Source organism: Thunnus thynnus, chromosome 15 (genome assembly GCF_963924715.1).
Source record: "Thunnus thynnus chromosome 15, fThuThy2.1, whole genome shotgun sequence".
Lineage (NCBI taxonomy): Eukaryota > Metazoa > Chordata > Actinopteri > Scombriformes > Scombridae > Thunnus > Thunnus thynnus.
This window is the reverse complement of record NC_089531.1, coordinates 20,238,212-20,500,497: the sequence shown is the minus strand read 5'-3', so window position 1 is coordinate 20,500,497 and position 262,286 is coordinate 20,238,212. Positions and strand designations below refer to the sequence as shown.

At 41.0% G+C, this 262,286-nt stretch overlaps 15 protein-coding genes and 1 long non-coding RNA gene across 33 annotated transcripts; 7 read left to right on the top strand and 9 right to left on the bottom strand.

The window, feature by feature from the left end:
• Positions 1-35,617: 35,617 nt before the first annotated feature.
• On the bottom strand, positions 35,618-39,743 carry snx10a (sorting nexin 10a). 3 transcript variants are annotated; one of them, XM_067611290.1, is made up of 7 exons: positions 39,658-39,740; positions 37,218-37,265; positions 36,995-37,081; positions 36,804-36,904; positions 36,614-36,712; positions 36,177-36,371; positions 35,618-36,093 (listed from the first exon to the last, which is right to left on the bottom strand). In XM_067611290.1, the coding sequence occupies exons 1-7, from the start codon at positions 39,697-39,699 to the stop codon at positions 35,946-35,948; spliced, it is 720 nt and encodes a 239-aa protein (XP_067467391.1). In that variant the 5' UTR covers positions 39,700-39,740; the 3' UTR covers positions 35,618-35,945. The 3 variants fall into 3 exon arrangements, with proteins under 3 accessions (XP_067467391.1, XP_067467393.1, XP_067467392.1); XM_067611292.1 differs by lacking the exon at positions 39,658-39,740 and adding an exon at positions 38,833-38,922; XM_067611291.1 differs by having other exon boundaries at positions 35,845-36,090; positions 39,658-39,743.
• Positions 39,744-42,414: 2,671 nt separating this feature from the next.
• cbx3a (chromobox homolog 3a (HP1 gamma homolog, Drosophila)) lies at positions 42,415-45,310 on the bottom strand. Of its 4 annotated transcripts, none has more exons than XM_067611285.1 (5): positions 45,202-45,310; positions 44,148-44,301; positions 43,762-43,918; positions 43,313-43,407; positions 42,415-43,080 (listed from the first exon to the last, which is right to left on the bottom strand). In XM_067611285.1, the coding sequence occupies exons 2-5, from the start codon at positions 44,291-44,293 to the stop codon at positions 42,954-42,956; spliced, it is 525 nt and encodes a 174-aa protein (XP_067467386.1). In that variant the 5' UTR covers positions 44,294-44,301; positions 45,202-45,310; the 3' UTR covers positions 42,415-42,953. The 4 variants fall into 4 exon arrangements, with proteins under 4 accessions (XP_067467386.1, XP_067467388.1, XP_067467390.1 ...); XM_067611287.1 differs by having other exon boundaries at positions 45,150-45,285; XM_067611289.1 differs by lacking the exon at positions 45,202-45,310 and adding an exon at positions 44,993-45,017.
• A 658-nt stretch (positions 45,311-45,968) lies between these two features.
• Positions 45,969-52,345, bottom strand: nfe2l3 (nfe2 like bZIP transcription factor 3). Its single transcript, XM_067611284.1, has 5 exons — positions 51,426-52,345; positions 49,369-49,449; positions 48,701-48,814; positions 48,032-48,509; positions 45,969-47,903 (listed from the first exon to the last, which is right to left on the bottom strand). Exons 1-5 carry the CDS (start codon positions 51,945-51,947, stop codon positions 47,131-47,133), a joined length of 1,968 nt encoding a protein of 655 aa, XP_067467385.1. The 5' UTR covers positions 51,948-52,345; the 3' UTR covers positions 45,969-47,130.
• A 48,639-nt stretch (positions 52,346-100,984) lies between these two features.
• On the top strand, positions 100,985-103,413 carry npvf (neuropeptide VF precursor). The gene is made up of 3 exons (XM_067611917.1): positions 100,985-101,468; positions 102,520-102,896; positions 103,167-103,413. Exons 1-3 carry the CDS (start codon positions 101,133-101,135, stop codon positions 103,228-103,230), a joined length of 777 nt encoding a protein of 258 aa, XP_067468018.1. The 5' UTR covers positions 100,985-101,132; the 3' UTR covers positions 103,231-103,413.
• Positions 103,414-105,582: 2,169 nt separating this feature from the next.
• On the top strand, positions 105,583-108,655 carry LOC137197830 (cytochrome c-a). Its single transcript, XM_067611283.1, has 3 exons — positions 105,583-105,924; positions 106,494-106,671; positions 107,771-108,655. Exons 2-3 carry the CDS (start codon positions 106,503-106,505, stop codon positions 107,914-107,916), a joined length of 315 nt encoding a protein of 104 aa, XP_067467384.1. The 5' UTR covers positions 105,583-105,924; positions 106,494-106,502; the 3' UTR covers positions 107,917-108,655.
• Positions 108,656-109,198: 543 nt separating this feature from the next.
• wu:fc38h03 (acetylcholinesterase collagenic tail peptide) lies at positions 109,199-117,516 on the top strand. Its single transcript, XM_067611279.1, has 18 exons — positions 109,199-109,584; positions 110,202-110,322; positions 110,429-110,538; positions 110,641-110,760; positions 110,962-111,006; positions 111,147-111,173; positions 112,427-112,498; positions 112,598-112,660; positions 112,757-112,783; positions 113,056-113,100; positions 113,459-113,494; positions 113,578-113,658; positions 114,062-114,158; positions 114,261-114,400; positions 114,524-114,643; positions 114,952-115,081; positions 115,633-115,735; positions 116,589-117,516. The coding sequence occupies exons 2-18, from the start codon at positions 110,220-110,222 to the stop codon at positions 116,656-116,658; spliced, it is 1,389 nt and encodes a 462-aa protein (XP_067467380.1). The 5' UTR covers positions 109,199-109,584; positions 110,202-110,219; the 3' UTR covers positions 116,659-117,516.
• A 90-nt stretch (positions 117,517-117,606) lies between these two features.
• Positions 117,607-122,502, top strand: LOC137197829 (peptidyl-prolyl cis-trans isomerase FKBP14-like). The gene is made up of 4 exons (XM_067611282.1): positions 117,607-117,932; positions 119,208-119,359; positions 119,889-120,016; positions 121,069-122,502. Exons 1-4 carry the CDS (start codon positions 117,739-117,741, stop codon positions 121,225-121,227), a joined length of 633 nt encoding a protein of 210 aa, XP_067467383.1. The 5' UTR covers positions 117,607-117,738; the 3' UTR covers positions 121,228-122,502.
• An 82-nt stretch (positions 122,503-122,584) lies between these two features.
• Positions 122,585-131,992, bottom strand: wipf3 (WAS/WASL interacting protein family member 3). 2 transcript variants are annotated; one of them, XM_067611281.1, is made up of 9 exons: positions 131,677-131,992; positions 129,848-130,361; positions 129,174-129,268; positions 127,683-127,818; positions 126,152-126,313; positions 125,356-126,057; positions 124,043-124,177; positions 123,651-123,752; positions 122,585-123,572 (listed from the first exon to the last, which is right to left on the bottom strand). In XM_067611281.1, the coding sequence occupies exons 3-9, from the start codon at positions 129,249-129,251 to the stop codon at positions 123,532-123,534; spliced, it is 1,356 nt and encodes a 451-aa protein (XP_067467382.1). In that variant the 5' UTR covers positions 129,252-129,268; positions 129,848-130,361; positions 131,677-131,992; the 3' UTR covers positions 122,585-123,531. The 2 variants fall into 2 exon arrangements, with proteins under 2 accessions (XP_067467382.1, XP_067467381.1); XM_067611280.1 differs by lacking the exon at positions 129,848-130,361.
• Positions 131,993-132,841: 849 nt separating this feature from the next.
• LOC137198227 (proline-rich protein 15) lies at positions 132,842-135,155 on the bottom strand. The gene is made up of 2 exons (XM_067611916.1): positions 134,755-135,155; positions 132,842-134,247 (listed from the first exon to the last, which is right to left on the bottom strand). The coding sequence occupies exon 2, from the start codon at positions 134,225-134,227 to the stop codon at positions 133,835-133,837; it is 393 nt and encodes a 130-aa protein (XP_067468017.1). The 5' UTR covers positions 134,228-134,247; positions 134,755-135,155; the 3' UTR covers positions 132,842-133,834.
• A 1,727-nt stretch (positions 135,156-136,882) lies between these two features.
• On the bottom strand, positions 136,883-142,690 carry LOC137197826 (uncharacterized). Of its 4 annotated transcripts, none has more exons than XR_010931511.1 (6): positions 141,906-142,690; positions 141,429-141,474; positions 140,988-141,075; positions 138,050-138,270; positions 137,467-137,592; positions 136,883-137,317 (listed from the first exon to the last, which is right to left on the bottom strand). It is a non-coding gene; the product is annotated as an uncharacterized lncRNA (long non-coding RNA). The 4 variants fall into 4 exon arrangements; XR_010931513.1 differs by lacking the exon at positions 141,906-142,690 and having other exon boundaries at positions 138,050-138,077; positions 138,116-138,270; positions 141,429-141,533; XR_010931512.1 differs by lacking the exon at positions 141,429-141,474.
• On the top strand, positions 141,471-149,520 carry oxnad1 (oxidoreductase NAD-binding domain containing 1). The gene is made up of 8 exons (XM_067611274.1): positions 141,471-141,609; positions 142,697-142,809; positions 143,395-143,461; positions 143,569-143,672; positions 145,532-145,673; positions 147,194-147,439; positions 147,599-147,707; positions 147,916-149,520. Exons 2-8 carry the CDS (start codon positions 142,703-142,705, stop codon positions 148,071-148,073), a joined length of 933 nt encoding a protein of 310 aa, XP_067467375.1. The 5' UTR covers positions 141,471-141,609; positions 142,697-142,702; the 3' UTR covers positions 148,074-149,520.
• A 19-nt stretch (positions 149,521-149,539) lies between these two features.
• Positions 149,540-175,998, bottom strand: rftn1a (raftlin, lipid raft linker 1a). Its single transcript, XM_067611273.1, has 10 exons — positions 175,439-175,998; positions 168,687-168,838; positions 159,065-159,248; positions 157,189-157,297; positions 153,877-154,654; positions 153,574-153,777; positions 152,229-152,338; positions 151,880-151,983; positions 151,315-151,390; positions 149,540-150,993 (listed from the first exon to the last, which is right to left on the bottom strand). Exons 2-10 carry the CDS (start codon positions 168,832-168,834, stop codon positions 150,565-150,567), a joined length of 2,142 nt encoding a protein of 713 aa, XP_067467374.1. The 5' UTR covers positions 168,835-168,838; positions 175,439-175,998; the 3' UTR covers positions 149,540-150,564.
• A 510-nt stretch (positions 175,999-176,508) lies between these two features.
• Positions 176,509-182,696, bottom strand: dazl (deleted in azoospermia-like). 3 transcript variants are annotated; one of them, XM_067611277.1, is made up of 10 exons: positions 182,589-182,696; positions 181,436-181,558; positions 180,964-181,055; positions 180,305-180,356; positions 180,145-180,211; positions 179,881-180,020; positions 179,311-179,391; positions 178,987-179,037; positions 178,395-178,465; positions 176,509-177,981 (listed from the first exon to the last, which is right to left on the bottom strand). In XM_067611277.1, exons 1-9 carry the CDS (start codon positions 182,589-182,591, stop codon positions 178,421-178,423), a joined length of 654 nt encoding a protein of 217 aa, XP_067467378.1. In that variant the 5' UTR covers positions 182,592-182,696; the 3' UTR covers positions 176,509-177,981; positions 178,395-178,420. The 3 variants fall into 3 exon arrangements, with proteins under 3 accessions (XP_067467378.1, XP_067467376.1, XP_067467377.1); XM_067611275.1 differs by lacking the exon at positions 182,589-182,696 and adding an exon at positions 181,682-181,918; XM_067611276.1 differs by lacking the exons at positions 178,987-179,037; positions 182,589-182,696 and adding an exon at positions 181,682-181,787.
• Positions 182,697-183,789: 1,093 nt separating this feature from the next.
• Positions 183,790-211,344, top strand: dnah3 (dynein axonemal heavy chain 3). Of its 2 annotated transcripts, none has more exons than XM_067611272.1 (63): positions 183,790-184,207; positions 184,327-184,357; positions 184,771-184,872; positions 185,013-185,220; positions 185,390-185,435; positions 185,540-185,708; positions 185,812-186,004; positions 186,278-186,473; positions 186,879-187,004; positions 187,647-187,842; positions 188,053-188,232; positions 188,397-188,527; positions 188,631-188,736; positions 188,836-189,014; positions 189,175-189,359; positions 189,515-189,638; positions 190,011-190,164; positions 190,294-190,438; positions 190,600-190,811; positions 190,946-191,037; positions 191,223-191,337; positions 191,532-191,648; positions 192,281-192,460; positions 192,555-192,691; positions 192,948-193,149; positions 193,367-193,459; positions 193,798-193,908; positions 194,036-194,150; positions 194,251-194,449; positions 194,636-194,744; positions 194,822-194,935; positions 197,727-197,903; positions 198,015-198,106; positions 198,193-198,412; positions 198,532-198,666; positions 198,786-198,897; positions 199,015-199,256; positions 199,375-199,475; positions 199,586-199,691; positions 199,814-199,943; positions 200,027-200,263; positions 200,357-200,460; positions 200,543-200,837; positions 200,972-201,151; positions 201,245-201,368; positions 201,466-201,622; positions 201,710-201,853; positions 202,278-202,944; positions 203,030-203,195; positions 203,309-203,525; positions 203,615-203,797; positions 203,959-204,157; positions 204,311-204,824; positions 205,012-206,639; positions 207,532-207,757; positions 207,847-208,091; positions 208,215-208,331; positions 208,733-208,890; positions 209,151-209,318; positions 209,447-209,589; positions 209,712-209,916; positions 210,073-210,210; positions 210,317-211,344. In XM_067611272.1, the coding sequence occupies exons 2-63, from the start codon at positions 184,340-184,342 to the stop codon at positions 210,668-210,670; spliced, it is 12,138 nt and encodes a 4,045-aa protein (XP_067467373.1). In that variant the 5' UTR covers positions 183,790-184,207; positions 184,327-184,339; the 3' UTR covers positions 210,671-211,344. The 2 variants fall into 2 exon arrangements, with proteins under 2 accessions (XP_067467373.1, XP_067467372.1); XM_067611271.1 differs by having other exon boundaries at positions 184,744-184,872.
• Positions 211,345-214,593: 3,249 nt separating this feature from the next.
• On the top strand, positions 214,594-239,575 carry LOC137197820 (inactive phospholipase C-like protein 2). Of its 2 annotated transcripts, XM_067611269.1 has the most exons (12): positions 214,594-215,486; positions 224,451-224,552; positions 224,746-224,895; positions 225,079-225,239; positions 226,424-226,892; positions 226,997-228,208; positions 228,661-228,910; positions 229,055-229,341; positions 230,348-230,551; positions 232,629-232,704; positions 238,019-238,128; positions 238,320-239,575. In XM_067611269.1, exons 1-12 carry the CDS (start codon positions 215,241-215,243, stop codon positions 238,479-238,481), a joined length of 3,429 nt encoding a protein of 1,142 aa, XP_067467370.1. In that variant the 5' UTR covers positions 214,594-215,240; the 3' UTR covers positions 238,482-239,575. The 2 variants fall into 2 exon arrangements, with proteins under 2 accessions (XP_067467370.1, XP_067467371.1); XM_067611270.1 differs by lacking the exons at positions 224,451-224,552; positions 224,746-224,895; positions 225,079-225,239 and having other exon boundaries at positions 215,355-215,486.
• A 996-nt stretch (positions 239,576-240,571) lies between these two features.
• Positions 240,572-261,555, bottom strand: tbc1d5 (TBC1 domain family, member 5). 5 transcript variants are annotated; one of them, XM_067611263.1, is made up of 23 exons: positions 261,367-261,555; positions 255,629-255,680; positions 255,129-255,247; positions 254,227-254,284; positions 253,946-254,054; positions 253,625-253,714; positions 253,178-253,252; positions 252,060-252,127; positions 251,834-251,936; positions 251,322-251,410; positions 251,114-251,164; positions 250,843-250,912; positions 250,356-250,528; positions 250,121-250,263; positions 249,289-249,395; positions 246,850-246,935; positions 245,767-246,068; positions 245,516-245,578; positions 243,554-243,762; positions 243,280-243,382; positions 242,734-242,813; positions 242,356-242,613; positions 240,572-241,921 (listed from the first exon to the last, which is right to left on the bottom strand). In XM_067611263.1, exons 3-23 carry the CDS (start codon positions 255,226-255,228, stop codon positions 241,604-241,606), a joined length of 2,655 nt encoding a protein of 884 aa, XP_067467364.1. In that variant the 5' UTR covers positions 255,229-255,247; positions 255,629-255,680; positions 261,367-261,555; the 3' UTR covers positions 240,572-241,603. The 5 variants fall into 5 exon arrangements, with proteins under 5 accessions (XP_067467364.1, XP_067467366.1, XP_067467365.1 ...); XM_067611265.1 differs by having other exon boundaries at positions 243,280-243,379; XM_067611264.1 differs by having other exon boundaries at positions 261,427-261,555.
• Positions 261,556-262,286: the final 731 nt, after the last annotated feature.

Here is a 262,286-nt window from a genome sequence, read left to right as displayed (position 1 = left end):
TTCGCTTCACATAATTGTTGGTCTCCTTCATCTCCTTTTTCTCTGTACGTATTTGTACAGAATTATTAATAAATGCAAAGTTCATTGCGGCTCCAAAGGCAACTCACTTTGAAGATCAAAGACATCCATAAAACTGCAGCTTCATAGCCTTCTGAGATATTTTTATCCACAAACACAGGTGTTGTGAGCATTGCAGTAAAGACATAAAGTCACATGTCTTTTTCCTTGATTGCATTTCAGAATTATACCTTTACATATTTTTCAAGTGTGTCCAAACTTTTGACTGGTACCGCAGCTTACTTTGATGTGTGTTGGTTTGAAGTTTGAAGTCTTCGGCTAATGTTGATTCAGATTTTTTTTTCCATGTATAAAGTTTCCTTCAGTCTGCTCGTCTTCTATATCATTTAATGATTTCCTCAATTTCGAAAAGCCAGAAAGTGGGCATTAACTGTCTGAATTCAATGGAAAAGCATGTGTAGGTGGAGCATATATATTAGGTAGGTGAAGAATGTTGGAATGGAGATAATGATACCAAGCAGCGGGAAAGATTTTCCAGTGGAGAAAAAATGAATTGCACAGTAAATCACCTATAGTCTTGTGGCTGCATTGTATTCTGATTTACTGGGTTAACTCAGTTGGGTTGTCTCTATAAATGTTGATTGTTTAAATCAAAATATAAATCTTTTTTGCTTTGATTATGACACATCAAATCTACTTTTGATTTAACAGGCTCAAATGCATTTTGTTATTTAACTTATCTGAGCGAATGCATGTAGCTCAACTGAGTGAGAGAAAACACTACCCAGCAATAAAATACATTATGTGAGTCACTGAAAGTTGTTTCAAACAGTGTATTTTTCAAAGCATCTATCCACTATTTTATTTGACAAGCAAAGCTGTATTAGGAAAACTAATCACTGGTTTGTGAGTTATGTTTTGATGTTCAAGCTCATTTAAGAGATGTATCTCTCTCTGTATCTTTCTTCTGTCTCTCAACATCCACCACTGCCTCACATTTGTCAATCTTGGAACAATTTTCTCACAGTCAGGAATGCAGAGTGACATCCATGTCTTATGTCCCAGCAAGCGCACATTCCTTCAAATTACCCCCTTCACTGAATTATGCTATTAGACCACAAAACCCTACATTGTCTTTTTCATAATGTTGCTTTTATTGCAATCTTTTATGTTGAGTCACAGGTGGAATCTGCTCCAAATGCTTGCTTATTGTACTGCTCTGGATCAGCTGCATGTATTAAATGAAATATGAAAGCTACTTGTGCTATATCAATGAATTAGATCTTATCACATATAGGTGTAAGGACTCAGGATAAACTGATAAACATAATTTTGCATACAAACAGAAACCAAAAGGAAAAAAAGAAATAAATATGTATTTTTTTTTCACTTAAATCATTTAGTTCATGCAAACATTCAGTCACAATGTCATCTCACAGCACCTCCAGATTGCTCCCAGTATTACATGTTGGTTACCATGGCGATTGCTCTGAGGCCAATTCCGCATGCAGGCAACATCTTGATTAATCTTGACGATGACAGTGCGACTCTTGATGGGAACGGCTCCACATTGATCCGTAATGAAGCCATTGAGCCGCATGACGAATGGAGGGGAAGGAAATTTGTGAGCACATGATTAATGAAATAATTAATTAAGTAATTGGATTGACTTAATTATTTATTTCTCAATCTTTGAAGTCGGACAAAAGTTTGATTGCATATTCAAATTGGGGGTGGGTGTGCAATGAGGTGAGCTGCGTTATGCTTTTGATTCTCAGTCAGTATGAGGACACATGAAAACAGATCAAACCTGGAGTTAGACATTAATGAGAAAGTATCTCTCATTGAAGTATTAGCCAAATAAACTAATTTCTCACCTCTTTTCAGAACAGAAGTTTTCCCTCCCAGAAAGCAAATTCCTTCACATGACAAAGTGAAAGTGGCCTCCAAAGTTATATTATGATTTGTTATTTATATGATCAGATTAATGAACATTAATGAGCCCTCCAATTGCGGCCAAACACAAGTGTTTCAGTTTTTCATATTGTTAATAATATAGATGATTAACTATCTTAATGAAGAGTTAAGTCTGTGATCCCATTCCCATATGTGTCTCCCAGTACGTCTGGAAATAGATTTTGTAATTCCTCGTTGCCTTTTCCATCTGCTGCCTGCTGTTGCGGGGTGTGTGGGATGTTTCCTGGACCTGCTGTCAGGACTGTGAGCTTTTCCAGGGAAAACATGTGGAACTTTTGGATCTTCTTTTAAAACCTGGCACGGTCTTCCTCCGTGAGCTTCTGCATATGTCATACCTGGCATCGGAGCTTTAACTTCACACTATAACTCAAATGGAAAACCTGTTTGGATTTCCCATAACTCACATCATAAATGGGCCGATAGAGTGGTTCTTTGGGCCAGATTGGTAGCGAACCTTAAATTTACAGCTATGGGATACCACAGCAGCTTATTCTGCTAATGACGTACAGCACCTATGACTGCATGTCTGCAAATCCCAATCCATGCTCTCCTGCTACACATCTTTTCATCACCTTCCTTGTCTGTCTACTGAAATATGTGAAAGTCTAATAAAATAAGTTAACATCATATATTTTTCCTCTTTTACAATCCAGTTTTATCCTGGGAAGGACTTTGCTGAGTATGCACACTCTTTTTTTTTTCTTCTTTTTAGCAATGCCCCACTTCACAGTTTTACAGTTAGACATATCCACACCTGGGAGCTGCCCACTGCTGCCACAGTATTCCACTAGCCACTATACCATCTCTAGGAGAAAAAAAAGTGACTATCTGAGTGCTATTTCTTGTATTTCTGCATAACATCACTCACTTGGAAAATTTAAGAGGCTGTTCAAGTTTCTCCAGACCATATCCTGTCTTAAAAATGAAAAGGATGGGGGTGGATCAACGCCTTGTATCCTGGACCATCAACTACCTCACCAGTACACCACAGTATGTAAGATATCTAACACAGTGTTCAGCAGTACAGGTGCTCCACAGGGAACAGTCTTGGCTCTATTCCATTTCACTCTATACACGGACAGCTATCACATCCAAAAATTCTCAGATGACACGGCGATTGTGAGCTGTATCCCTGGTGGTGATGAGTGCTAGTACAGGGGTGTCATCAAGGATTTTACACAGTAGTGCCAGCAAAATTGCCTCCAGTTCAATGTAAAGAAGACCAAGGAGCTAGTGGTGGACTTTTGTAGGGCTAAACAGTCATCAGTTAGTCCAGTGTACATCCAGGGGACTGAAATTGAGGCTGTTCAGTCCTATAAATACCTGGGTGTGCATCTTAACAACAAGCTGGACTGGACAGTCGACTCTACCTATTGAGGACACGGAGATCCTTTGGCATACAGGGACCACTTCTGAAGTTATTCTATGACTCAGTGGTTGCACCAGCCATCTTTTATGCGGTTGTCTACTGGAGTAGTAGCATTGCTTCAACGGATAAAAAGAGAGTGAATAAACTGATCAGCAGAGCTGGATCTGTCCTTGGGTGATTCCTTGACACCTTGGAGGTGTTGAGTGAGAGGAGGATGACCTCCCCCTGTACAAGGACCTGTGTGCCCTTGGCAGCTCCCTCAGCAACAGGCTGCTCCACCCACGCTGCTCTAAGGAGCAGTTCCGCAGATCTTTTGTCCCTGCAGCAATCAGACTCTATAACAGCAGTCATCACTGCTCACAGTGGTCACAGTGGTATCACTAGTATTAGTAATAGTAGTATCATTGTTTTATTAGTGGTACTATTAATGTGTGTCACACTGAACCACCCAACCCCAGGGTCTGTGCTGACATATTCTTGCACTTGCACTCTTGCAATTGTCATCTTTTACATGCTATTGCACTCTGAAGCAGTTGTTGTATATGCATTGTCATATTAAGAAAGGCACATCTCAGGTCTTACACTTTTTTCTTACACTATTTGTTTGTTGTTTGTGTACATCGTTTATATAGACATTTGTGTGTTGTGCTCTCATGTTGTGTATGTTGTCTGATTCGTACTTGTGGCTTGCTGCTGCAATGCCTAAATTTCCCTTTGTGGGCTCAATAAATTTTCATCTTATCTTATCCTTCTTATCTTGTATGTGTGGCTGAGTGAGGTTTAGACAACCTGCCCAGAAGAGGCACCACTACAAGCTTTTAAAGAAATGTGATAAACATAAATTATTCTTTAAAGGATAAGGCTGGCGATATTCTATATTTATAACTGTCAACAAATCCCATTAAAAGTTCGAAACTAACAATGTCAATGTCAGTCTGCCTCTCAATACTTTTAAGATGTGAATTTGGATTTGATGTCCTGCTGAATATCCACAGCAGCAGAATGGTAAGTGTAGAATTAACTCAAAAGACAAGCTTTGAAGCAATAGGTACCTACTTGTTACTAGAATCAATTAATTGTTGGTTTTAGTCACTTGCCTTTAAAAATCTAAGCCATTTTTGTCTTGAAATGAGTTCATTCAAAGAGTTGATCACAGATGACAAGTAAACAAAACCAGCAAAGGGAAAGGCAGGCAGCCAATCATGCACATTTTAAACCAACTGCATCCCATTATGTACTAGTTCCGCCAGAAAGCTTGTGTAGCTGACACTATATGACAACTAAATTGGTTTTGTTTTTCATATGAGCAAACTGAAAAGCAAACTTCATTTTCCCTGCCCTGATTTAATTCCCATAATGATCACTCAAATATTCAGCTTAGAATTCGGGGATGAAGCGATTTTTTTGAAAATATTCCTCTAAAAGTTTATTTGAATCCTCTTTTGTCTAAGTATGTTTTGTGAGTATGTACAAATGCATCTTTGTATGTGTGTGAGAATTTGTGTGTGTGTGTGTGTGTGTGTGTGTGTGTGTGTTTGAATATATGCTTGTGTGTGCATGTTGCATCGTATTGGAGATCATTGTGCATCCATCAGTATGCCATTAAGCAGTGGCCAGTGAGGATGTGAAATGGCTCTCACTTTGGGGTTATCGCTGATCAGTGCTCATAAACATTTAATGTCATAATCAGCTGTCAGCCGGCACAATAACACATCAGCACTAACAGCTTTGGCTACGGATGGCAACACACGAACACGTAGACACAAATACTCATGCACAAAAGCATGCAGAGTCACTTGTTTCGTGTAACATCTCTGGTACATTGAGTATGTATATTTTATGTAATTCAGCTAAGGAGGTGCTCTGCACCACACACACATACACACACAAGCACACACACATTAGATATCTGGCCTCACACATCATTAAACAAACACACACCATCAACCATTTAGGCACTAAAATAATGTGTGTGCTCAGAGTGTGTATGATGTTATGCTATAGTCTGAGAGATGAAAGAGAGAGAGAGAGAGACAGGGAAAGGGTGAGGAGGAGGGGGGTTGTATTATCGGGGGAGGGCTTTACAAAGTAAGCCAATTTATACAAGGTATCCCGGCTCGAATTAGCGGCTAATGACTCTATTAGCTTTCATTTTTGCACCAAGGAGATTTGCCTGCATAAATTAGGGCCCGATCATTGGCAAAGTGTCACGGCCAAAGGACAGTTTATAAATACAACAGCCAGGCCCTGTCAGCCGCGCCGGGCGCTGATATAGACGTCTCTGCAGACTTTGTCGTTGAGCGCAACAGACTTGTGCCAGTCAGACAGTGACAGGGGACCGCGGGGGCCCCAGGGGGAGCTCTCTCGCCGTCGTCCCTGAAAAGGTCAACTTGACGCGGGCACAGCCCATCGACCTGCCCCCCTGTCGGCTCCGCTGATAAAAATCAGATAAACTTAAGACCACTTATTGATCCAGGCTGCGGAGCCTTAGGCAAATGTTGGCCAAGCTCTCCTCCTCCTCTTCCTCCTCCTCATTCCCTTCTGCTGTGCATATGATTACACACAAGCAAATTAGGATGAGGGAGAGGTGAGTGTGTGTGGGATTAGACAGAGAGTGAGGAGGGAAAGGGAAAGATAGAGATGGGAGAGGGAAAAAGGAAGGAAAGCACAGACAGGAATTCTTGTTTCTCTGAGGAGAAAAGGGAGGGGGTGTTATTAAGAGGTGAGAGGATGAGAAGTGGGAGAGGGGACAGTAAGATTAATCGCAGAAATTTGAGCAGAGACAGGGAAATTTCATTAACTATGAGAGCACTTGTTAGAGCTAAATGGTCAGAGAGAGGCGGGAGGTGGAAGGGGGGAGAGCCAGGCAAGCTCTCAGAGGTGGAAAAAAAAGAAAGACAGAGATGTGCACATGAACATGCATATCCAATTTATAACTTACCCTTCCCAAAACACACTACAGATTACTCATTAATGTATTCCTCTCTGTGTCTTCCCTTTAACTGTAAAATCTGAGATGGTTACATGGGGATGAGTTCCAAGGGATGAGGACAGAGGCGGGTGGGACAGATGAGTGAGAGCGGCTGTGGGAAGGAATGAAGGTGGGAGGGGGCCCTGCAGCAGGAAGGATACAGAACCGAGCAAAAGGCCAGAAGTCAAAGTTAGCAAGAAAAGTCCAGACTGCTGCAGAGAGACAGATTTAGAGCAAAAATACAGGAGGAGCAAGGGGAGAGATACAGAGGTGCAGCACATCTGGCTGGCAACACTTTCACCTCAGTTATCAGACCACACATCCTCTGCAGTTTCACTAGCCATCCTCTCTCATAGCGAATCTCTATCGCCAGGCTGGGTGTCTGTCTGCTGCCCTCTGCACCCACGCTGTCTTTCCACACTTCCTCCCTCCATCCCTCACCAGGCAACTGCATATCTACCCCTTTTTTCTACACACACACACACACACTCTGACTCATTGTCTCAGCGTCTCTCTCAGGAGGATGAGCATTACAGCTCGGGGCAAAGAGGTGCTGATAAGAGGACAGGAGTGTGACGCGAGCAGGGGCCGATGACCACAGATAACGCGCTTACTTATTTGTGTCTGTGTGTATGTGTGTGTGTGTGTGTGTGCATGTGAGGCCCATAGTCGTCAGGGTGTAAGTGGGAATGATGAGGGTAACCCCGTTATCAGCTCCGTCTATGTCAGCGCCTCCATCTGGTGTCAGCTCTCTTGCCAGTGTGTGTGTGTGTGTGTGTGTGTGTGTGTGTATGTGTGTGTGTGCATGCGCGCGCATGAGTCTGTGTTGTCACTATAGGGCGATAGTTGTCTGGTGAGCAGGAAGTGCAGTCTGGGTCAGAGTGGTGACACATGCAGCACAGCCTTTAGTGTCTGTCTTGTTCTCCTCTTCTGTGCTCTGAGCATGAACTTAATCAGTGCAGAAGAAGAGGAGAATATGTTTGCATTTAAGCAATTTAAGGAAATATATTTAACAATAAATATAACAATGCTTTTCAGCCTTCTTTTTCTGCTGTCACTTCATTCTACGTGCCAGTTTTTTCTAATGTTCACTCTGCACAATTGCTAAACTGGTAACACAACCATATTATAATCAATTTTAAGAATAATAGGGCACACACAGTTTCTTATAAAGTAATTGCTTAGTTGCATTTAGAAAATGTCAAAGAAAAGGAGATGTGGATGCAGGTGAGCATGCCAGCAGCTGAGAGTGAGTGAATATTGGATGAAACCATGACCCACAGCTTTAGTCCTCTGCTGCCAACTACTGGAGAAAATGTGGAATAATAGAAACTCGGAAAGAAAATCCTCTTTTCATGCTCATCTCTCCTCTGAGACTTGCCAATTCTGTTATACTGTGAACATAAAACAGTCATGTGCTGTAACTTTGGTAACAGAGGCTATTCTACATGTAATGTAGCAACCTGTCGTATATTGTGACATTTCACATTGTGAAACATCTTTGATTTTCTGTAGTTGGAAGCTTTAAATTCATAGAGTTGGAGGAATCGATCAGAGGTTTATGGGACAGAGACATAAGGGACTTAAAATATTTTGTCTGTTTTGTTAAAAAAACATATTTTTGGACATGTTATGCCTTTGTTTGAGAGTTGACAGTATAGAGATGACAGGAAAAAAGGAGACAGATGGGAAGCAACCTCCAGCAAAGGTCCGTGGATGGCAGGAACATTAGGGTTCATGGTGGCCACTGTAAACCTTTAAACCACTAGGGTGCCCCTATTTATATTTAAACAGACATTAGATTTAGAAAATATATTTACATTCTAATGTGTGCATTAACCACGGTTTTACAACTTCAAGGCTCTACTCTCCCCGGTCCCCTAAATCTTTTTTAAAGCTTGCATATATTTTGACTATGTGAGATAGTTCAACAAGAGCTTTTTACTGAAATATGATACACTTTTTTAAAGTCACTCAGGCCCCTTTTCTGCACTAATCTCTAATTTTGTTGTGCAATTGTTTGTCGTGCTCTGCAAAAACATATTGCATGAAAAACAGATATGTATCTATCTGACTGCATGGACATTACAACCAAACTATTACTTGCTCTTTAAATGCACAGTAACAAACTACAAACACAGCGGCTCTCTTATCTGAAGCAATTTCACCTATTTCCCAATGCAACAATGTACCGCGTTCCGCAAAACACCTCTGATGCACCACGAAGACTAGACTTTATCATCCTAAATGTATGTATATGATGCAAAAACATGATTCATGTGGACAAATCCTGATATAACTCACAGGAGATAGGTCATTATGATTACACAGAGTGCTCCCTGCTGGCCATTATCATTCAAGTGCATCTTTGCACTGAAGGACACAGCAAACCCTGTTTGGATCTGACACACTGTGGTACAATTTGTAGCTCTGTGTGTGTGTGTGTGTGTGTGCGTGCATGTGTATGTGTGTGTGTGTGTATGTGATGAGACACTCACTTTTTATTTGGAAGAAACAGTGAACCGGTGCACTGAATACTGCAGAGTTAAGTTTTTAAGGACAATCTGATCAACAGTATCATTATCAGCAGAATAACTCAATGCATTTGACTGTGTGTATGCGTGCATGTGAGTATGTTTGTGTGCAACTATGAGTTGAGTACGTCTACTTCATCATAAGTTGCATTGGACAGTAAAAGATGCAATAAAATATCTGTTATTTTTTTTAAATCTAATATCGATGATTCAGTATCTATCCTCTTAATAAAACGTTGAAGTAAATGGGCAGTGGATTTATATATAACCATAACCTGACCATAAGGTTAAGTGTTCCTAATAGTTATAAATGAGAGGCTGCCCGTTACTTTTGTTTATTGGCATGCTTTCTTTGGGTCCCCTCACTGATTCCAGTAATATAACATGTCGCTCTCACCGCGCTGCGAAATGAGATTAGACTCTAACATGGGCCCAGCATCATCCGCCGACGAGCCCGCACCGTGAACTCTTCACCCGGGCACGGCACGACGGCGAGACGACGCACGGAGGCGGAATATCCAAGCAGGCAGGCAAGCAGGCGGGCAGGCAGGCTAGGCAGGCGGCTGCGCGCTCCCTGGAGCACCAGGCGCGCTCCACCGTTCCTGCAAGAATTGTTCATTCAAGTCTGCCATCTAGCGACGGAAAAACGCAACGACGCTGTCAGATGTGAGTACTGAGGGTGTGTATTTCTTCTTACACTATACTATTATTTTAACAGCAGTAAGGTTTATAAAGAATCTGAACGTTGTGATGTTTTTTTTTAAATGTCAGTATCACCACAAAACCATTAAAACAATATTAATGATATTCCTTACTCAACAAGAGTTTGTGTTGCATGTGTATCATACTTCACCACCTCCAAGCCTTTTGTATCTCCTTAAAATTTTGATAATCCTTATATTGGAGTTTTGAGTCATATTGTTATATTTTGGAAATATTGCTCTAAAAGTTATAAAATAATTTCACCATGGATCTTGTTCATAACATAACTGTATATTCCAACATTGAGAGACTATTATGTATCTGTAAGCTGTCACAATTTATCCCAGAAGCTGCTATCTGTCCTGCTGGAGTATCATTGAGCAAAATGCTGACACCCTCCACTCTTTTACTGTAAGTCCCTCCGGAGAAGATCGTATAAGTGAGCCGTAGATCAGATTTACATTATTGTCCCTTGTGTAACAGTAATGTATATCTGAATGTTTATTATTTAGATAGATAGTAGCACATATTCAGTAGTCTACACACATACATACATACATGCATACATACATACACACAGTACAATAGAGAAGAGAAAGAGCTGCAGGAAAAGGAGAAACAGAGGGCCGTTTTATTGCACTGGTTTTATTGCTCTCACTCAGGACTCATATCCTGAGTTTAACAGGGCTAAAGGCAAAAGGTTTTAAGTGTGTGTGTGTGTGTGTGTGTGTGTGTGTGTGTGTGTGTGTGTAGAGAGAGAGAGAGAGAGAGAGAGAGAGAGAGAGAGAGAGAGCAGGGGAGAGAAGAAAGGAGAGAAGGTGGGGGTTACTGCCTATTACTGGGGGTTGCATATGTAGGCCAAGGCTGCATTATGCTGGACTGAGCTGCACACAGTAATATGGGCCAAAGACTGTGTAATAGTGTGTATTTAAAGTGATGAAATGTGAGTAATTACAGTATATTTTATGGTAGCATTTCATCTCATTATGAACAAAATGAACAGCAAACAATCTTCCGCTCCAAATGCTGCAAAAAACAGTTTCAAACTTTGAGTCAAACTGTAAGTGAGTAGACTGAATAATTTGGTGGGAAATAGTTCCTAAAGTAAGCAGTCATTCCCATCTTACTGGGCTTGAATATTGTTTGACATGAGCTTTTTCACCAGTTCCAAAATCACAATATTTACACGTCTTGTTCATAGTGTGAGGGATAGTGTTTCCCAGATGGCCAGAGATGCATCTTGCTCTGGATCATTTTACAGCTTGTTTATAACACAAGCAAACAAAAAATTCCTCTGTGTTATCCAATCCATCTGAGAATGGACACAATCACTTTGAAGAAAAAGCGACACAAAATCGTTGCATTGTTTCATACTGATATCACTCTTCAGTAAGAAAGGTCATGTAAGGGTTTGCGGTATGCATGGACTTTAGGGAGTAAATATAGCTACAGTTTTAATGCTCTTTAATGGTCATGTTATCTTTCACATTCTATAAACCATCTTTATGGATTTCAAACTCTTTGTGGTTTTGAATATTTACATATCAGGGTTTGAGTAGGTCAATCCTATGCCTATATTTTCTCTCAGTATTGCTGCTTCCATGAGTTCAAAGTGCACACGGCACACAGAAAATACCTTTGCTAAGAGTTTAGTGGGGAGGTTAGCTTGTAAATCATTACATATTATCCTGACATAATAGTCTGACTTTCTTTTAGCTGGAAATTTAAAGCCTCTTGCATCATATTCGTGGTGATGAAACTGTAACCAAAAAGCAGAAGTTAAGAATGCATTTTTGACACAGAATTATGCTGGATTGATGGTCTCCGTTTACAGAGATTTCTTCCTCTCGGTGCAGGAATGGAGATTCTTTTTACATCCAAAGTAAACTTTTTCTGCGTTTCATAATTAAAGTTTGATTAATATTGACACATCGTAGGAATCTCTTGTTTGGAGGCAAATGAAGTAAAACTTAAAGCTGTATAATTTCTTTCACATTCATTTTCACAAGCTCTTTGTCTGATTGATAGGTCACATCATGTACTTTCATCATACATATAAGCTACAATTATGCCCTAAACCAGAGCAATTTACAATAATTGCAACATTAAAATAAGCTCAGGTTCCCAAGTAAACACCTTTACGAGCAACCTATAATGAAGATTATGTTGACAAATTTGACGAATGACAATGATGGTGCCTTTTTTTCCAACCAAAATGATAATTCATATTACTATTAGTAGTAGTAGTAGCAGTAAAATGAAATACAAAGTGCTTCACAATCTAGAATTACAAGAATAATACGTATATTAATAATAAACCTTAATAAAAATTTTTTAAAAAAACAGAAGAACATATTGATATGAGATCAAAACAGTTAAAAATAACTGGAGGTCAGATATTGGTCTATAATGCGCACAGATCACGTTGAAATCAAGTATGTCAATGGGGTAAAAATGAAACAGATTTTTCAGCCTTCCTATGTTAGGGATATACCTCATCTCCACCTGTAGATGGCAGTAGAAGACAATCAGTGGCTGCCTCACACATGCACTCATCTGACAGAACAGCCGTGTGTGTTGTGATGAAGTTCCTACTTCGCATTAATTGTGCCTTAATGTCACATTTAGCTTACTGAAACACTCACAGAGACCCTGAGATCACATTTAGAAAGATTCCACACTGAATTAACACTAATGTTTGTATAGCCTGGATAAAACTCCATTAGGACTGTTTTAACAGACGAGCATCAGTGGTTTCCCATACCAACACACACACTAAGGACCTATATAAGACATTCACAAAAGCAGAGATAAATTTGAAAGTATGTATGAAGTGTTAACCTTGTTGTACCTCGTTTGTTGATGATAAAATTACTTGGGCCTGGTTGTGTAGGCTATTAATTAATCTCTGTCCCGCTTTGTGTTTCAAATTGATTCCATCTAATTCTATTAAAAGCCGCTAAACCTGCATCCGTGATCATCTACACATAAAAACTATAATTGACAATCTTCTTGGCTGTCGTCATATTAGGGCGGATTAAATGCAACGTGGAGGCGCGCTTCGGGCAGACTATAATTAATATGAACTGTTTACGGCGTCGACGGGGCCACGTTGGTTAATGGTGTTGTTTATTGTGTTCCAGGAGCCCCGCGTTTCCGGTGCATCAATCCTCGTGTCAGTGCCTGGGCCCCGGTGTCGCCGAGGAGTGATGGCCGTGCGGTGATTATAACGGAATAAAAGGACGTAATGAAGTGCTTTCCGCCCCGTTATTTTCGTGTGCCCGGCTGCTTTCAGCCACCTCCACGCTGCCTAGATGCGCCACTCCTCCCCCTCTCCATCTCTCCATCTCATCACTGAGTGCCACAGCCGGCTGCTTGTTTCCTCATTTTTAATTCCTTTTTTTTCCATAAGGTTCATATGAAGTTTAATCGTTTAAAATGCTAATAACTTGACTGGGGCCACAGCTGTATATACTGTGTGTGTACATGTGTGTGTGTGTGTGTGTGTGTGTGTGTGTGTGTGTGTGTGGCATTTACATTAATGCTTGTTGTTTATGTTAATATTAATATGTCTTTGTGTATTTTCTATATTTGATGTGTCCACATAGCTGTGCAGGCTTTGTGATTTGTGTGCTCCAGAGAGAGAGAAAGATAGAGAGAGAGGGAGAGAGAGAGACTAATGGAACAGGTTGGTGGTGATTAATTGAAGAAATAGAGAGTTGATTGTAGTAATTAAACAAAACAAGGTAAAGCAAACGACTGGGCTGCCATCTGGGCCCGCAGGCTGAGAACACATGCATTTACCCACTGCCAAGCACACCATTTATTTACCCATATAAAGATGCTAGGGGACCGGCTGAGGCTCACTGTGCTTGTTTGTGTGTGTGTGCGTGTGTGTGTGTGTGTGTGTGTGTGTGTGTGTGTGTGAGTGAGGCAGAGGGTGTGAATATGAGCATTTTTGTCAGAGAGAAAGATATTTTTATTCATCACATGGCAATGTGTGTACGTGCACGTGTAAACTAATGGTCTGTTTTCAAAGAGACTACTTTAGTCTCTCAAATGGCAATGCTAGATGTGTGTGTGTGTGTGTGTGTGTGTGTGTGTGTGTGTGTGTGTGTGTGTGTGTGTGTGTGCACGCGCATAAGTGTTAATGTGTACATATTTGCATCTGTGATGGTAAAGACATTCATCCAGCGTCACTCTGCTGATCATCCTCACTGGTGTGGTGGATAAACACCACAATCAAGTGATGCTGTGATGAAGAGTAAATGTGCAGAGATGCATATCAGAGACACGGATGGAACCAAAATAATTAACACACACATATTCAAATACAGACATACACACGCATACACATATGCACTTAGCCATAGAAATTCAAATGCAAATGCTTTTACGCAGACTCACACAAAATCAGGCAGACATCTACTTATACACACACACACACACACACACTCACAGGCCGTGTGTTATTTTTGAAGTCAGTCAACCATCAACTAAATCTGGTCTCTTCATTTTGCAGGGCGCTTCAGAGAGAAAGCTGTGAGGAGTGGTGTGCGCATATGAAATTGCTTACATTATATGCTGCAATGTTTTTCCAATGGGCTGGAACATATTAAGCTGAAAATGAATAGCAGGTCTTCTCGACACCATGTTGCGCGGTGGCTAAGCCTTCACTTCCCCTTCTCTGAGTGCTCCATCATAACGACAGCTGTCACTTTTACAGCGTGTGTGTGTGTCACCGCTTGTGTGCATATACTGTGTTTGTACCATATGTTTGAGTGTGTCTGCATGCATGTGTGCATTTCTGTGAGTGTGTGCCTGCTACTGTATAGCTGTGTGCTGTGGCCCTCTATAGCAGGTCATGTGTTGAGACAAAGGATCACATCTGCCTGACTCCCGCTGGAAGAGAAGTCATGCATATCTATTTGTTTTAACACTGGTCGTACAAAGCGGGAAGATGTTCAAATGATGTGCATACCGATGATTATCATAAATATGACATCTTTTATATACCCCAGCAGGTATGTAATGTATGCATCTGAACATATGCATGTGTTTGGCTGTGTGTTGTTTCGTGATCTCTGTGTGTGCACATATGCATATTTATGCCTGTGTGTGCATGCTTGCATGTATATATACGTGTGTGTGTGTGTGTGTGTGTGTGTTTGTGTGTGTGTCAGACAGAGGCTCATTGGTATGCTGAGTGTCTCCGGTTCCCCTGTGGTGCTGGGTGGGATAGGAAGCATCTGTCACCTCTGCAGAGATCCAGCATGCTGCCGACTTAACCCTTAAAGTGCTGCATCACCTAAGGGCTGCTATCTCAGAGAGAGAGAAAGAGAGAGAGAGAGAGAGAGAGAGGGACAAATTTCTATTGGCGGAACCACCCAGATGGGCAGGTCTCCTGTCAGGATTTTGCCTCAATTGATAGATTTTAGGGAGGTGCAAAAGCAGGCAGGCATGGCCTATCCCAGCGGGAGGCGGAGCCTGGTTGCCGCAGCAACCCAACACCTTGACAACCTATTGGAGGACCAAGAAAATTGCTGACATATAGCTCTCTCTCTCTTTTCTTTCCCTTTCTAAGTATCTCTTTTTGCCTCTCTCACCCTCACTCACTATATTTTGATCTGTCCTATAAGTGTGTGTGAGGAGTGGTTGACACAAAGTGACAGCAGTTACACACAGATAGAGTCCTACAAACACACTTACTTCAATGTATGAACACATAGTGTAAGAAAAGGCAGAGAGACAGTTGTATGTTTGTGTGTTTGTGTGTGTAAGGGCCAACAGAAGTGATGATGGTGTAACAATAGGAAGAGTTAGAAAAACAGGACGCATCAGAGAAATGATGAGAGTGGTGAAATAAATGATTTTTCACAGTACTTTCCTCAGTGTTGGCCCGTGGGTTGGTCTGTGTGTTTGTACAGACTTTTTTAATGGCATGTGCTATAGCAGGGAAGCCACAGATGTAATTAATAACATTAACGATGGCTGCATTCCATTAAGGTTAGCCTGTTATTGTGCAGGCTGGCTCACTAAAACAGACCACACTGGGACATGTAATATAACTGAGCCATCCTTAATCTTATTATTAGCTACACCTGTGCTTTTCCTGCTATAGACCTGGTCGCACCAGAGAATGAAAGTGAAATTAATTTGTGAATTTTGACAAAATATTTGGTTTTAGAGGGTTGGTGAAGTTGTTACTATTAGCAGTGCTAGGCAAATTACTTGAATATTGTAATTAATTACTGATTACACATTACTTATTGTATTTACATTTCTCTTTTGTATTTAACACATGTAGAAATAGAAAATGAGATGTTTCTGGTTTAACAAGCAGGCAGGATACAATTTGGAAGAATTTACTGACCATCGAAAAGCTAGTGTGATGCTGGAAGCAGACCGCCTCCAGTGAGGACACATCTGAACACACTGGACTCGATTTTTTTTTTTTCCTATATGGCGACGTCATGACCCGCCCTACTCTGCCTCTGATAGGCTTACCCCGATATTGTTACTCTAACGATATCCAATCTCACTCCTCACGTGGAATCCCTAAACCAACCCAACCAATGAAGGCAACAAGTACTAGCCAATCAGAGGCAAAGTAGGGCGGGTCATGACTTGGCCATCATAGCAAATAAATTTGGTGCACTTGACCACTAAACGCTCTGACTGGTGGATGACGTACTGTGAGTTGGGCAGTGCATGGTTTTGTCTCGTCCATTTTCAGAATGGTGGCCTGGTCAAAAACTTTCTCGTATTACAGCTAAACAGTACACTAAAGTATGTTTCTGAAAACATTCGAGGTAAGAAATAGGCAATGCATGACAGCTGAATAGACTCATTTGCATAAAGCTGAGGTTGACTTGGGTTTATGCAAATAAAGATACTGCAAACGGTCCGTCAACTTGCCGTGGCATATCCATCATACACCGTGTGACTGCCTCTCCTGCTCTTCATAGAAAATGAATAGAATCCATCGACTTGACAGACGTCATCGCATCCAGTCTGCGTGCTCCTTTAGTGTAGCCTCAGTGACTGCAAACAGCACTGAAGAAGTCCCAACCTCACAAAAACACGTTACACGAGCCTTCAGAAACTCCTGCAGGTTAAACTGGACTAACAAAACACTTTTAGGGCTGACTGACTCTAACACACTCACTATAAACAGACTTTAAGACACTCACTAGCCTAGCAACATTAATGCTACAAATAACCCATAATGCAACACTCTGTGTAAAGGTTTTACACTGGTACTTTATCCATTCAAAAAAAAATCTGATGTTGTGAACACGTAATTGTTTAGCCATTAGCGGAGTGAGTATGCAAATTAACCTATAGGCCGACATGCATAACCGGTCAAAAATATTCTCTGAGGTTAACCGATTGACGGTTAACCATTGATATCCCTAGTAGGCGTATACATGGCTAACATTAGCAAGCCAGCTAAGAACACACAACATGTGAATAAGACAACTTTGGAATTACTGCAAGTCACAATTTTCCTCCTCCGAAGCAGTCTGTCAGCTGAACGCAGAGACCACACTGATATCCCTCCATTAATCCTGGTGAGACAGCGAGCACACCGACCCCCAAGTGTAAAAGTAACAGAGTGTTACTGGGATTAATAACTGTAATACAATTACTGAATTGCAAACTGTAATCCCTTACACTACTTGTTACTGAAAAAAGTAATCATATGTTACATGTTAGCACTAACTGTTAGTCAGTGGAAATAGCTCCCAGAGTTTCTTTCTATTTTCTCTGTATTGAACTGTTCACTCCCCCTGGCGTTTTGTTGTCAGGATTGTTCATAATGTCATTCAAAGGGTTTTATTGAAGAGAGGAAAAAAAGCTCTCTAAACTGCTTGCTAACTGTCATTTAACTTGTTACTTTGGTTGCTAACGCAGTTACGCACATAGTGTATTCAAAGGAGGTATTTGTACCATTGACTCCTGTCTCATAGCTGTCTGCAAACAATGCCTCCTTTGGAGCAGCTTATACTCCGACTGAGGAGGCTTAAATAAAAATGGATGGTGCAACATAGCTAATATGCAACGATAGCGTCTTTCATTTTTGACTCTCCCTCAAAGGTCTGTCAACACAGCTTACAATAAGTCAGCGCATACATTTGCATATCAAAGTTCACCAAATATCTACTTGACATGAAAGATTCAAGTGAATTTACTTTGCCCCCAAGAGTGAATCCAGTTCCATGAAAATAACTGATCGTGCCACGAAATTTTGTCATTTTAAATGTTGGTGTGACCTGGCCTTGAGACAATGTCTGTCATTAAATGGTCCATTGTTGACACTTTAAACCACAGAGGTACAGTACTTTTGTGTGTGCTGTTACATGATTCGGCATAATGTTAATACATGGAATATTTTAAAATACGGTCAGCAAAAGAAATAAACAGAGGAAACATATCCATGTGTGTGTGTCTCTTTGAGTTTCTCTTCCCTTCTGCATTCATGCAAGTCTGTGTGTGTGTGTGTGTGTGTGTGTGTGTGTGTATGTATGTGTGTGTGTGTGTGTGTGTGTGTGTGTTTGAGTATGTCCTCCGGGTGTCATTGAGCTCTGGTATAAATCAGCTGGGTGTGTGAGCGTCGGGCTGCAGTAAATTAGCCAGGTTTTAATTGTGTCTGTAATAGATGACTATAATTAGTCAAGGCTCTTCCTCAGCCTCTACTGCCCTGACATAATCATCTTCTAACCAAACTACACATCCTTTCGTCTCTCCATCTCTCCATCCTTCATCCCTCTGTAGCCTGAAGGGACAGGAGGGATCTTCTCCTCCTCCTCCTCCCAGGATCCCCCACTCTGACATCTTCTTTGAGAAACCCACCAGAGAAATACCCTCTCCTTTGTCATTTAGAAATCCTGTTCCCCAGAAGAAAATATCATTTTCAAGGCAAGTTTCATCTTCAAGTCAGCAGGATAAGTCACTTTTTAGCTTGTTGTTGTTGAGACAAGGAACAAGTTTAAAAATGAGTGGAGAAATTATTATGATCAGTCTAAGCTATAATGTAAATATAGGGTACTATAAGTGACTATAGCTGTGTTAACTATTGAGAGTGGCTGTGATTCTTGGATACCACAACTTCTTACTGATAGAGTTACCTTATAGAGTTGTTTTGAACCTAATTCATCCAGTTATCTGGCATTAGACCACTTAATTTTTCCAGAGCTGCACCTGCTCTTACACTATAACATCTGGCATCCATTCCAGGTTTCTACATATAGTACTCTGCAAAAAAGCAGAAGGGCCAAATACATCAGATTATGTGTAATGGAGTTAACAAAATTTAGAGACATCAGTATTTTTAACATAATGTTGAAGCTAATCTTGGTTTTATAGGCAGAAGGAAAGCAACACTTGCTCAGACACATGCTTTTCTCTTCAAGGCTCTTTTTCTGTGACTGAAGCATTTCATAGACATTTTGCACTGATTGTGTGTCAGCAAAAACATTTTAGCTGCATAAAAGCAGCTTTTTAAAGAAAATATTTTGCTGATCTTCTAAGTTTCCCTGATAAATTGGTCTATTAAGTGGAAATACAGTCTCTGAGGGATTCCCCTTTTTATGATACTGAATTCCTGCTCCTCAAAAACAACAAATGGGTGACATATTAAAAACCAACATAGAGTGTCTTAAGGGGTCATTATGCCTCTAACAAAATACCAGTCAGATTGGTAAACAGCACCTGAAATCCTCTCCCCCAACATCTTTCAAACATTAGAACTGGGGGATCCGTGTCCAACAATTTTTGTAACTCTTTGTAAGCCGACAATCCGACACATGATTGGCCAGCTGTGCTGAGGCAAGATTTGAACTCAAGTCACTTTCTATATGCACAAACAAATGCAACACCATAAATGCCTATGAGGGGAGACTTTTCTGGAAGTGTGCGCTCTTATCCCCAAATGAACAGTTATCCCACTCTTCTCTATGATGACGTGTAGAAAGTTTTCAAGCATAGCCTGGCGTTTAGTAAGGTGTTGGGCCACAGCAGTCATTCAAAACATATTCACTCTTGATGAAACTTGATGTTTTCATGATGGTTGTGGAGAGCACCATCTAACGCATTGTTGTTGTGAAAATCTGGTGACTAATCTGGCATTACATAAGATTCACATCATTTTACACTCATCAAACCATTCAGTGTCCTCTTATGACCTGTATGGAAGCATCTGTGGTCATTGTGTTTCTCCACTCATCAGTATATTCAACAGCTTCCTGGAAGTTCGCTCATATGCTCATGATTAGAAACTAGATAATGATCTTTGTGACACACCATCCCCTTTCCCTGCTGATGTAAAAGCTGATCTAAAATAAATCTTTCAACATTGTTCCTCAAAATAATCTGAGCAATCAAAATGTCAAAAACACATGATGTCATTCATGCATCTGATCTTACACGCACAAATGCAGATTTACTGATCACAGCCTCCGCTTGAGGCTCTCTGTAATGCACCTAATCACCAATGGGTGTGAGTGAAAGAGAGGTCGGACCAATGGGATCTGACATAGCTGACGGCCTGCACCTGATAAGGCAGGACAAAACTGAAAAATGTTGCTGCAGCGGGATCCATGCGCTGATTAGGCTTGTGTTCGATTCCTCCGAGTGCCGATTCATCAGTGTCCACTATAGCAGCTGTTTACCGGGCTCTCAGGTGTCAGTGTGGTCACATCGCTGCCGGGACCTCGCCAATCTCTGTCGCACAAAATCAACGTCTGAGAGAGTAGGAGCTCACCCCTGCCCCATTCACACACACACACACACACACACACACACAAACACACATAGGAAATGCAACAGAGCCTTGCCCCTAATCACAGCAACAAACATGATAAACTGTGTACACTAACCCTGCATGCACACTTAAAGACCACACACACAACTTCGGCTGAAACTGACCACACACACACACACTAGTCCATTTTGAGACGTGACCCCCCTCCCCTGAGGTGCCTTGGTCACCAATCAGGACCACTTTGTCAAGGCACAGGTAACCGTGACGACTCTAATCCCTCGGCAATCGGCCGGTCATTCATCACCGCCAAGGGAAGGAGAAAGAGAGGAGAGGTAGAGAGAGAGAAGGAGGAGAGGGAGGGAGAAAAAGAGGGGGGGGGGCGGGTGTCACAGACAGGGGCAACGGTGCAGACAAATGGCCCCAAAAATTCAGTATTAATCAGCAACTGATTTGCTGCCCCTTTAAAGCCAATACCACTTAACGACTGGAGAGAGAGAGGGAGGGAAGGTGGAATGATGGAGGAAAGATGAGTGTGAGCTTGAAACGAGAGACAAAACAAGAGGAAGAAAAAAGAGGGAAAAAACAAACAAAGGAATAGGTAGAGAAAGATTGAAAGAGAAGAAAGAGAGAGGGAAAGCACCTTATTGGAATCTACTGTTGCATTAGGTGTTCAGTTTGTGACATAGTAAAATGCTGCGTAAGGTGATCCCCCCACCACACACATACACACACACACACACACACACACACACACACACACACACACACACACACACACAAACACAAGTAGCCCCCCTGTTGATTTGTCACTGGAGTTGATCAATAGCTGTGATGGAAACAGAATCAGCTCAGATGGATTAAACGTCCCAGTGGCTCTGACGTTATTTTCCCATTAAAGGAAGGCTAATCATTACACACATACATGCACTCACACGCAAAAAAACATATACAAGTACACAAACTCACACACACACACACACACTCTAAGTGCATACATATGCATACATTCCCTACTGCACTGCATGAATGCAGTTTCTTATCAATTTAAACACAGTCACCAACATAAACAGGACTTTTACACACATAGCAGTGTCTGAAAACACACACACACACACACACACACACACATCGCCTGTTAAAGAAGCTGTGAAGTGCTAACAGTGTGACTGTATTGATCCAAGCTTGTTTCCCTCAACAACACACACTTTGGTTTTAAACAAAATACCACTCATCAGTTTATGTGACAAGTAACATGTTAAAAGTTTTTCACTCTTTAAAATCCTGTAAAAATAGATTGGACACGAACTTCTCTGGATTATTGCCCAATGGTATACTTTATATAATATAATGCTGCTCTCAAATCCACATGCTTTTGTATGTAAGAGATTTCATTTATGTAAACTTAGATCTGTAATCATTGCATTTTATGGATCAGTTCTCCTGACTTACAAAAATAAACAAATATATCTTCTCACCCATAGCAGTATCTGTCCATGCTGATAGGTTTGGTTTTATTAGCCCAGCTTTTGCGACATTCATCTCTAAGATTTCCACCAAATTGTGTTGGGCTGGAGTGAAAAATCTCAAAAAACTATGCAGATTAGTGACAATATAAAGCAAAAACCAATATTGTCTTAGTAAGGTCTTGGGCCACCACAAGCCTCCTTGGCATAGATTCACATTCTTCCTGAAGCAATCCCCATAAGTGTTTTGATGATGTTGGTAGAGAGCACAGTCTAATATGGCACTCTAAATCTTCTATATATGTTCACTGGATTCACCAAACCATTCAATTACCCCAGAGTAAAAGATTTGGCTGGTGTTCTATATTTTTTGCTTTGTCAAAATCACAAAAAGACAACAATGCTAAGAGGCCAGTCATGCTAGCAGCTCTGTGAGGCTGCACTGAGACACAATGTCAGCATGCTAACATGCTCACAATGATAATACTAACATCCTGATGTTAAAGGTGACATATTATGCACATTTCCAGGTCTATATTCTTAACCTTGAGTTTTACTGGTATATCTTTTCCATAATTTACAATAAAAAACTTATTTATCTAACACTGACCCTTTACACAGCTGTTCAGTTCAGCCTCTGTCTGAAACAGGCCGTTTTAGCTCCTGTCTCTTTAAGTCACCGCTCAAAAGTGTACATCAACAAACCATGAAGACTATAGTGGTAGGATTTCATGACTTTTTCTTGTTCTTTATTCAAAATTTCAACTTCTCAAATACATCTGTACATGTTTGAGTCAGAATCCAATCTGAAATATGCAAGTTGACAATGCAAACAACACATGGAACAACCTCAGCAACAAAGACTATGAAACAAATTTGTGGGCATGTGCGAATAATCTGATGTCGTCAGGAGGAGAAAGTAGAAGTATCACTGCAAACAAAACTTTCAGAGCAGGTTGAAGCCTGGGCTTGTGACTTTCAGGGAGCATTTTTACATGTTTAAGTTTAACATTGATACCTGATATCATAACAGTATATAAATAAAAGAAAACCAGAGAAAGCATAATGTGTGCCCTTTAAGCTGGTATAATGTTTTGTTTTGTTTTGTTTTGTTTGTTAGCATGCTAACATTTGCTAATTATCAATAAAAAGTGCAAGGGAAAGTGATGGGAATGCCATTTGTTTTTTCAGGTAATGGCCATAAACCATAAAATATCATAAGCACTGGACAAAGATTCAAATCTTTACCTGAGGATGCCACTAGATGAGAAGTCAAAAGATTACCAAAGTTATTACAATCCATTCTGCATAGGACAATAATGTGTATACCAAATTTCATGGCAATCAATCCGATAGTTGTTGAGACATTTCACTAAAAACTACAAATATCAAAGTTATGGTGAAAAGAAGGATTCATCATCTGGGGAGCATGAATGTCTGCACCCAATTTCATGGCAATCCATCTGATAGTGATATTTAGAAAGATATTCCAGTCTGGACTAAAATGGTTATCTGACAGACCAACAGTGCCATCCCATCCATGCCACTAGCATGGCTCAAAACCAACAATGCCTTTGTCCAGCCTCTCAGTAATTTGCAGCTTACCCACTTTGTTTGTGGCTCTCAGCGCCAAGCTCATTTGTGCCTGTACAGTAGATGTAAATCTTTGAAAATGGGTCACAGATATATAGTTTCATTTTTAAAAAAGAGTAAACAATGACCTACAACAGCTGGGCACTGAAATTTCTAGCAACCATTATTCAAACAAGAGTTAATAGTGCATTTGTTAGGGACTATTTTGAGCCATGGATTAATATACATGCATGAATACGGCATTTTCAGGACCTATGTGTATGAGGAACAATGTGTAGGACTTATTTATTCTGATTCAAAATAAACTACAGTGCCTGTGTTCATCATAATGAAGGAACATGTCACCCAGTGCAGCAGTGTTGCTCATTAATGTGTTTTTAATATGTTTGGACAATAATGAAGCTCTATACGGCACAGAGGAATATGCTAGATCAAGCTTTACCCACACAGGCTATACTTAGTAGGGTCAATTCATTATTGCTTTTGGTCATTACATGGGATTTGTTGACAAAAAGAAAATCTCACATGTAAACACAGCTGGGCAAAAACAGATCATTCTTATCCTTAAAGACATTCCAGCCAAGTTAACCCGACATGACCCTGCCAGCAGAAGGCGATTTAGGTTGAGTTAAGCGTAAGACTGTAAATAAGGTAAACACTGTACATGACCAAGGACGCTGAGGTGAGGTGATACATTATACGACGTGTGATGCAGGAAAGAACATGAGGCAGGAATGCAGTGTGAAAGAGAAGGAGAGTGATAGCTCTGCAGGGAGGAAGCATGAGACCATCTGCTGTTGGCTACCTGCTGTTCCCCCTCTCTCTCTACTCACCTTCCCTCTCTTCTTTCTCCCCATTTCCCCTGCAGTCTATGAAGGCACTCAGTCAGTTAGTGTCAGAGAGTCGGCGTACACACCAGGGACTCCACACACAGACACACACGCACACTCAAATGCACATACAGTACAAAACAAGCAGGAAGAATTCAGTTTCCGTTGATTTGTGACTTTATATTGTTTATTTACACTCCCCAGTTACTCCTTTACTGAAGTAACCGTTACTCCTTTACACCTCAGCACACTTGCCTTTTTTTGTCGCTGTCTCTCTGTAACTAAACAAATATGCAGACAAGAGACACTCACACACGTACACAACAAACACACAAACCAAACCGAGTCACTGTGATAGGGTCTCTCTAATGGATTCTGAAGATTCCAATTTCCCCTCTGCCACCAAAGACAGAAAACCCTCTGAGCTCAATTACCCCTGTCTTTCGCACACCAGACGAGACCTCATGCACACACACATGCACACACACTTGGACGCATCTTCAGTTGTAATCATAGACACACACACACACACAAGCATATCCATGCACACCTTAAGCCACTGTGACATGCCGAGAATCACACAATCAGAGTCACGCAAGCAAAGTGAGAGGAGTATTAGTCTAAGGTAGATTTTATGTGATAGGAGATAACAGGATGAGGGAGGGGGAGAAAAATTGAGGGTTTGTTGGGAGGTGAGGCGTGGTGGGGGAGGATGGGTCAGGATACACAAAAAGAGAAGATGTTAGGATGGAGGATGGCTAGATGAGAGGATGAAGTCAAAGATGCCGACAGAAATATGGGAGTGAGCAGAGCTGCAGAGGCAAAGAGAGATGTTGAGATATAAGAGCAGACTTGTGAGGAGGTGCAGGCCTCTTGCTTTTACAGAATCCACTCTTCCAGAAACCTTATTAAATTCTACAATTAGCTGAACGTCTCAGGCTATAAATAGGCTCACTTTTCCCATTCCGTGATGTCAGTCAGCGGGCGAGGCCTCGACTGTGGGGGAAACAAAACAATTTAAATTATAGCGAGGCTCTCTCTTTGTCTGGCCACCCTTTTAACGGGATAATTACTAGTCTATTCATTCGTGCTCGGCCAGGGCAATATATCACCTCACTGCGCAGCGGCCTCGCTTTCTGTGATAAACGTCCTTTACTGGGGAAGTGAGGAAGAGAGGAGGGGGTGCGGGGGCTGAGGGTTAACGTGTGCCCGTTGATATCAGCTCACTGTCTGCCGCTGGCTTTCACCAAAAGCCCGTTCGCTAGATTGAATAGCCTCCTGCCAGAATCTGGAGAGCACCAGGAGCGCTGCACCTTGGTTTCCAGAGTGACACCGACACCTTCCCATGGGGCCCGACGATGAGGAAATGAGCGAGAGAGGGAATGAAAGGGAAAGAGAGGGAGCGAAAGGCATCTATTATTCAGCACGGCCCCGACCCCTGCATACGCGCACCATTAAAAATAGGAAATCCATAGCGGAGACAAATGGCTTCTAAATGAAGCGCTACAGGAGGAGAGCGGAGATAGGGACCCCTGTCACATGCGCTTTAATTGTCTCCCAGGGCGATAAGGGGGATTTATCAAATTCATCGTGCCAGTAAGGGCTGTTAGGCCTACGACGGTGACTGGTTGGAGAAGCAGCGCAGCACGTGTTTGTTCGTTCAAAGATACGCGCCACAAGACGGGAGAGGCAATTAGAGCGGCCATAAATTGTGCCAAGCTAACACAACATCAGTGCTAACTGCCTGTTATGGTTAAATAAAATCCACTGTATGGACTAGTCCGATGCAGACAAAAACACAATGAAAGGCAGTAAAGGACTTGCTCAGTTTTTTTGTTGGAGCAACAAGCGATGATCAAAAAGCATTTACCCAGGTATGCTCAACTGCTGGTGATGTCATGAAAAGAATTAGTACCTTCATCACCATTATCAATGTTATTGTCTTCATCAGCAGCAAAAATATGGCCTGACATCAGACGCACAGCCTCACCTATTCTACATCCACACTTTCGTTTTAAAATGCATAACTTTTGCTACGTTTATGCTAAGCGTACAAACTACTTCAGCATTTTCAAACCCCTAAAACGGAGACTTTTGAAAACACTGCTGTCCCTGTTTTAGTTTGAAAACTCCAGGATTGTGTTTTGGTCTGGACAGGTGGAAACGGAGACTTTTGAAAACAGTGCAGACACCCACGTTCACTTCCTGATTGGGTCTTATCAGTCATGACTTATAATCATGTCATGAGTTACTTTCAGTAATAGTTCCATCTCATCGTCAGTCAAAGCAAAGAAATCTCTGGTCTTACTTTTCGCCATTGCTGTTCTTTCTCCAGAATATTTTCTGCAACTAAGCAACCAACCGCAGAGTAGACAATCTGCTTCCTGTTTACACTGGCACACACATGCCAAGTGTACGTTAATAGTAATGCGATATGCGTTTTCAGGTGTGTTAGTATGGACGGAGATTATTTCTTAAATGGTGCTAAAATGTTCATGTGGACTGAGATCATGTTCGTTTTAAAATGGCATTTTAAAAGGGAAACATATTAGTGTGGACGTGGCCCTAGAAAGGCTCTAAGTGTTAGGGGGCCTATTTGACCTTTCTGAGAAGTGAAGGGCTCCACCTACAGATGCAGGGTGGTGGAAAGAGCCACTGAGAGAGCAAATATTTTTGTCAATTTGCTGTTGTAGGAGTGACAGTATAAATTCTTGAGAAGGAGGAAGGACTGGCAAAAGATGTAACATACAGGGTTAACCTCTACGCCCTTAGAGATCCTTTAAATAGTGACCCCAGAATTATGAAATGGCATGTAAGTGTTTTAAGGGTGTACACAGTTACACTTAAAGATGGTTTTTAGGGTAATGATAGATTTATTTGGCTGTCTTTGGTTTATTCTTTAGCCCCAACCATGAAAATGATATCTTGAGTTAAAGGACAAGGCTAGTTTCTTTTTGTATTGTCCACAAATCCCATGAAAACACTAAAACAAGATTATTCCTTTGTACTATATATGTCCCTCTCTCTAAGCCACACCATAGCACTGCATAACACTGTTCCTTTATTACCGTGAACACAGGCACTGTAGTTTATTCTAATTCAGTCCTGCTTACACTGTCCTGCTGCAGTAAATACTAAAACGCATCAGTCTCTGCCGGAAAATAGCCCCCAACAAATGCACAATTTACTCTTGTTCATGTATTTTTTTCTAAAACCTCTAAATTACTAATCATTTTTAAGAAACTGAATATTTGTGACTATTTTTTAAAGGTTGATGTCTTCAGTAGGAACGACTTGGTTAGTGCCACAGACAAGGTCAGGAAGTACTGAAAGATGGACAGACAGAACAGTTGATTCAGTTTTCTTCATGTATTTGCTGATAAAATGGAAAAAAACACTCAACACAAAATAACATCTGCCTTACTGTAGAAATCTTTTCAGAAAAAATGTAATTTAATAATCTAATTTTTCAAAACTATAAATAATAGCATTCGTAGCAACCAATGTATTTTCTAAGAAAAGGCATTAACATGGATGCTATCATACCCACATGTGCTTTATTTTCGTGCAAGAAAGCATTTTGTCAGAGGAAGTGTCAGTTTATCTAAATGGTAGATGTCATTTTGGAATCAACTCTTCATGTGTCACCTGCATTCGGGATATCCATAATGTTTTATTATGTCATCTTTTAGACCTACAACATTCACATTAAGCTGTTTGTGAAATGTGGAGTCACAAGACCATACTAGGTCCATGCGCTAATCCAAACAAACATTGTTTTTTGACAAACAAATTCCTGCTGTGATGTGTGACACCAATTTCCATTTACATTAAACAAAGTGACAATTGCTCTGCCATCGTATTTTGGGATAAATACCAGCTTCCCGAGACTGAAATTCTAATTTGGTGTCATGCTGCTTCTATTCTAGCTCTCCATGCATACATAGATCCATATTTGTTTTCACAAAATGCACAGAGGCATGCAGCATACATGGCTCTGTTGTTGAGACATTATAAATGACCCCATTAAAAGTAATGACAAAAGTAATTAGAATTTAATTAGGAAATTAGCACTTTTTTATGATTGTTACAATTAACCCTAACTGATGTTAGAACTGACCCTAGTTGTGGAGTAGATTCTACCAATGTGCCCTTTTGCTTTTGATGCCAGTGCATGTCTCTTTTGAGATTACATAGGATGCTTTGAATCACATTTGAAGTCTCTGGGCAAAATAACTACAGATTAATGGGGTAATAAACCAAAGGCATTTCAGCAGTCCCTGCACTCATTTAGATCTGTATTTGGAAGGCAATTCTTTCTCTAAAATACTTTTGTGACAGTTATGGTTGGGAGTGGAGGCAGAGAGAGACAGAAAGAGAATATACGTGAGAAAAATGTATCAACAGAAACTGAAAAAATATTTTCTTTTAAGTGGAAATTTAGATGAGTGTAGAACAAAGCATGTGTCCCAGAGAAAATGTGTGTGTGTGTGTATGTGTGTGTGTGTGTGTGTGTGTGTGTGTGTGCTGACTGTGATGGATGAATGACAGTAGGCATGGCAGCTCATCTCCTCTCAGGCGGCTGGGTGACAGAGAGAGATGTTACAGCGCAGAGACAGCACAACCGCCGCACTGGCAGGCAGGTGTCACACACACACACACACACACACACACACATACTAAAGCACGCACCTGCATGCAACATCAAGATCCCCTCCTCTCCTTCCTGGCTTTCACCTGCCTCCCATTTCACAACCCCGCCACCTCTGTCCACCACCTCTGTCTACCTGTCTCCTGCACCCCCTCCAACCCCTCCTCCATGTTCCCTGTAAGTGAGCTGTCTCTTGGTGGGCGGTGGCCTCCTCGTCTTCTTCGCAGCCTGAGACCTGAGCCCGTCAAACGCTCACCCCCCCCCTCCATCCCAATGCCTCCCATCCCAATCAATGGGAGCGCCATGAATATTTCACACACCTCAGGCAGGCGTGAGGCAAGCAGGAGGAGGAGGAGGAGGAGTGTCCCGGTCGCCTGCGGGGGGAGGAGAAATAAAGGTATGGGGGATGGAGGATTGGGGAAGGAGGGTGATTTAGGCTGTCAGGGCGCCAGTGTGGTGGAGAGATGGGGCTTCTCTTCCTGAGTCAGACAGGGCCAATAACTCATTAGAGAGAGAGAGAGAGAGAGAGAGAGATGTAGAGGTGAAGATGTGGCAGAGAGGAGGCAAGGGGAAGTGGGAGACGAGAGGAGAGCTCCTCGCCACAATAGCAAGGAAATTTTTTTGTTTCTTCATTCTCTCCTCTTGCCTTTCTCCTTCGTTCCGTCTCTCATCTTTTCTCTCATCTGACCCTATCCTGCTCATCTCTCTTTTTTTATTACCCCCCACACACACTCTCCTTCCCCCTCTTTCCCTCAGCAACTCCTGCTCTACCCCCCCCCCCCTCCTCCTCCTCCCTCCTTCCATCTGTCTTTCTTGCTGCAGTGCCCATGCTGCCAGGCAGTATAAATCACATCTCTGGGCTTGGCTGCAATGGGCCTGAAAATAAAAAGGCATAAAAGTGTCGGGATGAGCTACGGGCTGGGGGGGAGAATTCCTTTATGATGGGTCTAAATCCTCCTCCCGCTTCGTGTCCTCCCCAGCACACAAACACACACACACACACACACAGATTGCTTGTAGATGCATGCACATGCACAACATATGCCTCTACGCTGAAATGATCCCCCCAAACAGCAGTAGTTTGGGTCCCTCTCTCTCTCATAGACACCTGTGCAACCCCCCCACCCCCCCACCCCACCCCAAATACACACAAAAACTCTGCCACACATCATATTAAGCTCTTTGTTGGTCGTGATCAGAATTGAGACGTCCTCTCCCCTGTGCTCTGTCTTTAAAGGGACAGTTCAACTAAAAGTCCGGTCTGTGTTGACATAACCCCGTCTCTGTCGTCTGCCCTCGCTCACATTTCTCTAAGCATTTGCAGGGACCCCCGGAGACAAACTGCTCCTCTGTTTCACTCTGAGAGAGCAGAAAGAGATGAAGGATGATAGGGATGTCATCTACTACCTGGTACCACTTTATTACCACTGATTCAAATGTGCGAAGGCAGGATGAAAGAGGAGCTGTGACACGTCGAAGTAGTTCAGTACTTGTTATCACTGATGTAACTGCTACTCAGTGAGGATCTATGCGTTTTGTCCAAAAATGAAACATCTGTCATTAAAAAAAAAAAGGTAAAGCGACCTTTACAAATTGATGCAGATAGTAGAAGTCACAGATGATAAAAAGATAATGCTTTAGCAGACAGGGACTTTCACGTTTTGGGGCTATTAAATGATGAATTTTCTTCACAAAATTGATATAAAGGGAGCTTGTCTAAAGTTTATTCTTGTAGTAATGAGGGGTAAATGCAATGCATGAGAGTAAAAGTGCATCATTCTTTCTTTACTGTCTAAGATGGATTTTACAAAGGTTTTCACTCTGGATTATAGCACAAAGGAGCGTCACTTCACTGTGTATAACGGTAATTGTGGACAATTTATGATCTCTCTATCTCCATCTATGTATCGTTCTGAGTAAATAAACCAATAAAAAATGATTGAGGTGGCCTATAACATATTGAAATGAACCTGCTGGCAGAGATGTATTGTAAAGGTTGTCTAAATGATTATGGGAATGAAGGTGAGTGAAAGCATGGTGAACAGGCAACTCCATCACCTGCTAAAATCAACCTATAGCTCAAAGTTCTCCTTTAATCTACATCCCGACGTGTACTTTGTCACGTCTATTAGATCACGCTGTGTGTGGTATGAATTCATGCACACACACACACACGCATGCACACACACACACACACGGAGTGATGATGATAATGGTGAGCACCTCCCTAGGTGAAGCCTATTCAGTCACAGTGGGAGCCATCTCAGACCTAATTATGCTTGGTTTGGCGTTTTAACTGTATTGATCAAAATGCTGAAACAAACGAGAAATGCTTATCAAGCTGGAAAAGAAGAGCCCTCAGGAGTTAATGTGTGTGTGCGCCTGTGTGTGTGTGTGTGTGTGTGTGTGTGTGTGTGTGTGTGTGCTCCACAGGAGTGAGTGAGAGTGATGGCATAGGTCTGAGAGGTGGTGAGATATTGGTGGTTATAAAAAATTGCAATTCTGAGCTTTTGAGTTATTAATTACAGCCTCCCCTCCTTCACCCCTTTTTTTTAACCAGCCATTAGAAATCACTGCTACACACACACACACACACACCTGCACAACCACATATTCCTACACATATATACTCACATATGCAGGCCCCAGGACATGCACAATCACACACACACATACATGCAGAATCACGCTTACACTCACACACACAAATTAGCTCGTCCATACCAGCACTAAGCGTACAATACCCTGCTCTGATGAGCAAGCTCCCGTCGACCTTGGAACTCTCTGGAAAGACAATGCAAGGGGAGCCATGCTGCGAAAGGGAGGAGGTTGGGGGTGGTGGGAGTAGATAAGGAGGGAGGGATGGAGAGAGGGAGACAATAGATGAGAGAAGGAAGGAGGGAGAGAAAGAGAGTAAGTGGAGCTGCTCAGTGTAGGGCAGGAGGGCAGTGCTCCCTCCCTCGCTCCATCTCAGCTCATCTTGAATGCAAATGTGGTTTCTATACGGTTCCTTTGTGCCACTTCTAACTGCTCCAGAGAGAAGCAATTACAACTGCTCCATTCACTCAGAGAGAGAAAGACACACATGGATAGAGAAGGGTAATTAATAAAGAGATAGAAGGAATGAAGGAGGAGGAGAGGAGGTGAACACGTACCTGTGGAGGCTCTTCAAGTGGGATTGGAGGAGCGTATTGATTGTAAAGGCAGCTTTGTTATTGACACACACCAGAAATTGACATGAAAAGCTGACCTGGCCCATAATTTCTGACCAGCTACTCTATGAAAGGTCAAAGGTGAGAGGTCATTCGCATTACATCAGAAGTGTTACGTAGAGTGTCTGTGTGTAATACAACCCTCAGTAAATAAGCTACATCTGTATTACACACACTCAGCTTCATACGAACCGACAGAATTTATTAAATCAAAAGGACTCCATCCAGATATGACATCACTCTCCATTCCTCACCTTCCTTCTGTGAACAGATAGTTGCAGTGCCAGGACCATATCCTATTGCAGTCACAGTGGCCGGGTGGCGCTGCAAGGTATGGTGGGAGTTTTTATGGCAGTCATTTGGGCCGCTAATATGTCATCTCCATTAGCCGACTTTTAACACTCGCAGATAGATGGCCCTGTGACATTTATCTGCACACGGGTCGTATTTTAGCTGTTAAATGGCTGGCGAAGTGCGGAGTGCGTGCAAAATGAGTGTGTGTGTGTGTGTGTGTGTGTGTGTGTGTGTTTTTAGGCGTGCGGATGGTAAGGGTGGGAGAGGGAGAGAGAGGGAGAGAAGGAGAGGGAGATGCATTGACTTTTAATGATGCTCTATGCAATAGCACTTTAGAGGTAATAATCACAAATACAATGCAAGTCATCACCTTTGACCCTACACTCGCCCAGCGCAAAAGAGAGAGTAGTGGGGAAGGCGAGTTGGCTGCGAGGTCGAGACCCGGGCCCTCCTTCCTCAACAGTTAGACAGCTGAGGTACAGTGAGCCAGGCCTGCAGTGTCAGCAGAAAAAAAAAAATACCCAACTACAAAAGAGAACAACCAATTAACTTAGCAGCCAACAGAGAGATTATGAGAGTTAAGAGTGATGGAGAGACACCATTGGTGCAAAAATAAAGCGCCGGGCCAGGGTGAGAGTTACGCAGACTAATTGCTCATATGGATTTTGCCATTGTTGGCTTTTGTAGGGTCAAGGAGGTGAAGCCATTCCCTGTGGTGGCTTCAGGTGAAAGTCTAAATGAGCTAATAATTTTGACTCGTAAACTAATACTAATATTGACGGCCACCATGTATATCGAAAAGCATTAGAAAGATTCCCTTCCATAAAATAGCCGTAAATATGATATACCCTCTCGTCATTTAGCTCATCACATACGGCGGAACCTTTTCCCCCCTACGCATAAAATCCCATCCACTATGCCGCATCAAAAAACTGAGAATATGTTCTGTGTAGTTATATGTGTTGCCTATAGGAGCTCGGTCACCTGTCCAGAGGCACTGAAGTTGACTAATGTGACAGAAAATTAACAATTAAAAATATCACACGGGCCCAGAGCCACTGCATCGTGGTCCGTTCACAACTCAGTGGACACCCTAATTGCTTTGAAATACAATTGGGTTGGGGCTTTGTTTGGTGTTTTGGAGGTATGAAGCGCATCAATGCACACTGGAAATTGAGTTATAAATTACCGAGCTGAAATAGACATGTACCGTGAATACTCAATATCCAAATGCTAGATGTTCTCAACTATAAAATGGCAGATGCGTGCATGTACACACAAACACAAGTTGCCACTTGCAGTTGCATTTCATTTTGTCAGGAAATTGACTGGCTCTGAACCAAACAGTCTGTGTGTGTGACTTTGTGTGCGTGTCGTGCTGTGCGCCTGTCATGGGGTACGTTGATAAGGTCAACCTTAACAGCAAACAGAGATGGAGAGGTCCAACCACAAACCAGTGGGACTCAGAAAATGACAGAGGATGAGGAAAAGAGAAAATGCTCATTCATCCACAGCTTTCCCACCAGTGTATGCCCGTGTGTGTGTGTGTGTGTGTGTGTGTGTGTGTGTTTGTGTTCACAGCTGTCAGTGTGTTTTCAGGCACGCCGATATGTGTGTTCTGTGTTTGCTGTGTGAATACAGCTCAGTGGCTGGTGTGTGAAGTCGGTGACAGCTTCATTATGGCTTGTGCGCACAGGGAGACAGCACCATCCAGGGGAAGGAGAGAAGAGGACAGAGACGGGGGACAGGATAGGTTTACTGTTGGGCTGGCCCATGTCAGTCCAGCAGTTGGTGGAGGGAGAGGGAGTGGGGGGGGGGGGACAGCTGCTGTCTCCTTTAATGAGCCTTCACTTCTTTCATCAGCTTTCAATTTACGGGGCTGTCCAACACTTCTATACTGCCCCTCATTCCCACCCACACCCAAATCCCTGTAACACACACACACAGAGTTTGAGGCTGTCTCGTTTCTTGCAGGTAATTCCCAAGAGTAGTCTGTAATAGTTAAATTAATTTGCTGTCTTCCTTATATTAGGCCATCTCACCTTGGAAAAGCTGTGACATGGGGCTGAAATGTGACCTCTTCTTGTCAATATCCCAACACTGAAGTTGCTTGGAATTTAACACACTTGGTAGCTTGTAGATCTGATACATTTAGATTGTGGAGCGTATAGTGAAGGGCACTACAACTGGCAGAGATTGGAGTCAGTTACTGCTGTTTGTCACATACGGCCCAGGTACCAGTTCATTTGATAAACCTAAAACTAATACATTGTGATACAACAGGCCTGCAGTAAAGGTTAGCCTATAGTGTTCGGTTATTGAAAGTTTTGGTGTTGATTCAAATTTGTGACCTTAGATTTCAATTACATCTTAACTCTCTAAAACAGTTTAAACAAAAAGTGAATATTGATTAAGGGAGGATTTGTTGCAAGGATTTTGTGAGATCACATTAGTTTTGGCTTGTTGTACCTAATAAACTGGCAACTAAATAGTGTATAGTGTGTATATACTAGGGTTTAATAATCCCATGTTTCCCTCTCCCAAGAGACACATGGCAGATGTCCCACAACCATAACGCCCACATAAGACTGTAATTCATAGGATTTTATAGTGAGCAGTTGGAATTTAACCAGCATCATTGGATGTTTTACATTGTTCAGATTCCCAAGGAAGTAACTTGAGACTCATATTTCTCTCCTGACATAACACACACCAGTCTCACAATTTCCACTTCACACTTCTCAAGCCCAGTGCAGCTTCAAATATGAAATTGATAGCGACTAAAAACTCCTCAAATTGCACAATTTTAAGCTATACACAAGTTCTATGTGAACACCACTTCGTAAGAGAGCAAATTTTACAATGATTAGTACATGACCCTGAAAGCAATTTTATCAGCATTGTGAGCCTGCATCCCAGTAGTGTTATATACTCAGCTCGAGCTCCTATGATGTCTACACTCCCTCTACTGGGCTGTTACAACAATGCATGACTGTTGCACTAAGAACATCAGGAGATGCATGTCAGGTGAGGAAAATAAGCCCTGGCACTTCAAATTTGGCCAAATTTAATATTAGATGAAACATTCAATGAACAAGTTGTAAGCTGTTTTTTAAAGACAGTTTATTCATCCATTAACAAATCATAAAAAGTATTCTCAAATATTTTAAAAGTCCTGTCCACAATTCAAAACATCCCTTGCTAACCTCAGTACAGCTTCAGTGCAGATAAAAATATATACATTCACACACAGGAAATTTAATAATTTACTGTTATAAACGTAGATTTACTATACATTTTTTTAAAACATAATATTTTTTTCAAGTACACTAAATTAAATGACCAAGGTATTGCTTTATGAGAAAACTAAAGCATATTAAAAAGACAAAACAAAACAAAAACACAAACAAACAGGGAATAATGAAGCCAACAAGTAAAAAAGCTTTTTGCTCTTTGGAAGTTAACTAAGAAAGACATGACCTCTGTGAAATATCATAAATAGGTTGACACATAGATGACCTTTGTCCAAACAGAAACATAAAGTGGCTAAGTACATCCCTTGTGCCTCAGGGCTCAATGAGTTGTTCTTTGGTGGGGGACTCCGAAAGACAGCTGAACAACTCTGGGTCTTTGTCAGGGGACTCAAGGAAGGGGAGGGGGCTTTCTCGCATGGCAGTGTCCACACTTAGCCCGAAGCCTGACGATGAAGAGCTGCTGTGAGAAGAAAAGGGTCAATTCAGCATTAAACCGACGCTAAAACTATTTCAAATGTAAAACCATTACATCTAGGCTCATACCTCTCACAGTCAGAGTCACAGGATGCCTTGTCCTCTAATCTACTGACGTAACCGCTGCTTGAACGCTGTATGGCTTCAGCCACAGTGTACCTGGTCTTACCGAGAGCACACCTTTCAATCTTTGTGAGGCTGAGGTCTGACTGGAGGAACAGATGGAGTCGACTGTCTGATAATAACAATGGCGTGTGAAGAACACTAGAGAAGAAAGGACAATTAATGAGATAATGCCTAACAGCGGAGACAAGTGAAGATATGAGAAGATAAAACGGTGCAGGGACAAACATGTTCGAGGTCAGTTTCAAGTATAACAAAGCTCTTGCTTCAACAGATAACAGCCGCTGGGGGGTATGACAAGGGGGAAAATGTAAAACAGTACCACCAGTTGGCAATGCTATAATTTGATGGCTGCTATTGTTTTAGCTACAGAGCCAACTCACATTTCTAAAAACTCCTGCAGGCCCCTCATCCTCTGGGTGACCTGCCCTGTGTTCCTCAGACTGAAGAATGGGTTCCAGGGTGGCAACTTGGGTAATTCTCTGGACAGAGGGGAAAAAAAAGGCCAAAAATCTGATTAATTCATGAAAGCTACCGTGTATGAATAGATAAATATCTGGGGTGAGAGCTTACATGGTAAGAGCGTTCTGTTCCAGGCAGTGACGCAGCCAAACAAACTCACTGTAACGCCGCCTCACACGGGAAGTCTTCTTTCGGAAACACATGCTACTGGTCTAAAAGGACAGACATCGGTTCAACAGAATTATCCAACTAACCTTAAAAAAAAAAAAGAATAACCAAGCTCTTATTGAAGTGGCACTCACATGTAAACAGATCTCATAGTCGACGTGCGTGTGCCAGAGGTCATCTTTATGGAGCCTTGGATCCCGAAGACAAACACTGATAAATTCCTGTAAATTTAAAAGAAACAAAACCAAGGCACCGTCTTTGCTTCAGAGGAGAATGTGCATGCATTGTCTTTTTGCAAAACTATTTTCTACTTGCAACTGCATAAGTCAAACGGGAGGAGTGTACTTGGCTACTTACAGTTTTTGAGAGACTGTCCAGCATACTGTCCATAGTGGGAACAAAAACCTGCAAGAGAGAGAGAAACAAATAAGAGTCTGTCACATGGAAAGACTGTGATCTTTTTCAACTTGTGCATGTCTTAGCATTAAACTACAATAACCTGTGTCATGATAACTAGAGGTTAAATGAGCATTTTAAAAAGTAACAGATCATTTAACTTCAAATATTATGTCACTCATCTGCATAAAGAAACATTTTGGCTCTTTGGGTTTCAATGCAAGGTTTGTTTTGTAAAGCAGAGGCCAATTAATTCTTAAAGACTCAAAAGTGCAAACAGAGCTAATGCATAAAGAGGAATGAGGGTAAAAGACGAGGATTTAGCTTGTGAGGGGGAAATCTCAGATTAATATGGACTCATTCACCAAAACAGGATGAAAACAATAAGAAATCCTCTTCTGGCACACAATAGGCAGAAATGCAGGCCAACCATCTCTTTGCACATTCACAGAACACATTTAGCTAAGTTACACAATATTTCATCAAAGAAAAATTGTTGTAGCACTAATTTCCTCTTTGTTTGTGACTGCACCGACAAAATGGATGTTGAAACATGTCATGCAGATACTTCAACAGTGTTCCCTCACATGATGCGCAAAGCAACATACTGGACCATCTGCCTCTGACACCTTAATGAGACACGTGCCATTCACAAGCCTTGAGTCCAAGCGGAGCTAATCATTAAGTACAAACAATGTTTGGAAACATGTGATCTAAAGCTATCTCAGAGAGGACTCTAAACCAAACACCAGTGTCCAGTGAAATCATATGCCTTTATAGGCTAATCAATATATATACACACCCTGTAATTAGATACTCTGCAGACTGAATGTTCCTGTTCATGACGATGAATTGTTACTATATGGTAGGAGTACTGTATAATAATAATACAGTACTCCTACCGCCTAAAGATTTTTTTAAAGAAAAAAAAAAGAAAATCATTGCTGTTCAAAGAAATCAATAAATTCCACATGATCTCCTCAAGCCAAATGGGGTCAAAAGGATTCTGCAAGTGAACTCTCAAATGCAGCATTTGAGCAAAGTTCCCTTTTTTCCCCTCCAGGCACCAATGACAAGTTATGGGTTACATAATATAATCACTGTACCTTGCTTTGGGCACAGTTAGTGCACTGAAACACTGATTTATGGCCAAAAAATTATGTCATTCTCTATCCGCCCTGATCCAGGACCTTATGACGGGGCTAAAACAAAAACATCTGAACAGCCAACCTGAATTTAAAAAAGGTTATCACAATTTTTGAGACACTTTTAACTGCAACAATATTACAACTGAAAATACCCATTCAATGAAAACATAAAAAGTAGAATTACAAATAATAGTTAAAAACTAATTTTAAAAATGAATAAGATTTACGACTATTTGTCTATTGTCCTAATCATTGTGAGAATAAGAGCACTGCTGTATTGTGGCAATAAAAGTAATGAAGCTCTGAAGTTTCTGCTGCATTTTAGAGAGAGAGAGAGGAAAAATCAGCTTCTGCACAGGCAATAAACCTTTGCAACCGAACAGTAATATTACGATCCATTTCTAATCTTAATTGCAGTTTGTGCCTACCTTTCCCCTTCTTCACTTCCCGAGCAGTGATCCGGTGTTTGAACGACCAGGAGCAGCTCAGTGGTCTGGCTTGAGGCTCAGCTTTGCCTGGACTGAACGAGTTTTAATACTAACTGCTGACTACTGAGTGTGACCTCTGCCTCCAAGTTTGTTCACGCCTTTTCTACCTGGGTGGATCACGACGTTAAAAAATATAAACGCAAAATAAAAAGTCGTAAAAAAACACAACCCCAAAATAAACAATTTCAACTTTTTTTTCTTTTCTTTTTTTTTTTTTTTAAATTGAGCCACACAAAGAAACAACGATCCCTCCCGAGAGATGTGCGTTAGGCGTTTCTTTAATGCACACCTGCACCCAATTCACTGGGGAGGATTAGTTTAAGTGGTATCACCTGGTCAGAGGAGGCGAACTATCGCCTGAAATAACGATCAATACTCTGATAATCATGGATTTTATGGTTTGTACAGATTTCTTAATTTTTATTGGCTATTGCCAAGATGTCACACTGAATAGCCTAACATATTAACAAAAATGTTTTAAATTATCCTTGGATTCGGTCCATTTCTTCCTGTTATATTATTAGTATTATTGTTCTATAATTGTTCAGAGAAAGTAAAATCCATCTTTTGACTTGTGAAATGAAGGAAAATCTGCACTGTTCAATCTTAGCTTATCCAATTTAAAATGTGTGTATATGTAATGAAAAATGACAAATTGTTTCCTTTACTAACTATGTTCAATATCCAACCTAAACCACCCCAACATACTGGACATATCCTATGTAGACATGTAACTTGTTTGATATTAACATAATATTTAGTTACCTTGCGAGGCAGCTGGATTCGCGAGATCACACGAGAATCCATCTTGCCAGGCCTCAAGTTATTCGCTCGTGTCTGAACGGCGTCCTATGAGGATTCTCGCGTGATCTCGTGAATCCAGTTGCCTCACAAGGTAAGACGGTGATAGACAGATAGTTCATCCAATCACCTGCCAAGTATCTTTTTTTTTTTTTGAGAGTGCATGTCCTCCAAACGGTTTTCAAGGACGACTTCTCAGATGGTTCTTTGAGACAAACCATCCGGCGCGTCAGGTTAATATTTATCACCATTTAACAGTTCTCAGTTGAGTGATGCCTTCAATAATGCTACTCGCATCCAGAACCACCAGAAGGGAAGAGAAGACATTTCATACAAGTAGAAGTTATGTTGATTTGATAACAATTCATTGTTGGTCATGAAAAATGAGTAAATATGTAAAAAGTAAGAAGAGTGCAGCTCAGGTCATCCACAACAGCAACTGATAGGAAATCTAACAAAGACAAGCTTGTATTTACAGCTACTAGTGTGTGTCTTACATTCTGCAGGATGCAATGTGTTGCTGAGGTAGTTTGTTCACACTGGACATACAAAATAAGTATTTCTCATAAAGATGAAAAGAGATAAGTGCAGCATGCCACAGAAGTAACAGTCCTAAAGCTTGTTCGGGTATTGGTTCAAATGCATTAAGGTGACTTTAAATCACAGTATCTTCAAATTTTTACTCTCAATTCATTGTTTTCTCAAGTTGCCAAAACATCAGCTCAGCAAGAATAAAATCACAGTGTTCTTACCAAAGTTCTCAGAAGGGTATTCCAAAATCCTGTCCAACCCAGGAGTAGAGCTAAACACCCGTTGTGAAATAAATACTCTTCTACCACAGGTAAAGGTATTAAGGAAGGCTAAGGTCAGCTAATTTGCATATAAAGGCCTTGTTATCTTGAAGTCAGCAGAAAGAGTCTTTCACTGGCTGCTGTTCACTTTTACACTGTTAGGATTAGCGATTGGAAAACAACTGATTAGCTATTGGAGCACACACACGCACACACGCACACACACACACAGACAAGTACTAAGAAAAAACAAAGTTGTTTTACATTTGTTTTGCATAAGAATAAACAATTTAGAGGTGCTTGATCATGGGTTGGCCCTTCTCTCCATTGTAAAGATATTATATCAAGATATCATAAACTTGAGTGCACTCTAAGGATATTTGCATACAAGTGATGACGTTGCTGCACTGATTAGAGGTTTAACTTAATCAAGATGTCGTGCTGTGACAAAGATGCTAAGAATAAATAAGTTTTTTTAATACATTATTTTTCCCCCACTTTCTCTGACATAAAAATACCTATTTGAAGCTTTTTCACACACTGCTCCTCTGTCTTACAAACCAGAGTTTCAGTCCCTGCTAGCTTTTCCACATGTAAGTAAGAGTCCTTCCTGTGCGGTGCATCAGTCATTAATCTCCATATTGATATGAACCCGAACAATTAACATCTCCATAATGTCGTCTTTGTTACAGCCACTAGAAAGACACCTTTTTACTATAATTGTAGGCCAGTTTCACATCCACATTCTTCATTGTTCACTGCCATTATTCATTTGTAATACATCCTCACTGCAGAAATGATAGATTTGAATAGCTTTTTCTTTATAGACGTTTTTGGTACTTATATTAATTGAGATAACAAAAAAGGATCTGATAAAGTCTCCTGTTTGGTACTATTTTAGAAAAATTTGAATCAGTTTGGAAGAGACCCTTATTGTCACTTTGGCAGCCTGGGGATGTGCTATGAGGGATTTTCCGTGGAAACTGTGTGAGTTGCCATAGAAACATCATCTACTGTAGTGCACAAAGGATCAAAGTCCAACTCCCATGCCCTAATGCCAGTCATGAGACTGTTCTCCACAATAACCATGCCATCTGGCGACATGGCTCTCCAAATAAAGTAACAACACTGATGAACATCACTAGTGATCTCAGCTCTTGTATGTGGTGAAATACTGAGATTTAATGATATATGTCATGACAGATTGGGTGGAAATGCTTTACTCATGTAAAAGTAGCAATTCCCTAATGGAGAGATATTCTGTCACAAGTAAAATGTCCTGCGTTTAAAAGTAAATAAGCACCTAGTTTGATTATTACAGTGGCGTTGCATCATGGCTAACAAGCTCCTCGTTTTATCAAGTTCTCTTGATGTACAAAAAAATGGAAATTAAATCCAATGAACAAATGTGAAACAAAGTACAGGAAGTTGCTGACGCTGGGAGTTCTCATGTTTACTGTAACTCAATGAACGTTAGAAAGCTTTTCAAATAATCAAACTCAAGTAATATTTTCTAAGATCTCAAAGACTCTGACCTTTAACGTGCAGGAAAGTAAAGGAAAGAAAATACACACAAACGTTAGATATTAAACACTGTGGAAACATGATCATCAGCTCATTATGGGTCAGTGGAAAAATGCTGTCCAGAATGCGGTTAACCATCTACACCATCAGTTTCCTCTCCTCCCAGTATTCTACCAGGAATTGACCAAAAACATCATCACAGAAGGCTTCAGTTTTTGCTGGCCTATAGGCAGACTTTCACATTTTGGATCTCAAGAGGAACAAGTGCATGAAGCATCAAAAATCTGTCTTAACACTTGTGATTTAGTTTCACACATTTGCAACCATTTATCTAGATCAAAACAAACCATCTTATACAGTTTAGTAATTCTTTTTTTTTTACTTAGCCATGAAGACAGCAGTGAAATTTGGTCACATAAAACCTTTATTAGAACTTCAAACAATATTTACAAAACGAGTATACAAAAACACTTTTAGAACGGAATACTAGCACTAAAGGTGAAAAAAAAAAAAAAAAAGATCAAAAATCATCATCTTACATCAGATTGAGATGGTGACAACAGGTGGTAGACACAAATAGACCAAAAGTAGCCATTCAGAATCTACTAAAGTTAACCAGGAATGAATATGGGCGGTGGCGGCTTCCATCCAAGAGTATGGTTTCCAAACTAACATAACATCATAATCCTTTGATAACGGAAGACTTCTTTAATTATACATGACAACACCTTCACCTGCTCTCTCACAATCAAATCAGCCAATTATGTACAACATAGCTCTCCTTGACTGCCATACAATGAAAGTGTTGAAACGTCTTAGGAAAAAAAAAAAAAAAAAAAAACTAAAAACAGCTAAAACTAGAAGGCAAGCTAGAGGAGAAAATTCAGTCCTGAGGAAAAGGGCGCAGGTGGTGCAAGGGACTGCAGGGACCAGAGGGAAGTACTACTACTGAGCTTCATCCTCTGGACAGGAGTGCCATGTCAGTCTCTCCTCATAGAAGGTAATGACCACCTGCGGGCAGCGGGTGTTGGCTTCGCGGGCCGGGACCAAGTCTGCTTCATCTGAATCTTTCCTGCAGCAAGAAGAGAAGAGGAAGATGTTACAGCAACTGTGGACCATCGTCCAGATTACTCATTTTCCCCCTAATGTTAGAGGTTACTTCACGTAAACATGATGTAACCTTTTGTCACTGAGGGATAGGAAAAAAAGCCAGAGTATTATTATAAATAAAAAATGAATTAACTGATGGGAATTTTAAGTGGTTCAAATGCACCAGATGGACAAATATTTTCTTCATTACTCACCATTTCATCAAGAACATTAACTCCCCGCTGCTGTCTGTTGCACCGATGATCCTTTCTGGTTCAAGGTTCCTAGCAAATCCTCGTGGTTTCTCAGCCTGTAAGTGGTGACAACAGAACACAAAAAAGGAGCATATAAAAACCTGGCAATTCATGCATTTTTCTCCAGATGAAGGGTCAATACTGACACTTGAGATAGAGATGCTTGTCTGATTCTGGGCTGAGTAGGTGCTGCATTTTAATAAAAGCTCTTCGATGGATGCATCGACCATAACAGTTGCTGTTAAATAATTTTGGGGTGGACTGAGCAACCTGAAATGTGGCCTTTCATCATCTACATTTCTCTGCATTTTGAGTAACTGTCCTCAAGCGAGGGATCCCCACTGCTAAATTCAAAAAGGTTTCATCTCTCAGGTAAAATGATGGTGGTTGGAGAGCTGTGATGTACTCACCACATCTTTCTTTTTGGCTGCGGCTTCTGGCTCGTCTGTTGATGCCTTCCTCTTCACAGGAGCAGGCTTTTCCTTTACTTCCTTCTGTGCTTCCAGAAATGCTGAGATCAACTCTGGGCAATCCAGGTTCTCCTCTGGCTCCCAGGTATTGTCAGCACTGAACGAGCAGGAACAGGATCAGCATTTGCATTTCTAAACATCCCTTTACACTGATTTCCACCATTAAAGCTGCAAAAAGATAATATAAAACTTCTGAAACCAGTTTGTATGCAGAACAGCAGGAACTTCATGCATTCACAGTGACAATGGACAAGCACAGCACGACCCCATACCAGGGAAGCACTTCCAGCTCAGCGTGGGGGGGTCAGGTGTCCCAGGCAACTCACTCTGTAAATCCTTTCCACTTCAGGAAGAACTCTACTTTTCCGTTCACAAGACGTTGGTCCAGCACTTTTTCCACAACAAACTCTTCAGGTTCGTCCTGTGCATCCTGTGAATCCTTCTTAGGTTTAGTATTCTGCTTCTTGCCCATGTTGAGTTCTAAAACAAGAATATGTGTTAGGACTTCAAGGTTTCTGCAATGCCAGACAAATAATTCACAATACTGTGCATAAAGCTGATGCTCTTGCCCACATTAAGTTTAAAAGGGACAGGAAAAACACAGAAAAACAACTTGTACCAAAATGACCCTGAGATAAAGGAGCCATGAACCGGTTCACTGTGATAGCCGATATTATTGTAATTACGAAGTAACCGCCGACACTGACCAACAAGACAACGCGTACACATCAGTATCAACATAATGCTAACTAAGTTAGCTAGGCGCCGTCTTAGAGAAAAATAAAAGCTAGTAAAATCAGGAGATAATTGAGTTTAGCCACCGTGCTATCTGCAGCTACTTATTTCAGGCCTGGGTTTTCCCTGACTTTAGAGTGCCACCTGCAATGCTCCGTTCATTCAGATGAGTTGTACGAGGAAATAACGCACAAAGCACAATACAAGTTCGTGTTGTTACGCTACCAAGTTAAACGAGCAAAGGAAGGTTAACGTCAGACTCGACAAGATGAAAAAAAGCGTTCAAACAGGCTTTATAGGCCCAGTGATTGGAGTAAATCCTGCACTCTCGTACGCTTAGCTAGCTAACATTAATGTAGCCGAAACAATGCAAAACACACGAGTTGAGTTACAATACAGTGACAATGCACCCGTGTTAACAGAGTTTTAATACTACCCCACTGTTGCAGCGTTTCTGCACGAACTGCATTGCCTGCCGCCTAAAATGCGATGCCCAACTTGGACAGTCGAGCTACCTTATCTGGGTCGAGCGATCAAATGTGGGTATTGCATGATGCTGCAACGTTTAAATCAAACTATTTCTGCACACGCACCCTCTTCGGTTTGATTAAAACAACAGGAATTGTTTCAGTGATTTCTCCTTACCACGCGGTCAGGTTCCTCTCTTTATCTCGTAACGTTATGTGCACAGCAGCACTAAGGGCAGGCGCCAAAAGCTAATGGCAGGTCCTCTACGGCAGCCGGGAAGGAAATCGCGCTTTGCTCTTTACCTTCCTCTTTACATCCATTAGAAGGTACAAGGCCTATTCAAGGCCGCAAATAGACTCATTGTTATTTTTCAGCATATGACTTAGCTGCACGTGTTTTTTTAAACATCAAAAAGTGTGATTTATGTCATTTATGTTTGTTATTCAGACAGGGGTAACTATTTATGCCCCTAAAACTGTGGTGCAAGAAAGAAACACTAAAAAGAAGACACAAGTTGTTGTGGTTGTTTTGTTTGTTTTTTTAATCAGAAAGAACCATGTCTGCAAGAGCATTTTAACTTCCCTACGCAAAATCATACTATCAACATTCAACAATCACCATGCAATCAAAAACATCTGCCCCCAGCAACAAAGAAAAAAAACAGTTTGAAGTTTATACAAACAGAAAAGTAAAATCTTTGTCAAACCAGAAAATGAAATACAAATTTGTGAGGAACTAGGGAAAAAAAAATACTTCATGAGTCACACCATTAACTACTTTGTGCACCTCTCTCCATTTAACTCACTCACTCGGCTGACTATATAAAGCGGAGAGACCATGAATAAGATGGCAACTTCTAAATACTTAATTCAACTCTTTCAGATAATCTCAAATATATAAAAAGCAACATCCAAACAACAGTCAATCCTATTAAATAGAGTTGATTGTTTTCATTTTTTTTTTTTTTTTAACAGGGATAGTTTAGGTCCACTTAGGGCCATTTTAATAATGAGGGATTTGTAGTTGAGTGCACTTAAGTTCCCCGAAAAGGGTTTTGTTTTTTTTTAAATTTTGCCAAAATCTATAACATAAACTAAGGCGTGAGGTAGAATATAATTTTGCCAAAACTCTTAAGTACTTAAAATGAGGGGATTAAACAAAATTGTGCTTGAAATCATATATTCAATAGTAATTTAAATCATAAACCGTAGCCTCTCAAAAACATTTTTGATATGATAATGTGCATCTGTGGATCATGTACACACACACACACACACAATAACAAAAACACTTATCGAATGCAAATTAAGGCCTTGTCAGTTTAATCATTGGTATACTGTACGTCATCAAGACATAAGGAACAAAATCTATTTTTAGGCAGTTCAATTTCAATTTCTAGTGAACAGTACACACCCTCAAACATCTGAAACAAATTTGTAAACTTTAGATACGTAATGTCCCGATATTCTTAGCACTTTGAGATAAAGTTGCCATTATGAAAACAAAAAAAAGATACTGCCCTTGACAGTCTCATGATGCATATATGCATTACAGGAACGTCAGAAACTTTAATAAATACAATCTTTCACCTCCTGCGTGTACTGTATAGGTATACATTGAGAGGCAAGGCTACATAAAAACAAACAAACTCCTCCTCCACGATTTCCATCTAGTAACTGTCACATTGGCGGCCATGTTGACTTTTAGACATGTCTGGTTGTCTATGCTATCGTCAGTCTGTAAAAACGGTAAGATTCAATGACTTTATAATGTTAACAGGTAGCATCGCCTGTAGCTTAGCTGTTCCCTTAAATGCCCAGGGTGCCATCTCCATCTTTAATAAGCAAAGGATGTCCAGTGTGTAAGCTACATTGTTCCCATGAGAATTTTTATTTACAGAGAATTTTTATTTATTCATGTTCGAGTTTCTTTTTTTTTTTTGTGTTTGTTTTTGTTTTTTGCAGCTTTTGCTGTTTTAGGCTCCCAACAGCGGTGAATCCACACACACACTTTAACAAAAGCGGAGATCCCAAAACCAGAGTCAGGCAAGAAAGTTCAGAAATATCCAAAAACCTAAAAGCTTAAGTCTTCGCTGGCAATACTGCATCATTGCTTTTTTTCCTTCTTCCTCTTGTCCGTTTTGTTGCCAGTTGATGTGGAGACAGCGGGCCTTCTCACAGGCTGAACTACGACCCTCCCATTAGCCCCGCACTGCAGGGTGAATCTTTCTGGGTTTAGGGGCTGTCCTGAATCATCCCTCAGCCGGGCCAGGACGTCTCTGGTGAGCTGCTCTATCTGCTGGCCCACAGCACCCATTGTTTTGGCTGTAAGCTGTTTCTCCCTCAGTAACCTGTCTCTCTGAGCTTGCAGCCTTTCCACCTCCTCCTGGAGCCCAGTGATGGCGTCTAGTTTGCGCTTGCGGCAGTTTTGTGCTGCCAGTTTGTTCTTCCCCCGCCTGCGGATGTCCCTCAGGAGTGTCACCTGTTCAGGGGAGAAGCCGTGACCGTCAAGGACCTCCAGAAACTCCTCCACAGGCATGTTGACAATCTGTAGGACAGAGAATGGGATGCACAAAGCACGGGCGCGCAGCTCATCTCGACTCAGCTCCCGCTCTTCTAAACTTGATGAACCATCATCATCGCTGAGAGGTTCCTCTTTGATGCCTTTATGGGGAAGTGTTACTGATGGCTGGTTGAAAAATGCAGGAGATGAGTAGCTGTGGTCATGCCATACACTCTCACTCAGATCCACAGGCGACCATGTTGTGGTGTAGTCCATGATGCCTTTAGAGGGGACTGAATCCACCTCGCTGCTGTAGCCTGTAGCTCCACACTCATCTTCACAGTATGAACTGGATGATGATGACATCTCGGATGAGCCTGGATGAGTGAAGAGTTAATTATTTTATTAATATATATACACACACACCAACAATTTCTTGACTCCAGAAGTCAGGTTTATAAAAGACATTTAATGCTCAAGTATTTTTATTGATATATGAACCAACCTGGGGAGACTGGACCTCCAGAGCTGCTCTCCAAGGAGAGACCGGAGTCTGAGTCCAAGTCCTCTAGGACCTGTGGGTCTATGCTCTCTAAACAGCCCAACAGCTGGGTATCCATGGTGTCCAAGCCCTCCAAACCCAGTTGATTGATCTCGTCAAAGACTGCCTCATCTAGGCTGCCACCCAGTGCGCTTTGCGATGACACATTGCTAGTTAAATTACACACTGAGGCAAAGGGGAGTGCAGCCAGGCCCATGGCCATCCCTGGTGAAGCATCTGATTGTGAGGAGCCAGTGGATTCCAGTCGAAATAGGGTCCTTTGCTGTTGGCTGACTGGCCTGCCGTCAGCTCTCTCCGATGTCACACCAAAGGCTCCAGCACTGGTTACCATGGCATCATGCAAACTGACATCTTGGCTAATGGCGCTGGTGATGTCCGTGTCGAGGTCTGACAGACGCTCAGTAACAAGGGAATCCAACTCCTACACACAAGACATACATTTTAGCTTACTCCATGTAGCATATACCGTAGAACATCATGGGGCACTAACACTCCCTGTTTTAACATACTAATAGTTCCTAGCTCATATGTCTGAACTACAGTCAACAAGCAGATATTCAGCCTTGTGTGAAAGTTATTATCAGGCATCTGAAATAAACACAAGCAACTTACTTCGAGGTCAGTGACAGACAGCGAGAGTAAATGGCTCCAATGCTGGTCAATATCAGTGGTAGGAGGAGGGAGGCGTACTGGATCAGACAGTGTAGTGATGCCCTCAAGCAGGCTCTAAAATAGACAAAAATTCACAGAATGTAGCATTAACACAGTAAGTGGTATGTTTTATTGCCATATTTATGACTCGAGAGTAAATTCAAGCTTTTGTGTCTGAGTTTAATTCAACGTATAAGATTAGAGATGACATAAAAATAAAGAACGAACACTGTTAAAATTCAATAATACTATTTATACAAATTTTTAGGAAAAGGAACTGAAAGTCAAGTGGTTCCTTGTGAGACATACAATCATTACTGTGCTTCACCATCCCAAATTTTGCATGGTATTACCAAACAGCACTGTCATCAGAATGGTGCACATTGAGTAAAGTCATGTGAGAAAGATATTTTCTGGTTAAAATAGGTACAACATAATTTTCATAAGTCACGTGACTGTAAATTTCATGAAATTGTGAGATGTTTTGTGATAAACTGCACAACATTCTGGTGCGTACAAGAAAAAAAGAAAAAAAAAAGGAAAAAAAAATCAGACAATGATGCAATTGGCAACACATTCAATAATAGACAGCAATAATTGAAGACAACTGTGACCAACCATGATCATACCTCTTGTTCCAGTGTGGAACTGTGAGCCAGCTGAGTGAGTGGAGCGGGTTCCTCCTCCTCTTTAACTTTAACATCATTGTCCTGGTTAGGCAAAGACAGACAGATGGTGAGAAAGGGAAAAATTGGTAAGCGGGTAAGATTGTAAAACGATTTAAAATAGAAGAAGGGGGAAAAAGAAAAACAGTAAGTGTGTTAGCAAATATCCAAAGACCTTAAAGACTGTTACATTTCTGTTTTGTTCTGACAGAGAAAATGTTTGTTTTAATAAGCAGTTGTCCTAAGTCTAGAAGGAAAAAAAACCCAGTGAACTGATTTGGGTCAACATTCAACTGTTTTTATCATCCTGCCAACTGTGGTCAGGGCCGTTTGGGACACATTAGAAATCTGTGAGCTGGTGCATATGATAACAGAAAAACTAATAACCCTTAGGGATTATATAATCCATATGGTTGTTGTAAGACACTTCAGATACAGAAGTACAGCAATAATGTAGGTTACCAGCTGTCTGCCAGTTACATTCTTGATATCTCCACACAGAGGCAAAAAAATGAGTTTCCATGCCTAAATGATGAAAGGGGATAGCAGATATAAAGGTCACCCTTGCAGATCCTCACTTGTTCTGAAAGGGAAATGATTGCTTTATCTGTTTTTACGTTAATGCTAGAGGCAAAAATATGACAAAATGTACTCTGCACCAACCCAGTTCTGTCTGAGCATGTCAACTTCTTCTGGAGTGGCTTTTCCAGCTTGAAATGGCAACATCAATGGAGATCATTACTGATTGTTACTTTCAAATATGTCAGCTGTAGTGCTCTCCCTTGAAACATCACATTTCCAAAAACCACAACATCTTGCCCTACAAACAGTAAAGCTATTACTTGTTTACACAAAAGAGAGGGTGAAGAATAAAAGATGTGTCAACATCACATTATCCATGTGAACAAGAACCCTGGGAGGAGGCAGCATTCAAGTATGGACCACCGCTTTTGTGTAAGCAAACAGGGTGTGGGTCTAAGCCTCACTTCTCCACCTCTCAAGGCCCACAGCTGGTGGTTAAGTCTGAAGAAAGGGGATATAGTTACACAATTGGCGACATCAACTGCCCTCAGGACATAACATCCACCAGGCAGCTGTTTCTAGCCTGAGCTAGAAAGACTGGATCACTCACTTTGAAGAAATGAATATAAAAGTTTGTTTGTGATTGCAGTCTTATTACACATGATGACGGTCACAGGTTACAGGTGACAGCTACACTGAATATGATAAAACATACAGTGGGGTCCAAAGTCTGAGACCACTTTAGTGGTCTAGTGGTCTCAGACTTTTGGACCCAACTTTATGTCTTTATGAAAGGTTTCAACAACAACAGCGTGTGAGTAAACCCATACTTCTAGGCAAATGGTGGTTTTACAGCTGTGTGGTCACCCAATACCTTGGTCCTATTAGAGTGTTATTTGTGAAGTTAATTCTATTGTCCTAACTATTCAGAGAGGGCTTAATGAGACAAGAAGGGTGACAGGTGCAGCAGACAGTTGGCTGAATACTGTACATCAAACAAATGTGATGCTGTACATGACATGTACCTGATTGTATGGATTAGACAGCTATTTAACTAGACCAGTTCAGTGTTGTTTAAATTGACTTATCAAATTGCCCATTTATGAATATAACACCTCTAAACTAACTAGACAAGCATTGCCAAACTTAATCACCATATTGCATTTTGGGACGCAGGCCCAGTAGAGACATACAAAGTGAAAGTGAGAGCATATTACAAGATACGTTATCACATTGTTTTGGCCCGTTAAATAGTGCACCAGGAAATGTTACAGCATAATAAATAACTTGTTGAATGGGAACCCATTCTTGTGTAACATCGGTTAGTGCTGCTAGTTAGCTAACGATAGCATTGTCTGTTCAGTTAACCATTGAGTAAGTTTTAACACTAGTTCATTAACTATTTCAGCTGGACAAGCAACTTTCCTGATCACACTGCTTAGTTAGCAGCAAAGTCTGCTTAAAATTATGTTAAATTACACACACATACACACACTTGCCTCTTTCAGAAACCCGCAGGCTCCAACGCTACAAGGCCCTTGTCCGACTTGGGGGATTGTTTGGCATAGCTCTGGGCCACTGTCAAGCAGGTGGTCACTGTCATCACTGGCTTCGTACCCGGAGCTTTCCAGCCCTGAGTTGGTGTCAGTGCTGTTGTTGCTGGTTGAGGGATGCCCACAGTCAGCCTTGTCAGTTGCAGATACTTGGTGCACCAGCCACGCGTTCAACTGTGTGGGGAACCGCGGGGAACCAAGAGTCCTCACTTCGTCTAGTAGCCGGCGACTTGCGAAGAAATAGTCCAACTCGGGACATTTTGGGTGCACGCTGTATCCGTCAAGAGTGTCTCTCAAATTATGAAAGGGTGTCTGGGTGTAGGCTGAGCTAGGACCCAAGTTAATCTCTATCAGAGGCGTATAGTAGCCGCTTAAGTAGCTGTCGAGATCCACACGAACTCCAATCAAACTGAGCAAGATCGTCAACTGAATCAGGCCTTCTGTGAAGTATTTTTTCGCGATTTGCATTTTCTAAACACGTTTAGAACTGCAGTTAATTGCGAAATCCTGACTTAACAGTTCCTCTTTCCCGAATGGACAAAGGGAAAAAGCCTAACAAAAGAGCACGCCTTCCCCTGTCAGACAAAGAGGTCCGCCTGTACCGGCGAAATCGTTGGATAGCTAACGTTATGCTAGCTGTTAGCTACCAGCTTTAATTACCAGTTAACGGGAACCTCTTGGTACGAACATAGCGAAAACGCCGTCTTTCAATCCCTTTCAGTGGAGAAGTGGTTCTTTCGTGATATATGGCTATCAGAACCTCCCTAACTTTGCTAATTAAACAGAAAATGAAATATCGGTCAAGCTAAATGCTGTCACAGTAGAGTGCTGCTACTGAGGGAACTTCACTTCAGGATTTGCATAACTCATACCGATTGGCTCACAGCTTTCACCGCAACAACATGTGATTGGACAATAAGAATGACAGTTATATTTTTGACCAATGAGAGCAAGAAAAGGGTGGTGACGGCTGCCAGTGCCCACCCTAAATATAACTACACACATTATTTACACGAAAACACCAGAAATTACACTGATCTCACTGATATCACGTCAGAAACATATACATCATAGTTTTCTTTGACCTTTTAATATCGTGCATCCAACAGGTTATTGATTCCAAAGGGATTTCTCAGCAGCCTTAATTAGGTTGCAGTTCCGGGATGTTTGTGCTACTGACCTGCATTTGTCCCATGTTTGGCCTACAGGTCAGTATCTGAATTACAGTTTGAACTTGTCTACTATGACTCCAAACAACAAAGAGGGAATGTCTTCAAAACACCATCTAAAACAAATCAGTTTATTCTTTATTAATCAAGTAGGCCTCCGTAGGCTAATTAAGTAGGCCTAAAAATTTGTAGATATTTGCACTATATTTGAGTATTTCCATTTTATGCTACTTTCAACTCCCACTTCACTACATCTCAGAGGGGAAATTTTATACTTTTTCTACACTATATATTTTTAACAGCTACATGGCCTAGTTATGTTTCAGATTACATTTTCTTTCAAATCATATTAGGTTATAGCCTGTGCATTGTTATAGATTAAACTACCCGGCACTATAAAATAGTTGAAATAAGCTCCACCTCTACCAATTTCAACATGAAAATGAAATGAAATGCTCCTTACACAGCATCAGTAATAATAATCCAATTATATATTATATAATAATATAACACTCTAAAAAGGGCCATTCTACATAATCACATATTTAAGTGCATTTTTTACCTATAACAGAGTACATTTATATTGTATATTGCTAGTTTTTATTTAAGGAATACTTTTTACACCACTGCTCTTGATATTGGAATAGTGAGGAAAGAGGGGAAACTTTTACCAGTTAACAGCTTAACAGTTAAATCCTAGAATAGGATTTGTGCATTCCTTACTATGGGTCTATGGTTGAACACCCTATAAGATTAAACACAAAAATATACGTTTTTAAATATGATTTGAAAATTAGTCCCTCTCAGATTAAAAAGCAGTCATTCAGACTGATAAATGTTGTTGGTAATGCTATGAGGTCAACTTATCCTTAGCTGTGAAATAACCATTTGGATATTTCAAGGTTGGTCTTGTCAGTAGTTTTATAGTCCAGGATGCTGTCCATCTAGTCTGAATCATAATGTTAATCAGAACGATAGTTTTGGATACATTTATACTGGATTAATTATAATAACTCCTCATTGTCCACATTGCTCATAGTGTACATTTTCCTTCACCCTGAAACTTGTGAAAGAACATGAAGTTGCCCCTTACAACTTTTTGAGTTTTCCCCTCCAGAGTAAGATTAATAGATACTATACAGGGTCCTGCATATTAACTTCCAACTGAGGCACAAACTCATCCTGGTGTAAGGGATGGAAAGCTCTGCATGGTATATTTCTCTATGTCCTGTTCATGATTATTTAAAATTTTAAATGATCATAACTCACACTTTACTCTGCTAGAAACTACTCAGCTCTGTAACCACTGAATCTAAATTTCATCTCATGGTCTTCTAATGAACCCAAATTATCTTGCTTTTAATTTGACAAGCTTACATTATTAATTTCTATTTAACATTGTGGGTATATGTGATGTGCTATTGTATGTAGCTTTGAATTTTGAATAATGCACCCTGTGTGTTTTTTGCTTTGTATTGTTTGTTATTGTGCTGTTACATGTTTTTTTTGTTTGTTTTTTTTTGTAAGGGACTGCAGATGAAAATTAGCTTTAAGCTAACTCTGGTGCGGTACATCAAATGTTAACATTTATGTTTAACACTGTACAGGGTCCCAGTAAATACAAGACATAACCATGTGCACAAAACAAATGATTAAGGTTAGACAAAAGCATTGCTTTGGAGGAGCTAAGTCTGTCCTTCTCCAAGATCTTGAGCATAATCTAGTGCTTATGAATAACGGGTCTATGTCTCCACACAATAACACTTGTTTGCTTATACAGTATCTAGTCATTCAAGGACTGTGCAGGCTTTATCTATGTTAATGGTGTAAATAGGGACAACCTTAAGTAAATCAAAAGAACAGAGCCAGCAGACATACAAAATTAAACACAGACACTCACTGCACCTTTAGAAAACATTTATTGTGCAGGAAAATAGTGAAATGCATGTATACTCAACATCCAGTGGAGGGAAAAATATTAATAATACATATAATATATGTAGTAAATCTTGCAATACAATTTATGAAAACTCATTCAAATAATTCTAAATTTTAGTAATATACAAGTACAGTAGTAAAAACAGAAAAAATGCTTAGCACAGAAATGTACTTATCACAAGTAAAACTCTATGCAGAATGATACATTTCAGTTTATTGTTATGTGTGTTGTATGTGTCTGTATGTATTATTGTTTATTCATAGTAAGCACCTTTTAAATATTGAAGCTGGTTGAGGTGGAGTTACTTTTTTACATAGTTTGTTGGATTGTTGAATCTATCACAACAATTTACATTTTATATACTGATCACATGTTTTCTATGTGAAATCTTAACATGCAAAGTAACAAACAAGTAGCTGTCAGATCATTTTAATGGAGTATAGCAAAGTATAGACATAAAGTACAAGAACCTAAAAATTAAGTAGGCCTCCAACTGAGAAGATTTATTTAGTTACCTTTCACTACTGTGTATGTGTTGTGGACTATCGTTACACAAATCTATTTGAAATTTCTACTGAATTCCTGTCTTAATGGTTGATTTATACAGTCAGAGGAACCAGGACTGGCTACAGGCTCCAAAGTCCCTCCAGCTGGACTTTGGTGATACTCAGAACAGTGTCAGTGATCTGGCTCAATTGTGACACCTGCTGTCGAATAATGGTAACATTAATAGATAGAAAAGAGTTTTTCCACTAAATCAACACAATTATTGCAAAAACATAACTTGAGCTTTGTAGACTTGTAAAAAGAATTTAGCAATAAAAAGATGTTCATTAATTTTATGACCTTTCCACGTTAGTTAGGCTGTTTCTTTTGCTGCATATAACAGCCTAATGAGTTATAATCACCAGTTGATAAAATAATGATAAAATGAAAATTATGAATAAATCAAATGAAAACTAACTGAGTAAATATATATAGTCGGTATAGTTCTCTTGGCATATAATATGTGAATAGCCTCTAAAACAAACAAACAAACAAACAAGACAAAACAAAAAAAACGTCTATCAAGACTCTGGCATTACTTCACCCCATAAATACGAAGTGAGAATACGGTGTTGATTCCCAATTGGATGAAAACATTTCCTCTGGGTTTCTGTACTGTATAACCTATTTAAAATGTGATGCTGTAATTAAGCTTTTCGGTGAAATAAAAATCCACTGTAAGCCTTTTGGAAACAGTTTACAAAGACAGACATTTATGTGCCATTGCACCACAAGGAAGTCTAGAAAAATCCCATTCAATTACAGGAACAATAATTAGTGGCTAATGCATGCCTGGTTCCTCACGACAACAAGTTCAACACACGCTGTCTCTGTCAGCTTGACAATCTGAGCAGCAGACTGTCGAGTCTTTCTGCAGAGTGTGTGCACGTCCAGTGCAGACAAGCCAAACGTGGCTGCGGGGTTTTTCTGAGAGGCTCTGGCTAATCACACTTCATTTAGGGTACAGCTGAAACAGTGACTGTTACATTGTTACACCTACTGCAACAATGTAACAGTCACACAATGGGCTACTGTTAGTGGAAATGGCTTATTTGATAATCGTATAGTCCATCAGCAGAAGAAGTGTTGTGTAATAACGTGCTAATCTGTTTATGCATCCGAGCTTTGCAAAGCTATAATAATAATAATAATAAAAACCTGAAAATAACAAGCGATGTTTACGGTCCGCCTCATGCAAAGCTTTACACATCGACTTGGTGGCCCGACAAATCCAGAGTCTAAACGCTCCAAAGGTGTGAAGAGTAATCTACTCCATCTGATCTGACGCCAGCGTGCAGTCACTTGATTAATCCACAAGTATTTTCATAACGATGTGAAACACATTTAAATCAACTTTGCGAAGTTCTGACAGATTTATTGGGGGAGAGCTCTTAAATCACTCCCACGTGCTTCTCTGACGACGGAGCTGATTGGTGGAGGTATACGTGACGTGTGTGGGACTAGCGCGCATGCCCACAAGTTTGGGTCCCGCAAAGACTCACGGGAAACCTGGGGGAAATCGAGGTGACTTCCTAGGGACTATTTTTTCGGTATTTTCTGTGTTTACTTCAAGAATTATAGTTTAAACTCGGGTTGGAAGTCTCTTTTTTTCCCCTTTTTTTTACACTGACATCAGGTCCGATTTTAGGTTATGCTGAGAGCCACAATCCAAATTTGACGGTCTCATAGACCCATAGTAATCTTTTAACCTAGATTTTAAAAAATCTTATTAGACTTTTGAAGCAGAGAAGCATTTATCCCAGTTCCACTTCAATCATTTTGAGCGTGGTCATATTAGCCTACCTGATTTCCTAAACATAGTTATGCCATTACTAGCCTTAAATATTTTAAAGTGAGATGATTAAATTAGCAAAATAGACAGCTGATTGCTCTAAATTTAGTCCTTTTTAATCACTTATGAGTTTGCAGGACTTGTATTATATTTGAGATTTAAAATTTTTTTTTTAAAAAATGCATAATTATTGAAAAATATTTTTGTAATAAAAATAATTATGTTAAGCTTATTCAGAATTATATGTTAAAATAAAATTATACAGTTAGGTGTCAATAGTAAAACAATTACAGTTTTGATACATTTTAGAATAAACATGTATTTCTTAATTAGTGTAAAAAAGCAAATAAAAATACGCCCACTATGATAAAAGTTATTAATGGAAAGTAATAAAAAAATTTTAATATTTAAAACAATCACTGTTATTTCAGTTATTTGTTTTTTGTAGTTTTTTTTTTTTTTTTTTTTTTGTAAGTATTAGATAAATTTTTTTCTCTAAATCCCGGTCAATAATTAGGCTTTTTATGGGGAGCTATAACGTAATAGTAACGTTTCACCATAATTAAATATACCCTAAAATATAATTTATTAAAATCTATTAATTTAAATATACTTGATTTAAAAATATATAAATATTTTAGTCTGATTTCATTATTGTATTTAATTTAGTGTTGGCTAATTGTCTTGTGTCTGTGCTCTGCAGCTGTGTGTGTTTGTGTGTGTGTGTGTGAGAGAGAGAGAGAGAGAGAGAGAGAGGGAGAGAGAGAAAGAGAGAGAGAGAGACAGAGAGAGAGAGAGAGAGAGAGAGAGAGACTGAATGGGTTCAGCAGCGGAGCTCTGTCCTCCAGAGAGCAAAACAACAGACTGGCCGCTCTCTGCCTCCAAGACCCCGTCGCTGCTTGATTGACATCCGTGTTTAGCCAATCAAACACAAGAGTCAAGATCCTTACATCCTATTGGTTCACCACTCCAACGCGCCAGCCAATCACAAAATTTAAACCACTTATAAAAAATATGCAATAGCCGTTCTTGGCAGACTCTGTGGCGCCCCGCAGTGGAGACATATGGAAACAATTTTTACATCAGGCTAGTACTCTGCAAATTGAGTTAAAAAATAGACTCGAGTTTGTCATGGCTTTATTTCTTTTCCTTTTCAATACAGGTTTTGTTTTAATGCTGATGGACTCAGCAGACTTTTCTACATAATATGTCCCACTGGTCTGTAGGAAACTGACTGCTTTGTGTTAGCCCACTTAGCAGTGTTTCTGCTTTATTCCATCAGCAGCGATACGTCCTCTATTGACGGTAATATAGGACTGCTGTTTTATTACCACACTAAACCACGTAAGACACAATAACTTCCAACTTTCATTCTCATTTCAGTCAGTAACGTGATACTATTTACCAAAAAACTGCTAGTGCCGCCTTGGCCACATGGGGGCGCTACTGTCCAAGTTTTGTGGACTACAAGGCCTATGATGAGTCTTGATCTGAAGGATAATCAGTTCTCACAAATGAAACCTGTGCTCATGTTGCAGCGCCTGAAGGCTCTGTGCTGTTTAACTGAATAGAGACATAATAATGACCAATAACATCTCACTCAAAATTTAAAATTCAAATCTCCTTCAGCAACATTTAGATGTTTTGGATCCCTTCCTCACTCTCTCCTCACCCCATCTCTCAAGAGTCCAGAGGCTGAGGGGCCAGCAGTGGGGCGAGGCGCTGACAAGTTTCTTTTTTCTTCTTTTTTTTTGCAGCCTGAGAAGCAGTCGTGGATTTGATGTCAGAGTCTGAGATGGCTGCCTTGATAAAGTTGGTCTGGCTTGCTGAGATTGGCAGCCTTCTCCTTGGAAAAGAAAACAGAAAGGCCCTACATAAACAGAGGAAAATGGCCCTGGCTGAAGAAAAACAGGCCTGTATGATGTGACCTGGTAACTTTGGAACAATATCAGCTCAGACTTGTACGTGCACTCGCACTTATATATAACACTGGCTGCGGTGCCTTAAAGGACGGGTTCACAGTTTTTCAATTCTGGCTTAAAACAATATACAGGTACCCAAAAGAACACTGAAATAGGTTTTTCTTGCCACAATCATTCCTCCTGCTCATACTGGCCATTAGAAGATCTCTTATAATGCACTTACAATATAAGTGATGGGGCACAAAATCCACAGTCTTCTGTTCAAAAATGTATTTAAAACTTTATTTGAAGCTAATATGAAGCCTCAGCTGTCCAAATGAGTCGAATCAAGTAGATATCTTTCAATGTTACAGTCTTTTTAGAGCCAATGGTCCTTTTTTTTTGTTACTATACTTCCACCACAGCTCAATAGGGAAACGCTGTCCAAGGAAACACAAAGAGAGAATTTGATTCTAAAAAGACTGTAAATGTGTCAGATATGCACTTGATATGACTAACTCAGACTGCTGAAGCCTCATATAAGCTTCAAATCAACTTTAAAATACATTTTTACACAGAATGACTGTGTGGACACACTGTGGATTTTGGCCCCCATCACTTACATTGAAAGTGCATTTGATGGGGATCTTTTGATGGTCAGTGTGAACAGAAGGAATGATTAAAGCAAGGGAAACCTATTAGTGTTCATATGAGCACCTGACTGAACCTATCCTTTAAGTATTTCCTCAGAAATGATCATTATGTGTAACTCCAAAGATGACAGTATGTATTAATACATACAGGGTGTGTTTTCAGTGCTGTCATGCCTTTTTCTGTGTTTGAGGGAAACCTCTCTGTATCTGCTCTGTTCCTGCAGCTATTGTGTCTGCTTCACTAATGGATTCCTCTCACCCTGTCTCCCTTTCCTCCCTCTTTCTTTCCCTCTTTTTTCTCCCATATCATATCCATGTACTCCCCCGGGGGCTGATTAAAAGGCTTTCTAGCTGGGGTGAAGGGAGAAGAGAGGAGAGAAGAGAAGGTTGGGGGGGTTGGCAGTGGAGAAGAGTGGTCCTTATTACCCCATATGTCTGGACAGGAGAGGGTGGAGTGGAGGTCCTCTTCCTGTTAATCAATAGAGATATCGTCCCTGTGCACTCTCTGTGTCTCTCTGTCTCTCTCTCTCTTTCCCTGTCTCCTCTTCCCTCCAACCCAGACTCTCCCATTAGAGATAATGTGTCTGGTATTGACACTGCGAGGTCTGGGTACTATGACAGAAATACAGTTCTGCTCTGTGAGGCTGATTTCCCCGTTAAAACTCTGCGGTCAACGACACGACCTGAGTCATCGACTTGCTGTTTAACCTGGTTGACTGTATGTTACATCCTCCCATTGCTGACCACACGCTATGAGATTTACCATTGAATCAGTGCAATAGATTTCAAAAGCTTATTCGTCGCTGCCTGAAGTCCTTCATCGATATCTTTTGTCAAATTAAGAGGAAATTTAAAGAGATTGCTACAGTATGTATACACTCTGTACTGAGCATTCATATTCCTCTCACAGGAAAGTTATTGTGAAAGCTATACAGTTATCTGTATTTGCATTATTCTGAAGAAATTACCTGAGATATTCCAGCATTTTGCAGAAAATTGATGTGTGTAAATCCTTTCATCCGATCAGCCATTGATTTCAATGATCTGCACATGCTCACTTTTTCCATATTTATATCATAGTTGTTCAGTCAAAACAAAGCAGTTGGCTTCTGTAACTTTAAAACTTTATGTTTTTTGCAAGATAAAACTAAAATATGTCTGTTTATCATGACAGACATAAATACTCTCAGACATGAATACACACTGAATTCATGATGACATGATAAGTTATTTCCAACATGGTTGCAAGATGATATAAGTCAGACACAAAACGACACAATAAACTCTTGTTTGGACAGTAACAGAGAAAAAGGTACAAGATGCTGCCTTTTTGGAGACTACAGAGGAACAGTAAAGAGATCACATTAGGGCAGTGGTGGAAAGTAACTAAGTACATACACTCAAGTACTGTATTTAACTACAGTGTTGAGGTACTTTACTTGGGTATTTCCATTTGATGTATTGTTATGAACTACAAACCACTATATAACGTAGTTAAAATCAGCTCCAGCTTGGCCTACTACAACATTTAAACATTGCGTACATGTTAATGCATGAATACTAATTATCCTCCAATAATTTAACATTCTGAAAGTGGCCATTCGGCATAAATAAGTGGCCTGCATTTTACATCCTTTTTTTTTTTACCTACATACTTTTACTTGTAATTGAGTATTGCATTACTTTTACACAAGTAAAGGATCTGATTACTACTTCCACTACTGCTTTATGAAGCATGTTATGTTTTTAGTATGATATTTTGCTTTCTTCACAAACAAGCAAAAATGATAGTATGTGTGACCATGAGTCAATTGGTAAAAAAGAGCCCAAAACATATCTACCTAATGCAAAACTGCATGTGAAAATAATTCTTGCGACATGACTGAGAGGAACAGACCATGGTTGACTGGAATGGGGGGGATCCCTGTCTTCCCTAGCTGCCAGAGGGTCGTGTGGGTGTCGCTCTGCAGGGCCGCAGGGCTTCAGACACAGAGCCGGAAACTTCTGAGAGATGCCTGGGGTAGCTGCAGGGAGAATGACCTCTGACCTCCCTGACTTGGTAACCCCTGGGGTCACAGAGGGAGGGGCCCAGCGCTACAGGGGATAGGCTGTAATTGATGTGGGGAGGGAGGCTTGCGGGGGCTGCTGGAAGCAGAAAGGGCAGGGAGGGAATGGAGGGGAAACCTGAAGCCCCAGAAAAGCAGGAGTGGGAGAGCTGATGAGGGCTCTGGTCTGTGTCCACGGGTCTACGGTGCTGGTCTGGATCCCGGGGGAGACAGAGTGGCTGAGATGACAGTAGATCAGACCCTCGACTGTCCAAACCACAGACAAATCTTATTAGTTAAACTGACTGGTTAACTAAACAGAAATCAAGAGCAAAATCTTGTATGATTCAAAAATAATATTCTGTCTATTATATGCAACAGCTTGAATTTCCTTGCTGGCAAAAACAATTACAAGTCTTTTAACTGATAATTAGCACAGTTGTGGCGTTAAATTTGGCATTTTTTGCTTGTATTCCAAGTATTCAAACCCTTTCAAAGACTAAATAACCTAAGGGCTTTCCACTTTGCCACATTCTGCTGTAATCACTAATATACAGCTGTACTTTCTTAAGTCTACTTGCACTGGACTGTGAACCATGAGAAAAAGTCTTTGCTGTTAACACTGATTTATCCATATACAGACATGCAACTAAATCAGTCTCCCCTTTTGAGGTAGTCGTCAATGAACTGAACTCTTTGCTAGTTTTTGGCAGAAAGTCACAGTTGCTCTTTCTTCAGCTGAAGGTCAAAGGGCACACTGAATTGCTTGGGTCTGGGGAGGGAGGGGTGGACGAGGGAGTCAATGGCTGACAGATGTTTACAGAGGCCTGACTGCACTTCTGTGACCATAAGAAGCGAGTAGGATTTTGTGTGTGCATGTGCGTGCTTGTGCTATGCCCCACTACCACCACTAACGTCAGAAATCCCAGGTCCACTCCATCTCCACTGTAAGAGACATGAGGTGAATGCTCCGCTTTGCTGTGGCACAAACACCCAAACATTGGGCTCCCCTGTCGGCCTCCTTGGCCCCTACCCTATCCAGATGGCCTGGGATCTTTCTCACCAGGGGCCCAGGCCCAGTTGGTTCTGTGTGGGCCCCCTATATCATCCATTCCATCGATTTCTACCCGCCTCAGTGTGTGGGTCTCTGACTGCATCTCTTTCACAGCCACGGGATTCCTCAGCGCTCCACGTTCTAGCAGCCTGCTCTCAAGTTACCGGCAGCCCAGCACAGATCGTGTCAAAGCTGTTATTTTAGAGAACTGGGTGAGGAGAGGGAAAATGTGTACGATGTTTGTGAGGGAGAGAGATTCAGAGTTTCCTGTCCACATCATAGCACTCTTGAGGATTCTGGTCCTGTCACGGCGATGAACATAAACATGTCCTCCCATAGCTATAAACACATGTTCAAAGAAAATAGATGGAAGGTGTATTGGTCAAGATCAGCACGGCTAATCTGATCTGAGCTTTGGGTTGCTGGACACCCTTAAAAATTGTGAAGGAATTTGTAATTCTCATACCTCTGAGAATTGAAATTTTATTACTTGCATTTGGGTCATCTTTCCATACCTCTTCACCTCTAATGACACTTTTTCCTATGAGAACCTGTTTGAAAATTCAAAGGGAAAGTTTGGAATACAGTGAGTTAAACTTACTGTTGATAAATTCACATAGCCGTAAATGGACCAGGACTTACGTGGTGATTGTGGAGCGGGATTTAGCAGGAACGCATATTAATGGTGATGACCCCTATTTGCCATGCTTGACTAGGAGAAAACAGATGGTGTTATGAGGGAAAAACAATTTGGCTCACAGAGCATGTTCCCTACTCCAAGACCGCTAGTTCGTTAGGCCACTGAGACAGTATAGTTTGCATGTTTCCAATCCCTGTATTTCAGGGTGGAAACATAGCAAAACAAACAAGCAAACAAAACCTCATTGGAAAATATAACCAGCCAGCCAGATCTGCTTAATGCAGGGCTTTCATTGCCATTTTGTGTCGTGCGTTCAAAATTGATTTAATTTCTTCTCCCAGAGATGGTAAAACAGGACCCCACAGTGTGTGTTGTAAAATGAAATGAAGTGGAAAGAATGCTTCCCACTTCCATAGAACGTGGTGAAACCTATGATGAAAATGAAACAAAATTATAATATGTACCTGGAGATGATTTAAATGCATAAAAATTGGGAAGGATGTTTTACAAGCCTGCATAATCCAAAGTATTTTCCCTGCCTGTGCGGCTACATTACTGTCCTTAGAGACCAATTGAAAGGGAAATACATTTAATAAATAGAGACAAAACTTCAAAGGTATTCATCTGCAGTTGTTACATGATCGGCTGCAAAAGCACTCCCCTCCTCTCTTATTTAAAGCAACTGATCCCCATAGCTAATACCCATGATGGAGCACTCCCTGTGTCTCTTTGGCCCCCATGAGTGACACCATTGTTGGCGGTGGAGGAGGGGTGTGTGTGCTGGGGACACGGTGCTGGTTTCACAAGACTGTGACTGGTGGAGTGTAACACTGATGAAGACTTCATCCAATCTGGTGTGTGCTTGATGGGAGAGCAGAGAGAGTGACCCCATCCTCCCTGGACCTCTCAACCCCACAGTGCTATCTCTTTACTTTGCTCTTCTTCTCCCTCAATTTCCTACTCCATCTCCCACATCTCATCAGTGTATCCACACAGATACAAAATTTAAGAGCTGTATGAGAAGATTTTCCTCCTCGTCAAGGGTAAAATTCTTTTGAAAACACTGTTGCATGCATATTGTACATGCATGAATGTAAACATACAGACACGCATACATAAAGCACTGTCTATTCCAGCACCTCACCAGTGCATTAACACTATTTATGCTTGCATATACCCACTACACGGAGTGTATTTCAGCCTGTCTTTGTTTGTAAATGGTAATAGAGGAGCTCCTAAAGGGAGATGGAGGGGGAATAAATGGAGGATTTTCAGCTTGTTAAACGGGGCATTAGAGGGCTTGTGACTGGGAGTTGTAGGCTATAAAACCCAACGGTTGAGCTGTACTCATGTTTTAGTGCGTTGGCTCATGGGCTGTCAGCTTTGCTGTTTGGGTGTCGTTTTGGGCCATGCCTCAGGGCATGCTTTACGCTGCTCATTTGGCACAGGGGCACTTTCAGGACCCACCGGAGGCAGATTTAGGGAGAGACTGAGCCCCACATGGAGGCGCACTCCCCTGCACCAATCTGAGTGATATAAAACAGTGAGCGGAGGAGGAATGTCAAACATATATCTCACTTTTTGCAGTTCAATACCATTTCTGCCTTGGAGACTGTGTGTCACAAATTGTCTTGTGTTTTTTTATTTATCTCGATGTTGTTATAGGTTTATGGCTCCTAAGCCAGATGTAAAGCTAATTGTGTTAGCGCTAGATATGATTTGCTATCAAGGTTTCTGAGAAACAAGCAGACATGTGTTTGAAATCTGCACATCTGAGTTCTGTACAGATGCAGCAGCATACATGTGAGCCTTCATGCATGCACACACACACACATACACACATTTATTATTTTTCTCCATGAGGCCTGGAGGTAATTTTAGGGGCGCTTAAATGATCTAGGCTGCCATAATGATGTCCGCATGCTGACATATTTTCATAGTTTTCAATTAAGTATTCCTCTTGTCTGTTCTCCATATAGCACCGAGCCATCTGGAATAACAACATCACTTTAAGCTGCAGAGCCAGGGAGAAAAAAACAAATGAGGGAAGTAAAAGAGAAGAAGAAAGGAATAGAGAAGCCATGAAAAAGGCTCACTCCACTCTGCTTGTGTCTGGACTTGAACATTCCCACTCAGCAGTTCTTACAAGAGATCTCTGGTTTTGTCCATGCCATATATCAGTTTTATTACCACAGTTAGTGCCTAAAGAGTACAAATTTACAGTCATCAGCCTTGAACTCCTTCAGCTGATACATCAGGGCATACCATTAAGAAATAATATCAATAATAGCAGCATATGAATAGCAGCATGTCCTTTTGTGAGCAATAACCTTATGTGATCCGAATGAAATGTAACTGGGAGTAACAGTGTCCGGGCAACCATTCTGAATCCTCTGAGCGTCCTTGCAAGGCATTCAAAGAATCTGCGGACTGTCATAGTGTGTGAACAGCCTCCCGGCTGCTTTCGCCAGTGGACAAAACTGTCAGCAGGCAACACATCACAGACAGAGGCGAGGACATTCACCAGAGCAGCCTGTTCTCTGCAAAGAATGTCTGCATGCCTGTGTTTGATTGGTGTAAACTGAAGATCAGTGGAGCCATACAGAGACAATAAACATTTTTCCTCTAATATCACCAGTGTAAATAAATAGTTGAGTAAACTATGACCTCAAATCAGTGATGATCACAAGGCAATCAAACTAAAATATGAAGAAAAACTGCCCTTGAAAATGTTTTTGTTGAATTTATGTCAAAGATTTATATCAGTGCTATAAAGCTGATAAAAATAATAAAAGGATAAACCGGGTGGACTACATTCCTGCAATATCAGCTAAGCATGTTTATTTAGACTTTATTTAGTCTTAAATCTGTTACTCAATGACAGTGTTTTTATTTTCTTCTTCACAACCTTTAAAATGTCACCTTTTGACCCCAAATCAGAGGCAAGCCAGTGAGACAGAGAGTGAGAGTAATCAGACCTTAAAGACACAAGTAAAGAGAAAGAGGGATTTCCTCTCTAAGATGATACAGTCATCCGTCATAATAGCTGTCACAATGATATGGTTCAACAGTTCCCATTTCCCCATCTGTTGTGTCTGTTTGTGTGTGCAGTGTATGCCTGCACACACACATGCTATATAAACATATATGTGCACAAGCCTGATCTCATGACATGTACATAAATTTAAAAAAAATACTGGTACCTTAAGTTGAGTTGAAAACAACAATACATTCAAAATCTTGCATAAAAGTGCATAGATATTATCAGCAAAATGTACTTTATAAAGAACGGTATTTCACTGTATATACTATATTTTTGGATAATCATCATTAGTGATGTATTGATCTGTATGTATAATCTTGCTTTTGTTAAGTATAAAGTTGCAGAAAAAAGTAAATACTTAAAGTACAGATATCTCAACAAAATGCTAAAGTACAGTGCTTGAGGAAATGTACTTGGTGGTTTTCGTAGTATGAAAAGTGAAAGTAATTAAGTGTAATATTATTAAATCATTGAACAACTAACATATTTTATAAACTAATCTAATCATGTGTTTTGAATGTAAAATCTTAGTCTGAAAAGTAACTATAGCTGTGAAAAAATGTAGTGGAGAAAAATATATTTCCCCCTGAACTGTATTGAAGTAGGAATATTAAGTGTCAGAAAATGGATGTACTTAAGTAAAGGACTAGTACCTAAAATTGTACTATAGTACAGTACTTCAGTACTGCATATAATGTTGTACCAATCAAATGTTGGCAGCACGTTCCCAAACACGCATTAGCTGTGACATTAAGGTAATGCTAACCAGGATTGAAACAACTTTTCCCACAATATCATACGTTCTGTAAATGTGTTACAAACCACCATTAGAATACAATAATTTACACATACGTATTAATTTACAAATCAGCCCCAGATTCCTCCCACGCATTGCAACAGCCGCTCACATCTCACCAGTTTATATGTATGTGGGTCCAACCAAAATCCTGCAGTGCACTGCGTGAACCGGTATAGATGGACAGGGTGAATTGTACACTCAAGAGCCAGAAGTGTTTTTCAGCTGACAGTCACTTCATCATTATTCACAAGACGGGCCTTTGTCTCCTTTGTTTTAGTGACCATGTTAAATTAGCTCCAAACAGATGGGTGCCAAGCCGTCTCTATGAGAGCTATGTGTGTGTTCTATGAGTGAGTGAGTGAGTGTGTGTATAGGTAAGCAGGGTTACTGTTACTTCTACGTTTGTGTGTGTGTGTGTGTGTGTGTGCCTAATTACAGCCAAGATGTATGCACAAATCTGCTTTTCCTCCTTGGCTGTCGAACTGTCCAGCTGTCGTGTGTGCAGATGTATGTGTGTGAGTGTGTTTGTGTGTGTGCTCTGGTGTGCAGATGTCCTAGGGCTGTTGTCCTGCCAGTAACAAGGGCTTTTGGGGAGCAAAGTGGAGGGGAGGACAGCCAGGGGATTGGCAAGGCCATGAGGTACAATCCACAGGGAGTCGAGCATGAATGTGTGTGTGTGCGCACGTGTGTGTTGTTGGGCAGTGAAAGGTGTTGATGGTATGTTATTTCCAGTGTCTGAATTTCCAAATTTAACATGTATGTGTGTATGTTCTTTGTCACACATAAAGTTTGTGTATGCGTGTTCCAAACCTGATCTTGGATGATGTCATATGCAGCTGCTGCATGGCTGACTGACAGTTTCCGCACCACAACATGAGGCCCTATGGTCCGCCTGTCAGGCCGATTGACAGGTGAATGACACCAATGAGAGCCAGCCGTCCCTCCCCCTAGGAGCCAGGCACTGAGTGACAGCCAGTAAGCAGCCAGAAAGAGCGTCTCTGAACCTGAAAGTAATCTCTTTAACTCTCTTTTTCTCTCCTTTTTTGCACAGCTCTTCACTCCTTTCTCCTTCCTCCTTCTTCTTGGCCTCCCCTTCATCTGCCTCTCTTTGGCTCTCTCTCATCTTCTCACCCTCTTTTCAAGCAAGTCTCTCTCTTTTTCACTCTTTCTCCGTGGGTATTTTTCTTCTCCGCTGAAGGCCTCTTTTTTTTTCACTGTCTCTCCTCCTCCCCTCTCTGTCTCCCTTTCACTCAGTCTGTCACTGCTCGGCACTGTTTTGTATCACTGTGTCACCAAGTCTTAAGGAGCAGCTTGACTGCCTCTCGGTTCTGCCTCTCAGTCAAAACTGAGATGAAAAGTGTTTAAACCGAGTCAAAATAGGCACAGGGTGGTGTGAGAAGGACTTCAGTTTGTGTGTGTGTGTGAGATGGAGAGAGAGATTTTAGCTACAAGGGTGGTATTCCTAATGTCAAACGGTTTATTCTGGGTATAAATCCCTTTGTGCCCAACTCTTGCCATTTTTGCTCAGCTTCTCTTCTCTTCTCTTCTCTTCTCTTCTCTTCTCTTCTCTCCTCTCCTCTCCTCTCCTCTCCTCTCCTCCTCTCCTCTCCTCTCCTCCCTGCTTGTAAGACTCACTTTTGTGTTGACACACTCCTAAAACTCTTAAACACTTTTAGCTCAACATGAAGTTGTTCCACCCAAATTTATAAAGCTGTTGGCAAAGCTTTCCTCTGAGATTTTATTGGAGCATCAAATTTTGGAAACATTACACGGCTGGGTTACTTTGATGCTCAGTTGGCTTTAGAGAATCCTCCTGTGTGTACCTCCACCCTTACCCTCTGGACTTCCACCCACCGCTCCGTGCCCCTGTCTCCCATCACATAGCCCACCCAAGTGCCTTTCAGCCTGGCACTCTGCCCGAAGCCCACACACCCATATGACCCCGTAGCCACAGGCCCATTGCCCCAACCCCCTTTGCACCCGCTGACCCCTCACCTCTTGACCCACTGTCCCACGCTCCCTTTGGCTTTTTTGCCACCTCAGCCAAACACCACCACCCACACTGGCTCTCCACCCTAAAAATGACAGAAAATGCTTTGCAAACCTGGAGCAAAAGTTTGTTTTGTACATGTGCACTGTATATATCTGTGTGTTGACTCTGTATTTTAGGGATGTGTGTGTGTGTGTGTTGGTGGGGAAGGGTTTCCAGAAGTGTTTAATGAGGCTTGGTAGGATGTCTGGAAGAAAATCTGGTTCCCCTCTCCGTCTCTCTCCATCTACCTTCTCTTTGCCAACTCTTCTCCAACTCTGCCTCCCAACCTCTTTATCGCAATATGTTTCTGTCTCATTTGTCCATCACATCCTTTCAATCCATCTTCATCTGAATGGCGTCTCACTCAGTCAGTCAGTCAGTTTCTATGCCTCGCTAGCGTTGATGTGTCTCCCGGTAAGTCTCTCGCTGTCTGTTTCTGTCTTCTTCTTTGTTGTTTTTCTCTGTGTGCCATTCCTTTTTTGCCTTGTGAGAAACTCTTAAGGGTCTTTGTTATGAGCTCAAGTGACTTCCATGGTGACCAGCATTGACTGACAGCTCTTAAAGAGGTCTCTTCATCGCAGGGGCCAGGGAAGGCATGAAGGAATGTACGTGTGTGTATGTAAAATAGAGAGAGCCTATGTATTTGCGGGTATATTTTACATCTGAGCATGTACACATGTGCATGTGTGAGTGGCTTCTGCTCACCAGTGAGAGCGTTCATCCTCTCATGAGTTGTCGAAGGGTTACTGTGATGTTTATCTCAGTGACATAGACAAATAAACCAAGGCAGAGTCAATCTAAGCTGGGCAATCAGTGCTGAGCCCTCTACGGTTCTGCAAGTCTGTTTGTTTATCCTCCATGTTTCCTTTGAAACCCCCACCCCAAACACACACACATATATATGAACTTATATAACCCAAGGGAAAGAAGGAAATATAGTTAAAGTGCATGTGTGACAGAGAAGTGTGAAAGAGGAATATACAGAGAAAGACTGACTGATGTAAAAAAGAACACCCCCAAAATAATTTTACCACCAATGATGGGGTTCATCCAAAGTTAAGTCACTGTGTAGCTTTTTGTTTGCTTGTGGCTGAGGTTATTTCAGTCCTTCTCAGCTCCCATCCAAAGAGCAAACCCTGCAGGCACTATCTTGGAAATCTGACTAAGTGAAGCAGAAGGAAGCTTTTATGTTAGTATTTTGTAGTAATTATTTCAATCTTCAAAATGCTCAAAACAGCAAAAGACTACGCTCTGCACTTTATGCACTTTATCTTGGCTGGACTTTTTCTGGAACGGGCCTCATTATTCTCTGTCAGCTATTAGAGCCGAATATCTGAGCAGTGATTTTAATCAAAACGATAACATCAATTGCTCTGTGGAATGGAAAACAATTGTCGATAATGAAAGGCTATGCTATAACTACCTTAAGTGGAGTGAATGATAACAAGAATGCAGGACAGGACGTGGTCAGAGGTTGACCTTTTGACTGACAGGAGCCCCGCTATTTGACAGACAAACATGATGGACCTGTGGAGCTCAAGTATGTCGGCTTGAATTTAAACTGAAGACCTGTTTCATTTTCCACAATTCTCCATGTCTGTGCAATGTCTAAAAGATGGGTATATGTATTTGAATACCTTGTATCAGCCCAAGTCAAACATCAACTCCCTGGCAGCCCGAAATTCAAGGCCATACAATAATAAAACCCATAGACATTCCATAGCACCCAGTGAGAGGGCTTGAACTATTGCGAAAACATTCACCGTATAGGAAAAGCCCAGATAATACACAGGTTCAGCATTTGATATTTTAAAAAACCTTACTCTTGAAATAATCTGGAATTTGGGGAGCAGGCCTTTGCAAACCACATTACCAAAATACCCAACTGTCGAAAGAGCGGATTGTTTTGTGGTAAATGGCTGACAATCAAAGTAGTCATACGTCTTAGAAAAGAAGCAAGGAAAACCATCTTGAACTGGCAGCGGATAAGCACGCAGCAGATTGGTGGTCATTCATTTTAGTGTTCCAGTGTTTCGGTTTTCAGTGGGAACCTCCATAATTTGGATGTAATGGAGGAGAGAACACAGATGGGCAAGCAAGCAAAAGAGAGACGTAGTACAATGTTATTTATACTTTTAACTTGCCTTGTTATCATGAGTCGTATCTTAAGTCCTTTTGAAGTCAACAGGCTTCCTTTGAAAAGATCCAACGCTGTCTTGGACAGAGATGGAGTGAGTGACCTGAAAGAAGAAAAAAAAAAAAAACGATGAGTGTCACGGTTTCTTGAAAGTGACAGCCTGCTGCCCCATCTCTCTGAGCTATCAATCTCCGGGGCATTCTAATTATCCATAATTGGTCATAATTGGATTTAATTGGCTTTGATTGGCTGTAATTGGGGCAACGGGCTAATCTGATTGGAGATCAGAGGACTGGGGGTCCTGTGTGGTTTGTGAGTGAGTATTCCCTCGGCCCTCTGCTGACCCGAGATGTACACATCAAACGTATTCGTTTGTAACACAGCTGATTGCTACCGGTCATTGACGTGTGATTTGGGAGTAGAACTACAAAACAAGATTTTATGTGTTTATGTTGTTAGCTAAAACTTCCCTGACAATGTTATAGGAATTCAAATTAGAAATTACTTCCTTATATAAATAAATTCCTGTTGGGTATGTGTGCATATCATTCGTGAAAGTGCATCCATGCATCCAAACACACATGCATACACACATAAAGCGGCCTCAGAGAGAAACTGAGAGGGTGTGAGATGGCAGGAGAGATCATAAGAAAACAGTAATGTAATACAGCACTAATTTGAATCACGTTTTCTTGCCCAGACCTGCTGAATTCCTAATTGTTCATGAAGCTGTCCAAAAGTCATGCTGAATTATAATATCCTGGACAGAAAGAGGAAAGTGACTCTGCAGCATTTTGATCTTTTGATTTGATCTGACGAGGGACTTTGAGAGGAGGAGAGGGGAGGGAGGAGATGTGTTTGTATTGGAGAGAAAAATCCCTCCTGCCCTCTTTTTCTCTCTTGCTCATACTGTCTTTTGTTCCTGATCTCAGTCTACCCGGTGGCTTGACAGGCAGATGGAAGCGATTATACAGTAATAATAAACCATGGGAGGAAACCATGGGAGAGACGGAGAGATGACAGAGAAGGAGGAGGAGAAGGGGAGATCTGCTCAGCGCTCACGGGCCAGCACACGTGTCGATCGGGCCCACGGATCAGCGCCTATGCTCATTTCCATCACCTTGACGGCTCAGACCTACATCACACCCCTGAGAAAGGAATCGGGAACATGGCCTCTTCGCCCAAGATATGCAATTGCTTTCCAAGAGATCTTTGATCACAGCTTGATTAGATTTGATTCAGCATGCAGATGTTTCACACTTTTGAGGCCCGAGCTTGAAAGATGAACTCCTTCTCTTTAAAACAACAATATCATTTTCTCCTCCCTTCATCCTTTCTTCCTCCATGGCAGGTGCTGCTCAGTTTTACGCTGCGGTCGGGCCCTGACAGTAGCCCTGTCGCTTACTCTGTCTCCCCTCAGTCACAGTGTGTTTAACATCTGCCCCGCAGGCCTGCACCTCTCACAGTCTTTCAGCACCCATTGCGGCTTTCTAGAAGTTGTACCGCCACGGTGCCCTGCAGTCGCACTGAAAACATCTCTTATCTGCTGCAACTCAAATCCCATTCAGCGTGGCATCTCCTTCAAACAAAAACCAATGTTTACTGCAACCTGTCAGCCACCATAGAAAGAGAGAGAGAAGCAGACTGGTTAAATGTCAAATCATGCCCGCAGGACAGATCTGGCAAAGACATGAAGCACCTGCATGAAAAAAGGGTGAATAATGCTGGCATGAAACAGTGAAAAGTCTTTGTTCAAAACAGGGAGAAGTGATTGGAGCTTGGGGGGACAGAGGTTGAGTGGGTTAATGTGGAGAGTGTGCTTACGCATGAATGTCAGCATATGTGTGTATCTGTCAGGGGCAGCTGGTGTATGGATGAGGGAGAGAGCCGTCATCCAGAGGCAAGCACCGCACCCTCCCCCTCGCCTCTAACCTCTCACCTTTCACCTCAACAGCAGCATAATACGTCTGCTGAGGGATTGGGGTAGGCAAGGTTGCTTTCTGCTCGCATCAGCATCCTCTCTGTTCTCCAAATTGCCTTTGAAAGCACTGAGTGCCATGTGGGGGTGTGTGGTTGGTATACCCTGTTTTGTTCTGTTTTTTTATGGTTGTTGTGTTAGCATGGCTGAGACATCGACAATGACTGCATGACTTATGGAATCTGTTGTGTAATCTTCAAGATCTTCAAGGTTTGTTCAGAGTAAACGGAAAGCAAATTTTAGAAGCGGTGTGAATCAGTCAATGAAGACACGTCAGCTGTTTCAACTTGAGTGAAAAATTGTGCTTTTCCCAAGGTCTATGAATTTACTACATGAATGCACAGAGACAAAAAGAAAGAGGAAAGTGGCGTAAAGGAAGATAACAGAAAATACTGACGTTTCTAGTAAGGTTTAAGGTCAATCAGAGTTGTCACCCAAACACAATCCGCACACACAGTCAGCACAGATGTTGTAATAAACTTGGACTGCAAAAAACAATCAAACGGCTAAATTCATGCAAATAAAGTGAGGCAAAATATTTGCATTGTCTCCAATTTGAACACACTTTGGCCAACACAACAATTCAACAACAAGGACCACTAAAAGCTGGGGTAAACTTGAAAAGAACTAGTTCATACAACCATCCAACCATCTCTGAAGGCAAAAGTGTTTATGGCTGTTCGCATGGCCACACTCAAAGGGGCAAAAAGCATGCTGTCAGAGAGAAGCGAGATACAATAATTGTTCAAATGGAGATAATGGCACGCACTCTTAGACAGTTTCTCCTCTAAGTCGTTCACAGTGTTGCAGTGGTGTCAAGAAGCAGGTTCAGCAAGTGGCAAACTTTGTCAGATGCAGCTCACCAGTTCCAACATTGGAAAGGTGCTGGAGAAAGGGTTTTAGACACTGTTTGAAGCATGCTAAGACCTTAATGGTAAACAAGACGCAGCTCTTATTTGATGAATTGTAAGTGGTTTTTGTCTTGTCAAAATTCAGCGGAACCAAAAGTATCACCACGGACAATTACGGAAGCCACCATTCGTGCTCTTGCCGCATCCTGCTTTGTTTCCCAGGTCCACCGAGTCACTACAGTCATCATGGTAAAACAACCATGATTTCACCCAATATTCCTGTCATGTTTCAACAGCCTGTTTATTAAAAAACCCTGAGCCAACCAGCAACCGCACTGCACACTCTCAGCAACGGCGCCCAGAAACACTCTCTCACATCACAACCGTCGCCTTCAATCTCTGTCTTTTCCCTTCTTTTCATAATCCAGCTCTTATTTTCCCTCCCACTGTCCCAGCGGCGGTTTCCTAAGTATGACATCATCACTCAGCGCCTGTGTGAGGGCCCGGTGACCCATGGTGCACTTCAGATACAACCTGAGTTTGACTTGTTTTTTTTTTAAAAAAAGAGAACATTCATAGAAAATTTTATGCAGGGGTGTTGAGTCATGGACTGTAACCAGTGTGTATTTCTGTCATATCCATCAACAAATGTCAATCACTGAGCTCAAAACAAACATGCTGAAGACCACACCTCCTATTCAGGACAGGATTCTACAGTCACTGGTATTAGGAATGACCAAGGATGGGAATGGCGGTTTTCCTTTTCCTCAGATGAATAGATTACCGATTGGCACTGAGACCACAGCGACGCCAGCTGCACAGTATCAGACAGGCACTTCCTGGAACAGGGTTTCCTTCCGGCCACGACAGGGGCCTCAGCTCTGATTAAAGAGTAGGAGGACGAGGGACACCTGAAAGAAACAGCAGCTAATCAGACAGTCGACATGCACACACAACACACACAATCAAGCTCATACAGCGGGAAAGTTAACAGGTCCGTACATGCTGACAACACTGGGAAAGAAACATGTCATCAGCAGAAACATACATCACAAAAGCATACACCCTTTAATCAAGATGGGTACTTCTCTTGCCAAATGTTTGTCAAATAATGGAGTGTGTGTGTGTGTGTGTGTGTGGGTGGCTGTTCAGCTGAACTTGATTTCCCAATGCCTGCTGCTCCGGATACCACAAAAACACCCTGCTGCCTCCATTGTCTGCCTCCCAAGGAATTCCCAACCTCTTCCATCACTTGATTAGCAGTTCGCCTGATCGCGTGATCTTTGCTTGACTGTTACACTGACTTTCCCCATGTCGACAAAAACACATGTTGTTGTAAAGACACAAGATCTGAATTACAGAACCTTGGAACAACATGTCCTCCCATTTTAACCGCACAGATGAGCAAATGTACATAAGAAAAATCTGGAGTTTGAAGAGCATGTCGTGGTACAAATGGACGCAAAATGGGTTTGCATTTGCACAATTACAGTGAAGCATGAGTGGGCACGCACCAGCTCACACTTATACACATACCTACATGTGGGCATAGACACTACCTCAGTTCATGGAGTTGCTTTGCATTGATTACCTAGCAACTCTGTGTCTATGCTGACGTGAGCCTTTGTAAATCGCTGCGGGATACTACTGGATTAAGGCAATGGAAACGTTCAGCTTTGGATCATGTCTGTGCTGTGCTCTGCTATTTCTCCACATTTTCCCATTCTGAAGGCATTTCTTTGTCTTCTCTAATTGCGATTTACACCTCTTCCTTTCAACTCTCAATCGTTCCATCCCGGTAACCATCTGGTGCCCCTTCCCCACTGAGCTGAGTTTGCTACTAACAACCCACAGCTGGGCTCACACACACAAACACACACATCCATTTATCCTAAAGTTAGTAGAAATCGCCAGCATCAGATGATCCCCAAGTCTATCTCTCGAATGCTTAGCTTAGGAGACAGCAGGGCCTGAGGGTTGGGGTGGCACTGGGTAATGTTGTCCCAGCGTTACTTAGGGCTTGTCGGGGGCTGATCGCTGGCAGATGCTGTTTGTGTAATGGCAGAAGGTCACAGCGGGGTAAATCGGGGCGACAGGAGCACTCCAGATCTGCGGAAAATAGAACAGGCGTTGTTGTAGCCAAGTCCTGGACAAAAGGAGAACATAGAGCAGGTCTCTTCGGTCGTGAGCTAAGATCCGAACCCTGGTTCCTTCTCCTGTCAGGACCTGGGGCCTGGACACTGTCAGGGACACACACACATGCACACAAAGTGTATTTTAGCTGACTGAGTCCTTGATGAAGACCTTTCACACATCTTAGCGCCATTTCCCCAGATCCAAATGTAACATGTCATGAGGCCAGAGGATTAATTGTTAATCTTAACAGCCGTCATTATCTGGGATAATTCTAAATTCCTTCATTCTCGCCTTGCCAGCACATGTGGCCCGTCCGCTTGACTGCTGAGGAGATCCAGAACACTTTCTTCCTCCCTAAACTTCACCCTTTTTCTTTCACTCTCATTTTTTCCCTTTCTTTTTGTCTCTCTTTAGGACTATGTCTCCCTCCTCTCGCTTCCTGGAGCTAATTTTCAGAATGATTTCATGGCCACAGAATGTCCTAATTGCGGAGAGCTGGTCTCCTTCGCTGCGGGGCTACTTTTTAGGCCTGGTATTTCAGTGTGTATGTGTGTGTGTGTGTGTGCTTGCATGTGTGTCTGCAAAAAGGAGGGAAACTAGGTTTTGGGGTGGGTCGGGGAGTTTTAAGGCCGGGGTACCTGTCATTTTGATGGACGTCTGAGGGACCTGACTGCCCTTGTGCCCCTGACCTCCTTCTCCAGTCCTCCACCGCGCCAACATCTCACTCTGTCAGACAGTTAAACCCAGGTGGGGGGACAAGATGTGTGTTTCAGTGTGTGTATGTGCCAAATGGCGACAAAGAACAGGGGCTCCTTCACAGAGAGACCCCAAAAGGACGAAATAACACACTTAAATTCTGCTCAGAATGTCTCAATGAGTGTCATAAAATAGCACAGGCTTCTCTTTGCATGTTTTGCACAATATTCTGAATTCCCATGTACTAAATCAAACACAAATTCTCACTATCATTTTCAGTTTGTAATTATGTCATTTGGAGGCAAGTGTATGCATTCTGTTCACTTTTTCCAATCGCTCAGTTTGAAGGTAATGAGTTTTGTCTCATGGCTTATGCAATAGTGTATGTGTGTGTTCATAGGCGTCTGTTCATGTGTGTGTTCTCCGTGTTACACGCCATTATTTACACACGCTCTTTCTAATTTCACACTTCACACGCTTTCTGTCATCGGCTGGAAATAGAAAAATGAAAAAACAGGCAGCAGCGGTTGATGAAACTGAAATTGAAAAATGAAAAGAAGTCGGGTGGTGGGGAAGGAGGGAGCGCTGTCGATGGTTTAGCCCTCGAACGCGTGATGGAAACCAATCACCGTGGAAACAGCACGAATCAGCAGACCACATCGTAACCCTCGCAAACATACACGCACAGTACACGCCAACACACACACACACACACAAACACACACACATAGGCACCATAACCTCAGTATTGCCTGAGATCTGTACTGTTAAATGAACACGATGGGTTTCCCCAGCTGCTCAGAGGTTCCATTAAACACGCAGTCAATCTGACACACAAACACGAAACCAATACACCGCAACAACCACTCCACTGTATATGGGGGCCTTCCATGTATCTCCCTGTGCATTATACTTTGGCTGGCTCCTTTCTCTTTCTCAACCTCACATCTGCTTGAATTATTCTCCCATTTTTGCCTTCCCTCTTCTCTCTGTCCTTTTCCCCCTCCTCCTCCTCCTTCTTCCAACAGTTCCCTGTCAGAAGGTTGTGGCAGGGACTAGCGGCCTAGCGGTGGGGGTCCTGTGGTGAGGGGAGAGAAGGGAGGGGTTGGCTGTCCATGTCTGTGCCTGACAGGAGTGGGGCTGCCTTTACACTGTCCAAACGGGCCGAGCCGTCACTCCTGATTAGCCCTCGTGCTGCACAGAGCCAGCGAGTCGGGGGTCTCTGGAAGCCATTACTCAGCCAGTGAGTGAGTACCCTGTCCCCTCCTCTCACCCTTCTACCCGCTCCCACCACCCGCCCCTCCGGCTCAACTTAATCACTCACAGCTGAGGAGAGCTGGAGGAGGAGGAGGAGGAGGAGGAGGAGGGAGAAGAGGCTGAGGTAGGAGAGCAAGGGGGGTGGAGTTGCAGCTCAATCAGCAACAAGTGCGATTGATTCCTTTTTCGTGTGCATGACTTTTCATTCCCATAGAGAACACACACACACACACACACTGACACACACTCACTGCAGGCCCATTTGCCCCCCAACTGTGAGCTGCCATGTTCTGTGAGAGGAAAGTCTGCCTCACAGGAACAGGAAATGAAGGAGTAGACACATATACAGGCTGCCTTGTGTCACCGTGGGTACCAGCCTACACACACACACTCACACTCACAGTGGCCTATGTCCACCCTCAGCTGGAGCTTGTTAAAAACGAGACTGCCGGGCCAGCTTGTCTTTGTCAGAACTCTGATGTCACATGCAAGCTGATGGCCGGGACATTTTCATATGTGTGTGTTTGTGTGCCTGCGTGTAGAGTGGCAAAAGGGCCAAAGGACGCTGAACGATGGTGACACGTCGACCCCAGGCCCCTGTGTTTTCCCACAATCCCTCTCTTCCGTTAGCAGCTACCCATGATGACTGCCGGGTGGGCACAAGTCAGTGAGAGAAACCTGAGCCTTGATCAAACATACACTAATCAGCCAAACTAATTCACAGTTAATATGGATCAACACAAAGAGCAGTAGTTGTCAAAAATTACATGTATTTAGCTGCCGTTTGAGCTTCAAACTTCTCTTCTGTGATTAATAGTGAAAGTGCTTCCAGAGCTGCTGTGGCCTCCGGTCTGCTTTGATTCAGGGACACCCCACTTGAACGAGGGGGGGGGAATGTGGCGCGGGAGCCGAAAAGGAAAATTCATCTGATGATGGATCACATTTCCCACTCTCCTCCACCTCTCATCTTCTGTCTTCTGCTGTCCCTTTCCTTTCATCTTTAAAGTGCTGAGCCCAGGTGCAGAGAAAAACTGCATGTGTGTGTGTGTGAGAGAGAGAGAGAAAGACACCCACAGAGAGGCAGAGAGGTGAATGAAAACATTCCTCACCTGTCGGCAGAGGAGCACGGTTCACCTGACAGCTTATAAAGTGTGACCGCGGATCAGTTTGTTGCTCTTTGGGGTAATGCTTCAGCAGTCAAAGAACTGCGAGCCATAAACCTCCGAAAGGGAGGCACCCGGGGAGTGAGGAAGATTGAAGGAGAAGGAGGGGAGCAGATGAGGGAGGGGTTGGTTACAGAGATAGAGGAGCAGACAAAGTTAGATTGTTTATCTTCCAATTCCAATTATTGAAAAACCACGGTTGCATCACCAGGTTTTATGTGTTACACTTCATTATCTTTAGTACCTGGCCACGTCCGAATCCATTTACTTTCGAAATCCATCTGCAATATCCTTGAGAAATCTCTATGAAAACACACATTATCCATTATTGTGAACATGACAGCCAGGCAAATGTTTAGCCCCTGAGTCACTAAGTGTTTTTTTTCTTTTCAGTGTAATGATGATGTTTTGTTGACTGGAAGCAGCATGTTTCATGGGAATAGATCAAATCAATGTGTGCTTTTACAATTGCGCCACAATAATAGCCAATTGAGCTATGTTGTATTTGCTCCTTCCACGGCTACATTTCACACGACGCACGCTTTAGAAGAAGCCCAGAAAATCAACTTAAAGGTTATATATTGCTACAAATTGAAAATAATAAAACCGCTCTCGCTCGTCTCTCTCTGGGGGTTTCCGGGCAGACAGGGTCCCTGGCTGCCATGTGACTCGCTGGCCAATTAGTGCAGAATTTGAGGGTTGTAACGAGCCTGGGGGGAATAGAGGGAGTTTGATTACAACACCTAAACCTTCCTGTCGCCCCCAGCCAGCAACCGAAATGTCTCGCTGACAGCCAAGTCACAGCTGGGGACACCAGCGTAAAATACTACACCCCACACAGCCCTCTCTGTTCAGTACAATTTGTGAATGAACAGCCAGCGATGTTAAAACAGGGGGTACAGTTTTTCTAACATTTTGAAAGCATTGTTTGCATTTATTACAGTATTACAATAAGGAAGTTAAATTCATCTTTCAGAACAAGGGACTTATTGAAGGAGCTACAGACAGAAAGTGGGAGAGAAAGAAATATACAAAGCATAAGTGCCTGGTTTTTCCGACATGCCTGTTCGTGCTCAGGGCTTCATTTGGAATGCATGGCGTAAAAACCATAATAAACGGTGGGATTGAATCGTTCAACAGTACTGATTTGCTTGGCCAAACACAAGCTTGGAGTTTATTTGTCTCTGTTGTAGTGAATCACAGGCTACGAGAGGACTGGATTCAGTCATCCCTGCTAGAAACAGGATTCTAATGAACGCCGGACTCCCACTTTTTAGGGATCTTTGTAAACAACATTGTAAAAATTGAGTGGATTGGCACTTCATCTATGTGGACTACGTGATTTTCAACCGACATGATATTGTTTATGAGGTCTGGATTTGATTCAGCAAACTCACTGATCAGACCATAGAAATAAGATGGAGGAGAATAAACTAACACTTTTTGTCAAATGTAGTTTTGGACATAAAGTCTGGAAGTAGGGCGTCCCAGCTTCTCAAAGTTTATCCACTAATAGCTCACACAGATCTACACCACGTGGATTTGTCCCCTGGAACTGACCCAAACTCATGCAAAATCCAGGAAAAGATCAGTTGGATCATCAGGGAACGCCGTGCCCTCGAAACGACTCGACCTGGTCACCTCAGATGTCATCAGGTTCCACTGTAAACCCGATGTGATACCGGCACCAAAGGATTCTGTTGATGCCAATATTATCCTGTATGTCAGTTCAGATCTCCCTTCAGCCTTCTCTTAATGCACAGTGACAGGAGCCCCGCTGTGAGGACCTCACTCTGTCTTCTCATCGGGCAGCCAGATGGACAGCTCAGCAGCAGGAGGGGACCTGATATCAGTGTCAGCAATCAGATCTCACCCGCTGAGAGCTTGTTTATGTGTGTGTGTCCACGTGTGTGCGTGGGTGTGGGAGAGAGAGAGACTGCACAGTGCCAAGTGATTGTTGGGAGCATATGTGCTGACGGCGGCCAGAGTGTGTGTTGAAATGAAGATTAATGAATAAGACACTTAAGTGTGTGTGTGTGTAGGAGACTGAAGGGTCAGCGGACATGTGTCAAAGAGTGCACAAACTTGAGCTTGTGTATACGTACACTGCGTGTAGGTGCTGGTTTGTAAGTGTGTGTGTGTGTGTGTGTGTTTGTGAGTGTGTGTGTCTTTGTGAGTGTGTGCGCCAGGTTCTACTGTACTTTTAAGTTTTCATCACCTCTTGTCCCACAGCTGTGAGGTGCAGAGTGACATGAGAGAAACTCACAAAGCTTCACTATAACCGCACGATTCAACAAGTCTCTGGGTGTGGTGTGTGTGCGTCTGTTTTGTGTGTGTGTGTGTGTGTACAGTCATGCTCATTTGTGTGTGAAGAAAAGAAGAAGAAGGAGGAGGATGATTATTTGCAAATGTACATTTGTTACAATTTCAACATCAAACTCACTGACTGACAAGTGAAAAGTCTTTGCTGTTCCACATCTCTCAACAACTAGAAAGCCAAAATATGTTTCTCTCTGTCTTCAGATTCCAAAATTATTGCTGCAGCTATAATAGTGATGCACAACATCAAAGGAAAATTAATCTGTTTTTACACAATATTTCTAAACAAACAGTAAATCAGAGTTATAGAGATCTACCGCCAAAGAGCATAAACTGTAACTGTGCCGTAAAACTTAATTTCTCCCACAATAGTTTTGATGGGACAGAAATAGAGTTCCTATCATTTAATAGTGCATAATAACAAATAAGAGAAAGACTTTAATAATTTCCAGTGAATTATGACCTTTAAAGTATAGATGTTACTGCTGTTTGCCTTTGTTAAGGAGATTTTATTGACTACAGTTACTTTATTTTGCAGCACACCCTCTATATTAGAGCTTTGTTGTGACAGTTTTTACATGCATGCAGGTAAAGTATAACTTTTCAGGCCTCTTCACTCCTATTCAAGCACAAATGTCATATATGAAATAAATATTACAAAACAATTTTGATTCTTTAACTCTTAAGTTGTTTTTTAAGGATTTTCAAAATTACATCTCCCACTTTTTTTTTTGTGGAAAACAGCAATTGAAATGTTTAATTCAGCTACTAAAGAGTAAACAGCTCCATTTATATACTGTAGTGTTTTTATCCAAATCACTTTACAATTAGCCTCACACACCAATAGCAGCAAGCAGAGGTGCTGGCCTGACCATCAAGAGCAATTTGGGATTAGTTGTCTTGCCCAAGAACACATCAACATGTGGACAGGAGAAGCTGGGGATAGAACCGCCTACCCTGTGATTAATGGATGACCTTCTTCACCTCCTGAGCCACAGCTAATAAAGCAGTCTATAAATATTGATATTTTGATTGAAGTTCTACTCACTGTTTCATATAAAATCGCAGTTCTTGCTATCTCTGCAGTTTTTGTATCTCCATAACTGCATGTAGTTCAGTTTTTGAGGACGTGCACGTCAGCCACAGCATATCTACAACAGCTATGTGTTCTGCTCCATAGCCGGTAAAGTCTGACTGAAATCACATTTAATCATCCGTCTTTGCAGTCAAAAATAATCTCAACATGTTTTCTAAATGGGTGGGGAGAAAAAAGGTCTTTGGGGAAATATAAGAAATGCTCCTATTTGTCTCAGCCAACTGGGGACGTGCGTAAACAAACTGCTGTAGCTACAAGACATAGACTGACAGTGTGTCGCTAAGAGGGATTTTGAAGAGTTATCACCAAACCAGCATCTAACCGGACCAAAGTGACATTTTCAGGTACATGAGCTAGTTAAGGTTCAACAAGTTAAGATGCAGGATATGACGTGTGTTCATGTTTGTAAGTTAGAAAACTGAAGTGGGTTGTTGTTCAGAGTCTGTGGTTGCGTAGCAGGGTGCTATCAGGCTCAGTGTGACCGTCTGCTCTGCCTATGATTGAACGCTATTTTATCTCTTCATGTAAGGTTTGATTTGCTATATTGAAATATAACTCCAGTTACGTAAGCAGATAACAGAACAGTATTTCATCGAAGTCATGTAAAACTAGGGGGCACCGTCATGAAATCAAAGAATTTAAAATATTAATTTCTCCCTTTTCTCAAAGGAGAACACAGGACCAATGGTTTACAGAGCAGTTATGTATGCTGCGGACAAAAAAAAGACTAACTTCAGTAAAACTTCAACTATAAATCCAGCATAATTGTGTGTGAACTTAAATGGTTGATTAAATCAGATTTTTAGATAAACAATTTGGAAGGACTTGCACTGGAAGAAAATCTGCAATGATGTAAAAACTAACCTTTCTGTCATACTGGAGCTGGCCCTTAATGATATTTATGGGTAGAATTTATTTTTTTGTGGATATGAAATCTAAATGATCATAAGTACTGACAGTTACAAGCCAAATAAGTACTGCTTGTTGCCTGTGTTTGGTGTGATTCACAATACATATGCACTACAACTGACTGATATTAAGGCCTTTACAAGACAGTTTGTCTCAAATGACAGAAGACAGTAAACCCAGACAAAAGCAAAAACAAGCAAGCAACTCCAGGGACATAAATAGCAAGACGTCAACACTCACAGCAAGGCACTGAGGGTTGGAGCCACACAACATAATTATGAAGTACAGATGTATTAGTCAAACTTCCCCACCCGTCTTCTCCCTTGTGTGTGTGTGTTTGATGGGAAGTGCGTGTGTGTGTGTGTGTGTGTGCCACTGAGAGCTCTGCGTTTTCTCTCTCGTCCCGCCTTTCAGCAGCATTAATAGATGTGATGGGGTGAAGCAGGGAGAGAGGGAATCTACCCTTTTCAGAAATAGATGGCTCTATTGAGAGGAAGCAGGGGAATGCCAGCCACCCCAACCCCCACCACCCCATCCCATCCCTTCTTTCTGCCCGTCCAGTCAAGCGGAAGAAATCGGAAGTCCACTCTCTGACAGAGAGTCAGGGTTTTGAACTAGTTTAGATGCTGGTTCTCATTACTTTAAAGGCTGTCAACACTTCAGGCTTCAGGTTGAGCCATAAAGTACTCTCAGACGTGTAAAAATAAATCATTTTCAGTGGAATTAGTCAGATTTTGTGGTCATTGTTTTCGTCACTCATTGGCTAAACACCATGTTTTCTTTCAGCTGTTGCCTGAGAGACAAACTATCTGTTGCTTTAATTTTCCTTTGACGTATCTTCCCCCTTTTTTTGTCACTTTGTGTCTCTATTCATCTGTCTGCCCTTCCATCTATCTGTCAATCCATCCATTTATCCGGCAACATCTGTCATTTCTCTTGTCACTTAAATCATCCATCCATTAGACCATCCATCTTTCAAGCTGTGCACTCGTCTACTTTTCAGTGCATCCCTTTCTCATTCATCTGTCCGTCCTGTCTTTTGTGCGCAGTGACGTTGTTGTGGCTGCTGCTCTGATCTCGACTTCTTTCTGCTGACTTATGGTGACAGATCTGAAAATGGTTCAGCCGGGCAACACGCTCACGTGCTTTCACACAGATAAGGCCAAACACACCTGTGCGCTGCACAACACACAAACACACACAGAAAAACACACTGATTCCCATGACCTTATGTACTTGCTGTTTTCACCTTACATGCCAGGTGAGCCTACTGCTCTCAAACAAGACTCGCAGACAGAGGAGGGTGTCAGAACGATGTAAACAGGTTATGTGACTTCTGTGAAATGAATTGCTAGCTGGGTGAGTTAAATGAATAGAGAGGATGAATTTGCTAAGTGTGTGTGAGAGAGAGAGAAAGAGAGAGAGAGAGAGAGAGTGTGTGTGTGTGTGTGTGTGTGTGTGCGTGTGTATATACATGGGTTTGACAGGGGGTTAGAAGCCAGGGGCCTCTCTTGGTCTCTCTCTCTCTTTAGCAAGTGAGTGAAATACAGGCCTGGTTGTCAAGGTGACAGGCCCTGACAGCACATTCCAGCTAAACCGTCAACAGCCATTCACCAAGGAAATACACAAACACACACAAAATCGCCCTCTCTTTCTTACCTACTCCCTGAATGCTCTCTTTGTCTGTTTCTTCGCATTTCTTTTTCCAAAATTGTTCATAACCTCTCCTCCTGCTTGACTCTTGAGCCTGTATATCTTCCTCTGACTGCAAGTTCATACTTGGCAGCAGCTCTTTGCACACACCGATCACCTTGGCTCATGCTCAGGCAAGTTTGCAGAGCATTTGAAGTGTTTTTGGATTTGCCCGTGCTAAGAGAGCGGGTGGTGCAGTTTTACAATTCATCCGGCTGAGGGCCTGGAGCTGAGAGAGGAGAGAACTAAGTGAGAAATTATAAGGTAAATGAATGAGAAGAAGGGTGGAGCAGAAAGATGAATATGGGGAGTGACTAGAGATGATTAATTATTTTAATGCTTTGTCTCTCAGTAATTTCATCTCAATCTTCTTTGCTATCGGTCAGTCACTCTCCTTGCCTCTTTATCTGCGGTTTCCGTCGTTTGTCTGTTTTTTTGACAGCTGAGAGGTGTGCCACCATGCCGTACCTGTCAAAGCCTGTCACAGAACCCCTTTCTGCCCTTCAGGTACACACACACACACACACACACACACACACATGAAATACTGAGTAAAACTGATGGAAGGAGAGGAGAGACTTTTTGAATGAATGTACATCTAACTAGCAAGCAATTACATCTCAACAGTCTAACGTTGAGGATTCATTTAGTCATTGGGTAAGGAAACCAGGATTTTTTGGCCACTGTTTTCAGATTGCACAAAGCCTCTTTCAAATGAAATACAGTTTGCAAATTCAGTCCTTCCCATTGTCTCCCAGTAAGGAGTTGTAGGTGTTTTTGTACTGGTGAAGTTAAGAAGAATTCTCCTACATTCAATTTCACAGACAAAATGAAACTGCAGACTCGCTGGCAACAATAGTGCACTATGACTGTTGAATAAATCACTTGCAGGTGATTTAAAATGCAGAGGTTAATCTGAGCCAAGACACGACTTATCAGTTCAGTAGTGGCTGGAAATACACAACACGCCCAAATAAACACTGGTTTTGACGTTACACTGGGAAAAGACTAGGACTTGTAATTTCAACACACATTACATATAAATGTGATCTAGGACTTTGCGTACTGCTGCCCTCATCACTTGTTTGATGATGTATGCCAGCAAAAATGCCTCAGAAAATGAAATGAAATGTAATCAGACACTAAATCCTTCCTACCTCTTTCCTCCACTAAGCTGTGCTCTTCTTCATCACATCAGAACATTAAAGATAGAGATATGATGCACTCTAGGTGTAATATTCAGTATAGCAAAAATTCTCCTGCATGCAGAATAATTTATTACCCAATAAACACAAAGGCATAAAGATAACCTAACATCAGCTGTGACTGGTGGAAGTCTATTTTATTTGTTGATCTGGACAAACATGTTTTATTTTAAATATAATAAAGCTTATTTGCCATTATGCATGTGTTTGTTATCTAAAACAGTTCCTATGCTCATATATAACCTCTAACCACTTAAAGGCCACCTAAACCCTGCGGGTGAGCTGTGTCGGCCTTTGGGAGTCGGCTGACTGAGAGACTCCTTCATTAATCTGAGGCCTCTGACAAGTGTCTGTCAGCAGCTGAGGGGGACTTCCACATTTTCTGTCGCTGGTTGTCTTTGAGAACAAAACCGTTCATTAGTGTGAGACATAAATTTTGAGTCGGGATCTCTCATCAGTGGCTGGTTTGACGTTGCGAACCTTTGAGCTAACTCAGGTGTTTCCCTGTCTGCGTTTGAGGTGCTCGCTCATAAAATTAAAGATGGATGGATAAACAGTTGCATGCATTCACACTCACACCTTCACACCTTAATAAGTATACAATCCTCACTAAATCACTTTCAACTCAGGGCTAAAAAAAAATTGCTAACCTGTCTGCGCAAATCACCAAGTGTAAACAATCAGTGACAGTAAAGTGTGGATACACAAAAGCTTTGAGCTGACAGTGTTGACACTGAAATAAAAGAAGCTGCAAAGAGCAAACGCTGACATGTTGTCTTTGTGTCTGATATGGTTAAACAATAGCTGCTGATGACAGGCAAGTGTTGGTCTACAAGTTCAATGAGGACAAGATTGTCGTGTCTTTTGACACAGATGGTAAAGCACATAAAAACACAGACTGAAAATGACAAGAATCTATAAAACAGTCAGCTGTTTATGTTAAATCTGCAATCTTTGATCCTTGTCTTAGCAAACAGTAGGCTAGCATTGACACATTCAGCAGACACGGAGCAACATTAGCATTCATTTGGAGTCGTTTTTGTGGCCACATGGCAAATGTAAGTCCAATATTCACATTCCTTTTAGCTCTGTTTTGGTCTCCATCACAATTTGAAGGAAAATTCTGTCTCTTACTGTAAGCTGCTAAATGCTCCACTATGTTAACCGGCTAACCGCTAACTCTGTCTGCCATTTGATGCTGGGCATTTAGCGGGAGTTTTTCAATAAAAAGAGCTGCTGCCTGTAGCTGAAAATGGTGCAGATGAGCGCTGTGAGAATGAACCAAAACAGTAAAGTTATGGGCCATAAAACCAAAACAATGATTATTTTAGCTGAAAGATGCTAAAAGAAAAGGGAGGGCAATTGCAGAGTCTGTTGATAATTTTCTGTAGGTTTGTCAGGAGCAACCTCTTTCAATAATAATATATAGTCATTTATTCCATTGACAACATAAAAAAAATATTGACTAGATCTGCTTTAAGGGAACCTTTTGGGACTATTACAGAATTTAAATATGTGATAAAATAATCACTCTTATTGGATCATCTAATAAGAGGATGACATGAGATCATTCTTGCTCTTTAAAACCGCACATAAAGCTACCCACACACTGGCTTGTAACATATTTCAACAGTGACTACTTTGTGATTAGAGTGTCCAGTCTACTGTGATGTTGAGCTTAAAGGCTTAAAGCTCAGTGTCAGTGTTCATAAGCATAAAACTCTCACAGTGTGTTTTCTTTCAAAGAGGCTTATTGAGTAATAAGGCCGAGATATAATATTTGAATGGGAAATCCCCTGGTTTGATGCTTAAGAATGGATGGTATGTGTGCTCATGGATTGCATGATTGCATGTTTGTAATGTGCATGTGTGGCATGTACAGTAGCCTCCTCTATATATCTGTTTGCATACATATGTGTGTCGGTGTGGGTTTGCTGCCTTGTGAGTTTAATGCCTTAGTTGCTCATCCCAAATTTAGATTCTTTAGATGCTCTTTGTCTCTGGCTGCTATGGCATGACATTACTTCATTGCATGAATATTCACCATGCTAAAGTATAGACTGGTCTCGAGAGAGCTTGAGAGACACCCATATCTCCATAAATCTATAACACGATTACGAAGCAGTTACAGACGTGATGAAACAAATATCACCAAGCCTCTCCACTCAGTGTCTCCTTATTTTTCTCTCACGCCTCTCTTTGTCTCTTTTTTCCACTACATGATGAATGACCACTGTTATGTTGCATGAGTTCATTCTAGTGTTTGTGCATCTGTGCTTGCATGCTGTATGTATAGATGTTTGCATGCATCCGCACTCCCTTTCTGCCTTCTTCTCCCCCGCTGTTGTAACAGTTGCTCGCCTTTCACCATTGTTGCTCAGAAAAACACCACACTTGTTCTCGTTCCCAATGTAGGAGGCTTACGCAGCCTCACACGCCTGATTCAGTCACCACGTCTGCTGTGTTAGCTCATGTTTTGTTAAGTGGCTCATCTACATTCATATTTTCATATTCCTAATATTATGCAGATCTCAGACTAGCATCTTTCCTGTTGTACTTTGGGACCTCCGGGGGTCCTGGAGGTAAAGGGGTCCCCTCTCCCACTCACTCTCACCAAGAGCAGATGGCCCTGGCTGGGCTGGGCAGCGTGAATGCGGCCCTATTGTCTCTGGATGTAGCGTAGCCGCCTAGCCCAGATGGCTTTTATACCTTTTGTGTCTATGCTGACTTTCTGCAGAGTGAGACACTGTGCGCTGTCTGCTCCGGTGGGTGGTAGCCCTCTGCTCACTTTCACTAGCCTCTCTCTCTCTCTCTATTTCTTTGTCTCTCTCTCACTCTTGTGTCTCAATGTGTCAGTTCACTTCAAATGTGCTTAATTGGCATGACAGTGAAGAAACACTATTGCCTCTAAGCAAAATAAACATATATAAATGTATGTTATAAGTAAAGCCTGATACCTCAGCCATACAGATATTATTTGTTGATTTTAGCCTATCCCAAATTCCCTACGTGGCCAAAACTATGTCACTTGAACAAAGTATGTGGACGTGTGATTGTTGAACATCTCATTCTAAAACTATGTACATTAATCTGCTCCTATATCAGCCGCCACTCCTCTGTTAAGGTTCTCGACGCAATTGTGGAACCCTGGAAAATTCAGGCATGAGAGCATTTGTGATGTTGGGTGATAAGATCTGATTGCGGCAGATGTTCCAATTCATCCTAAAGGTGCTCAGTTATGTTAAGGACAGGCATGTTTGCACGCAAGTCATGTTTTCCAACATACCTTTTGCCATGTAGTGTACAATATACCAGCGTATGTGTTGGTTTATAAGTGAAAGAAATTGCAGTATACAAATGCCAAAGATATGTTCATAATTCAGGCTTGCCCACACCACACCCTACTTAATTTAATGTTTGTTATAGTCATATACTATGATAAATTGTATTATTAAGTTTTATAAGCTGCAGGTTCACATTTCTTATGTCAACTTTAATGTTTTTTGCTGAATTTAAGTTATTGCTTATAGTTGTTACTGATACTACTTTAATTCCTGGTGAAATTTACTGTTTAAAATGTAGCTGTTAGTATTTCAGGTTTTTTTTGACAAGTTTAATGTTCAACTGTAAAATGTCCCACTCAGCACATATCATCATATCATACCACAATTATATGAAAAATGTATGATTATGGCATGTGTTTATATATATATATATATATTTTAATGATCAGTCAATATGCTCTTATCAATTTTTTTTAACCTGAATAAAAATATATATCTTCAGTGCATGGAATTTGTTCGCTTCTTGAGGATATTGATCTGTTCCAATGCAAGTTCACTACAGTAGTTGTTAAGATTTCATCCATCGCACTTTTAGTTTTTCATCGCAGACAAGAAGTCCCACTGAAGAAGACCATGTGATATGATTGAAATATCCAGAAAAGCTAGTAAGTGGATCTTGAGTTGGTTGGTTCTTACCAAATAATCATATAGTTTGCAGAAATACAAAGGTGCATCAAACGTTGTTAAAGCAAGATATGTAGTTAATGATGATAATAAAGACAATGTGACTTAATAATTTGGCTCAACTTTATTGTATAATTCGACTTATCATGCTGTTCTTCCTATATATGAAACATAAAATATGTTTTCAAATCTAATTAATTCAGGTCATTAGTACATACTATTAGCATACTTGTTCTGTGTGTGAGTATTTGTGCATGACAGCCTAAACATGTTGTTTTGTTTAAGGGGTTTTGTGGAATTTAGTATTTGTGGTAGTGGTTGCTTGTTTGGCTGTTTAAAGCAGCACTTTTTCCCATGCTCAGACCAATGTCTGAAACCACACATAAACACACACACACATACACACACACACACACACACACACACACACACACACACACACATACAGATCTCCTGCTAGCTGGTTTGGCTGCATATTCTCATATGCTGAGAGTAATAGTGGATGGTTTAGGTGGTGAAGGCTCTGGAAGATTATAGTGGTGATGTGACTGTGTAGGTATCTGTCGGCTGAGAGAGAGAAGGATGCCATTCAAATTGTATGACATGCGTGAGTGTGTGTGTGTGTGTATTTGTGTGTGTGTGTGTGTGTGCTCCCTCTTGTGTTGTCATCTTCACCGAACCGCAAAAAGTCACATCATGGCATCACCTCTGTGCTCGCTCATTTCCATGTAACAGCTAATTTACTGCTCAAATCAAGTCAGATGTCTAATGAATCTACACATCCATGCTAACACAGACCTTGGATGACCCCTCTTTCACACACACATACACACACACACAAACAAATGACTAGCGTGCCGTGGACTGATCTCGTCATGGCGGGGCATCATGTGTTCCTTCATGCCTTCGGGGGCCTCCACAGTGCAGTGCCAGGGCTCGGAGCGTGGCTAAATCCCCACCAGAGACAGTCAGCCTGTCTGTCTGGCAGGCTGGCACTTCAGCAGCCTGTATTTACAACAACCTCTGGAAGAAAAGGATCTGATTACCACGAGGAATATATACAACGCATCAATCAGTGGGGAGGCAGGCAGGGAGAGAGACAACGAGGGACAGACAGAGAGAGAGAGAAAGAGGAGTATGGCTCAGTGTTGTGGTTTTATTGGTGCTCTTAAACCTTCACGCACACATACAGCGGCGCATGCAAGCACACACGCACCCGTATACACACTTATACGTGTTTTTTTTCTGGTAGGGGATGTGGGTCCGGAGAGCAGTCTGGCGTTTCAGTTTCAATCTTTCCCTCAGCCCAGATCAAATACACCAGCAGGCAACTAAAGATGATGTCACTATCCCACAGCTGTCCCTACCACTCAGTGCAGCACTGCACAGTGTGCGTGTGTGTGTGTGTGTGTGTGTGTGTGCATGTGAGTGTGAAAAGCTCTACTGAGGTCAAATTGGACTCTCTCTCTCTTTCTCTCTCTGCCTCCCTCTCTTTAATTCTGTCTTCTTTCAAAACTCTGGGGATCGTACAGGCCTCGCTGAAAGCTATGGTCCAGATTAAGTTCCCTTCTATGTGAGAGATACAGTACGCGCACATACACACACGCACACACACACTAATATACTCCAACTCTAGCTGCCGGGAATGGCATGAGGAGAGAGTGGGAAAGGGAGGGGAAATGAGGGAAAAGTGGGGATGCTTTTACAGCAGAACCCTCACAAACCATCAGAGAATAACAGTATTTTGTTCACACGTAAGCGGCCACACAAGCAACTGTATACTGAGCGTGCGCATACACACTGGAAACTGCAATATCAATAATGTACTTGAGTGCAGTTTTAAAGTAGGTGTCCACCACTTATTCTGATTTGTCAAACTTAATACATTTTCTCTTCTGTTTCAAAGCTATTTACTGGTTTTCCTCTTAAAAAGAGGTGAGGATTATAGTGATAAATTACATAATGATATAGAATTAGTATTGAAATTAAAGTACATTTAACTTTTTTAAGCTTTGTTAATCCACAGTACAGCAAGTATTATAAAAATACATTGTAATTAGTCCTTGATTTTCCTGTTTAAACTAATGAATAAAGCATGTTCTTTCTTACTGGACTGCTTTCAGACAGATGCACATCTGTAAGAATTAACATCTTATTTCTTTTGAATTACTGGTACTTATGTAACTTTTCAAAGTTTTTAAAAAACCTGATCCCTAACTGATTATGTCAATAATTCTTTTCTAACTCAATCCCATTTATCAACCTGGGGAGCTCTTTGAAAATAGAGACTTCCTATTTTTATTGAAGCCAGAAATCCCAAATTTTCTGTTGTGATTTTAATGTTTCCCCTCAACATTGACTTCTAAGGAAGGCCTGCATAGATAGCATTTCATGTGTTTTTAACTGAACTATTTTAATTTCTGAAGCTCATATATTATGATTAAGCAAACAGGATTCAAATGATCTTCACAATTACTGTGCTGCATGCAAGTTATGTCTAAAACTTTGGAGTTATTAAAGCTACATCTTGAGGCCTTCCTCTCTATTCAGTCTGTCTCATGTCCCACTACTACAATAACGAATGACATTGTAAACGCAACTCTGTGCATTCTTGTTACTTGAGCTCTCAAAGATGTTTGGATTTATAACAGGGCCCTTAAACACATTTATTAAAAATCTAAGAGTCAAACCTGCCTTCTTTAAGAGAAGTCTTGCTTTGCTTTATTTTGCAAGACAGAAGAATTTCTTTCATGTTGGACTATGAGGATGTTTAATACAGTACAGACAATCTGCCTTCACTTTAAAGTTCTTGGATGCTGTTTATCACTTGTCACTAGACTGACAAGTGGCATTGTTTATATTAGATTTCATTAGATTAGATTCAACTTTATTATCATCGTGCAGAGTATTGGTACAAAGCCAGTGAAGTGCAGTCAGCATCCAACCAGAAGTGAATATACTATTATTTACAGATGAGTGCAGGAGTGTAAGTGCTACAACATAAGTGATGCTTTATCTTCCAATATATACAGTGATAGACAGTGGAGAGTTATAATATACAAATATTATATATGTAAATATTTTAAATAGGTATATACAGAGGAAAAGTGGACAGTTGTTGTGTCTGTTATCAAACAGCTGGCTAATCATCTCTAAACATTGAGGGAAATCTTACAGAAAATGGTTTGTCTAAATTGCAATTGTTTTAAAATGCCACTGTTTAAACTGATATTTTATTTTACTGCTCTTATTATTATTGACTTTTATAAAAAGGTTATGAATTTCATCAAACTTCTAAAATTGGACAGGATTTTATCAATGTAAAATGATTTTAAATTAATCACACAATCATTGCAATTGTTTTAAATCTGAATATTTTCAAAGAATTTTTAAGATTATTTCAGAAATATATTTCATCAAACAAAATATAACACATCAAACAAGTAACTGCAAAGAGGAGGAGATATAACTACGCATAACAGCACACTTAATATAGCACAACTACAGTCTTAATTTATGGAGGTTAACGCATCAGAGGTTGAAAGCTTCCTGGAAGTGAAACATGAGTGCTGATACTGTAACTGTACACAGCTAAGTGCTACAAGCACTTCAATACTTAAAGCCCTTTTTTTTTTGAATGAACGACTTTTAGAGGGCTGTTATATCTGCTTTGATTTAATTAAGGGTTTTGTGTGATATACACACATGAACACATACACCCTCCAGCATGCATAGTACGGTACTGTTTCACATTTGGCATTACTTAACCTTATATGTTCTTATTTTGCCTCACTAACTAAAGGAAACCTCTGATAAGTACTGAGAGCAAACTCAGCATTTGCTGTTTGACTGTTGGAAGCTCATTATGTACAAATTAGGTAAAGTATGCAGTAGATTCTTAATGATTCCCTCACATGGTATTTGTGTAATAATAGCAATAATAATGCAGTTTTTCATAATAAAGTTTAATATTCTAATCAAGGTCTGATATTATGCAACTGAAAAGTGTTGCCTGCACTGTATGAGAATAATCTTTGTTTGCAGCAGAGCCCTTTTCTTTGAACTGTCTGGTGCCAACAGAGCACAAAGACGCAGCGAAAAAGGAGAAAAACATGTATTACTAAGAAAAAATAGCAAACTCTTTGAAATCAAATTGTGTTTTCTCCCCTCATACTTTTTCAGATCCTCCCACCCCCCCTTAACACCCAACATAAAATGAGCAGTAAATGAATCAAGGCAGCACATGCTTCCCATCTCTGACTTTGTGTATCAAAGTCTCATGTATTTAATTAGCGATAATGCCGAACAGTCACATCTCCATCATTATGGCTTCAGAGGAGACAACCGTTTTTGAATTCTTGAAACGAAAAGATCATTTTTAGTAGTCTGACTTCTCCACGTGGCAAATTATAAATGGCTTGGGCGAGGCTAAAAATATGTTTTAGAGTAAAACAAATGTGATTTTGTGTGTTCAAAAATGCGGTTACCCCTTCTCTCCTCTCTCTTGCTTGCTTTCTTCTCTCCCTGCTTTGCTTTAGGCGCTGTGCAGGGTTCAGCTGCATGGTGAGGAGGGGTTGGAGGTCACAGTGTAGCTCCCCGTGTGGGTGTCAAGGCGACCTTTGACCTCCTCTGACCTGCTGAGCAGCAGCCAAACTGGCTGCCCAACTGGGAGCAGAGAGAAGGCCCAGAGGTAAGGGAACCAACGTTTTCTCAGCCTCTTAACTCCATTTTCTGCTTCTTTTCTCTTTTGGTTTTTTTTTCTCAGTTCATCCTCCCATCAATGTTACATCACAAATATTATTTACAAAACTCAGCTCTTCATTTTGTAGGAGGAGTGTAAAAAAAAGATGCTTGACTTCTCATTGACACCAGTGTCTTTGGAATTTATGCACCAGGGTTTTAAGAGGTTTCCAGGGCCCAGGGATCATGAAACTCACTCAACAGATAAATGACCGAGTAAACATTCAAATCAAGTAGGAGAAAGGAAAACAAGAGTGACGGGGACTTGTTTTTTTTCACCATAAACAGCAGTAATATGTTGAAATTCTAAATCCATCAAATATTTTCTAATATATCTTCTCTCCTCTTGCTCCACGTCAATCTCTTAGCATCAGACAAGTTCCACAGTGTTTTTTTCCCCCACGTTTTACAAATTTATGTTTTTTCTTATTTCTGCACTCACCCTCTCATTCTCACCTCTCTATTTCTTTCATCGCAGTAAATTTGGTTCTCAATGGGTTTTTATTGCTGCAACTCAATCGCTCATCTTTTCTGCCATGCGTGTGTTATTTATCTCTTTACACTTGAATGGACCTTTAGCATTTACGTTTGGGAAAAGGAATATATCTTATAATAAAAACATAAGACAAAACATGTGCTATGGCATATTCTCCAACCAACCCTACACTTCTTACACACACCCCTCTCCAGGGGCCCCTTCTCCTTCCCATCCTCCACCTCCTCTCTCTCATCAAGGGTCATTTGCTCAGTTTCCTGCCTGCCTCTCCTGGCTTTTCCTCTCCATCCCTGATTGGTGAATTTCTACTAGCATCTGATAGGCTCGTGCATTCGGCGCCTCCCCTTGTAAACAGTCATCGTAACACCTCCCCCTTTTTTGGGACACTCCTTCTTTCTCCTCAGACTCTCCGCCTCTTCACCTGTGCTCCTCCTCCTATGCAAACACAGAAGAAGTGTGTTATAGTGCCACCTGGTGGATTACACTTGCCACATTATGCACAGTGCTGTTTAAAACTCATGCTATTCTGCACTAAATACTACATTAATCTCCTAACAAAAGCCTGAAACTGAAATGAAACTTTAATGATTCATATATTGAAAAAAATACAGTTCAAGAGACAGAAAGAGACAAAAGGCCCCTAAAGACAAATCTGCAAACTTCAGATTTGATCAACCAAACCTAGAGTGCCATCTTCTGGTTTTACAATTGAACTACCAGCTGTGACAGAAGTCAAAGCACCAACACCAATTAAATTTTAAATTTGAAGTAAGAAATGGGCAAAACAAAAAAATGCAATAATAAACGCAAAAATGAACTATTCCTGTTATCAATCACTGTGACTGAACAAAAGCGGACAAAACTGAACTGAACTATTTTAAGTGATATCCTAAGGGGAAAATCAACTAAAGGTATCATAGATTAAAGGTTGACTGGTTAAGTTAAGTTAAATGGTTAAGTTAGAGGCATAGAGTATGGTTGCTTCTTTATTGTTCTGAGGCACAGATATCCAGGCCTCCCATGTGCCTTCTGGGAGACCCCAAACCAGCAAATTAGAAACTGCTGTTGTCAGGTAAGAAATATGTCTCTCTTCAAAAAGCTTTTCAGAAACTAAGAGCAATGTTCTTGAGTACCATCCAAGAAGCTTTTAGAGGGATTAATGTGCCTGAAGGGTTAGGGGAGCATGAAATCCTTCAAATTTTCTAAGAAACCAAAATGCCCCAAATTGGAAATAAGTAAGTGTTTACCTACAGCAATGAAATATGAAGCCCTGTGTTCATTTTTGTCATTAAAAGGATATTAAAAGGCTGAAGGTGATATTCTATATTTTTCTTACTGTGTCAACAAATTCCATGAAAAGACCAAATCAGCAGTGAATTGATCCTACTAATAAGTTTTGTCTGCGTAGCCAAAGACTGACCTGGCTTATTCCTCTGTGCCATAGAACCGGCTGACATGATTCTTCATTATGATGAACATGGGTACTATAGTATTTCTTTAGTTAATCCCACATACACCATCATGGTGATGTAAATGTTCATTAGGGCATCAAATCAGCAGCTGAAGATAGTCACCAACAAACACACTATTTGCTCCTGTTTGAGTAACATTTGCTAAGAACTAACTGTTGCCAGCTATTTTATGAAATTATTTAGCCATTTTTGAAAAATACCACATATTTGACCCATTTTTAAAGATTCAAATCACCAGAAGGAATGAAGAGCTTAGAGCTGAGAGCCACAGACAGGTCAGGGTCAGAAAGTTGGAAAATATTGAGACACATGATGGGAGTCGTTTTCAATGACAAAAAAATAGAGAATATTGGCAGCATATCCTTTAAGTAGTATCATGTATGGTCCTCTTTTTGTACTTTTTTACTACCACTCATAAGACGGAAACTAACCACAATAATTTATTGTCTTTCACTTGGAGGATTTCAGTGGGGGGCCTGTCAAATTTTGCTTACAGCCCTAAAAATGCTCGGGCCTGCTCTGTCTGCATGTGTAACAGGTTAAATACTTTAACATAAAGCTCTTTTTGTCCTTCTGTGGAAAGAAATAAAAGGACTACTTCCTGTCTGTCTCCCTGTCCTTCTCCTGAACCTTAGATAGGCTCAAAGTTTTCATTTGGCTCCTTTCTTATTGGCTGTGATTGTGAGTGAGAGATGTGCCTCCATCATCAACAACACAGCACAGAATTACACCAGCCACACACACTGTAGTATGAACATGTGTGTCTGTCTGCCCGGCGTCAGCGTGTCTTCCCATACATCATAATGTAGTGATCCTGCAGAAATGGATTTGATCATTGATAAAACTATAACCTGTCACAAGGGCCTTGATGAATGTGTCTCCTTGCTGAGTGTACGGGCATGTAAAGTGTTGTGATGATGACCCGACTGATGTCTAAGTTGGGGGGGAAGATAAAACTCCACATAAATCAGCTCAACAGGGGGATAACAGCACATTCCCACAAATCATCCCGGGAATCCGAGGGTGTCCCGCTCCTGGAGAGGAATTCTGGGAACGCTGCCAGATCCCGGACCCAGAGATAGAGAGTGAGAGAGGCAAGGATCAGCAGTGTCACTGCGGTCTGTTTCTCTCTGCTTCCTGTTTCTGTCTCTTCTTTGGGTCTACCTTTACCTGTATTATCTTAAGCCTTTCTGCCAGTTTTTTCCTGCATATTCTTCATTAGTTTTCCTAGAGTTCAGAAGAAATTAAATCATAGCACAGATAGATGAACATTTCAGGAAATTCAACATGTCTAATATACAAAATATACAACTGATATGAGATGAACATGAATGTAAGATAAGTCAGAAATACATTATATGTGAAAGCAGGGTTATTAAATAAAAGCTGGGCTGTATTTCAGTCAAGGAAGCACTGTTAGTTTTCAAGCAAATAGACAGCAGGGAGAAACAGAGAGGAGGGGAGGGAGGAAGAGGAGGCCGAAAGCAAGAAAATGGAAAGATGAAAAGGCCGCCGGGGTGGTGAGGGATGCACATTAAAAACATTAAGAAGAGAGAATTACAGTGGCGGAGAACAAGGTCTTTGAGGGAGTGCTCGGAGAGCCCAGTGAAAGAACAAAGGGAGAGCTTGAGGTATAGGGAAGCCCTCTGCGGATAAGACTCTGGATGAGTGTTGGAGACAGGATCGTAAATCCCAAACCCCATAGTCTGCAAGCTGGGGCCAGGGTCAGCAAGGGAGAGCACAAAGAGAAGGGTTGAGGAGAGGTGGGAGGTAAATGATAACATAGAAAGATAGACTGAAACCATAGCCATAAAAAACATCTTAAGGTTGATACTGAATCACTAAAACCAGATGCGATTTGGATACTTTCCCGCTGAGGTACTTCAAACCGCAAGGTTAAATGCTCTGTGTGCTCAAAGGTGGGACTGGACATGGCAACATGGCAAATGGCAACAATGTCAGGGTCATGACGCATGGATCAAATTAAAGTTCCCTGCGGGTTGTCATTATCACCCTGTGTCTCTCAGTAGGCATTCCTCACATTCTGTCTGCTCTGGATGCAAATGCAGCTCCAGTGAGTCATTTGTGCATCTAAATTACACTATCGATACATTCAGCAGCAGGAATGGTGAGTGATGTCATCGCCGCTGCTAAGTTGCAAATACTTGTTAAAGCTGAATTGTTCGACGGTTGCTAGATGCAGCTCGCTAGATGAATAGCAGTTCTAACAAACAGAGAGGGGACAATGTTGTGCTTGTTTCTGGGCTCTTTCAAAAGATTTTTCCAACTAGTCCCTGATCACATAGATAGATAGATAGATAGATAGATAGATAGATAGATAGATAGATAGATAGATAGATAGATAGATAGATAGATAACTATTGATATAAAAATATATAATAATAACAATATACTTCTGATATGTTAAGAATGGATCCAATGATGGATCCAATAATGTGAAAATAGTTGCTCTCACTGAAATTTGAGTCTCCAGTTACCCTCAGCTGACCTGAGCATTTTATCTAGTTTCAGCTTATTTTAGTTTTACAGGCCACAAATTTACTGTTTGGTTCAGTTTCAGTGCTCTCATCAATCTCATTTCCAGCTGCAGCAGGAAACTGTTTTCAGCGAAAAAGCTCTGATAAACCTACTGTCCAACATCAGACAGCAGACAGCCACAGCTAGCGACTAGCTGGTGAACATAGTGGAGCATTTAGAATATATAGATGTTTTCCTCAGGAGTTGGTAGAGACAAAGCAGAGCTAAAAAGAGTGTTAACATATGACTTACATTCATCATGTAGACAGAAATATGGGAACGCAACAACTGTTTGCTAACACAACACATTCACCATAATTTTTTAAATTGAGAACATATCAGTGTTTTGCTGTGCCCAAATGGCCAAATAAAACCAATAAAGGCTGCTTTAAATTGTCAGTTCACAATTTTTCAAGTCTGTCTTAAAACAATAGTCAGGTGCCCATATGAACATTGAAACAGAATTTTAATCATTCCTACTGCTTATGTGGGAACAAATGTATTCTCAAATGTATTTAAAAGTTTATCTGAAGCTAATATGAGTCTTCAGCTGTCCTAGTTTGCTAAATCAAGGGAATATTTTTACAGTTACAGTCTTTTCCCTGGTGCCAAATTCTCTCTTTGTGTTACAATCCTTCCACTGCAGCTGAACAGGAAAACACTGGCCCTCAAGACACAAAGAAGGAATTTTATACTGATAAGACTGTAACTTAACTGTAATGGAAGTGTCCTCAAGCAACAATTTCATTGCAAAGAACAATAAACATGCTAAAGTACCAGTTTAAAAATATCTTTCAGATGAAATAGTTTAAAATGATATATTGTAATTATGGCTACAAAGGCGATTTTTAGATATTTTTACTTTGAACAGTTTGTTTTTTCTTTTAACTGTTTTAAAGGAAAGTAGAAGAAAGACATGAATTCATTGAACAACTGCAGCTAAATCACTAAGAAACTGAATGAAAGACTGCAAAACGTCATCTTTCATAAATGTCCTTCTTGATGCTGCTGCTTGTATGATGTTTTTTTTCCCTTCAAGAGACCAGTTGTTTTGTTTTTCTCCATCAATCATCATCAGCCTTTAGCTATTTCCAGCTCATCAATGATGACAAGAATATGTTCCTAATTGACATATCTTGGATATAATTAGTAAAGATTGTAGGAACAAGAAAATACAACATCTGTAGATTTGGACAAAACAAGTTGTATCACATATTGAAGATGAGTGTTGCTGCCATTCACTGTTTCCATTCAACACCATGTAGTGTACTTTTGTTTTGCTGTGATGTTCCTGCTTCATTCAGCAGCCCAATTAGGACATACGTAGCTTTACAAATATATTCTCCAGAGCTGGATCATTATTCTTTAAGGAATGTGTTCGGTTTAAATGAGGCTGATGCAGAGGATGTATGTGTGTGTGTGTGTGTGTGTGTGTGTGTGTGTGGGTGTCTTTATCACAGGTGACGTATGTTTTCCGTGGGCTTTAATAACAGGGGACAGTGTGATCTGTAGGAAATCAGGCATGTGTCCTGGGGCTGTCCTGAGAGAAGCTGCTGTTAACATGTTGATGACAATCTTACTGTCAGTGCTGTTGATGTTGGGGGGTCTTGGCGGGGCGGCGGTGTCTGACCCCCAGTTCTATGGGAAATCGATTCACAGTGATAAAACTTTGCTGAGCAGCGATGACGGACGACACACTGTGAGGAAACAGCCAAACCAACAGGTGAGAATCATTTAATGAACCAATATCAGATATTTAATCTATGTTGCTCGACTTTTTTTGAGTTCTGTACTGAAACTGTCAAGATATTGATCAAAGAAGGCATAATCAACAGTATTTATTCAAATTTTATGTTATTTGTTCAAAACCTGTCATAATTCTTGAACCTGGTGAGCACAGTTATTTGTTTTATCACTGCAATTGATATCACATTTACACATTTTTGGTGTATATTATATATTATATATTATTGAGTTTTTTTTACATGTTCCTGCATTGAAGACGTTGGAGTTTTTCAGAGCTGCAATGATTAGTCCATTAATCGATTAGATCAGAAACTAATCTGCAACTATTTTGATGATCGATTAATTGATTAATCAGCCATTTTTTTTTAAAAAAAGCCAGCGTCTCAAAAGTGAAGACTTGCTGTTTTTCCTTTTCATATATGACAGTTAACTGAATATCTTAACAGACTCTTAGTCAGGCAAAACAAGCAATTTGAAGACATCACAGAGGCCTATAAGATATTATGAATGCCATTTTTTGACTATTTTTTGACATTGCATGCATTTGAACCTCATACAGTTACTGCAGGGTTATATGAAATAAGATAAAATGATGTGACCTAACTCATAGAGGAATATTAGTAGTAAAACATCAACATTATTGATTAATTTGCTGATTATTTTCTGATGAATTGTTTTTTTCTGTAAACTGGCAGACACTGTGAACAATTATAATTTCCCAGAGATTAAGGTAACATATTAGAATTGCTTGTTTTGTCTGATCAACAGTCTGAAAGTCAAAAACATTCAGCTTACTATCATACATGACAAAGAAAAGCAAGGAATCCTCACATTTGAGGAGATGGAGTTGAGCATTTTGGCTTAAAAATGACTAAAATGATTAATCAGTTAATCAAATCAAAATACATGGCAATTAATTTTCTGTTGATTGACTAAGCAATGAATCATCTAATCATTTCAGCTCTATTAAAACACATCAAAACGATCTTTCTAGACTGATCTAAACATCAACATGTTTCTGTTCCCAGACGAAAAATGAAATCCACAGGAGTTTGGATCTCAAGAGCTTCAACGTACACGTGAGCCCGACCACCAGCAAAGTCAACCTCCCAACCATCATCAAGCTCTACCCGCCCACTGCGAAACCTCCCCATCTGCACCCCAATATGCCCATGCGCTTTGGAAGGGAAAGTGATCCTGTCGACGACAGGTTACCAAACTCGACCCCCAACATGCCCCAGAGGTTTGGGAGGTCCTGGGAGGTGATTCGAATGTGTGCAGACTGTCCTGATGCCCGAGAAGCACTGAGCCCAGTGCTGCCTCAGAGATTTGGGAGAAACAGTCCATACTGGAGCCTTCGTAGGACTCTGGCCAATGCACAGTTATTGAAGACTGGCTTGCACTGGTAGGAAACTCTAGCCCATAATGACTGACATTATTATAAATTTCCTAAAAGATACAGTAACTTTTTGGTTTGCAGCTAAAACAAACATGTATTTAGGCAGCACAGTGACTCAAAGTCTGTTTTGTGTCTTGACTTTCCATCAATCCATTCTCTATGCACCAGTCTATTTCAGGGCTGGTGTCCTAATTCTGTAATACCAAAGTCTGAAGTATTAAGCATGTATTTTTTTAGTTATGAATAACACAAACTGTGTATTCTTTATTCCAACAGGGCAGAAGATTTTGACTTTACAACCAGCTCAGAAGAAGTGAAGATGCAAGAAGAAAACCTTTAAAGGATGAAAGAGACTCAGCCTGCATTGAGGTCTAACACAGCATGTAAATACCAATGCAGTGTTTTTACTGTAAAGATAATGTTTAGAATCAAATGTTTAAAAATGGCATCGTCCCTTTAAATGAAGTTATATTATTGCGATGGAAAACATATCTTTAATGATGCTAATAAAGTTTCAAGCGACTGGTTTGTGGTCCTTATTGCACTGTTGTATGTTGATTCCTACATTTTTTTTTATTAATCACTTTTTTAAGTACCTAGACCCCAGTCTCACATGCATGGACAGTAGGCCTCATGTGGACTACATGACTGGCAGTTGGAGCAGTAAATGAGGTTGTAAGGGTTTAATGTAGCTGAACACCACAACGACTATCTCAGACTATCTCTCCATCCAGCTGTGACACCACATGGAAACAGTTGGAGGCTGATAAGGATGCTTAACTACCTAAAGAGCATTTTTCTACTGTTTTTAGGTGTTTAACTCAGCTAATACATTTTAAAATATCAAACACTGAGACATTTAAAATGAGGACATCCTTAATTTTCGTTTAAAAGGAGACATCCACAAAATCAGTCCTTTATTCAAGTCCTTTATTTTAATATAAAAAATTTTCTGGCTTTATGATTATTTCTACTTGGTTATACATCCTATAACCAACTGAACAGAAATACAGCAACCTGATTCCCAGTGAAACACTTCTGATACTTATGTGTTTGTGGTCCATGATGTACAATTGTCTTTTGAATTATGTGGATTGTGGATTGAAGTGACTTATAATAACAAGCCCATATTTATCCCACCAAAAATGGAAAATAGACATATTATGAAGGAAATAAGCCGAACAACGAACAAACATCATATTAACATGCATCAGAAAGTACAATCATACCACTAGAGGGAGACAAACACCTAGTCAAAGTCTTCACTGAGTCCTTGAACCAACACAGAGTACAAATCACTGTTTTTGCTTTTTACTTTAGTGCTTAAACTATTTTCACAACTATTGAAATGACCAAAGGGAAGCATAAATATTGTGTTTGTTGGATTCAGAATACATTGTTGTCTATCTATGTACTTTTTTCCAAGTGAGAGATTAATAAATAGGTCCCAGTGCTCATGGAAACTCCCTCACAGTCCCATTTCTCTGGGCCAGGTCATCCTGGTTTCTAACAAGTGAAAGAAGAGATCAGAAACTTGAGTATTAACACATTGTATACTGGTATTGACAATATAATGGACCACTGCATTGTAACAAAGTAATTTAACCCACTGTGAAAACAAAGACCATGGAGAAAAATCCTCATTTAATATAACAGTGTTTGTTTGTATCTCACAACATGTACTTCAGAATAGTGCATTTTCAGTCTTTATATCGCTATGATTCAATTATTTCAAATGTTTGACATTTTTAAATATAATATAATGATACCAAAGTGAAACTTGAGTGATAAGATGGATATATGCTCTACAAGAAACATTTTAAATCCCTGCTTTCATTGCCTCAAGAAGATCAGTTCAGTTCTCTATGTTCTATTATCAGTGGTACACTGAGACCAGTTTTCTACTGTGTTTGAGCAAATATTGGATTTTGTTTACAGTGTCTACTGTCATCTGACTCTAATATGATGGAGATGATAGATATGGTTCATTTTCATTATATATTTAGTGTTTTGTGTAATAATAAACCACTGAAAGATCTTTACAACATGGCATTTGGAGAACAACATAAACATAACAACATAAGTGGACACCCTTTGACAGGTTACATGTAGGGACAGGGGTTTGTGTTGGGTTATCCCCAAGGATGTAGGGGGACTAGGATATGTTTACACAGGTCTCCACTGCACAGACTGTGCCAGGCCTCAGTGGAAATGAGCGAAATTTGTTCCAGTGCTTCACTTCACTCAGACATACATGGGCACCACAGTTCATTATATTTTTATTTAAATATTTATTTAATTAGGCACTCATTGAGATTAAGATCTCTTTTCCAAGAGAGACCTGAGAACAAGAAACATTCGTAAGACAAGAATCAGCAGACAGAAACGACACAACTACACAATAACAAGGAATAAATAAGAACAGTTACAAGAATCATAAGAAACAGGAGATAAAATCTCCAATAGACATGTACGACTCAAGTTTGATGGCATTTTGCAGTTCATTCCATTTGAAAGGTGTATGGTACCTGAAAACAGCTCTGCCAACATTAGTGTACCTGTGTGCTGTAGTTACTAGATTTAAATGAGAGAAGAGATGTGAGGTAGTCTGGAGGCTGCACTATATGACCTAATAATGGCCTAAAAGGTTAAAAAAAAAAAATAGATGCTTTTAACTGTCTTTAGTGCTGCTACAGCAGTCATTCACTCCCACACACTGCAGACATACCTCACCTGTCTTTAAAAAAATAGATACTTAAACTTTCTTTAGTGCTGCTACAACAGTCATTCACTCCCATATACTGCAGACATACCTCACCTGTCTTTAAAAAAAAGGGTGTGCACGTAGCTGCGTCGTGAGTTATGAAACGTGTTTCATCACAGCTTGTTCCACCGCTCCCTTCCGAAATGTGAGATGTTTTTCTTTCAGGTTCAAATCCAGCCGCCACCCTGAAACGACCAGACACAAACTTCACAAATACAAACGAGACTTGGAAAAGTGGGAGGAATCTTCTTGAAACATACAGTCTGTCAGGTCAGTTAAAGCTTTATTTTGGGGTTATTCGCTAGTTGTTTGTTGTTTTAACTGTCTACCCCACACAAAACATGGTGGCATCACAATGTGGGCGACTGTTTATCTGTGTTTATGCAGGGTAATATCTGTTCTGCTCTTTATCCCGCAGCATTGCGTCGACAAGTCAGTTGTTACTATGGAGTTACTTTATATGTGACAGCTGATGTTTTGTGTTTTTCATCCAGACAAAAGTCAACAAACAGCGACTTTGTCTTTAGTTTCTACTTTACAGCAAACACACAAACGTTTGGTTTCTGTCAATACGGATGCATTTTTCTCATAATCCACGGTATTGTTACATTATAGCCTCTGACTTATTACACAACAATCCGGATGTATATAAACAAACTTTTCCTGTTTCTGAGTAATTATTGTACCAGCTCAGTACTCTGGGCTGCAATCTGTCTAAAATGGGACCCATCATCCCTTATGTTTCTCTGACTTGTTGTCTTCAGGGCACTCAATGTATTACTGGAGATTTATATAACTCATATTGATTGACATTGACTTATGATTTCCTCTCTTCCCAGTTGCTGGTCATGGGGGACATCAAGAAAGGGAAGAAGGTGTTTGTCCAGAAATGTTCCCAGTGTCACACAGTGGATGAGGGCGGGCGCCACAAGGTGGGACCCAACCTGTGGGGTCTGTTTGGGAGGAAGACAGGACAGGCGTCAGGCTACTCGTATACACAGGCCAACATTGAAAAAGGTATGGATGACTGACTGCAGACTGCAGGTTTGGGTGTATGACAGCCTCCACACTTCTATTTCATCAACTATGAGATAAATTATCTACTTACTGATTAGTTGGTTTACAGGTCGCTGCCCATGCATGTAACATAGCTAACTGATCAAGATGCAACCAAAGAAACAAGTAAATAAAGGCAAATTAGAAACAAAAGAGAGTGCATGTAAAGCCCAGATGTATTCTCTGAAATGGAGGAGATGGCATTTCAGTGAATGTAATAAAATGAATGTAATATAGTTGAATTAATGTACAAATATTCCTCCTGATCCTGGTTGACATGACAGGTCACACTGAAGTTTAAAAGTCACGCACCATTAATCAGAGGTTAAGGGGGCTTTATGCAGTATTTCAAATGTCTCAACCCATCTACCCGCCATTTGCATGTTTGTTTCTCTTTCCCAAGTTTTGGATTTGTGGGCATTACTGTGTGCCAGCTAGTTTTCTCTTTAGTACAGTTTCCCTCTTGTGAAAGCAGAAAACATTACAATAAAACAGAATGTTATGCCAATAAATACTTTAATTATGACAAGAGTTTTATCTTTGCATCTTGGAATCCCTGTCAAAATAATTTACTGACTGACTTTGTGGAGAGTGGAGATCCCAAAGATGAAGTCATGTCTGATCAGATTACAGTTCTGGAAATGACAAATGCTGAATAATCAAAGTTTTTGTAACCAGCTGTACATCCCTAACAAATATGCTAAAACCCACACACTGGACTGAGGATGATTTTGAAGTTATCATCCTCTTTTATTTCGTATGTTTGGATGTCAGTGATAAATCTGAATGTTCAGGTATGTGCAATTACTGTGTCCTAGCGGATGTTGTAGTGCTGAAAACATACTTTTTGTGCCTGACAGTCAGAGCAGCAGGTCTGAACAGGCGCAGTAGCACTGACATGTCTGCTGTGAATCTGAACTCTGCTCTAACATGAGGCAATAAAACCTAAAGACAGTTATGATATGTTTCGGAATGCAGATGAATGTATACTTGACAAATTAAAAGTAACGTTCATAAAATCATGTTGCAAACCTGAAGTGTTCATGTGTTTTTTTTCTAGGGATTATATGGGATGAGGACACTCTGATGATCTACCTTCAAAACCCAAAGAAATATATTCCTGGTACCAAGATGATCTTCAGCGGGATCAGGAAGAAAAAGGAAAGACAAGATATCATAGCCTATTTAAAGGATGCCACCTCCTAATAGACACACAGTGAGAAAGTACACATGCAGCTGTGGACAGAAGTATCAAATATCTAAAGAAAAATACAGTGTTTTCTTTGTATTAGTTTTGAATTCATAATTTACATTAGCTGTTTATATCTGTGCATCATGTTACATTACAACATGGCTGCCACACTGTTCACACTGTTTTTGTGTATAAGAGGCTGTTTTTAATTATCATATGAGTCAGCCTTCCTGCAACTTGTTGACCTAAAAATTTTACTGCCGCTTGCACAGAATCCATTTGCATTTTTGCCACTTTAACTCTTACTGCACTCTCGATCACTGTTGTTAAAGTTTATTTTTCTAGTTTATTGTGTTTACTACTTGTTAAGTCTCTCTCTTATTATATGTAGTTTTCTGCTGCAGACTCAAAACGGGTATAAAAGGTGTTTGTATTAAATGGTGCTCCATGGACAGTCCACTTCTTTTTCTTTTTTTCCTCTTCTTGTAAACTGTTGTTACATTGTTACAGACCTTAAGCATATTTTTTGTTTCTGACTGTGTTTAAGTTGCACTTAAAAATGAGTTTTTTGATACAAGAAAAGTTGGTCAAATAGTAACTACTACTTACAACTCTTAAACTTGGCCTGATAACGACCTGTTGAATACATTTTTATTGAGCTACTGTTTTATACTTTGTTGTTGTTATTCCTTTTCAAGACAACCCCTTGGCTTGAGTAAACAGATGTGGCAATAAAGTACCTCTTTTAGTGAATTATGCCTGTGGCCTATTCATTTATCATTGTAACGGCAATTGTATGCAGCAGCTTGCCACCCAGATCAGATACACACACAGCTGATGGGAAGAAAAGAAAACTAGAAACAAGCAAAGGCAATAAGCTTGAAAAAGTTAAAGTTGTATTAATGTATTTTTTAAATCTATTATCTAGATCATTACTTATTTAGTTACTTTGGCTTCACCACACAGCAACAACACCAACATCAGTTTTAACAACATAAGAGTTTTAAAATACAATGAAAATACAATGATTTAAAAAGATTAATGCACAGTTGCCCTATAAGGGGACAAACAATTATGTATCAAATGAGTTCTGCCATGGATGTAGGGGAGTTTAATTCACCTTAAGTCAACTTAGCCATCTTTATATTTGCAAAAAAAGAGTTTTCTCACCTGTATTGACAGACATAAGTATAAAACATAAGTTGAGTATTGTCAGGTGTGGATTATTGATTTTATTAGGTTATTTCTTGCAAGGTCTCAAATCTCCAGCAGAGGGAGGCATTTTATTGCCGAAGAGACCAATAGCATCACTATGGTTTACATAAAACGTGCCAAACGCATGCAGAAGTGTCATAGACATCCCAGTTATCCAGCCAGCTGTGCTGAATCCAGATGACACAACAGTTATGCGCCTTTAACGCAGACCCGCTGGGACTGAGCTGCCGCCGTCGCTGCTGTGTTGACTCCACTCAGTGGCCTCTGCTGGGCATTTAGCCGCCGGGAGAGAAGGTCCTCCCTCCACAATTGTGTTGTTATTGACCGGCGGAGGGAAAGAAGCGGGTCGATAAGTGGATCAGATTTATTAGCGGTCCAGATTGGCCACAGCCTGTGGGACTGCACACCGCGCAGAGGGGGAGCGCCAGACAGCGTGTCTACAAGTGCGGCGCAATTTCAAGTGGAAGGTAAGCGAGATCTTGTGCATGAAAATCCCATGAATGTGAATGACATTGCTTCATATTGCTTCCATTCATGTATCATGAGGACATGAAGGCAGACTGTGCATTCAATTAGACGGGATAGAAGTAGTGGGAGTATATTAATGAACTGGTGCAGCATCTTCTTTTGCAAAACACGTGTTTTAACACGGGATTATTTTCATTTTAGGATTTCTAACATCTTGCATTCACTATCATTGACCTGCACTCACCATATGACATTACTAGAAATGTTTGTGTAAATGGACCTGTTACAGCCTTACAACTGTTACTCTTGTCAGTGAGTGGCCTCCCTACTGGTCTAATTCTGGCACTGGGCTGAGGGTGTTGGTGCACGGTTGGAATTACAGCGGTGGCTGCATCTGCTGCAGTGTTGAGCTGCAACAAGTTTATTATGCTATGAGGAGAGGGAAGGGGGGGGGGGGCGAGGGGGGGGCTTGGTGGACTGAGGTTAGCCAGTGATGAAATAGTGACACCCTTAAGAGGGAGTAAGGAAAAGTGACAGCTGCCAGTAACTGCATTAAGCTCAGGCAGCAGAGATAGAGTGTGTGTGAGTGTGTAACAGCTTGCATTGTGCGTTTTAGGGAAATAACACCAGCAGGATGGACCTGGTCAAAATTGCAGTGTCCTTCCACATTCTCCTGTGTCCTGCGTGGGCCCTGTACCGCCACTCCTTCATGGACAGCATCCTTTCACCCCGCTCAAGTAAGATATCTAGTTGTGTGTAAGACTATAACAACAGGAACACATGTTACATGTACCGCTGCGATTCATCATGGCAGGCTGTTAGTGATATGTGTCTTTCTCTCAGCCCTCAGGTTGCTGAACGAGCCAATGAGGTTTGACCCCTGTTGTCTCATGTCACCGCCTCCCCCACCTCTCTTCCCTCCGCCGCCTCAGCTTTGGAAGCGGGGCGACCCCGTAGGTGTCAAACACACATCGATTTACACACAGGTATATAATAATGCAGCATAGTAGGCTTCTGCTTCAAAACCTGTATTCTTGGATCTTGTGTGTTTGAAGGATGGTATCAGCATGTTGGAGCCAAGTGTTTTTGGAGGAGAGCAGCAGCAAAGACAAAAACCTGTGATGCCAGGGTGTTCACCTGGGCCTCCAGGACCTCCAGGACCCAGCGGCCCAGAGGTAAGACCCTTGCTTCAAAACAAAACACTCACATAAGCATCCATCAGCCTGCTGTAGCCATTTTAAGAGAGAAGATGGAAATATTGTTAAACAAGCATGGAAATAAAACTAAATGACCTTTTTAGTATTGATCTTTCTACAAATGTACCAAGCTCAATAGGGAATATGTGAGCTGTATATAAATGTGGTGTCATTTTTCAGGGTCACCGTGGATTACCTGGCATACGAGGACCAAAGGGGGAGAAGGTGTGTGTTTTCTGTGGTCTAAGGGCTCACGTCTTGAAATATGTCTCTAATGTAGTTTGCAATTTGTGCATGTGTCCTTGTGTTCCTCTCTGCTCTAACAAGCACTACATCTCCCTCTCCCCTCATTTGTCCTCCTCCAGGGAGAAATTGGACGTCCGGGGTCAAAGGTGAGCTGCTCCTCCCCTCCTGCATGTCTCGCTTGTCTTTCTCTGGTCCATCTCGCATGTCCTTGGAATAATGGGATCTAGATTTCTCCCTCTCTCTCTTTCTCTCTCCCTCCGTTGTTCCCTCTATGCATCCTCAATCTCCATGATGTGTATTGTCTATAGATGATGTGCCCAGAATATCCTCTGCAGCTGCTAAATGGGTCATGCTACATTAGTCTCAGAAGCCGCTCTGAAAATGTAGCAAAGCTTGATCACATCCTTGTATGTCTCCCTTCATCCTCCCACTCCTCAACTCTCTGTCATTCCCCTCTTCTTTCCCTTCTCCTCTGCTTCTCCCTCCACTCTCTCCTTGTTCCCTTGGCCTGGCTCCATTAGCCCTCGTACTGGACTCCAGTCCTGCTGATCCAGGCTCTTCTGCACTTTAATCTTCCTAAGTGCTTTTGCTCTCCATGATAAATCACTCCACACAGCAGCAAGTCCGCTGTGTCTCTACAGGCTGCTGTTTTAATGACAGGCAACAAAAATGAGAGCACGCTGCTAGCATGGCAGCCACTCAGGGATACTCATCCAGGTGTCACAAAGATGTGAGGCTGTTGTGTAATATATTTGGCTCTCTTGCTTACAGGGAACTGGCGATAGAGCGAGATCAATTAAAGCTTTGTTCCTGTCCACTAATTAGCAGATCTCAGTGGCATTCTTAAAGCTTTAAACAGTGGGTTTTGGCCTCTGTCAGGAGGTCAGTTTGACTTGCTTATTTGTTTCTGAACCTTATTTAACTCGGTCAGTCCCTGTTGAATTCAAGGCCTCCCTTTCAGGGAAACAGGGCCAGTGAAGAAGCATCATGATCAACATAAAAGTTGTAGATCATCAACAATACAAAAGCAGAAATTAGTCAGAATTGAAGTAAAATAAAATGCAAACAGGACTTTATTAAAGAGAACTAAATAAATCTTCCTGCAGACAAAGATCAGACTGTTAACACTGAAGTCAAGTCTGTTTTTATTTATATAGCCCAAAATTCAAATCAAAAATTTGCCTCAAAGGGCTGACTTGGCACAACAAAGCTGTCTACTTGAGTCTGTCACAAAATACTTCATGCAGATTAAACTCAGCAAGAGATCGATTCATTCAGATTCAAGTCACTTTTGCATCAAGTTTTATGATAACAGTGAAAAAAATGCATTAAGGCTTTAAGGAACCTTTGACTAATATTTATACTAATTGCTGAATGACTAACATCTGTCTTTCTGTAGGGTCGCACTGGAGCTCCAGGCCTTCCTGGGAAACAAGGACTTCAAGGATGGCCTGGTCCAGAGGGACCCAAGGTAAGTCTTATGGTGACTTAGTGGCTCCTTACTGCTGTGGTGTGAAACACAGTATATGACATATAGAGAGTCATATGAGTATAATTTTTATTTAAATAGGGTGAGAAGGGGGATCCAGGCCTCATGGGATTACCAGGACTGAGAGGACCACCAGGGACAAAGGTTAGTCACATCTTCACAACATCATATACACAATCATGTACATGTTGGACTTTTGTTGGTCTTATCTGTTGTTATACTCCTCTTCTGTCCTCTCAGGGTTTGCCTGGATACAAAGGAGACAAAGTAAGTTACATTGTACCTGTTTGTCACTGCTAAACTATTAAAAGTCCAACTGAAATTAAACTGCATGTTTTTCAGTACTACAGCATCCACATCAGCTCTGTAAATCACATGACCTGTGTTCTCCTTTGAGAAAAATATCTGAAACCAAAAGGGAGGAGAATTATATTTAATAATTTTTGGTTTCATGATGGCATCCTCTTGTTTTGTGCGTGTGTGTGTGTGTGTGTGTGTGTGTGTGTGTGTGTGTGTGTGTGTGTGTGTCTTTATCAAAGGGGGCTCGTGGCGATGCTGGAACAGCAGGACCAAAAGGAGATAAAGTAGGTGGAGAAATGTCTTTTTTTCCGTTATTGCAGGTCCTGAAATTGTTTTGTTGAATAATTTCTTAAAGTCCATTTATGCTTTCATTGGATTAAGAGCACCTCAACTCATCCTGCATTATAATGGACCCAATAATGTGATTAGAAGGTGAAATCCTCGACAGCTTGTTCAACTATTGGTTGGAATCCAAAGTGGTTCACAACTTGAGCTACTTTCTTACAGGACATTTCAAGCATTTTTACGTGTTTTAATAAGACCTCTAACTCAGTGCCAGATTAAATTAATGTTAACATTTTTATGAGTCCTGCTGAAATAATGACTTTTCTCACATCAAGTTCTCATTTTGTCTCTATTTAGGGTTCCATTGGTTTGCCTGGGATGCTTGGACAGAAGGTAGGAATAATTAAGCAATGTGGACTGTGGAGTTAAGCAATTTGATTTGATCTGATTATTTCTTATCTTTGCTCCTCTCCCAGGGTGAGCAGGGACCAAAGGGAGAGCCAGGAGTCCCAGGAAAGAGAGGACCCACTGGGCGACCTGGGAAGAGAGGCAAACAGGTGAGAAAAAAAAAAGACTGATACGAAGGTGCACAAGGTGTTTGATTATTTCTAAAGTATGTAGGTTTCTGTGTTTTAAATGTAACAGACCTGGATCTGACATGGTTCACTTTCATACACCAGCATCACGTAACCCTTGTGTGGAGAACTGACACTCTGCTGCTCCTCAGTGAGTGAACAGAGAGATATGTCCTCTCACTGGCTAAATCAGTCTCTCCAACTCAACTTGGGGCTCTAAGTTTAGACTTCCGCAGGGACTGTAGAGTCTTTGGCATCTTCTCAGTCTACACATTTACACACACATACACACACATGTGTACACACACAGCTATGCACAAGTGGCAGTGGCATGTAGGTCATTTCAGTGTGTGTGTATTTTCTAATATTGGCCTGGTTTGTGCAGGGCATGAAGGGTCAGACTGGAGCCCCTGGAGTCATGGGCCCCCCAGGACCTGCGGGTCCAAATGGCCAGCCTGGACCACCTGGTCCACCTGCCTCTGGTAACACACACGCTGAAACACAATCAGTCTCAAATTATTGTTTATATAATTTCAAAGTATAGTTTAGGCATGTGTGTGTTATACGGGTTGTGTTCCTTGCAGGTCTCTATCTAGTCGGGGAAAAGGGAGAGAAGGGTCTCCCAGGTCCACCAGGTCGCTGTGAGTGTGACACCTCTCTCGGAGCAAAAAACACCCCTTTTGGAAGCTACACACAACAGGGTAGCCCCAATAAAGTCCCTGCGGTAAGACCCCATTCACATTAAACTGCTTTCCTTCACAATATTAGCATTGAAACTGAAAATTTACCTATACTGAATCAATCATTACTCATCAACTTTCACAATCGTCTGTATGCATGTGTGTAGATATTTGTGGTAAACAACGAGGAGGAGATGGCACGTCTACATCTTGACAACGCTATAGCATTCAGGAAGGATCAGAGGGCACTCTACTTCAGAGATAAAGATGGATGGAAACCCATACAGGTATATTTGATGTGTTAAGTAATTGTTGAGGATGTAGCACTACAGATGTTCAAATGACCGGAGCTGGAAGCTATCATTTTTCAAACAGGAGCCATTGAGCACATTATTACATCTTGGCTTAAACTAGGCTACATTTCATCGTTACTATAAGTGACCAGGTTAAATAAAACTTACATTTCAGGCTAGTTTTAGCCGAGGTAACTTGACATCTTTTCACCTGCAAACCAAAAAAACCTGAGCTTGCTTCGTAAGACTTCTCAGAACCTGCAAATGTCAAGTCAGCGCTTGTTCTCTTGCAACTCTTGTAGCCCTTCCAGCCGTTCCAGTCCACAGAGAAAGTCCAGGACAGAGTTGGCATGTGCGGGGACAGAAAAGTGCAGCCCCAGCATGGAGAGGAGTGTGATGACGGAAACCAGATTGTCACTGATGCTTGTCTCAGTGAGTTACATGCCTCTCAAGTTCACTTGCACATACGGCCAGTACAGTAAGAGTTTAAGACAAAGAATGATCTACTGGCAGCTATTCTAATAATCCAAGCAATTGTTGTCATTGAAAACAAATTTCAATTATATTTTAAGTCGCTTTTTGTATATAAAGCACAATTTTCTCAGACAATCTTCATGCCACCCTCTTTAGATCAAAATCTTAGTCTATAAATGCGGGCTTTTTGCTGCACAAACAGCACTATGCTGTCACAAATGGGATAACCTGCAGAGCATAGTCTGAGCCCACATAGCAGAGGATTAAAGAACTATGCGCTGTGAAACCTTTCCTTGATCTTTCATTAATCTCACCCTCTCTTTTCCTGCCATCCTTTCACTACTCTCTGCTTCTCTGTTCAATTAAATTAGCAGGAAAATGCTGTATTGGCACACGAGAGTGCCAAAGCAATTAGTTACGTCTTCTCTCTCCCTTCCCTCCCTTGCTCTCTCCTATCTCTGCCACTACGTTTTTTTGTTGTTTTAATGTCTTTCCCTTTATCACTTCAGATTGCAAGTGGGCCTACTGTGGAGATGGCTACCGACATGAAGGCATGGAGGAGTGTGATGGAAAAGACTTTGGTTATCAGACCTGCAAATCTTATCTTCCTGGGTATGTTTGCTGACAGGATTCAGTTCACGTATTTATGTGCATTAAGATGCTGTTATAAGCCAACATTTTGCAGAGGTCTTCTGTGCCAAGATTGCACAATGCAGTTCATTCTGCAGGTATGATTCATCTTGGGATAGTGCAGGTCACTCAAATGAACTAATGTACTTTTTTGTTGTGTCTATGAAACCATCCTGAGATGGTGTATTTGTAGTCCAATATTTAAAACTGCATAACTCACTCAACTCTGCCAGCTTTGTATTTATGCTTAAAGGAGTAGTTAGAATTTTAAGATACGCATTCACTCTCTTGCTGAAAGTTTGATGAGAGGATCAATATCACTCTCATATCTGTTAGGTAAATATGAGGTAGAGCCAGGAGGCAGTTCACTTAGCTTAGCATAAAGAAGAGTAGGGGAAACAGCTACTTGTTCAACTAGCTGTCCAGCAAGTAAACATAATTCCATTTACTAGCCCTTCTGAAGTGCTTTAATTAACATGTTTAATCCTCATGAATTACAAAACGTCTTGTGATTCAAGAAATAGTTCCAGCAAGTAAAACCATAACTTTCTGATTTTTTAATTTTCCTGCTAATTTAATTTTTTTTTGTATGGATTAAACTAGTGAGATGTAACGTGTTAGTTAATGGTTTTACCTTTAGGCTAGCTGGCTGCTTCCAGTCTTTATGCTAAGCTAAGCTAATTGCCTCTCAGCTCTAGACTCCATACTTACCACACACACATGAAAGTGATATCAATCTCCTCATCTAACTGGGTAGGTAATTGGGTAGGTACTGAGTTAAGTATACACTTATCAGTCAGTTGCACTTATAAATCATTTTCCGTGTCTTTCACAGATCCTTTGGGCAGCTCAGATGCACTGACTCCTGCCTCATTGACTCCACTGGCTGCAAGTACTTCACCTGAACTGGAAATGTTTTTAAAAATGGCCACATTGCAACTTTGCAACCTGTTTTTATGATTACAGGGCATATACTTCAGATTCCTCCTGAAGTCTCGCCCCTCCACCCCCTTCCTAAAAAAATAACTGATGAACTGAGAGAGTACTAAAGGGAAGCGCTTGTGTCTGCTCTGAGCCATGAAAAGTCATGGGAGTCAGCTTTGAATTGACTGTCCCCCCTGGAGGTTCAAATCTTTTATCGGCCTCAGGGAGACGCTCCTTGCGACTGTAACACCATCGGCTGTAGCACTGTTATGAACACTGGTGATGGTGGGGAACTGTTAAACGATTTAACGATTGTATCATATTAAGTAGTTTCATTGTGTATGACTTGCTGACTGTTAATGCAGAAAATAAGCTGAACTTCTTCTTCTTCTAATGAGAAAAAGAAAAAAAAGAGCCTTTTCCAAAGAGGCAATAATACTATATGTACTGTAGTATGCAAATCAGGGGTGTGTAAATGTTTTTATTCCAGTGCAATGCATTACAAAACATATATTTATGAAGTGCAATGCTGTGTTATTGCATGTAAATGTGTTCCGGTGCACAGTGGACTGCTTTAAACAGTGCTGTAGATGTACTAGCCAAAGTGTGGCTCTTCTGAAGTGAATGTTAAAATACCCGACAGGAAGAAAATGAATGTCATACTGCAACAACAGCCAAAAAAGATTATGTGTGATTATTGCAGCAGCATGAAGAAACTGCTCCATTACATCAAATACAATCAAGACTAAACCAGAAAATATATAATCTGCCTGCATGACTGTAAATTTCATAAAACATTGTACATTAATAAAGATTACACTTCTGAGTTATGTCTTCAATCAGTTTAAGTTGGGTTTTTTTTAAAGGGGGGACTGTGTGGGTGGGGTTTATGAGGAGGAAGCAGCCAATCAAAGGAGGACTTCCTGCAACAACTTGTATGATGAAACGTCCCTGCCACGTACGTAGGGGGGCAACTGCAAGCTTTGTTGCTTGTTCTGCACATTTGTTAGAAACTTTGTCTATTCGTCCTGCTGTTTGTCCGGAGAGTTAAGTGTGTCGGCATGTTGCTGACTGTGCTGAGCTGGCTCTCCTCCTCCCTGCTGCTGTCTGTCAGCGGCGGGAAGCTGCCTGAAGCTGAGGTGCAGATAGAAGTCATGCACAGACCTTTTCTCTGTCACCGAAAATCCAAGTATGGAGACATTCTGCTGGTGCATCATGAGGGATATTTAGAGAATGGGACCATGTTTCACTCCACGTATGTATGTTTGATGTCTAACAGTCTTTGAAATTAATGCTAATTTCAGGTAAGATAGTTGAAGTTAATTTCTCACTCCTGGTGGTTTTGCACTGTCAATAATGAAAGATATAAAGTGGAAGATATTTTCTGTTATCTACACTTGAAAACAGCTGTTATAGTTGTAATGTATCACCTTGGTTACTGCCTACAGGAGGAGAGGGTCACGTGAAAAAAAGAAAAACTTTTTAAAGGGCCAGTTCACCCAAACTACAAGAGGACATATTATCTCTCATACTTATAGTGATGTCTAACCATGCGGATATCTTTGCTTTTATGTGCTGAGGTTTTAAGATATCCATCTCTCAATTTTTTAAATTTAACACTGATTTTTTTCACGTGTATATTTTCAGTTCTTTAAGTACTACAAACAACATTCACCTGCATTTTACTGGGGTACCACAGATGTCTATTTGTTAATTTATATGTTTGCATTAGACCTGCAATGATTAGTCAACTAATCGATAAGTTGCCAACTATTGATTTAATCGCCAACTATTTTGATAATCAGTCATTTTTTAAGAAAAATATGTCCAAATTATTCCAGCTTCTCAAATGTGAATATTTTCTGGTTTATTTCGTTTTCTGTATAGTAAACTGAATATATTTAGGTTGTGGACTGTTTGTTAGGACAAAAGGAGATATTAAGGATGTCCTTTTAAGGTTGGGAAACTGAGATTTTTCACCATTTTCTGACATTTTATAGACCAAACAACTAATCGATTAATCAAGAAAATAATTGACAGATTAAGGAGAAGTAGGAAGCTAAAAGCTCATACAAGGACATCCAAAATCCCAAGACAAGATAAACAGAATTACACAACATAAAAAGTGTCAGAGACATAGTATATCAAAATGTTGGCACATAAAGTTTAGACTATCAGTATGGCTTGAAGGGAAAGTGAAAAAATATGTTTTTTGTGTGTGTGTGATTTAGGTGAACTGACTCTTTAATTTCTGAGTTTAACATCAGTATTGTAAGAAAATACTTGGTACGAATTCTTGACTTTTCTTCTCATGTTATCTAATATTATATCTCTCAATATTATAATAACAACCACAGACAGAAATTAAAAGTTATTTTAATTCGAAAATATGTTTGATGCCATAAAGTTAACATTAAAAAATAATGACTAGATATTATTTGCATTGCAAAGTGTTGGAACAGTCAGCAACAGGGGTTTTGCAGTATTTCCTTTTCCATACCTGTAACACTCCGCTCTGTCTGTCCACCAGTCGAGGCCATGGTGACAAGCTGGCAGTGTGGTTTACACTTGGCATCAAGGAAGTGATCAGAGGCTGGGATAAAGGCCTGCAGGACATGTGCGCTGGAGAGAAGAGGAAGCTCATCGTACCTCCAGCTCTGGCCTATGGGAAGGAAGGGAAAGGTATTGAAGCTTTTACACATGCATGTAAAGGTCACTGTATCCTTCCCTAAAGGTACATGACACTATCTTCTTATAAAAGCATGTGGTTTTACAGAATGTGTTATTTATATTCTGCATGTTTGTATGTAAAATTGCATTGTTTTGATTGGCTCTCTAGGACTCCCACAATGAATGAAGGTTTCAGTCAGTAATACTAGTCCGCTTTATGTCAACATGGAGCATGTGAACAATACTAAGCTTTGTCCTGGTAAGCACACACCACTCCAACCAATAACATCGAACCTTCCTGCACCTAACTAACCTTTGCCATGACAACAGAAACCTGAATGACTTCAAATGACTACTAATGCAGTTTTGTCATTAACACTCACACAATGCTTTATAACTTATTTACTCACAGAAGTACCATTTCTGTAGCTCTAACCAAGCCTACTGTTTCTCTATGCTGAAGCATGCTTATAGAAACTGCAGGTGATATCAGGTCTCAGTTTTAGTTGACCTCTTGCCCTGTGGTCTTGTCCATGGTCAGGTAAAATCCCTCCTGAAAGCACCTTGACCTTCATCATCGAGGTGCTTGAGATCAGAAACGGACCGAGGTCGCACGAGTCCTTCCAAGAGATGGACCTCAACGATGACTGGAAGCTCTCCAGGAACGAGGTGCAGACCAGGACTGCATTGTGATTTATTCAACAAAACACTTTCTTTATTCTTTATACTTTAGTTGGATCCCCATTAACTTCCACTAAATGCTCACTAGTCTTGCTGGGGTGCACACAACAACAGTAACAATAAAACAATAATTAAAAATCACATTGATCAATAAAACAAGAAAAAGCTAAACACACCATTTATAAAGATCAGAAAATAAGTGGAATAACTACATATGAAAAAGTAGACCAAAACCACAATAACCAGAGGTAACATCTATGTAACTTAAACTTTATAAGAGATGAATTGACCACTGGTTTCTGACCTTGATGGCTTGTGACACTTTGTAACCAAGCAATGTCTAATCATGACCCCTCATTACTGGGCTGCTTTCCCTACCTGAATTTATTCAGAAAAATATGTTGAACTGTTGTTGGATAAAGTCAAATAAAGATTATATCTTGGTATAAAAAATGGTGCAAATCATAAACAGTTATGCTTCCCTTCCCATCATAATTTCTGTTATGTAATTGCAGTTGAAACAGACCAATCAGAGCCCATCAGACTGTCAGTCATCAAAATCAGTTCATAACAGTTAAATCAGACAATGTGTCAGGTGTCAAGAAATTAGAACATAAAGCACATCAAAAATGTTAATATTGTGATGGTGTAAATACTGTGGTGATAGAATTTTATGTAAAATGATTCTCAAAAACAAAAAAATATGAGCTCTTTGGATCTCTGTGTAGCCGAGGATTCAAGTAGCCAGCTTAAGTTATTGTATAGCTTGCATTTTACAATGCAGGTATATTATTTTTTAGTGAAGATACAATATGGTTATATTAAGATATTTACACTATAATTTGGCCCAAACTGTAACCTGAGGTCATTTCTATTTAGTGTCTCACTTTAGACTTTCTGTATCATGTAAAGAATGGAACTAGAAATGGGCTTCAATTTCTGCCTTTTTCTTATTATTAATCATATTTTTGTTGCTTCAGTCTGTGTTTTTCTTTTTTCAGCCAGTCTTTCCCAATTATTTCCTGCTCTCTCCCTGCCAGGTGAAAGAATACCTGAAGAAGGAGTTTGAGCGTTACGGCTACCCTCCCAACGACACCCTGCACGAGAACATGATGAAAGATATTTTTGCCAGAGAAGATAAGAACAACGATGGCTTCATATCCTCCAGAGAGTTTACTTACAAACATGATGAACTTTAAAGCCACTTCCTGTCCTGCTACTCACTCACTCACTCGTCCAGTGTCTTCCAGTTTTCATTGATCTGTGGTGGAAACACTTTGAGTTTTATTGGGAGGATTCTCTCAGGTTAACTGAACATCTTAGCTTTACAGAAGAATTGTGTTTGTGTGGCAAGTGACTCTTAAACCCATCCTCTGTGAAGATTTATGTGGTGGGCTTTGAGACAATTTTTGTTTATCTGGCTCTTTTAGTGATATTTCACTTTAGTAGATCTTTGCATTTGTGTGTGTTTACTTCTACAGGAGCTCGTGAATGGCAAACTGCCAGATTTGCTCCTTTTGGGACCAAGATCCCCTTGACATTTCTAACTTTAGAAATTTAAAAACCTTTTAGCACATTTACATTCAAGCGAATTAGACCATGTAACTTTTCAAGAATATGCTGACGTAACAGCAAAGGAATGAATGCCTGTACTGACAGCACATCATGTGGGCAGGTAGAGCATTACTGTTGCTAAATTTGGAGGTGAAATTCCCCTTAAGTGAAATGCAATGTTTGTTTCCTTTACAAAATGTTTAACTTTTATAAGTGCATTTGGAAAGAAAGAGAGTACTTTATGGCAGACATGGTGACTTGTCAATGCGGGAAAAGCAGGTGTAATTAATAACATAATTTTGCTCTATTTAAGTGCTCCCAGGAAGTCAGTATGCATAAAACTGAGGCTATTATTAGTGTTGTAAGTGACACCTGTGTTTGAAAAGTCAAAATGTCCGTGAGAAAGGAACACTGCACACGCATACACTGAAATATGAATGCTGAAAGGATATATTGTTCAGCTATATCCCGCTACATGAAGTGTAGTTTTATTCTGATGTTGAATCCACTCACACATTGACTAACATTGAGTCTAAAGCTGGTCTTCTTACATCTTAGACAATTAAAATTTTGGTAATAATGAACAACTCTATCTACAAGATATAATCCAGAGAAGACTCATCTGAAAGGACAAAAGAAATTAATGTACCAGTACATCTTTAACAATGTACTGGAGGCTGTTTTCAGATATTGTACATGTGTTTCAAACCAGAAAATGTTCCCACAGTGCTGACTAGAATCTCGACTGTCCTGTTTCTGTAACTTCGGGCTAGACTTCTTTCATGTAAAGACATCAAGACTCAACTCAATTAGCAAATGACAGCTCTGTGCAGGACAGATCTGCATATTCATTTCAATCATCTTAAAGAAAATGTGATCAATAAAGTGACTGCGTCAACTTTTTTAAAACAAATTCAAAATACTGTGGTTTATTTGGTGGTTGCACCTTGCAATATTTTACACATTGAACCAGCAGGTGGCACTGTCTTTACAGGTGTTAGGAGAGAGGAAACAGTATACCTCATTAATTATCAATTTAGAAAAGACACAAATGCATTCCCATAATCCTCATAATGTCAGTGATCTTCATGTTGCATTTCTGTTACACTTTTATAGATTCTTGTAAAATAATCACATAAACACAGGAGAGGAATACAGTATGTATATGGATTTATGAAACCCTGAGGGTTGTATGCTGTGTAAGTAAATACTTAACAAGAGTTCACCTGCAAATTTCTTAGGTTTAAACTGAAGATGAGGCTTACTTGTTGCAAACCAGCCAAACAACAACATCTTGCGAGTGTTGGCCATATAGAATCCCAAAACAGAGGAAAACAGACACAACTTCTTGCAAGGATAGTCTCGCTCAAGCACTGAAGCATTAATTTAAAAAGGTAGCATTATTGGAAAATATCAAACATTTATACAGATTGTTAAGGAGTATCTCCTTGTTCAGGGGAGGAAAATTGCTTTACCAGCCATAATCTGTGTTTAAGAATGTTTCTGAGTTATATCAGGACTTTAAAAGTGCTTCTACACTGTATAGAAATACTGAAGCTGTTACAAACTGTGTCAAGAGTCATGTTAAATATAGCTACTGGAAGACACTGTCCCTGGAGTGTGCATGTGTGTGTGTGTGTGTGGAGAGACTGTATGTAGTTTATGAGTAGGGAGAGCCCTCCTCTCACACACATTCAAAACATTCCACACTGGAAAAGATCAGAGGTCACATTGTCAGTATAAGGCGGGACACAGTTTGACACTCACATGTACGCACAAACACACACACAAACACACACACACACACACACACACACAGCCTGCATCCAAACTAAACAAAGTCCTTGGCTGTCGTTGTATTGTCATTAACCTCCCATCTTCATATCCAGAGAAGAGGAGGAGGAAGATTGAAGTGCTTGATGAGTGTGGGAACAGGGCAAGGCTCTGACTCATCGGAGGTGTGTCCTGATCCCAGGTGGTTTGGGGTTCACTGTAATAAGAGAGAGGAAAGATGAAGAAAAAGACAACCCAGTAGATGAGACTAGCAAATGTACTGAGCTGCTACTACCTCTGTTTTCTTTGCTGGGGTAGATCCGAGGGAAAGGCTTGAATTCATCGGGAGGGGGTAAGTCTTCTACAGGGTGGAACTGGAACTTGGATTCAAAGTCGTCTGCAGGGTTAGAGCGAAGATGAAGATTAGAGGCTGGCATTTTCTCCTCATTTTCAAATGATAAATGTTACTCAAGGTGTTCCTCTCCTCTCCAGGTAGAACAGCTTTCATCAACAGCCCCAAACTGTCTTTCCTTCACCCTTACAAACATATTCTACCATCACAGGGGTGTTGGAAAGACACTAAAGTGTACTAATAATGATCTAGATACTTATTTTTCCTGCTGCTGTTTGCTGGTCTTCATGTCATCTGAATAACTAAATTACTTTATTGTAAAAAGTCAGTCTCACCCAGACTGTGCAGGTGTCCATTCCTGAGACTGGATGGGGGCAGTGGAGGGGGTGGAGGGGGAGGAATGCGGCTGGACAGCTCGGTGGTGGGGGAGCGTGCCGGAGGAGCTGGAGGAGGAGCCAGACGACCAACACCTGTTAACACAGGAGACAAGACAACCTGTCAGTTATCAGCAATATGATCGTCAACATGAAAAATAGATCTAAATCTGATATGCTGGTGTCTAATCCCAACTGAGACTGCCAAGCCACACTCACACTTTTTTTCCACAAGTGTTGATTTGGATACATTGCTAAAAAACTAGAGGGTTTCACAACACATGCTTTCTTTAATGACTAGCTGTAGCAGATGCCACAGTTTTAAACCACTACTTGTTTGAAAGTTTCAGTCACATAAAGAGCTAGCAGCAGAGCCAGCAATTACTACATATCTTTCTACTACTGTTTTTTTCGTTGTTTATCTCTGGGCAACTGTGGCTCAGAGGTAGAGCAGGTTGTCCACCAATCGGAAGATCAGCAGTTTGATTCCCAGCTCCTCCATGTTGAAGTGGATACTGAAGCAAGATACTGAACCCCAAATTGCTCCCGAAGGCTGTGCCAAGGGTATGTGTGTGAATGCATTAGATAGTCCTCCTGATGAGCAGGTTGGCACTTTGCATGGCAGCCCCTACCATCAGTGTATGATTGTGTGGGTGAATGTTGGCATGCAGTGTAAAGTGCTTTGTGGTTGGAAGACTATAAAGGCATTATATGAGTGTAGTCCATTTACATAGTACTATGTGTGACGTCTTTATCAAATTTTCTATAATTAGTAATGTAAGACAACATGCACAATGATTATACTGTGTCATAAACAAACCATGCTATTTGTACATTTTTACAACATGTATGTTTACAATAGATTATTTAAAATTATGCTGTTGTTAGAAACGCTCAGATGAGTGAGCTGAAAACAATGTCTACATCACATCCCGTCCTCTGCAAAGTTTCTTTCCAGTTTAAGCCAGACTATATTTTAGTTTAATGTCCCTGAGCTCTGTCCAGCTCATGATGAGATGAAAAAACATCATCTATTGATTTGAAATGAGCCATCTCTCTTGTCCTTGTATTTTTTGCGTCATCCCTGTCTCCATCTTACTGCTGATGGCTGTGCATTGTGTTTGAAGGTGAAAATCCTTTGGAGGCCTTGGAAAGGTCTCTCCATTCTGCCAAAAATATGACAGGAAGTTCTTTTGGTTGCAGCCTCTCTCTTTTTACCAGAATGAATAATGCAGATTGATGAAATAAGAGGAACAGTTTTGGTGTTCACCTACCTGCACTTCTGGGCACAGCAGGTGGCCGCCGGGTGGGGGCGTTCCAGGGGTATGAGGGTGGCAGAGAGCGCATGGTTGGGGAGGGCACTGGGGCCAACTTGGGCGGAGGAGGGGGGAGGGTGGTTGGGCCGCTGGGGGTGAAAGAAGCAGGTAGAGGGGGAGGAGGAGGCGGGGGAGGAGGTCCAATAGGGCTGTCCCGCAGGATGGGGAACCTAGAAGGTTCAGAGTGGACTGGGGAGGGGAGTGGAGGGTAGAAGCAACCCGAGGAACGGTCCCCTGGGACACAGGAGGGAGATATGTGAGGTGGAGGAGGAGGAGGAGGAGTAGAGGGCTGGGAGATGGAGGTGTGGTGGGGGTGCTGGATGGGGAGCCAGGTGGGCTTTGTGACCATGGATGGAGGCGGAGGGGGAGGGCAGGACGGGAGAGGTGGAGGCTTGTTGGCAGGCCGGTCCTGGAAGGCTTGAGGTGGGGGAGGTGGGGGAGGACCAGAGGGAGGGGCAGGTGGAGGCGGAGGGGGAGGGGAAGCAGGGAAAGAAGGTGGGTGCCTGCTGCTGTGAGAGGGGGAGGGAGGGGCAGAGGACGAGGGAGCGAGCGGACGGTAGGCGACGCTTTCTCGCTCCGTCGTCCTGTGAGGCTCAGAGTCTGCTGATATGGGCGGGTTCCACAGCGGCTTCAGGGAGGCTGAGGAGCTCGAACGCGTCACTTCAACACACAGAAGAGGAGAGAAAAATTCAGAAAAGACCACAAAATAGACACAAAATACAGAAATCTAGTAAGATCTTAAGAATTTACCAACCTGGGGTCTTGCCTGATAAGTCTCTTTGACCTATAGGCTTCAGAGTGGGAAACCCTCCAGCAAAGAGCCCACCCAAAGAGGGTCCCACAGGTGCCATCCCTCCTGATGAGCCCTGAGAAGCACCAACACTGCTGGACACATCTCCAGTGCTAGCCTTGATGTCTGGGGAACAACACACATACACACACACACATTACAAGTGAGCTTTAATTTCAAGGATGTCAGTGGCCATTTAGTCAAAATTACAAAGTCAGGTGTTAGCTTTCATTTTCGTGAGAATGTTGTTCTTTAAAGGCTTTAGAAGCACAGTTTCAGGCCGGAACATGAATACATTTTGCACCACCCAAATTACCTGAGCTCCCGGAGGGCCAACTACACACCTTTTCACAAAAGAGAGAAGACTATTCCAACTGGCATGGATCCATACATGTAACCGACATTGCCACTTATAACTACTAGCCAATGGGCACATTGGTTAAGTTAACCTTCACATACTGTTCATATTCAGACCCTTCACAGTATCCCTCATAATTATTCTCCATACCAAATTTCTGCACAACAAATCATTCATGAATACCTTATCAGCCACAGATAAATGTGTGATTAATGAGAATAGAGAGAGTTTATTAGCTTTTACGTTTTTGTTTATGGAGAACAAATATTTACAATCACACTATATAATGGTCCTATGTTACATAAAACAGGGGAACATAAGTTCAATGAAGTATAGTAAATGTGAAGAATGCAACAAATGTGTGTCAGCTGCACACAAATGTTTTTAAAAATTGAAACATTTTTGTATATTCAAGGTCACATTAGGAGAAGTCATCAAATTTCAAGCTAAAATAAAAAAAGTATTTAGGGTGTTTTTACTGCTCTCAAATAAATAAATGGGTAAAATCTGACCCTGAACAGTATATAAGGGTTAATTCATTGACTAACTGAACATACCCTTAATATTTTCTATCATACCCTGGCACCCAATATGTCCTATATGAGGTGGTTTTTGATTGAAACTCATACAAAGCCTTTTACCATTACAGACACTATAGTGTGATTCAAATGTTTGTGACTGAATACATAAAACATAATAAAATATGTGAACGTCTGTTAAATCATTTAAAAGCAAATCAGCATATTGTATAATTTTGCAGTCTTTTTTGTTCAGTGTAGTATGGATACAATGTGTGTCTTGGCTATTGTGTATACAGTGGTTTCCTATACTGCTTGCATCCTTATCTGCTATAGGGCATTACTTCCTGAAGTGTGCTCTTGGTGTGTAAACGTGTGTATGTGTGTCTATGCTCAAATATAGCCCAGAGAGAAACAACACACTTCCATTGAACTACACAACTTAAGACTGTCTCTCCCCTCTTGTTTTTCTCCCTCTTCCCTCAATTTCTTTCCTCCTTTACACATTATTGAATCTCCCTTCCCATATTCCTCACTCTGACTAGACGCATTGTCTTGACACAGATTGAGCATGTCTGTGTCTGTGTGCTTGTAGGGTGGTGAAGTTTTTTCCTCTTACTATCAACGGCGGGGGCACTGCGGTCGTTGACATGAGTGACTTTCCTGAGCCTGGTTCCTTTCTGGATGTCGGACAACAGGGCATTTCTTCCACCTCCTCCTCCACCAGACTGGAGCTTAGGAGGTTCCAATGGACACTGCCACACACAGAGTAGAACAGCACTTTTAAAAAATGTTGACCAGTGTTTTCACAATAGAATATATTATTTCATCTAGACTGTCCACCACAGCACAATCATTACCCCTCATTTTCAGTTTTAGAAAACATTAATTGATTAATCGATTAATTGACAGAAAATTAATCACCAACTATTTTGATAATAAATATCTGTTATAAAGCAAAAATGTATTTATGTAATTGCAGTAACATTTGCTGACTCCAGCTTCTCGAGTGTAATGAAATGCTGCTTTTCTTCATCTTGTATCACTGGAAATTGAATACTTTTGAGTTTTTGTACTGTTGGTCAGACAAATCAAGCTATTTGATATTGTGCTGCACGCTAAAAATTACTGTGATAGAGCAGGTCTAGACAGCGGCAAGGAAAAACTCCCCTTTAACAGAGAAACCTCGAGCAGAACCAGGCACTAATCGCGCACAACCATTTGTACAACTAACCACAGATTTGTGACATTTTTAAGGTAAAACTTGAGCTTGTTGCGTCGAACACTGGGTCAGAATATCCATATAGTAGTTTGGTTACATAACCGAACACTGATATAAAAATAACACTCATGCTGAGTCAAAACAAGCCATTGGTAAAGTTAATCCAGTGCTGCGTTGGCAGCATATATTTACTCAAATGGGTCCAGTTTCAACAGTCAATCTTAGTGTGTGATTATTTTTCAATATTTTCTGATATTTTATAGAGTGTACAATTCAATGATTAATTTAACAAATCAACATATTAATTGCTCACGAAAATAATCCTTAGATGCTGCCCTACTAAATATATATATATTTTAAAGATTTATGGTTGAATTTTACAAAACAAGTCACCTCACCTCCACCTCAGCTCTTTTAATAAACAAGGATACAAACAACAAAAGCAAGAAGATGCAGTGGAAGCATAAGGCTAATGGATATGAGACAAAGAAAGGGATGTAAGGGGAAAAGAAACAGAAGGTTAGAATAAACCCTTTAGTTATATAGACAAATTCACAGGAACCTTATTGTTTCATTCACATCCACTTTAAGAAGCCCTGTGACTTTAGAAACTAGTTAACTCTGCAGTGTGGAGGAGGCAACTCATTTAACATGAGGACACTGTGCGACTGCAGTGGAAACATAACACTCTTGTGCCACTGAGAGTCTGCTGTCTGCCCTACTGTGTGTACGTGCGTGTGTGTGTGTGTGCACTACCTCGATCAATAATGCAAACAACCTCCAGGTGTTTGGTTGATGGTCAGTGAGAAGAACACAAGCAAGTGTTTGCAATATTGTATGAGCGAGAGTTGGAGACAGAATTAGAGAAGAGCATACAGTCTTTGGTACCTGTGGCAGGGCAGCGCTGGGTGGTGGTGGGGGAGGGAGCCCTGGGGGAGGCGGAGGGGGAGGAGGTGGGACTGGCATGCCTAGGCCTCAGATACCTGTAGAAGACAATGCACACACTATAACACAGTCGCCATCCTTTTAATGCACTGCGGCCACTGACCAACTTCTTCTTCGTTTGTTTTTGTTTTTTTCTTCCTCCATGTCAGAAGCTGCCACTGTTTAAAGAGGCGCATTCAATGACCTCTTTCCCTCTTCCCTGGACAGGAAGAGCTTTCACCACCGTGCAGCACAAAACAGGAAACAGCAAGCGCTCCATCCTCTCTAGAGAAATCTGAAACATCCCCCACCCCACCCCCTGTCCTCCTCGTCTTCCCACAATGCCCTGTGGCAGGGACTTGGGAAAAGAACAATGGTGAGTGTTGTGTGAAAAGTAATAGACCCCTATCCTTCAGTCCCTCAATGACCAAAGGCCTTTACTGAAGTTATGTCCTAACTGGATGAGAAACACATTAAGGAAACTCCACAGGAAAATGCTACAGCGTGCACACACATTGTTCTTTTTTTCTGATTATACTGAACATATAAGTTACATGTTGTGATTCTGTTGACAACAGCAAAGTGGCAAAGTACTCAGAATGTTGAAACAAAGTGAAAAAGCACCAGTGTCCACTAACATTTTTCCAAGAACAGCTCATGTCCAGGATTATGTCTCCACGCTTCAATCTCCTTCATTGTTGTAAGCAACTTGGCTGATATGATCCACAGAAACAGTCACTGAGACCTCCACCCAACTTGACATCATAAATTCTTGAAGAGCTGTCTTCCATGTCTGTGAGGGACTGAAAACAGCCTGAGGTTTGTGCGCATTCAGTCCTCTGTGGAATTTGCACATGCTCCTCCTTAGCAATTTAATAAAACACAGAACAGAACCTGTTTTTGTTGAATCTCTATGTATCTCATGCTTCATGCTTCCCCTCTATGCAGCTGGCAGACTGTCCACCATGGCTATTTCTATCTTCATATCTGTGTCAAGCATCTCTGTGACACTGCCAGTGTAGATCGTTCAAGGGGGGCAAAGTTGGCCACTGGTTAGCTGAGCTCTAGCAGAGCAGGTGGGAAGCAGAGTGGTAATGCACCTTTCGCACCAGTTGTTTGTTCTCCTTTGACCTGTAGAACATGTTGTTCCTCCTGAAGCAAAGAAGATTTTATGTGACACAGACAACCAGCTGGAACTGGCAGCTGCTGCAGCCAGAACAAGTGATTCACACACTTTTTTATGTCAAAGAGATACATAAAGATTGCATAAGACCAAAGAGCCCCGGTTGAGGTTGTGTTCTCATCGGGGACTCTGTGACTTGGGGTTACTGAAACTTCAGCGGAGAGGGTGTAACTTTTATTACCTATTGTTCTATTCTGGAGACCCCAGTCCCTCTTCAACAGCTCAAAAAATCATACTTAACTTTGTTTTATCACCTCAATATTTCATGACCTTACCTAATTTTTTGGGAATTTCATCTAAACATGACTTCAAACTAATAACATGTTGCAGATATCTGCTACAGAAAATGACCTGCTTTTGGGATCTCCCTAACTGTACATGGTACATGATTAAATACAATAGATTTTCATATACTCTATATCTATGACTGTTGTTGACAGTATTTTTTAAGCAGTATTACACATCCCAAATAAGTCTATTTGGATATCTGTTATTAGAATTTTACAGTGTAACATAATATTTATAACCTCTGAGACCAAAAATAATAAGTAACCTCACTATGTACACTATATATTTCTTTGTCTGTGAATGAGTTTTGTCAAATAAAGGGTTTGTTCATGCATAATATAGACAACATTAAATAGTTCGTTATTTGGTGTAATAATAACGCTTTATGTCCATTTCCATATTCTGTCATATTCATCAAATGTGCAAGCTCAGGTTAACTTGACGAAAAAAACTATGTAAAGGAAAACATTGTTTAATGCAACCATTACTATTAATTTTACACTTTCAGCAGTGGGGTCTGTGGGACCCCAAACACTGAAGAATTAAAGCCGATGCAAACAAAACAAAAAACAATCACTCTTGTATATTTCTCTCTGTTAGGTGTGCACAAAACATATACTAAAATGAACGTTATTATTCTCCTGGCATGGCTGTTTGTTTGTTTGACCCCACTAAAGACTAACTGTGAAAAACCAGAAATGAGATACTGTATTATTTTTGTCCTTTAAAGTAGACTATGGGGACAAAACTCCACCTTGATACCCATCCACTACAACAGAAAAGCTGTGAAACAAGACCCAGGTACACTTGATGCGCCATGGTGCCCGAACAAACAAATTCATCAGCTGTTAACAGCCCTCGTTGAAGGCTGTCTTATTTTTACGTGTTTCATGGCACAGTTTTGTAGCAATAAGGACAACCACCTGTCACATACACGTGTCTATTAATTAAATTACGATTAAAAGCAGTGAATTAGCCCATAGTAGTTTGTCTTACCTTCAGAAAGTAACGAAAATCCACCTGTTTGCAAGGAAAGCCTTAGTGAGAAGGAGCGCAGTAAACCGGGCTCATAGTGCGCTCCTCATAGCGGAGCAAGTTATTTTTAGTCAAATGGGGAAACCACTTCAACACTTCAACACATTAAGCTCCTGTAAACACATGCAGTGACCTCCAGAAAGTCTCACTTTTACTTCATAATTGTGTCCATATAGGAGAGGCTGCAAACATGTAACTGTGGTCTCTTGCACAATGGTCTCTTTATGGTTCTGGTTGTTTATGGTTTATTTTCCTGAGAGCGCACTGCAGGAGGCGAGCAGCTCAAGGCCACACCTTACCGCCCCACACTCAACCCGGGGGCCAATGGAGAGAGAGAGAGTGGGAGGACACTTGGCTCGTCATCCCCTCAAGTCACACTGAAGTTGCCAAGAAACTTTCTCTTACCTTAAATTACACCTGTGGAGTAAATTAAGAATTATGCATGCATGAAAACTGCTGCTGGCGTCTGCGCAGTAACTCCATTGATTGATTTTTCAACTCAGTTTAATTTAGTTCTACTCAATTTTAATTTCAGGCTGTATGATTTTAGCACATTATCGCCCCCTCGTGTTCAAAATATAACATTACAAGTCATTATCCAAAGAACCTACTATCTGTTTCACTTAATGCATTATAATTAACGAGCTGCTGATAGATAACTGTATGACATTAATGTTTCAAATTTGAATCAGTCGTAACCCTGTTGTAAAACATGAATGCTGGAGGCACACACTCACACACACACCTCAAACTTTTAACAGTGACAGAGGAATGCAGTGACACAGGCGTGCTCCTCCCAGTATAATTTAGGCCTGGGTTTGACACGCGCTGCAGACACTTTATAAATAGCACTAATTCGTCGTAACTGCCTTTTTTTAGACAATGTGATAATCACACAATAGGCCCACTTTCCAGTTCAGCGATAACCACGCACCAACACAGCTGCCGGGAGGATTGACAGGAGTCTGTGGCATTTTTGTTTCATGTGTTAATTCAATTCATGTGAATTTTTAAAAATGTTTTAACTGTGAAATGTCTCATTTTTCTGTAAATTTCCTCCATGGCATATCGCTTTGGAGAGTAGGTTGTGATTGGGTAAGGTTATAAAACACACTCATGTACTCAATTGCAGCAGTTATCAGATTTATTTCTCAGATTTTTGCCTTCATTTAAGTATTCACAGGTGAGCCAAAAATACAGTAGTCCTACATACTGCTCAAACTACATTAGAGACCAGATCAGACTTCCATAGCATATCTTGGCCATATCTCATCAGCTGGATATGTTATCCTCTTACCTCAATATCAGTAGCTTTGTTTAGGACCTATTATGTTGTATAAAATATCCTTCATACAAATTATTTGTGCGTTTAGCCAGCAAGTGTTTACTCCTTCTCATCATAAGTACATTTGTATATCTGACTAAAAGCTGCTCACAATTATTATTTAATGTCTTCCAGTATAGCAGATTTTCCCCTCACACATAATATTAAATTATTTACACCTTCATAAACATCCTTCTAATAATCCTTTAGAATCAATATTTTTGTAAAAGCATTTGTAAAAAGGAGCATCCTTCATTCAAATATATATTAATCTTATTACAGAAATCATGTTAATATCTTATGAACAATATTTTCCTGAAGCATATCACACCTTCTCTTAAGTATTCTGAGGAATGTGCACTTGTTTTTGGGATCGTAGGTCACTTTATGAAAGAGGGAAACTGTGGTGCAGTAACCTCATTTTGGGGCTCTGAAGTGCTCACTACATTACTACTTGATCTTTTCTTTTGGGCATTTTTTGTAGGATATTGTTGGCAAAATGGCTCAATAACCATCACATGGAATAAATAAATATTCCATTTTTAAAGTCACTTATTGTTTCTGTGGCCTTCAGGCACAAGTCCATCAACAAATGTCCAAATTTTCCAATATTTTTTGTCTTATTTAAACAGCTGCATCGCAGGTTTACCACATAACCTCATTCCTGCAGTATTGGGCTAAAAGTTGAATGCTCCTTGTCATCTTCATCATCACCAACATACAGCAGACCTCTTGATATGCCTCAAGAGAATCAAGCATCTTCATGTAACAGGCATCTTCATATACTCCTCACCATCACCGACTGTCCTCTTTCCCCGCTGCCACATTCTCTGTGTCTTTCTCCTCTATAGGAAGGCTCGAACGCACCTTCCTCTTCTCTTTAAATCGACCTGAGCGTGACACCTTCATGTTTCTGCGACACGTCTGTTCGTTGAAGACCGACTCCAGGTGGGAGTCGTCGTAGGTCTCATCACTGAGGAGGCTGGAGCTCTTGTTGGACTCTTGTGGAGACAGGGACTGGTCACCAGTGGTCTTGGAGGATGCTTCTGAGGGGTCTTTTGGCCTCTCAGGACGTTGTGCAAAAGGGTCAAAGTCTGCGCCAAAAGGGTTGGTTGAACCTGTGTCCTTTGAGCCTCCAGTCTTCCTCTTTGGCAAGAATGCCTTCCACCATGGGGTCCTTTCTGTCATCTTTGGACTGGGGGAGGGAGCTGGAAGAGGGTACAAATGTCAGAATTCAGCTGTAGTTAAGATGTTGTACTCCAATATTATTATAACAGATGTAATTTCATCTGTGAGGTCATTTTACCAGCTGTCTAAGTGCTTTGAACAGGGTTCCTTAATGTTCTACATTCCAATTTATGGTAAAAACATAAAAATATTCCTTTAAAAATGTCTGCATTACTGTCATAAAATACGACTCTGCAACAACATAGTCCTAGTATCACAAATCATCACAAATCCTATTTTCTATTTGAATATCATGATCTGCCCTCTCTAAATTTGAATGTGCTTTGATTGTGATTGAATTCACCTCTCTGATAACCATTTTTCCACTGGTGAGACAGCTTCTCACCAACTAATTCTGTGAATAACCAGTGCAACCATGTTTACCTTCGCTGTAAAACTGGTTGAATGAGTCGTGAGAACCAAAGACCAAACCAAAGCAGTGATTCATGGGTGAACAATGCGCCAAAAAGGCTCTCTTGATCTCTTACCTGAGACAGAACAGGTGGCGAGGACACTAATAACGACCCAAACCAAGAGTAGATGATAAACTCTTGACTGTGCAGAGATATGAACCCACAGGACGGATCAGTGTCTTCTCCTTCAGTGGTGGAGCACTTGCAACAACTGTGACAGCAATCCTTCAAAGGGTCAGAGCAGTATCCATTTTACGCACGGGCAGGCTGTCCTGTCTCCTCACATCTCCCACCTCTAAAAAGTTTAATTTTTCCTCTGCCCCTCCTGACAAATATCTTGACTCTTCTTCAGCTATTCTCCAGAAACGTACGAATGCACAGACACATTTATAAGGAGAGGCTTTCGTCTACTGAACCAGCAGGTTTCCGCCTCCGAAACTCTCATCTCGAAGCACCTGTGCGCACTCTTGATTGGATGAAACCTCAGAGTCCGTCACGTGAGCGCTGCTCAGGTGAATCCACTGCAAACGGTAGGTGGGGCTTGTGGTTGCTTGGCAACATACCCCATGGGACCGTACACCTCTTCAGTGACAGATTAAAAAGAGAGTCCATTGTATCGGTGAGACCCAACCCATCCCAGGGAACCAAATTATGTTCCAATTTTTGGACGCCCATTATTTCAGACGACAATGACATGTGCGCTGTCACGCAAAGGAGAGGAGTGGAAGAGTGACATATTTATTCAGTGGTGTTCATGGTGATAATAGCAACTGACCAAAAAAGTAGCATGCAGTTATGCTCTGAAATGAGTCCCTGTGCTTTAACTATTTGAGGAGGGCGTGCGACAGGAAGAAATCTGGAGTCTCCTGAAATGACATCAACACACTAGACGTGCAATTGTTGCTGTTGTAAGTTCACATTAATTGAGGGGAAGCAGTTTGGCCTGGCGCCAGTTTCACCTGCTGGGGTACTTGTCACATGTGCTCCTTCCGGATGCTTTTGCTTGTCTTCCTACGGTACATTCAAGTCCAACTCTGGTGTCAGTTTCTATGAAGTTTTCCTGCATTTTTTCTGCCCAATTCTCTGACTTTCAGAATGACGCACACACACATAACTGGAGCACATTCACTTATCTATGGCCCAGATAAACTGTGGCTCAGCACATGCTACAGTACAACATCTGCAACCAAATGTATAGGCTACATATATCCAATATACAGACACACCATTGTTTGACAGAATATGATGAGACAATGTATAGCAGGGTTTACATCACCCTTAAGGGCACCACTGTCAAACAAGCTGTAATTTGACTTTATCAACTGGTAACAAATATTTAACTACTTAATATGGTAGTTGTAAACCATGAATAACAAGTTAGAAAGTTAGTAGTCATTACAGTATAAGTTTCTCACTCTACATATACAAATACTAATAAATCCTCCATACATGGTTATTGCAGTAATACACCAAGTCTACAGTTTGTAACAAAGTATATTTACATAGTATATATGTGCTTAAGTACAGTTTTACTTGGAGGTACTTGCACTTTCAGTGTTTCATTTCATGCTACTTAATACTTCAACTCCACTATCTTTAGGAGGTAAATATTGTACTTTTTACTCCATGATGAAACTCATGAAATATGATGAATTGTTATATATAACAGCATATGATGTACTTACAATTAGCTCCATCTGGACCAGCTACAGAGTAAAATGAAACATTCACATTGAGGTATCAGTATCAAATCTACTAATACAATATTTAATAATATGATACTCATAGGCCATTTTTCTGCACAATGAGCACTTTGGCTTTTGACACTTAAAGTACATTTGCTGATTACACTTACATATTTTTACTTAAGTAAAAATTTGCAATGCAAACACACTGTATTGCTACTTTTACTTTTTACTTTTACTTTTAAAGTAAAGGATCTTTTCCAAAAAGTAAGTGGTCCATTGGAGGGGTTTTCCTGAAGAAATACTTATTAATGTCTTATAACTGATCTATAAAACAAAGAGAATTATTTATTCACAATTAAATACAATATATACGATAAAGGGTGCTTTATCAGAAAATGTTACCCAGTTGTGTATGTTTGAATTTGTAAGTGAACAAGTGAGTGAATCAATAAATATATGAATTAGTGAATTAGTGGTAGATTGCATTACAAGATAATTCATATCATATAATGACATAACACAATACAACACTAAACTTTATTGTCCACAGTGAAATTTATCTACAGCTTCATTATTAAAGCATGATATAGAACAATAAAATGTATCAATGTATCAATAAGAAAAATCTCAGTTTAAAAGTACGAACAGTCTTAAGCTACAATTCATTCTTACTTGTTTGCAAGAAATTGCTGAACTACAGCAAAAGTTTCCATCTCCACTCCACTTCTTTGAATTCAGATAGGCTACATTATTCACATTAGTGATTAAAATCCATCACAAAAGATCTTTTTTTCTATCTTTTGTGCAGAGGCCAAGTTTCGGAGTGCATTGGATCCTCGTCATTCCTAGATGTTATGCTTAGTAAAGCTGTTTCTCTCTGTGTGCCTTTGGAATCCCAGGCCACATGGTTTCTGTGTGGGTCGGTGCCAACAGAGACGACTCAGTCTGGGCTGAGAAACAGAAACAGAAAGAGGAGGGAGGAATCAGAGAATGCCTGCTATCTTGCCCCCCCATGGTTACAGTGAAAGTTATTGTGGCAACAGGAAAGTGTGTCATACCTGTCTCTCTCTCTCTCTCTCTCTCTCTCTCTATCTCTCACCTGCTGGCAGCAGTCGGTGGCCTGCATACCTGGGGGACTCCCTCTCCTCCCATCTCCCATCTTAGTCGAAACTCTGCAGAGTCATTTCCTCACTCCACTACACAGTATGTCTGATTGTCTTTCATCCTGCACACGCACACAGGTATAAGATATGAATGGAATGGACTCTCACACACATTCTCACATATGAGATTACATAAATGTAGATGATGCAGATGACCCTACAGAGGAACATTGTAGGGGTGAAACTAATGATTATTTTCATTATCAATGAATCTGTTGATTATTTTTCTGATTAATAGATGAATTGTTTACTTTTTGAAAAAGATGTTGAAAAATGTTCATCACAGTCTCCTATAACTCAAGATGATGTCTCTACATTGCCTGGTTTCTCCAGCCAACACCACAAAACCCAAATATATTCCATTTGCTGTAATAAAAACAGCAAATCGTCACATTTTAGGAGCTGGAACCACCAAATATTTGCCATTTGTGTGTAATAAATTATTTAAACTTTAACAAAATTGTCAGTGAACTAAAAAGGCTTATCATTTTGACACTGCCTCATTCCCTACTCACTCACATCTCAACCTGATGCAGCTTCTTCTGGTCTTAACAGCATCATGATTAAAGGATTTTCACTAATTACATAACTCCTCAGTTTTGCTCTGCCTCTCCAACTCTCTGTGACCAGATGCGCCATTCTCATGTGATCTCACGGATCTTTTATCTCTGTCCCATATCTCCTAATCTGTCTTCCTCTCTGCAGACCGCAGGCATTCTCACTGAAAGGTGATCATTAACCTAAACCAGATCAGATAAAGAAAACATGCATACAGAGATGTACATACACTATAAACATTGCTTTCAGATACAAATGACCTGCTCTGAAATGCTGCAGTTAATATCATATATTTTTTGGCTGCCAAATGTAAAAATATACGTTTCTGGATTTCAATTACTTAAAGATTCATTTTATACCAAAATACATGAAGTAAACTCTAATTTTATTTATTGTATGTAACTGGAATTCCATTATTATCAGCTTGTAATTGATGTCAATAATTGTTTTAAAATTTAAAAAAAAAGTCTGATCATGATCTATTTTTAATTATGTTGATTGATTGATTGATTGATTGATTGATTGATTGATTGATTGATTGATTGATTGATTGGCCTATGCAAGGTCATACCTTGAGACACATTTACAATGGAAGACACACTCCACTCACAACTCATTCAACTGTGCATAAATATTTATGTTGACACAGATGCTCCTGGTTCAAAATACAAGCACCTGTCCACACTTTGTATGTGATGACAGTAATGTGTTTGCATTACACATGTTCTGTGTGTGTATTAGTCCAGTAAGTCATTGTTAAATGATAAACCTGAAGATGTCTTTTTGTCTTCGTGCAGTATTGAACAACAGGTTGAACCAAGGCGTGCTAGCTATGGGAAAGAGGGCAGGAAGGCAGCCAGTTGGACAGGTAGAGTCAGCTAACAAAAACATCTCAAAGGAAGTAAGCGGCTACTGTATCAAAGGATAGCAACCACACACACACACACACAAACACAAACACACACACACAGATCTAGTTTACTGGCCTTCTCAGACAACACAAACCTTACAGGCCCTTTAAACACTCACTACCTCTCAGGTAAAGAAAAGTGTACGTTCTGAGTCACCAATGAGATTTTTATTTGTCTAATAGTAGAGGAAAGCAAGCAAAACAAATAAACAGATGTCTCTTCCAGGCGTTTGGGTGGAGCAGGACAAGCTCTGTTCTTGTAAATGAAACAAGTTTCTATGTATTGCATTGTGCGCTTGTGTTTGATTTGAGGATAGCATTGTTTGGCCGGTTTGCTTCTGTGCTTTTTAAGAGTTATTTATTTTTGGAGTCGGTAATTAAGGCTGAAACTCGCCTGAGCTTCACCTCCAATCAGCACTCCACAAACTAGAGATGAAACCCTGTGGAATGCAGAAAGGAATCTAACAATTACATTTTCTTTGTTTATTTTTTTTGTGTGTCTCCTAATTATTATTCTCAGAAGTGACGGACAGAGACGCACATAAACCTAAACGTGCAACCATGACACACACCTCTACATGCCAAATTTTAAACTAGTTGTATTCAAATTTCAACTTTAATTCACCTAAACTAGACTGTTGTAAGAGTGATGTCCTCCTGGTGAGTATAGGAACACATTCACCAAGACTCCCCCAGTTATGATCATTTTTGTGGACATTTGAAACCCGTTTTTTTTATTTAAATATTTCCACCATCGTGTGTAACTGCAGGCTTTATGTGTCATTGCATTAACCTCAGCTTCCTCACCTAAACTCTCAGACAGCAACTGTAAAGTTCAAACTTTTCAGATTTTTTCATGGTTGCATTACATGGAGTACAAACAAAACACACAATACAATCATAACAAAACAACGGCTTCAATAAGGCACTTAATTTACACATAACTTTTGGCTTATTCAACTACAATAACAAAATTTTTACCTACATTTTTAGAAAAGATTAACCTACATACTTTTCCTTTCACTGCAATATTAATGCAATGATTAAATTTATGACAGAGAACTTATGTCATTCTTTCAGTGAAATAACCAAGTAGCCCTAAATTAGTTTTAACTAAAGAAAACCTGCAGAAGGTTATATACTAAGAACTTCACTACAAGCTCCTGATAAGCTCCACAGCTCTAATATTTGACCAATCTAGCAGTCTGATGAAGCAGCAGGACTGCTGTCATGAAAGCTCTACTTCAAGCCGCACCTCATTACAAAACAAGTATCTTCTGTTATTTGACCAGTAGATGGGGCCAAATTTGTTTCCTGATATCTTTTTTTTTTAACATTTGTTGGTACTGCATATTGTGTCAACACAGGAATGGGGTTAACTGGTGAAAACACTGAGTAAATTTGTCACTGTGACCCCTCTTTATTAATGTGGGAGTGTGTGTCAAAGAAACATATAAACTGTGTATTAGGTTACGTTACATTAACACAACTTGTATTATGATTATTATAAATAATGCATACTGCATATACTGTACATTCATCCCATTCCTCTATTTTTATTAATATTTAATATGTCTTTTATATTTTTATGTTTTATATCTTACATTTTCTTTTATTGTAAATTCTTCTTTTTTATATTATTCAGGATCTCTTAATTTTGTGTATATTTTGTGTAAATTTTTGACTGCTACACACCAAACAACACTAAGTCAAATTCCTCGTATGTAATCTGATTACCTACTGGCAATAAATCTGATTCTGATTCTAATAGCATTTGTAGCAGCTGTACATTGTCCTTAGCAGAATAATCTGATTTACCCACCATATTATCCTATTTAACCCTGGAAGATATCAGAATAAATGTTTAACAGGTGAAGTTATTGAAACAATCATAAAAATCATCTATGTAGCCCCTCAAGATGTTGCAGTTCTCTATTTTGCACCTTCAATCTCAAATAATGGATGGATAGAAAAAAACATTTTACATACCATTTCAAGAGTGTGGCTCCAAAAGCGTGGCTCAGTTGGACCTGGACAAAGATGCCAGTTGAGAGGGTTCTTGTACTTCAGTGCTTCACTGAAACAGACACACTTAATTTTAAAATAAAGGAAAAAGAGCAGTATCATATTATAATATAGTAGTATAGTAATAGCAATATAGCAATTATTATAAGTATTTTATTTGTGATTAGTTATTGAACTGAAATGCCAGTTGAAATGTGGTTGGGATGATCCAGTGACCTCAGTCTTTTTAACCGTGGAATCAAAAAATGTCTCAAGCCCAAAAACTTTGTACACATTTGTCTGGAGGATTCATTTAGGATTTGGGCATTTGAGGGATATTTGGACAGTCATTTGTGGGAAAGTGAGTGAGGTGAATCTGGTCCATACTGCATTGTAGTAGACCTAGAAGCTATTTTGCCAACCTACCAGAGAAGGGCGCTACTGCGATCAATTGGATATGAATCGCCTCACGCTGCAGAAGAAGAAGAAGCCGGCTACAGTAGAGGAACACTACTGTCATGTAATCTAAACGCGATCAAGGTTATACCGAAGATACTGGAGCAAAAACATGAACAGCATTTGACAAAAACAGTGGCACCATATATTGGTAAGAATAATGGTTCAGCAGCTTGTTATTTTCTGAAGTGTTGTGTCTGTCCAATAACTAACCGGAATGTGTTAGCTTGTGAGCTAAACATCAGCCGCATGACGAAAGAGGTCACGCCAAACTCCTTTTAGATAATAATAGTAATACATCTAGTCGGTTTTAGATCAGTAACGGGTTAGAGTCGACCCACTTATTATTCCTTTCATCATTTTCCATTAAAAAACACAATGGTGGGTGGATACGAGTAGTTTAAGTTAAATTATGGCTGTTTTCATGTCGTGTTAGATATGGTTTACCTGACGGGAAGGCAAAGGTGTACTCGATCATTCCGTGAACGGAGTTTGGTTTGCGTTGACAGCGGTTACGTTTTAGCTCAACAAAGGCTCACTGGTCGAACCTCAAGCTTTAAATTTACAGAATATATCAGTCTAAAGAGAAAAAAAGTGAAACTAGTAGTGTCATCGCTCATATTCACATATGCGACGCTCAGCGGAGATGACAGGAAGTCATCGTTTTAGGTCGCTCGACATTTGTGATGAGTGTCGCTCAACAGAAATGAAAGAGTCGCGCGACGTTTTCAGTTTATGCTTCGACGAAAGGTTTCAGTCGTCTCCATAGTAACCAGACGCTATCATCCAGCCGGCTTGTTTCGTTACAATATATCATCCTGACCAGGATTTATTGAGCAAGGAAGTTACACATTATCTAAAGTTACTACAGAAGAGGATTAGGGCCACGTGAAAAATGTGTTTGAGTTCAGAGTTTAAAGTCAGAAGTCTGAGTTCTGACTTTAAACTCAGGACTCAAATACATATTTCACATTTGGCCCATGGATATATGATGTGGCTCTAACCCTCTTCCGTAAATTTCAAACCAGAAGGAAGTTCAGTGAAAACTACAATCTCCATGACGACACACTGCCCAATCACATTGCGCGACAAAATATGACGGTGTCTGCGACATAACAAAATTCTGAAAGGAAAGTGACGAGCAACACTTTTTTTCCCTCAAAAATACGTCATTTCGTGTCGAGCGACCTACCGTAAACCAGATAAATCACTAATACATCCATGATATCCACACACAGGTCACGATGAGCGTCCCCGGCATCCTTGTATCCGCTGCCCGAAGCTTCAGCCTGACGTGTCCGTCCGCCAGTCTGCTCCGCTCCCGCCTGCTGGGAGCCAGCTCGATCAAAAGGTGGGTTTCATTTATTATATACCTGTCTCTCTTTCTTGTGGGGTATTTTCTCTACTGGCTGCTCACTCCTGAGAGGTGGGCAACAAGGGAACTATATTTTGACAATTGTTAGTTCTGCTGCATCTACTTTCCAAGTTTTTTAAGCGTGTTTTACCTTAAAGGATCAGTTCAAAGCTTAAAAATAAGTTCTCTCACTTATCCTTACTGTTACTCACATAGCCACACATAGAGTTCAGGCTTTACTCAACACCCAAATGTATTTTAATAATCATTATTTTTATTCTTTGAATACCACAAACGGACTTGCTTTCACCTCCACTGTATTAGGGAAGCACCAGAAGTGACATCTCAATACTTCACCACATAAAACCAAAACTATCTGCATGGCTATATGCAACTTGGTGTAAGTTTTAATTCGGATGAACTGGCCCTTTAAGTTCGTACAACCTTGCTGACAATAAGGGCAAAGTCCACTCGCCTTTTTCAGTATTTCTTGTCACATAACGCTGCTGTCTCTCTTCTCAAATAGTTGTTCTTGGTGTTCAAGGCAAGTGACAAAAGATATCTCCTTTTTTACTTTTTTAGAAGAAATATGACCTCCAGAAGACAAATGGACCATCTGGAGAGGACAGCGAGCAACAGCAGACAAAATGTAAGTTAATATTTTGTTTCTGGATATATTCGTCTTGACTGTAAGCATTTCCTGTGCAGTATCAAATGCTGATCCAGACAGTTAATCTATTCCTAATCTCCACACAGGCTCTGTATCCTGCCAAAGTATGTGGCATCATAAACGAGTCAGAAACAGTCAAACGCTTGAGAATAGCCGTCCATCCAGACTTCAGCTTCAAAGCAGGACAGTGGTGAGTAGACACATTTTAAGTCTTGTCCCATTCATTAAAGGTTTGCTTTTTTTCCATCGGATTAATCAAAACCTGTTACATTGTGTTGCACAAAGTACTGAGATTTTATTAAACTAACTTCACCATCACAAAAAAAGTGCTGAAAATGCAGTTTGGTGAAATCTACAAACATGTAAGGACAGAAAAAGGCAACAAGACTGTTATGTAATTAAGCCAGTGATTCAGCCTGGCTGTTGATTGTTCACCACCATGTTTTGACATATAATTGTCAGATTGCACTGCTGTAATATAATGACTATACACAGCCTTTCAGAATACGTTGAAAATACACTGGGCACGGTCTTCTCTGTTCTCTCACTGCATTGGATACCATAGTAAAAGAATAAGGTTTTAGTGAACAACTGAAGAATATATATTTGAATGCAGTTTACAGGACTGATGTTGAGCCGTAGTAACAGCAGAGTGAGTAAGTCATGCTTAGACACCAGAAACCTGCCTCTGCTCAGTTTTTCTCAAACTATAAAAGTTCTCGTAGTAGTTTTTCTGGCTTGCAAAAACAAATAGAACTTGCTTTGTTTGTAAGTAATAAGTGGAACTTGCCAAAATATGTCTCTCTTTCCACTTGAGTTTGCTTTAATATCTTTTTGCCTGTAGTGCTTCTTCTTACCACAAGGTGGTGGCATTGTTTGATTTCTCTCACTACAGGCCTGGAGGTTTTCATTTCTTTAAAAACTTTTGACAGTAAACATGAGTTACAGTCTTACTTAATCTATATCTAAAGCAGTTGAAGACAGTGTGCTGTCAAGGGATGTATCAGATGAAACAAAGGAAGGATTTAGTCAAAGCTTCTGAATGATTTAGAGCTTTTTGTTAAATAGTTTTTGGGGACTTAATGAGCTCAAGTGTCCTCATAAGTTTGAGTAGGTGACTGCTGAATGCACAGTGGTTGCATGTATTCTTTTTACTTTTTTTTTTTGACTGATGCACAACATTGGGAAATGTTTTAGCTTTACAGCTGACTCCATGTGACTGTCTGATAACCATAATAGCAAGATAAGTATTTCTTAGAAAAAAGTTCTGCTTTCATCAGAGTCTGTGTCTGTCAGTCAGTGCTGCCAGTGTTAATTGCTCTACCATGCAGCATACAGTACTAACACGAGCCCATACTGTAGGTGGGCGGTGGTGAGATATAAAACTGGCAGCCAGCTGCCCTGCGGTGCCTGATAATGAATGTAAATAGATGGAAATCCTTGAGTTTCAGTGTTTCTGAGAAAAAGGACTGTTTAGTCGTTGGTCTCCAGGTGGGAGAGGAGGAGGAGGAGAAGAAGAAGAAGAAGAAGGAGGTGGGTGGAACATATGTGTGCGTCTCCACAGCAAATCCATATTTATGATGCCTCTGAGGCTTGTGGAGTCAGTGTCTCTCTCTGGTGTAACAGTGGGTCATTGTGTTGGTGGAACATTAGCCCAACTGTTTAGCATTGCTGTTTTCCTCTGGGGGTACTCTGCTCTGCCTGCTGATGGACAGATGCCGCCATGTTGGGTATAAGTTTGGGACGCAACACTTTGAATAAACTAACTAGCAGGCAACTTTCCATCTGGTTTTGTTTTGTTCTGCTTGCTTTCTAGAACAGGCTGCCCTCCTCACTGAGGTCAAGGGGCACTTCTCTGCCCACAATCACACTTTGACCTGGAGTTCAGCATGTTTTTACTCTTGAATTAAGTATTGTTTAAAGATCAGAATAGTCAGCTTTTTTTTCCTAGTCCTCATTGTTACGTTAAAGAGAAGAACTGTCGTGGCTAATGGGGAAACTTCACAGGTTTTAGCCCAAAATAATCTGACAATCATGCTTTGTGTGCAGGGTGGACTTCTTCATTCCTGGTGTAGAGAAGGTGGGAGGTTTCTCCATGTGCTCCAGCCCGGGTTTGCTGCAGAGGGAGGGAGTCATTGAACTGGCTGTCAAATACAGCAAACACCCCCCGGCACATTGGATTCATACCACGGTGAGTGGGACAGTCCCTCGCTGAATGATGTAGATGACATTCTAAGGATGCAATTATGATATGGAAAAACACAACAAGTGGAGCATCAGAGTGTTGAGAAATGATGGTTTTATATAGTCACACCACTGAAAGTGAAAAGTCAGATGATATTTTCACAATCGGAGCCATCATCTATATCATCAAGTCAGCTGATCGACTGCTGGTGGGTTTCAGCTGCCAGGCACCAACTTGGTGTGGCTTCCTCCATCCTTCTCTCTCCCTCTCCCCACAGTCTGCTGCCTTTTTTATTTTTTTTTTTTAGTAAACCTTGTAAGTCCTTTGTTAGTAACTATCAGAACTACTTGGAAGGAAACAATTATCTGATAGGAATCACTGCACCACCTGTATAAGTCGTAGCACTACCGATTTAAACACACAAGTGAAAGCTGAGGAGTTCTGTACAAAAGGTATCAGCTGTTTAATGAAGGAAACATGACTCAGGAATTTAAGTCACAAAAATTTGCGATTTTTACCACAGATTTTTAGTTTTATTTCTTCTTTCTTTGTCCGACACTGCAGAAGTTAAGAAGTTATTATCTGATTGAACATTTAGTGCAACCACTTAAATAATTCCTTTTTTTCATTATTTGCTTCTAGTTTTTGTTGCCTTTATGTCCCTGATGTGTCTGCATCTCTGTGTAATTGCTATTAAGTATTAGTTCAAGTGAACTGACAGTTAGAAACATGTAGTACTTCTGAAACCGAACCATAAAAGTTCATCTAAAAAATTCTGAACTCTTTATACTATGCAAGCCCACATAGAGTAAATAATGCAAAATGTGTAACATTCTGTTTTATCTATCAAGCATGTGCTCCAAAAAGTCTTTTTTTTTGTCAGTATTCTTTTCTATGAGTAGTTGTATGAATATAAAGAATGTTTCCTTCCAGCTCACCTTAACCTCTCTATAGTCTGCGTGTTTGTTTGCAGCTTCTATGTTTGATGATAGGCCCTAATAAATAGCTCTGAGCTACTCCGCTGTGTGTAAATAAGTAACAGAAAGTAGTGTGATGTGCCTAAGTGTTCAGCGACATGCAGCTCTCAGCTCTGGGATCGTTTGATAATCCTTTTGTTTGATATTGTTTACCTCCCTGTGAGCAGGAACGGTGTAGAGACCGTGATAGCCGATTAAGAGTGCGTGCATTATTATGCATACACGCTCTCATATGTGTACAAAAGCAGATGAAGGCATATTTTCTGCTCTTTTTGACTTCAAAAGACATCCTCTGTGCAACTTGTGAAATTGCTTTCACCCATACTGTAACATAGGTATTTTGAGTGTATGCATCCTGATCTAAAAGTGTCTTTTTTGCTATTTCCTGAGGCTAGTCTAAGATGTAGAGTAATTTTCTTTAAATTTATTCCTCATATCTCAGAAAAAGGTGTGTTCCAGCTGCTGATTTACAGGAGTCAAAATGTCAAAGTTACCTGGCTTAATTCAGTTTAATTTTGAATGCTCTCCTCTCCATTTCCCTCCTCTCAGTGTACACTGGGCTCCCACGTGGCCATGCGTGTCGGCGGGGACTTCTTCTTCGACCCGTCGCCCACTGACTCCTCTGTGGATTTGCTGCTGGTGGCTGGCGGTGTAGGGATCAACCCCCTGTACTCTATTTTGTTGCACATGACAGATCTGCTGCATGTCAACCACGCCTCGGGTGGGCGGGACTACAACATAGGCTCCACCCATCTCTGTTACAGCGCTAAGAACACCCAGGAGCTGCTCTTCAAGGTGTGTTCATGTATTATGCTTTTGGAGATAGTTGTGATGGATTTTAGGACACCTGGGGGGGCTTATTTGCTGATTTGTGAGTGTTCACATGAAGGTGTGTGTCAGTATATACGAAGAAACTATTACAAATGTATTACCTCCTACCTTCTGTGTCCCCAGAGGTCCATCATGGAGGCGTGCCAGGAGTTCCCTGACAAGCTGTCCTGTGATTTCCATGTCACGCAACAAAGCACAGATGTAGACTCACACCTCCAGCCATTTATCAAGCGTAAGTAATGCACACGCACTCATACACACATCCACCTTTCTTTGTTAAGCTGAAATGATTGAGTGAATGTCACATTCTACTGCATCTCGTCTTTGTTGATTAATCTGTGTCACCGTGTAGAACAGGCACTATCAAAGCTCCACACCGGCGACTCGGATGCCACAAGGAGGCTTGATTAATCGATTGACTTCCCTTTGTGTCTCCCCAGACGGAAGAATCACGGAGGAACAGTTGAGGGCTCATGTAGACCCACAGAGGACTTTGTGTTACCTGTGCGGGCCACCGCCAATGATTGAAGCAGTTTCAAAAACCCTCATGGAGCTCGGCCTCCCAAAAGACAGAATCATCTTCGAGAAGTGGTGGTAGAAAAACTCCTACAATTCCCAGAGACCTACAGGGTTGTTCTCCTGACTCCTGCTCCTTTTTTTTTTTTTTTTTTTTTTTTTTGGTCTGGGTGTGTTGAGAATGGAAAGAAGCTGAAATATTCCGATGATGTGGACATTGATGTGCGTGCTCAAGTAGTTGCGGGAATTCAACCTCCAATCTGCTGCTGCTGAAACCTGACCTGTGTATGATCTGTGATAGACCGCTGGGACCACCCACTCTTCAGCTAGCAGCTGACTCACAGAGACAGTAGAAATGAGTTTTATTTCTTACAATGAACAACAAAAGACTGGGTAATTATTGACTTTTAGTAAGCCATTGTTCAGCTTGTTGCAATAAATCTGCAACTCCAGTGTCCCCAACATGTGTATGATGGACACATTGACACAGATTCAAGTCCTATCTCATTTCCAGCCTCAACTTGCTTGACTGAGGTGCTACTTAAAACAAAATTAATGGATGATGTTTAGTTATTTTTACCTGAATGTTCATGCATTCACCTTTACAAGCATGTCTTAAAGCTGTAGTTTGACATTATGGGAAAAACTGTTTGCTGAGAGTTAGATGAGAAAATCATGATCACTCTCACATTATTATGTTAAATATGAAACTTCAGCCAGCATCTAGTTAGCTTAGCATTAAAACTGGAAAATCCACCTACCAGCACCTCTAAAGTTCACTAGATACTGTGTTATACACTGAAAAACAAATTTTAATGTTACACCCAATTCTCAGCAAGCAAATGAATAAGTGAATTTCCCAAAATGTGGAACTGTTTCTTTAAAGGCCCTGGGACATGAACAAAATAGCAATCTGTGCCACTATTTTACACTGTACACTATGTTTAAGGACTTATTTTCTTATATCAAAATACCTCTAATTTGATGAAATGTTTTATTAGAAGTGTTATACCATATATATAATTGGTGGTACCACTATTTATTTGCAGAAATTTGCTATTTATTTGCAGAACGTAAGATTTTAGAGTTGGTTAGAGTTATGAGCGATGCTTTTCTACAGTTTACTCGAATAATTTGACACTATTGAGTGCATTTTTGGAGTCAAAAATTTAAATCACCCACATATTGGCCAATGTCCCCGTTTTACTCACTTACACTGTTAGAAGCATACACAGTGCCCATCTCACACTTTCCCTCAATCACACATGTTCACATACCCATAAACGCTTTCTCATCCCGGGGTGGAGCGAATATCCCATGGTGCACTGTAATGGAACCTCCAGGTGGTCTCTGATTGGCTTGGATCACCGAACATCCCTTGGAGATGGTTGCAGGCTTCTTGCCGTCGTCTCTCAGCGGGGGATATGCTGTTGACTCATTTGAGTTGTTTCCGCCTTTCTTCCTCATATGAGGAAAACTGTTTATGCTGGTAACGTGAGATTTAAAGGAAATAAAGGAAATTGAGTCAATTTGTTTTTTAAACACTTTATTGACCTCTTCTTTTATGTAAAGACTTGCATGTCACACTACTTACACACACACAACACAGGTGGTCCGGGAAATAAGTAATAAATAGCTGATTTCTACTTTACACAATTTCTGAAGAGGAAACTCTTACTCGGTCAATTTACCCAAACTACAAAGAAATATATACTCCCTCCCTCACGTACAGTAGTGGTATCCATCTGAGTTGAAGAGAATTTCATTTTATGATGCTTACAGCTTTGAAAAACGTATAAAAGTCAACAGCTCCATCTCTTAAAGTGTCCCCATTACTCTGGACAATCCACAGAATGCACTTAATTTTTTTTAGGAACCATTTCTTTGGTACCAAGTAGTTCTAATAAAAACTATTCATAGCAAAGGGGCTTATCCACCGTAAACAGGACAAATTCAGGAAAAACGTTGCTGCTGCTACAAAATTCCTTTCACCTCTATTATATTGGGGTGGAAGAAATTTATGACATATCTGAAAAGATGTATTTATTTGTAATTTGGGTGAACTGACCCTTAAATGTAAAGGTAATACATCAACATAACGTACTAGGTACTTTGTTTGCTTTCCCCCTCTTATTTCTATCATAAGTTTTCTTTTTACATATAAAAATACAACAAGCCCAGTGAAATCAATACTCCCTTTTTAACAATCCTATTACAAGAAAGTAGTAAAATACAACAATTGGCAAGAAAATAATACTTAAGGCTCGGGATATAGACTTGCTCTAGGTTGTACTGTTTAGCTTTGTATGGTCTCATTTCATATAACATCAAATACAGTAGCAACACTGACCCGAAGCAGAGAACTGCACAACACTGGTTCCCTACAACCTCACAGACCCCTAACCAGAGCAGATTGAAGCATTAGCAACAGTACGTGATATAGATACAACGTCTGTGTTGTCCACAGAGGAACTAAACATCCAAATCAACAAAACATCCCTTTCAAAAGGCTTTTTTTTTTGGATAAACTAACCAGGTTCCAGCTCCCCATTGCCTATTTTGTGCCCAATGTGTCAACAGACGCCAGAAAACAGCTGCTGTTTGATTCGCTCTTCTGTCTTCACCTCCTCCTTGACCCCTCCGTCATCTCTCTGACACATATCTGTCCATCTCACTGACTTTTCCTGCTTGGACATAAGGATCTTGTCGATGTCAGTTTCCTCTTCCTGGTCTTCAACGGAAGCCCTGCTCCCCGGTAGGAGCAAGAGGCCCTTTTGATGTTGCGCATCCCCTTCGCTCTCCTTACCACCTTCCTGAGGGCTCGCTCCTTCGCTCCTTCCGCTGTCCCAGCTCTTCCTCCCCTCTGCTTCTTCCTCTGCTTTTGTGTTTCTTCTCAACCTGTCCATCTCTGTCTCCATCACGGGGGACCTGTCCTCCATCTCCTCAGGCGTTTCTCCAGTAGAGTTTTTCTTTGCCTTGCTGCGACCCCTGAGGTTCAGCATCTGAAATCAAATAGATGTGTTTGAGACAGTTTTACGCTTTGTGCCGTGTCTTTTTCTCTCTCTCTCTCTCCAGACACCTGACAAACCACAACAAAGCCTCTCTCATTGATGCCTTTTTCCTGTACAGTTTGAGGCAGACTCTCTTCTCTATTATTAGACTTCTCCTGAGTGAGTTTAGGTTTGCTGTACATCCCATATTTAGTAACATGAATTTTTAATGGCACCTTCTGTGACATAAAGTCACGTATCCTAAAGGCACAACAGAAACAAGTGACAGATTTGTTGTAAAAGGTGGAAAAAAAGGGGGGGTGGGGGGCAAACCTTGAAGTCTTTTCTCTTGCGCTGCAAAACGGGCCTCTGAAGGAAAAGGATTTGCTTGGTCGACAAACTCCCGTCACTGCAGAAAAGAAAAGAGCAGCCCTTTAACTACCGTTACCTGTATGTCGGAATCTGAGGAGCTGGCATATCGCTACACGTATTTGAATCCGGTTTCTGTTCGCTGCGGTTCTGTCAAGTGACAGGTTACAAGACACCAGGCAAGTCAGCGGCTGTGTTTTTGTTCGCAGCTCCGACAGAGTTCAAAAGCGGTTTCATGTTGAGATGAGCATATGATCATGATTTGTCAGATCTTGAACCATCTGTCCTGCGTATCTAAGATACACTGTCAGTCTTAATCCCAAAAAGAATGAGGATGGGCAACATCTAGGACAATAGAATAATGACAACAAAGCAGCCTTCATTAAGAAAGCAGTAATTAGTCCTTTACTGTAGGTGATGCTATTCACACTGATTGAATATAAAGAAAAAGCAGAGCACTTGTTAGACTGGTTTAGCAGAGATATGCGTTTATGTTCGACAAAGTGGTACTTAGGATGTAGTTTTGTACCTGTTGGTCTTGACAATTGGTGTGGGTAACACACACATCAGTCTCCATCCATACGGAGCAAGAGATTGGAGCAGTGGGATGTAGTCTGTCTTTACCACCACACCCTGAGTGGGAGAAAGAGCAGAGCACATTACTCACATACTGTACATATACATGATCATACATACATGTAGGCACACTGATATATGTATACACGGGAGGCAGGTAGGCAAACACACACTATTTTTCTTTATCTCCCCTCTTATGTAATATATGATAGAAAACAGCTCAAGCTTTTAGTCACGATGGATTCCTCAAATTGCACATCCTCTCCCAGGTGAAATAGAGTATTAAAGAGTCAAAGACCCACATCTACAACGGTCCACTGCTCAACCACGATAGCATCGTAGGAGGCGTTCGTGGTCTCCTCTGCAGAGCTCTGGAGGATGAACACGCTATCCACAGATGAAACCCCGTTATCTGGAGGAACAGGACAAATTGGACAGCGAGTCAGATAAACAAGAGGATCATGTATGTGATTCAGACAGGAGTTAAAAGCTCGTCTCCACTTGCCAATCTCTCACTGTTGATCCCCCCCTTTCCCTTTGGCTTAAGCCTACTTATTCCACGGGTGACTGAACAGTGACTTATGGTGTAAGCCGTTGACTTCCGGCACATAACTCCATGCATATCATCCATTTCCCAGCAGTGAACCAAGGATCTACAGCTTGAGCAGTTTTTGAAACCAATGAAAATACATGAAGTCTGTAGATAAGCTGAAAAAAATTGACAAATTCATTTGAGAGGAAAAAAATAAATCAAAAATAGAATGAGGACTGTTTTTTTTAAAAAGGCCACCAACTATGAGACGACATACAGTAGATTTTGTGGGTTATGAGTTTGTGCTGTGGTCTTGAGGGAGTTTTAATTGAAGCTGATTGGCTTAGACACCAAAGAGGTTTTTAGCATATACTGCTTAGGGGCTTTGTCAGTTCAGACCGTAATCAGTGTTATTTTCAGTGGATCGCTGCAATTAGTGGATTTGCAAGAAGAGAAGAAATAAATCTGTGCTTTCACATACAGTTCAACTTTAGTGAACTATGTAGCCCTGAAAATTAATTAAAATTTACTGAAATCAGTCAGTGAAGTACTCGATCGATGGAAAGAGCAATTAATTAATCATGTAACTCGTTTATAATCGAGCAAAAATGCCACACACATGCGGTTTCAGCTTCTCCAATGTGAGCATGTTCTGCTTTTCTCTGTTTTATGTAATTATAAACTGAATATGTTTGAGTTTTGGACTGTTGGTAAGACATAACAAGCAATTTGAAGATGTCACCTTGGCTTCTGGGAAACTGGTATTTTTTTTTTGGAATTTTAAGGACTAAATAATTAGTTGATTGATCCAAAAAATAACAGATTGATTAAACAAAACAAGAATGATTGGAGGAGTTATATTAGCTGTGTTGTACAACCTCCAATTACTGTAGTCACTACATCATTGAGCTTTCAGCACCAGCAATTCTGCGAGGACACTAAATGAGTTTCACCTTTGTGATGTGATTGAGCACTAATGCTGCCTAAATTACACCTTTTTTTAAACAGTCACAACTCTCTAACAGCTTTAACTATTTACTATGTCAGACCGCAGGGTAAAAATCACTTTGAAAACGACAATCTTACCAGTTCTTTGCTAAGGCCACGAAACATACCATTATCGTCTCCGAGCTGGAAAAAGCCATCGATGAGGTGAGCGCCGCTGGTGAAATGCTGAGTCATGTGGTCAAGCCAATGTGCATCAACTTCTGTGACTAGCCCTGCCTCCTTTTGTACCCGCAGTGGCACCCTGAGTGAGTAGAACCTCAGAGAGGTGTTCAGCTCTCCTGTGTGGTTGTACAGAGCAAAGAGCTGCATCCCTGCAGGTGCACAAACACAGAAATTGACAGTTAAGACACCAGCATCAGCTTTGTATCATGGTGATTTGTCTGGAAATGAACATGAAACTTGTTACTTACTAGCTTGTGCTGGTGGTGAAGTTGCATTCTTATCTTTCTCTGAATTCTTGAGCCGCATATGGTTGTTGTTGTTGTGTGTCGTCACTCTGCTTTGCCCGTCTGCACAGGTGGAGTTGGACTTTTTCTCACGGTTACGATCCAGTTCTGGAGAGCTGAGCCAGCTGTCTGAGCCTGAATCTCGTCTTTCTCTCCGATTTGGAAGTTTAAAATGCTTCTCTGTGGATTCTTTGAGATCTGGCGGACTATGGTCATGCCGTCTGATTGTTCCTGCCGTTTCTGGAGTACTGGGACACAGCTGGTTCCCCTGGTTCTCTACTGGGTTTTGATTTGAACACCACTGAACTGCATCCTCACCGACTTTTCTGTGATCTTGAGGTTGGTTTGTTGATTCAAGTGGCTCTCTGAGGCTGATGTGTGAGGTTTGAATTTGTTCATTAGATTCCTCTGTGTTGATCTCTGATGACTGGATGGGTTTCAGAGGGTTGAAGTCTGGTTCTCTGGGCAGCGAAGGCCTGTGGTCCTGTGTATCTCCAACACTTTCACGATCTAACTCTTGAGGTTCAAAGTGGGGACGGTCAGCCTCTACATCACTATGGTGCGGTTCTGTGGGATCTGTCGGGCTGGTGTTGGAGCTGAAGGGGTGTCGATGTATGGGGGAAGGGCTGGAGTGCAGGGAGGATAAATCCTCAGGGTCCCAGCTCCCCATAAAGCAGGGTGCTCCTCCTGGCTGTTGGAGAAAGCCCACAAACATCACCCCTTGCTCCGCTACATCCTGGATCTGTACGGGTAACATAAAAACACACACAATGTTATCATCTATACACACACAAAACTCTATTAAAATCAAATTTGAGTGACACATATGTATAAAAGACAGAACCATAAATGAATTTGCAGTCTCTTCTACATGATTCAGACAAACAAAGCCTCATTTACACAAACAAAGGCTGACGTACACAGAGGAGAAATCCTGCAAAATAACAACCTACCTAATCATCTGCAAAGATCAAATATTCAAATGACAAAAGGACCTCATTATCTCCACGCATCCGAGTGTGTACACATATGTGTGTGACTGCGTGTGTGTTGTGTCGCTCCCTCTCATGGAGCTCTAGTGGTTAATTGTCAGTTGATATTTGGGCTGACAGTTTTAGACAGGCTCGACGGGGAGAGAAATCAGATTGCAAACTACCAACAGAACAATAATGAGACACATCTTCCCCTATTACCCACTACTTTTGACACTTCACTCATCCATGCACATGCATGAATCACGTATATAAACAGTCTCTCTATTACCACCCAACACACTTATGATTACACACACACTCAGATAAAACTGGGTGACTACATCCAGAGACAGATTGAGAGTGGGTGAGCTGGCGAAAAATAAAAGTATAGAATGGTGCGCGCACACACACACACACACACACACACACAGACAGCATCCTGTCAGTCTGTCTGGCCAGTACAGCTCCTGGGTTCTTATCTCGAACTCTCTGGCAGCTTGTGATCTGATTGGTTATTCATGTCACGCTGCCGGAGCCTATCACATTATACTCAGTGATGTGCATTTCCATCCAATCAGGTTTCCCTTTGTGCTCTCTGGGTGTTCAGATGCAAATCTATTCAATAGAGCACATTTTCATTTCCCCATTGTTGGACTGTTGGCGAATTCATGAGCGGAGAGACTAAAAGTGAGTTTTACAGCTGATAAATGCCAGTGACAGCGCCGTAGTTGGCAGGGTATCTTAGGGTTAAGTCTCGCCAGTTTATCATTCATTATATACTGTAGCTCCTCCCTTTGTTTCTCAGTTAGTCACAGGAGATGCAACTAGTGGGAATCCAGTAAGTCCATCTATTTTTATGAGTCATTTCAGTCCAACACATAACAACTGGACTTGATTCTTGCTTGGCTCCTTTCACGATTAATAGTTGAAATCCTTCCAGTCAGGTAAATTTGCAATATTTGAAATGGAAAACCATTAATTAAATTTGCTCCATTTGAACTGGAGAAGCTCTGCATGTCAGGACCGGAGGCAGGGTTACCATATGGCACAGACAGGCAATTATAGGCAGTTGCCTGTAGCCTTTTGAGCCCCATAATGTTTCCTTCACTGTCACAGCAGTGCAGCGCCAACATGAAACACACACACACACAAAACACACACAGTGCAACAAGTACAGAAACAAAGATGGGGGTAGTGGCTGATTCAACATCAAATGCTTTTGTTAATTTGACTGAAATTAACAAAAGCAGGGAGAAAAGTCCTTAATTTTGGATTCCTAGAATAGATAAGAAAGAAAAGAGGGAAAAAAAAGGTCTTTGCAATGATTTAATTAAATTCTTGCATTTGCCATTAGGACTGAACATTATCACTCATTCTATTAAATGGATTATGCCACCTTGGTGCAGTACAGTGTGCATACATGCACGTATACGATTAGGATAGACAATCCAAATCAATCAAATCCAGCAGCTGTGAGGTATTTTTCAAGTGGGACTGAAAAACAAAAGAAGGCGGGAATACACAATTTTCATTAAGAGTTACATAATTCTTTAAAATGACTGATGAAGTCACTTAATTAGTCCTTCTGAGGTAAAAGATATGTAGACAACCTGCCTGTAGTCTGTGATCTCCTGTTCCTCCCTCTAGATCTGTACATGGCTGTAAAACATAACATACTCAAAAACATGCTAAATATTTGTCTTAGCCCTGCTGTCTTCTTTAAACTGACTGAGAAGCACTCAGTGCCCTTCAGCTCAGATAGCATTCATGTTTTCAGTTGAAGGTTTTTCCTTGAAACTATTATGGCAATGTTAAGCCCTCCACCCTGTGTAGAGGCCTCATCACTAAAGCTGTAGTGCATTTTTTTCTTTGCACAAGATCTCTCTCTCTCTCTTTTTTTTTTTTTTTTTTTTTTTTTTTTTTTTAAATCAACCCTGGAAATTACAGTCTGATGGGCTGATTTTTTTCTGTTCTTTTTTTCATGTTCTTTTTGCTGACCTCCATTGGTTCAACATTGCAGCAGCGATATAGAAGTGTACTCCAGGGTTTGCAGTACACTGTGACATCACTCTTGGTTGGGGTTATAGGTGAAAAAGAGCGTCTGAACATCTGATCACAAAGAGGTAAACACATGAAACTTTCAACCAGAGAGAGCAGTAAAACTCATTTTTTTCAGCCGTTACTTTCTAAGAAACTTTGTAACTTTCTTGATCGCATGGATGGCAAAACACACAAAAAAAGAACAAAGAACATTATTCTCATCCCAAGCATCAGACATCACAATATTTAGGGTTGAACTCACTCTTTTGACATAGCTCTGGATCACCTCTGGGTCAGCCACTTGATGACCTGCCACACATACATCTGTCTCCAGACGATGTCTTGCCCATCTCAGTTGGCTTTTCTCTGAACTATGGGGGTGAGAAATGACAGAATTGAAATGTTCAGTATAAACCATAAATCATGTGTCATTTAGTTCAGTTCAATTCTAATCTTGTGAGCCAGAAAACGACATGACATTACCCTGGACTGTTTCCTTTAGGTTAGTTTCCTTTTCATTATCACCAGAGCAGTTTCATCACACAGTAACATTACAGTTTAAATGAGCCCTGGCTCTATAGGTTCTGGCAGACAGATGTACTTATTGGGCCAGAATGATCACAGAAGAAACATAATGTCAATTCTGGTACAGGGTGAATTTTCCATTTTAGGAGAGCACACACATTCACCACAATCACAATAGACTTATTAGACAGAAAAAGGGACTGAATTTCCTCTGCTCCTACTGCAAGAACACGATCATAAAAGGAGTATTCAGATACGCCTCTTCAGATTTGGATTGAGGTCAGCGGGAAGGCCGTTGTAATATCTTGTGCTCTGAGGCGCGAGTGACATTCTCAGCTAGATTTGAAACAGTTGATCTGTCAGATTTTTTTCTTTCATTTTTTTTTTTTTTAGGGTTTTTGATGAAAGGGGACGGCGGTGATGGGGAGATAAAAGGCGGAGTAAAGAGGACGAAGGGGGGCGAGGAGGACAAAAGAAACAGGGGCGACGGCCATCACTGAAGAAAGCAGATGAAAGGATGGAGAGATGGTTTCTCTCTTTCAGCATGCCGTTCCCCTCTGGCGAGCGCTGATGATGCAATCAGCCGTCTCCACGGTGACAGGTGCCAGGAAGCAGCAGGACCACTTGGCAGGAGGGGCATCAAAGGAGCAGCCCGGCACCTGCCTGTGCTCTAGAGTGTGTGTGTGTGTGTGTTTATACGGTACGCTACTCCATGAATTCACATTAAAATAGCACGCAGAACACATGAAACTGTAGACTAAGCAAAACAACAACTTAAATTGCGAAGAATATTTAGTTAAACTACTACTAATAGAAAATAAACTATTACATGGAACTTCTGGATGGAAAAACACACTTTTTTTGAGACTACAAGCAGCAAAACTAGGAGAAAATAGGAATAACGGACATCGTTCATGCCTCTAATAGAAATGGAGCTACACCAACAGGACTGCATGAATGATGCAATTGTTGCTGTTATCATTTAATGTTGCAAATCTCTTGCCAATAAAGATTTAAGTGAAAAATTGTGCACGTGTACTACTTTATGATGTCGAGACAGTGTATACGTTGAAACATTACATGTTAGGATGTCTCTGCATGTGTGTATATGATTTCTGTTTGGAGCATTATGCATTAACCTTCACGCTGAGATGCGGACTATAAAGCAAAAGGTTACATCAGCTTACATGCTGTACCAGAGGTGAGAGTGGTAAAAGTTTGAGAATAACGCTCTGCTCACATGTGGTGGTGAATAGTGCAGGGTTTCATGTCACCAAAGTATAACTGGGTCACAGAGGAGATAATTGCAGAGTATACGGAGTAGTGACACAGTACAGTATGTTATCATGTACAGTCAAAAAGTGAAAGAATTGGGACAGTGAGCTAAAGTTAGACATGTTTCATGGCTGACTCATCTGCAATTAACTTCACATCAACAGATGAAGGTGAAGTGCAGAATCTTGCTTGTGATAATGGGGTTCATTGGCTTCCATGTCAAAAACAGTCAAGTCGCCTCTACTGGCCAACTATTCCTCAAATCTGGCTGCAATTTCATCATCACATTCATCGTCAACAGTGATGCTGAAAAGTGGGGGTGTGTTCAGTTTGCGTACCTTGGCGTCTCTCGGACCAGCACGGCCCGGTGGAGCTGCCGCTGGATGTGCGCGTGGCGAGGGCCGCAGGGATGGACGAACGGATGGACGGCAACCAGGACAAAACCCTGCGCGTAGAGTTCCCTGACCTGAACAGGTAGCTCTCTGACCGAGGAGAGACAAAGCACCGATGACACTGGCACCTCTGGAGGGAGAGCAGGTGAGAGAAAAAAAAAAAAACAAGGTTAGAAGTGGTAAAGACAAGGAATGACAGGTTTCAAAAAGAGACAGGGGAAAGTAGTGGAGACACATTTGGGAGCGAATAACAAGCTGGAACAAAGAGGAAGAAAAAGGGACAAAGGGTGTGAAGGAACAAAGACAGAGAGCATGTTTCATTATGATAATTCCCACTGAGCAACAACACATGGCATCTTCACGCTAAATCTGAAACTAATTACACCAGAACTATTAGCCTCTGTCTGTCCTCACTGTCACCGACACAGTCTGGCTTTTAGAAAACACACACACACACACACACACACACACACACATGCAGAGACACAAAAGCAAAGGCATACACTTTTTGAACACACACACCCATATCACAAATATAGACTGAACAAATTTTCACCTAAACTAACAGAGACAGTTGAATAAAATGCGCACACATGCATCAAAAGGTTTGAAAGACAATGCTATTACATTGCCTGTTTGGGCGTGTGGCATTAGCAGCAATCGCTAACGCAGAGCCGGCTCCCTTATTACCAAACACAATAGAAAGAAAACTCCTTCACTTCAGTGGAAATGGTTAGTGGAGCTTATCGTATGGAAGCAAACTGTCATGGCAAATCCACGGGGGGGGGGACGCGCAGTGTTTGTGAGAACCGCCCTCTCGAGGTCGATGCATTGTAGTAAGGCCCTCTCTCTCTGCTCACGGGCTTTTAAGGGAAGACGTGTGTGTGTGTGTGTGTGTTTCTGTCTCGCTGAGTGAAGCCAGGTGTGTGAGAGAGAGGAGCATGGAAAAAAAAAAAGAAAGAGATGAGAGAAGTAAAGAAAAAGGGAGACAGAAAGAGAGAGGCTGTTAGCAGAGTGGGGTCTGAGAGAGAGAGAGAGAGAGAGAGAGAGAGAGAGAGATGAGGCTGTCTGTGCCTGAATGCTTGTCATCCTTTCCCATTCAATCTCATTTGCATGGGTCTGGAGAAGAGAAAATAACCTGAATAAATTAACTAGAAACACACACACACACACACACACGCACAGGAAAAAAAAAAAAGATGTGCAAGCCATCTCATTTTCAATTTGTTCTCCATCATCTGGCGTGTTCACACATACCCTGACACACACACACACACACACACACACACACACACACACACACACACACACACACACGAGAAACTGGCCAACATGCATGGCTATACGCACACCAACACACACACACTCTTATCTCAGTTAAACAATGGGAGAAAAACTCCCTGAGAAAACCCGACCATCACATCATCTTGGCATAACTGCTTGAAACCACTAGAGCCTTTCATCAACCAAATACTTAAACGGGTGTCTGTGGGGACTTATCAAAAGCAGTACAGTGATAATAGTAATAACAGCTGGAGACTTTGGGATCGGGGGGGGGGGATAACAACGATCCTGTCACCGTAAACAGTCATTAGCAGTCATTAGCTCTGCACGGCTGGCACTCATCCACCGACGAGACGCAGTCAAGGCATCGCAGCAGCTAATTCAGGCAAAGCAAGGCATACAGAAGTTATTAGGGTGTTATGCAGCGCTTTAGGCCGGGAAGCGACTTCATTTATACTGTCTGCCACTGTGGGATTTAAAGAGAGGCTGCAATTCCGTTCCAGAATGGGAACATGGGAACAGCTCAGGGCAGAAAAGATGGGTTTTATAGTGCCAGTTAGTGAGGGTAGGGAGGTGTGGTGTTAAGAGTGTGATTGTGCAAAAAGACTGGGAGCATGTATGTTTAAGAGAGTTGGAGATGTGTGTGTTTCTGTATGAAACTGTATGTGAAACTACAAGTGTGTTTTTTTTGAGTTTGTGGGTCAGAGAAGAAAAAAAGAGAAGGACGATTGGAAGTAAATGTGTGTGTGTGATGTACATAAGAGTGGCAACATTTGCATACATGTGTGCACAAGTCTTAGTGAGACACAGACATAATGGAAACAAGAAGCAGCCAAGCGGCTGATCCCTGCTCCCTGCTGTCTTTGACCACATGATTTGGAGCTCAATGCTCTAAAGACAGTGGAGATGGTTGTGGATTACAGAAGGAACACATCCCAAACCGCCCCCTTCACCCTGTGTGACTCCCCAGTCGACACTGTGGAGTCATTCCGCTTCCTGGGAACCATCACCAGCCAGGATCTCAAGTTGGAGCAGAACATCAGCGGCCTCACCAAGAAGGCTCAGCAGAGGATGCACTTCCTGTGGCAGCTGAAGAAATTCAACCTGCCAAAGTCAATGATGATGCACTTCTACACTGCCATCATTGAGTACATCCTCACCTCCTCTATCACCATCTGGTACGCTGCTGCAACTGCCAAGGACAAGAGCAGACTGCTGCGTATTATCCGCTGTGCTGAAAAGGTGATCGGATGCAATCTGCCGTCCCTCCAGGACCTGCACGCCTCCAGGACACTGAGGCGAACAGGAAAGAACGTAACGGACGCCTCCAACCCCAAACATAAACTTTTTCGAACGCTCCCCTCCAGCAAGAGACTGCGGTCTGTCAAGACCAAAACATCCACAACACCACAAGAACAGCTTCTTCCCATCTGCAGCCAGACACGAACTCTATCCTCCCCATTGACATCACATGTTATATTAACAAAACACCCCACAATCTCGCATTTGCACATCTGTGATCTTTGATCCTGTATGGCGTGCTACATTAACATAACTTGTATTATTATTATTATAAAGCACACTGAATATTCTGTCTACTCCTGCTCAACATCTTGTACTTTCATCTCATTCTCTTTTATTTAATATTCAAAATTTAAACCTGTACCAGCTCCTGTAACATAAAATATATTTTACATTTTTCTTTTAGTGTAAATTCTTTATTTATATTATAATTATTTATATAATTTTGCATGTATTTTGACTGTTACGCACCACAGCAACACCAAGGCAAAATCCTTGTATGTGCAAACCTGCTTGGCAATAAACCTGATTCTGATGACAGCTGCTGCGTGTTGCAAGCGACGCCTCACTTTTTGACCCTGGATTTCGCAAGTTGTATCGGGAGTGTGAGAGTCATCCACTTCCAGTAGCCGCTTGAAAGGCCTTATTAATTCCTTGTACAAATCCCCGAATTTCTGTGGGTGACTGTAAAGCATATTTTGTGGTGTATGTGTGCCACAATACCTCGGAAAGTGTGTATGGGCCATCTTTGTGCCTGTGTTGAGTGTGTGCGCCTGAGAAAAATAAGAGTTTGCACTAAGCCTGCTAGGTGATGCATGAGGATTACTACTCACAGCCACCCTCAAGGCTTATCCCTCTGCTTGCTGGAGGTTCACGTTTATTTAAATAGCCTTCTAATGACTTGCAGAGGTTTTAGACAAGGATATGTGCCAAAACAGTGACTATAAAATAATCAGCTTCCTGGAGCCAGGAGCTCCCCACTGTTTGGGGAATGCAGCCGCAGGCTACGACAGTTGTTGGTCAGCATCTGAGCTTTGTCAAATGGGGTCTGATCTCCTCAGAGCGCTGGCTTTACAGGGAATGTCTGAGAAAGAGCGCCGGGTTCATAAAAATGGCTGACAAGTACAAGCAGGAGAAAAAAGGTTTGCTGTGGTGAGAACACAGCGTGGCACTTAAGGCGCATACACTACCATGTACTTGTGATGCTGTGAATTCTAGGCTGGCTCACTTTTGACACATAGCAACTCTCTGCTATCTTTGCTGGCATTCGCTCCAGGCTTTTTGCCAGTAAGACTGAAACGACATGAAAAAAAATGATCCAGAAAAACGCATTTTGAACAATCTCTCATAAAAAAAATGTTCATTTTTTACCTGAGTGCAGATCTCGCAAATTGATGGATTTGTGCTTCGCCTGCTCTCTGAGCCAAATACATCACACACAGATTCTGCAGAGATATATCATGTAAGGCAGAAGAAATATATCACTCTTTGTCCACAGAGGAGGCTATATCCATCATTACATTCAGGTGTACATCACATATACACACAAACATACAATATACGTATATAAGCACTGCAGAAATCTAAACATATACCTCTGATCATAATAAACTTGCCTACAGGTACAGCTACAATAGCACTGCAAACAACCACACATACACACACACACATACACAGCTGAGCATTAGCCACGTTGTAAGTTTTAATGAGCCGAGTGGGTCTCCGTCTCTGCAGGGCGGCAGAAAGTCATCAGCAGAGTTCAGCTCCTCGCTGTCTGCTCCAGAGACCAGCGTTAGTCACACAGCATCGCACCTAACTTACTTCATCACACATCCTCTGATTCCTGACTCCCGCTCGCTCATTCTCACACCTCTAACTCTCCTTTCTCTTGACTTCTCCTCCCTTCGCTCTCCAGACGCTATTCCCGCTCCAGACCTGACTAACGCTCGCTGTATTTCTCGTTTCATGCGCTGTTCAATTCTCTCACCCTCTGTTCTCGTTACACATCCTTGACTTTATTCTCCCTCCTTTTTACTTTGCTTTTTTTTTTTCTCTACTTCTTTTTCTCCCACCCCGCCTGCCTTTCTCTGTTCGTGTTCTTCGCTCTTTCCATTTCTTCTGCTCATTATCTGCACAGCTTTGGCACAAAGGAAGCTGGGTTAAAATGTCACACCTGGCTGTTTCATTTCATACTCTACATTTATGCTGACATGTCAAGGTAACCAATCCATGTTACAACAGGATAATGAAGATCATGGCACTTTTTGTAAGGTGGGTGACATCTTAAAGGGAAACTTTGGAATTTTTCAACCTGGACTCTATTTTCCCACCATTTTATGTCTAAAGGACTAATGGGGACAACAATTTTTGAAATTGGTCCAGTGTTGAGCGAGAGCACTTCAGCCAGCAGCCACGAAACGGACTGCAATGTAATCCTTTGGGGTAATAGCTCCCTGTCAATGTACATCCACTAAAACTGCTTGGTTTTACCACCGACATGCTCAGATTGTTATAGGTGTCGCTTGATCCAGTCTGTTTGTTATTGTGTCTAATCAAGTCTCGCTCACAGAGAAGTCTCACTCTGAAATCTCGCGAGAGTTGTTGAAATCTGAACATGTCAGTGGCAAAAACAAGCACTTTTAGCGGACATACATTGACGGGGCATTATTGCCCCAAAGGATTAAGCGGCTGACGTGCTCTCGCTCAATACTGGACCAATTTCAAAAAGTGTTGTCCCCATTAATCACTTGGGAAAATAGGTTAAAAATCCCGAAGTTTCCCTTTAAGGCACAGCAGATGGGTGCTCAGAGAGGTTAGTAGAATAACACATTAGTGTCAGGCCATAAGATGTGATTGAAATAACCTGTAAACAAATAAATGTTTCATGTGTGACCTGCAGGCCAAATATCTAAAAGCCAAGTATCTGAAACATTGAACATACAACATACCTCACCCTCCCTGGATTCACAACCGGGTCACTGTGACCCAGTGAGAGAGAGAGTTGGGCTTAGTCACACGGAAATATTTTTCAGCCCAAGCCCCGCTGGAGTTAGAGCAGAGATCATAAAACAAAAGCAGACACCATATTATCAGCCATATTATGTCTCGTGAGTTTCATCAGTTGTCAAAGGTCAAGTTAGAAACCACATTGCACTCCTCTTCAGCTAGAACATTCAGCTCATCTCTGAGAACACTACTTAGTTTAATAAACAGCCATCCAGCCGCACACATCTCAGAGGGGCACCAGGAAAGATATTTGTTTTTCATTACTGTGTAGGAGTCGTCAAGTCACGCTGGCAGGGAAATAATATTATTAATGGAAGCCAAATTGAATTAAAGCATGGATTTGACCGTGCGGTTTCCTCAATGTCATGGACTGACATACAGATTCCTCTATCGGCCTCCTACATACACACATGGACACACACACAAACACAAATAAATCCCTTTGCTGGGAATGAGGTCTCTCAATCTCCACAAACAATCAGATAATCCTTCAGGAATCCTTCACTTCTCTTGGTCTCTCTATCACAAATGGAGAGGGAGAGAGGCAAGCATACACCCACTCACAACCACACACACACACACACACACACAAAATCAATTCATAGTAGCTGTGTTTACCCTAAAATAGAGTATACCAATCTTAAGCAGCTCAGGTGGCATCAGTGAGTTTACCATATAAATGACCTGCCTGTCTGTTGAAAGATAACACTAACTCCGTTGCCTAAGTGCTATAAAGTGTTTTGTGTGAGTGTGAATGAGCAGCCATGGCTGCTTGTATGAACACTTGTGTGTGGTCTTTCTGTATCTATATGTGTGTACTGCAGTCCATGCGATTACACAATTTATCTGCTACCGCCTTTAGCGACGAGAAAGACGAGCAACCTTAATGTCTATTGTCTGTTTTGGTCACCACAACCATTTCAGGTTGCCAGATCTCTCTCTCGTTTCCAGCCAACACTACAACCTAACCCATTTGCCAAACATATCAGGGCTGGCTGAAAATGAAGACGACTGGCAACCAGACCATTGCCACTTGGCAGTGGTGTTGTGCCTGCTGTCTGTTACAGTGTTGCATTGGAAACTCCTCTAAAGTGTGAGCTTCTTGCACCTGTTTCAGCTTGTTGGGTGATGGAGTGCATGGCGGGGGCTTGTAGAAACATTAAGCCATGAGGAGAAGAGGTGATTTTTTTTATATCTGTTTTCTCCTCCTCGCCTCTCTTTTCCCTCCCTTCTATCACTCTGCAGTCCAAACCACCAACACAATGGCAGAATTAGTATTTTTAGAAACCAGATGCCTCTGGAGGATTCTCATCAAACATTCTCAAGACGCTGCGAGCATGCACGCTCACAAACACACACCCACACATTATCAGACACACAATTTTTTTTCATATTAACAAACAGATGCACACAAATACAGACATACTTCCCAAGACAGCGTGCAACAACCCACATCAGCTTTAGTATATTGTCATTGTGCGAGGGAGAGGCAGGGGGAAGTTGGAGGGCATGGCTACAGTGTGCACAATATAGCTGAATCTGAGAATTAGAGAACTCTTTGAACTCCCTGCAACAGGAGCTGCACACAGACACAACTTCAGCTTATAAGCCACATTTCACCCTCAAGATACTTACTGTATGAAAAAAAAAAATCAGTTTGGCAGAGTTGCTGACCTAAACATTTCATTTAACTGGTTAAAGTTGGAATAGCAACTGTGGCTATTTTATGAGGTGGAACACGCACAAACACTGCAGCCAGAGTTCAGGATGACAGAGGAACAGCAAACGTTAGTACCGCATGTACTTGAAAAAGAACAAGGCAAAATGTAAAAAGAATTTTCTTTGAAATGCTTTGGCTTATGACCAAATGTGAAGACATATCCCTTGAAGCCTGTTTCCCCCCACCCTCCAGACTGGAACTGGGACAAATGTGATTTAGATCTGAATGAAGCCTGCCTGCTGCATCTGATGGCCAAGATTTGTTCTGGTGTCTGGAATCACCTCTTTCGCTCATTCATTCCCTGTTCCCTACAGTAGATCATAAACACTCAGTGAGGTGAGGGGGGTGACTTTAGACACAATCATCATCTTTGTCATCTCAGGGGCTAAGAAGAAGCACTGCATTTATTTGTTGGTTTCATTTTACCAAGGAGGTTAACATCAATCAATCCTACAGATGAGGGGGAAAAATAATAGGATTTTAAAAAGAATTGGATCGTATTTTGGTCAAATTTGACCATATTTTGAGATAAACCTGCATTGAGTGATTTTTTTGGCCAGTTGGGGGCAGCGCAACAGACTCTAATCACAACATTTGGTGGATATGGCGAACATGCAAGCAAACAGTTGCTTTTTCACAAATCGAGCAGACACGGAGCAACATTAGTGTCCATTTCAAGTCATGTTTCTGGCTACCTGGTGAATGTCAGTACAATATTCAATCTCCTTCTAGCTCTGTTTTGGTCTCCACCAACTCCTGAGGGAAATATGTTGCTCTTTAGCTGCTAAATACTCCACTTTGTTCACCAGCTAGCTGCTAACTTTGTCTACCCTTTGATGAAGGGCAGGTAGTGTTCAGTGCTTTATCAGAACTTTTCACTGAAAACTGCCACTGGAATTAAGAGGCATGAGAGCAGTGACACTACACCAAAACAGTAAAGTTACAGACTGTGAAACCAAAACAATGAGACACAAAGCTCTGTAGAGCTGAAGGGGACTGAAGAGTTGGGTGATAAATATCACTTCAAGTGAACCCTTTAACGTTACACATTGTCATTTCATCAGTTGTTAATATAAGCAGTGTGTGGGATTTAGTGGCATCATACAGATTGCAACCAAGTAAATACCCCTCCCCCCTCCCCTTCCAACCGTGTAGGAGAACCTACACAAAACTTGTGAAAAATGCAAAGGCTGAAAATTGATGAGTTGAATTTTCTGTTGGAGATCTCTCAGTCAACTGAGATTCTTCAAGTCGGGTAATCATTTTCTTTTTTTTGGTCAGTCAGTACATTACAGTAACAGGATAAAACAGAAGCTTACAAAAATGCACAGCGATAATATTTGCAAGTGTTTAATTTGTTTATTTCATTAATATTTAATTTCATTTGTTAATTTATTCTTGTTTAGATGTATTTATTAGTTTTTATGTTTAAAGAGAAATAAAGAAATAAGTCTATCCTGCTGAAGAAAAGATGTTAATTATTTCATAGTGGGCAATGCCGTGAATTTATTTAAAACTGCTTCATTTGTTTATTTGTTAACACGTTGTTCTTAATGTTTAAGTTGAAAAAAAAAGGCTATAAAAGCTTGATTTAAACAGAAATACATGTGTGCTATCTGTCTCATTATTCCAACAGATCCATATGGTAGCATGACGTTACATGTCAGCAATTCAAAAAGGTCACAATTCAAATCTTGCATCATACGCAGCTGTCTTTTATTGATTTTTAAATGCTCACAAATATGTTCCCATGACTCTGTTTGACTACGTTAATGTGGTCGAAATCATCACTGAAACTCATCCCGATGGATTTTCTGATTGCCAGATAGTCTATATGGGAAAAAAAGAGGAACAAATAGTCCAATCTTTGTATTGAACAGCCAAATCCAATTTGACAGACAAAATTCTGAGTCAAGTACAACCTTAGATTATTTTTCATAGACGGTAGAATTTTGACATCTTGGAGGTATAACAACCAACACTGGTGACGTTTGAACTGAAATTAACAAACTGCTTCACCAGCTGGATCATCATCACTATAATTGGTGTCCATCATTAATAGAGAAGTGCTAGATACATAAACATGCACCACATGACTATTTCAAGTATGCAAATGTGGGAGAAGTCAAGTCACATAATGTCTCACTGGGTTTCACAGGCCCACGGAGAATATGTACAATATTTACAATGTTAAGTGCTCACAAATAGCTGTTTTTACAGAGATGGTTGACAATACATTGGCAATCTTATTCATACCTTCTTTCCCCAACAGAAAATCCAGAAAGTGGTAAGTGTACGCCACGCCCACTTTAGTCTCCACCTGAGGCCGTCGGAGGGTGGAGTAGATATTGCCTGGGCTTCGCCTCTCTTCTGCCTTCCGCAACTTAGGGAGCCTACACCCCATATCTCTGTGATAGAGAAGAGAAGCGTTAAAAATATGGCAGATTAAAAGCAAAAAACACCAGAGGTGCTAACAAAGACTGGAGTGGGAGACATGGAATTGATAGAGTTTCTAAATATACAGAATACATTAACACTTCCAGTGTGAGAGTCACAAGCCTAAATGCTACTGCTCAGGTGTGAGCTCGAGCTGTGGGAAATAATGTGTGTATCCTGCACATACACACTAAAATAATACTGAAATATGAAAGTGTCAGCCATTACCTGCTTGGTGGGCTGTGATACGGGCATCTCTTAATCAAATGCGGCTGATTGGGAGCGACATGTTTGATCAGAACGAATTAAAGCAGAAATGAGACTGATTTCCTGCCCTGTCTGGCAGAGCGACATGAGACTAGATAGACACAAAGAGGAGAGCTGAGATGTTAAGCATGTTGTACTGCTTACCAATTTATATGTTGATCCAAGGATAGCCTTGAAGCACAAAGAAATGTGTTATTTTAAGACTTTCTCAGATTATGCGAGGACCATTGGATGCCCTAAAAAACAGGCGATCGGAAACACAATTTGGAGAGAGCTTGAAATTTCATTTCAAATTCCTCCCCTCCTGAATTTCAACAGGCAATTTAGACCCAAAGATTTGACTTTCATTAAAAGAAAAAAAAAGGAGAGTGAGGGGGCTTTTGAGACAAATGATGTTAGATGGAAAATACAGGAATGACAAATGGGTGAAAGGTGTAAAAAGAGAGGACCTATGAGGGGTAAAGGACAAGAAAAAAAGGGTGTGGCCAAATATTGTCAAGCTAATCTGATGTGACAGCATCGCTCCCCTCAAACCATCACCACAGTTACGCTTAATATTCCCGTCTGCCACGGCTTGTAAGAGCCACATGGTGAGGTGCGCATCTGCATGTGTGTGTGTGTGTGTGCATATGTCTTTCCCAAAGGCAGGTCTATATCTGTATCTCAGTATCTGTTAAGAGAGCATGGAGAATGACACAGTAACTCCCATTGGGGCAAGTGCACGGACATTAACTCGGCTAACGATCCTAACAGACTACATTAAGCTCGGTGTGTGTTAGTATATGTGTGTGTTTGGTGACTTGCAGCTTTGATTGCATAGTACATGCGTTCCCGAAAGGTCAGAAAGTTGCAAAAGGAAGCGTCTTCGACACATGTTCATACCTCATCTGTCTTGAGACAGTACGCTCTGTCATTCTGAATCACCCTAAGAACAAGCAATTAAGACTCATTATTCTTTCGATACAATGTGCTCTTTCATAATGAGGACAAACGAGGAGAGATGGCGAGATGACGCTTTTGGAAAAGGACAACTCCCTTCTTTCTATTGGTACAATGGCGTTGATTAGTCTTACAGTCATCCATTCATTTTTTCCATTGTCTCGTTTTTGTGTCTGCCTGATTGCAAGAATTCCCACCCTTCCCTCTGTCATTACTGGTTAATCCTGACTTTTACTTTCACTCCATTCTTCCAATTTCACAACTTCTTACTCCTCAAATCCCTTCTCCAAACATTTCTCTCTCCATTTTGTTCCTTCATTCATCGCTGTGGCGCCGTCCATTCCTACCCTCCTCAATCCTGCCTGTCAGTACATTACGTTACATTCTGCACACCCTTTTTCTGTCCTCTGGCCATGCATCTCTCCGTCCATTCAGTCCATCTGTCTGGTGGCTGAGTAAGTTTCCGCAGCAGAAGTGCTCCCCTGCTGAGCCTGTTAAGTCCTATAAACTATTACAATGTTTCCAGCCAGCTAGACAGCGAGCCAACCAAGTGGGTCCTGGCTTATTACTAAGTTAGAGCATGCAGATCCACTCCCAAACATTTCCCTCTGGGGCTGCTCTTTAATGCGCTCTGTCTGCTACAGGGACAAAAGCAGGTTAATGTGGGGATGTTTAGCAGGCTGCCTCTTGTGGTTTTGAGGGTAGGTAGAAGGGTAAAGCATAGGATGGAGAAAGAAAAGGATAATGAGGATGACTCTGACAATGAGTAAATAAAGAGAGGTCTATAGGGAAAGACAAAAATGTCAACTGTGACAATTCAGCAAATTATCTTTATTTTAAAGAATCATGTTCTTCATTTCTTGTGCTTATTCTACTTCATGCATTATGCAGTGCTAAAAAGTCATAACAATTTGGAATAATTTGTATAATATTTTGCTAGTGGCAGTTGGTTTTATTGCACTCAAAACATGATTGGTTCTAGTCATGACTAGCCTCCAGCTCTGCTGTTTGATCCATCATCTTTTTCATTGTGCACTGACAGTTCTGTTTGAAAACAAAGGCGATGCTATAACAGATGAACTCTGTAAGGATTAGAAACAGATCTCTGTAATTGGACACAACGGCGAATGAAAAACCAAGGTTGCAGTAGCGGAGAAACTTCACTGAGTTAAAGACTCTAGGCCTTTTTGCTACATATGAGGCCTTTTTCTCTACATGTTGACTTCAAACAGAATCTCTCATTTGCTCTCACACAAACACACAGGCAGAAACAGCAAAAAAAAAAAACATCCATTAAACTGGGAGAGACAGGAGAGAAAGACAGATAAAAGGAGTGAAAAAGAGAGAAGGGAGAGAAGAGAAAGACAGACAGGGAGTAGCAGAGGGCTTCTCATTAGACAATCTCTTGTAACGGAGAGTTTTGAAATGACAGCGGATTTACGCGAGAGCATAATCCGTCTGCGCTGTGCCACTGCTCTGCTACCTCCCGTGCCACTCAGGGGGGGATGCCTGCTTTCCAAGAAGCGCTATTCATCCACTGCAGAGGGAGAGCTAGAGAGGGGCTGCGGTAAATTCACAGTTAATATAGATAGAACCACCAGGGAGACTCTCCAACAGTGCCAGTGTTAAAATTCACATTTTCTCTCTTCTCTCTCATCTCTTCTTACCAAACCTCTCATCATGGGTACCAAAAATAAACACACCATAAAGAGTACATTTATGGTCATTTTCAGTTAAACTAACTTACAAAAATGTTTTATTAGCTACCTCGACGACTGTCATTGACTGCCAAAAATGACCTGTGTTAGCATAATACACTAACAAGAATCTAATGTGCCTTGCAAAAAAAAAATTAAAATGGATTTTATTAGGGTTGTATGTAATGGACCAACACAAAATAGTCCATAAAGTGTGAGGGGAGGTATTACATGGATTTCTAAATTATTTACAAGTAAAAATCTGAATCTGCTGTAAAACCCGTAACTATGATCAGGTGCAACCAATTGCCTTCAGAAGACACATAATTAGTTACATAGAGTCCACCTGTGTGCAATTTAATCTCAATGTAAATACACCTGTTCTGTGCAGGCCTCAGAGTTTGTTAGACAACATTACAAAACAAACAGCATCATGAAGACAAAGCAGCTCACCAAAAAGGTCAGGGATAAAGTTGTGGAGTATAGTTGTGAAGTGCAAAGCAGGGTTAGGTTATAAAAAAAATAGCCTAAGCTTTGAATATCTCACAGAGAACAATTAAATCCATCATTAGAAAATGGAAAGAATATGGCACAATGAAGAAAGAAAAGAAGAAAAGGCCGTCCAGCTAAACTAATGGACCTGGCAAGGAGAGCGTTAATCAGAGAATCAACCAAGAGACCAATGGTAACTCTGGAGGAGCTGGTAAGGTCCACAGCTCAGGTGTGAGAATCTGTCCACAGGGCAACTATTAGTTGTGCATTCCATGAATCTGGCCTTTATGGAAGTGATGAAAAAAAAAAGAACTTAAGAAATCCCGTTTGGAGTTTGCCGAAAGCCATATGGGAGAAGGTACTCTGGTCAGATGAGACCAAAATTTAACTTTTTGGCCCTGGTGCAAAACATTATGTGTGACGGAAACCCAACGCTGCACATCACCCTGAGCTCAAAATCCCCACAGTGAAACATGGTGGTGGCAGCATCATGCTGCGGGGATGCTTTTCATCAGCAGGTACTGCAAAATTGGTCAGGATTGAGGGCAAGATGGATGGAGCCAAATACAGGGTAATTCTTGAAGAAAACCTGTTTCAGTCTGCAAGAGACTTGAGACTGGAGCGGAGGTTCACCTTCCAGCAGCACAATGACCCTAAACATACAGCCAGAGCTACACCGGAATGGTTTAAGGCAAAGAATGTTATTGTCTTAGAAAGGCCCAGTCAAAGCCCAGACCTCAATCCAATTGAGAATCTGTGGCGAGACTTGAAAACTGCTGGTCAGAGACAGTGTCCATCCAATCTGACAAGAAGAATGGGCAAAGATTGCAGTCTCTAGATGCGCAAAACTGGTAAAGACATACCCCAAAAGACTTGCCACTGTAATTGTAGTGTAATTCTAGTATTGATATAGTCCACCACTGTGCTGACTACCTACATGTAATCCTGATATATGATTTTAACCTGTAAACCAATCAAATATTAGTCTAGCATGTTAGTATACTAACATTTGGCAGTTAGCACTAAACAGTACAACTGAGGGTGTTGGGAATTTGCAGATATTTGATCATAAACTAAATAACATTTGACCTGATGACGGCGTTATAAGGAAGTTTCAAGGGCACCAAAGTTATTACAATTCATCCTGAGGGAAACATAAATGTCTGTGCCAATTTTATGCTAGTTCACAGCTGCTTCCCATTGTGGAAGTCTTCAACTTGTCTATTTTTACTTATATTACCTCATAATACATTATTGCTTACATACAGGCCTACGAGTAAGTAGGTCTCCGCAACAACAGTATTCCCCAATTATGTTAAGTTTATGTTCCATAACAACACTAAGTGTTGATTTGGGAAGTTGTGTGATGTTGAACAAAAAGTACGTTTGTGGAGGTCAGAGGGAATAGGCATAAAAGCACTTGCCTTTATGACATTCTCAAACTAACAGCAGGGGTGTTTTTATTATTTAACCATTACCACAATCTTTCCCTAACCAAGTAGTTTTTAGAGTTCTAATTTTATCCATAGCCTGGAGTGAGCTGTTATCAGCAAATAAAACTGTTTCTGCTGGCGTCCAGTCTCCTTCATTACCGCACTTTCCTTGGAAGAAATATTTCCTATTATACTACTACAAGTTTGCAATTTGTGGTGTCCTGACATTTCGTGACTCTGAATTAAGTCACTTTTTATAGTTATGTGGTTGTTTGACAACAAAAACACACAGGCCTGTCAATGTTAACAGTTGCATTATTATTAACATGTTGGCTTCTAGTTGTGTGTATTTCACTGAATCTCAAAATAAAAAAGGTGACAGACTGAATCCTAGGGAGTGGGCTTCCTTCCCCCCTATGTCACTGGCTTGGAAATGCACGCTTCTTTTTCCATCCAAGAATGGGGGGATGCTGTTGATGGGGAAAGAGAGGGGAGTGGAAGAAAAGAATGAAGAGAGAGAGAGGAGACAGAGAGAAGGAGGGGGCAATGGAGACGGATAGAAAAAAAGAGAAAGACAGACACAGCGCAGACTGGGAGCATGTCAAGTTGCCTGGAGAGAGGTGTGATTCCCCCAAGCAACAATGTAGTCACCTCAAACGGTGTTTTAATGAGGCTGCATGGGGAGGATAAAAAAAAAAAATATGACATTGATTTATTGGTCTGTCATGCAGCTTCTTGCATAGCCTGTTTTGCTGTAAAAAGAAGAGTTTATAAACAAAGAAAGACTGTTCAGACTGGGGCATCAATTCACTCACACACACACACACAAAAAAACCCTGATGTATGCTCATAAGATTCCTGGCTGCATCATTTAACATTTTTTGACTCTTTCTAAGGAGAAAGAATAACTGATAACTAGCCTACTGTTTGCATGACCAGTATGATAAACTGGATGTCACTCACAGCTAATGAGTGCTCTTTCAAATAGATTTCCAGCTATATGGTGAGCGCCCATACATGACCATGTAACTAATTGATGCCCCGTGCATTTTGTGGGCGCAGCCTAGCTTGAAATTACATGTTTTCAGTTTCCCTTTCCCCCCCCCTGTTTGGTGCGCTCAACCTCAACACACACACACACACAAACACACACACACACACACATACACACACACACTCCTCTACAAGCTCCACAACACGTGGCTAGCTGGTGCTGCCTGTTAACGGCGGTAGTTTAGTGAACGGGAAATGATACATGACAGGTCGCTTACGCACCAAATCTTTCTCGCTTTGACACGCACGCACGCATACACACTTACTCGCGCGCGCTTCCCCCCCTTCCCCCCCTCGTCCATCTGCGCTCGGCACATTTACGCATATCTTGAGTTCACTTCAACCTGTGACAGCGAGCAGAGGGGTTTATTCATTTCGTTCCGCCACGATTACAAATGGCACTCATCAACACACAAATCAAAAGACGGGCTTTGCTGTTGTATGATGTTTCCATGAGTCCTGATCTTAATTTCTGGAGAGCACGTTCCCCCATTTATGACGTTCAACTATAAGTTTTTTCAAAGCTGTCTAAAATGTAATATTGCGCAGTAAGAGACAATGATGTTATTTGGGAATATTAAAATTAGTTTTGGTTACTCATAGCGCCTCTAAACATGTGATGCAAAAAAAAACAAAAAATAAAGTAGACGTGAAACTGGTTCTTTGCATAATTTAATGAAGTTAAACTCACCAGTCAAGTCGTTCCCAGTTTGCGCGGAGTGTTTGCCGGACTGAAAGCTTCCTCTCTCTCTCTGTGTGTGTGTCTCTCTGGAGTCTGTCGAGGTGCGTCTCTCCTCTCTTTCTAATGTCTTTACTGTCTGTCCCCGTCACAGCTGCTGGAATGAGACACACAGCGGCTCATACACTGCGACCCAGTGGGAAGAAAACATGAATCCTCCATTTAGAAACTACAACTGACTGCTGCTGAATCTCACGGGTAGCTTCTGATGAACACTCCGTCCACCTCTCTCTCTCTCTCTGTCACCAGTGTGAGGAGGAGGAGAAGCAAAGAGAGGGCGGTTTACACTCATCCTCACTCGCTGCTCTCCAGGTTGGATACACTGGAACACTTTGGGAAAAGATTATGAAGCCTATTGTAGACCCCTTTTTTTTTTTTTTTTGGAGATAACAACCATAGTGATAGTAATATTTCCTAAAGGATGTGAAAACAGGAGCACTCATAAAGTAGGATAAAGTACCATGGAGAATAAGCTCACTGTTGACAATAAGCTGTATTAGCTCATTAGGGAAGATATTAATATTTATAATACTTACAATGTTTCCAGGTGTTTTGTCCCAGTAGTACAAGTACAGGTTGTACAAAGGTTACTGAGGTTAGCTGGAGGTGTTGTGTGTCTCCTTTGGAAAATTCATATTTCATAAAGCTATCCAGACTTATCCATAATTCACAAACGTCTGACTGGGGTGGTAGGTGGGTGGGGCTGGTGGGTGGTCACGGGCTGGACAGGACACCCTGGGGAGCCCAGTAACACCACCAGACTGTGACAAAAACAAAACGCTCTGTGACCAAAAAGATGATGGGCTTGTTGCCAGGACAGACAGGCAATCCAACCCTGACTGGAAACCAACAGCCGACTGACAGGATCAGAAGGAGGCTGGGAGCAGTCTGCATACAGATTATCACCTGCTGACTGAAAGTATGAAATAAACAGTACATTTGCAAGTAAATACCCTCAAAAATACACACCTAGCGTTTAAAAATAATGCAAAAAAAACAAACAACTAAAGACCTTCACAAGATTAAATGATAACATTGTTCAACATTTATTATTTTCCAGACAAAAATATCCAAACCCTGCAAAACATGAACATTAACAATAACCCAAACCAAACAGTGCAGTGTCCAGGCTCTCTGAACAAAACAATTCTATCAATACAATCAGATGTCTGCACACAGGAGACCCTGTGGCCCAGATACTGTAAATGCCCAACAATGCCCAATTAAAACAATGCAAAACTGGGAAAAGAAAATCTGTAATGTACATCATACACCACATGTGCATCTCCAAGCTGTTTTTAAAGCGTATAGAAGTAAACTCAAGACAAATATAGTGCACTTACTGGAAAAAAAAACTATATATAAAAAAGTATTGCTCACTCATGCGATGCCAGTAAAAGGTTTTGTGCAAGATCACCCAAAAAGAAACCCAAAAGCTGAAACAAACCAGTATAAAGTGAACCATGTACAGTGAACAAATTTCCCAAAGAAACAAATGCAGTAGAGCACATCACTTTAAATCATGTCCTTCATTTTCAAAGTGGATTAAAACTGTTTTGCACTCTTTTTCCAAATATAAGTTGATTGATGAGTTATGAGAAAACATAAATTGATGCCGTGATTGTCCTTGAGTGTGAAACATCAGTCACAGGATGGGACAGTTTAGAGCTGCAACAAGATGATCAATGTACCACAACATTCTCAGCAGAAATCAACCTGAAAAGTCTGTCGTTTGATCCAGACAGCGGTATTTTCAGTGATACTGACGAGGCGCTATAATGTGACAGAACTGACACATTTACTGCCTCGATCGACACCCGATGAAACAAAAATAAAGAGCACAAAATAAATGTGAGTGCTTGAAATTAATGGAATAAGCATGCGCCCATAGTTAACAAGTTAATGAAGTTTCTTTATCGGAGGAGCGTTAGACCTGAACTTGAGTTAAAGACGCAGTCTACTGCTGAAACAAACAGATTGCTGTCAAGACATTGTTACAATATATATAAACATACCTTTTATGTACAGAGAGCCCCAAACAAACAAACATTTAAAATAATTCAAAAAATAAATAATAAAACATAAAATATAAATAGGCACAAAGAGTGAGCTTAAAAGTCTTTTCCATTTTTTGTTGGGGGTAATTAACAAAGGAAAACAAAAAAACAACAAAAAAGTGAGCCCACTAAGTAGCTTGTATGGTGAGGGTGCTCTGCTCTTCCTGTGCGACTGTTACTGTGATCCATGTAGGTTAAAAGCAGTTGACCACAAGGCCCCAGGTCCCTACCAGTTGTGGTCAAAGTGACTGTGATCAAACTAGTACAGGTGAAAAGGAGAGATCCTGCAGTCTGGTGTTAAAATTGATCTCAGAAGTTGAGGGAAGGGAGGAGAGAAGGAGGGCATTCTGAAAACAGTCTGAGGATTTGGGTTGCTTCCAGCTGTCCACAACATCAAGATGTCTTCCTGTCTGCACTTTGACTCACTGTAGCCTTGATCTGAGGGAGCAGAGCACAGAAATTTATACCACAAGCAAACACTAAAAAGGTGGAATCAGTAGTGAGCACTAGAGAAAACTGTGCTTCCCATTTAAAAACACAAATTCTTGAGATTTGCTGTGTTTGTGTAACTGCAGGAAAGAATACAAATAGGGCAGGGACACTTGGACATGACTGCAGAGTGGGAACAATAAAGATAGAGGAGGAGCACAGTGATTGAGAAACAGCTTAACTACCAGGACTAACAGTTTCCAGGTTTTCCTTCCACCATCCAAAACTGCTACAACAAGAAGTGATGCAAATTAGTGAAACCAGTTGCTGTCACCGACAGCTGGAATGAAAGCCCCTCAATAGCACATTGTTACCTTCTGTATCCCTGCTATGATAGCACTTTGTTTGAAGGAGTGTTTTACCTGGCATGGGGCTCAGTAGCTGTGGACTACAGCACAGTCAGCATGGTCTGTACTCCACAGTCCACAAAGCTCTGGAAACAAGAGTATAACACTTCATGTGAATGAGCTTCCTGAGAACAATCTAGTGAAGATTCTTAAAAGACAGATACAGCTGCTGTAAAACAACATCCTTCCCCCACAAAACTGTAAGTGCCAAAAATAGTTAAGTACACAAAATCAACTTTGTACAATGGGGGAACAGAAAAATTCATTGTTAATTCACATAGGCCACTTTCAGGATGAAAACACTGGCCAGACAATGCCATCTAGTGGCACACATGACCACTGCAGTTTGTGGACAATTTGATGGCACAAATACTACTGGAGAAAAAACCATCAGGTGAAAACACAGACTCTCCAAAAAGTCAACTATTTCATATAAAATTTAAAAATGAATAAAACATTGAACTAACCAGGCCAATTTTTGAAATCATTCAAGGTACGTACAACATTTTAATCCTACCGGTTCTCACCTGACAAGTAACTTGCATTGCTTCAAAACTTGCTGTAATTACACTAACATTACTCATATTCCCACTAAATGCAGAGTCACCTGATTGACAGGCCGTGTCCTCTGGTCCGCCGTCCAGTGAGGTGGAGTGTACTGCGTGTTGGGGGAGAGGGGTCAGCCGTCAAACAGAGGGCAACAGAAAAAACCCAGACTCACCTCTACCAGGGAGATGGGAGGGTGTGGAGTGTTGGGTCGGCAGGGACAGGTGGATCTAAACCAGACCGAACCCTTCATCTCAAATGCAGGAGCATATGTGCAGGGCCTGGGAGACCCTGCACTGGATGCTGTTGACTAATTGGGGTGTGTGTGTGTGTGTGTGTGTGTGTGTGTGTGTGTGTGTGCGCGCGCGCGTGCACGTGTGTGTACCTGGTAGGCGTAGGCATTCTGTGTGTAGTTCACTGGCATCTGTGGGATCATGACCCCTCCAAAGTTGGAATAGGAGTATGGCTGCAAAGCGATCCAGAGAGAACCCATTCAACCACAGTATAGAAGTATGTTTATGAAGCAATCAGTGATAAGCAGATGTTAAAATATGTACTGAAAATCTTGAAACACATTGCAGGTCAAGGCCACAGCAAAAGCTAACTATCTCATGTTTCTCTCATGTAAGTGTCCTCGCAAGGATTACACTGTAACTGTTAATGCTTTTGACAGTTGGTATTGTCTGAATAATTCACCAGCTTGGATATTATTAGCGATAACATTAATCACATCATTGTCGTCTTTTCTAGTAAACTGAAAGTAAATTGACAGATTGGTCTCCACCTTGCACCCCTATTCTTGGCGGTGGTAATGAGCCAACTTCCCCTCAGAGAAAATAACGTTCATTTTATTTTACAGAGGGTAACTGAGTGAATATGAAGGTGTGTGTCACAGTCTTGTGTCACACATGCTGTGGCAACTTAGTGTGTGTGTGTGTGTGTGAGTGTCTGTTACCTGATTGTAGGGGCTGCCTCCATTCAGCATAGGCGAAGGTTGTGCCATACCCCCTCCAACGGGTGAGCAGCAAGCGCAGTAGAAGTACTGAGTGGGGCTCATCCATGGAGCTGGGCCAACCAGACGGGATGGCATGAACCCTGGATTTAAAAAAAGAAGAAAGGATCTACATTGTGGAGTGTATATTTAGTGGCAAGATCTTTTATTTGCACTGCCAAGCAAATATCCAAATTATGTTCTTCTGAAGTGAAACAGAATACATACGAGAGCTCCTTTCTTTCATGATGGCAGGGCCCAGCTTGAGTTTCCGGCCCTTAAAACTGATCTGTTGCTATGGCAAAAAAATATGAATAGAGAAAATATTATTTTCAGTTGTAAACAAAAAAACAAAAACGAAGAGCCCTTCAGATTTATTTCCACTTACGTCAATGATTGACTGAATGTTGACATCTTCATTGAAGTACACAAACCCATACCTTGGAGAGAAAACAAAATGAATGAATGACAGAATACATTAACACACTGACTCAATAATAGCCAATGTAAAATATGAAGAATCAGAGTCTAGATGAAGTTATGAAATAAGCTCATTTATATTCATAAAACTGATGAAAAAAAATCACGTAGTTTACACCCTCAAATTTACACACATTACACAAATCATGCTCATCTGATTTTACACATCAGAGTCTGTTTACAGGTCTTAAGGAGTACTACTGTATATGTGGGGAAAAAGTTGTATATGGTATTTTGTAGCTCCAGAGGGAGCCACACGAAGTCTGATAAATCAAGTGATGTCAGTTCAGTAAATGTCTATGGGGTTGAAGACTACAAAAAGTGCAAAGCTAATTGGTGGAGTGCTCTTTTATAATGACTCAAAGCCATTATTGTATTCATGCTTTATGAATGTAACAGTGAAAGTCACTTAATAGTACAGTTGTACAGAAGTGTGTAATGGATAATTTTCATTCTCTTTTTAAACCCCTTGAGCTGAAAAACAATACAGTTGACCCTGCATTGCATTTAACATGCACTGATGAAAAATGAAGTGTCTCATGGACATTACTAAAGAGTAAGACTCACCCTTTGCAGATCCCTCCACGGTACGTGATAATTTTTACTTCCTTAACAGCACCATATCTTGCAAAGAAGTCGCGCATTTCATTTTCATCCACCTACAGGTAATAATGAAATTCAAGTGAAAAATTGGGTTTTAATGGCTGTAGTTGATCATCTTTATCTAGAAGCAAGACCGGTGCATTGTGCACTAAATCTGTGGTTTCCAATTTTCCACCCAAGAAATCTATATCATATATATATACTCTAATCTGTTGACACAAAGTTGAAGTTACATTGAAATTATTTAAATGTAGATATAATTTTATTGGCAAGGTTCCTCCTAACTTATTTTAAACTTCTGAAATGATCAGATTACATTTCATTTTGCCTTTCAACTTTGTCGTAACACATCTAATCTGTGCCTTTGGTGGGCAAAAACACCTTAAATCACTTTTACCATGCCGTGTAAACGTGAACTAAATATATGTGATCTTACCTTCATGTCAATCCCACCAACAAAGAGGGCGTTGGGAGTCAGTTTACCCTCAGGTAGAATGTAGCCATTAGACATCTTATAGGAAGGTGAGGTCTGGTTGTTGCCCCTCGGCTTGTGGATATCCTTGCAATAAAACATTATTCTTCTTAGGTTGCATTATCAAATACCAAAACATCTTTACACTCATACTTTCTTGTGGCAAAACGTCAAATAATCCTGATGGTTAAGTGTAGACGCGGGTTGTACCTCTCCTCTATTTGCTTCACATTGACAGAGCAAAACATCCATTTCTCGCAACTCTGTTTTTTTATCCAGGTAGCCAAAAACTTTCATCTTTGGATTAGGAAACAAAAGTCGCAAATTGGCTAATACGTTACACGACAGGCACAAACTGGAGCTTGGTCAAGTGCATGAGGATGGCTGCATGGGGATTTCGGCATGTTTTGAACTTGGATTAAGCTAGCAGTATGGCGCTGCTTCCACGTGTGCTCAAACTTAATTTACTGTAATATCAGACACAGGATTTGGATGGGCTGTGCGATGTTATAGCTAAAACCTAATTAGCAGAATTTACTACTTTTGCGTTATAATACGGCCAAACCCACACTTTAGACGACTAATGTTATCTAAACGCTCCAGATTGTTTTATAGCATATCAACACCTAAGTTACTTTACCGTGGCTAAAGTTAAGCTTAATACTTAACTAGCTTATGTGGCTACATGACACACGTATCTAGCGTTAGTAGTGGTTAGTTCATATTGGTTAACTTAAGCTAACTGTTAGCAATCCAAGTTTGTCCAACTTAGTAGCAGCGAAAAAGTTGAGAAAATGCCCTCGAAAATGGGGTATTATGTATGCATATATATGAAGCAATAGTTACTGCGAGTCGTTACCAATATTAGATCCAACAAAACTGCGTTAACCCATGCTAATGTAACATTAATGGCTTGTGCGCCTTTTTTCAGATCTCCGACCGAAGGTGGCTCGCTGTTAGCTTAGCTAGCTAACACTAATGTTTTGAATGTAACACTCGTTAGTATTTTAGCTTAATTAATAAGTTGACGAGGTCTTCGGTGAAACGCGACGATTATATGGTTACAATTGCTTGCAATACAGTGCATTGTGTGGATATAAATATCAATTAAACTTACCATAGTTAAAATAATTAAAACTAATAAATTAGCCGGACATTCAAAGGCAAGCAGCCGCGCTCGTTCTGCCCGACAACAGCCACCTGCAGCAGCTACAACCGCCCAGTCAGTCACATGACTGGTGTAACGTCCTATCAAACGTTAGATACTTAACTTAAATGACGTTCAATTTTAACGAGCGTTAACGGCGAATTCTGATCTAAAGTTGCTTACATAATTATCTCTGTAAAATTCTATGTTGACTTAGCTGAATGGGAAAAACATGGATTGTTTATAACTCAAATACAGCATTATATAAATAAATCATTTTATAGACCTAGAGGCTCATTGAAATTTGCCATGAATATTGACATGATGAGATCACAATGATGCAATATTTCATGAAGGCTATTTTTGTAGTCATGCAGGTAATGGAGATAAAACAATTATCAAACAACATGGCCTGTACATAATCATTTTCACACTAATTTTCATACTGTTAGCCTAGTTATTATTTTATGCCTATAAAGCAAAATTTCAAATAGCTGAAAATCTTGGACCATTTAAATAAACTTAACTGTGGCCCTAATCCTGACCCTAACACCAATTCTGTTTTCATTGTACTGGCTCCCTGTCTCTTTCATGGTTGACTACAAAGTCCTGCTACTTACATACAAATCCATCAACAGACAGGCACCTCCCAACCTGCATGAACTGATCATACTATAAACCTCCCCCTGCACCCTCAGATCTGCCAGCAGCTTCCTCCTCCAGGCCCCCAGTACTAAGCAAGCTCCACATCATGGGGGATCCAGCCTTCTGCTCTGCTGCACCAGGCTTGTGGATCAGCCTTCCCAACTATCTGAGGGCAGCACAGACCCTAGACTCTTTTAATACAGGCTTCAGTAAAGTGTATTTTAAATTTAAAAAGTCTGTGTGTTTTATGTATTCATTAACTATGTTTTATTCGTTTTGAGAACACAATCATAGGTCATCCCGCAAGCATCCTACCCTGATTTTTTCCCCATGAAAATGCATATTTAGGGTTAGACGGTTTGCTTCAGCAATCAGAAACCCACAATCTGACCTGAAGGCACCCTGAGAGGCAGGGAGGCTGCCAGCAGAGGGCACAATAAACCTGCTGGGTGGTGACGCTGCCAGGTAAACGCTAAGGACAACCCACCAACCCAACCCAACAATAATTTTAACAAATGTGGCATTATAACAGTATATGAGTGGTGGTACTGTGATTGCGACCTTAGTACACACAGATATTTGTGTACATCTCCTGTGTGTATAAACAGCAAAGGGCACCGCCCACCACATAGTTGAACTTTTCTGAAATTAACAAGGTGGTGTGTTACCATGGAGACCTTCCCGGATGGGATCAACACTGTTTCAGTTTACAGCAACGTGATGACTTATCTGCTCAGTCAGAGCAGTGACAGGGCAAAACTAAACTCTCACTAGCTTAAAGTACTTCTGTTTTTTGTACAGTAGGTTAGTGATAGATTAACAAAGCTGCAAATGACGGGGAAATAGATTCATTCCCTCTCAGCAATGAGTGAAATGCCGCCGGCATAACGTTTATAGCGACAGATAGTGGGTAGCGTTAACTGATATTAACGTTGACGTTACAGGTGAGTTTACCGGTGTTTGTTTGCTCTTTAGAAACTGTCACACTGATAAAATTTCTACACGTCTTCATGTAACGTTATTCACATCAAGTTATTTGTGTTTTCTTTCCTGTCACTGGTAGAAAGTTGAACAAGATGGACCGGCTGAAGCAGGTAACTAACATGTTTGAGGATCGACTTTTATTTATGAAGCTAACGTTAGCTACATTTTAATTATACAATCACCCTCATTTGGCTGAATACATATATTAAACTTTTTAATTAGCTATCTTTGTTTTGGGTTTTTTTCATTTTTTTTCCCTTATAGCTTACGTGCAATTAAATTGATGATTGATTCTGAAAATTATTTGTAAAGACTATTTTTACACTGAAAACTGTGGTATACATTTTTACTAACTTTAAATTTAAAGCTAGTAAAAGTGCATGCATGCAAATCATGGTGGTTACTTTATAACATCATCTTGAGAATAAAAATAATATATATTATGTATATAAATATTTAGGCACTTAAATAACCCACCCACCCCACCCCCGTGCAGTCCTCTGTGTTTTTGTCTGAACTACAGATGGAAGATGACTCTATCTACAATATGAGTCAAAGCAGAGGATATCCTGTTCCCCCACCTTTGCCCAAGACATGTAATGCAGAACCCTCAGAACTGTATCAAGTAAGAATATCAAGCTATGTATCACAACTGAATTTGTGCTTAAGAAAAGCCAGTTTTCCTCAAATCCTTGCCAAGTTTAACACTTGTGACCTTTGTGCTACTATCTAACCTCTAACATTTAAGCTGTTGTATTACCTCAGATAGTCTTGAGGCACAGTCATTACCCACCCATCCTCCAAAGCAATTCATGGACATTGGCAGTACCTTTTAAAGAGCAACATCACCATCGCACTCCCAGTGAGTCTATTGGAAACAACTACAGACCCCAGGCTCAGGATCTTAAAATTAATAAACTCCAGCACAGACGACAGACTTTCCGTCAATCCCTGGCAAAACCAGCAGGGCCTTGTATCCTTTCAAGTCCCTTTCATATCAAACCCTGGTACATGTGACTAAGGGAAGCCTCCCTGAAGCTATCTAAGATTGTAACTTTCTTTACTTTAATAGCTGATGTGAACTCTTAAGACCACTCTGGAAACTTATTAGGAAATATATTTGATCTTAATGAAGCTTTAAGCGCCTACCCCACCTGGAAGGAGACAAGCAATTACACTAAGGAGAAGGTAATTATACCCTGGAAGCAAAACATTTCAGCACTAGCTTATGGTATCTTTTATGATGTTGTTTTTCTTGAAGCACTTGATCCGATTCTGTTATGCTTTCCCAGGGATATATCGTCTTGTGCATCAGTGTCACCTCAGCCAAAGTCTAGACCTAGAAACCGCCCCACTCCCAGCAGCAGGCCTATGAGTCCTAAAGAGCAATTGGACATCATACACAGCAAAGAGGAGAAAATGAGGGCAACTCAGAACGAACCTACTGAGAAAGACCTGGAGGCACGTTTCCATTAATTCAGTAATGAACTAGTCAGTTGCTGAAAAAAATCTTCGGAGTCTCTTTTTTTCTGACATGTTGTTGATCTTAAATTTACTCACACAGAGGTATATGTATTACATCACCACTGGAGTCCCCACCTCTGTTCTGGCCCCCCAGCCATGTCAGCAGATGATGAACATCATGTGCCTGCTGCCTCCCAACACTGAGGATTGTAGTAAAGACATCCAGATTATGAGGGCTAACATGGAAGAGGAGGTCAAAAGAGATTATAACTTCAGTCTCAAGAAGAGTATAGGTATAAACCAATAAGTGATTCTTTAATGGCAGTATTGCTTTATTAAGTCATCCTAGGCATAAGCCAGTATCACTTTAACATTGATTTTATAGACTATTTGACCAAAACAAACACACTTTTATATATATTGGCTAGGACATTTTGTTGCATCATTGAAACAAAGAACAGTATGTTTTTTTCCTACATAAGACGGTATGGGTTCATATTTTCCTAATGAAACGTCTCCCTTGCAGCATTCTGTCAATCTGTTTTGTTTTCCATGTTCCCTGCCAGTGGACTACATTCTTATGGACCTGTCTGAGCGCCAGCGACTGTCTATATCCAGCATTCCTGTGCCCTTTCCCAGGAGGGTGATCCGTGCACCGGTGCCCTGGGCTGCTACTTACAGGGAGGCCCAGACGTGGCAAAGCCAACATCTGTTTACCGTCAGTTACATTATGGTCCTGCTGCAGGATGTCTGGCTAAACAGGTAATACAGAAATGTAATATAATGTCCACCCAGGGTTAGGGTTAGTTAAATTATAAGTTAAATTATATTTTACTTGTGAATGAATGACATGGATATAAATGTTAACAGATGGGGTATATTTGGTGAAGTAACTGTCATTGTAAACTACCGTAACGAGGGCACAGGAAATGCACACTCATCCCAGCTAATACTGCTCACATTCCTTGACAGTCTGACCACTTGAGCTTATGCCTGTCCCTTGACACAAGAGATGTGGTGTCAAATACAACCACTAAACAGGAACTTAGTACAACCATTAGCTTGAATTTTAGACAAACAAAACAATGTGCTGATTAAAAGTATAATGCAACTTTAAGTGAAACGGGAAAATATGTGAATTGAACTTCTTCTTTTATGTTGTTTCAGCTTCTCATCTTTGAGATTTGTGCAACTAGAGGACCTTTTCTCCACCAGCCTCCCCCTCCTGCCATCTGAGTTTGAGGAGTTTGTACAGAGACAGTGCCAAGCAATCAGAGATGAACTGGTCCAAAAGTGAGTAATGCCAGTGTGCCAGACATCTATACATCTCGTCTGTCAGTGAGACCATAAGCTTATTTCCAGACTTAATCATTGTAGTGTTTCCTCCCATTGGCTTGTAGGTCTGCAGTAGGTACACAACCAGGAGAGCTAATCCTGTTGTAGATGCAGGCTCATGTTTCCACCTTGTCCACTTTGTCAGACCTATGTCACGCTGCCTTTCAGGGGATTGTTTTACACGCCACCTCACTTTAGAATTCCATCGCATCCTTTGTTGCGCACTTGTTGTATAGCCTGTTAGAGTATGTAGCTGCCATGTAGGATATCTGGCTGCATGGTTGAAATATGAGCCATTGTAATTTGTAGAAATTGGCAGCTGTTTGTTTATTTTCACGTTCATAATTTGCACCCGCTTGGATACCATTATTCTATTAGTCTGCTATAACCCAGTTTCCCACACCAGCCGTACTCCATCCAGATAACAATATGTGTCTCTAGGGGGTAGTGTCAGAAAATCGATGCACCCAAGTCCCTGTACATAAGTGATTGTTGATATGAACTTTAAGTTCTTTTTATGCTTTGATATTAAACACATTACAAATAGTAAAAACCTTTTGCCTTTATAGGGCACTTATCACCATCATCTTCTTCTTTCAGATGGCTGCCTCACTGTGCATTACTCTTTGACAACTTTGAGGACTTGTGGTTGCACCTCATACCCGAAAGTGAAGAGGTGGCTCCAGTTGGTGTCCAGGAGTTCTTCAACTGTGTGGCTGCTCTCATGTCATTGCAGCTCCGAAGCCTGGTCATAGAATCATTACAGGACCTGTTATATTTCTTCACTATACATGAGGTTTGGACAAAAATGTTAATTTCCTCTCACCATGTTAAGATAGTCCTTTCAATTATGCAGCCGGGACACCCAAACATACTCTTGCAACTATTTATTCACTAAAGAGTCATTCTGGTATTCCAAAACTGACTGTGACTCTTTTCAGGCTTCAGAAGTATCACTGAATGAACTGTGAATCATCATAATCATCCTCTGTTCTGTGTCCTTTAGGAAGGCAATGACTTTGGTGAGGTGTTTGATGAGATGAAGTATGTTCAGTCTCAGGTGCTGCTGGTTAAGCTACAAGAGAATGAGCCTCACATTGACTTTAGTCCGAGCCTCCAGGAATGTTGGGAGCTCATCCATGGAGCCTTCATGGAAATTATCAAGAGTGCTGAAGAACTCCCAAGGGTACATTATACCGTCAGCACCACAAACTTTAAATACTATTTATTATTTTAGATGACAATTACTTTAATTGTTATCTATCTTATATTACAGAATTCAGTCTGTGTTTCATTGTTTTATACAACAAACATGTATATAATATGTGACTATCATGCTTTTCTGGCCAGGTGGAATGTTATCTCTTTCCCGATATCGAGAATTTGTACCTACGTACAGTCGGTCCTGATGAGTCGCTGGTTGCAAACATAATCAGCAAAGCTAAGGACATTTTCCACAAGAACACTGTGGGCCCTGAAAAGTAATGTCAAATCAATTGTTTTTATGTGCCTCTCAATGTTTTTGATGGAATAGCAAGTGTAAAGGGACTACCAGTAACTATAATACCACATCTCATCATTCAGATATTTGAAGGTATATCAAAAATACAGCAATCTACTGGACAATACAGCAAAGCAGGACATCATAGCATTCCTTAAGGAGAAACACTCGTTGGAGGGATTTACCAAGGTAAATAAAGCCTTCTCGCTTTGCTATTAATGTTTTGTCAAATGATACTTAAGTGCTAACTGAAATATCATTTCTCTCTCTCTGTCTCTGAATCCTCAGAAAATCGAGAGTATTAATCACTTGTGGAAGGAGATTGCCTCACTGCACGTTACGGTGCCCCTGTCCATGTTTTGTCTGTATGCCGGCGAGCTGAATGATGACTTGTGTGACCACGCCGAGAAGCTGAAAGACCAGATCATCATGTTTGAAGTGGAGGAAAATCGAGAGCTCAACCAGAGGTGAGAAAAAAATCTCTGTCTCCCTAAACTTTCCTGATTTAAACAGCACTGTCAAGCGTCTAATTCCTTGTCTTTGTGTACTTTAAACAGCAAATGGATTTTGTGTTGACATGAATTTTAAGAGAGAGAATGTCAACTACAAGATGTTTTTTCCCCCCAGGATCTGTCAGAAGTATGAGGAGATTACGAATACCATCAGAGGCACACCAGAAACTACAGAGGAGTTGGTGGCTCTCAACCAGTACATTAAACAGACCAGTGAGGTGACCATTCACAAGCTGTTAGATGAGATTGATGAAGCAACGTACCGTCTCAGCTTCCTCCTGGACTATGCCACTCTGCCCTGTATGTGAAACATATCAGTAACAGTCCAAAGAAATGACAAAGATAACATGTATCTTTCAATTTTCCTTTATCCTTTTGACCTAACTATGTAGTTATATGTCATTAGAATAACGCAATTGATTATCAATCTTTTGTTTTCTTTCTTCTTCCTCCAGCTGATGATTTGAGGCTGAACTCCCGTGTTTTCCAGTGGCCCAATGACATCCTTATTGAGCTTGACGACAGTAAGACTCGTCTGGCCACCATGAGAGAACAGGCTGAGGACTATCTCCAAACAAGGTTACAGAATAAACATACAGTTGTTGTCCCTCCTCAGCTTCACCCAGGCACCACCCAATCCCGGACATTAGAATTTTCTGGCTCAAAATTTCAGTTCAAATTTAGACTTGAGAACAAACCATCCAAAAACCAATGGGCAATGTCACACTATTGGATATTATATCCATGTTCTTACAGTCAATGTTGCCTCACCTCCTTTTTACAGTATGCTGAAAATTACTGGCATATTTAAGAACCGATACATCTTCCACTAACTGATCTGTTCAGTAGATTTGGCTATAGTCAGCTTTCCATGACCTACTAAAGAAATTGTAGCACCTGAAAGTCAGTAGCTGAGATGATAACTGCTATATCTCCATTTAACCATCGCAGGATAACAGACTTTGAACAGAGGCTGCAGGATGTCGACAAGGACATACAAGCCTTCAAGAAGAAGGAAATGATGGGTATTGAGGAGATGAAGACCAACGTGGGAAATCTCGCTCAGATCACTGCCAACCTGGAGGATGCTGTCACTGAACTGGAGGTAAGAGAAACTGCACTCTGGTCAGGGTGATAATCACAAATGCACATGTGGTTATCATTATGATTTTAAAATCTAGAAAGTCGAATTTCAGATGGTAGATGGAAAACTGACTGTTGTTGTTTACCACAGAACATCAACAAAGAGCAGACTTTGCTGGAGAAGGGTCAGAGTCAGTTCCCCATGCTGCAAACTCTGTTAGCTGACAAACAGCCATATGACCAGCTATGGAACACAGCACTCAACTTTCAGAGCATGTCAGAAGTCTGGCTGAATGGTAGGCAACACTCACTGGGGACATATATATCCATTAAAAAAGAAAACCAGAGTTCAGTCCATTAATTTTTCATCTTATAAAAAATGTGCTAATTACACAAAGCAAGAGTTGTATTCAGTTGTATTCACATTGGTGTTCTTCCTTTCTTATTTAACTCCTAGGTCCTTTCCTGCACTTGGATGCTGAGAAAATTTCCGATGAGCTAGACATCATGTGGAGGACCATGCATAAACTGACCAAGTCTTTGTCAAATCTTCCTGGGCCTTGCCGTGTGGCCAAAAGCTTCAAGAGCAAGATAGACCAATTCAAGCAGCATCTACCCATCCTGACAACTATCTGTAACCCAGGCATCAAAGACCGCCACTGGGAGAAGGTCAATTTTTTAGCTTCCTCATATCAGCTGACACTGATAGAAATCTGGTGTCAGCTTCACTTTGTAAGAAGTGTCCTGCCACTCCTGTGATCCATGAAGCCAATGTGAATAATTGATGATGCTTTTGTCTACAGATTAGCAGAATTGTGGGCTTTGAAGTCAAGCCAGATGTGAACAGCTCACTGCTGAACATGTTGGACCTGGGACTCTCCAAGTTCTCTGATAAGTAAGACATTTTACTTGCATTACAGCATATTGGAATATACTGTATGTACAGAGCAAAATGAATGCACCATGAAGAAGACCCTGGCATGTAAGAAAAACTGACACCAATTTTATATTAATCGCCCATTTGTTGAGTTGTGAGCAATCTTATGCAATGTGATTAGAAAGTAATGGCTTTGCAACTAGGTTGGAAGACATTGGAGCATCTGCCAGTAAAGAGTACTCCCTGGAAAAATCCATGGAGAAGATGAAAAATGAATGGACTGAACTCCGGTTCTCTTTTACACCATATAGAGATACTGTACGTTAAACACACATATACAATCATACACGGTACTTTTCACAACAGAAATAAAACAATCTGATCAAAAATTGTCATTTTGACTTGAATTTTTGAAATTAGCATGTTGTTCACCTGTCACTCACACTGGCCATTAATTTTCATGCAGAAGATTGAAATCAACTTCTATTAAATCCACTCCTTTTTTATCATAGGATACCAACATTGTATCAGCAGTTGATGACATCCAGGTGCTTCTGGATGATCATATTATTAAAGTACAGACGATGCGAGGTTCCCCTTTCATTAAGCCAATAGAGACTGAATGTAAGGTAAGACACAACGTCAAGAATCATTTTTTGGTTTAGTAAAGGGATGAAGCCTTTGCTGTGTAGGTCAACTGGTATTAATATTACACATAGCCATACTGAACTTGGCTTCAAGAACATATGGAAAGGAAAGAAAGACTATGTAGTACAGAGTATGTAGAAGTCTGTGTGTGAGCCTCTGCCAACTAAAATAACTCTTTGTTTTTGTGTTTGAAATAAGATTTGGTCTAAGCAGGCCATGCAAGCACTATTACATGCCAGAACATGTAACAAAATTACTTGATCTGCTTAAACACAACATCAGCTGTGTCACCTCACCCACCAATGATAGTGGCTTTGTCTGGAGCCATAACGTTACCAAAAATGGTGTAAAATAAAAGGGAGAGAGAGAAAAGGAAGAGAAAGGAAAAAGAAAAAAGGGGATACACCCAATAAGTCCCATTCACCCACCTGCCCAGTACTACTTGTAATTTTTGACTTTGTGTTTGTGTTTTCTTATTTTTAACTCATTTATTCTGGATATGATGTTTGCTTTTGTTGGATTGGAGTGGCGTTTTGTAAACTAAACTGTAGAAATGCTGCTTCTATAAGATACTATGCTAGCTTTTTATTATCACCCTTATTTTTCTCCTTAGCAATGGGAGGACAAGTTGGTGAGCATGCAGGACATCCTAGACTCCATGTTGAAATGTCAGGCTACATGGCTCTACCTTGAACCTATCTTCAGCTCGGAAGATATCATTGCCCAGATGCCTGAGGAGGGACGCAAATTTGCCATTGTGGACAGCTACTGGAAGGATATCATTGCCAAGGCGGTAAGATCCTCATGATGCACAGCCTCCTGTTTTAGTTTGGGTAAATGGATCTCACACACTTTGCTTTGACTTTTGTGTGATTGAATTGGTCCAGGTGAAAGATACACGTGTGCTGGTGGCTACAGGCCAGCCCAACATGCTGGAACGGCTGCAGGAGTCCAATGTGTTCCTGGACGACATCCAGAAAGGCCTCAATACCTACCTGGAAAAGAAGAGGCTCTATTTTCCAAGGTTTTGACTACTACTATTAGTTCTAATAGTAATACTTATAGTTTTGACTATTTTGACCTCTATCTGTAAAACAAATTACCCCATGGGGATGTTAAAGATCTACTACTCTCATGGTTCAAATTACATGATGACCATGGTGCTTTCATTTCAGCTACAACTACAAACAACATTATGAACACTTATATTAACATTCTTTTGTCTTGTCTAGCGCTTGTTTCAGTTTCCTCACTCCTCATCATCTTCATCATCTAACTAGGTTCTTCTTCCTGTCAAACGACGAGCTTCTGGAGATCCTTTCACAGACCAAAGACCCCCTGTGTGTGCAGCCCCACCTAAAGAAGTGCTTCGAGGGTATCGCCAAATTGGAGTTCACTGAGGACATGGCGATCATTGGCATGATCAGCTCTGAGAAGGAGACTGTGCCCTTCACAGAAAAGATCTATCCAGCCCAAGCAAAGGTATAGAGCAGACAGCGATGATATAAATTGTGTTGTGTTTTATATGAAATGGATGAATATGTATGTATCCCATCTCTTTTTATGTGGTAATATTTAACTTTTTATATTTACATTTCTGTTTTATTTGGTTATTTTTACTTGAATATAAAATATAAAAGGCTTTCAATCAAATGTATTTTATTCGCACTGTGGTCGGCTATTACCATGTGATTTTTAGGGTATGGTGGAGAAATGGCTGCTGCAAGTGGAGAACCTAATGCTAAAGAGTGTCCAACATGTCATCCATCAAGGAGTGATTCAATATGCTGAGGTATTTCTGTAATATAATAATTGGAAGGTCAGGGAATTGCTGAAGATTATACTGTATATATTAAATTATAAATATTAAAAGTAGCACAGCAAAAATGATATTGCATGGGTCAAATTGTAACCATAGTAATGAATCAATTAAAGTTGACTGACACCAGATGGAGGCAAGTTTTAGCTAATAATTGTGGTTAATAGGAAGATTTCATTTTATTATGAGATTTTTTGTTCTTCTAAGCAGTATTAAAAAGAATAGTTATGTAAATTGTATCAATACCATTTATCCTTGCTCAGATAAGCCTCCCAGCTTTGCTTTTAATATAATTAATATTTTTCCTGTAGTTGCCCAGGAAGAAGTGGGTGTTGCAATGGCCTGGCCAAGTTGTCATTTGTGCTTCCTCCATCTTTTGGACAAGTGAAGTGTCTGAAGCCATCCAGACCAACTCCCTGCCTGTCAGTTTAAACTCACCAGTACACCCACTGCTAACTTCCACATAGAAAGAGAACTTCTATGCCCACAAATTACATAATTATTACACTTTATTCTAACCTATGGACTGATTCTCCATTGTACTCAAAGGCCTATGTAGAGCAGTGTAATGCCCAGATTTCTGACATTGTGGAGTTGGTTCGTGGGAAGCTGCCAGGAGGGGCAAGGATGACCCTTGGTGCTCTTACTGTTATAGATGTTCATGGTAATGTCCAAATTGTCTCATAGGTTAAATAAGGGGATTAAATGTGTTCCATTGAATAAATCTAGTGTGCAGAAAAGGTGATGCTTATTTCCTCTCCTAGCACGAGATGTTGTGGCAAAACTGGCAGAGGACCGCATCTCCTCGCTGAATGACTTTGCATGGATTTCTCAGCTGCGTTACTTCTGGGAGGGTGGAGACGTGATGTTGCGCATGATCACCACCTGCTTGAAATATGGCTATGAGTATCTGGGCAATTCCCCCCGTCTGGTCATCACACCACTTACTGACCGCTGCTACAGGTAAACTACAGTGTGATTGATCCCTTGTCCTTTTCGTGATGGATTGAAAGTTGTAAAATTCAATGTCATGGTAAAAATTTAGCAGATTTTAACATACTGTAACTTCTAAGGTTAATTCAAATGTTTAAGAAAGATGTGAGGTTCTTTCATAGTATCATTCGGTCAAATGACTTTATTCTACACCAGAACTCTAATGGGGGCTTTGAAGTTGAACTTGGGGGGAGCTCCTGAGGGTCCTGCAGGAACTGGCAAGACTGAGACCACAAAAGATCTGGCTAAAGCTTTAGCTAAACAGGTACACTAAAACTGTCAGTAAAACATAAAATATTTTTATTTTCTTAATATTGATGTTAAAGCTGTTTTTGTTCCTAGTGTGTGGTTTTCAACTGCTCCGATGGTCTGGACTACAAGGCCATGAGTAAGTTCTTCAAAGGACTGGCTCAGTCTGGAGCTTGGGCCTGCTTTGATGAGTTCAATCGTATTGAGGTGAGCATTACCCACATAGCTTATCTATTCTAACTAAATGTACCTCCAAAGTAAACAAAGAGCTGAGCAGTAGCTTAAAGGACCAGTCTGTAAGATTTAGTGGGATCTACTGGCAGAAATTGAATATAATATTCATGAGTATGTTTTCATTAGTGTAAAATCACCTGAAAATAAGAATCATTGTGTTTTCATTACCTTGGAATGAGCCCTTTATATCTACATATAGGGGATCCCCTCCCATGAAGCCCGCCATGTTGTACTGTCAAACCAAACACTGGCTCTAGAGAGGGCCTTTTGCATTATTTGTGAGTTTCACGGCTACTGTAGGTTGTCCTACACACTTGGATGGGGAAGGGTATTCAGTTGTTTGCAATCATAGATTGTATATAAATATAGACGTCATGTCTCCACTTCCTACCGCTATGCAAAAGTGAAGCCAAATTATCTCCTTTCCGGGAGCTGCCATCTTGCTTGTGTGAAGTCATTTAGAGCCAGAATCTGCACAGTAGAGTCGGGTGGCAGGATGACGGCCCGCGGAACATGCTCCGCCCCCTGACGGAGGTTTGACAGCGGCTGTCACAGCTGTCAGTCATGACGTCAGACCCCCTTTCTGTATCATCAAATAACTAATTAAAAATAAACTTATCAGAAAATGAGCACTTGGACAAGCATCAGCATGATAAGAACTACCTGAAATGACAGAAACCATCTTTGGGAAAAACTTGTTTGACGTGTACTTTTTTAGTTTGGCTCATATCCCATCCACTAACATGGAGAGGGCAGGACTTATGACCTATACTGTAGCCAGCCACTAGGGGGTGATCAAGATGTTTTGGCTTCACTTTTGGGGAGCTGTCATGACATCCATCTTTATATAAAGTCTATTTTTGCAATTTGCAACCTCAACGCTAGATTCCACTAAATCCTACACATTTAACATTAATGACAAAAAATATTATTAATTTAGTATTAATGAAAAATGTTTAAGATGAAATTGTCAGACCAAAGAGGAAAAGAGTTCTACTTTGATCCTGACTGATCAGATTGTCCTTTCAGATAAAAGAATAAGACCTGAGGGTCATTACAGCTTTGGAAATGAATTTGCATAGCCACATATGAGCAAAATCTGTTTTCTTCCAACCCATAAACCTAGCCAAATTTAGATCATTTGCAGCTCAGCAGGGTGTAGAGATGCTCCTTTTGCTTTCATGTCAAATTGATTGGATTATTTTGATACACTTTAAATTAGTTTAACAGAGTAGATGTCATTTCTGACTGTACTAGAATGAGAAAAATAATGGATACATTTTGTAATTTCATCCAGAGAAAGTGGTTGGCCCTAGATCACATATTTGAAGATATTAAAAAGCTAAAGGTACAGAAATTGATTTGATGACTAATTCAGACCCGTCTTTAATAATAACCACTCATTGTTTATTTAAACATGAGGATCTCTTTATGCTTGCATGCAATTGCTATTTTTCTTAAATTAATTTCTTTAATGTTAGCAAATCTATGAGTTAAGTGGAGAAGACAACTGCAGTCAAAGTGTCCCTATGTATTCTCCAATAAGCTAAATTCATCTTCCGGTCATTTCTACTACTATGAAGAATCACCAGGACCTGAGGCCTGTGTCTCAAACTTAGATTATGTTGTATGCCAGTTATCTTATTGGCTTTGTTTACACACGCTACCTAGAAACACTCCACAAAAATATTTAGGGCAACATTTCATAACGAAAGGCATCGATATAACAACCATCTGCCACCTTTCATGAAAAGCAATAGTCTTGAATTCATAAGTGTCATAGGCTTGAAGAGTGTGTATGAGTAAATCTATCAAGTGGCTGAAAATATATATTTGCTAACATTTCAAATAGCAAATCTTAAATTCCAACACAAAGAACCCAAAAATCACACAATTAATTACCAACAATGACTTAAGTGGGTTGATGCTTTTTGCTGCTTTTTATTTAATAAATTTCATAACCTCTCACAATTATCAGGCACCCAGTTGTATCAACTAATGTAATGGTGGCACTGCAGCAACAGTTAAAAGATTTAAAGATAATAATAAAAAATAAAACCTTATAGCTATAGCTCCTCCCTGCCTTTGTACTTCCTTCATTGTTTTCTTCATTAATCCCCTTCATCCCTTTTTGTTTCCTTGCTTACTTCACTTGTTCCTTCTTTATCTCTTCATTTCATCCCTTTCTTTCTCTCCTTCTCTTTTAGTCTCATTTGCTATCTTACTTTCATCTTTCCAGTCATGTTTCCCTTCTTCCTACCTATCATTAGAGGCGCGCTCCTGTCTATATGTTTGGGTTTGCTATGTGAGAATCTGCGTGGGTGCAAGGTAGAAAACGTGGTATGAAATTTTCATTGAATTGGGCATTCTCTCAATAAGCAAACTGAGCTGATTTGATAATGAAGCACTGACACAGCGCTCTGAAAAGAGGGCAGAGTGGATAAACCAATGCACTGATTTTCAACATGGTAAAAACATGGTTAAAGTGAGGGGGGGTGTCTAAACAAATAATTTTAAAAAGTGGGTGGGGCCTGTCCCACCCTTATATAATAGCTGTGATACATGTGTTCTTATCTTAAAATTGATATATAAGAATAATTGACATTGATGATGATGACGATGGTCAGATGATGGTTAGTATTATATTGTTTCCAAATCATACTGCATTGAATGTCTCTTTGAAGGCAGTCTTATTGTAATACATATTCATTTACAGATCTGATCACCTGGTTACTCATCATGTGTTTGTTTGTCTGTGTCGCAGGTGGAGGTGCTCTCTGTGGTGGCTCAGCAGATCCTCTGCATACAACAGGCCATTGCCAAGAATCTGAAGACCTTCTTGTTTGAGGGGACAGAGCTGTCCCTCAACCCAACATGCTCTGTCTTCATCACCATGAACCCTGGTTACGCTGGCAGGGCCGAGCTGCCCGACAATCTAAAGGTACATTACTGTGGCACTGTAGTATAGTAAAAATGGAAAAATAGTATAACAGCATGATGTAGAGTATTAGGTACTAGAATCAGATGTGTACAAAGCATACCTGTCTTGTAGGCTCTTTTCCGGACAGTGGCTATGATGGTGCCAGACTATGGTCTCATCGGAGAAATCTCACTGTACTCCATGGGCTTCATTGAATCACGCAGGTACTGTTTAAAAGATCCTGCACAAAATATTTTTAGTGAGTATGTCTTTCACATTGCCAGACCACTCATTCCAACTCTACTCACAGTCTGGCCCAGAAGATTGTCGCCACCTACCGTTTATGCTCTGAGCAGCTGTCCTCCCAACACCACTATGACTATGGTATGCGAGCTGTGAAGTCTGTGCTGACTGCAGCAGGGAATCTGAAACTGAACTACCCTGAGGAGAACGAGAGCGTGCTGTTGCTTAGAGCACTGATGGACGTCAACATGGCCAAGTTTCTAGCACAGGATGTTCCACTCTTTCAGGTGAATTTTTTTTTTTTTTTTTTTTACCAAATCCACCTGAGGCTAGTGTTTGTTTGTTTGTTTCTACGTATGCATCAGTTGGTTACTAATTAGTCCTCTTCTCCTGCTGCTACCCACAGGGCATCATCTCTGATTTATTCCCAGGAGTGGTTCTACCCAAACCAGATTACGATCTCCTCCTCAAGGCTCTAAATGACAACATTGCTAAGCTAAACCTCCAGCCTGTCCCATGGTTCATTGGCAAAATTATCCAGGTATCAGTCAAAGAGGGGTGTTTATCTCTAATACTTGAGACTCATAACATTTGTTTGTCTAGTTGTAACACTTCAACTACATAAATGTACTCTGATTTTGTTTGTGTCATTCTAAATAGGTGTATGAGATGATGTTGGTACGCCATGGTTTTATGATAGTAGGAGACCCTTTAGGAGGAAAAACTTCTGCCTATAAAGTTCTTGCTGCTGCCCTTGGAGACCTTTACAAAGGTAATCAGGTCAATTTATTAACCCCTAGTATGCCATTAGAAATCATTTGCTGAAAATTTTGAACTTCTTGCTATTAGTATGCATAGATGTTTATGCTCTGTCATTCTCCTCATTCAGCCAAGCTGATGGAAGAGTTTGCAGTGAACTATTGCATTATCAATCCCAAGGCCATCACCATGGGCCAGCTGTATGGCTGCTTTGATCCGGTCAGCCATGAGTGGTCTGATGGTGTCCTGGCCACCTCATTCAGGGATCAGGCTATCTCTACCTCAGAAAATAGACAGTGGATCATCTTTGATGGGCCCATTGATGCTGTCTGGATTGAGAACATGAATACTGTGCTGGATGATAACAAGAAGGTACCGGCCATTTTGATGCCTTCCCCGCTGTCTGTTTTTTTTTTCTACATTTTGTACTGCTGCCGAAAAGTTCTACTAGGTGTCAAATGCTGATGACACTCACTCTGTTTTCTATTAGCTTTGTCTGATGAGTGGTGAGATCATCCAAATGAGTGCCAAGATGAGTCTGATCTTTGAGCCTGCTGACCTGGAGCAAGCCTCTCCGGCTACCGTCAGTAGGTAAGCAGCCAAGACAGAAGCTGAACCTGCATCTGTGGCATGTAAATAGGAAGCCTTCATTTTGTATGATTAGTTGTTGCTCCTTCTTTGAGTATTATCTATCACTGAAGGTGTGGTATGATCTACATGGAACCTCAGCAGCTTGGCTGGTCTCCTCTTAGAGACTCCTACATGAATACACTGCCTGAAAGCCTGAGCACTGAACATAGAGAACTGGTGAGATTACAAACTTGTTGTCTGCATGGGATCATCTACAGCAATAAGCAGTTTTTGCTACTTCAGTGTGTTTGTGATATGATGTGTGTCTTGTTTCTGCTTGTTTTATCATTTTCCCATAGATAATGGACCTGTTTGATTGGCTAGTTCAGCCCTGTCTGGATTTTATAGACACAGAGTGTCGCTTTGTGGTTCAAACATCTCCCATCCACTTGGCATATAGTCTCATGAAGCTGTATACCTGCCTGATGGGTCAGTAAAAAATACATTTATTTGATCAATCAGTACATGTTTGATTTTGATAGTGCATGTGTAACTTCCCTGTCTATATCCAGATGAAATTACTGCGTCAGTAACCAGTGGTGAACAGAACATGTCCAGCCAGCAAATAACCATGTGGCTGCAGGGCCTGTTCCTGTTTGCAGCTGTATGGACTCTGGGTGGGACCATAACTGGTGACAGTCGTAAGAAGTTTGACGTATTCTATCGCAATCTGATCATGGGCATGGATGATGAGTACCCGCGGCCTAAGAGTATCAAACTCAAGAAGAACAACATCTTCCCTGAGAGAGGTCATACATTTTGAACAATTATTGTGTATACACACAATAATCATATCATTTCTAACATGAGTAATCCATAATGTGTTCTTACTTGTTTTGCAGGAACTGTCTATGACTACTACTTCCATAAGGATGGGCAAGGGCGGTGGAATGTGTGGACTGATTCAATCACAAATGAAGAGAACATGATCCCAGCTGGAGCCAATGTGAGTTATATCACAGGTTACTGCTGCTAAAGATGCCACTGTTAATATCCATGTCTTCTGAAACGACGTTTTTCACTACCAGGTGTCAGACCTCATCATCCCCACAATGGAGACAGCCCGTCAGCTTTTTTTCCTACGTACCTATCTGGCACATGAAATACCCACTCTGTTTGTAGGGCCCACTGGCACAGGCAAATCTGTCATCAACAAAAGCTTCTTGGTAACGCTCCCTAAGGAGCGCTACACACCAAACTGTATCAACTTCTCAGCCCGCACCTCAGCAAATCAGACCCAAGACATCATCATGGCCAAGCTGGACCGAAGAAGGAAGGGCGTGTTCGGACCTCCTATGGGAAAGAAGTGTGTCGTCTATGTTGGTAAAGACGGATGCACATACTTTATATTCTCATACTATTGTGTGGATAGTGAATTATTGATGTCACATGTTAAGAAGTATTTAAAAGTCATTTATTTCATGTACAAATTCATGGTTATTATCTCTTTTATGTAGATGATCTGAACATGCCTGCTAAGGAAATCTACGGTGCACAGCCCCCAATTGAGCTGCTAAGACAGTGGATAGACCACCACCACTGGTATGACAAGAAGGACACCTCCAGACTGAACATAGCAGATGTGCTGTTTATGTCTGCAATGGGGCCTCCTGGTGGTGGGAAGAATGACATTACAGGTATTGTTGAAATTTTATTAATATTTGTGACTTAATTTAAGAAAGCTGCACTTACAAGGCTTACTGTAACTGACAAAATCTTTGAAATGCTAGGCCGCTTCACCCGTCACTTGAATATCATCTTAATTGATTCCTTTGATGATGAAACACTGACCAAGATATTCAGCTCCATTACTGACTGGCACTTCAGCAAGGGGTTTGATGCCTCTTTCTACAGGTAACTTGTCAAATGTGTACTTTATTGTCATAAAGTAGTAGAATGCTATAAATTATCTGTAGCAGAAAGACATACTGTATTTTGTCTTATGTCCTAGGTTGGGCAAGATCATGGTCCAGGCCACTATGGCAGTCTATAAGGATACAATGGACAGCTTCCTCCCCACCCCATCTAAGTCTCACTACATCTTCAACCTGCGGGACTTTGCTCGAGTAATACGCGGTGTACTTCTAGCTCCACCCACACACATGCAGGTAAGCATGGGAGCAAAAATGAAATATTTAAATGAATTGTTAATGCTCTAACATCTTTTCATTGTTTATGTTTGCCATTTATGTCAGGATGGAGACAAACTAATCCGCCTGTGGATCCATGAGATCTACCGTGTTTTCTGTGACCGGCTCATTGACAACGAGGACAAGGAGACATTCTTCAGCATCGTCAAGGAGAGAACCTCATTCTTCTTTAAGCAGAGTGTGGAAAAGGTACATGTTTGATTAGTGCATATACAGATGCACACACACACTCAAAAATCTTTTCACAGTTTATGGCCTCTGTCTGTCTGTTTGTATAATATGTTATTTCAAAAACTCTGACTCTGAAATTTTGTGGAAAAAGCTAATAAAAAAGCAAAAAGATCAGTTTAGTAGATTTGGGTGGAGATGTTTGTTCTTTAATAACTATTTCTGCATTAATATGCTAGTGGGAAAGTACCAATCTAAGAACAGCAGAGTCATCCACTAAACAGCCTTGCAGTCACAAGCTTTTTTTTTTCAGAAAGTCAGATCTGCAACACAAACAGTAAACAAACTGTTAAACAAGTTGCTGTTTTGTGTGGTGAAGTGTGGTCTAGATTTAAGACTGTAGCTCCTGTGTTTTATTTCTAATTTTTTTTCTATTTTTGTGTAGCTCCTGAGCCATCTCAGCCCCGATGGCAAGGTAGCAGATGAAACCATTCGAAGCTTGTTCTTCGGTGACTATGCCAAGCCTGATTCTGACACTAAGGCCTACGATGAAATCACAGATTTGCATGCCTTGCAAGAAGTGATGGAATTCTATTTGGATGAGTACAACAGCTGCAGCAAGGCACCCATGTCCCTTGTAATGTTCAAGTTTGCCATCGAGCACATTTCCCGCATCTGCCGTGTACTGAAACAAGACAATGGCCACCTTCTACTTGTCGGTATTGGTGGCTCAGGGCGTCAGAGTGCCACAAAGCTGGGCACCTTCATCAATGATTATGTCCTGTTCCAGATTGAGCTGACAAAGAACTACAGCATGTCAGACTGGCGTGATGACCTGAAGCGGATAATGCTTAAAGCAGGCATTGAGGGCAAGAGCCTGGTGTTCCTGTTCAATGACAGCCAAATTAAAGATGAGGCCATGTTGGAAGACATCAACATGCTGCTGAACACTGGTGATGTGCCTAATATCTTTGCTGCAGATGAACGTGCTGACATCATTGAAAAAGCGCAGGGTATTGCCCGGATTGAAGGCAAAAAGATTGACGCAACTCCACTCTCAATGTACAACTTCTTCATTGACCGCGTGAAGGCCAACCTTCACATTGTGCTAGGTGGGCACCTTTACCTGACTTTTGTTCTTTTGTATGATTTATGTATCGCTAAATAGTACTAATTGGGAATCATTATATTCAACAGCCATGAGTCCCATCGGTGATGCATTTAGGAATCGTCTTAGGATGTTCCCTTCCCTTATCAACTGCTGCACGATTGACTGGTTCCATGCGTGGCCAAATGATGCTCTGGAGATGGTAGCTCACAAGTTCCTAGAAGATGTGGAAATGGACAGTGACATCAGACTTGAGTAAGGGCATAAGAAAGAATGCAAGAAAGTAGTAATTGTTCCAGCCGTATGACTATCATGACGAGCTCTGCATAGTAAGCCTAAAGTTTGTTGCTTCTTTTCTGTAATCTCAGGGTGGTTGAAATGTGCAAGACCTTCCAGACAAGTGTCAGGGAGATGTCTGAAAGGTATTTCTCTAGACTGAGGAGACACAACTATGTCACGCCCACCTCTTACCTTGAACTCATCCTCACCTTCAAGACTCTGCTCAATCTCAAGAGGAGTGAAGTGGATAATGTGCGGAACCGCTATATCGTTGGTCTCCAGAAACTGGAGTTTGCGGCATCTCAGGTGACAAGCAATAGTACCTTGAGTGTTGTTTCTCTGACCAAATGGATGATACTGGCACTTCCTCAGCTAAGTTCCTACTATATTTACAGGTGTCAGTGATGCAGCAGGAGCTGACAGCCTTGCAGCCAGAGCTCATCCAGACCTCAGCTGAGACAGATAAGATGATGGTCAAGATAGAGAAGGAAACAGTGGAGGTGGACGCTAAGAAAGAACTAGTGTCTGCTGATGAGAAAGTCGCTAATGAGGCAGCAGCTGCAGCCCAAGCCATTAAGGTACATGTATTTCAGGAGAAAAAATATCCATAATTTATGTAGAGTTCAAATCTTTTTTTTAAAAATATATCTTTCAATTGCTTTCTAGAAGTTATTTGCAGCATTTTGGTTTGCAGCCATTTACATACTTAGACACTGTGGTGTACTGGTTGTCTTTTCAGGATGAGTGTGAGGGAGACCTGGCAGAGGCAATGCCTGCATTAGAGGCTGCTCTTTCAGCCCTGGACACCTTGAAACCTTCAGACATTACAGTAGTTAAATCTATGCAGAACCCACCTGGTCTTGTCAAACTAGTGATGGAGTCCATCTGTGTCATGAAGGGCATCAAACCTGAGAGAAAGCCGGATCCTAGTGGTTCAGGTAAGATGATAGCTTTGACAGAATTATATTTATATGGCATCAATTTCAATGACAAAGGTTTATATCATAGCTTTTAAACACACAAATATTTAGCTCAATATAAAATATGATTACAGTATTACGTTTTCAAATAATGAAGTGTTTATATTGCAGGCAAGATGGTTGAGGACTTCTGGGGTCCCTCTAAGAAGCTCCTTGGAGACCTGAAGTTTTTGGAAAACCTCAAATCCTATGACAAGGACAACATACCCGCCCCATACATCAAGAAAATCAGAGATAAGTTCATCGACAACCCTGAATTCCAGCCCTCTGTTATTAAAAATGTCTCCTCAGCTTGTGAGGGTCTCTGCAAATGGGTGCGGGCAATGGAAGTGTATGAACGAGTAGCCAAAGTCGTAGCCCCCAAGAAGGAGAGACTGAAGCTGGCTGAGGATGAGCTAGGTGTACAGATGGAAATGTTGGCTGTGAAGAGAGGTGAGCTGAAAGAAGTCGAGGACAGACTGCAGAGCCTGAATGATGACTTGGAGGCCATGATTAACAAGAAGAAAGAGTTGGAGAGCAACATTGAATTGTGCTCTCAGAAGCTGATCAGGGCAGAGAAGCTGATAGGAGGACTGGGTGGAGAGAAGGACAGGTGGACAGAGGCTGCGAGGCAACTAGGGATTAGGTATATCAAAATTATTTGTAGATATATTTCATTGTACATATACAGTATTTCATTTCAGTAATTATTGTCTGATGATTATATTAATGATGATAATGAGTGGAATTTGTTTGAAATAAGTGATGGTATGTGTTGTGGTGTACTTGAGGTTTAATATTAATTAGATTAGCACTCTATTTTCCCTCTGCAGATACACCAACCTGACAGGTGACATACTCCTCTCCTCTGGAACTGTGTCTTACCTTGGGGCATTTACAGTAGATTACCGTGTAGAGTGCCAGGAACAATGGCACATCCTGTGCCAGGAGAAGAAAATACCTTGTTCTGAGGACTTAACCCTCACTAACACTCTGGGTAACCAAGTGGCCATCAGGGCATGGCAGATTGCTGGGCTGCCAGTAGACTCCTTCTCCACAGACAATGGCATCATTGTATTTAACTCTCGTCGTTGGCCCCTTATGATTGACCCTCAAGGTCAAGCCAACAAGTGGATCAAAAACATGGAGAAGGCTAATAAGCTTGCTGTCATCAAAATGTCTGATGGTAACTATGTGAGAATCTTGGAGAATTCCATCCAGTTTGGGACCCCAGTTCTCCTGGAGAATGTTGGAGAGGAGCTTGATCCCGTACTTGAGCCTGTGTTGCTGAAGCAGACCTTCAAACAGCAGGGCGTAGAGTATATGAAAATAGGGGAGAATATTGTGGAATATTCTAAAGACTTTTTATTCTACATGACCACCGGGCTGAGGAACCCTCACTACCTCCCAGAGGTGGCTGTCAAAGTCTGTCTGCTGAACTTTATGATCACACCACAAGGCCTACAGGACCAGCTTTTAGGGCTTGTAGCAGCCAAAGAAAAACCTGAGCTAGAAGAAAAGAAGAACCAGCTCATTCTGGAGAGTGCTGCGAACAACAAGCAGCTGAAGGAAATTGAAGATAAGATCTTACAAGTGCTCTCCTCCTCTGAGGGAAACATCCTAGAGGATGAAACAGCTATTAAAATCTTGTCATCCTCCAAAATCCTCTCTGAGGAGATCTCGGAGAAGCAGAAAATTGCCAGCGTCACAGAGAAAGAAATTGATGACACTCGTATGGGCTACCGTCCTGTTGCTGAGCATTCCTCCATTTTGTTTTTCTGCATCTCAGAACTGGCCAACATTGAACCTATGTACCAATACTCCCTCACCTGGTTCATCAACCTTTACCTGTGTTCCATCGCCCAGAGCTTGAAGAGTGATGATTTGGCTGAGAGAATCGACAACATTTTGGAGCACTTTACCCTCAGCATATACAATAATGTGTGCCGCTCACTTTTTGAGAAGGATAAGCTTCTCTTTTCCCTGCTGCTAACAGTTGGCATCATGCAGGGTAAGGGTCAGGTTGATGACCAAGTCTGGCGCTTCCTCCTGACAGGTGGCATTGCATTGGATAACCCTTACCCCAACCCGGCTCCAGAGTGGCTGTCTGAGAAGTCTTGGTCGGAGATTGTTAGGGCGTCCAAACTTCCAAACCTGGATGATTTCTTTGAACATGTCCAAGACAATATTCCCAAATGGAAGAAGCTCTATGATTCAGGAAAGCCACATAAGGACCAGTTGCCTGACCGGTGGAGTAACTTGATGGGGATGGACCGAATGATAGTGATAAGATGCTTCAGGCCAGATAAACTGGTTCCGGCAGTGCAGGATTTCATAGTGGATAACATGGGGCAGGCTTACATTGAACCGCCCACTTTTGACCTGGCGGGGAGTTACAAAGACTCCAACTGCTGCTCTCCTCTCATCTTTGTGTTGTCACCAGGATCTGATCCAACTGCAGGTGATTAATCAAACATCATATCCCCACACTACTTATTACAGAAGCCAAGAAAGGCTCTGCTTACAATTATTTTTTTTAATGCCACCTCAAGATCATGAATTAATTATTTTGTTATCTCAAGAAAATGAGATAATCAATGCATGTCATTCCTCCATGCATTGTCCATTATGTTGAACCAATGCTACATCTATAATAGTGCACTCATAATACTTATTACTAAATTGATGTCACAAAAGAGCACTCATGGAAGAAGTTTGAAGAGATACGCACTCAGCGGTGGCACATCTCACTAACTTCACTCTCCTAGCCAGAGGTCAGACTACATAGCAGAATCCCTGATGCTAACAAAATACTTAGATTAATGTGTGTCTCCATGAAAAAATAATATGCATTGTTATATTTTCATTATTATTATTGAGGTCTAAATTGTTAGTGGTGTAAATGGAACCATCATGATAGCTGATGGAGTACACTATGTGGTGAACTGTTAAGGTTATGTTTATTTATTTAATATCCTGAGGTTTTGAATTATTGTTCACATTAAATGGATGACTCATTTAGGCATCCCTTCTTCTGTTGTCAAGTAGACACAGCATACCCATGTATGGATATGGCTTGAAAATAAATAGTGTTAGACATCCAAGAAAATATGACCTCTCAGCCTGGTAGTCCAAACAGTAGTAAGGTCAGACCTTTGGTTTTCTTGTGATGACAGGTCGATTATCTTGTTATCTCAAGATAACAAAGCTCATTTTCCCAAGATACCGAAATAATTAACTCATGATTTCGAGATAACGGCATAAAAAAAAATGCAAGCATGGCCATTCTTGGCTGCCTTATTTTATTTTTGGGTGCCACAAAAACATAATCCAGTATTGCATTGCTTCTACAGGTCTGCTAAAGTTTGCTGATGACCTAGAAATGGGGGGCAGTAAGATCCAAACCATTTCCCTTGGGCAGGGGCAGGGACCAATAGCAGCTCAGATGATCGACAGAGCCATCAAAGAGGGCACCTGGGTGGTACTGCAGAACTGCCACCTGGCCACCAGCTGGATGCCCACCCTTGAGAGGATCTGTGAGGAAACCATCACTCCAGAGACTGCACACGCTAGCTTTAGGTAATAGACAAGCACTTACTGAGCTCCACTAAAACACGTTCTTACATGAGAAACATGAATAAGGCATTTAACTTTACTCTTCTTTCCAGGCTGTGGTTAACCAGTTATCCATCCGACAAGTTTCCAGTCAGCATCCTACAGAATGGGCTGAAGATGACTAATGAGCCGCCTAAAGGAATAAGAGCCAACTTGATGCGCTCCTACCTGAGTCACCCCATCTCTGATCCTGCCTTCTTCAGCAGCTCCAAGAAACAGGTCATTTGGCAGAAGCTCCTGTTTGGTCTCACCTTCTTCCACGCACTCGTGCAGGAAAGGAGGAATTTTGGACCTCTGGGTGAGATATATAATAAACTGTAGTTCTTATCTGCTATTTTTGTAAAACTTTTTTTCATACTAGATCATTTGAATTTAAAAAAATGCTGTTCTTGTTTTTCATTCTCATTCACTCATTCTTTAGGTTGGAACATTCCCTATGAGTTTAATGAGTCTGATCTCAGGATCAGCATGAGGCAGATCCAGATGTTCCTGGATGAGTATGATGAAGTTCCACTGGAGGCACTCACATATCTTACAGGTGGGGTTTTCAGAAATGTTAACTCAACAGGGAGTCAATTTACACCACTTAAATTCACAGCAAGGTGGTTTTCTAACTATGTAGGTCACCCCTAATATAAGCTGATATAACCTGCCACATAACCCAAGTTTATGTTGTGTTTGGTCCTTTTAGGGTCTAAGAAATTAAAACATAACACAATATTATCAGTATTTATCAGATTACTCAGAATATTCTTGTGGTAGGGGTCATGGTGATGTGTAACTGTGATGTCCTCAGTCCTCATTCTCTCTCTACATAAAAAATGGACTGTATGTTTATATTAACATGATCCAACATTTTACCAAAACCTCTCAATACGCACCACAAAAATGAATTTCCCTATGCTTGTTTTTGGATGATCCCTCATATTCTCTTCTCAGGTGAGTGCAACTATGGTGGCAGGGTGACAGATGACAAAGACAGGCGTCTGCTGCTGTCTCTCCTGTCCATCTTCTACAGTTGGGAGGTCATAGAGCAGGAGTGCTGTCACCTGTGTGAGGGAGATCTGTATTATATCCCAGCTCATGGCCCCTATCAGGTAGTGTCAAAGCTTTGGTCCAGTCAATTCCTAATTAACACTACGCTGTAAGACTTCCATATTGTGGCATAAGTGGCTTATAGCCCAAGTAAACACTTGCTTTCATTTAAAATAAACAGAGTAGGATTAGTCATTTTAATCACAGAGTGTAATATTTATAATAATCCAGATAATCTTGGGTCTCGAAGCACAGTGTTGAAGATTATAATTACAAGGTGCTTGTGTTGTAATTTTATCTTAAATTGTTTTCTTTATTCCAGACATATGTCAGCTACATTCGCAGTCTACCAATTTGTGCTGATCCTTGCGTATTTGGACTTCATAGCAATGCTGACATAACAAAAGATAATCAAGAGACCAATCAGCTCCTGGATGGGGTGCTGCTGACTTTGCCCAGGCAGACAGGAGGCGGGGCTAAGTCTCCTCAGGTTTGCACTGCCGTCTGAAGCAGTTAGACTTTAATTTTACAGTTTCAGCTTCTGTTTATCCCTCTAAGGAAACATTATAGGCTTGAAACTTGTCTTAAATGCAAACTTGTCTTCTGTTTGTATTGTAGGAAGTGGTGGACGAGCTTGCAGAGGACATCCTCTCCAAGCTGCCACCAGACTTTGATTTACAAATGGTGATGGATAAATACCCAGTCATGTATGAGGAGTCTATGAATACTGTTTTGAGGCAGGAAATAATCCGCTTTAACAGGTAATAACAAATATTCAAGTTGGCAAAGACCAACTTTAAGTATGAGTAACTCATGTTCATTAATATGTCTATATAAAAAAAGATTTATAATTCATATTTTTACTTATCTCCCCTCTTGTCAGACTCACACATGTGGTGCGTGCCAGCTTGGTAAACACCCGCAAAGCTTTGAAGGGTCAGATCGTTATGTCGGCTGAACTTGAGAACGTCTTCAACAGTATAATGGTGGGCAAGGTGCCAGCTATGTGGGCAGCCAAGTCGTACCCATCTCTCAAGCCAATGGGGAGCTACGTGACTGACCTCTTAGCCAGGCTGCAGTTCCTGCAAGTAAGAATTATGATTATGATTGTGACACAAACCTTGGCAAAATGAAAGGAATATATGGAAGGGAATATGACGAGAATAACAGAATACATAACAATTAGTGTATGTTTTTTTTATATGCTTAAAACTGTGCATGTGTTTGGATGTCTGTTTTGACAGGATTGGATAGATAACGGCCCACCTACAGTCTTCTGGCTCTCTGGCTTCTACTTCACCCAATCATTTCTTACTGGAGTGTCACAAAATTTTGCCAGGAAGTACACCATCCCTATAGACTACATTGGCTTTGAATTTGAGGCATGTGCTTCTAACCTTCCTCAGTGGTTTTACTAATCTCTAAAGAATATTAATCGTATTAAGTCATTTTGTGTTGTGGATATTCATTCTCTTAGTTGTGTTCCAGGTAACTAAAGAAGAGAATCATATGGATGAGAAGCCGGAGGATGGAGCTTATGTTAGGGGCCTTTTCATGGAGGGGGCACGCTGGGACAGGGAGAACATGGTCATTGGAGAGTCCCTCCCCAAGATCCTCTTTGACTCTTTGCCCATCATCAAGCTCAAACCTGGAGAAATGGCTAAGTTTCTACATGAAAACATTTATGTTTGTCCTGTTTATAAAACCAGCGCCCGCCGGGGGACTTTGTCCACCACAGGCCACTCTACCAACTACGTCATGCCCATTGAGCTGCCTTCTGACAAGCCACAGAAACACTGGATTAACCGTGGGGTGGCATGCCTCTGCCAGCTGGATGACTGAGAACTTACAACAGTTGATTCAATTAAAATACTGTAAATGTCAGAGAAAGTCTACTGTATGTGTTTGTATGCCAAAGTAACAACTTAAATGACAGCAGTCTAAGATGTCGAGGTTCTACAGGTTGGTTTTAAGCACATTTGTCCCATATTGGCAACCATGACCACATACATCCACCCATATTGAATGACAATGACATCTTACAGTTATATTGTGTCTGGAAGAGGATACCATTGTGTAGCATATCAAGCAGGATTTACTGGAAATGTACTTTTTTTCGTAGCTGTAACAACCTACATTGCATATAAAATGTATTTCATTTCATAAATCCTGTCATACATATATTGTCAAAAGAGTAAATACAGATTGTAGATTGGACTGGTATCATAGCAGTGACCAACACTGGTGTTTTGTTTATCTGAGCGGGACATCAGTCTCCCAAGATTTTAAACCAAACACCCACAATATAATAATAATAACCACAATATATAGCTCTGAGCTGCACAGCAAATAGAGGATTCTCTGTGTGTAATGTTTTACATACTGATTCTAGTTAAAGGAGTTACTGATGTGTATTTGCACTATAATGCACTTTATTCAATTTTATTTTCTATATGGTACTATTTTTTCAGAAAGGGTGATGGTTCATGATAAAGATTTATTACATGATGAATAAAATCAGCAAAATGTAAAAGCAACTGATGTTCATACCATCTTTAACATTTTTCCATGTTTGTGTTAAAATCCAAGTGAAATATCCTACAGTGTCGACTTGATGTGGCAGGATGTAAACCTACAGGTTCACCCAGCAGACACTAGATGGCAGCAAACACAAACCAGTATTATACTGAGGTGTCATTTTTGACAGGAATGACAGGAAAGTGAGTATGTGTCATCTTAACGGGCCACCCTTAGCCTTTGGCATCATATTGCCCATATGATGCCAAAGGCCAAATACTTGTCTCATCATCACTGATGGAGGTCTGACCAAAAGTACTACCTTACATCCCAGCAAGCAGATTCATGATTTATGAATTATGAAATGCTGTGATTTTTATGGTGGAAGCTAATTGTTTGTAAAGGGAGGTGTTTCCAACAAAATCTTAATTGTATAGTTCCTCCGTTCATACTCAACCCCGTAACTTTTTTGCAGGTGGCTGGCCAGTGAGTGGTACTGTCTGGTTCACGCTGTATTTATGTCATCATTGCTTGATGTTCCCTGCAGTCAGCATTTGTGGAGTAGTCCATAACTCTTTTCAAATCTAAATTTAGCCACTGCATCAACACCCATCCTACATTATGGAGCATAAAATATCACCACATTAAATCTATGTATTAGAAAATGCAGCTGATGGAGGCTCCTGTGGCGGACGTATTGTTCTCAAAAAAGAAGAATAACAGAGCTCAGCAGATTTGGAAGACCAAGATTTCCAGTCTACATCAGTCTCTATCTCTCCTTCTCAGGCCTCCTTAAGCTAAGCTGTTTGAATGTTCTCCAGAGAGAAGCCACTGGAGAATGAGATAATTTCCCTTTAATGAAAATGACTTGTGTACACCAACACCAGCACTCACAATGCAGACAAACTGACATCTCTTCCAACATGTGAGAGTGTGACCCCTCAGTGTTGCACTACAGTTTTCTGACCAAGGACACCCCGGTGTACAGCTTTTAGTCATTACATTATGTTAATGTAGAGCTGATAATGAAATGGAAGAACCTCCTGTCTCTTCAGATAAGGTTCCCCTAAATGAGCAGTGGTGTTTTATTATGGGAGGAATTACACTGAAAATAGAGGAAACTTTCATCACATAAATCACAGAACACATTGGTTCCATGTCAGTAAATGTTGCAATGACCTTGATTTGTGCAAGTATTGGGATAACAGTGAATCAACAAGCAAAATCATTTCAGCTATTTAGAGCTTGTTGTTTGTCTTGTAGAGAGTCACAGAAACACTGCAGCCCAGGAAATGTTGCAAATAATCTACTGTACCAATAGGACGGACATGTTGTGTGTTTGTGTGTGTGCGTTTTGTGAAATTTATAAAGTTCAGGTAATTGTGTTTCAGACCAACTAAAAAAGGAGCTCATTCATTTTGTTTGGCATTTACCCTTGAGAGAGACATTTTGGCATTTATCACTGAGCAATGCATCACAATTATTTGCGCCTGAATCCTCGAGCAAAACCCATGACCTTGATTTCTATTAAATTTTAGAAAGGTAGTTGATGGTAAATCCACACGTAATGTATATAAAGGACTGTCTCAAGAGTGCACATTAAGAATGAAATTGCAAATGCAAATGTATCCTAAATTTCACATTTAGTCAAAAGGCAGAAAAGGACGACACAAACATGACCTTTGTTGGATGAAACATTTTCAAAGTATCATCACATTCATGCACAAATACATCCAGACTGCAGGTTTGCATATTTTTTAAAATACACAGGGTCACAGGAAACTGCAGAAACTATTCTCAGCAGCCAAAATGTCTCATGTTCATTTTCTTCTTAATCCAACATGATAAGAAAAAAATGTTCGGTTGGCAAGTTTGAAAAAATCTTGACTGGTGTTTATCTTTCTATTTAGTAGTAACAGAGTTAATTTATTTGATAATATTCTTGTTATTTATTAACTAATATAAACGTTAATTAATACAGTTTTCATTCACAACACATTAATGCTGTACTGAAAACACCTCACTGGCTCCCGGTAGAGTGTAGAATTGATTTCAAAGTGTCACAGCTTGTTTACAACGCCCTAAATGGTATGGCTCCTAAATAGATTTCCAACCTGCTCACTGGCTGTAGACCAATCAAGTCCCTCCGATCATCAAGTATGTGTCTCCTGAATGTATCTAGAATTAAATTTAAATCAGGTGAAGGTGCATTTAATCTAGAACAAACTGCCTGATGACCCGAGATCTGCTGCAACTATATCTTCTTTTAAAACATTGCTTTTCTCTCAGGCTTTTGGTAGTTAGTGTGTGTGTGTTTGTGTGTATTGTATGGGTGGCTGAAAGGTTTTTAGATTTTATTTATGTGTAGTATGTGTTTTCTAACTCATTTGTTTAGTGTTTTCTTGAGCTTACCTGTGTATGAAATGTGCTATACAAATAAAATTGGCTTGACTATTCACCACATCTGCAATTATAAATGTTTTAAGTCACTAATAAAGTGGTTTAATAATTAAGTCTGCAGTTATAAATGTTAACAAGTCATTAAGATTAAAAAAAACTGTAATGTCCCGGAGGGGCAATATGCTTTACACACAGTAGTCCAACAAAAATACATACAATACATCATACACAACACAGCACAAGATCCATATTGCCTACACATGAATCATGGAAAAAAGAAAGAGAGATGTAATGACATCTGGAGTTATAGTCTGTTTAAAAAACCAAGGGGATGGAACAAAGGACAATCTGTATCTATTAGTGCTACCTTTGGGGAGACTAAACCTCCGCCCTGATGGAAACAGCTGGAAGTCAACATGTAAAGGATGTTGAGGGTCCAAAACAATAGTCTGTGCCTTTGAGATGACCCTCACTTCTTACAGGTGCTGAAGGTCATTAGGGGTAACACCAGTAATCTTACTGCACAGCTTGACAATTTTTTCCCCAGTTTATTCCTGTTTTTTTAAGACTAAGCCTGCCAAACCAGCAAAAAGAAAGAATAATAAAAGAAGAAAAAAAAACACTTTGTCCAAATTAAGTTATTAATATTAGTTGTAATTGTCACAGTTATTCTTAGTGATATCTGATCTAGAAATCACTTATTAAGCATTAATGAAGCCATTATTACTACTTCTTTTGAAAGGATGCTTTTTTGACAGCAGTGGGGAAGAAAACACACACACACACACACACACACACACACACAATGTGGGTGTGCACTTCGTTCTTGAGGGGATGGAAAAGCAAAACCACCCACCAATCTTAGAACAGGCTGGTGGCAGATGATGACTTTATAAGCCTGCTGCTGCTGCTGCGCTCAGAAACCCAGTGACTCTGGATGGAGGCTGGGAGCGAGGAGGAGAGAGGGGAGACAGCAGGAGCTGGTCCACATGTAAAAATCATTATGGTTCGGAGGCATGGTGTGATGAGGATTTAGATGTAGCTAGACGGCGACAGAGCGGACAGGCTTTGTCTTCAGCATCTAAATTTCCTGAACGCAAGCGCACATCCAGCTGTCGCGTAGATGTGATGCGTATTGGCAGTGGAGGTCTGGAAGGTGTGTCGGCTCATGCTGTCGCTCAGCTGTCTCTCGCCCTGCTATTATCCCCCCCCCCCCCCCTCTCTTTCTCTCTGTGTGTGTATAGTGTGTGTGTGTGTGTGTGTGTGTGTGTGTGTGTGTGTGTGTGTGTGTGGAGGAGGAAGACGCTACGAGAGAGAGAGCGAGAGAGAGAGAGAGAGAAGTTTCCTGTGCTCCGGCGCACGGTCGCAGATCGTTCACCTCACACGATGGCACGTCTGTATCCGCGTGTAGCTTTCTTGCACTGGGGGCCCTGCTGCTGTCAAGATAATTAAAAAAAAAAACAACAAAAAAAACAAAAACAAAAAAAGTGTCACCATGGCTGAATTTGGAGAGAACAAGACCACTGTCGGTCCACCGGTTGCTGGTTGGAAAGCTGCGTCGGGAGGAGCCGAAATGAGCCTGGAGACGCACCGAGGAGAGCCGGTGTCAAACGGCAACTGCAGCGCGTCAGACACCGCGAAGAAGGTCCAAAGCGAATCCAGCTGCGAGTCCCCGACGTGGGAGAGCGCGGGTTCAAATTCAGCCACCAAATCAATCCCTCGACGCAGCAGTCTGATCAAGGTAGGCCATCATCTCTCTCAGTAAAGAGGAGAGATTTTAAAATAAGAAAATGCATGCAAACTGCTACAAGTCCAGAATAGACCACAGAAAAGCATTTGTAACGACTCCTTATGAGATAAAATATGACAAAATATGATGTGATTATTTAAAAACCACATAGAAAAACTATATGCCTCTACAGGAATGTTATGTTGATGCCATGGAGAATACAAATGATATAAAATACCTTAAAGTCAATATAAAACCAGCACTCAGTCATACATATACAGTGAATTTTATCAACTCACACATCTGAGCCCCAACACTTCTGGAGATAATATATCTGCAGCATCCTGTAAATAAACTGCTAATATACTGTGACTGTACTTCCTCCCAGCTTCCTCTCCATCTGTGTGAATAGCAGAATAACCAGTTACCTCATCTCACCTCAGTGCTGTTGAGGAAATTCAGAGGATAAAGCATTTGCAGCATTCTGCTCTTCAAGACGAGGCCAGGCCATATCACATTTAAAATGACATTAAGTCTAAATGCTGCCTATAAACATTTAGACCCCTTGTCTAATGGGCACACAGGGCTTCAAATCAGACTTATAATTTTAAAAATGACACTGGATTTCAGAGATTTTTCCATATATGGGGGCAAAGGTTTTGCTCCAGTCACAAGGCTACAGCAGGCGATGTCACTTATTAGCACTCCTTCGGCTAGACGAGAGGAGGAGGAGGAACTAATAAGTGAAACCACCTGCTGTAGACTTTGATTAGAATGAGAAATTGAATTCTCTCCGCCCTCTGTGGCACACAGTTGAATACCCCTGTCCAATTAATCTCACTGCCTTCACTGCTCTGGCTCACACAAGTTTATTTCTATACAGCCCTTGACAAAGATATCTCGCTTATTCACAGTTTCTGTTGGTTTTGGACCCAAACAGCATTTAGAGCAGTATAATATCTAATCAATAACTCTCATCTCCTGATTTTGTCCTTATCTGGTTTTTGGCCTTTAGGCATGTGGGAGGTCTTGTATTGATCTCTAGTTGCTGCTTGTCTTCAGAGCTGCTGCCTGCAAAGACATGATTATTTGAACATGGCACAGGCTTCATCTTTTCATCTGTGTCTGATTGGCTCCAACCCAGCAAGACAGGAAACCGGCCAGTTGGCCAATTTCCTCGAACAGTTCATGTTGCAATATTGCTATTAAGTCATGAGCAGGTGGTGATGACACTTCACACAAACGTTTCTCACCTCCCTCCCCGCACACAGGCCTGCTCTTGTCTCTCTTCTGTTAGTTTCCACGGTGCTGCCATAGCCTGACACAGATGATTTAAAAACACTCTGTTTGCCTCAGTGAAAGTCTAAAGCTTCACGCTGGTTCAGAAATGGCGTTAAATAACTCCTGGCAATTTCCACTGCCATGTTTGATGTGTGGCGCTTAATGGCTTCAGGACATCACCCCGCCCTGGTTATTGTCTGTACTTTAAAGAGTGGAAAGGCAGAACAGCATGAGAATATATGCAGCACACTACATGTGCATGCCGCCTATATGTCACTGGTGATGTGATGATGAAATGTTTGACTATTATATGTTTCGTGAGCACATTTAATGCAGAGAGCGTTCAGCGATCAATAAACCGACTAGCACAGTCCGCATACGTTTGCGGCTTCACCACAAACGTGCTTGTGTTTGGAATCATAAACTCCCGAGGCTTTGTAGCTCAGTCGAAGAATCAAAGAGTTATGAATCCACCTGTCAACACAGCAGTGTGTTTTGATGTTTGCTAAACTACTCCTGTGCTTAAAGTCAGGATTCCACACAAAGGAGTTGGGGTGGTTATGTAGGCAGATAAACAGGAAACATGACATTCCAGACTGGTTTTAACAGGAGTCAGGGGATATATGTCTAGTGTGTGTCTGTGTGTGTGTGTGTGTGTGTGTGTTCTCCTGTTTGCATCTGCTGAGGTAATGAGACTAACCTTAATTGTATTTCATCAGTATGTACTTCATGCTGTCCGGCCATCCTCTCCTTTACTCTGTCTCGCTTGTGTGTGCGTGAAGGAGATGCAGAATCAGGTGCCCACTCAAGTCTGTTTCCAGTTCATCTGGATATAGATAACCATCAGGTACTCTCCTTCTTTCCCTCTCAGTTTCAAATACATAAACACAATCACACACATAAACATGTACAGACCTGCCTACCGGTAAAACACAACCTGGCACAAGAAATCTACTTTTCAGTTCCTTCAATAATGGCACAAACTATAAGAGGTTGGCATGTTAATGTGTGTATGTGTGTGAGAGAGTGTGCACACAGCTGTCTTGGGAAAACCACATATCTCCAAAATCTCTGCTTTTTATTAACCATGAAAAACAGGGCAGAGAATCTGATATAATCCAGTGGGCAGCATCACCAGAGGCGTTAGCACACAGCTGGGGAGAGTAGTTGTTTGAGTCAGAGTAGCCCTGAGCATCTCCTGCAGTTCAAATCAACATCTTTAGCCTGCTTTAAACCATTTCAGACTGCATAAGTGTGGCCACGCACGGGGTGCCAGCGGATAAACCCTCTCGTCGATTGTGATGGAGCCACAGAAAATACTGCTACTCTGAGCTACTGTGGTGATTCACTTGCTCCACATATATGTTCTACATTCATAATATACATCCAGCCACGCATGTGCAGGGCTGTAGTGAGGAGCATGTGCAAAAAAAAAAACACAAACACATGAATGCACAAGTACTGACACTGGAAAACAGACATATCTCGAAAGCATTTCAAGATTGATAATGTGTGCGTGCATGCACATGTAAACAGGCGTGAGCACTTACAGTAGAATGGCGCTCTGAGTTTGTGTCGGTTAGCAAGGCTCACTAAGTCACCACTGAGGCGTGTGGAAACCCCGCTCGGCACTTTGATCGCTGTATTGATGCTTGCAGTTGAGGCCTGACTCAAGGCTCCGTTGCCTTTTTTTCTTTTGGTTTTAGTGGTACTGCTATCTTCGGTAAATGCATGTGTGACGTTTGTCAGCTGAAATCGTGGTTAGCTCTCTGACAAGATGACCTTTTCAAGCCAACCTTTTACTTGTTTCATTTTGTGTGTGTGTGTGTGTGAGCGTGTCTTTGTGTTTGTGTGTGTGCGCACATGGGACTTCAAAGGTTTGAAGCGTAAAAGAGCATCTGCTGCTCTACTTGCCACAAGGGCAGGGGTTTATAGTCAGTGAGCAGTTGAGTTACTGTGAATACTCACCACATTTCCCCTCGAACATTATTCTCATACACTGAGCTGTAGACAGAATGACTTGACCACATACTGCTCTCTGTGCCCTATTTAACCCAAATGTCCTGTCTTATGTAGCAGTCATGCACCTGTGCACACCCAACCCAACAACCACACAGAGACACAGTGTGTGTTCATGACACACTTTCTCATTAGAGAGTGATAATGCATGAAGAAGTGTCCTGATTAGGGCTGCAATTAATGATCATTTCCTGGATTTTTTCAATGAATCAATTAATCGTTTAGTCTGTTAAATGTCAGAGAATGCTGAAAAGGCCCATTCAAATTTCCCTGAGTCCAAAGTGACATCATTCAGTAGCATTTTTTGTTTGACCAACAGTCCATAATGATGATGTTATAAAGTTTTTATGTCATTTACAGTAATAAAGAACTAAAATACTCACATTTAAGAAGCTGGAACCCACAAATGTCTATAGTTTTTTCTTAATTTATCAAAATTGTCTGCAGTTAATTTTCAACTCACGCATCTATTGATCGAGTAATAATTTCAGTGCCAGTTCTGATGTAAAAAAATGATGGACGACGGAGGTAAAGAGCAGCATTACATGGAGCAGAATGATGTCTTCTCCACTGAGTTCATTATTTTGTATATGTGGACATGATGTACCAAAGGATAAAAGGAGGGCTGCATGTAACCTTTCATCCAATTTTTAGGTTTGTAGCCAGATTAACCTAGTTTTGTTGTCAACCATCATAAACTATTGGTCATAAAAGACCAAATAAGGCTGCAGCAGCAAAACCTTTCAGTATGTTGACTTTTACAAAGGGGCGTTTTATTGCTAATTGCATAGACTATTTTTGACTGGAAATGTGACCTCATATACGGTTTAAATGGACACCTGCCTGCCAGTCAGAATTAAGATTGGTAGATTGGCATGTGCTGGTGGCTGCTGGCACCCTGATGTGAGTGCTTAATGTAATAGCTCTCAAAGAGAAATAAACACATATTGTTGTGAAGATTTTTATTTTTATTTTCTCAATATCATCTACATGAACTGTTGCTGAAATCTTGAAGGTGCCTTTGCTAACTCTATTTTTGAAAGCCTCTTTTGCACATTTCATATATCATCTCACAATTCCCTGTAAATCACCCCTTAACCCTCCAGTGATGCTGAGCTCCAGGGTGAGAGGCACTGGATTTAAGTATACCATTAATCATCCATCATCTGCTGTCAAACACACAAGGCCACAGGCAAGAGAGTTCAGCCTCCCTACCAGTTTTCAATCCCATATTCACTATTTTCTCTCACCCAGCAATCATCTCTCTTTCTCTGATTTTCTATCTGTCTTAATTAGCAGATGAAAGACGACGCCCACCAGTGACCCACATCTTCATTGTGCTGACTTGGAGGTGCCGTAATTAGTGATACAGTACAGGCTTGTTGCATCTAGACACATACGCTCTCATGCATCATACCATGCATGCATGTAAGCTGGCTAATGACGGCTCAAGGCCATGCTGGTTCCTACAGGCAAATACCAAGTGCAGAGGTTCTGTAAACGTCCACATACAGACAGTAATCTGTAATAGAGCTTCATTATTTATTTCTCTCCATTCTCCCTTTATTGTTTTGTTATCTCTCTTAAGATTTTTTTGATCTATTTCCTCTTTTCAAGTTTTTTTTCTTCGATGTTTCTCTGTCATCTTGTGTGTCCTTCTCTGATAACTGCATTGGATCAGTTCTGCCACACATCTCCCCCAAATTTATCCCTCTGTCAATATAGTTGTCTGTACATCTGTCTAGATGTCCTATCAGGAATCAAACTAATCTCATAGTAATGCCAGTATTAAAAATGTATTCATTGAGATTAAAATATCCCCTTTATTTTCCAACTGAGGTTTAGTTTAATTATTTGAACTCAAATTAAAGCTGCTATGATCAATACTTCTACGTTAATGATGGATCAAATAACTAAGTGTAATGTGAATGGGGTCCAAATTTCACCTCACTCTGAAGTTTCTCTCAGCTGTTCTAGCTCAATTGCTGGAACCAGCTGGGGAAAAGGATGCTTTGAGTAAAAATGTACTGATAAACTCGGTGTGCTCTACCTGCCCAGCAACAAACAGGAGACAAAGTTAGCAACTAGCTGGTGAACATATTGGAGCATTTAGCAGCTAAAGAGACAGATATTTGTTTGCTAAGAAGGTTGCTGTATCAACTTTAAAGATGATTGATAATATGTCAGTGTTGTGTTTACAGCTTGACAAAAGAAGAGTTAATGTAGATTTTAGATCTGTAAAATACTGCTGAAGTTATAGTGGGAGTTATTATTTTCAAAAATAATATTGAAAGTGTTGTATTAACAGTATGTATACAAAGAAAATATGTGTCTCTAAATTGCTACAATTTGAATTAAACGGGTGAATGGGTTTCATGTTCACTAGACTTCCTCTGCTCACACGTGTACAGTAGCAAATACTACTGTATATCAATAGAATCAATGAGGTGTTCACAGAACAGCAGCAAATGAATTTTTTACTTTTTCTTTCTCTCTTTCTTTCTTTACCCTCCGTTGTCACTTCACTCGACTCTCACTAGAACTACAGGAAGTTCTCTGTGATGAGCTGACGGGCTGCTTCCTGTTTTGAAGCACAGCGGCGGTTTTGGAGAGCTATCTCACTCTCTGTGAGAAAACATAAGAGGACCTTTTGTGACAGAGTCATACAGCACGTTTTGACTTAGATAAAAAAAAAAAATAGCAATTAGAATTTTATCAGTGAATAGAGGTCGAACTCATTTTGTTTTGCTATGCATGTGTGTGCTTATGTGTAGCTACTCTAATGTGTACAGACAGTAATTCTTGCTTTTTTGCATAGAAAAAAAGAGTAGATTTACCTTTGTATTTTATTCAGGTGTTTGTGAGTATTTGTGCCCTCTAGTTTTATCTTGTCAGGTTAATTTATTCAGTCTACAGTGACGTCAGCGTTGTTTGGCTGTTTGAACTCTGTCTCCTCCTTTATCAGTAATTTATGTTGTAGCCTAACAGGGGTGAATGTGCAGCCTCCACACATGAGCTAATTGATTCCCAACTGTTGAAAGGGTCACATGGAGAATCCTGTTGTTCCCTCTGCTTCAAACACATCTCGTGACAGGCGCAGACTATATGAGGTTTATTAGCTTTTGACAGAAGGTATCCGTTGCTTCAATATGATTTCTGTCTACTGCCCGTCTATTAATCAAGGATGATGTGTCTGCTACTGGTCACACAGTGCATGTGTGAAGACCATTTTATTTATGTGAAGTTGCCTGACGTGTGCACAGCAATTGGTGCTGATACAGCCACAGAGGGACCATTACTGCTAATGTCACACACAGAGGAAGAGATATAGATTGAGGCCAACATTAATCTCCTGTACCTGTCAGTGCACTGCATGAAAGGAAAGGAAAGGAAAGGAAAATAAAGGAAAGGAAAGGAAACTGTATGCTTCTGTGTAAAGGTGCATATTTGCGAGTTGACTCTGCGCCACATTCTGGGATTCTGAGTTTAAAAAAAAAACATTTCAAATTCAGTGTTTGCTTCAAAATAAATCACTCATGAGCGAAAGAGGAGAGAGGAGCCTGATGTGTTTTTCATTTTCATTTTTGTCCTGCTGTTGAGCAGAGTTGCATCTGAGTCTTCTTTTTTGAGGTAGAGTCAAATTTAGAGGTGTTGCTGAAGCATGCCAGAGGGGGCAGGTTTATAATGAGAACACAAAAGCAATTAGCTCAATTACAAGTTACTGTTGTAAATTAATTGCTTATGCTTTTTCTTCCTACAGTTTTAATGGTAGGATTGGAAGGGGGAGCCTGAGCCTTAGTATTACAGTATTATCTCTCTCTCACCCCATGTCCACACCCCTTTTTACTGCCTCTATCATACCCCAAGGCATCAGGGGTATTTTTAGAGCGCCCCCTCCCTCCCTCACCACGGAAGCTCATAAAAACTTGTCGCCATTGGAAACACTTCTCCATCATTAATGATACAACTCTGTGAGAATTTGTGATAGTTAGGCGCCCTCCCCCACCCTCTGAGGGAAACCTTTACATCCTCTGTGAAGTATGCTTCAACTCTTTTACATGTTCATTCATATTCTGTAGATGAAACAGGTCTTTTTTCCCCCTTTCTCTCTCTCCTCTCTTGCTGCCTTTTGTATCTCCCAGATTTCTTTCATATGAAGGGTTTCCTCCTCTCCTCTCTCATAAAAGATCCAAGTGCTCTGCATATGAACTCTTATTTGAATAAAATCAGAGTTATGCTGATAAGTAGAGATTAATCAGCCACTGATCAGTATTCACAGATGTTCACTATAGATATGAAAATGTCAGTCAGCTCACTGGTGTTTGATTGGACGTCTTAAATATTCCAGAACAATTTTGAGTATCAAAACATGACAGTGAGCTTTCTGTATTTGTTAGCCACAGAGCAATAGGCTGCCGGATTTGATCTTCCACTGATAAAAATATGTGTGCTAAAAATAATCAACAACTATTTTGTTGATTACTTTCTTTCATTCCAGTCATTTTTAGCTATGAGCAGCATGGCTTTACAGGGATGGTAATGTTGTTCTGTTGCTTGGTCGGTCAGACGGAAATATCTCAACAACTATTGGATGGAATGTCATGAAATTTTGTTAAAACATTCATGGTCCACAGAGGATGAATCTTACTGACTTTGGTGATCTCCTTACTTTTCCTCTACTTCCACCTCCAGAAGGATATTTCACTGTTTAACTTTTCACTTGAACTGTGAAATATTTCAGCATCTACTGGAAGGAAAGCATTGCTGTTCTGAAGTACAGCCTCAGAGCTGCTAGTGTTGCTGACTCTTGTTCAAAGAGATGTGTCAAACATGAGAGGATTTTCAGCTTGTCTTTGACATATGTAATTTTAGACCTTTTAGATCTTAAAGTTTGGACTTTTGGTTGGACAAAACTGGCAGTTTGAAGATTTTTTTTTTTTGGCAGTTAGATTTTAATACCTTTTTTGTGATATGTATATCTACAGTATGTAAGTGAGACAGTATGTAGACTACGTGGGTGTTTGCATCTTCAATCACAAGGGATTGAATCAACTACAATTACATTATCCTGCCATAGATTAGCTTCAATGAAGTCTTTGATTTGATTTTATCGGGACTCTAATATATCCGTAATTCAATAAAGTCGCCCACTTATATGCTCTTATCTGTTTGCATAAGGTTCTCTGTTGGGGTGACATCTGATTGGTCAATATATCAGATGGATGAGCTGTGATGGTGAGCTCAGATAAACTGATTGGGCCCGCCAGTGTCTATGTGGCCGGGCAGAATTAGAATGCTGCAGCCTGCTGCCTCTGTCTAGTCAGGTATGATTAATGGTGTAATGGTGAAGGGCAAGGGCAAGCAAAGGCTTTTAGCCTGGTATCAGGAAAAACAATAACAGATTGGGAGGAGGAGGCTCTATGTGGTAGACTAATAATCTATGTTTATGTATGGTTATATAAGCTGATATGCCTTTTAATCCTTTGAGATCCATTCTAGACAGGAAAAATGTTTGTCATGCCCAAGCAAAGAATACTCCGCAGAAAGATCATTGTCTGCCTGTCTTTCTGTCTGTCCCTTTCATGCTCTTATTGCATCCCGCCCCAACTCCCCCCCCCCCCACCCCCTCTTTATCTGTATTGTCCTTTCATCCTTCCTTCCCTCCCTCCTCATCAGGATGGGTCACGTGCTGGTCGGGAAAGGAAGAAGACGGTGTCCTTCAGCAGCAGCCTGTCAGAGAAGAAGATCAGCAGTGCTGCTGACTGTATCCACTCCATGGTGGGTCAGCTACTGTGTGACATAAAGTATAGACTTTACATACCAGTACATTAAATATTTAATGCGCAATGAATGCATTAAGGGTTTATGGTAGATCACAGGCTTTTGAGCCTGTCAAACACTCAATAGAGGTTGCTCTGAAGTGAAGTCTGAAAGTCAGTGGGTGACAACTTCATCCATATTTTGCTTCCAGGTTGAGGGGATTGAGCTGAAGAAGGTGCGGCCCAACTCACGTGTATACCAGCGCTACTACCTTCTAGATGCAGGCCTCCAGGCTCTGTGCTGGGAGCCATCCAAGAAGGAGTCAGACAAAGCCAGGATCTCTCTTGCCTCCATACGAGAGGTCAGTGTCCAGAGAAAAGGCTTTCTAAATCATTGCTCCCTGGCTATTGCTTCTATAAATGACCTCATTGATTCTTTTACACTACGGCGATTTACAAGCCCGAACTATATGGAAGACAGCGGTTGACTTGTTTTTATTGTGTGTGACGTTAGTTTGTGCAACTCTTGTGGCCTCAAATTTTAGGTACGGACCGGTCGAAACACAGAAACTTTCCGCACCAGTGGAGTTTATGAGCAGATTTCAGAGGACTGTGCATTCTCCATCATCTATGGAGAGATGTATGAGAGCTTGGACCTGGTGGCCAACTCAGCAGAAGTGGCTATTATTTGGGTGACAGGCCTAAGGTATGACACAGCAAAAAACCGGGAGCAGTTTTATACTGTGCACTTGTAGATTTTAATCTTTACCACAAAGAACACAATTTTTTGAGTTAAGAACCTTTTAAGAACTTTCTTACATAACATTTTATCTTGCAGTAGTGTCTACTGAGGATAGTACAATTGAGTCAGATTGCTATCTGGTTTTCAGGTATTTTCCTCTCTGTTAAATAAAGCATGTAATAAGAAAGACTTTAATAAGAAATCATTTCCCAATAAATTAAAATACAGTCATTATTAAATCAACCTCACTGTCAGTCAAAACTTTAGTAATATCTATTAAATAGCCACACTTAGCAAAAATTAGCTTAATGTTAACTGTAGAGCTGCAGTGATTAGTCAATTAATCGATTAGTTAACAACTATTAAATTAAATACGAACTATTTTGATAATCGATTAATCATTTTGAGTCATTTTTTAAGAAAAAAGTCCAAATTCTCTAATTCCAGCCTCTCAAATGTGAATATTTTCTGGTTTCTTTAGTCTTCTATGACAGTAAATTGAATATCTTTGGGTTGTGGACTGTTGAATGGGACAAAACAAAACATTTGAGGAAGTCATCTTGGGCTTAGGTAAACCGTGATCGACATTTTTCACCATTTTCTGACATTTTATAGACCAAACAACTAATTGATTAATTGAGAAAATAATTGACATATTAATCAATAATGAAAATAATCGTTAGTTGCAGCCCTAGTTAGTCTGCAAAACACTGAAAAGAGGTCTGAGGAACTGGGCTCCAAAGGTGGGAAAAATTACAGCATGCTTGTGTAGGTGTACCAAAGGTAGGTACATCACAAACATTGTGATGTAGCGATGCGCACACATAGTGTTTAGTCTGGTAAACTAATTTAGCTAATTTAGGTAGTCCTAAACAGTCCAACATGATGTCTTGTGTCTTAGGCTTTGCTTTCTTACCTGTGTTGGATGTATTGTAAATTTATGTTGAAGAGTGTGAACTTTTCTATTTTTTATTGTCCTGTGTCACTATTGTCACTGCCTGTGATAAAGGGCCTGGCTTTAAACTGATACTACTGCAGTTATTGTACTTTATGTGAGTGTCAGTGAAATGCCTGAGATAAAAATGGAAATGTTTGTGATGCAGTGTGTGTGTATCAACCATGGTCATTCTTCTCCTATCTGCCTTCAGGTATCTGATGCAGTATGGGAAACATGCCCTGGACATGCTCGCCAGCAGTCAGGACAGCCTTCGTCTTGGGTGGTTGGAGCAGTTATTCTGCTCCGTCGCTGATTCGGACAAACATGAAGATGTTGAGGAAGGGGTTTGTCTGCAGTCAGCTGTCAAGTTGATACAGAGTGTGAACCCTGGAGTGAGCAGTGGCAAAGTGGAGCACAGGTTTAAAGAGCTTCAAAGAGTTAGGGAGAGGATGTGTGGGCTTTCCCTAGATAATGGATCGGGAGTTAACGATCACAGCGAAAACAAAAGGCAGACAGGAAGAAATGAGAGAGTCACCAAGCAGGAGTTCATTGAGGTCTTCCATGACTTTTGCACACGTCCAGAGATTTACTTTCTGTTGGTGCAATTCTCTAGCAACAAGGAGTTCTTGGACACCAAAGACCTGATGAGGTTCCTCGAGGCTGAACAGGGCATGGCTCAAGTGGGTAACACAAATTAATCACACACACAAATAACAGAAAACAAGTCAGCATTCCTGTTGTGTGTCATTACACCCCTGTCCACTTTCTCCTTCATCTCCTCCAGGTGAGTGAGGAGACCAGCCTGAAACTCATACAGTCCCATGAGCCATCGGAGGAGGGCCGGCAGCAGGGATACCTGTCGTTGGACGGCTTCACCAGTTACCTCACTTCAGCAGAGTGCCGCCTCTTTGACAGGGAGCATGACACCGTGTGCCAGGACATGTCCCAGCCTTTGTCTCACTACTACATCAACTCCTCCCACAACACCTACCTCATTGAGGACCAATTTCGAGGTCCCTCTGACATTTCTGGTTACATCCGCGCCCTCAAGATGGGCTGTCGATGTGTGGAGGTGGACGTTTGGGACGGCCCTGATGAGGAGCCAGTGGTGTGCATTGGACACACCCTTTCCCCACCGCTTGCCCTGCGTTCTGTATTGGAAGCAATTGGAAAGTTTGCATTTGTGGCATCAGAGTATCCGTTAATTGTGTGTATTGAGAACCACTGTTCACTTCGACAGCAGAAAGTGATGATGCAGCATCTCGCGAGGATACTTGGGGAGAAGCTATACACAGACCCTGCAGACGAAGAGGAGTCATATCTTCCGTCGCCACACGCCTTAAGGCATCGGATCTTGTTGAAGGGGAAGAAGTCAGGGCCAGGTTTGGAAGGGGAGGACGGGGAGGTAAGTGAGGAGGATGAAGGGGCTGAGATGTGTCAACGGATGAATGCAGCTAACAGTGGAGGAGGAAGCGAGAAGGACACAGTGCAGAAAAGCGCCTCTTTCACAGCCGTCCCTCAGTGTAATCCTATTCATCTCCCTCCGAAACGGTTCCAACTCTTGAAAGAGCTGTCAGACCTGGTAACTCTTTGTCGCTCAATCCGCTTCATTGACTTTCCAACATCATCCAAAAGCCAAAAAGCTTGGGAATTGTGTTCCTTTCATGAGTCCCTGGCTGTGCGTCTCGCTGGTGAGAGCCCCCGCAACTTTGTCAACCATAACAAGCACTTCCTGTCACGAGTGTACCCCAACCCCATGCGCGTTGACTCAAGCAACATGAACCCTCAGGACCTGTGGAAGTGTGGTTGCCAGATTGTGTCTATGAATTTTCAGACAGCAGGACTGATGATGGACCTTAACACAGCCTGGTTCCGGCAGAATGGAAACTGCGGTTATGTTCTGCGGCCCGCCATCATGCGACAGGAGGTTTCTTATTTCAGTGCCGACACCAGAGACACAGTGCCCGGTGTGGCTCCACAGCTGCTCCATGTGAAGGTGTAGTGAAATACCGAATATAACTTGGCAAATGTGTCCCCCTGCAGTGGACGCAATCCTCTTTTATTATGATACTAATAATTCAAGTTTATTACAACCTCGGTCTTATTTGTGTAGTCTTTCCTTTTTCTTCACACATCTGGGAACTTGGAGACATTGCTAAAAAGGTGTCTAACAGGGCAAGGAACACAAGCAGTCAGATGATCATACAGATTTAAAACTAACCCCCAGGTTGGCTTGTTTACAGCTTGTCTGATCATATGAAATCTTCTTTTGTACCCAGTTGGAGGTGATTACAGTGTTATCATCAAAACCTAAGGCCAAAACTACAAAAATAAGACTTGTTGTAATAAAGACTTGTTGTAATAAACGCAATTATCCTTTAAAATCATGATTATGTTCTGAAAGCTAACAACGCATGAATAACAGCACATATGCTGATCCTCTTTCAGGTGATTAGCGGCCAGAACCTGCCCAAGCCGAGGGGTTCTGGGGCCAAAGGGGATGTGGTGGACCCATATGTGTATGTGGAGATCCATGGCATCCCAGCTGACTGCACAGAGCGCCGTACCAGGACGGTCACCCAGAATGGGGACAACCCCATCTTTGATGAGAGCTTTGAGTTCCAGATCAACCTGCCGGAGCTCGCCATGGTTCGCTTTGTGGTACTGGATGATGACTTCATAGGGGATGAGTTTATAGGTTGGTGTCACAGTCAAGGGTCAGATTGTAAAATAAATGGGATGATTTTGTAGTGTACAGGAGTTGATTAGTCTGTACATTTTCTTTTACTGCAAAAGTTTTAATTTTCCTTTGAAGTGAAATCTGATCCTCCTACCACCACAGGTCAGTATGCCATCCCTCTGGAGTGTCTTCAGCCTGGCTACCGACATGTACCGCTCCAGTCTCTGACCGGGGAAGACCTTCCCCACGCTAAGCTGTTTGTCCATGTGGCCCTCACCAATCGGAGAGGAGGGGGAAAGCCTCACAAAAGAGGTCTGTCTGTGCGGAAGGCCCGGAAGGGGCGGGATTATACAGCTCTGAGGGACTTGGGGGTCCGGGCTGTGGATGAAGTTTTCAAGATGGCTGCCCCTTTGCTGAGAGAAGCCACTGATCTGAAGGAAAACATGCAGGTGAGGAAGAGCAGAGTAGGCTGGAGTTTTGCATTAATATTCAGCTGGTCCGTACAATGACACAGCATTGTTTAAAGGTACTATATACCTTTAATTTAATATCTGCTCCAAACAAAGGCACAATAATGTACATTAACACAATTTGAACAATACATCATGATTATTGTAGTGCTGAAACAATTAAATAAAGTGATAATCACTGACAGAAAATTAATCAATCAACTTAAAGATTCACTTTGTCCAGCCATCTGCCCCACTGTCCATCATATACAATGAAACCTCTATGTTCACCCTCTTCATACATAATCAGACACTATGAAATCAAGAATATGAAAAAAAGAATACAAGAAAGCCACTAACAACAATATCACCATTAGTGAGCGTTACATTCCCCTTCTCATTTTATAATAATTGCTTTGTAGTATTTGTGAATGGGAAGTAACAGGAAAATCTCATTGTTGTCAATAATTACCAATAAATGGTATTATTCATCTCCGCTGTGACATTGTTAATAGCAGAACTAACTTTAATGATCCAGGCAGCAATTGGGTCTGAGGCTGCTTGTGTCACTCTGGGCAATAAAACAGTTATTATATATTCAGTCAGTGTGGTGAGACTGTTGGCATCCGCAAATCTTGATTTCTTCCATTTCAACCCAAACAACATCACAACTACAGGAGAGAAATACAGAAGAGCAAATAGTTGACGGAAAAGATAAATTGCTCTGTTGTGGGAGTAGCTTTTCATTACCTATCTGTGTGTGTGTGTGTGTGTCTGTGTGTGTGTATGTGTGTGAGGGAGCAAGAGAGAGTGAAAGCATATCAAGTGGTAGACAGAGTGTGGAAGAGATTTCACAGATTTTATGTCTATTTTATTTAGATATGCATCTCTGTACTGTTTTCCATTGGGGCAGGGAAATAAGAAAGAGAAAGATGGGAAAAGACTTGTGCACATGTTTAAATCTGCAGATTTAATTTGTCAATTGTCTCTTCTTTTTTACCAACAGAACTCAGTAGCAGTGTTCAGGGAGCTGTGTGGGGTGTCAGCTGTGGCTAACCTTATGCAGTGCGTACTAGCTCTGGGCTCCAGAGTGGCAGGACCAGACGGGACACCTCTACTACTGTTTGACCTGCGGGACCACTACCCCACCCTGGAACCCCAGGGGCCCCTGCCGGACGTCCTTCGCCGTGTTGTCTCCACCTATGAAATGGTGAGAAAGGAAAAGAGCCAACAGTTAATATGCTTATTGTTTTTCACCAGATAGAGAAATATACAAGCTCACATCTATGAAATACATTAAACGGAAGGAAAGAGCAAACAAAAGCAACAAAGATCACAAACCACCCCCCCCCCATCTCCTGTCTGCTCGACCTAACAATGAAACCCTCCTCCCAGACAAAGCCTAAAGCTTCCTTTTGCGCCAATATTTTCTGCAACACAAAGTGACCTCTCATTGTTATGTAGCAGACAACATCCCCATTTATTCTGGCTGTAACAAGGCTCGTAAACACATCAGTGATGTCCTCACCTTGGCCTTAAGCCACTATATCTTTCCACCCAAATAAAGGGTGGACATTCATCGACCAAGGAGAAAGTTATTTAACGGGCTTAATTTATGTAATGTTGTCTAAAAATAAACCCAGCCGTCGGGAAAAACTCCCCCATGGAAATAAACAGAAAGAGAGAAAAGGAGGGTAGAGGGGTCAATTGGTCTGTTAGTGAACTCATCAGCTAGCCAGTAAGACAGTATGAATCCGTTTGTTTCAGTAGGTTTAGGTTCTTTGGCTTTTGTCATAACTGCAAGGGTGCAATTTCAGTCTCCCTCTTTCATATCTTCTCTCTTCATATCTTACCTTAACATATTTCTTTTTGGTCTCCGTCTTACAGCCTCCTCTTCATCCCTTCTTTCCCTCATTCATCTGCTCCCCCCTCCTTCCCGCCTCCTCCTCTTTTTCCCTCTGGACCCGGTTGGACTGTGGCTTACCAACATAAGTGGTTTACATACAGCTGTGGCTCGATGGAGTGGTATTCTGTCTCGCTATGTTAAGATGTTTCTGTGGGAAACAACGTTACAACAACTTGTTTTTGCCATCCGCCTGGCTGCTGCAATACTTTGAAAACTGATATTTGCTCAAAGTGCACTTATTCGTGTTTCATATTAGATATTCCCCAGGAGTCTCTTGGGTAGGATGATAGACAGTCGGTATGAATTGCCAATTTAATGATACTGTCCAGAGATTGCATGCACATTGTGAGTGAGGGAGACATTCAGGATTTGCAGCCAGAAACAGGCTGCAGAGGAGATAAATGAACCTGTTTCTATTCTTATTAAGTTATGATTAAGGTTTTGGTGTATAAACTGTGACACTTTAATTTAACTAGTTTGTCACTGCTACAGTATGCAACTAGAAGCTGCACTGACCTGTGATAGTGTATTTGTGCATTAGTGTGTGAAACAGGAATGTGCACGCCTCTGTGTGTGTGTGTGTTTAGCCACTTCCGTTTCCAGCCAAGCGGATCAAAGTTGAAAAAGCTCGCCCTGGTGCTGAATACCATTAGCATAGATATGAATGTCATTTGGCTAAATGGATTCCACACCTCAATCCTGAAGCCTGGAGGGAGAAGCAAACAACAGGGACAGGGAACAGGGATGAGTGTGTGTGTGTGTGTGTCTTGTTGAATTGGATCTGGTCAAAGTAGTGTACTGTTGTTAATCTGTTGTTTGTCGAACAGCATTTTTTTTTTCACAGAGGGGTCATGTCCCAGCAGGGTTTTGCAAGAGGAGGTGCAGAATTAATCAGGCAGAAGCTACTCATGTCATATTGTGTGTGTGTGTGTGTATGTGTGCATGTGTGTACATGTGCCGTATGTGTGTTTTGTGTGGCCATTACGTTAAAGGAGCTGTCACATTATTCTCTCTGGGTGCCTCCACATGCATATATGTCTGTAAATGTATGTGACTCTTGTGCAGTTTGTGGTTAATTTATGTCGACAGTGTGAACTACAATTGGCTATTACCATAATTTTAATAACCGCCAACATACATTATGCAAAACATCACAGTAGTGTTTTATTATAAATCTGCAATTTTCATCAACCTGTTCCTGATCTTTAATTTGTAGTTTTTACAGTGTTGTTACAGCAGACAATAAAAGACTATATGTGTGCTTAACGTGTGATTTTCACACAAGAACAACGTGGTAAAATGAGTCAGGAGTTTATGGTGTACCACATTTGTATGTGTGAAAGCGTGTGTGTCATACTAATGCTTGTTTCCTTGTCTGCAGATGGTCCAGGCGAGCAGAGCAGTGATCGAGCTCTCCGATGGAATCTACGACAGGATCCTGCACATACAGACAACGGGTGTGTAGGCGTGTGTGTGTGTGTGTGTGTGTGTAATGAGTAGAAACCAGGCAATGCCCGTTTTGCTAGTCCACTCGTGACAACTCCCACACAGCTACTCAACAGCACTGTTTTCAACGGCTGCTTTTGTTATGAACTCTCCTCTCCTCTCCTCTCCTCTCCTCTCCTCTCTTCTTTTCTCTTCTCTTCTCTTCTCTTCTCTTCTCTTCTCTTCTCTTCTCTTCTCTTCTCTTCTCTTCTCTTCTCTTCTCTTCTCTTCTCTTCTCCTCTCCTCTCCTCTCCTCTCCTCTCCTCTCCTCTCCTCTCCTCTCCTCTTCTCTCCTCTCCTCTTCTCTCCTGTCCTCTCCTCACCAGTTTTACATAAGGTTAGATTAGTCTCTTTAGCCTCCCAGTTCATTTGTATGTTTTGGATGGATGGGATTTAAATTGGCACAGGTCCTGTTGTCAATCACCCTTAAGTCTGTTGAGCGAAGGGCATCATATCTGACCTGCTGATATAATTTCTGTGATCCTTGGCAGAGGTTTGTTTACTTCAGCTGGGCCCCTTGAGTCTTCTGACATTAGTCAGCCAGACTTTCGTCATCAGGTCACTAAACAGACACAAATACACACACACACACACACACACATATTACCCACATCTCCTTTCTCAACCCGACGCAGTCTTCAACTGTCACCCAGGAGACACTATGACTGACATTTAGAGGTGTGAACTGGTGGATTGGTGAAAAACATAAACATATTTACACTGTTTATATGCCTCTCTAGGTGCTGGATTTTATAACTGTACAGTTACAGACGTCCAAAAGTAGAAACAAATTTGACAAAAGTACACAAACTCATTACCTCTTCATAACCACCCTTGAGTAAGAAGTGTGAACAGAAAAGAGGAAATGAAGAAGTGACGATGAACTTAAGGTGAGATGATATTTTAAGAGAAAGATGAGACTTCAATTGGGGCCACTGTGAAGAGAGAGCAAATGTTTTATGGAGATGAATGTTGTTTACAAATTTGCCGACCGCTCTGCTCTGCTCCCAGACAAGTCATCCCATCCTACACTGAACTTTATTTTAGGTTTTCTGGGGCCGCAGCTCCACTCGCTGATCAAATAATCTGTGACATATTCATCGGTTTTTGCAGCTAAGACTGCAGCGAAGGCCAGCTGAGCTACTGTGTTAGTCTTTAATTTCACGTGTGATCACATGTAGTATTGTTAGTAAACAGAAGTAAGATTTAAAAGTGTGATAGTTAAGCTCTGTGTTCTGTGTTGTCGGACTGGTGCCAGTTTGTTCATCTGATAAAGAGCTGCTGCAGAGCCTGCGGCCCGATCTCATGAACAAAGCTCTTCCTGTGTGTACAGAGTAAAGATGGCGATCAGATGATCCCAGGGCAGAGGTCCACCTCTCTGTCTCGGAGGGAGGGGGGAGGGGGGGGGTTGGGCAGCGAGAAGGCATAAACAGGTCAGCTATGGGACGACTGGTGGCAGAGATGGGTGTCTGGAAGTTACATCAGAGCAGAGAGATGAAACAGAGGGGGCGAGGGAAGCCATGGGAAGATGAATGTCATGGATTGATAACTAGAGGCAATGCTGAGAGGAAGACGAGAACGCCAAGGGAGAGGAAAAAGTGATTCAGTATCAGGATGTGTGTTAAATAAAGGATTGGTTCACACAACTTATAAAAACACATATTTTCTCACTCCAGTATATAACCATGCAGATTGTTTTGATTTTATTTGGCCTGGTTTAGAGATATCTGTCACAGTGAGGTCTGTGGTTTATCCAGAGTAATACGGACACCTTATATGGAAAAAGATGTTGCTGTTCAATTTTTTAGTGCACAAATAAAATTCAATTCATCTCATCTCGAAGACAGATATCTTAGAACCTGTGCAAATTAAATCAATGCATGGCTTGACAACACTAAAAGTAGGTGGTGGAGCCTGGCAGATACTGATATCAATATTTAGGAGTTTAAAAAATCTGATGACAATATACCAGGCAATAAAAGGGGACATAACATGCTTTTTGTGTTTTACTGTTATTTATATACTTTTATTATGTCGGATGTTAAACATGGTCGAAGTGCATTCAGGTGAACTTCAGGTGAATATATGTAAAAATGTTCCAGGCTTCAACCTGCTCCGAACGCTTTGTTTGCAATGTTACTTCTACTTCCTCCTACTGATGACATCAGATTGTTCACACATACCCACAAATAGCTGCTATGGTTGTTCCTTGGGTTGTTCGCGTTCTACATTCACGTATTTCAGATCAGATTTAGACTTTAACATGTACAGATGTATTTGAGAATTTTCATTTCAAGTAAAGAACGAGAAAAAGAAGTGAAATCCTACTACTGTTTGGTTATGTATCCTCCAGAGCTGGCGGAAGTCTGCAGAGGGATAGCCTCCTAAAGCTAACCAATCAGAACAGAGACAGGAGCTAAAATGGCCTGTTTCAGTCAGAGGCTGAACTGAGTGATTGCATAAAGGGCCAGTATAAGATAAATAAGGAGTTTTTTGAATTGTAGAACTGTAGAAAAGCCTAACCAGGGACAGGGGTCGCAAATTAGCCTTGGCTAGAAATCCTGTATGCAATACATCTGTTTCATGTTATTTTAACCTGTTACAATGTTTTGTGCATCGTCCCTGACAAATAAACTAATAAATAAATAAAATTTTAAAAAGTAAATCGTGCAAAGGTACCAGTAGAGCCCAGAATATAAAAATAGATCTGGAAATGTGCATTATAAGTCCCCTAAAAAAAAATATGATAATAACATATCAAGGAATCTGATTTTCTGAAGATGGGCACATGACAAACATTTTAATAAAACTGGCTATTAAAAAACTGTGTCAGAGATATGTGCTAAAGGACACATTTTATAATGGAAAAACAAACTTCCCTCTGGTCTCAGATGATCAAACTATGTAATGGCAATGCTGTTTCTAAAGTCCCCCAAACAGACGGATGACAAAGAAAAGAAAGTGACCTGAATAATGAGTGCAGAAACATTAATGAATGCAGATGCTTTTATACAGGGCACAATGGTTCACTCCATGTCCAGACAAGGAGTAGCTATGCCAAGAAGCACTGATATAGACTCAACTGTTTTTATTTTTTCTATAATTTGGGTGAACCTGCCCTTTAAGAACATCATGTTGAGCACCGTTTCCTTCTCTAGGGTTCCGGCCTTTGTGGTGGCGAGACAATGTTTCACATCTGGATGTATAGAGTAGTTTTAACACTCCATCAGATGCTCCCAGTCTGGATGTTCCTTACAACTTCAGACTGGAAGTTGGATCTGTCAGATTTCCCTTTTCCTATCTCAACGCCTCACAGTTCAGATAGAGGACAGGAAGTTGAGGTGATGCACTTCCAGCTATGTCCTGTTTCGCTGGAACCGTGGGTTATTTTGGCCTCTTGATCACAACCCTGTTTCTGTGTGTGTTTGTCTATTTATGCACACTGTCCCAGCATTGGCTTGAAAATGACGTTCCAGCCATTGGCTTCGCTTGGTTTAACAGAGAAATGGACGCACGCGCACACACACACACACACACACACACACATACACACACTACACTGGCACGTAGGCTTCGAGTTGCCTAGCAACCGCGCAGTAAAGGTTATTATTCAGGCAACTTCTGTAGGTGTGTGTGAATGTGGAGCAGTGACAACGTATGTGTGTGCAGGTGTGTGTCCATGCTTGCAGACTTTTGGTGGCAGAGATGGATTATGTGTGAAGAATTGTTAAATTTTCCTCGTATCCGATCTGTTTACTCTTTTGTGTGTGCGTGTGTGTGTGTGTGTGTGGTCCACAACTTGGCATTTTTAGTGTCTGGGCTCTCGTTGATAGCTCACAGTGATTTGTGCCCCATGTTAACCCACTTCCGGGTTTCCATGGCAACAGTGGGACAGTGGCCCGGGGCGGCCAGAGGAAGCCAGACACACAACACAACTCATTGCACACACTCTAACTAGCTGGCGGCCTGACTTCTATGACGCTGTCTCTCTTTCTTTCTTTCTTTATCTTTTTTCATCCATCTCTCAGATTTTCCACTTTGCATCATTCCTTTGCAATTTTCCTTGCTCATACTTTGTTTCTTCCTCTCTCTCTCTCTCTCTCTCTCTCTCTCTCTCTCTCTCTCCCTCTCTGTGAAATCTGCTGCTTACAGCTAAAATGGCAAAGTGAGAAGACCACACAGGTTTTGGAGGACTGGCCCACTCGTTAAATCACCTATTAAAACTGACCATTTAATGGTACTGATTTCGCTTCTCTTGATATTCAAGGGTACGTCTTCCCCAAGTGTCCCCTTGTGTAAGGTTTGTAAAGATCCAGTCAGGACACCTGGAAATAGTTTTAATAACTTTATATAAAGTAGTAGGTAGTCTACCCAGTGGTTCCTAACCTAAGGATCAGACCACCTCCAAAGGGTCACAAGATAAATCTGATGAGGTAGGAAAGAGGGAAAACAAAGTTCTGTTTGGACTGTTGGAGCTTTGCATTTTTTTTCTGAAATATCGGACGATTTTACTTCTTTTGGCCTCACAGAGGTTTTTAAATGAAACCAAAACATTGGAGATGAAATCACTCTTTGCTGGAACTGCTCATAGACATCTGAAATGTAGCAAAGGTGAAGTAGACACTTTTTTGTAAGGGATCAGATGCCAAAAAGGTTGGAAACCATGTGTTTCATCTGTATCTTATAAGGTTGTCATATTTTTTACTTAAAATGTAATGGCGTAAAAAGAACAGTATTTATCTCTAAAATGTGGAAATGTAAAGTAACAGAAAATGGAAGTACTCAAGAAAAGTTCCTCAAAATTGTACTTGAGAAAATGTACCCACCACTGGGTAAGCCCATATGAAGATAGAAGATAGGACAGGATGACCCGTAGTCTGCAGACGCTGGTGGTGGTAGATTAAAGCCAGCAGGTGGATGATGGAAACTCTCAGCTGAATCTCCTGATAATGGTGTGATGGGCAGGGCGAGGTTGTTGCTACAATAGTAGGTATGAAAGACAGAATGACAGGTCTGTAATGATATTAAAAGAGCAACATCCTAGGACTGATTCGCTTGAGGAATTTAGGCAGAAAGATCATTGGACATCATTGAATGTCATGTATATCATATCATGTACCAAATTTCATGGCAATCCATCCAGATGTTCAGATATTTACTTTTTATCACAAAAAATTCATCACGTTCTACTCTAAACGCACCTTCACAGCTTTGATCTTTGAATTGTTTTTCATGAAGTACAAAGAACTGTCCTCTAATCCGCTGTGGCTGTGTTTTTGGCTCTAGCCATGGAGTTTCATGAGAAGCTACAGAGCCTGGCGGCGAAGGAGGGGCTGAAAGGTCGCAAGGTCAGCCGAGCGCTGGAGAGTTTCAGCTGGAACATCACCATCCTTAAGGTCAGCGACACACACTCTCATACACTCTCAAAAACTAAAACAGCCTTAGGGGTGGACCATTAGACCGTGTTTTGGCCTCCAGCTAGTTGCTCATCCCTTTGCTCTTTTTCCAACCTCCCCCCCCACCCTCTATCTGTGACCCCTTAACTGCCTCCTGATTTCCCCTTCCTCTTCACTTTCCTCACATCCAGGGCCAGGCTGACTTGCTGAAACATGCCAAGGCTGAAGTCCAGGAGAACATGAAGCAGGTCCATGATGCTGCTCTGACTGGAAACCTCAGCAAAGAGGGTTTAGGAGTGAGAAGAGTGCGCTCCCAGTCACGACGAGGCCAGGACGACAAACCCACGGCATAGCAAGCGAATGAGAGAGGACGTGACCAAATTGCCATTGTAGCTGCTGTGACGAACTTTCCTCGTGTTATTGAATATTTCCAACATCCTATAGCAAGTCCCCTGTTTCTAAAGAAGAAGTACAGAAGAGTTAATGAATGTAAACGTCTTCAAAATGCAGCCAAACGCAGAAGTAGCTGCTGAGAGGAGGCGGAAATTAAAAGATTCTGGGAAGATGAATGTAGGTAGATGTGAAGCCAAGGTTCAGTTGTTCGTACTGTATTAAACTGTAAATACACCAAATGTCTACTAACCTCTTCTTACAGTATGTGCAATGTCTTTGAGGTCGAGGTGTGTCTTGTCATTTTTCGAGCATTGTCTGGGATGACTCAAAGTTTAACCAACAGATGTTCAAAATCTTGATTTCTTTGATAAACTGCCACGTCCACACGATAGCAGCTTGTGCTTAACAAAGCTCTATGATCTAGCGACATCAAGTAAGGATTCAAATTAAAATCAGGCTGCAGTGCCGGTGCATTACAAGAGACACATTCTCTCGATTATTTTCATTGGAAAAGCTAATGTTTATGGATGTTTTAGATGTTTTTCTTATCGTCATGACCCAGTGCAGCCCCCCCTTACTTCATGTTTGTCTTCAGCTTCTTTCCATTAATTATTTGTATCCTGGTTTTCTCCTCTTGATCCAGTAACCTTGAGGTCCTTCATCATGCCACAACATCTCTCATTATTATTGTCTCACGTACAGTATTCTATATTTTTGTATCTTCCTGAGGCCCTTGTGCTTAACTGAACCACAATTACCCGCTGTAATGCTGAACTCCAGAACTGTAAATGTCTGCCTGTAGGGAACAAAATGCTGTTATGTTGACAGTGCAGTTACTTTGTGTGCAAAACACTGTACAGTATTTTAATATGTAATTCTATCCTTTTGCTGTTAAAAGAATATTTTACATAAGTTATTTATCTTGAGTGGAAACATTCCAGACACATGTACTGGCGCAGTAGATGAGGCTCTACCCGTCCAGCTCTGTAAGAAGAGTTCATGATTACCTTCCTTATAAATCAGGATGGAAATAAACTAGTTTTTAAATGAGTGACATTCATGTGTGTGTGTGTGTGTTTTAACTGTTTTGCTTACTTTGATGTGCATTCATTGAGACTGAAGTGACACAAGTTCAGCACACTGCAGAGATGCCAGCTGGGGACGCTCGGCTATATACAGTTGGTGAAACAAACCTATAGGGCAGTAAAGTGCAACGGATGAAAGCCACTAATTAGTTTCCATTTATAGTGGAGTCAAAATGTATTGACAATAATTGTTTTAATTAGTCAACTGAAAAAGGACTATTTTTTTTTTTTATGAGTTAGTTGTTAAGGTAATTTTTTAGGTAAAAATAGCAAATATTCTCTGGTTCTCGCTTCTCAATTGTGAGGATTTGCTGGTTTTCTTTGTCTTATGTAATGATGAACTGAATATCTTTTGATTGGCAATTTTTCAGTATTTTCTTAGATTTTATTGAGGATTTATTGATCAAATCTGCAGAGTAATCATCAATTCTGAAGCCCCTAATATATGGCTGCAATGCTCACAGGGTTGAAGCAGAATTTATAACTATTTGATGATAAAACAATCTCACCACAGTTTCGGTTTAGTATCTGTTCTGCTGCTTTAAATCTCATCACATGATTTTTATCACCAGATGGAGTTTGCTCAGTTGTCACGGAAATGTAGATGTGTGAATTTCCTTTTTTTTCTGAGCACTTTAAGCGCTTCTCATCCATGTTGGCTTGAAATGCCGGCAAACTTCCATCTGCTGAAGACCATGTGATATGATTGAAAGCTCTAGAACAGCTCCTAAAGGGATGTTGTGCTAAGAATGTTTTCTAAATTGCTTCCAAGGTTGAGAATGAACTTTTAACCTCAATATCTTAAAAATTTTCTTTTACGGTGACACTATCTGTAACACTGTAATTTGCAATATGAGTGTAGTTCAACTGTGCAGCCCAGACTTGGCAAACAAACGCTAAAAGGTACATCATCGTATAAAAAGTCCAGGCAGTATTTCCCAAATAAACACAATGACTTCACTGCATAGCAAGAGCGATGTTGTTTTATTGGTCTAGAGTTAATTATGCTGAATGGGCAGCTAGAGGGACATTCTTTGTGTGCACTGCTTTACATGGTTTCCACAGGACACAAGAGCAACTCAGTTGTAATGTGAGAGATGAAAACTGTCGATTGCCACATTAAAATGTCCACACTGGAATTTTAAAAACAAAAAAAAGGAAAAAAAGGCTTATTCCATAATTTAATAATTTCTATCCAGGAAAGGGTTAAAATATTTTCTTTAAAAAAAAAAAGAGCTAACAAAAAAAAGAGAATAAGATCACAGAGTCAGGTTTTGTTTGGTTGAGTTAAGAGTAATGGTCAGAGGCACTGGTTTAGGATGGGGAGAGGAGAAAGCTGCCCCTGACAACTGACAGAGGGACAATCATCCTTCTTTCCTTTGAGTTATCAGAGAAGAGAGCTTCCCCTGTAAGGACATACACAGATAGACATGACACAGGTAGACACGTATGGTCAGATCTCCACATTCAGAAGAAACCGAGCATCACATTCCCAAATCAGCACAGTCAGCTCAAGAGGACAGAGGCCTCCCCTGGAAATAAATTGCAGTTTGAGGTCCAACTCTTCCAAGTAATGGTGTAGTGACGGGGTAAGAAGTTCGATGGCGCCCTCTCTCTGTAGATCAGGGCGCTACAGTTAAACATCATGAGTGACAGGTGAGGAGGTTGGTGCCCACAGATGGCCCAACGTAATAGGGAGACAGGCATTAGGTAGATGAGATAGTATACAGCATCAGTTCAGACAGGACTGAAGTGGCACAGATGACAGTTAAAGAGACAGAGTACAAGGTTTTGGTGACTGGTTGGCTCTCTTTAATGAGCCAAAGTGTCACAGTCCACATGTGCAATTTTTTAGCCGATAGCAGCTTCATCAAAAACTGCAAATCCGCCCCCCCCCCCCGCTTCTGATCCCGAGTCAGTTTTCTTTTATCACACCCTCCGAACGGGATACGATACAGGTATAAGAAGAGGAGGAAGAGAGAGAGAGAGAGGGTGGTTCACAGGTCGTTCGGGTTGACGATGGTGAAGTCAGAGTCCTTGCTGTGAGTGGAGCCCTCGTCTGGGCTGGAGGAGCCCGAGGTGGTGCCGGCCATCAGGGGGTCGTGGAAGGTCCCTGCCGCGCCCTCAGGCTCCATGCGCACCAAGCCTCGCCCTCTTCTGATTGGAGGGGTGCGCTCGGCTGCAGCCCTTCCTACTCCTCCACCACCTCCTCCTCCTCCTCCTCCTGCTCCCTCGGCTGCCTGCAGGTCTCCGTCCTGGGATACGAGGATGTAGTCGTCCCAGTTCTTACCCTCCGAGCCGAGAGAAGACGCCACCTGTGCACGAGATTACATTTTAGCTGAATCAAGGGCTTGAGCATTTTTGTCCTCTGTTGGCAAAGGTTCTCAATGCATTCAAATGCAACAGAACTCAGACTCCAGGAAGCATGTCATTAAGTATTATGATCATGTAGGAGTAGCATTATGCAGCATCATCCTGGGTTTGATTCATTTCTAGTGGGACAGCTTTAGTGTCACGTGGTCTAATCCTGCAAAGAACAATTCTGGTATAAACACTGGATCATTTTTTGGACGGCGGGTACAATTTGTTGGGATGAAAATAATCAGATTTAAAAATATTGAATACTAGATGATAAAGGTCAAACAATCAAACAAAACAACTGAAAATTAATCCTGTCTGAACTGAGTGTTATACTGCTGTTAATACCACTAAAGCTGCTGACTGAGTGCAGAAGTCGTCGACTACTAACCTGTTGCTCAGGTGTGGTCGTGGCCTGCTCCTCCTCTTCTTTCTCATCCGTGCTCACGCTCCCATCGAGGTCGGAGTCTCGGCTCGGCCTGCTGTCACCTTGCTGTTGGTGGTCACCGTGGTGACTGTTGCAACTCAGGGCAGTTTCTGCAGCCGCTGTGGAGGTGTAGTGATCGTCAGCGATGGTGATCTCTTCGTTCTCCTCAGCCTCCAGCTGGCTTTGGTTGAAGCGCAGCGCCCCCTTCAGGATGTCTTTAATCTGACAGGATCGAGGGCCACAGAGGGACGTTACAGAAACACACAAAACACAAAAATAGACCCATGCAAAGAGAGTGTCACAAACATTTATGTAGGCTCACTTATATGTTCACACACTAACCTGCTTGAGTCCAGCCAGTGAAACCAGGACCTCATCCTCTTTCTCCAAGTGTTCTTGAAGAATCACTTCCTGGATTTTACCTATGGAGAGAGAGTAACTAGTCAGTCAATGATCCATCCCTTTAAAAAGGGAAAAATTCTCAAATTGAATGAATAAGTGAAATAACTTTGACCCATGCATCCAAAATCATTCCCTATTTGCTACTTGGTGCTACATTCTCCATTTTATTTGAGACCCTAATCTTTTATTTGACATCTAAGTGTACAATTAAAAAATGTGGTGTCAAAAGTAAGTGTGCTTATGTTTACTTTAAATGCACTGTCATGGTAGACAAATATGAAATAATCAGTCTAAATAAATGAATACATTGTCAAATATGTCCAAGCAAAACAACACAATGGGCTTCATACTACTGAGTGCATTTTCAAAACAAGAATCATGTCCAGGATTTGTAGCGTTTGAACTGGCTACTGCTTTAGAGGCTGAAAATGATCGTAGCAATTTGACCATCTGTTGCTGGTGTGCATTTTTGGCAGCTGAACTTACAGATGTGGGTGTTCATCATCTTGGCACAGTATTTGCTCATAGCCTCCAAGTCGTTGATCTGACCCTGCAGGAAAGATACCTGGGCTTCGAGGTCCTCCTCCTGCTGATAGTGCACACACACACACACAAAACCATGTCAGAGGTAGACAATAAAAGCACTAGGAAACAAAAAGAAGCTTGGTTACAGAGGGAAAAGAGAAGACATGCAGACAATAAGAGACGGAGCAAAAGAAATGAAGACTACAGGAAACAGGCAGCAGGTTGAACGGCTCACCGTCTCTTTCTTGCCCATGGTCTTGCTGTGAGAGCGTGAGCGAGTGATGTTGAAGAACGACTCCTTCTTGGTGGCGGAGAGAGGCGGGGATGAAGTGCTGACATCACTCCCTCTGGATGGAGGGAGGGGTGGAGAGGCAGTGGAGTGACCCCGCCCGCCAGAGAAGCTTTCTGTGCTGGGAGAGGAACTTACTGTCCTGGAGCTTTGGCCTGGAAGACGTATTAACAGGTGCCAGAGAGAAGACAAAATGTTAACACACAAAGAAGGTGAACCATAATTGAAAATCTATGACCTTGCGCCCTTATGTACTTTTAAGAAACAACAATGCTGCCGTTTGGCAAAAACAATTCTCAACACAAAATCCAACTCACTGGCTGTTTCTGGAGATAAGTAAGTAAGGACGCTTTGGAAACAACAAATGAGTTGGACCTTGAGAATTTTTTGTCAAACTGTTTCTTCCCAGGTTGAGAATTAAACTTCAAGCTCAATACTTTTGCTGTTTATGAAGGCTTAAGAAGGGGCCCAATCATATAAATAAGTATAATATATCTCTGAATATTAAAGATGTCATGGCTGATATCCCCCTCCACTCCAAAATGTGTTTTGCTTAATGTTATGTCACTTGGATGTTTGAGCTTCAATGTCCAGACTTATGTATGTAAAGAGTTTGATACTAGAAGGCTGGTTAGGTACTCATCTGCTGTAGGGGGAAGTTTTTCTGTGCTCACAATAAATCTGAGTTTGCCTAAAATCTGATGTACCTTCTAGCATGATTTGTGACACCACATCTAGTATGGAAGCCAGTAGTAGGCCAGTATGCAGACAAGTTACACTTTTAGCATGAAAGACATTTCCATATTCATATATTCTGTATTTTCAATTAGGAGGAAGGAGTAGATGTAATTTTAAGAATTCTTCACTAAGTCATTAAACTTTTTTGTGGAAAAATTATATGAGACACAAATTATTACAAACTATATAATAATATAATAAGTGTGGAGAGGATCTTTAAGCTTTTTTTTTTTAATATCTACCATCTATATTTAGAGCGGGAAGGGTAGAACCAGAATATGAAGCCTGCACTAGAATACTTACAGAAATACTGCTGAGTAATAGTATAAAATACTATAAAAAGAATTTACTAAGTGATTAATTTCATATATATTTAAATGATTATTAACAAAAAAGTTAATTATATGTGAAAAGTTATTTTATGTAAACTTATGTGTCAGCTGAAATTGTATTTGAATAAGTCCAACCCACCACGCTGCAGCAGGGGCTCTGATTGGCCACCTGCTATGAGTTGGTGGTAGTCATGTGTAGAGTCAGACCAATCAGAGCTGCAGCTGCTGCTGCTCTGTGACCAATGTTCATTAATCCATCATTCAAAAATGCAATTTCAATAAATCTATTTCCAATAGCCTTTTATATGTATCTATTTATTTACTAACTGATTATAATTAAAAACTCTAAGTCTATAATTATTCCAGGCTCCTTAGAGACAGACATGATGAAATCCTTTTTTTTTTTTTGCAGTTTTCTCAGTGCAAAGAACACAAGCACACTTGCAAAAAAACATGACATACAATTAACAAAAAGCAGCCACAGTGATACAGAAACAAAGCACAAACACAGGAGAGCTTCCTCTTGAGTACATGTTCAAAGCAATGCTGACAACAGATGCCACAACACATCCATGATGCTTATGCTACTGATGTGGCTGGCTGTGATCTCCCTCTGCTGGTCGATATTCACTATTACATGCAGTGGACACTACTGTTTACTGTAATACTCTAACAGGATTCTGGATGGCGACTTTTAAGCATTAGATTAAGCAGCAGAAACAGATGACCAAACAGTCAATGTCACACTTGGTACTTAAACATGCAAGGACAGTGACAGAAGCGCAAAGGAAGGGGAGGGGGGGGGTGTCACACAAGCAGTTGCCATGGTAGCAGTTACCTTGTGTGTCAGTGTGAGTCTGGGCTGGGAGAGAGACCTGAGACACTCCACCTGAAACTACATCTAACAGACAGGAGAGTCAAAGCTGATGCTGCCACATCCACACCAACCAGCGGATGCAGACATTCACATCATCTACATGCAGCTAATTCACCAGTTACATAACTGCCAACAAAAATGCACAACTTAGCTGTCCTGAAACAGATCTCGAGCAGTTTTCCTTTGGGTCTGTAGTGAGTCCTGCTGCTCACCTTTGCTGAGATGGACAGGCATGCTCTCTGACTTGAGCAGGCGGTAGTGCTGGCTCTGGCTCTGCGGTGGCGCCTGGCTTGATGGAGGCTCAGCAAGTGGGTGAGACAGGGTGGGCGCAGGGGCTGAGGCGGGGGAGGTGGATGAAGAGGACGAGGAGGAGGAATGTACCTCGCTGTTGATTGGCGAGATGCCGCTGGACCCGCTCGACATGGCTGGAGCAATGAGCTTCCTGCCGAAGCTCAGCAGGCTGCTGGAGACTTTGTTGATGTTGAGGGGAGCTGTTTTTACAGTGGAGCTAGAGCTGGAGACAAAGGCAGGAAACAAGGATTTAATGATGGAGTTGAAATGAGATTGAGGGAAAAAGCTTACATACAGGACATGAGCATGATTGTTTTGGATGTTTTACTACAAATCATAGATACTTTGTTATTGCTGCCCCTTTTCCAAACCAAACTTTAAACGTTTAGACTATTTTCCTACCTGCTAGGCAGCCACTGGTTTACATATTATTTTCCCAGAGCATAAAAACTTGCTTGAGATAGATAATCCATCACAGCAAAGAATTGGTCAGTAAACCAATCTCAGAGGACAAACAACAAGCAAACATGAAGCACCATAAAAAAAAGAAAAACTGTGAAACTTGTTGCCTCATGTAGGAAAAAATGTGTTGTTTTATGTTCAAGTCCTGAATGTCAGAGCGTTCTGTTCTTGAATGTGCTAACGAGAACAAAACTAGTCTCAACTACTCAACTATTGCATCAGTTTGAAATAAAAGATAAAAGCCATTCAGTTCTCTGTGGTGGGCTGCACGTCTCAAAAGTCTCTGAAAACACTGTAAGCAGTGTAAGAAATGAATTGTGCTACAGGAGTGTTTTTTGGAATTGTTTTTTTAAACATTTTGGTACTTTTTTCTCCCCCAACATGAAAACTGATGAATACTGAAATGTGTTATGACTGCAGTGAGGCCAAGCTAACCGTGATCTCAGTTCCCTGTGATGGACAAAACTCTAACTTTTCACAGCCACGTTATAAATCTGCAGAGGATGTGTGTTAAAGAATAGCCATGTGTGTGTGTCTTTTACCGGGTCTTGTTCATCAGGTCAGCTCCCCTTGTTTTGTAGTAATCCAGGTTCTGTTGAAACTGGTAGTTGACAGGTCGTGGATTGTTCTACAAGGAGAAAGACAGAATAAACCATTTTTATAGTAGCAGAATCAGTCAGAAAAGAGTCACAGCTGTGCGTGATACATAGGTAACGTACGAGTAAACACATCAACCTGCGCAGTTCTGCGTCTCTGTGCATGCATGACTACGTAAACAAGCAAATACATGTGCCTTGATGTTTCTGAGTCAGTACTTATGAAATACAAGCCTGTTTTCTGCACTCTCGCCCCTCTGTTAATAAGGATGATGTCACCCCCCAGGTGTAACCGTGATGTGGACGTGGTGTGACACGGTCATACACCTGCGGCTAACGCTGTCACTCGGGATCAGCACCTTCCTGGATTTTCATCCCAGGAGAGTAGTGGACAGGAGTGTGGAGAGTCGTCGTGTTTGGGTGTGTGGTTCAGTGAGTTTGGAGGGAGAACAGAGGATTGCTTGTAACTTGCTCAGGTCAAAGAGTTGGTAATTTTAGATTAAAATGTGCACATACATGTCAGTGGCTGTTACGTGAACCTTCTGTGTATGAGGAGTAGTACGTGAGAGGCTCCGACTGAGCGTGTGTGTGTGTGACAGGTAAAGAGAGTGAAACACGAGAGCGACAGGAAAAATGTGCAAGATTATTTTGAAATTTAGTATATATTCACATTAACCAAGATTGCAGAAGTTCAAAAGGTGTTGACACATCATCTTGTTTTCACTGTCACTGTCTTACAGTTAGTGGTCAAATGTTCAAAGATTACAAATGATGACTACATCATTGCAGTAGGAAGTAACCACTACAATTTGGCAGTGACATTTTCAGGAACTAAAGTGTTTTCATGTTCAGACTCAGAAGTGGGATTTTCCTTTATTACACTGGGCAGTTATAATCATCTCCACTGTGTTCATGTTCATGATTTTGGGCTACTGTTGTAGTGTACTGAAAGCTTATCTGCACACGAAACAGAGGGCTCAATGCCTTAACAAACAATGGTCATGAGATAAAAACATTTGTATTAGACGTGAGGATTTTGAAAATAAATTAACAAAACTGTACATGCAATCTGTGGCAAGAGGTACAGTATGCAAAGCTCGAATCCATCAAAAATCCAGTAAAGTTTCACTTACTTGTGAACCATGTCAAAGCCAAATTTCCATCCCTTTACAACATCAAACTAGTAAACATTTCATACTAGTCACCAACTCAGAGCCCGCATGGCTGAACAGGGAGTGTAATCAATTGCAGGGACATGAAATCATCTCACTTCCAAGAATTCAAATGAAGCTTATTGATAATAAGATAGGGTCCGGTCTCCTTGGAGACACAACTTCATAAACAAGAGGGTAAATGGATATATTTTTTTTGTGACTGAAAAGCCGCTGGGTCTCAATAAACATCTGAACTCATCTTGTTTCTTCTAGATATACACGAGCAGAGGATCCCACTTTTTCCCCCACTCATGTAAGAATATTTTTCTAGGAAGCTGTAATGCAATTTTTTTTTTTTTTACAGTAATCTTGCAGAATTAGTTATTTTCTTTCTTATACTCCTATTTATGAGGCATTACGTGTGAGATAATGTGCGTGATCTGCAAGTGATCTCTAGGTCTATTTCAATGTCACAGGATCACCTGTTACATACATTTCATTATATGTAAATATCAAACATGCGTATACTGGATTTGCACTACTTCCTCTTTATTATTTACTATTGCACCTGTGTCTTGTTTGTTTACAGTAAATACCTTCATAAACCATAAATGTAACCAATGAGTCTGAGGAACTGAAACATTTGCTGCCAATTTTAACTCCACTTTTCTCACAAAGCAATAAAGCTGCGGAAGGTTCTGGTCTACACTACATGACTGTTGTTCTAGGATTTCAGCCCACTGATTTGTGTGTGGGTGAGTGTTTCACTTCTGCAAATCTTGAGTAAAAAAGGAAAAACAGCTTGCACACTGCAGGGCTCCAATGTCCACCTATAATTTATTGCATCAAGGTGACATTTAGAGCACTACTGCTCTTCATCAGACTCAAGACCCTGCCTGTGTGTGCATACATCTAGCTTATACTTCTGCAAATCTTCTCCTCCCTCTGCAGAAAACATGAAAATCATTTTCTTAGCATAGTAGCTCCTCTGCTATATTGAATAAATACAGGAGGAGGGGGCACCTTCAGCTCGAATTCAAGCTCCAGGAAGATTTATTTGTTTGAACATTTCTCCCTTTCTCTTCCCCATTTTAACTTGTGACCGGTAAGGCATAATGAAAATGCTTGATAAGCAACATCGAAACCTTCTGGGAAAGGGTGAAAGAAAGAAAATCACCATGTACTGTATAATCAATTGCCAATAACTATACAAGTGTGTTTGTCTCCTTACTTTGGGATCTCTGAGGAAAAGAGACTTCTGCAGCAGAGCATTGATGTCTCCTATTGGAGGGTAGTGCATTAGCAGGCCCAGGCAGGTCTGGAAGTTACTCGCAATGACTGAAACAGACAGATGGACAAATGCAGTATTAGTGATGCCTCAAAATAACTTTAGAATCCATTCCAATATAGTACATTTCTGAATCAACCAATACAATCTATTGATTAGTTATAAAATTTAGATCTAATCTGTTGTTAGGATCAAACCTGGGACCTCTCCAGTATGGGACGGACCACACACATCCACAATCGCTACTGTATCGTCCCTTGTCAATAAATCTGGACTCTAACTTTATCAAACATTACTGGATGAGGTTATATTAACAGTTACAAATCGGGGAAGAAAAACATAAGAACAACACCGCCTGCTAGGAAGCATCCCAGTGACAACAGACCTACCCACAACTGCAGTGTCAAAACGACATTCTCTTTCAAAGTGTGCACAGAACAGCAGCTGAAAATGCAGACTGATCGAAAGGTTTTCTGAAATGCTACATTCATGTACATTTGGCTCCTTAGCATCTGCTGTACAACAGCAGGGATTCAGTGTCTTACTAAAAGACACTTGAGTAGGGGCAATGCTCGCCAACATTAGAGCTTAAACCTATTTCTTGCTTGTGTGCATGGTAGTCAAGATCTACTATATTCTATTTAAAGCAATATGACTCCATCTGATTAAATGAGGTGAAGTAAATCACATTCTTCCAGTTAAGTGTGTCTCATGAAATCACATGCTGCAAAGACAACACATGGCTTTATTGGATTATATCAGTAATGGAGCGTACGAGCATCTCGGATGTAGAGCAGCATGGCCACAAAGATGTAGTCCACCAGGTCCAGAGTGATGCTGTCAGCAAACAGCGCGTCCCACACCACCAGCAGGTCCTGGAGTGGAAACTCGCGGCCAAACAGCAGACGTACCCACCGGCTGAAGGGGCACAAAGACACGATCAAAAACACGGTGACTGTGAGGGTCAAGAAAAGGAGCGGTAGCGCTGAACTGAAGCTGTGTGTACTGACATGCCATAGATTTGTGGGGCGATCTCCAGCCGGTTGAGGTGCATGTGCAGCTCCACGTCGTGCTTCTTCACCAGCTGGTCCTGGATGCGGTTGACTTTGGTCACTATGGCAACAGATGGCCCTGAGTCCTGGGGCCGAGCAAACGGGATGCTGGTCAGCATCTCTTCTTTACCCTGGAGTAGGAGAACATAATGTAATTAGCATATCATTATATAAACATCAGTTTGCACCATATGATAAACATTTACCACACATGTTGAAAAGGAGCAATACTGACAAATACACAGTTGCTTTTTGGCAGATCATACAATTGTCTGAGTTCATATCAAGCCAAAATGTGCAAGTTGTTTCAAGTGTCTTCAAGTGTTAATTACTTTCTTTTTTCTTTATTCCACACTAGAACTAACATCAGTAGCCTTACATCAGCATAACAAGTATATTCTATAGTATAGTCTTCTTCATGTCATCAAAAACCGATCAAACTCACCCTCCTCACTTCCCTCTCAAAGCTGGAGAACCACGGCTCTGCTGTGTCCATCAGCTGGGAGAACAATGCACTATAGACAGCAGGTTGTGTGTGCGTGAGTGGAGACAGAAAGAAATTTAAAAAAAAACAAGAAAACAAAGAAGGGACACACTGAGAGATGAAAATAGACATGTGAACCATTTCAGATTATGTGAAAAGTAATGAATTTTTTCATTCTGGACTAGCACATTACTGTTATCAATTATTTGTCCAATAATAAGAGTGTACTCACTAGGCATCGTGCTCAAGGTACAGTGGGTTTAACAGACACTTCATCTCCTCACTGTGGGAAAAAAGAGAGAATCATAAAACTGATCCGTACTCAAATAAATGCAGAAATATTTCAGCTAGAGAAGCAGAAGCAGATCTAAAAGGTGTTAAATGCGACTACTGTAGCGGGTGACAGATACAGTTTCACAGGTAGTACTGTAGGAACTGACCTGGGGCTGGCTGTCTCGCTGGCATGCTGGAAGGCTTGATGGTCACAATGCAGCACAAACACTATGGGAGCCAGTAACTCGTGCATCCCCTACACACAGAGGGGAAGAGACAGAGGTAGAGGGGTGTATGAGGGCAGGGGGGGAGAGAGAGAGAGGGAGAAAGAGAGAATATGGTTCATTTGTGGTCAGTCTTTCTTTAATAGTGATGCACGAGGTTTCTAATCTGTGATGACAGGTTTAATTTAGATATTGTTAGCCACTGCCCAGCCATGTGTCACTTCGAGTTTGCAAAAAAGCTGCTGTACTAGCCGTCTATTCATTCACTGGCACCTGTTACAGACACTGATAATGATTAGGTTACAAAAGCATTTTGTTCCTTAGTCTGAGCTGACTGATCACTGAAAGGCCTACACACACACACACACACACACGCACGCACGCACGCACGCACGCACGCACGCATATGTATAGACTAGACTATAAACATTATGGCTCTGCAGGAAAGCCTATACCTGTTTATAAAGTAACTGTTCATTTTCTCTGGCGTAACAGAAGAGGATGTCTGTCAGCTTGGTCCTCACATCCTCGTCCTGGAAGTAACAAATCTCAGGGAACCTTAAGTGAATGGAAACAAAGAGAGGAGGAGTTTACTTCACGTCGACAGCAGAAGGCTTTGGGGTGTTCAGTATAGACAATAAAATAAAGCAATTAAACAAACAGTATGGTAGTGATACTGACGTTCTCAACACGTCTTGTTTGATCATCCCCTTCAGCTCTTTATCCTGGAAGAACTTGTTCCACAGGCTCTGGACAGGAGAGGATAAATGACAAATTGGTTGTCAGAGGGACGACTGTGGCGCCATAGAAAGTAGAAACAGTGAATGAATTAATAAAATAATCAATCCATTAACCAAAGATAGATGGATCAAAATGTCTTTTTAATTTAGTTTTCTATAACTTTTTTTTTAACAATACTCAACTCCATTTTGCAGTTGTTATTGTCTGATCAATAAACCAAAAACTGAAATTCTAATTACGTAAGAGAAAAGCCACTTTGGTGTAATTCAGCAGACTTTTGTGTATCATGAGTTTACCTAAAATGCCCCGTTAACACATCATTTTTTGGGTCCCTAATTTCTTACAGTAACAAGGAAGTTTCATTGAAAGAACTATGTAATTTGGTACTAATTCCAGCAGCTGCTTTTGGTACTAAAGCAGCCGTTGATTTCAATTTTTATTTTTGCATCTTGTTTTGCAGCTGATCTGCTGTGCAATGATTAAAAGACATTCTAAGTTACACTTGCAATGAATTGGAAATGTACTATTTCTCTATTTTCTATATAAGTAGTAAGAAATTACATAATCCTCCCCAAGGCGCATCCTAAGAATAAAAAAAATTATTGGGGATTCATAAAATTAAGTGTTACCAACTTCTCCAGCTGGCCAATAAGAGCTCTTGTTACCTTTGTGTTATTATTAGTGTGGTTTTCTGAGTACATACCATCATCCAATCAGAAACTGTAAGTGGTAAAGTAGTAGACAAGTTGTGAGGTGTAAAATAAATTAATAGAAAAAAAACAAGATTAGTTTCTAGATGTTTTTAAATATTTTATTAATTCTAATTATGCCTCATTAATGCCTAATTCAATGGCTTTATAATTCAATCTGTTTATGAATCAACAATGAATCACTGAAACAGTCTATAATTATTACAACAACACAGTCTGGAGGGAATGTATTAGAGTCATATTTTAAATGCAAATATAAACAGCTGACTGACTGGCAGACAGAGAACGAACACCACACACACACACACACACACACACACACACACATACACATACACACACACTCACCCCCTCATCCTGTGACAGCGGGTTGTTGACCACCAGGTCCTGCTGGCCTGCAGCCTTGCGAGGGTTCGTGATGTGCTGTGACAAAAAAAAAAACCAAACACACAGCTGTACATTATGACCGTTCACAGATCAGTGGTCACAGTTAATACCTCAAGGGCTGCACAGCTAAAAACGCATGATCATATTGTGACTTGAGTTTTCAAGCAACTACTGCAAAAAAATAGGCTGTTATAGGATCTGTTCTCTATAAAATGTCAGTGATTTTGTTCCTCAGAATAATATTAATAAAATTCTGACCACTGTATCTGGAAAAATAACTGAGGGGATTATTTAAGTCATGACAATGCAGCAGAAATGTCTGCAAAAAGACAAGAAACCTCTGCAACTTTGGGTTTCTGACTGTCTGTCATCACGCTGAGGACAATGGCCACAGAGAGGTGCTCTCACCGTTTCTTTAATCTTCTCATACTGGGCTCGGAGCTCCTTGGTCTTGTTGATCCACTGACTCTTGTCTTCTGGAAGAGCCTCCAAATACAACTGCAGACACCCAGTACACACAGGTTAGTGCATGCTATCTAAACAGAAATCATGAATATGCAGAAAACTTTCAAAACTAAACTCTAGGCTGCTGTTCCCAAACCGCACACCGATTCACCACCAAAACAAGGCCTTCAAGCTGCCAGAACTGCGGTGTTTTCTGAAGCGGTGAAATTGCCTAAGCCACTCTAATCAAACTCGATAGGACTGCTTGATCCGTTTGGCAGTTACCTTCCAGCATACGCTCCGAAAGCGGCTGCTCCTCAGTCGACCGTTGATGCCTGCCTGCCGGATCCTGGCCAGGTAATTACTGTTGAGGAACAAGTCGTCCCATTCTTTCCTGCGCATGGGGAGAGGAGGCAGAGGACGAGGAGATTTATGAGCTTCTCACCCCAAATTGGGCACAGCGTTCCATCTAATGTGTCATCCAGCAGTGAATCAAGAGGTTGGAGAGCTGAGTCGGGCCAAGAGTTTACGGTACGCCGACACAAGAAAATACTGCAAACACTCACCTATATGAGAGGAAGGTTGACTGAGACTGTGAGTAACTGCTGCTGTCAAGAGATCCTCCTGTTAAAAAACAGACACACACACACGACCACAAGGGGGAGACGTAAACAATCACAGCTAGGGAGTAAAACTAGGGATCAATAATTTTTAAAGCTCATAAACACAGGGCCATAAACAAAAACATAACCTCTGACAACTACCATAACAAGGAACTGGCCTTTTTACTGCTTCCAAATGACTCATCAAAAATCCTGGGGGCCTCTTTCTAACCATGTAGGAGAGAATAAAAAGAGCCAGAAGCAGGCAAAGTGACGACACACAGTAAAGCACCGTACTCCTCTTTGTCTTCATTGCCAGTAATAAGTCTAATTTGTCCTGCAGGTGAACATGCATTCAAGTCGGAGAGCTGTCTATCAACATTAATTACAGGAGTAGATCATTCCACAGGGACAATCAGTATGAATATTCATCAGTTCCACAACACGCCAGCCCCCAACATTTTCTCCATCTCTCACACGCACTCGTAAACATAAAAAACACCCTCAGCCCGGGGGCGTCGCCAGCCACGTCTGTGACTCACACTTCACAGTCAGCTCCAAATTTCTTTTTTTTTTTTTTTTTATTATCTCTCTTTTTCTCTTTTTCTGTACTTACTGTGACTGTCTCTTCTACTCTACGCCTCGACTACAGGTAAGACTCTCTGTTCAGGCCTCTGTTATCTCTTAAAGGGGATTAGGAGGTTATGAAGTGACTTAAAGAAATATCTAGAGCTTGGTTCTTTAACATGTAAACAAAAGAGGACTCAATTAAGGGCAACATGACAGAAGCACTGATATGTATATAGCGTGCGTCTAAGTCCCAGGACAGTCTAGTATCTGACAGCTAAGACCGAGAGTTGACGTACTGCTGCGGTTCTTGTTGAAATTGTTGAGCGGGTCGAAGCCCGTCTCCTGCTGCTCGTCTGTCTGGAGCGGGTGGCGGGTCTCAAAGTTGGGGTGCTGCATGACGGCGACCCAGCCGGACCTGGAGGGAGTAAAACAACGACAAAACTGAACAAAATAACCATCACAGGTTAGCAGAGCAGTGCAGCTAGCAGATCAGCAAGAACACAAGTCAAACTTTGAGTATCACATGTCACGTTATGGATGACTTTTGAACTCTCAAAAGACCCAGTGATAAAGCAAAATAGGTTACATTTAAACGGGTCAGGGACACTGACCTTCGATCAGAGACTGTGCTGACATGCATCTATCCTGCTGAGCTGTTCTCTAGCTGACCGTGACCTCTGCCCTCTCCATGAAGGGGTGCGAACAAAAAATAACTACTGCAGAAAGTAAAGTCTGCCTGCTACTAACTAACTAACCAACGATAAACATCTTTGAAACGTTTTATCTCACTACTTACTGTCACAGCCTTGTAATTCTCCTCAGCCAAGACTTAGAAGATAAGGATGTTTCTGGAAGAGGAAGAAGGGACAATAATGAAATAAAACACCTTCAGCATAAGGAGAAATAAATAATACTGCTCTTTAGAGGGCCAAAAAAATTATTTGGTGTTATTAAAGGCATGTTAATCGCTAATGAAAAAGGAACAAAGAAGGAAATGGAAGGTAAACCATAAAGCTTTGACATTAAATTCACTATACAACATCATAACAAGAGATAACTAACGAAGACATGATATAAATATTTAAAAAAAAATACTTTTCAGAAAACAAAACTGACAACTTTGGTTACACTTCTTTGCGTTGTGATGATCACAGCTACAGTTTATTCACCTTTTGCATTTAACACAACTTTGCTGCATAAAATAAAAGCACTGACACTGATTACAGTCAGTGAAGAATGGCTTAAATTAACAAGAAGCACTTGAGCTGCCTGATGTCCCGCCATACTCTCTGTGATATATTAAACATAAGCAGTAATGCTAATTAGGTCATTAAGTAGGCAAATTAATGCATTAATTATATATTTTGATACCAACAATCTGGTCCTCACATGACACAAAAGACAGTATGAACTGTGAGTCTGAAATTGTTCAGGCACTACTACAGTAAATTAAAAAGTAATATCAAATTATAGAAATGGCATGTTGGCAATTGGAAAAACATTTTTAAAAAAAAATCAAAAAAAAAATTACATAAATCAGAAAAATCTATGACCCCAAGAGAAAATGAATAAACAAACAATTACATAAGGGTAAGGAAACTGTAAATGTCATCATCATCATCATCATCAGTGAATTTAGGGTGCAGTGCGGGAGATCTGGACAACAAACTGACCTTATTCAATTACCATCATCATGAAATCTAAATTCTAAATATCTAAATTTTTCTGAGATCTAACTTTACTTATGCAGTTATTTTCAAGAAGTAGTCTGAATCGATTATAATGACAACAGCTACAGAAACTAATGACATCTAGGCAAACATTCAACCAATCAATCAGCTTACAGTCCAGTCCAGAAGGCCAAATTAGACTGTAATTGATCAGGACAAACATTTCAGAAGTTAGCCAACAGCACCAAGGTAACTAAAAGATTCATCTGCAACAACTGATAATTGGTTAATTGTTTAAGCTGTTTACCAATCAATGTAGGCCTTTAATGCTTGTATCTGTTTTCTATCATTATATGCATATCTTGTGTTTTTGACTGTCGGTTGGATATAACAAGCAATTTCAACAAAACCATTTGAAGATGCAACCTTGAGCCTGCGAGAAACTGCAATTTTCTTGATTAATTGATTAATTTTTGGTCTATTACAATGTTAGAAAATGGTGAAAAATTTCAATCACTGTTTCCCAAAACCCAAGATGAAACCTAAAGTGTCTTGTTTTGTCCTGACCAACAGTCCACAACCCAAAGATATTCAGTTTAACTAACGCTGACATGATGAAGAAATTGGAAAATATTCACATTTAAATTGCAACCAGAGAATTTTGGCATTTCTTCTTAAAAAAAAAAAAAAACATTGCACAAAACAATCAATCGATTATACAAATAGTTTCCTATTAATTTTGTGTCAATCAACTAATTGTCGCAGCTCTTGACGAAATCATTAACAGATTACTAAAAAAATAATTATTGTTCATTGTAGCCCTACTAATCAGATCAGACATACATACTGTACAAAGTTAGAGCTAAATGCGAGAATTTATAGCCTAACTATTGTTGTCAAATTGTCCAGTTCAGCAGCAGACAAAGCAAGTTCATTTAAAAAAAAATAAATCAGAACCAGAACCCAAAATAAAAAAACCACAACAAAAACAAACAACATAAAATGAGCATCCTCTCCAGGTAAATCCTGAGCCAGCTCCTCTCCTCTCTGCCAGACCATCACAGCTCTGAGAAAAGTTTCACTTTCTCTGTGAGACGCTGCAATCTAGGTTAACCAATTCTGCCTCCATTCTTTATCCGGCTTGGGATTATTCCACGTTTATGAATATGGTTAGCCTAATACACAGGCCTACAGAATAGCGCGCTTCCACAGAGCATTATGTTTTCTTTCGCTTTATTAATTGTGGAAATAACACAACAAAGGCATCTCTTAAACCTATTAACCATGTGAATGGAACACTGCTCAATAAATCAGCAACACGCCATCAAAATAGAAATAATTTTATATGCATAATGTATGTGCCTGTTTTCTTAGGAAACATCTGTTCTCCTCCAAGACTAATGCTCTCCTTAAGTCTGTGGGGTTTTTCTCCCCTCTCTCATAAAAAGGACATTATCCCATTAAATAACGAATCCACAACTATAGGGAGAGACAGAGGAATGTTGTGAATAGGTATCTCCAGTTATATCATGTTGATTTAGTTTTTCTTTAAAAGTTTGGCATGAAAGATATATAAAGTCTCCTGACTGAAAATAATAATATTCTCACAGAATATTAATTCATATTATCACTATCACACTAAAATCTGTCAAGTGTCACAAAGTGTCAGAAGATATTTTGAGGCACATTTTTCCCCTCACAGGCTCGCAAACACATCCAGCACTTCGTCCCTTCCTTCCTTCCAAAAATAAATTCATTCTAAACTTTTTAAAGAGGCCTTTACAGATCTCTAATGCTTTTGAGGACACATGTCTTGTGTGTCTGTACAAGCCTTTGTGAGTGAGGGAAAGACGATGCAGAAAAGGAAAACTTGAGGCCTCGCTGTGTTAGCAGCACAGTTGCCTGAAGCCACTCTTCTCTTAGCCTTCTGCTGCCTTCATTACTTCCTCCCGGAGTCGTACGTGAAATGACATCCTAACTTTACTACATAATAATCAACGCAAATTAGCTTCTGCATAATTCAACCTGCTGCACCTGGAGACACCTCAATAATTCAAAACAGGGATCTTTCATGAAATAATCAAATCAATACATAATGAAATGTATAAATAAATCAACAGACAAATAACGCCGCGTCCATCTGTTCGGAGGTAGAAGATCTGTTCCTGGGATTTACAACAACAGCAGCCATGAAGTAAAAAATCAAACTGCAGCCACTACAGTATATTGTTACATAGGTTAACTCTTTTTGACCATTTTCTGTTTCAGTTCAGAATGATCACCTAAAGCAGCGCCAATAATTTAGGCAGTGTGAAGCAATTCAGGTTCGAGCCTCTTCCTTCAATAATTGTTATGAATTTGTGGTACATAACACTTCCCCTTTCACATCCCTTTAAACTCAATCTGAAAGGAACCATATATATATACATACATACATACATACATACATACATACATATGTATGTATATATCTGGACTGGAGCCTAAAACTTTCCTCTACTTTCCACTGGATTAAAGCTACAGCATCACATTCCTTAGTAAGATGAGAATATTTCAGAGCTGCAGATCAGCTGACATTTAAGGGGCTCGGGGCTCACCTAAACACGACAGCCAACTTGGCAAAATTCAAATTCACTTCAGCTCTTCTCACAAGCACTGAGGCACGTTTTGGTCGTGTATTGGCTGGATGACCACATGCTAAACATCCCATGTTCATGTTGATCTAACGTGAAGGAAAAAAAAACACGAAGAAAAGCTTCTGCCTGCTCCGAGCTCATTGGCCTAAAAGGCATAAAGGCTAAACTATTCTGAAACTAAACCCAGCTTAGTCAATTGTATTAAACGTTGTGCTGCCTGTGCTTGCAGAATTTCCATTTAGAGACATCTGACTGACTTACAACTGTAGTTCCTATCAAAACGAACAGGGTGGAGCCTCATTTCCAGCTCTGCTTTCAATCATTTCTAACATAAGTCTAGATTTTAAGTTTTTCAGGCCTCATTTCATCTCTAAGATTGCTAGAGTCATCTGATGTCAAATAAATTCAGAAAAAGAAACAGTACACTGACTCTTCAGAGGATGAATATTCACAAAGAGCTCGGCAAACAGCGATGAGAGGAGCTGTCAGTGGCAGCTACAGTCGGAGAGGAAGACTGAAGTTTAGTCAAAGTGAAACACCCCAGCTAAACAAACTCACATGCCTCTACTTCAACACACAGCAAGAGCCCAGGGGCCTTCACAGTCACATGCTCCGCAAGAGGCTGAGAACATGCTTGGGACCTTAACCTTGGCAAATACCGTGAACTTGCTGGGTCCTGACTGATTCAATTACCAAATACACGACTAGAGATGAAACTTGACAGATATCTCTCTGTATACGAGCTCTGGAGCAGGAACCTCTCAAAAGGAGTCGCAGGATCATCAGCGGCATAAGAGAGGAGGGGGGGGGGGAAATCCCTTAATTTCCTCATGGGCTTTTTTTCCCCCTTGTGAATTCAAGGATAATTTAACCTCTTCGTGCTTCTAAAAACTAGGCCTGACACATTTAGGCTGATGTTATTCGGACATATTCAACCGGTGCTGAGGGGTCAAGCTAGGGCTGGGCAATATATCCAAATTATACCAATATCATGATATGAGACTAGATATCGTCTCAGATTTTGGATATCACAATACTGCAAAAGTGTTGTCTTTTCCTGGTTTCAAAGGCCGCATTACAGTAAAGTGATGTAACTGTCTGAACTTGCAAGACTTACCCACTTAGTCATCATATCCACATTACTGATGACTATTAAAAATCTCATTGTGTGAATATTTTGTGAAAACACCAATACTCATCCCTACAATATTGTCACAATATCAATAATGAGGTATTTGGTCAAAAATATTGTGATATTTGATTCAGTCCATATCACCCAGCCCTAGGTTGAGCCACAAAAGTTGTGAACCACTGCATTACAGGAAGAGCGATGGTGCAAGAAGAATAAGGAAGAAGAAACTTTTTAACATCCAGGAGCAGTCAGCGGTTTGTGGGAACAGCCTGTGAAGTTGAACAAGTATAAAAAAAAATTACAACCTACTTCCCGTCACTGTTCCGTAAAGCAGTCACGTGCAGTCCAGGCTATAGTCTCCCAAAACAATACACAGGTTGGGTTCTAGTTAGTAAGGGTCAACAACACAACCCTTGGCCTTCTTTCTTAATTCAAGAGGCTTTTTTTCTCTAGTCCAAAAATACCCTGCAAACATTCAGACTGTACTCTTCCTGCACACATTTTCACACTGAAACGGTCCTTGGACGTGTGGAGATAAGTGTGAAACCGCATTAAAAGTGTGCAGGCAGGCAATGTTAGCTCTCACCAATCCTCTGCACTGCCCTGAACCCATCACTAAATCTGTCAGGCAGGGTGGCGCAGCCCGAGAAAATGGTAGGTTAAAGGCACACAACACTAGCAAACCTGCTGTAAAGAGAAAAAACCCTGCATCTTTCATATCATAATTCACAGCCAAAGCAAGACAATGTGTGTATAATTTGACATAAAACGCAATGACCGTGAATGATGCACCATGCAGCCGCTGGGATTATTATTACGCAGGCAGGGCAAGACGCCAAACTACAGCTAGCTTTTACCGTGCGTCGGCTAAGCAACGCTGAAAGAGTCTAAACTTGTTCAGATAAACTTAACAACGACACGCTGTAGCTGTCACAGCTGCCTGAATATGACCAGAGATGGACATGAAAGCAGGTAAGCTAATGTGACGGTAGCCTGGCCATTAGTTAACGTTAGCAAGTTGTAACCGAGCCGACGCACGGGCCTGTCCCGACTTCCGACACGCACAGCTGCTGCAAACACGCAGAGAAATACTCACACGGGTTAATATAAGTGTCCGTAGTGGAACATGATAATCCATAAACTGTGGTTCAGATACCTGTCCCGGTCATGCACGACTCCACATTCTGCTGTTTCGGAAATGTTGGTGGTTTGTAAACAGTAGCGGGTCAGGCGGATGTGCTGAAGACCAGCTGACGGATCACGTGACCGGAGAGCTGAGGGCTGACGATGCAGCAGCAGCTTGCAGGTAGATCGTATATATATGTATATATGAAGTGCTCCCACATTGACTACACATGCCTTTAGTGGCGTATTCAGACCGTATTGTAAAATTGTTCTATATGTGTACGGCCGGTTTTTGTGTTTTATGAAGATTTGGTTGAACTTAAAAGTGCAGTCAACCTTTTTGGCAGTAGTGGTAACTATACTGTACTTTGACATTGAAAATAATTTTGGTCTGCAATCAATAGCAGAAATAATTAGGTAATATGTATAAATGTATAATGTATAATGTACAATACACACATACATACATAAACACACAAAAAGGAGGTAGATATACTGTACTTTTTGCATCAGTTATATTTATTTTTCAGTTTAAGATTTTTTCAAAACATTTGATAATTTTACATGATACACTGTTCTATAGGCTATAAACTACAGCAATATGTAAACTAATTAAAATTAGCACTCCCTCAACCAGCTTCAACATTAAAATGCTGCTTACATGTTGATGCAGCAACAATAATAATAATCCACTAATATAATATATCCTAACACACTGAAAGGGGTCAGGCTGCATAATAAGTACTTTTACTATTAATTGTTTAAAGGGGCCCTTTTTTACACATCAAGATCAGCTTACTAGTAATGATTAGTACAACTCAATGTCTGAAAACAGTCGTATAATGTCTCCTGTGGCTCGGGCAGAAGCTTTCTCAGGTCTGGAAAATTACT

Bases quoted from the DNA above. Each gene is read 5' to 3' on its own strand.
- LOC137197820 (XM_067611269.1), top strand. From the start codon at position 215,241: ATGGCTGAATTTGGAGAGAACAAGACCACTGTCGGTCCACCGGTTGCT. The intron at 225,240-226,423 runs GTATGACACAGC...ATCTGCCTTCAG, and splicing joins ATTTGGGTGACAGGCCTAAG to GTATCTGATGCAGTATGGGA. The intron at 238,129-238,319 runs GTCAGCGACACA...CCTCACATCCAG, and splicing joins GGAACATCACCATCCTTAAG to GGCCAGGCTGACTTGCTGAA.
- LOC137197829 (XM_067611282.1), top strand. From the start codon at position 117,739: ATGTTGCTGACTGTGCTGAGCTGGCTCTCCTCCTCCCTGCTGCTGTCT. The intron at 117,933-119,207 runs GTATGTATGTTT...TCTGTCCACCAG, and splicing joins GGGACCATGTTTCACTCCAC to TCGAGGCCATGGTGACAAGC. The intron at 120,017-121,068 runs GTGCAGACCAGG...TCTCCCTGCCAG, and splicing joins GGAAGCTCTCCAGGAACGAG to GTGAAAGAATACCTGAAGAA.
- dazl (XM_067611275.1), bottom strand. From the start codon at position 181,768: ATGAAAGTTTTTGGCTACCTGGATAAAAAAACAGAGTTGCGAGAAATG. The intron at 179,038-179,310 runs GTACACACACGT...CCCAACACGCAG, and splicing joins AGAATGCCTACGCCTACCAG to TACACTCCACCTCACTGGAC. The intron at 178,466-178,986 runs GTGACTCTGCAT...TCTTGTTTCCAG, and splicing joins GGACACGGCCTGTCAATCAG to AGCTTTGTGGACTGTGGAGT.
- wipf3 (XM_067611281.1), bottom strand. From the start codon at position 129,251: ATGCCAGTCCCACCTCCTCCCCCTCCGCCTCCCCCAGGGCTCCCTCCC. The intron at 124,178-125,355 runs GTAGGTGAACAC...CTGTGTTAACAG, and splicing joins TGCTGTGCCCAGAAGTGCAG to GTGTTGGTCGTCTGGCTCCT. The intron at 123,753-124,042 runs GTGAGACTGACT...CTAACCCTGCAG, and splicing joins TGGACACCTGCACAGTCTGG to ACGACTTTGAATCCAAGTTC.
- nfe2l3 (XM_067611284.1), bottom strand. From the start codon at position 51,947: ATGCAAATCGCGAAAAAATACTTCACAGAAGGCCTGATTCAGTTGACG. The intron at 48,815-49,368 runs GTATGATCATGG...TGTCTATTTTAG, and splicing joins GTTCCACACTGGAACAAGAG to AGCCTGCTTGAGGGCATCAC. The intron at 47,904-48,031 runs GTTGGTTCATAT...TCACTCATCCAG, and splicing joins TGGAGGTCCAGTCTCCCCAG to GCTCATCCGAGATGTCATCA.
- dnah3 (XM_067611271.1), top strand. The intron at 198,667-198,785 runs GTATCAGTCAAA...CATTCTAAATAG, and splicing joins TCATTGGCAAAATTATCCAG to GTGTATGAGATGATGTTGGT. The intron at 203,526-203,614 runs GTGACAAGCAAT...CTATATTTACAG, and splicing joins TGGAGTTTGCGGCATCTCAG to GTGTCAGTGATGCAGCAGGA.
- npvf (XM_067611917.1), top strand. From the start codon at position 101,133: ATGAGGCTGATGCAGAGGATGTATGTGTGTGTGTGTGTGTGTGTGTGT. The intron at 101,469-102,519 runs GTGAGAATCATT...TTCTGTTCCCAG, and splicing joins GGAAACAGCCAAACCAACAG to ACGAAAAATGAAATCCACAG. The intron at 102,897-103,166 runs GTAGGAAACTCT...TTATTCCAACAG, and splicing joins TTGAAGACTGGCTTGCACTG to GGCAGAAGATTTTGACTTTA.
- oxnad1 (XM_067611274.1), top strand. From the start codon at position 142,703: ATGAGCGTCCCCGGCATCCTTGTATCCGCTGCCCGAAGCTTCAGCCTG. The intron at 143,673-145,531 runs GTGAGTAGACAC...CTTTGTGTGCAG, and splicing joins AGCTTCAAAGCAGGACAGTG to GGTGGACTTCTTCATTCCTG. The intron at 145,674-147,193 runs GTGAGTGGGACA...CCCTCCTCTCAG, and splicing joins CACATTGGATTCATACCACG to TGTACACTGGGCTCCCACGT.
- rftn1a (XM_067611273.1), bottom strand. From the start codon at position 168,834: ATGGGGTGTAGGCTCCCTAAGTTGCGGAAGGCAGAAGAGAGGCGAAGC. The intron at 153,778-153,876 runs GTAAGTAACAAG...GTGCACCTGCAG, and splicing joins TTCACCACCAGCACAAGCTA to GGATGCAGCTCTTTGCTCTG. The intron at 151,984-152,228 runs GTGGGTCTTTGA...TCTCCCACTCAG, and splicing joins AGCAGTGGACCGTTGTAGAT to GGTGTGGTGGTAAAGACAGA.
- LOC137198227 (XM_067611916.1), bottom strand. From the start codon at position 134,227: ATGACAGAAAGGACCCCATGGTGGAAGGCATTCTTGCCAAAGAGGAAG.
- cbx3a (XM_067611285.1), bottom strand. From the start codon at position 44,293: ATGGGCAAGAAGCAGAATACTAAACCTAAGAAGGATTCACAGGATGCA. The intron at 43,919-44,147 runs GTGAGTTGCCTG...CTGCTCGTTCAG, and splicing joins AAGTGGAAAGGATTTACAGA to TGCTGACAATACCTGGGAGC. The intron at 43,081-43,312 runs GTGAGTAATGAA...TTCTTGCTGCAG, and splicing joins TTAATGTTCTTGATGAAATG to GAAAGATTCAGATGAAGCAG.
- wu:fc38h03 (XM_067611279.1), top strand. From the start codon at position 110,220: ATGGACCTGGTCAAAATTGCAGTGTCCTTCCACATTCTCCTGTGTCCT. The intron at 112,784-113,055 runs GTAAGTTACATT...TCTTTATCAAAG, and splicing joins CTGGATACAAAGGAGACAAA to GGGGCTCGTGGCGATGCTGG. The intron at 114,159-114,260 runs GTAACACACACG...TGTTCCTTGCAG, and splicing joins ACCTGGTCCACCTGCCTCTG to GTCTCTATCTAGTCGGGGAA.
- snx10a (XM_067611290.1), bottom strand. From the start codon at position 39,699: ATGGATTCTCGTGTGATCTCGCGAATCCAGCTGCCTCGCAAG. The intron at 36,713-36,803 runs GTAAGCTCTCAC...CCCTCTGTCCAG, and splicing joins GAACAGAACGCTCTTACCAT to AGAATTACCCAAGTTGCCAC. The intron at 36,372-36,613 runs GTGAGTTGGCTC...TTTCTTCTCTAG, and splicing joins CTGCAGGAGTTTTTAGAAAT to TGTTCTTCACACGCCATTGT.
- LOC137197830 (XM_067611283.1), top strand. From the start codon at position 106,503: ATGGGGGACATCAAGAAAGGGAAGAAGGTGTTTGTCCAGAAATGTTCC. The intron at 106,672-107,770 runs GTATGGATGACT...TTTTTTTTCTAG, and splicing joins ACAGGCCAACATTGAAAAAG to GGATTATATGGGATGAGGAC.
- tbc1d5 (XM_067611263.1), bottom strand. From the start codon at position 255,228: ATGCAGCACCCCAACTTTGAGACCCGCCACCCGCTCCAGACAGACGAG. The intron at 250,529-250,842 runs GTGAGTTTGATC...CTCCTACTCCAG, and splicing joins TTGAGAGGGAAGTGAGGAGG to GGTAAAGAAGAGATGCTGAC. The intron at 243,763-245,515 runs GTAACTGCTACC...TACGTCTTCCAG, and splicing joins GACTCACACTGACACACAAG to GCCAAAGCTCCAGGACAGTA.